We start from the raw sequence: 288,358 nt of genomic DNA, 5'->3' as shown, positions 1-288,358 counted from the left end.
GCCACGACAGAGATCAAGAAGACAGCGTACCCCATTCTTAATGGCTGTCTGGCTGGGAGAACCCGCTCCGGTGAGATCGCCGAGGGGCGCGGGCTTCCCCGGGCTGGGGCGGCAAGCAGCCGGAGTTCCTCCCTCCCTCCCTCCCGGGGGGCTGGGAGAATTGGACAGGCGGTCCCCTCAGGCTTCAGTGGCTGGAGCCCCCTCCCCCCCATGCACGGCCCCCAGGAACAACTGGGAGAATTGGATCGGAGATCCCCAGGCCGCGGAGAACGGTGACCGGGGCCCCTTCGAAACACGTGGCTTCCCAGTCTGGCTGGGAACGGTGCACTCTCCCAGGCCGCGGCAGCTGGTGCCCTCCCGCCACGCTTGGCACCCTGGGCCGGCTAGGAGATTCAGACGGGTGCTCTCCTGGGCTACGGCGGCCGGCAACCCTCCCCGCGTTCGGATCCCCGGGCCAGCTAGCACTCTTCCAAGCCGCTTCGGCTGGCGAACCTCCCCCACGGCGAGAGTTTTCCAAAGTTAAAGGACCCACAGCACCTTTTACTGGTGGGACCCGTAGACAAATGAGTGCCACGAGTGCCACCTACTGAGAAGGATAAGAAAAACAGAATCCAGAGATTTCACAGAAAAACCTTTCAACCTGTTGGGTCCAACACCCAGGGAAATCTGACTAAATGCCCAGACGCCAGCAGAAGATAATGGATCACGCTCAGAAAATTGAAAATATGGCCCAGTCAAAGGAACAAACCAATAGCTCAAATGAGATACAGGAGCTGAGACAACTAATGCTGAATATACGAACAGAAATGGAAAACCTCTTCAAAAACGAAATCGATAAATTGAGGGAGGACATGAAGAAGACATGGGCTGAACAAAAAGAAGAAATAGAAAAACTGAAAAAACAAATCACAGAACTTATGGAAGTGAAGGATAAAGTAGAAAAGATGGAAAAAACAATGGATACCTACAATGATAGATTTAAAGAGACAGAAGATAGAATTAGTGATTTCGAGGATGGAACATCTGAATTCCAAAAACAAACAGAAACTATAGGGAAAAGAATGGAAAAATTTGAACAGGGGATCAGGGAACTGAAGGACAATATGAAGCGCACAAATATACGTGTTGTGGGTGTCCCAGAAGGAGAAGAGAGGGAAAAGGAGGAGAAAAACTAATGGAAGAAATTATCACTGAAAATTTCCCAACTCTTATGAAAGACCTAAAATTACAGACCCAAGAAGTGCAGCGCACCCCAAAGAGAATAGACCCAAATAGGCGTTCTCCAAGACACTTACTAGTTAGAATGTCAGAGGTCAAAGAGAAAGAGAGGATCTTGAAAGCAGCAAGAGAAAAACAATCCATCACATACAAGGGAAACCCAATAAGACTATGTGTAGATTTCTCAGCAGAAACCATGAAAGCTAGAAGACAGTGGGATGATATATTTAAATTACTAAAAGAGAAAAACTGCCAACCAAGAATTCTATATCCAGCAAAATTGTCCTTCAAAAATGAGGGAGAAATTAAAACATTCTCAGACAAAAAGTCACTGAGAGAATTTGTGACCAAGAGACCAGCTCTGCAAGAAATACTAAAGGGAGCACTAGAGTCAGATAAAAAAGACAGAAGAGAGAGGTATGGAGAAGAGTGTAGAAAGAAGGAAAATAAGATATGATGTACATAATACAAAAGACAAATAGGTAGAGGAAAATATTATACAAACAGTAATAACACTAAATGTTAATGGACTGAATTCCCCAATCAAAAGACATAGACTGGCAGAATGGATTAAAAAACAGGATCCTTCTATATGCTGTCTACAGGAAACACATCTTAGACCCAAAGATAAACATAGGTTGAAAGTGAAAGGTTGGGAAAAGATATTTCATGCAAATAACAACCAGAAAAGAGCAGGAGTAGCTATACTAATATCCAACAAATTAGACTTCAAATGTAAAACAGTTAAAAGAGACAAAGAAGGACACTATCTACTAATAAAAGGAACAATTAAACAAGAAGACATAACAATCATAAATATTTATGCACCGAACCGGAATGCCCCTAAATACGTGAGGAATACACTGCAAACACTGAAAAGGGAAATAGACACATATACCATAATAGTTGGAGACTTTAATTCACCACTTTCATCAATGGACAGAACATCTAGACAGAGGATCAATAAAGAAATAGAGAATCTGAATATTACTATAAATGAGCAAGACTTAACAGACATTTATAGGACATTACATCCCACAACAGCAGGATACACCTTTTTCTCAAGTGCTCATGGATCATTCTCAAAGATAGACCATATGCTGGGTCACAAAGCAAGTCTTAACAAATTTAAAAAGATTGAAATCATACGCAACACTTTCTCGGATCATAAAGGAATGAAGTTGGAAATCAATAATAGGCGGAGTGCCAGAAAATTCACAAATACATGGAGGCTCAACAACACACTCTTAAACAACGAGTGGGTCAAAGAAGAAATTGCAAGAGAAATTAGTAAATACCTAGAGGCGAATGAAAACGAAAACACAACATGTCAAAACTTATGGGATGCAGCAAAGGCAGTGCTAAGAGGGAAATTTATTGCCCTAAATGCCTATATCAGAAAGGAAGAAAAGGCAAAAATGCAGGAATTAACTGTCCACTTGGAAGAACTGGAGAAAGAACAGCAAACTAATCCCAAAGCAAGCAAAAGGAAAGAAATAACAAAGATTAGAGCAGAAATAAATGAAATTGAAAACATGAAAACAATAGAGATAATCAATAAGACAAGAAGTTGGTTCTATGAGAAAATCAGTAAGATTGATGGGCCCTCAGCAAGATTGACAAAAAGAAGAAGAGAGAGGATGCAAATAAATAAGATCAGAAATGGAAGAGGAGACATAACTACTGACCTCACAGAAATAAAGGAGGTAATAACAGGATACTATGAACAACTTTACACTAATAAATACAACAATTTAGATGAAATGGATGGGTTCCTGGAAAGACATGAACAACCAACTTTGTCTCAAGAAGAAATAGATGACCTTAACAAACCAAGCACAAATAAAGAAATTGAATTAGTCATTCAAAAGCTTCCTAAAAAGAAAAGTCCAGGACCAGACGGCTTCACATGTGAATTCTATCAAACATTCCAGAAAGAATTAGTACCAACTCTCCTCAAACTCTTTAAAAAAATTGAAGTGGAGGGAAAACTACCTAATTCATTCTATGAAGCCAACATCACCCTCATACCAAAACCAGGCAAAGATATTAAAAAAAAAGAAAACTACAGACCAATCTCTCTAATGAATATAGATGCAAAAATCCTCAGTAAAATTCTAGCAAATCGTATCCAACAACACATTAAAAAAATTATACATCATGACCAAGTAGGATTCATCCCAGGTATGCAAGGATAATTCAACATAAGAAAATCAATTAATGTAATACACCATATCAACAAATCAAAGCAGAAAAATCACATCATCATCTCAATTGATGCAGAGAAGGCATTTGACAAGATTCAACATCCTTTCCTGTTGAAAACACTTCAAAAGATAGGAATACAAGGGAACTTCCTTAAAATGACAGAGGGAATATATGAAAAACCCACAGCTAATATTATCCTCAATGGGGAAAAATTGAAAACTTTCCCCCTAAGATCAGGAACAAGACAAGGATGTCCACTATCACCACTATTATTCAACATTGTGTTGGAGGTTCTAGCCAGAGCAATTAGACAAGAAAAAGGAATACAAGGCATCAAAATTGGAAAGGAAGAAGTAAAACTATCACTGTTTGCAGACAATATGATACTATACGTCAAAAACCCGGAAAAATCCACAACAAAACTACTAGAGCTAATAAATGAGTACAGCAAAGTATCAGGTTACAAGATCAACATTCAAAAATCTGTAGCATTTCTATACACTAGTAATGAACAAGCTGAGGGGGAAATCAAGAAACGAATCCCATTTACAATTGCAACTAAAAGAATAAAATACCTAGGAATAAATTTAACTAAAGAGACAAAAAACCTACATAAAGAAAACTACAAAAAACTGTTAAAAGAAATCACAGAAGACCTAAATAGATGGAAGGGCATACCATGTTCATGGATTGGAAGATTAAATATAGTTAAGATGTCAATCCTACCTAAATTGATCTACAGATTCAATGAAATACCAATCAAAATCCCAACAACTTATTTTTCAGAAATAGAAAAACCAATAAGCAAATTTATCTGGAAGGGCAGGGTGCCCTGAACTGCTATAAACATCTTGAGGAAAAAAAACGAAGCTGGAGGTCTCGCGATGCCGGACTTTAAGGCATATTATGAAGCCACAGTGGTCAAAACAGCATGGTATTGGCATAAAGATAGATACATCGACCAATGGAATCGAATAGAGTGCTCAGATATAGGCCCTCTCATCTATGGACATTTGATCTTTGATAAGGCAGTCAAGCCAACTCACCTGGGACAGAACAGTCTCTTCAATAAATGGTGCCTAGAGAACTGGATATCCATATGCAAAAGAATGAAAGAAGACCCATATCTCACACCCTATACAAAAGTTAACTCAATATGGATCAAAGATCTAAACATTAGGTCTAAGACCATAAAACAGTTAGAGGAAAATGTGGGGAAATATTTTATGAAACTTACAATTGGAGGCAGTTTTATGGACCTTAAACCTAAAGCAAGAGCACTGAAGAAGGAAATAAATAATTGGGAGCTCCTCAAAATTAAACACTTTTGTGCATCAAAGAACTTCATCAAGAAAGTAGAAAGACAGCCTACACAATGGGAGACAATATTTGGAAATGACATATCAGATAAAGGTCTAGTATCCAGAATTTATAAAGAGATTGTTCAACTCAACAACAAAAAGACAGCCAACCCAATTACAAAATGGGAAAAAGACTTGAACAGACACCTACCAGAAGAGGAAATACAAATGTCCAAAAGGCACATGAAGAGATGCTCAATGTCCCTGGCCATTAGAGAAATGCAAATCAAAACCACAATGAGATATCATCTCACACCCACCAGAATGGCCATTATCAACAAAACAGAAAATGACAAGTGCTGGAGAGGATGTGGAGAAAGAGGCACACTTATCCAGTGTTGGTGGGAATGTCAAAGGGTGCAACCACTGTGGAAGGCAGTTTGGCGGTTCCTCAAAAAGCTGAATATAGAATTGCCATATGACCCAGCAATACCGTTGCTGGGTATCTACTCAAAGGACTTAAGGGCAAAGACACAAACGGACATTTGCACACCAATGTTTATAGCAGCATTATTTACAATTGCAAAGAGATGGAAACAGCCAAAATGTCCATCAACAGACGAGTGGCTAAACAAACTGTGGTATATACATACGATGGAATATTATGCAGCTTTAAGACAGAATAAACTTATGAAGCATGTAACAACATGGATGGACCTAGAGAACATTATGCTGAGTGAGTCTAGCCAAAAACTAAAGGACAAATACTGTATGGTCCCACTGATGTGAACCGACATTCGAGAATAAACTTGGAATATGTCATTGGTAACAGAGTCCAGCAGGAGTCAGAAACAGGGTAAGATAATGGGTAATTGGAGCTGAAGGGATACAGACTGTGCGACAGGATTAGATACAAAAACTCAAAAATGGACAGCACAATAATACCTAATTGTAAAGTAATCATGTTAAAACACTGAATGAAGCTGCATCTGTGCTATAGGTTTTTTTTTCTTTTTCCTTTTCTTTTTTTTTTTTACTATTATTATTATTTTTATTTTTTCTCTATATTAACATTCTATATCTTTTTCTGTTGTTTTGCTAGTTCTTTTCCTAAATCGATGCAAATGTACTAAGAAATGATGATCATGCATCTATGTGATGATGTTAAGAATTACTGATTGCATATGTAGAATGGAATGATTTCTAAATGTTGTGTTAGTTAATTTTTTTTAATTAATAAAAAAAAAGAAAGAAAGAAAAGCTTGAAACTAGCTAGAATAAAAAAACACAGATACAGAGGACAAAGATCAGGATGACACCACAATGTATGCCAGAAACAATGAAAGCCAGAAGGCAATGAAGCAGCTGAAGGCATGGGGCAGGCAGTGGATGGGACTATTGTCCATCTAGAATTCTATACCCAGCCAAAATATCTTTCAAAAATGAAAGAGAAACTAAGACTTTCAAACAAACAAAGAAACAAACAAAATGCTGAGGGATTAGTCAACAGCAGATATGCACTAAAAAAAACTATGAAAGGAGAAATTCCCCTGACAAAAGGAAAATTATACCAGATCTAATTTGGCTCTACCCAAAGGAATGAAGAGCACAATAAATGGGAAACATGTAGGTGATTTTTTTAAAAATTAAAATGCTCCAAATTGAGCTTTGGATCTTGTCCTCAAAACCTGCTCCTTGTCTTTCTTTATCTCATTAATGGTGCCTCCATTCTTCCATACTAAGTTTGAAAATCTTGGACTCAACATTGATGTGTCTTTTTTTTTTCTTTTTGCAGATCCTACATCAATTATCAGCAAATGCTGATGGCTCTAACTTCAAAGTAGGTCCAGCATCTTAGGACTTCCGACCCCTCCACAAGTATCCCATTGGAGCTCACCTCCTCCGTTCTGCCTCGGCCATTGCAATAGCCTTCCGATTGCTTCTCTGCTCCTACATTTGCCCCACAGCAACGAATTCACAAGGCAGCAGTCAGAGTGATCGTGTGAACACACATGGCAGTTCAGTTCACATCTCTATTCGTAAACTCCATTAGTTCCACATCTCACCTACAGAAAAGCCCTATGGGCCAGAGATCCCATAGGGTCTGCCTTTCACCACCTCGGCATCTTCTGTGCTCTTCCCTCACTGGGCTTCGGGCGCACTGCTCTTCGCCATTCCTCAGACCCACTGGGTACCCTCTCCCTTTGCCACATTTACAGCGTCCTGTGTCTAGGCCATTCTTCCTCAAATACCAACTTTGCTTCCTCCCTCACTTCCTCCCATGCCCTATTTTCACTGAGGTCTTTCTTGAACACAGTATTTAAAGTTGCAACTTTCCACACATTCTCTCCTACACACTTCCCTTCTCTATCTCACTTGTATTACGTGTTCACTCTCTCGTCTTTCCCCGCTAGGATGGAAGTCCCACGAAGGCAGAGATATTGTCTTTCTTTTCTCCAGCGTCTGGAGCAGTGGTTGGCATTTCATAGACCTCAGTGAACACTTGCTGCACGAATGGTCACCCGGGGCAGCACGGGGTATTAAGGATGGAAGCAGAAGAAGCGCTGAAAGCTGGAGGTGAGGAAAAGCCTCCCGAGCCGCACGTCATATACTGGAGCCAGTGTGCAAGAAGAAATCTGAGGACTGCAAGCAAGTCTCTGCTTTGCGTTGTGTGACCTTGAGCATGGCTTCCCTCTCTACATTTCTTCATATTTTATTTTAAGGGTTAGCATGAGATTTGAAGAACTGATTAATTTCTGTCTTTAATATTCCGGGATTCAAAACCAAATGCACCCCCTCCCCGTAGGCTCTTTTCATTTCACATCCAGACTAGAAGCTAGGGGCAATGCATTTCCCATAAAATCGTAGGCAAGCCACTGGGATTCAATTCTACATCCACAAATTCATTAGAAAGATCTTTTCTTCTTTCATGCAGAGAAAGACTACATCAGAGATTGATCTTGACTCTATTTATTCCCACCTCGATTTTTTAATGAGAAGAGGCAATACCTCTGGAAAGGGAAGGAGCTGTGCTCCAATCTGGAGTTCCCAGGGCTCTGAGATGGTGCCAATTAAGTGCTGTGGTTTCTTTCCTTATTATTTCTTTTGGGGAGGAGCTAATATTCAGCAATCTAAGGCACAGAAGATATTTGCCTCCCGGGAAAGAAGTCATTTAGATTTAGTGATGGAAAGGAAAAGTGAATTTCTATTGTTAATGATGGAAGAGTTTAATTTTCTTTAAAAGGGGCAGCATTTCTAAAATTGACCAGGGGAGGGCAGCAAAGAGTCACATATGGCCATCTCTAGTCAAGAAGGTGTTCGTGCAACAGGGAAGAATTGTATTTTTAAATAATTTATTTTTAAGTCTTACTGCCCCCTAATAAAGTTCACAAGCAATTTTACGGGCTTCAGAAAATTAAGCTGCCATCAAGGACTTCTGGAAATTTCTTTGGCCAAGTTAGTATAGTACTTCAGAATTAAAAATTCCCCAAATTTCGTGTTATCATTGAATTTGAAGCATACAAGAGAATCAGTAAATAGATGAATTCTTCAGGTTCTTAAGTGACAACAACAGCCATGATTTATGGGGCTAAATGCATTAATTCTTACCTTAAGGGCAATTTTGTCTTAGTCCTAACACTGACTTATTTCATAAAGTCTAACCCAGGTTCATGTCTCACAGAATTTTATTACTTCATTGTAAAAAATGACACAGACAGAAATAGTGGACTTCCTTATACTAGCTATTGTTGTAAAGCAAAACCAACCTAAGAGCAATGTTTCTTTGGCCTAACTCCGTGATGTATGTGGATATCACTGAATGGAAATGTTTGGAGCTGCTAAAGAAGGAGAAAAAAAAATGTATTTTTGCTATGTATGTAAACAGCATTAAAAATAACACACCTGATTTTCTGTCTGATTCCCTGGCTAAATAGTAAGGAGGTAACGGGCTAGAGTGAATCAAACCATCCGAGCCAGCTCATAGCCATATTTTCATAATACCTGGTATTTTCCTTTCTAGAACTTATCAAAACTGTAACTATCTAATCAACCGTCATTTTTTATTCTCTATCTTTGCCATCTAGGACCCTCTCCTGACCCCATATCTTTCGGGATTACATCTCTGACAACTCATGTAATGCCTGTTCATATAGCAGGAGTTCAGTAAAGATTTGTGAATAAATACATAAGCCTTCTAGATTACAAGCTCCAATGGCAGGGATGATGTCATGTCATGTTCAGATTCTTAGTATTTAGCACATAGCATGGTAGGAAATGTAAATCTAATAATTGCTTCCTGAGTAAAGTCCTGGCTAATTTATTTACTCTCTCTACAGGATACAGCAGGGTATGAAACAAATTTCATGCTCATATGCAAACATTTTAGTGGGAGATGAGACACAAATTTAACAGATACATACACATGAATAATTAAGTAATTAAAATATCAGACAGTAATAATTATACATAGACTCCTCTAGAATATCAATGTAACAGGTTTCTCCAGAGAAACAGAACTACTATGGAAGATAAATATATTTTGTGTGTGTGTGTGTGTGTGTGCAAATACTAAGATATTTATTATAGGAATTGGCTTACACAATCATAGGGACTGGCAAGTCTGAATTTCACAAGGCAGGCTGCAAGTTGAAAACTCCAAAAAAGGTAAAGTTGAGTTCCCCAGGAGAAGCCTCAGTTGGCAACACTGAATTCTCTGGACGAGCTGGCTAGCTAAAGTATAGATAGAAATTCTTTCTGACTTCTGAAATCCCCAGTTTTGTTTTAAGACCTCCAACTGCTACGGTAAGGAGACTCCTCTCATTGCTGAATTAAACTCCTTTGTGGATTGTAGATGCAATCAACCATAGATGAAATCAACTAACTACAGATGCAAATCCATCTATGAAGTTCCCTCACAGTAACAATCAGGCCAGTGCTTTCTTGATCCACAACTGGACATCATAACCTAGACAAGTTGATATCTGGTCAGGAAAGCCTGCTCTGGGTCATTGATAATGAAGCTCAGGGCTGAAGTTGCCTACCTCCAAAGAATACAGGAGAATTTCCAGGATGGGAGGGAACAGCCTGTGCAAAGGCCCTGAGCAGGAAAGAGTTTCGCAAATTCAAAAAGTGAGTGAGGCCAGAAGGAAAGACGGCAGGAAGACACAGGTACCCATCATGCCATCCATTGCAGCGGAGACTGAAGAAATGTGGCTTAAAAGAATGGCACATGGAGTGGAGTAACAACTAAATTATCTAATAACGAAAGAAATGAATCCTGCCCTAAGCACTCAAAGGCAGGCTGTGTGGCACTGTTAGCCTCTATTTTTAATATGGCACTGCACATCAGAAGAATCTCAGACAAATAGCTTCAGGGAAACTTACATTTTAATTTAAATATCAATACACAAAATTGTTTAGAGAGAATATTCAACTAGGCAAAGACTACTCAAAAAAATAAAGCATTACTCGTGTTCATTTGTTAAATTATTCAACAATATTTGGCAAGTGTCCTTCTATTGTCAGGCCTGACTTTTTGTACTGGAGGGTTCTGAGGAAATCATTCTCAAAGTCGACTAAAATTGCTGCAAAAGGACATATGGAACATGATTGCTCCCCATATCTGGGGTAAAGAAACCTCAACGTCAGAGTCCTTACATGGTAACATTGATATAAACATTGTATCATGTTACTTTCAAATAAACCTCCCCTGGCCAAACCATGCCATTGATAAGGAATGACAGAGGTGAGGGACATGGGGACTAGCTTATCTTTTTTTTTTAAAAGCATAGAGTAGGCTGTAAGCAGTGTGATACAAGTTCTGAAGAGTGAACATCCACAAAGTATGTCGTTGAAAACAGGAAGAATCATCCTGCTTGTCTTGACTCAAAAAACAAAACAGAAGTATTATTTTCATTGTCTCTTCTGTGTTAACGCACACACACATCTCTAGATAAAAATTAATGTGACCACTGAAGAAGCGGCAGGGGTGGGGTAGAGGGAAATGGCTCAACTTAAAACAAAACAAAACAAATGAAAAAAGATAATGCTGCCACACTGGATCCCTATCTCACTTAATTGTAAATCATTTGTTTCCCAAGCTTCCATTGACCTTTATTTCCCCCTGCCACTCTAGCACTTCATTTTTTTTTCTTCCATTCAATAGCTTTCAGCAATTCTCAAGGAAAAACGGGCATCTCTTGCTCTTTTCCCAGGCTTTCTTCTAGTTACTTGAAAGCCAAAAAAAAGGGGGTGGGGGCAGGGGCGGGGGCGGTGCCAGGAGGAGAGACAGTCCGCGCTGCCTGGTTCGCCTGGCGTCAAACTGGTCACGTCGCCTTCACAGGCAGCAACAGTCAGCGTGCAACTCAGCCACATCTAAGCACAAGCTGCCTCCACAAAGATGACCAGGAGGCAGCATTCAAAGGCTTACAAAGGCATCCCTAAAGCAAGAAGAAGCAGGAGACGTGCAGGCTGCCCAAGGGAGAAGGCTTCCAATGTTTATACCTAGCGTGTTTGGGGATTGTGCAGAACTGGGATGATGGAATACTATCTGAAGTTCACACTCGGAGCAAGCGGCATGCTTAGCATCAGAAGTGGGAGGAAGGTGCCATGATATAGAATAAAAGAACAAATCGTAAAAGGGGGAGGAAGCATAAGAAGGGAAATAAATTGCAGCGTATGCAATGTGTTAACACCGGGAACGGGTGGTGTTTTTTGTACATTGGTTTTCCATGCACTCAGAGTTAATGATTCCCAAGTGGTACTTGATGAATTGCATATATTTTAGATGTAATTTATTTTCTACTATATCATTAGGAAGAGAGTCAATTCTTGAACTTGCAAATGCTTTTTGTTTGGAAACACTTCAAAAAATTAAAACATTGACTAAAGGTCGTCAAAATGACATCTAAACTCCCTTTCCCATATTATCGACAGCCCTTTCCAACATGAAAAAGTTAGAATGGGCATAGCCCAGATACCTCCAAAGATTAGGAGAAAAATCAAAGGAGAAGGTAGCATTACAACAGAGAAGGTAAGGTTTAACAAATGAGTATGACTACTGTCCATTATATTGATTTTTCTTTTTGTCTCCAGCGTCTTGGAGCAGGTGGAAGGAAAAACCTAAAATTGTGGAACTGTAACCCATACCAAACTTTGAAATCTGTTCTATAACTAATTGTTGAGGTGTGCTTTGAAATTGTTTGCTTTTTTGTATACATGCTATTTTTCAGATTTTTTTTTTAAATGACACTTAAAATATTTAGTAGATTGATCTAGCAATAAAACTGTTCTTTCAGGCAAAGATCGTTACTTACCACTTTATAAACTATATACAATCAAATTATTGATGATCTCAGAAATGGGTCGTACCAGAAGAAATCTGACTTAATATGCCCCTAGGCCTGAGCCACTTCTTCTTACTGGAAGGCACATCTGCTAATCTACCGACTATTATCCCCTCACTTGCTCACCTACCCGTCCTGTGCATCCTTCTATCCACTCAATACCCACCAAGCAGCTCACATATTTTTTGGTTGCATTTACCTCTTTGCCATCCCCTTTCTCTTCTGAAAAGGCCTCAACATACCAAGTCACATCCTTTTAAGATAAACTCTTTCAAAGAGACATTTGGTAAGACCCATATATGGAAATCTGCTTTGTTCCAGGGTTAATTGCCTACTAATTGAGCTAAGCAGTACAATCAAAACATTCAGCCTGTTAAAACTCGAAGTGAGGCACGCAAGATTTTAGAACTCTACTTGGAAAGAAAATGCAACTTAAGAGATTAGTTCTCATTTGTGCCACGTTTACCCCATCTATTTATTAATTATAGAATCCATCCCCTAAGGTGGGGTGCTGGCTGCAGAGGCAGGTGGGGACAGACGGACTTTCTGATCAGAGAGGTCATCCCAAGGGAGCAGATCCCCGAGGCCTAAGGGACAATTCTCCAGATACAAGCATGGCGCTACTGACCCAGAGCCCACTTCCGCCAACTCCCTGTCTGTATCTTCCGCAGAACCCTGAAACTGGAGCCACTGACAGTTAAACGACATAGTCCTGGACACTGACCAGACAGAGATTCACCCCGCTACTTTCAGGCCCTCTGGGTGAGGGTTTTTCCCAGGCACCAGTCCCAGCACACGGATGCCTCTCAGTCCAGGGTAGAACAAAGCCTTGTTCTTCTCTGATCCCAGAGCCTTTCCAGGGGTTTGCCTTAATGAGTTAAAACTGTTCTCTGATTTTGGATAGGGCTATTTCACATTACCTTTTCAAAGACAAGCACCCATTTTCAGATGGGTCACATTTCTGTCTAAGGGTATCGTGCAATCAATGAAGGCAGGATTCAAACTAAGAACACAGCAAAGTAGAGTTTCAAGTAATTTGGACTAGAATTTTGAATGCTGTGAAAGCATAATGATAATTTGAAAATGTATTACATTTCAAGACTAAGATCAATTATTTTGAAGCGTGTGGTTATTGTTGAAACACCAAGAAAAAGAACAACAATCATAATAATTGTATTATTAATGAGATATAGAAGCTGAATCCCAAATAGTGATCAACTCTATGTGGGACAGTCATGCCCATAGTAGGAGTCAGAATGAATGTGTATTATATCAGTTAGACATTTCCATTGACTAATGGAAGGTGGAGGAAGGACCTGCCCGAAGATTTAGAAACTGTCATCCTTCCATCATATAACCTGATGTAATCACCAGGTACAGCCAGCCTTCTAGCTCATGTCAGAAGTTGAGACGGAAAGCCAAGTTGTAAAACATACTCTAGTTTAATCCAGAGTCATCAAAGTCCTCTTTTAGAAGTTACGACTCAATGTCAAAAGTGATTCATCAAAGAAATGCACAAAAAGATAATATTATCACCAATTTGAAAGTCTTTAAAAGTGATAATAACCATTGTTTGATAAAATGCGTCCTCTCATGCCTTCCTAGTGAGGATGTAGGCTGGAACATGCAACCTTATCTATGGGGGATAATTAGTATCAGGAGCTTTAAGAATTTTTCATATTGTTTGATCCAGTAATTCCACTTCTAGAAGTTAATGCCAGGGAAAATAATCAAAGATACAGTCTAAGAATGACATACAAGAAAACCCCTCACAGCATTATTTATGACAAAACATAGAAAACGACCTAGATTTCTAACATCAAGTGAATGGTTGCATGGCCCACATTTAAACTGCTGTCAATGATTACCCACGTTTTAGAGGGACGTTCACTGCCAAACGCCCTCGTAGATTGCGCCAACTCCTCTCTCTCTGCCCCACCCTGGCGGATGGGCTGGGCACAGCTCTGAGATCTGGCTTCGTCCCCACATGCCATATTTCAGGCTGCTCCGTGGTCACTTTCTCTGCACGATGATGAAAAACTATCATCGTGCTCTTCAAACATTTTACTTACACGCTCTCGAAAAGAATTCTGGAAAACTGCGTACCCACAAATGCATTTTAGAACTACTCTTCTAAGTTGAAACAGCTGCAAAGGATATAATTTCTGGTGTATTCTAAATATCGACATTTTATGATACATCTATTAAAACACCCTTTAACAGTATCCAAATGCAATGTCTCTGTAAAGTGTCACCTTGGCAAGGCTGAACTGTATCCCAGAACCCCCTTTCCTACCTGTTTCTGATAATGGTGGGCCCCAAGAAAGCATCTCATGGGAGGCATGAGGGGTGAAAGAGAAGCAGAGGCCACAGCCCATACGCACAGCGTCTCTCCTGGCTGCCCCTATAGGCACAGCTCAGCAGTCGGATCTGCCACTCCTCCACCCGCCTCTGCATCCTCCTTCAGCTGCTCTAGCTCCTGGGACAGGCACACGGTTAGCTCCAGGACAAAGGGCAGCAGCCTCTCCCGCAGGATACCTGCATCGTTGTGGTTAGAGGCGGTGAGAACTGAAGCAGATGTCAGACCTTCCTCGGGGGACCCACCTCCTGCTAGAGGATCCCAGCTGGCCCTTCCTTTCTCCAGTTTTGCATCCATGTCTGCTTCCCAGCTGCCTGCCCTGTGGACTGCAAGTTGCAGCATCAGATACAAAGGCAGTCTCCTGACAAAGACTGTTTATCCAGCTCCCAAGGTTGTGTAAGGTCAAATCATTTCAACAAATGCATCATTTTATAAAAGCCCACAAATAGATAGAGAATGATGGGAAATGATTGATGATAGTTAGGTAAGTGGATAGATGATAACTAGACCCCCTAATGATTCAGCTTCTCTGATTGAACCCTGATTGAACACAAAGGAATCTAAGTATCATAGTAACCTGATATCCACAATTATCCATTTAAAAAAATACATGAGCCCCTCTTCTTGAAATCAGAATGTCACCTAATTATTTTTATTCCTTGAATTTACATTTCCATTCCACTTTTACATAAATGCAATATATTTTTTTAGCCAAATGTTGATCATTCTATCATGCTCCCCTTTAACAAAAAATGCTACAATTATTTTTTAATTACTGTGATTGAGAGGCTCTAAGCATTTTGACATATCTTGCAGATTTTGGTCTTAGTCTCGTCGTTAATAATAAATGATTGATAAAAATTATAAAAATATGTTGCTCATTGTCAAACACCTCTATTGGTTGCCAACTGCTGCTGGCACCCAAAAGCGCATTAGATTAAATTGATAATGAATTATTCTAGCTCATGTGTCTGTGGGCAGCTGGGAGGCAGCTCTGCCCTGGGATGCTCTTGCTCAAAGCAGATTAGGTGGGATTATTCTGCTCCGTGTGTCCTTCGCCCTCCTCCTGGGACAAGCCACCTGGTCTGGGCCTGTCTTGGGCATAGCAGTGGCAGGAGGCTGAGCAAGCAGAAAAATGTGCAGCCTTCGAACCCTAAGCTCAGATGTGGCACATGGTCACCTCCACCCGATTCTATCAGCAAGTCACAACTTCAAACCCAGAGGCAAGGGGCTGGGAAATAGACTCTTACATTGTCAGTGGGGATGTTCTAGTTTGCTAGCTGCCGGAATGCAACACACCAGAGACGGATTGGCTTTTAATAAAAGGGGATTTATTTTGTTGGTTCTTCAGAGGAAAGGCAGCTAACTTTCCACTGAGGTTCTTTCTTACGTGGAAGGCACAGGATGGTCTCTGCTGGTCTTCTCTCCAGGACCCTGGGTTCCAACAACTTTCCCCGGGGTGACTTCTTTCTGCATCTCCAAAGGCCTGGGCTGAGCTGCTAGTGCTGAGATGAGGAATGCCGAGCTGCTACGCTGTGCTATGTTGCGATCTCTCATTTAAGCACCAGCCAATTAAGTCAAACGTCACTCATTGCAGCAGGCACGCCTCCTAGCTGACTGCAGATGTAATTGGCAACAGGTGAGGTTCACGTACTGTTGGCTTATGTCCGCAGCAACAAGATTAGGTATGTTCACCTGGCCAAGTTGACAACTGAATCTAACTAACACAGGGGAGAACTGCAAAATCTCAAGGCAGAGAGAGAGAGAAAAGTGAAGAATTGGGGTCCCTTATGTAGTGTGGCAGAGCATCTGTTGAGAAAATTGATGGTGCTGGGTTGGGTTTTTTTTCTTGCATGTTAGCTTGCATGTGGTAGATCTATCATAATGTTAGAATGAAGCAGATGTGCACATTTCTCTATTCTTTTTTTTTTTTTTTTTAGTTTTTATGGGTATAGCACTGAGAAACATTGTTTTCACAAATAATAAATGGGAAAAGAAGTAGTTTTAGCATAAAAAAATGTTAATCCATTATTTGAATTCATTCCAAAGTACTTTTTAAAAATTCCATAATAATCTATCACCAAAAGGCATCTTTAGCAATCGATCAGCATTTTAAAAGCAAAAAGTTACAAACCACCTGGACAGCAAAGAAATTTATCTAATCATTAGAGGTATTCTCTTTCTCAGCACAGTAATATTTTTGTGTCCCTTTATTTGGAATCTGGAGAATTTTTTACACTATGGAGTCATATACCATAGAAAGAGTATGGATGGGTGAGAAAAATGTTTTTCTTTTGTAAAGGTGGCTCTGAATGGGGTAGTACCAAGTATTTCTGTCATGGGTGCCTCCTTAGGCATGCAGATTTTAGAACCAGTACACCTGGAAAATCCTAATCAACATTAGTGGAGCATGTAACTATTCTGTCTTCAAGCTTCAATATTGCCATGGGCATATACTTTTAGAAATAGAATAAGTGTTGGGAATTCCATCAAGCCCTTTCATCTAGACAAATACATAAAAGTAACACTGGGCTTAAAAAATAATCGAGGTATTTATTGGGCTTTCAGGCGAGGCCCCCATTTCTTACTATAAATTACAAAGGGGGTCTTTTGGTGAGTGCCCCCACCCCAGGGAGTTTCTTGCAACATGAGCCAAGTTTTCAAACCTCTCTCCCTCCAAATGTCATGGTGCAAACACCACTGCTTAATTATAAATTCAAATACTTCAAAGAGGAAAACAATCCAAGGGAATTAGGCTTGTACACACTTTGACAGTAAAAGAGACACAGTAGGATTGATCAAGCCTGACTCAGAATTGTGCAGCAGAAAGAAGGTACAACAAAATCCCCTGTTGTTAAAGAGCACAGGTTTTTCAGTGACAATGACTTAGCTACAAAAAGTACCAGAAAATGGTGCAAATTCCAGGTCCTTAATGGTATTATGAAAATACTATTTATAGGAGCACCGGTAAGTTCTTTCATTTCAACCTGCCAGTTTTCATCAGTAATATATAACAGCTAAATTTTGAAATATAAATTAGTATATTTGATCGGTTTTGCATGGCCTTATGTGATCAAAACACATACACAGATTGTCAAAGCAAAGGAAAGGATGCGCGAAGCCGCCTCACCTCCCCAGAAGAATGTGGGTCACAGTCCTTCTCATTGCTGAATTAATATGAAACAGAGAAATACTTTCTCCTGGATCGGTTCTGTAGAAGGACCAGCACGCCTTAAAGGAGATGCTGAAAGTGGAAAGCAGCCACACTTAGCAAGGTCATCCCTCTTACAGACTCAGAAAGAAACTGAACACAGCTGTGGGAAAGCAAGAAGAATCATTCACAGCAATCTTGAACTTGGCCTTTTGGGAGCACAGATTTATTACACCCCATGCTTCCAGCGGTGAGCTCCAGCACCTCCACACGAAAGCAATGTGAGCCGGTTACCTCGCAAAGTGTCGCTAGAGAGAGCGATCCATCTCACTTCCATGGTTTGCTGGGTTCCGGGGTGTGCCACGCAAAACGCAGAGTAGGAGTGGAGGCTCCATCAAGGCAGCAGGAAGGGTGCCGAGCGAGATCCAGTCGCTGCCTGCTTTATAACAACTAAACTGCGCCTAACTGCTGAGGATAGCAAGTGGGAGGGAAAACCTCAAAAAACATATGGAGCAAGTCACAAAATGTGAAATTGCATATGCTGTTTAAAATAATCAATAATCAGTTTATGACACTAAAGTAAGAAAATGGACATTACCGAAAGCTTGCCAAGAGTAAAATGAGGATCAGAAAAAAACCAAGTCTCACTACTTTATCCCTACACTTCATCACCTGGGTAAAGTATTCTATCATCTCCCAAGCCACAGACTGGAGAAAAAAAATCATAGCTTCTATAACTTGTGCTTTATTTTATTTTGTTTTTTAGCTTTGAATGTTTTCTCTGAACTAATTTTTCACTTTATTTTTAATATTTTATTTTACTTTATACACATGTCTGTGTATATAAATGTCTATATATATCTATGTATGTGTGTGTTAATTTTTTTCTGAACCATTTGAGAGCTAATTGCAGACACCTAAATACTTCAGCATGCACCCCAATAACCAGGACTTTTTTTTCCCACGTGCAATTATCAAATTTGGAAGATTTGTCAAAACATACAGTAAACACTATATAGTTTATCTTTCAGTTTTCACCAAGTAACCCAATAAAGTCCTTATGGAGATATCTTGTCCCAACCCAGGATTATGCATTGCTTTATTTGTTGGGTTTCTTTAGTCTCCTTTAATATGAAAGGATGCCTCAGTATTTCTTCCTTTGTCTTTCATTACACTGATACTTTTTAAGACTACAGTCCAGTTATTTTGTAGGCTGCCCCATAATATGGGTTTATCAAATGTTTCCTTAAGCATATATTCATTTCATGCATACTAGGCCAAAGTACTATGTCTTTAGAGTCCCACAACACACTCATCCATTTGTCCCATTGTTAGTGATGTTAACTTTGAACTTGGCTAAGGAAGTGTCCACCAGGCTTCTTCACGGTAAAGGTCCCACTTTTCTTTTTTTGTAATTAATTGATCATCTGTAAGGAGACACTTTTAGATAAAATAATATCCTGTTCCTCTTCAAATCCAATAGCTTTAGCATCTGTTGATGATACTTGCCTGGATTCATTGTTACTATGATGGGGGAGAAATAATTTCAGTATCCTTTGAAAAACTTCATTGGTAGAACAAAAAGAAAGTTGTGGATTGTGTCGTTTTCTCATATTTATGCCTTGAGATGTATAGGGAAATGCTTGTGCAATTTGATCAAACTTGCAGTTTAGTTGATTTCTTAAAAAATGCAGAACTATTTCTTTCCCATTCCCATATCACTGAGTGAGAAGCCTTCCCTCTCATGAACCCAGTAATGTGTGTTTAAGTGCAAGTGCATGCAGGAATTATTATTGTTTGCTGCTTGTTTCCTAGAAAGTATTAGGTAGAATATATATTATATATGGATTTGCTTTCTCCGATGAAGTCCTTGTTAGATTTTCTCCTTTATAAACTCCTAGGACTTTTCCCTTCTAAACAGAGAGATTCGTTGAGGGTGTGCAAGGGATGAATCCTATTTTAATATCAGCTTTTCTGTGGGTCTATGGTTAGCCCAGGACTAATGCAAAAATTTGAAAAACTTTCCATAAACTGGAGCGATCAGGGTTATAAGAATGAATTGTGTAACTTGCATAAAATGGCTACCCAATCAATCATGTTAAACGAATAAGTGTAAGAACCCCTACACACATAATGGGCTGTTAAAAATAAAAGACTGAAGACAGCTTTCCAGCAACACAATGGAAAATAATGACCATGCTTGAAAATCAAGTTAGAAAAAATTCTCAGACTTGAAAAAGTTACATTTTATATATGCTGAAGTAATAGAAAAAGGATAAGCTCTTCCTAGCATAAGTCTTAAATTATGCCTTGGACAGGAGAAAAAGGAAACCAAAATTTGAAACAGGAATTTTAACTTAGTAGAAGTAAAGAAAACATCATGCAGCTTTAGTATTGGCTGTGTTTTCGACTCACCAATAAAAATAGAGCGTGTGTCCTCATAACGAGGCATGAGGGATCAGAAGAGAATATAAATACTGAACTTTCAGCATAGGCAGATTATAACAGTATGAAGAGGTGAGAGGTTTACTGGATAAACAATATTCTGAAATATGGACAGGCGTCTTGGGGGAAAATCCACTGCCTAACTCAATTGTGAAACAACTAACTGGAATTGTTTTTGTAAGTTTATTTTATCTATTTGCACTGTGAATCTGACGAGTTATTCATCAATATAGAAAGTGCTGAAAACTATATATATGATTAGTATAGTAAAAAAAATAAGTTAGAAGGCCTGGGTTTGAGATTCAGCCTTTATACTTAATTAGGTAGATGTCTTAGTCAAGTTACTTAACCTTTTGAGCCAACCCTTTCTATAAATAATGTGGTACACAGAGTAAAAAGTTTTCTTTTTTAATCTTTTTTTTTTTTTGAGTAAGAAGTTTTAGCTTCATAAAGGCAGAGAGAGATGTTTTTGGTTTGTTCTTTTTCCTTTAATTCCCTGTTTCCCACCATGCCTAAAACAGCACCAGCACGTAGGAGGAATTCCAGAAACATTGGATGAGTGAATAGATTAATTCACCAGGACTAGCAGTCAATCTGTTAACAGAATCTAGAAAGAACTTCATCTGACAAATGAGTGGGAAGAACAATCACTGAACCTTACACAATTTGCAGTTGAAGCTAACTTGTTGGCTTGAAAGATGAGGAGAAACCTTTGTTCTTACTCCATTGTCTGCTTTGGGCTCAGAAGTACAAGACATTAGAAAACAGAAATCAAGACATCTACCTTTCTCTGGCCAAAGTCCAGCAACCTGTGTACTGGTCTCCCTATCCTCAGTAACTCTCTCTTTCTATGTCAAATTCGAGCCTACAACTTCTAGAAAAATAACTGGGCAAGAATCATGGAGGAGCAACATTTGGGGAACTCTGGGAGATGTAGTCCCCAAATGAAAAGTTATAAGTAGGTAGAGAAGACAGATGGGCACATATTCTACTCCATGTGGGAAATTATGGTTTTCTTCATAATTCTGATGCTTTAGCATTTCAGACAAACAAATGGTGGGAACTAAAAATAAGATCCCAATTCAAGTCAAGCAAAGCCCCATTCACTTCGTGCTTTGTGTAGGCTTACTTGTGTCCTTGTATATACGTACAAAATACCCTCCCATATTTTTGAACCAAGTGGGAAAAGTTAGTAACAGCTCTGTGATCAAAAAATACATTGCCCAATCAGATTACATGCCATTGCCAACCCTTGTAAATCTGTCCTGACAGGCCAGGCCATTGGCTGTTTGAACTTGACTTGTTCTCAGTGCATAGGAAAGCGGGGGGCATGAAATAAATGAACCATGACAACCTGTCTTTACTTAAAATATTGATATTTTCTTCATGATCTTTTTTTTGCATAAATTTTGATTTTTTTAAAATATCACCTTGAAATAATATTTCTCGTGATTAATGAGTTTTTGGTGCCCCCTTAAATTTTACACTAAAGGTCAGTGACGCATAGCCCTGATTTTGAGCTTCTAAGGATGCTAAAAGGCTGCAATAGCTTGCCTCTAGAATTTTGACATTTGGCTCCAGTAAACTTTTCGTGCAAAATAGTACTCAAAGCACCTTAATGATGGGAACTGGAGCTTCTGGTGACTATAAAATGGGTTGTGTAAAATTTTAGTTCTTTTATTTCTATTGTTTTACATGGTATCTTATTAATAAATGTTTAGTTAATACATTTCTGAGTGTGTGACCTGATTTGGCTGAAACTTACTTTCATTTTAACCTAACACCCAAGAATTTAGGGATGGCCATCAATATAATAAAACAAAGAAGAGTAAATTGACTTAGGCCAATTCTTAACACCCAAGTAGACAATGATTGGGATGAAGAGTAAGGGACATTTTGTTTCACTTAATGACATTTTTGCAGTACTTCCTGTGTGCTAGATATTGCTCTACATGCTTGACAAAACTTGCCTCATTAACCCTCCATGGAAGATTACATTGTGTTCCCCAACAAGGGACGTGTTCTTAACTTTAATCCTCACTCCTGTGGGTGGGAGCCCATTTGTAAGTAAGTTTGTTGTATTAACAGTTAAGGAGTGGATTCACTTGTGAAACGGACCTTCAAAAACCCCATTGAGCTGTCACTAACCTGAATCAGTGTGGCCTTTAATCCATATCACCAGAGGCTTTGAAAAGAAAAGCCAAAGGTCAGAGTGAGCCCCAGGCGGAAATCAGGGACATCGCCATGTGACAGAGGATTGTCACGGCCAGGAAGCCACTGACTCCAGGAGAAAGCATGGCCCTGCTGACGTCTTGATTTGGACCTCCTGGCCTCTGAAACCGTGAGACAGGAAACGTTTGTCATTGAAGCCCACCTTTCAGTGTTTGTCATAGCAGCCTGGCAAACTAAGGCCCTGTCACAACAACACTCTGTGACTACAACTAGGACTACAACTTTGACTGTGACTATCTTTATTTTACAGATGAGGAAACTCTTTCCTTTCTCTTGATAAAATCCAGAAAGAGGTATACGTCCCCTCATTTGAAGATGGATTACAGTAAAGTCCATTGTGGATATTACATTAAACTCCCTCAGAAAAGAAAAGAAAACACCATTCATAAGACTCAGGATGGGGAGGCTGTATTTCTACAATAACTCATTACAAGAATAAATCCTCAACCACAGGCAAAAAACGGAAGCTCAAAGCTATCACATATCGGCTAAATCAATGGCATTTCTCTACCATGCTAACTCTTAAATTACCCATTTATGTTTGTGTCTCCTCTTCAGTTTCCCATTTCAATCACCTTCGTACCCTTGTACCTTAGCACAGATGCTGCATGTCACAGGCACTAAGAGAGTGTGGAGGGATGTATGAATCCATGTCTCCCTTTTCCATAAAATATTTGCTAAACATGTAAGCAGCTTAAATAAACACACTGTGGGCTCTAAGCAAAGGAATCTCTCATTTTCTCTTCCGTGGCCCTTCATCCTTAACTGAACAAGATGAATAGGATTTTAAATGTGCCCTTCTTGAAGGGATCCTGATTGGCTTCAAAAACATTAAGATTCCCAATGAAAGGTTTGGTTTTTTTGTGGCATAGCAAACATATCTATTAAAACCTAAATAACCAGTAGCTGGTACTTTGAATTTTTAAGTGATTTTGGTTCATTTTCAGAGAATTTTAATACCCAGATATTCTACAAGTAGTGCTGCCGACTCTTCCTAAACAAATAAAGCATTAGAAGAAACTACACTGATTTCAGCTAAAGATGCTAGGTAGATTTGAAAGGAAACGGTGATTAATGAATTTTCAGATGAACAGAAACTACCTCAGGCTGTTGCTATGGTGCTTTGATACCGCTTGGCAGAAATCTCCTGGCTTAACAGGAAAGAGGAGAAATGAACACTCCAGCAAAACAGTCCATGTGACACCAGTGATTCTTCCAAGCATAATACCACTCCTGTCTGCGTGATCTGAGAATAAATGCTTTCAAGACACAAACATAAAAACGAATTGTGTAAGTACACGACATATCTCAATATCAATCAGCAAAATAACAAACCAGATCTTTCAGGGAGACTAAACGGAAAATATATTTTTTTCCCTTTATATTGTGACAGCCATTTCTCTATTTATACAATTACATGTTTTTTATATAAAGCAATTCACTTTAGTAACTTTTCATCATTCTCCCCAAATATCTGAGACTTAGGTGAACATCTCTGTAATATAACTGCTAATATTTCTGACACTTTTGTTTCATGACATGACACTGAGAGACCCTATGAATTAGTTCTCTGGTAATGAAGTACATTGCGATGAAGGTGGCTCTGTTAAAAAAAATGCATTAATTAATAAGGCAGGAAGTGACTTATCTCACACACACACACACACACCCTCCACAAATGTGTATGCTAGAACAGGAGCTGTTCCAGGGCATGGATCTTTCTCTGTTTTGGTCACTGCTGTATCCCAAGCATCTAGAACCTTGCCTGGCGCATACAGGGGACTGGACCAAAACTTGTGGAGGGAAATGTGCCGTATGGAAACATAATGATCTCAGCTTCGCTTTTATACAACACTGAAAAGGGTCAGGTTTTGTCTTTCCTTGACTCTAGCTTCCATTTTCTGTAATCTTTCCTGTCCTTGTCAAATCCACTATGTTCCCTCCAGGCATTTAAGAATATTAAAAACAATATTAATATTTATAACATTTACCTAATGCTTACTACATGCCAGGAGCTAGGCTATGCACTCTACATTCACTATCTCAGTTAATCCCCACAACAATGCTATAAATTAGGTGGTTAATAGGTGAGACAAGTTGAATTACAGAGGAGTAAATATCTCGACTGTGATTAAAAAAAAAAAAAAACGTGGAGGGGCTGGGATCAGACCTCAGATACCTGAGCTTTTATGCTCTTACATCACCTCCCGATGGCCTCTCCTCACTCAGCCCTCCAACGGCCACACTGCCCGCGGAGGTGCTGTCTCTAGGACAAGCACTTGCTCTCCATCTCTTCTTACGTCTTCCAACTCTCGCCTCCTGCTGCAGTTCGCTAAAGCTGCCAGAATGCAACATACCAGAATTGGGTTGGCTTTTACAGTGGGGATTTACTAACTTACCAGCTTACAGATCTGAGGCTGTGAAAGCATCCAGATGAAGGCGTCAACCCCGAAGATGGGTCACCTGGAGACACTGGGCTCTTCTGCCACGTGGCAGGACAAATGGCAGCTCTGCTAGGCTCTCCCTTCTCTCCCAGGTTTCTTCTCTTCTGGGTTTCTTATTTTGTGGCTTTTTTCCCCCCAGCTTCTGTGCCCTTCTCTTTCAGCTTCTGTGGCTTTTTCTGTCTGAATTTTATCCTCTCTTAAAGAACCCCAGTAAGAGGACTAAATCACACTTGGGCACACCTCACCTGAAGTAACCTCATCTAAAGGTCCCACCCACAATAGGTTACACCCCCAGGAATGGATTAGCTTTAAGGACATGAAGTTTTGGGGATCCATAAAGTCTCCAGCCCATCACGTCTCCGTTCTCAGTTCCCTTTTCCCAACCCACCAATGCTAGAAACCCATCCTCTCTGTCAAAACTGGAATGAGGTCAGAGGATGGCTGACTAAAAAACTCATTACACTTCAATGTAAATAAGTTTCAGCCAATGTCTTGTCTTACCTGACATTTTCATCTTGTGACTTTAATCTCTGCTACAGAATGGTAAGTTTTATTCACTCATATAGGAATTCAGGTGTCAGGAAATCAAGAAAAACATCTCCAAAAGTAGATACAATTTCACTTATTCAACAGTTTATTATAAAGCTCATGTGCCTATTTGTCAAGCCCCAGCGAGATACAAAGTGGCTAATGAGGATTGGAAAGTGGAAAAGGGAGGTGTGGTGATGGCATAAATGGCTTTAAATAAGGCACTTCAGGTAACCCTGAATGTAGAAGATTAATTCCTCCTGAAAACATCAGGTAAGTTTCAACAAAGGAGGTAACTTTCATTCTGGCTCTTTTAGAAAAACTACTAGTTTGCAAGAGGAAGAAATGGGGGCATTTAGACTGGGAAAAGGAACCATAGGAGCAAAGGAAAAGGAATGGGTAAGGGTGTTTTTTTTTAAAGTGATGGTCCATTTTAATTTGCGGGGGGTGATGGGAGAAACAGGAGTTTGCATTGAGGCAGGAAAAGAGGATATAAAAACCAATAGGGGCCAGGCCGCGGCGGCTCAGTGGCAGAGTTCTCGCCTGCCATGCCGGAGACCCGGGTTCCATTCCGGACGCTGCCCACGCAAACAAACAAAAAAACCCATTAGGGCCACCAGTCCCTGGTCTCAGAGGAAAGCAGTCCTCCAGGCCCATGTGGCGAAACCCTGGGACTATCCCAGGCCATCTCCCTAAACCATCAGTTTCCAAAGCTTGGGGACAAGGAACCTTCACTTTTACAACAAAAGCAAAAGAGCTTTTTATGCTGGTTGTATTTTTTAAATTAAGGAACACGTATATAATGTAGAAAGAACTGCATTTTGTTAAAAAATAAGAATGCTGAACCATGCTAAAATTTAATGAGAATAATTTTGTAAAATAAGAAATCCAAGTATATCTTGGAAAACTACAAAGTTACAAAATAGATTTGGCCCTTATCTTTTCATTATTTCTTCCAACGTTCCACAGGGTGACCACCCACATTCTACTTATGCCTGCAATTGCTCCAAGGAGAATCCAAGTAGGGAAGTCTAGAGGATGAGAAGACCCGTTCTCTACCTACAGAATGAATAGCAGAGCAGTGATTAATACTATTCCTTCCTTCCTTAAATGTCCTCAGCATTTGTCTAGAGTGGTGTAGACAGCAGCAGTAGGGAAACGGGCAGACGATACAATTTCTATAAGAAAATCATATTTATTCCTAGTAAACTTTAAATATTGTAGAAGTAATCAATTTAGTAGATTTAGTATGAGTTAGTTTTGCCTCGGTTTTAGAATACGAATTTATTTTATTAGAGAAACTCTCAAGTCCTCAGTTTAGAGATGAGACACCACCCACCCGCCGCTTAGTGAGACCTCTAGGAGTCATCCTTGAAGCTCTCTGCACTTGACCCTACACCCATGCCATCAACAAATCCCAGTGCTTCTATTTGCAGAATATATCAGGAAACAGGTTACTTGTCTCTACTGCCATCACCTCAGCCCAACAACAATCCCTTCTCGGCCAGACTACAACCCTCTCAACGTCTCTGAGTCTTCACTGTAAATCATTCTCTCATGGAAGAGTCAAAATCTTTCTAAAAACCTAGATAGCTATCTCTCCTCACAAAAAATGAGAATGTAATATTTAACATATCCAAAACATATAAAGGAAAATAGAAGAACCAGCATGTGTTTAGCACTGACTGTATTAGGAAAGTTTTCCCAACACAATTAAGTCCCTCTTATCATTCTCTAACCAACTCTCCCATTTGCCACCATCTAACTATTCTATAGCTGTTTATCTTGCTTTTTTGGTCTCCAAAGAAACAAAATAAATATGTTTACTGTGTGTATCTTTAAACAACTTGTGCTATCTTTGCAGTTTTAAAGTTTGACATAAGTGATATATATTGCAGTTATCCTCTGGCAACTTCATGGGTTTTTTGTTTTTTTTTTGTCACTCATTATTATACTTTGACAATTATTCATGTTCATTTTTATTTCTGTATAATATTTCACATCTGCAATTTTTCATTTCTCAATTCTCCTATTGATGTATATTTGGTGATTTCCAAGGTGTTTTGATATTATTACCAATAGTGCTGCCGTGAATATTTTTATACACCATTCTCACTGTTTATTTGTGAGGGTTTATGCTTTAGATAAAGCCCTAGGACTAAGTCGCTAAAGCAATAGACAATTTGTATCTTCAACTTTACATTGTAAAACTGACCCAATATGATTATTTACAGTCACTGGGTTCTTTTGGAAAATACAGGTAGCTCCACTAGTTAGAAGAAGTGAGAGCTATAGCCTTTTTCCACTACAAGTTTGTTTTCTGATGATCAATAACAATGAAAGCAAGTCTCATAGGTTTTTATCCAGCAAGCTGGTCCAAAAAAAAGTCATATCACATAAACTGTTGGCCCAATGCAGTCCCAGCTTCTCTCATTTTGGCACAAAGCTTATTGCATAAAAGAGTCAATCAAGTGAGGTGGCAATAGTCTAGAGGCAGAATTCAGCTCACCTTTGAAGAGTGTCAAGTAGCAGAGAACTCTGTTAGGGGGTGAGACTCAGGACCAGATGAGCCCCTTGGGCTAGGCACCAATACAAGGCTGCTGAATTCACCATGTGAATTCTTCTACCACATTCATGCAAGAGAGGATGTGCCTGTTCAAGTCTGTCAATCCATGAATAAATGTGTTTATTCAGTGTTTAAACTTAACAAGTAAATTACAGATCAAACAACATGTTTCCTCCATCTTTTGTGTAAATTATTTGAGTACAAGTATTTTGTTTGTATTCATTCTAGCCCTACAGAATCTAGCAGTGCCTCAGGGGGGAAATTAAGAAATGGAAGGATTTATATAATGCAACTGATTGAAGTGGCAGGGATGATATGGATAAAGGAAATCGAATTAAGTGTTAGTTCTTACCACCGTCAACACCTACACAGTTACCAGAACCAAGAAAAAAATCCATGAACTCACCTTGGTTCTTCCTTCTCCATAAATACGCACTGCCAAGTTCTGCTTTCTGTTTCAAACCAATTCCTTCTCACCTCCACCAGCCTTCTTCATCTTTTACTTGCCCTATGACACTAGTCTTCTAAGTGCCCTTCCTGCCTTCCATCTTTCCTTCTTGAAAGACATCTTGAATACATGATCTTTACAAAACACAGATCTCCATTTCAGACATTAAGGTGGAATAGATATTTTGAAGATGCTCACAGTAAAAAAAAAAAACAACTAGAAATACTGAGAGTATTTTAATTTCTAAGCAGACTTTACAGGAGAGAAAGGACCAAATAACAGATATTAAAAAAAAAAAACAAGAAACTGAGGAGGCTGAAAATAGAGCATACCCTTGGTGATAACTGCCAAACTTGTTAACTAAGTGTTTTAGTTTCCTAGGCTGCTTAAGCAAGTAGCATGAAATGAGTCAGGTTCAACAATGGTAATTTATTTGCTCACAGTTTTGACACTAAAAGAAAGATCAAATCAAGGTGCCATCAAGATGATGCTTTCTTCCCAAACAGGAGCCTTCTGGAGCTGACTGCTAGTGATCTTTGGCTTCTCTGTCATAGAGCAAGGCACCTGGCAGCTTCTCCTGGTCTCTTCCTTCTCTTCTGGATTCTATCTATGCCCAGCCTCTTGCTTCCTGTCTCTGTTTGTCTGAATTTCATTCTTATGATGGACTCTGTAATAGAATTAAGATCCATACCAACTCATACTTAGGTGGGTCACAACTTAACTGAAGTAATCTCATCAAAAAGTCCTACCTACAATGGGTTCACACCTATAGGAATAGAATAAATTCAAGAACATGTTTTTCTGGTACATACAGCTTCAAACCACCTCACTGAGGCATTCCCAGAGATATAGATCTTCCTGGAAATGTGGGACATGACTCCCAGAAATGAGCCTAGCCCTGGCATAGTCAGATTGAGAATGACTTCTTGGCCAAAACAGGGAAAAGAAATGAAACAAGGTTTCAATGACTGACAGATTTCAAATACAATTGAGCTCATTCTGGAGGTTATTCTTATATATTATATAGATATTCCTTTTAGTTTCTAGTGTATTAGAAAAGCTAGAAGGAAATACCTAAAACTGTTGAACAGTAATTCAATGGCCTTGATTTTTTTTTTTAGGTTTACTTCTTCCTTTTTTTAAAAAAATATAACAAACAAAAACACTCTTAACATATGATCATTCCATTCTACATATATAATCAGTAATTCACAATATCATCACATAGTTGCATATTCATCAATGTGATCATTTCTTAGAACATTTGCATCAATTCAGAAAAAGAAATAAAAAGACAACAGAAAAAAATTCATACAATCCATACCCCTTACCCTTCTCTCTCATTGATCACTAGCATTTCAATCTACTAAATTTATTTTAACATTTGTTCCCCCTATTATTTTTTTATTCTGTATGTTTTACTCATCTGTTGATAAGGTAGATTAAAGGAATATCAGACGCAAGGTTTTCACAATCACAGTCACATTGCATAAGCTATATCATTATACAATCATCTTCAAGAAACATGGCTACTGGAACACAGCTCTACATTTTCAGGCAGTTCCCTCTAGCCTCTCTGTTACACCTTAACTAAAAAGGTAATATCTATTTGATGTGTAAGCATAACCTCCAGGATAACCTCTCTGCTCTGTTTGTAATCTCTCAGCCATTGACATGTTATTCTGTCTCATTTCTCTCTTCCCCCCTTTCATTCGAGGTTTCCTCAATTCCTTGGTACTCAGTCTCAGCTCATTCTAGGATTTCTGTTCCACGTTGCCAGGAAGGTCCACACCCCCGGGAGTCATGTTCCACGTAGACAGGGGAAGGGCAGCGAGTTTGCTTGTGGTGTTGGCTGGAGAGAGAGGCCCCAGTGGCCTTGATTTTCGATGATGATTGTATAACTATATAGCTTCGATGGTGTGACCACGTGATTGTGAAAACCTCGTGACTACACTCCCTTTATGCAGTATATGGGAAGATGAGTAATAAAATAAAGACATACTTACATACCTAATGGGGAGTAAAGGGTATGGGATGTTTTGGGTGATTTATTTTTATTCTTATTTTCTGGAGTAAAGAAAATGTTCTAAAATTGTAGTGATGAATGCATAATTATACGAGGATATTGTAAGGCACTGGTTGTATACTTTGGATTACTTGGTTTGTGAATATATCTCAATAAAATTGCATTTTAAAAAATGGTGGGCTAGAAAAAAATGCACACAGGAACAAAAGGGATGTTTTCCATCTGGGTTCTGATAGGATAAGAAAAGTTTCTACAGTCTTTAAAACTAGTATGATAGTTATCCCTTTAATGGAATTTGAAGATCATATCTACATTGTATACACATGGGAAATTAATATAAAAGTAGTCACTTTTTTGTAGCATGACATTATTTTAACCCAAATCACCCAGAATACTGTAAGCTCCAGTGAACACAAGTCAAAATCCAAAGTTGGTACCATGTGAGGGAAAGGCCTTGTGAGCAGTTTTTTAGCAACAACAACAAAAAATCCTTCAATAATTTAGAATAATGTATTCCTTTCTAAAAATGACCAAAGAAATTAAATATGAAACATGCAAATGTATACATACATGAGATGTTGCAAAATATAAAAACCAATATATTTGCAAAAAAAAGCTGAGCTTTTATAAATGAAAGCTATATTCATTGAATCATTCTCCCTTTCATTTTTACCAATAGAAATCCTGTCTTTAGGATTGTCACTGTATCTAGCCAAAGTTCCCTTCTCAGACTCCCTTGCCATTAGAGGTTACAAGGTGACCCAATTATGTCCAAAAATGTGTAAACTGAAGTTACAGGTTAGAATTTCCAGATAAACTTTTCAAAAGTGTCAGTCTCTGCCGGCATGCCTCTTTAATCTTTTCCCCTCCTGTCCCTCCTGCCTAGGACAGGTATGTGATCCTGGAGGTGGAGCACCCTTCTTACAATTTTAAGGCACCAAGGATGAAGAAAACGCAAATCACAAAAGATAGTGGAGCAAAAGAAAAAACGTCCTAGGCCATTGGTAACATCATCTTGAAGGTTACACCCATGCTGGATTACCTATCTCCAAACCTCTTTAAGACTTCAAAAGGAAAACTGTTTCTTTAAGACCTTATTGAGTTTTCAGTTACTTGTTCCAACTGCAATTCTAAATGACATGAAAAGGTAAGTACCATGTGTCTTAGTTAGCCAGGGCTGCTGTAACAAAGTACTACTGACTAGTTGGTCCAAACAATAGAAACTTCTTATTTCATGGTTTGGAGGCTAAAAATCAGACATCAAAGTATTGTCAGGGCCATATTCCACTGCATAAGGGAGAATCTCTTCTACCCTTTCTCCTAACTTTTGCTGGATGGCCAGAAATCCAGTGTTCCTTGGTTTATGTCAGCCTCACTCTGCCTCCATCACGTGGTTAGCGGCACTCTCTGTCTTGCTCACTCTCTGCTGTTCTCGCTCTTGCCCTCTATGTACAAATGGCCTTTCCTGACAGCGCCAGGTTAGGTTGAACCAGGTTAGGGTGAACCACAGTCCATTTTAGCCCCATTTTAACTAACAGCATCTTCAAAGAGTCTATGCACAAACAAGTTCCCATCCACAGGCCTAGGGGTTAGGAATTGAACATGGTTTTGTGGGGACTAAATTCAATCCACAAAACCATGTTAGAGAGAGCCAAAGAGGAAATAAATGAATGGTAATTCTAATATAGCAAACGGAAACAAAAAGATGGAAATATGAAAGGAATGTTTAGAGACCCACAGGGCAGAATGAGAAGGTCAAACTTATTTTTAACAGGAGTTCCAGAATTAAAGAATAGAGAAAATAAAGATGATGTAATGTTTTAAAAGATGATACATGAGAATTTTCAGGACCTCATAAAAACAAGAATCCATATATTTAAACAGCCCAAAAAATTCCAAGCTAAGTGAATTAAATGGAACATCATATAACAGAATAGCAAAGTCAAAGAATCTTAAACACAGATAGGTAAAAAAGACAGATTATTTAAAACCTGATTAACCAACGGGCAGCACAAATTAATCTGACATAATTCTCAGCAGTAACAATTGAAGCCAGAAACCGGTGGAATAATATTTGCAAAGTACTAAAAGAAAACAACAAAGTAACAAACTTAGAATTATATACTCAGCGAAATTATACTGCAAAAAGGGAGGTGTGTAAGCAAAATGAATATATTTTTGGAAAAACAAACATTGAAAAAATTAAAATGCTAAAATAAGTTAGTGCTAAAACACTAGACAATGACAAAATGTCATGAGAAGACATTTTAAACATCAATATCAAATTCTAATATTCAAATTTTGTATTGAATAAAAATCAATGTTAAAATTGATCTTTAGATCAAATGTTTATGAGAAAATGCAAGGTTCATCATTAAAAGCAATAAAATGTATAAATTCCAGATTAATAGAAGGAATGAAGAAATTTGATCAATCTAAAAAAAGATAAGAACTATGCAAACAGAGAAATTATAGAAATAAATAGATATATCAGTCTGCAAAATAATAGGCTGATTAATCAGTCAGAACCAGTAAAATTAGATTAAATTAAAAACATTCCAGCTTTATATAATACTGAGGACATTAATGTATAACAAAGATACCTTAAGGTTGAAAATAAAGAATAACCTTTTAAAAAATACACATACAATTGAGTAAGTAATTTTAAAGTATTGGCATAGTCCCTTGAGGGATAGGAGAAAAAATATGGAACTATTAAACTTAAACCACCGGGGAAACCCCTAACATTATCTCAAACATCTGAGATCCCCAAGCTGACAAATACTTGATCTTGAGGCTTGCTCTTGTGAAGCATATTTACATAGCAGAGAAACTTAGCCTACCTATAGTTACACCTAAGGGTTACTTCCAGGAGACCTCTTTTGTTGCTCAGATGTGACCTCTCTCTCTCTATAAGCCCAACTCTGCAAGTGAAATCATTACCCTACATGACATCCAGGGATAGAAAGTATCCTTGGCAACACGGGATATGATTCCCAGGGATGAGTCTGGCACTGGCACCATGGGATTGACAATGTCTTCTTGACCAAAAGGGTGAAAAGTAACAAATAAGGTATCAGTGGCTGAGAGAGTTCAAATAGAATTGAGAAGCTACTCTTGAGGTTACTCTTACACAAGCTTCAGCTAGACATTGCTACTTATCACGGTTTGCCAAACCCCAACCAAAACCATTCCTGCCAACCCTAAAGATCATCTAGGGCATTATCTGAGATTCCACAAAGGTTCCATGCACTGTGATTACTTTCCAGAAACCTACAACTTCCAGATGGGTTCCTAGACCAGATAAGTCCTGAAACCCAGAGGGGCCAGCCTCTCTAGAATATATCTACCAGTTCCATCCCCTTATGCCATATTATAAATGGTCCTTTTCAACATAAAAGTTAGAATAGGCAGCACCCAAATACCCCTAAAGAATAGAAAAAAGATCAAAGGAGATGGTGGAGCTATATAGAGAAGATAGGATTTAGCAGCTGGGGGTATGAGTGCTGAATCATTACATTGATACATCTTTTAGTCTCCAGTGTCTTGGAGCATCTAGAAGTAAAAACCTAAAATTGTGGAATTGTAACCCATACCAAATTCTGAAATCTGTTCTACAACTAATTGTGGTGTGCTTTGAAATTTATTGCTTTTTTGTATATTTGCTATTTTTCACAATGAACTATATATATATATATAATATATAATATATATATACACATACATATTCATGAAACATTAAAAGAAAGCTGAGAAAGTATATTGAAATAAAATAATTTTAGACAAAGAGGAAAAAATAAATAACTCACTGGGAAGATACACACGTAACAAGCAGCCTCAAATATATTTAAAAGGGATCAGTACCTGTAACAGGCAGCTTTCAAAGATGTCCCTCAAACAAAACTATAAATTTGTAAATTTAAATTTATTTCTAATAATGGAAAGAAGAAAAAATTTGACAAAAATTTCAATATTTAGAACTATATGACAACATATGGGATATAGCTAAAGTTTTATTTAAAGGAAAGTAGTACATAGCTTTATAGTAAAATAAAATAAAATAACCATAAATTAATGAGCTTATCAACCCAAGTAGCTTAAAAAAGAATCGCTTAAGTTTCAAAGAAAGGTAGAAAATTATTATTAAAAAAAAAGTTTCAAACAATCCCATAGAGAACAGAAAAGCCAAAGCTGGTTCTTCTAAGAAAAAAAATAATAATAAGACAAACTTACAGTAAATTTTATTTTAAAAATAAAGCAGAAAAATACTTAAGACATAAAAAAGGAAATATAGTTATAGGTTGAAATTTTTTAATAATAAATAGCTCTATGACAACTTTATGGACATTTATGCCTGTTCTTTCATGAAACGCCTCTTCCATATTATTACATTGTGTTTGTCCTTTTTGGTTTAAATGTACCCTTTACATTTGCCAGTTACATACATCTTTGCAAATGATCTTGTCCTAGTGGAAGTATCTTCACTTTTCTTGTCTCTTGATGAACAGAAAACCTGAAATTTGATGTAGTCAAATTAATCAACCTTTTTCGTGATGCTTGATGTTTTTCATGCCTGAAGAAATCTCTCCCTAGGCTGAGTTCAGGATACTCACCCACATTTTCTTCTAAAGTTTGTAAGTTCTGATCACACATTCAAGTCTTTATGTGTATAGCATGGAGCATAGCTCCAGCTTCATTATTTTTTCATTTTTATTGATACAACATACCAGCACATGCATTCTTGACACACAAACATTCCATATATCCAGCTTCATTTCTCCACCGTATGGACAGCCAATTGCACCTGCAGTGTTTATTGAATAGCTATCATTTTTCTCCAGTATTCTATGCCACGTTTCCATATAGATGTGCGTCTGTTTATGACTTCTCTGTTCTGATCCATTGGCCTGCCCTGATCTACCCTCATGCCAATATCACACAATAACCTTGATGATCGGTACAGCAAGAATCTTCATCTTCTCATTCTTTTGCAGGACTTTCTTGACTATCTTTAGTGCTTTGTTCTCCCATCCATATTCAAGTTCCATGAAATATTTTTCTATATATATATAAGCTGCATCTATAAATTATGGTATTTTCATATAACAAAGAAAAATAAGTACTGAAATAAATGAATATACTAGAACAAGACAAACTGGCATAGCTAAGTCTAACAAAATATTTAGTCAGATAAGTTCTAGAAGGATTCATACAGTATTTCATATTAAACTTAAACATTTAAATAAATACTACGTACTTTTTATTCAAATATTTTGTACACTTTAGGGACATACATGTATGTGGTAAAATTATCAAGACCTTCCCAGTAATGAAAAGATAAGTTTCATGGTGGTGATCACCTCTGAGACAAAAAGAGATTGGAACAGAGCAGGCAAACAAAGCAACACAGCAATACAGTGGGTGGGGATGGATTGACACAATGGTTTGTGAAAGAACTTGGAAAGAGAGGATGGGAAGAGAGAGGATGGATATTATGAATTTGAATATCATGAATAAAAAGCATTCATTTGAATGGCCATTTCTTGGCAAATCAGTGGCCCTAATTCAGCACTCTATCCTCTTTTCCTCATCACTTATTTTTACCTCCTTTCTCCTCACCATTATGTAGCTAAACGGAGAAAGAAACTACTTCAATATAAAGATTTTACCTGTCCAGATGGGATGTAGTTGATGAATTTGCCAAAGCACCACTAAGAAACACAGGGAAGCCAAACAAGGTTTACTGTGGACATAATCAAAGTTATTGTATATTTGAACACAATCTGAAATATGTCAAAATAAAACAACTGTAACATGCTCTGACTTTTTAGAATGGAAACGCTCATTTAACTACTGATAGTGCCCCTAAATGCAATGGAAACTTAAGGATTATTTCTGTCTATTTTAAGATGAAAATAAACTCAATACAGAAAGTACCACTGAACATTTTCAACTGTAAAATAATGTGGAAAATGTGGGCACTAAATGTTCACTGCCCAATATTCCCAGCAGATGCAGGAATTACCTGTACAATAAATCTTGCAAGCCCAAACTAGCTTATTTACAGTTGTTTTAATTTGCTAGCTGCCAGAATGCAACACACCAGAGACGGATTGGCTTTTAATAAAAGGGGATTTATTTAGTTAATGTATAGTTCTTCAGAGGAAAGGCAGCTGACTTTCAACTGAGGTTCTTTCTTACATGGGAAGGCACAGGACAATCTCTGCTGGCCTTCTTTCCAGGCCTCTGGGTTCTAATAACTTCTCCAGGATGATTTCTTTCTGCTTTTCCAAAGGCCTGGGCTGAACTGCAAGTGCTGAGATGAGGAATGCTGAGCTGCTTGGGCCGTGCTACTTTGAGCTCTCTCATTTAAGCTTCCAGCCAATTGAATCAAACATCATTCATTGCAGCAGGCATGCCTCCAAGCCAACTGCAGATGTAATCAGCAACAGATGAGGTTCACATGCCATTGACCCATGTCCACAGAAATAGAACTAGGCACCTTCACCTGGCCAAGTAGACACCTGAACCATACTATATGCCCACCCCCTATCAACCTGACAACTATACTCATAATCTTAAATGACATTAAAGTGACAAAATTCTCTTCTGGCTGTGGACCTATGAATCTCAAAACAAGTTATCTGGTGACAATATGCAAAGGAGGACATTCATAGGGTACAGCTTTTCATTTACATGAGGAGAAATTGAAAGGAACACAGGAGTCATAAGACACAAACAGTTCTGAAAACCTGCAGGGCAAACACCATTGGATTTCAAAGTCTGAAAGTCATTGTCATTTATCCTTCAGCTTTAGAAAATGGCAGTACCACCCTTTCCAAGGGTCTATGTGGCCTGTCTCTTTTCAAATCAACCTCAGGGGACACTGAGGAGACCACTTTTTTCTCAGCTCCACCCTCTGCAAGCATTGGGGCCACGCCTGGGCTCTCTGCCATTTCCTGGGCACACGCTCAACCCCTCCATGTGGTGGCAGCCAGGCTCTCCCCAGTCCCCAAAGAGTGTGCTATACCTTCTCCAAGGCCTGAGGTGGCACAACTCTTTCACTACAATGAGGTGGGAGACTCATTCTCACCCTTCAGGGCAAACTCACCCTCTCCATGTATATAGGTGGGTCCACTCTCCTGGCCCAAGGTTTCTTGGCTTCAGACCCCAACTTCCATAGTTCTCACTCTGAAAACTTCAATTTGTCCCTTTTGTGTTCCCCTTTGTCCAGATTGGCAGTAATCTGTTTACACCAACAGTCTCTTCAAGCACTCCAGGATTTCCCCATCATTCTCTTCACAGTTCCCCCCAAATCTTCCCCTTATCCATCAAAAAAAAACCTGGCCCAACATGACTACTATTTTCCAACTGCAGCAGCACCCCACTTCTCCGGTACCAAATCTATTTTAGTTTGCTAGCTGCCGGAATGCAACACACCAGTAATGGATTGGCTTTTAATAAAAGGGGATTTTAGTTAACGTATAGTTCTTCAGAAGAAAGGCAGCTAACTTTCAACTGAGGTTCTTCCTTACATGGGAAGGCACAGGGTGATCTCTGCTGGCCTTCTCTCCAGGCCTCTGGGTTCAAACAACTTTCCCCGGGTGATTCCTTTCTGCATCTCCAAAGGCCTGCTGCTGAGCTGCGAGTGCCAAGATGAGGTGTGCTGAGCTGCTTGGGCCGCAACGGGCTGTGCTACATTGACTTGTCTCATTTAAGCTTCCAGCCAATTAAATCAAACATCATTCACTGCAGCAGGTATGCCTCCTAGCCGACTGAAGATGTAATCAGCAACAGATGAGGTGCACATGCCATTGGCTTATTTCCGTAGCAATAGAACTAGGCACCTTCACCTAGCCAAGTTGACACCTGGATCTAACTACCACACCAGTATTGGGAACTCACAGACATCTTTGGTTTTTACTGTTTTCAAAATGTTCCTTAAATGGTACTGACTTATTTTCTTAGAATTACTGTCCATAATAATGTATGAATACTATTTTAAAATGCAAAATTTAAATATAATTGCAAGTGTGATTTTCTAAATCGTGATTATTTTGTAACAATGGAGTTTTGCTTCAGCATTCTCACTTATAAAATATACACATTTATAAAGGTTTTTGAAATAAAAAAAGAAACATCTAATGAATACTAGCATTTTAGTAAATACAATATATTTATTTTGTAATATTTTCTCACCTCTAGAAATCAGGATGATCTGGGTTGATTACAATGAGATCTTCATTTATTAAGTTTTTGTTTATTTTTTACATGTAGTCAACCAGTCAAAGGGTGATGCATTCCACTCTCTTCATCATTTGACCTGGTTTGCTAATTGTCTCTCTAGCAAGCCAAAGTATTGGGGTATACAATCTTCTCCCCTAAATTCCTCAGCCTGCCTCTCTGTTCTCCTACTTTAATTCTAGTAGTCATCGTGGAAGCAGACAACAGGTTGTCCACATAAGAGCCCTAACATCAGTTCCATTAAATAAAAACTCATTTTTATTCTTCCTCTTGGGATATCAGAACAAAGAAAATATCGCTGTCACATTTTTCTTTGGGAAATACGCATGCCTTCCGATCCATTTCAATAAGAATTTATGAAGCGCCATGTCCAATATTAGGACTAAGAGTTGCCACAGGACAACTTGTGACATTCTCTTCCTTAGAAGTTAGAGCTAATGATGGCACCCCACTCACAGAGTGAAGGAAGCTGGGCAATCCATGTCCCACGAAGATCCACGGATTCAGACATGGCCATAATGAGAACTGGGTATTTTCCCAAGAGTAGATAAATGCATACGAATGGCTTTAACCTACATTTACAGGCGAGGTTTTAACAAGAGAGAATTAAAGGACTGAAAATTACCATACAAGAATAACTCATATTTAGTGAGAAGTCATTTGCTTTACTGTATAAAGGACAATTTTAACAAGCGTATACATAGAACAAAGGTATAATGAAGGTCAGGAATTTTGCTGGCTCAGTCAGTAATTCACTGAGAATAGCACAATTCTCACAAATCAATCTCAGAGAGAAAGCAATGTTACCTTTTCCATGAACATAAACTGTGAAATACTAGTGACTGTGCTGGAAGTAATACTGTTTAAGGCACTCCTCATAGGAAATATGGTCAAGATTCATAATTGCACAAATTTGGAGGGCCTTACATTTCTCATCACAAATTGCACTGCTGTCATAACTCACAAAGAAGTAATTATAGTATTTTATGAACTGCTTACTATCCAGGACTGCCAATTGCTTAGCTAATACATACAAACTTTTTGGCTGCAAATCTTCAATATCATAGGCCTGGGTGAGGATGTACTCCAGCGTCCAGTTGGATTCTTCCTTTAGATTAGCTTCTGTCAGGTTCAAGTAATACTGCCACATATCCTACAGTTCAAACAATAACAAAGTCTCATTCATTTCCTGGCACGTAAAGCTCTGCACAACAAGAAGAGGCCTTACCATGATCTGTGTGACATTTGTCACTTAACTGAAAGTTGTAGTCATTTGAAGAAAAAAAAAAAAAGCAAGAATTGGTTTCACGGAAAAAAGTCTTTATAATGAAAATAATCAAAACTATACAGAGAGACGTAAAAAGTAAAAAGCCTTCAAATCACACACCTCAGAGGTTGTGTATAAATCTATGGTGTGTTCGTATCAGGACACAGGAGCTGATTATTAAATTTTCAGGAATATTGTGAACCAGTTGTGTTACCATGGTAGCCTGAAATTGGCCATGATGGGAGACTTTACACCACAGAAATAGGCAAACACTACAAATCAAGGTGCTTTTTTCCCCTGGAAAACCAGTTGTTAACATTTACCAGTACTTGAGTCTTCAGAGCTTATGCTTTGCTTCATGTGCAAAAACAAACATGTTTATAATATACATACTTATTTAACTTCTTGCTTTGTCAAGAATGGACTCATACTAGACAAACAGTTATGCACTTTAAAAGATTATTTTATTTAGTGCTACATCATCGACACATCTCCATGTCAGTGCATAAACACATACACACACACACAAACATATCTGAGGTTTGGATCCAAGAAATAGGTAGCTGTTAGATGTCAAAGAATTTCTTTTAACTAGTTTATCGGTCACCTATTTTATTTCCTCATTCAATCTAGTATTTATGGATTAAATCAGATTTTTTTCTACACTACCTCCTTTATGAAAACAAATTATAGGAAAAAGTCAAAGCCATCTCCTATCAAATTTATCTAGGAAAGAAATGCAATTACATCAATGGAGACTATAATTGGGGTGAATTTTTTCCAATTTTATTTGTATAAAAGAACAGTTACTCAAGCTGAAGAACCCATTAGCTAAATATTAGCCTTTTGAGACTAAAGTGGTCTAAAGCATACAGCCGTGTGCACACTGAAGAACTCTGTCTCTCAGATAAATGTCTAAGTCAATTTTTTTCTTTTTCTCTTTTTATTTTATTTTTGGGTTTTTTGCTTTTGCTAATATTTACTGAGCACTTACCACGGTCCAAGCATTTTTCTAAGTGCTTTACATACATTTGCTCATTTAATCCTCACAATAAAGCTCAATGAAATCAGTAGTATTTTAATCTCCATTTTACAGAGGAGTGGACTGGAACACAAATGTAGTGATAGAGCTCATGAGAGATTATGGTTCCAAAGCCTACTCTCTTCTTAGCAGTTGTTCTGGTAAAAAAATAATTAATAACAAACATGGCTTAGTGAAACGTTTCAATATGCAAGCAAACCCGCAAAGTAGGTGCCACCCAAGCAAATCTTCATCGAAATAAAGTCATCAGAAGGACAGAAACAGTCTCCCAGAGGATCATCTCAAACTCACACCTAGAAAGTTCCGACAAATACCCCAAACATCAAAAATAATAAAGACATCATGAGATTTCAATATAAAATAAAAGTCACACTACTGTGCTTAGAAATATCCAACTAAACCGTTAACTGTGAAGACACACACTAACACAGAGTCAACCCTAAAACTGCACCAACTTACCAATAATTTATAATCCTGAGGAGCATACCGAAACAGTCTGACGCCAGGATTGTTGGTTTGTTTTTCTAGAACACCTTTCACAGGAGTAACAGCAGGAGCCACAAACAAAGAACTTAGTGGCCTTCCTAGATGAAACACAGATATATATACATTTTCTTTAAAAACTGAGTTTAACTATATTAAAAATATGAACAGTTTCTAGAGCAAGATGTTAAGACGTGATAGCCAAATAATTTGTGATACTTAATGGATTCTGATTTGAAAGTTAGGATTGAAAAGAGACATTTTTGAGAAAATAGGGGAATTTATAATTATGTATTTTTATTATGGATAAAAAAATAATAACATTATGCTTATTAGGTGATATTAAAGAATTATGGTTGCTTTTGTTAGGTAAGGTAGTTATATTGTGGTTATTTAAATTGATTTCTCTATATTTTAGCATCGCATACAGAAGCACATAGGGCTGAAATGATCTGATGTTTGGAATTCATTTTAAAATACTTCAGGGCGGGCCACAGTGGCTCAGTAGGCAGAGTTCTTGCCTGCCATGCCGGAGACCCGGGTTCGATTCCCAGTGCCTGCCCATGCAGGGGGCGGGGAACCTCAGCAAAGAAAAAGAAGGAAGATAGGGAAAAGTAAAGCAAATATGGCAAAATCCTGATAAATGTAAAATACAGGTTTGTTTTCTCTCTACTCTGTACTTTTAAATGTGTTTGTATATATAGTTATATATACTCTTATCTGTCTACTTTTATACACATATTCAAAAAACTTCCATGATAAAAACACCAGTGCATTATAGGTGCTCTTACATACAAAGTACATACACACGAATACACACCCACACAACTCAAAACTAGTTTGCTTGGTGGTTCTGCCTGAAACAATATTTCAGTAATTACATAAGAATAAGATTAAAGTGTGATATGTTTTATACATATTATACGACTAAATTTCTTCCCAAGGAAAAACAGGTATCAAAAGCTGAAAAAGAGGTCATTTCTACTGAGTCCATTCATTCCAGATGAAAGAGGAAAACAATTTAAAAATTTTCCCCAATTACTGAAAAAAATGCATATTGATTTTTCTCCTGCCTGATTAGCATAAAATCAGAACTCATATTTTGTTAATCTCTGTTTTCTGTCCTCAGGCTGAAGTAATCTTTAAAAATAGGCGATAACCCAAAATCATTGCTTTGTTTGCTGCCAGAGTTCCTTCTACTTACTTTCTTTTAAAGCTGACTGGGTGACAATGACATTAAGCACTTAAAAGTCAGAACTTAATGTCTTTTATTGTAAGTCATTGGTGTCAGGTATACTCATTTTTATAAGTTCTGTGAATTGTAAAACAAATCACATTAAAAGAAATTTGAGTCTGGAAGGGTAATGACAAATAGTACCATGTCTCTATTCAAGGATCTAAAAGAAAATTGGAGGGAGCTGAGTTTCAGAGACTTTTGTATTGACAGTAATTAAAAGATGCTGGCGCACAGAGCTTTTGTTGAAAAAACCCAATCGCGGGTTGTATTCTTTGGATAGATTGTGTGTGATGTTTGAATATATCTCAAAAAAACTGCATTAAGAAAAGCCAATTGTAGTTCTAACACTACTTGAGCACTCATAATATTTGTCATGCAACCATGTGAGGTAATTCTGAAAAGGTTGGTGCTGGCAACTTGATTTCATGAAACTTTTAAGTTAGTGGATTAGTAGAGTTACCAGATCCCCCCTGTTTTGCCTTAGCAATCTCAGACCAGGGAAGCATTGTGGAAAGGTCCTGCATCTTCCCAGCTTTGCATTAGCATCTTGGACAGAGGAGATGTAAATGGAATATCACATTACCTTTTTCATCTGAGAGAACCATAATGCTATCTCTGTGAGTGTGTCCGTAAAAGTGTCCGGCAATGATGTCGCTATATTTTCTAAAAATATCTACCAGCTTCTCATTGTAGTACCCTCTCATCGCTGTGACGCTCTCTGAGCAGGGCAGGTACCCCACCGGGATGTGTGCTATGATGTACACCTGAAAGAAGAAACACAGGGAGGTGAGAATCCATTCACATAGGAACCACAACTAAATGGCATTTGAATGCCCACAACTGAAAGCATCCAAATTCAAACTTAGTAAGCAAGTCTACCATCTCGCTTCTTCATTGCAAGAAAGAGACAAAACTATGAAACTATCAAAGCCACTGTGTTTGCACTCATCTCATTTAATCTACACTGTTGACAATATAAGTCACTATGCCCTTATGTCACAAATTTTTAAAATGCCCTCTTTCTACACGAACAAATGTCAACCCTTAAAGCATTAAAAGCAAAAAATAAATATTAAAAAAAACTACAAAGGGCGGGTCACGGTGGCTCAGCAGGCAGGAGTGCCTGCCTGTGATGCCAGAGGACCCGGGTTCGATTCCCGGTGCCTGCCCATGTGAAAAAAAAAACTACAAAAAAACCCCCAAAACTTTAGAGATAAGTCATAAAGTGTTTCTTATAAAGCCATCCTCAAATTCTAATACTTTTCTTAATACTTGACACCCTCTCCCCCCCAATTTCAATCCATATACTTGCTTAGTTCCCTGTTCATTCCCTGATGGTTTGGGTCCACATGAGCTACCTTCTCTTCATCGTGCCGAGAGCTGTTCAATGTATATTCCAGCCATTCAAGCTGACTTCCTGGGTCAGTCTTATTCAGAGTGACAATATTAGGGCCGTAATACAGGTTTGTGTTCAGACTGATGATCCTAAGGCTCGGATTAACTTTCTGTGAATAAAAGCCACCTATAAAAACAAATTCAAACACAATTGAGGAAAACACACACATATACCATTGTGAAGGCAAATTCTTAATTAAGGTTTATAATCCAGTCTAGAAGTCTGTCCTTATTTCTCACTGTTTACTAAGTTTACATACACTGTCATGAGATGAAAATTACATTTGACATTTATTGAAAACCAGTTACACGCCAGGCCCAGGACTTGCATATACCAAAGTAGCAAGAGTTGCATACAACACTGGTGGTTTGCAGCTGTGCATTCTCCAGGAAAGCATGGGATTAAACTTAATCTGCTCCTGTGGGCATGAACGCACGGGTGGGCGTGATGAGAATGCCTCAGTTAAGGCACGGCCCGCCTCGAGGAGGATGGGGTTTACCACTATTACTGGATTCCTTTAGAAGTGGAGTGAATTTCAGACAGGAAAGGGAAATGCCACAGGATGCAAGAAGGAGGAATCCAACAGAACCCAGAAGAGAAGAGAAAGCAGGAAAGACGGCCAACAGGGGGCCCAGGAGCAAGGGCTGTAGCGGCCAGCCCCTCAACACCAATCCCTTCCAATCCCCAGGAAGGAAGCAGTGCCTTGATGACGTCCTGATTTGGACTTTCTTTTAGCCCCAGAACTGTGTGCTAATAAACCCCCATTATTTTACCAACCCATAGCATGGCATTTGCTTAAACAGCCAAGGAAACTAGAACAAATATTTAGATGAGAAAAGACTTAAATGTTTTGGTGCCAGGCAATGAGTTATTGACATTTTATAAAAGAAAGATTCATCCATCATCTGTACTTTGGTATTATTGGAGAGTTAAGATGAAACAGATAGTTAAATCTCAAAATCCAAAGCATGCAAACACACGTGTAGTTTTCCAGAGAGTACTGAGAAAGGAATGGCAGATGAGCTAGAGCTGCCACAATCTCAGTGGGGAGGCGCTGAAACGCATGGCGCCAGCTCCTGTGACCCCGTGGTGGCAGAACATCCAAGCGCCCCAATGACACTCCCAGAGCTAAGCCGCTGAGACCTGGTCCTGCCTCCTGCACCCTCTCCTCACTCCCCAGCCAGGCCTTTCCTTGTGTTTCAGACACGACGGATGCCTGTCTCCCTGATTTCCTTCCTTCTTCCCTGTCATCTCATCAGCTTATGATTCTTGTACGGCTGCAGCAGTGCAGGTGGGTTTGAATGTGATGGAAGCTATTTTTGAAAAGCTGCCCTTTAAGGCTTTCAACATTAAACATGTACCCCAGTGGTTAACTGAAAAGTTGTCCTAAATCCATCCCTCTTAATCTTGATCCTCTTTAAGCCAGCATGCCGTGTTTAAGACCTTTTCTGCCCACCCCTCTACTTTCCACTGAGCCTCCTCAGAATGAATCCAGAGCATGTCTTTAGGAAGCCTGATCACTTCTTGTGACTCTCCCTTCAACCCACACACCTTTCCCAGGTGTCTTTCAGGTTCAGGGAACTAGGGCGAGTCAGGGTTCCCTAAATTAATCAGGACCATTAATTAATTCTAAGATGGCAGTTCTCAAATTCAAATATTCTGTGATTTGCTGAGCACTAGCAAAAAAAAAAATTGTGGCAAAGCCAAAGGTTTAAGAAAAATAAGCTACAACTGAAAGAATTCCAGCATTCTAGAATTTTAGGTTATTGACTTGATATAGTTGTCTGAAAAATTTCAAAGCCCCAAGGTTTTAGCTTAGCAGTTGAGCATTTCAGTCAAGCTCACAAAATGTAAGTGATTTACATCAAGATGGTTTGCGAGCCCCAGGCAGGGGCTCTGTCTACACCCTTGGACAGGGAAGGCCCACCCCTCAAGGCTGTTGCACCATTTTTCCAAGCATCTCAGGGTCTGTTTCAAAACCTTAGTAAACCTCACATTGCCAGCTTGGAGGTTTGCATGGACTTGTGCTGATGCAGTTAAAAGTAAGTGTCCATTCCTTCTTTTCCATCAATTCGCTAATTATAAGCACATGCTTTTATTTACATTCAAATCCAAAGTTCCACTTTGGCTTCATGTGGACCATAGCAACCTGAGGGGGGAAAAGATCAGAAAGAGTTCCCTGCAAGATTAACACGTTCACAACGGGTGTTTGTAACTCACTGTCCTTCAGAGCAACTGAGAGCTGAGGCTCTCGGCAAGGACACAACCCAATCAGATGAGAAAGATTTAAGTCTAAATGACATGAATAAAAATGAAGGTAAAATGGGGATGAGTCAGTCCTTTACTTACCTTTCCTTAAAGTATGAAGAGCGTCTTCATTCAGCCACGGTTTCCAAAGGTCAGCTACGGCACTGTACACTTTGCTGGTGATCACAGGCAGCTGATCCTGGACACACACGATATATCCCGTCATTTACACATTAAAAATACATATAGGGTAATTACTTCAAACATTATTTGAGCACGTATTACTACCCCAGGCATCTGGAGAGGCAAGAATGAATATGACTTATAACACAGGTGGGAGGGGGGACAAAATGTAACCAACTAGCTATAAAACAATGTCAAGGACTGCCAGGGAGGCCCTGGGATGCAGATGCAGGGACAACCACGTCTGCTCCAGGGAGTCCAGGTGGAGAGCCAAGAAGACATCTGACCCAGATGCAGACCCTCATGGTTCCAACAAGTTGACGAGAAAGGGTATCGAGGCAAAAACAGTGTCCCAGGCACAGACACAGATGCCTGGAAAGTGTGCACCATGTTCAGGGAAGAGCACGGGTGGTGGCGTGGCCAGGGCACAGCCGGTGGGCGGAAGCGGGCTTACTTAACAGACAGTGACGCTGGGCTGGAGTGCGAACACACAGTGCCTGGCCCAGTGTGGGAACAGGAGACGCTTCATATTCCCAAAACTGAACGAAGCCCTCTGAAATGTTAAAACTAATGGAAGGCTTCTTAACTCCCTGAATGAACATTTGCAACGTCATGCCCTTGCTTTGAAGAAGCCTCTTCATAGCAATATAATATCAATGGAGTTTGAATTTTTAGGAATGCATTATAAATATAAGGCATTGCTTTTATCATCATGAAGTGGAGAAAATGGAACTGTCTTTCTGAAAACATAAACTCTAAGGATAAAAGAAAATATTAAGAAAGCAAATTCTGAGTAAAAACCCAGAAGCCGATTGTGAAATTGGATAATCATTTCTATTTTTTGTTTTAAAGAATGATTTAAAAACTGATGCCCTTTTCTTCACTCTCCTTCTTCATACTGCTGAGATAGATCTATTTCTGAGAGGAGTCCCCCAATTAGCATTAATCAGAACACTCAGTCATTTTCTACAACATCCAAGTTCAAGGTGGCTTTTTTTAACTACCTAATACACAATGAAAAAATATATATACACACACTCAGGAAAAGTAATAAGCAAACAATTTGTTTTAACTGGAACTAACTGCCCAACATATATTTTCAGTGTGCCTGAGAGATCAGAGTCACCTCACTGAGTTTAACACAAAGGCTTAGGCCATTCTGGAGTTCGACTTAAAAAGGGTGGTAGTAATTACAATAATAACAACAATAATAATAATGGAAAAAACACACAGTGCTGACCATTTGTTAACTTTGGGATGGATGTCAAGATAGTGATATGGTCCTGTAAAATCTTAAAATTATATGCAGATCACCCTAGACTTTCTTCCCTACTTTACGTATGAGAAATACAAGTGCCAGAAAATTTGGGTGGCTCGTCCAGGGACAACTGGGTCTAAATTCCAGGTCTTCTGTCCATCTGATGTTCAACTGTCCTTCCACCACGCCAGTCTCAATCCTTTTTGGCTGTGACACGACCCCTGCCCAGAAACGAGGTGCAGTGGAAGGGAGCCAGGCACATGTGGTGTCACCAGTCTTGCCAATGCAGGAGTCAGTGGGGGTTCCAGCTCAGGGATCCCCTGGCTGCCCATGTCACGCCCACCACATGGACGTGCGTCTGTGGATGTCTGTCTGTGAAGCCTTGCAGCTCATAGGCACTTTTTTAAAATTTTTTTAAAAATACCAAAAAAACACTAAACAAATGCAAACATTCTTAACTTTTGATCATTCCGTTCTACATATATAATCAGTAATTCACAATATCATCACATGCAGCTTATAGGCTTTTAATGGAGAAGTTACACTTCGAATTTAATTGTTCCCAATATTCACCAGAATTAAGATAGCTGATCTCATCTCTAGAAGAATCTGTTTGGGGGCTTTTGATGTGACATTTGATATTTCTGAAACTGCAAGAAGAGAGGATGGCAGCTGAACAATGGAAAGAAAAAAAGTAGATATAAAGGCATAAGCTAGAAAGAGAAAAATTTAAGTACTTAAGGTATCCTTAAGCTGCCCAGTTTACCCTGGCTGTGCATTTAATCAGATATACATTAGATATCCATATCTTTGAATTATTAAAAGATTTGACCTTTCCAAAAAGAAGACAGAGATGAAGGTAACATAAAGCAAATCCTCAAAAGGGTTAGGAACATGTTTCTTTGGCCACTACTGAATGCCTACATAATACATGAACAACTGTAATAACCAGCACCTCCCTTATTCAGAGTTTATGATTTTCTGGGTAGTAACCAATCTACTAATCCTCAGGAAAACTTTGCAGGGCAGTTATTATTGTTTCCATTTACAAAGGAGGGGCCTATGAACAGGAGCACTTAGTGAATTGCCCAGATTGGTCACGCTAACAACAAATGGGACAGACTGGGGCTTCAAGTCTAGTGAGTGTGACTCTAGCACACCGCCCACCCCTCCCGCCACACCAGCCACCTGTCACAGAGGCAAATGAAAACAGTATGCACAGCCTTGGGGTGCCTGGCGGGTCTGCCCTAAGCCTTGGCACTGGGATGTCTAATATCTCAACAGTCCCAAAAGCTGACCCTAGGTGAGACGTGAGATGCGGACTCACAAATGCTCATGTATCGTCTCCTCAGGACCAGAGGCCAGTACCACCGTCAGGTCATACGAAGCTTGTCCTAGATTCCAACTTTTCAAAATCACCATAATCAGGCTACATTAGTAAAAATAACCAAAATCCCCATTCAACTCCCAGGTTACATGAGACGGACAAGAGATTCTAAGCAGAGACAATGTAGACAAAGAGAAACATGAAAATTAATAGAATGCACAGGAAGTATTGAGTATTCAGTCTGGCAAGAGGGGAGATGTACCAAAGGAGGTTGGCCCAATGGAGCACAGGGTCAGGGTGAAGACATCTGAAATAAGCATTTGTCTGGATGAGGGTGGGGGATGTGATTGTGAGAACTTGGACAAGAAGCTTAACATTTCTGGACCTCAGTTTTCCCATCTATGAAACAAAGGGCAGAGGTAGCCCAGCGGACAGCAAACTTTCTATAATGGGCAAGATAATAAATATTTTAAGCTTGTGGGAGGTGCTATCTCTGTCACATCTACTCAGCTCTGCTACTGTAACACAAAAACAGCCACAGGCAATACAAAAACTGAATGGATGTGGCTATAGTCCCAATAAATCTTGATTTACAAAAACAGGCAGTGGGGAAATTTGGCCCAGGGGCCATACTTTGGCAGCCCCTGGACTGAACGGCAATCTCTCGGCTCTCCTGCAGCTTTCAAGTCTGACATCCTGTGCTGGTTTGAAAGGATATATGTCCCCTAGAAAAGCCACGTTTTAATCAAAATCCCATTTTCATAAATGTAGAAAAATCTCTATCCAATACCGTATGTCTGAAACTGTAATCAGATCATCTCCCTGATGATGTGATTTAGTCAAGAGCAGTTGTTTAATTGGATTAGGTGACAACATGTCTCCACCCATTTGGGTGGGTCTTGATAAGTTTCTGGAGTCCTATAAAAGAAGAAACATTTTGGAGAATAAGAGATTCAGAGAGAGCAGCACCATGAAGCAGAGTCTACCAGCCAGCGACTTTTGGAGATGAAGAAAGAAAATGCCTCCCAGGGAGCTTCATGAAACAGGAAGCCAGGAGACAAAGCTAGAAGATGACACCGTGTTGGCCATGTGCCCTTCCAGCCAAGAGAGAAGCCCTGACTGTGTTCGCCATGTGCCTTCTCACTTGAGAGAGAAACCCTGAACTTCATCAGCCTTTTTGAACCAAGGTACTTTCTCTGGATGCCTTAAATTGGACATTTCTATAGACTTGCTTTAATTGGGACATTTTCTCGACCTTAGAACTGTAAACTACCAATTTATTAAATTCCTGTTTTTAAAAGTCATTCTATTTCTGGTATACTGCATTCTGGCAGCTAGCAAACTAGAACACATGCCCATCACTGGGCCCTGTAACCAGGACTAGCAGGAAGATATTTTGCACAGGTTGCTTAGGAACTTGTCTCTGCCTGGAAGCACATCTTCATTAGATAAACTTAATTAGTCTTGAATAAGGAACCCACCTCTCTGTTTCTTAAGATAATTTGCTCTATTTTTGGGTTTTTTTTAAGCACAATCTAGTTTAGATCAGAGCACACAGAGCTTTGCATACTTAACAGAAATTCCTCAAAATGAAAACATTCATCAACATTAACTTTAATTGTTAACCCATTATAGAAATATGAATGAATAAAATTTTTTAAAAGAAAGGGAAATAAAGGAAGATTATGAATGAAGACTGGAAGTTATAATCTACAAAGTGGATGCCATGCTTCTTCCTTCCCCCAACAAGACATGCTACTGACATAATTTTGGCACTACTAATGGGAAAAAATCCTTTCAACACTTCTGGAAATCGAGGCAAATTTACCTGTGGCCAATAGTCATGATTTCCCAGTGCAGGGAAAACCTGGAGATTTGGGAAGTGATTCTGGATAGTGGTTGTCATATTAGCAATCACATTTATGACCTTGTCTGTCGAGAGTTCTCGCACTGGAACGTGAGGTGGGCTATCCCTGAAAAGGAGACACAACAGCAGAGAACAAAATCACTTTCTACACAGAGCCTCTGGGCTCACAGATTCCCACCATAAAGCAGAGCAGATGCCATGACAAAGAGTTGATAAACTACTCTTCACCTCCCTCTCCCCCACAGAGAATCCCATACAAAATAAAACTACTAAAAATGCCATGCAAGAGAAACTGCCTATTTCACTTCCTGATGGAAGATTTATGAGAGGCTGCCATCCTACCCAAAATATGTAGTAATGAAGAGCACAGAGTTCACAGCCAAATGCCTGGATTCAAATCCTGGCTGTGCCACTTACGAGCTGCGTGGGAGCTCCTGTGAGCAAGTTACTTAGATGCTCAGTGCTTCCATTTGCTTATCTGTAAAATGGGAATAATAATAACACCTACTGTTAAGGTTAAACAAGCTCTGATTATAATTAATTAAAGCAGTGCATGAAGTAAGCACCTGTGAGTATTAGCTATGATAATTAGTCCATCTACTGGAAACCACTGGCCTCTTCACTGTAATTGAACTAGTCAATTACACCACCAGATGACAATGCTGTACAAAACTGCCTTCACAGGGTAACTCCCACTGTCACCCTGTTTTTTGTTTTTGGTTTTGTTTCCTTATGTAATCAAGACCTGTTATCAAATTAATCAACATTTCCAGACATTTGAACAAAAATGTGCTATTTATGGCTTCCATCTCTTATAACACACACATATTTCTAAAGCCGGTATTCCCCAAAATACAGGGGGGTTAGATTTTTTTCTTATCTTGGATAATGTTGATTAATTCTATCTAATGTTTTTTTATCCAAATAATTCTCAAAAGGCAATTAATCTTCTTATGGAATTCAGCATTCGAATGAAGCTTAGGGCACTGCAGATAAATACTGAGCAACTAAGGGCTCTGCATCTTATCACTTACCCTGTCCATATCATGAAAGATGCTTCTTGTCCTGAATTTTTAATAAAATCAAATGCTGACAAAATCAGCTGATATGGAGAATCACACAGAACGTCTCCAAAAGGGCCAGGATTGGAGGCATTTGCACCTTTGGATGAAGAGCACACTTTTGTGTGGTCATCCGTGATGTGGTAAGTGGGATCTAAGTGTAAGTCAGTCACATGCCAAAACTGTCCTGTTGATTAGAAAAGAAATTCTGTTAATACGAGTTCTCCTTCAGAATCCCCGCACGAATATTTACTGTAAGCCTAGAGTCAGCTGCCCCACCCTGGGAAGGTCCTAAGGATTTAAATCGTCCAAAGTCCTGAAGTTAAATCCCACCCTTCCCTCTGAGAAGGTGAGGATCCAAAGGATGTACTAGGTGAGAGCAGGGGGAGTACAAGAGCCACACAGCAAATCTGTATGAGGAAATATGTGCAGGCCTCCTGCTGGGACGTCAAATTGTAACAGCACGCTGGGTCTCAAAAGCATGTCTCCTGGCAGAATTTAAGGCTGTAGAGATGACATTTTCTGGTAGAAAGAGGGACATAGAAATATGATATGGACTGTTAAGGCTACACACTGAGAAGATGGCAGAACCAGGAAATAAACCTCACTTCTAACTAATTTGCACAACCTTGCCTCACAACCTTAATGTAATAAGAATATAAATCTTGAATATTAGCTTTTAAGCTAAGAAGTAGGAATTTCCTGAGGTTCTTCAAAAAGGAATTTAATAGAGGTGCCTCTTTTACCATAAACATCTATAAAGTGTTCATTATATTAAGGAAAGCAGTTAAGGAGGACACTGACAGTAGGTTCTCGGGTAGAAGCCAAAACACTGCTTAGAAATCATTCTGAAAGAGATTCATTTATTGCAGAGAATCCTACCACATAAATCACTAGTAGCATCTCATTTATTGAGCATTTACTATATATCAGGCACTGCAATAAGCAACTGAAATATACTACGTCATTTCATTTCTCAAAACAACTCCCTCAGGTAGATATCATCGTTTCATTTAGAATTGAGAAACTAAGACTGAATCAGTTAAGATATTTGCTCTAATAGTCACAGCTAGTAAAAGACAAGTCAGTATCTGAACCCCCATTCGAAGTATTTCCATATATCATCAACAATTTTGCTGCACCCTCAAAAGCAATTTTAAACTTGCTTTTAAAATTTCAATCATAATATTGAAATTCCATCAGATTTATTTTTTGAGTTCACTTCAATTATCACTGACCTACATCAGAAACATATCAGCAGTGATGCAGCAGTACACAGGACACCTGCAGCACTTGGCATGCAAAGTAGAATGCAAATCTTTACCTATAAAGGATGCTTTATAAAAGGTGGGTCTGTGTGTGAATAAACACCAGAAGAAAACCCAAAGCTGCCACAGGAAAGTGAAAGCAGAAAACAGCTGATTTGTTAAGGTGGTAAAAATGTGAGGACGTTTTTGGCTGTGTTTCACCCCAATGTTGTTGTTTCCAGGCAAGAAGTGGTAGAGAAAGGTCCAGAAGAAAGTAAACATAAAATAATCTCTGTGGCCAATGACTAGGTACTTAGTCACCATCTGAAAATAAAAATGCCAAGAGTAATTTGATTTATTTTATCCCAAAATTCAGAAAATACCCTAACATCTATTTCCAGCTCAGACATCCTTTATCCAGGACACCAAGTGGAGTTGGCAAAAAGCTCAGACTGATCCTGGAGGCTGCTCCTCCCTGTGGTATTAATATATAGTCCATCTCACTGCCAGGTAAGCGGGTGTCTCTTTTAGCACATAAAACATTCAGGTGGAGGAGACTGTGTATGAGAGGGTACCGCATGGTGGCCAAGACTGTGGCCCAGGGTCAGACTGCCCGGTTCCAGTCCAAGCTCTGCCACCTGCTTTGCAACCTTGGCCTCTGTCTCCTCCTCTGTAAATGGAATACTAGGGCCTGATATACGAGAATTACAAGACTTAAAGCTAAAGCATTTAGAAGGTGCCTGGCATCTAGTAAACTCTCTCAGTTTTATTGCTGTTTTTCTGTAACCCAAAATCTGGAATTTGAAAATGAACTTTGTTATTTGCAAGCATTAGTTAAACTTCATTGAATATTGATTATGTGCCGAGCACTGCATTTTAGACTTTACTTGTATTAGCTCATTACCACCTCCACTTTACAGATAAAGAACTGAAGCGCGCAGAGATGAAATCCAAGGCACCTATTTCATAAGCAACAGAGCCAGGCTATGTATTCAGGAAATGTGATTCCGGAGGTGGGGTTGCTTGTGAGGAGTGCACACGCCATTTCTCTCTGTGTCTCCACACTCCAAAATCCTCAGTCTCACTTTCTTCACATGTAAAATATATGAGAACACCTGTATGTGTGACACATGGGTGACGATTAAGGAAAATGAGAGAACAAGCACATTAAATTTTTATAAGCCAAACTGAAATGCAGTAAGGTTACACCCTGCTGATGGAAATAGTGCCTGTAATTATATGTCCCCAGCGTTTTAGAATATGTCTGACCTTCTGTAGAACCTCAAAAATGATTCGTTAATTCAGTAATAAAAGTTGAACCAGAACTGGAATCCCCTGATCTCCAGTCTGGAACTCATTCTGCTCCCCACCTTGCCAGACAGATAACTGATGGCAATTATTTAGATTCACTGAAGGATTATTTTTAAATAGAAGCCTAAAACAGAGCTCCAGAGGGTCCCTAACCTGGGATCCACGAATAATGGCCCGCTAATGAAATTGCATACAAAATGCTGTTTGTCTCCAGGGCCAGGGACCCGGCCTGTGACAGAGCTCATACTCCAATACAGGTCCCCTGTTCAAAGCCAAGTTCTTTTCAGGAAACCACAGTGACTTTCTTGTTCTACAAACAGTATTTTAAAAGAACGTAACAAATATTTGTGTGTATGTGTTAAGGTATCTACATAAACATGGATGCAATGTGGCTCACATTACACAGAGACTATCTTTAAGTCAAAACAAATGTTACAATTTTTTCTAGAGAATCTATTGAACCATAGGAGGCAGATTAGATAGGAAAGGAGGGAGGGGGAAGTGATCCTAAAATTTATAACAAAGTTCTTCACTCAGGTCTTAAAAAGAACCAATGAAAAGTGCAGCTCATCAATTCCTTATTAGCATAATCAGAGGGGGGAAGAGCCCCTCCAAATCCTTCTGATGAAGGAATCTCAAACTCAGAGTGCTTCTCCTTTGGAGAATGCCCACACTCATGTTCGAGTGCGTACTTTCACTGTGCTTTAAACTTTCTGGCTGTACACACAGGCTAGTCTTTGGATTCTTTGACTGTACACATTGATTAATCCTTGAATTCTTTCCTGCAGTTGGGTCAAAAACCTTCAACGCATGAGTCCCTGGTGGAGATTCGCGACTTCTCCAAGAATAACCAGGGCCCTCCAGCATCATATCATTCAGATGTCTGGATTCCTGGTGGGTGTTTGAAAACAGGATTTTTGTTTGTTAGTTCATAGGTCGATTCCAATGTACCAACTACTCCAGCAGGTCTCTGATCAGTGCACTTGTAACAGTAACTTTTTAAATGTAACCTTAAAACTTAAGCAAGCTGAAAACTGTAACAGTAGCCTTTAAATGTAACCTTCAAAGCTGGAAGCAGGCTGTAAAGAGACTGCTCTTAATCTTGTTCACAAAGGAAGGTTATATAAATATAGAGCTTGAATAAGCTTTCATCTATTGCTCTAGACCTCCCAGATAGGAATAAACCTTTCATCTGTCTCCCTAGACTGGGAAGCATCTTTCCCAGGTGTCACATAGGACGAAAATCCTGAAGGAAATAGGAAGTAACTGAAATTTCTCCAGATCTCTGTTTCTGTAAACTAAGATGATGATCTGTCGTTGTCTCTGATGGACATAAAATCCAAATGAAAAAATCACTTAGTGGAGGATGATTTGAGAAATATTCCCAGTACTGCTGTGTAAATAAATTCACTTTAATTTCTTCCTCAGCTCCATTCAGTGTAACTTTCGTTCGCCCCACAAGGAAAAGTGACAAACCCAGATTTGGGAGTGCTCCTTTCTCCACACTCTACCTTCTGGGGTTGTAGCATCCTCAGCCCCAGGACTTGGGCAGAGGGCTGACACCACAAACTGCACAGAAAAGTGAGTAAACAAAGGCCAGTCATGGGGGGGGGGGGGTGTAAAATAAGTAAAGGATTTCAAAGATTATATGGGGCATGAGGTAAGGGTCAAGAGGAAAATGCATAGAATAATATATACAATCTGTTGCATCAATATTTCAGACTTATGAACTTCAGGTACCCTCTCTCCCTCCCCAGTAGGAGGTGACTCAGTGTTGTGGCCTCCCAATCAAAACTTCCAGGAAGAAATGGAGAGTCACACAGCCACAGAAAATTCTGTCAGAGCCTCTTTGCCCAGAAACAATCAGATCCTTAAAACCAAAAGGTGAATTTGCCTCTAGTGAGTCTCCTGCAACCAGAGACATTTTAATAATCCTAAATAGTCATATAATTACAGAACCATAACTCCACCAATAATAAAAGCAGAGCTGGCATACAAAAAAAAAAATCCTTCTTTTTTTTATGACAGTCATTCCCACAGTTGAGAAATCAGATTTACAGTTCTTACTTTAAACAGCCTGACAGCTGAGTCAGTAGGACTTGGCTTTCACCCAAAGAGGAGAAACCTACACAAGGGCATTGCCCAAAGGGTAACAAAGGGTGAGAGAGAGAGACAGAGAGACAAAGAAGTCATTTTCCTCAGAGATTTCCGGAAGAAAAAGAGAGGGAGAGAGCGAGAGAGAGGGACAGACCTAGGGAAGGAGAGAACGCCTGGGCACTGAATACCGCCCCGCACCTCGTCCCGGGAAACTAATCCGAACACCACCTCATTTATCAAATATCAGAGCAATTAATTTTAAGGGGAGCGGGGGAAGCGGACACCTGATCTTTGAAACAGAAGGTCAGATGGCATCATATAATCTCTCATCAAACACCCCCCTCTCCTCTAGACCCGCGGTTCTCGGGCTCGGGTGTCCGGGAGAGTCACCCGCAGCACGTGGTAAGCGCGGGGGCCATCCCTCCCCGAGCGTCGGTCCGCAGGTCCCGGCTGGGGCGACGAAGTTACAATCCTAACAGGTTAGGGGACGCTGCGGCCGCTGGCCTGGGGACGCACTTGCAGAGCCACTGCTGTGCCAGGCGCAGGGTGTGCACCCTGGGGGGAGGGGGGTTGGGGGCTCCGCAGGTCCCCCTCCGCCCTAGACAGATCCGTCCTCGGGGCGTGCAGCTCTCCCAGCTTCCCCGCTCCGCGAGAAGCCGCTTCTCCCACTGACCCCCCCTTCCACCCCCCAGCCCCCCACCCCCACCCCCAGCCCCCCACTCGGCAAAGGAGCAAAGCCCCGGGGGGCGCCGAGTGGAAGCGAACGCAGCCGGGGAGGAATCGGCGGACGCGCCACCCACCCCCTTGCCCGGGACGCCCCCAGCCGGGCCCGGCCCCCTCGGCGCCCTCCCAGCGGGTCCCTCCCACCCCGGGGGTCCTGGCGCCCCGCCCCCCCAACTCTGCGCCCGCGGCGGGTCCCGGGCGGGGAAGCGCGAGCTGGACTCACCCACGGCGGGCGCCAGGGGCAGCCCCAGGCCGGGGCGGCCGGGCCAAGCGGCCAGCAGGCAGCAGACGAGCGCGCGCAGCAGCGCCATCGCGGGACGGCCCGGGGAGGTCGCGAGGTCCCGGCCCAGCGCGGCGCGCCAGGCGGGGCTGGGGAGCGGGGCCGGGGCGGGCGGGGCGGGGGCGGGGCCGCGGCGGGTGTAGACGCCCTGCCCAGCGCGCGCCGGGCGGGCCTCGGAGGCTGGGCCCGGCTGCCCTTCGGCTTCTGAGCGTCCGGGACTCGCTTGAACAGGAATGTCCTTGGGCCCGCCGCCCGCGATGGCCTTCCCTAAATGCCACCTTGCCCTCAGCGGACGGGGCGGCCCAGGAGAGGGACAAGGAGCCATGAAGTGGGGTGTGGAAAGGCAGGAGGGCCGCGGAGATTGGGGACAGAGCAGTGGATCCCCAAGAGTGGTGCATGAGCGCCACCTGGGAACTGGAGTTCCTGCCCGGGCGCCGGCCCAGACCCGCTGAACCCGAAACTCGGGGGGCCCGGGACCTTGTCGAAGCCCTCCGGCGGGTGGTCATGTTGCGGAGCGCTGCAGAGACACTGTTTTCTAAGCTGTCTGAGAAGGTCTCAGAGCCGCGTCCTGAACGTTCCTGAGCTGAATGAAAATCTTAAATGGAGGTGGTTGATTTTACTCTTCCAAGAATCTTGTTCAAAATACTTTTACAAAGGAGCCAAGATCTCCAAACTGGGTGTTTCCTACGTTTTTTTTTTTGTTCCGGAAATACTATCATTCATGAGGCTGCTGACTTGCTCGAGAATACAAACCCTATAATTTAAATTCCTTTGAAGAAGAAGGTATCCTCCTGGCAACTAACCTCCTAAAAAATGTGCATGCGTTTCTGTTTTGCTTCCCGTGTAATTTACTGGGAGTGTGTCTCATGAAAAGGGCTTTGAAATGGGAATCAAGGAGCCTCACTTTTCTGGTTCAAGTCCCGCCTGCATTTGAGGATGATGGAAAAGCTGTGCGAGAACCGAAGTGCTTTCTAGTTGTAACCCAGAAATCAGGATTTAAGGGATGAATTTTGATTACTAAATCGTTATATAAGTATTCCTTTTTTGCTTTCTGGCGTATCGCAATAGACAGGGAAATACCTGAAATCTCTGAATTGTGATCCAGCTGCCTTGGTCTTTGATACTGGCTGCACAGCCCTTCCCTCCTGCCCCTGTGTTGTAAAAACCTTGTGACTAACCTTCATCTGTACCTAATTATCCAGTTTTTCAACTTTAGAGTCTTGTATTCAGTAAAGATAGCTCTTAATGTTTATTAATGCAGGGTCTTGTGTCCACCCCAAGTCCCAAATTGTCTTGATGTGGGAGACTGGATCTAACTAAAGTGGGCCTGCCTGACTTGTGCAGTAGCTCCGACTTTAACCTACAAGTCACCTAGACCTCATCCTGCCTTTTTCTTTCATACAGTCCGGGACTAAGCATGTAATTAAGCTGTGCATGCTCAATAATTAGATCACCTCCAGTTGCATCATCTGGGGCCACTGTACTCATTACCCTAAACCCTGCCCACCTTTTTTCTAATAAAACTACCGGAGTTACTGCAATTCAGGGAGACAGATTTTGGGCCATAAGGCCATCTGCTCTCCTACTATGTGTGTAGTAATAAATTCTTTTTCTCTTTGAAACCCAGAGTCTCAGGAATTGGCTATTGAGTGGGTCGGGCAGAAGAATCCACAGCCTTTGTCCAGTAACACAGTCTTGGATAAAAAGCTTCTTAAACATTTCTCAGTTTACAACCTCCAGGGGATGGGGGGAAATGGAGTATTAAAGGGATGCAAAGACAGAGGGAGGGCGGGAGGAAGGTATGGAAGTGAAGAGTATTAGCAAGGCTAATTTAAAGGATAAAAGGTGAGAGAGGGAAAAGAATATATAGATCTGGCAAAGAAAAAGTATAGGCAACTATAATAGTATTAGATAAAATAAATTCCTGAAGTAAAAAAATTGAAAACGGTGCACGGGTGGTTCAATGGTAAAATGATTGTCTTCCAGGTTCGAGTCCCAGACCATGTACACAAAACAAACAAAACCTGAAAGCATTTAGTAACATACATCAATATTATAGTAAAGTTGATATTTGTAATAACTTTCTACTTGATATCTTGAGAACGTACACAGTTTTGATAGCTAATCAATGATATTTAAGATACTGTTTAATATTTAGAATTTAAGGAAGTGATACCTGTAGAACTTTTCCTTGCTTGCTTTAATTTTTAGTTGGCTTATGAGACCAATTGTATAAACACAGGCTTTACAATAATTATTTAGACATTTTATATAAATATGCCTACGGATAAGCTAACTAGATATTCATTTTTGGTGGTTAAGATTTTCACATGTTAATTGTAAAAACATTTGTATCTTTATATTTTCTTGAAATGAATTACTTGAAAATATTCAATAACACAGGTCAAAGTTGATATTTGTAATAGCTTTCTACTCGATATTTTGAAAATGTTCACAGTTTTCAACAGCCAATCAAATGGTATTTGTTAGTATTTAATATTTGGAATGTACGAAATTCCATTATCTGTCTCTGTAGAGCTTTTCCTTGTTTGCCTTAATTTTAAATTGGTTTATGAACTTGCCGTACAAACACAGGCTTTACAATGATTATTTGGATACTTTATTTAAATATGCCTATGTATATGCAACCTAAGATATCTGTTTTTGGTGGTTGTAAATTTATTGTTTGTTTTCTAAAATAAAAAAATATATATCTTTAAAAGTGGATGGACCGAGAAATTGCAATTTAACAAATGATTGTGATGATTGAATCATTATATAGATGTGTTTTTCTTACTTTCCAGTGTATCATGGAAAGGCCTAAAGGAAAGGCTGAAAATTACTGAAACTCACTGAATTTCAAACTAAAAACTTCATGACTGGCCCCACCTTGTACTCCCTGGTCCTGTTTTACAATTTTAGAGTCAAAGACCACCACCTAATGGTAATGAAGGAACGGGAGTCAGCTCAGAGTTAACCATTAACTTGTTCTTGAAATGGTTGTTTTGGCTGGTTTAGTTCTAGCCTAGCTCTACTCCTTTGTATTTGTAAATTGTAAGAAGCTCATGCTTGTTGTTGTAATGGTAACAACTCCATCTCCAATTGTTTGAATCTGTAAAAACTCCTTAGACCAGGGAGACAGATTTTTAGGCCAAGAGACCATCTCATCTCCTGCTTCATGCGTAGCAATCAACTTTCTTGCTTTAAAACCCCATATCACAGCTGGAGTGTTATGCACGTTTGCTTGGTATCTTGGTGAGCGAGCAAAAGGTCACAATTTTAAGGAAAGCAAAATGACTTGTGAAGTTTTAGTCCAACTATTATGAAAGATAGGGAAAGGATGAATTCTAAATAATGGCAGTTTTCATTGATATTGCTTTTCAAAGAAGGAAAGGGATAAATTATAAATAATAGCAATTTTTACTTTTCTTTCAGTTTTCAATACACTTTACTGGAATAAAGTTGGTTATGAAACAGTTCTTCAGTAAATAAGCCATACACATGAGACATACACATTTTGAAACCTAAGAAACGTTTGCAATCCTAATAAGACTCTATTAAAATGAATGAGTGCAAACACCATCCTCCTTTCTTCCCACTCGGTCTTCTCCTGTTTACTTATACACGTACCCACCCTTCTCGGGAGTACGAAGCATGGAGCCTCAAATCTTCAGGTGTGCACCTCATCCCCGGGTGTGTACTTCTCAGGCAGCTTGTTCAGCACGTGCTTGTGTTCTATTGTGAAGGTGCATATCTGGGGGGGAAGCAGGGGGGAGCAGAGAACAGAGAGGAGATGTCTGCTTACTCTTTGTCAGCTATCCCTGACTGGAGTTCTCGAGGTAGCCTTCTTAAGCAGAGACCTTGGGATTTCAGAAAAGTTCTTCCAGGTCCCCTTGATTAAATTGCCTTTTGCCTAGATAATTTTTCCTTTGCTGATAATAACTTTGAAAGGAGGGAGGGGGACAAACCAGAGGTTGGCAGATTACTGCATGATACAGAATACTGCTGGAAGTAAAAAGGATTGCAACTGTCCTGTAAACATTTAAGAAGCAAAAATACCCGTTAATTATCTTACCAGAAACATGCTTTTGGTCTCCCCCTGCAGCCTCTATCTTTCAACCCAGAGTCACTTTGGCTTTCATTTAGGCCACCCCCAAACATTTCCATTCTCCACTCTGTGATCCAGTTCTTACGGAAATTAATGTGAACGGGCTGTTATTTGGCCTCATTAGAATGAGCAGGAGTTTAATCCCCTTTCCCACTCCTTCCCCATTCTAGTATCTCTGAGAACAAAGAGTAGGATCCAGTGTCCTGCCAGAAGCAGAGGTGCAGGCTGGCGGAGACATGAGCAAAATCCTCACATAATGCTCTGTCTTATCCTTTAAGACAGAGGTACATGCTGTAGTTTTAAAAACGGTAACTTCGCTGGACAACATATCTTGTCAATCAGCAGTAATTGTAACCATTCAAATGTGAAATCGTATAGCTGCACCTTAGGTTTTTGTACTTGTCATTATAGTAATTAGAGTAATTCAGTAGTGAATTGTGTAAGTTAGAGAAAGGTTCCTCATGCTTCTGTGTATTAGTTCACTGGACCTTGAAATCGCTGGGTTGACAATAAACGCACGTTTTATATTTGCCCTGAAAATGCTTATTTTCCTTTACCCCCATCCCCCTGAGGCCGAGAGAGGAAAGATTTCCTAAGACATAGTGGGAATAAGACCTTGCATCTTTTTTTAGAACAGGGGTTAGCTGAAATATTGATTACTTGACAGGAAATGAATTTTAAAAGATCATGGTGTCTTCCCCTATGTGAGACATGACTCCCAGGGGTGTAAATCTCCCTGGCAATGTGGGACATGACTCCCGGGATGAACCGGGACCTGGCATCATGAGATTGAGAAAGCTGAAAATGCTTTGGTCAAAAAGACCAAAAAGAGGAAGAGAAAAATGAGATGAAAAAAAGTTTCATGACTGAGAGACTGCAAACAGAGTTGAGAGGTTATCCTGGAGGTTATTCGTATGCATTATATAGATGTCCCTTTTTAGTTTATGGTGTACTGCAGTTTGTTTTAGTTTGCAAGCTGCCAGAATACAATATACCAGAAATGGAACAGCTTTTAAAAAGGCGAATTTATTAAGTTGCAAGTTTACAGTTCTAATGCCATGAAAATGTCCAAATTAAGGCATCCAGGGAAAAACACCTTGGTTCAAGAAGGCCAATGATGTTCAAGGTTCTCACTCAGCTGGAAAGGCACATGGCAACATCTGCTACCTTTCTCTCCAGACTTCTTCCATGGCTTTCCCTGGGGCATTTTCTTTCTTCATCTCCAGTGGTCTCTGGCTGTGTGGGCTCTGTTGGCCCTGGTGGTGGCTCTAAAGCTTCTTTCAAAATGGTTCTCTCTTAAAGGGCTCCAGTAAGCAACCCGCCTTGAATGGGTGGAGACACATCTCCATGGAAACTGTCTAATCAAAAGTTACCACCCACAATTGGGTGGGTCACATCTCCATGGAAACAGTCTAAAAGATACCACCTAGCAATACTGAATGAAGATTAAAGGACGTGGCTTTTCTGGGGTACATAATAGCTTCAACCAACACAGAGTATTTGGAGGGAAATACCTGAAACTGTCGAACTGTGTTCTAGTAGTCTCGATTCTTGAAGACAGTTGTATAACTATATAGCTTTTACAATGTGACGGTGTGATTATGAAAACCTAGTATCTGATGCTCCTTTTAACCAGGGTATGGACAGATGAGTAAAAAATAAGGACAATAAATAAATAAACAAGTAAAGGAGGTGTGGTAGTTAGATTCAGTTGTCAACTTGGCCAGGTGAAGGTACCTAGTTTTGTTGCTGCAGACATGAGCCAATGGCATGTGAACCTCATCTGTTGCTCATTACATCTGCAGTCGGCTAGGAGGCGTGCCTGCTGCAATGAATGACTTAACTGGCCGGTGCTTAAATAAGAGAGCACAACATAGCACAGCCTAAGCAGATCGGCATTCCTCATCTCAGCACTCGCAGCTCAGCCCAGGCCTTTGGAGATGCAGAAAGAAGTTACCCGGGGAAAGTTGTTGGAACTCAAGGGCCCGGAGAGAAGGCCGGCAGTAGACCATCCTGTGCCTTCCCATGTAAGGAAGAACTTCAGTGGAAAGTTAGTTGCCTTTCCTCTGAAGAACTAACAAAATAAATCCCCTTTTGTTAAAAGCCAATCCACTTCTGGTGTGTTGCATTCCAGCAGCTAGCAAACTAGAACAGGAGGGGATAAGGGGTAAAAAATGGATAGATTGAAGTGCTAGTGGTCAGAGAGAAGACTGGGTAAAGCGTAGGGATGTATGCATTTTTTCTTTTTTTCTTTTTCTGGAATAATACAAATGCTCTAAAAACATTCTAGTTGTGAGTGCACAACTACGTAATGATATTTTGAGCCATTAATTGTATACTTTGTATGGACTCTGTATATGTGAAGATATCTCAGTAAAGATACTTTTTAAAAAAGATCATGGGGTCTGCAGGCCACGCCTTGGTATTATTCACTAGTTGTATGAACTTGGAGGCATAAAGTTCTCTTATCTTCAACTTCCTCATTGGTAAAGTAAAAATAATATCTTCCTTCTCTGCTTCACATTACAGAATTGAGAGAATGTGTTGGAAGTATTTTGTAAATGATAAAATACAGAATAATATTTGATTGTTCATACTTCACAAATGCAAAAACTGAACAGTTGCAAATATAGATTTATTTTGTTTGGACAACTCAATTCCAATTGCTCTTCCCTTCCAACCCTCCAAAAATCTAATTAGAATACACTTATGCACACTCCATTTTACTGCTCCTGTTGACTTGGTTTGGCTCAATTTACCTGTCTGGAAACACATCTTTATAACCCAGGTTAAAATGTATTTCCTTTCCCTATTTACTTTAAAAAACAAAATACTTTTTATTATGAAATACAACATATATATTTTTAAAAAGCAATACTTTTCAAAGTACATTTTAACAAGTCGTTACAGAGCAAATTTCAAACTCTGGCATTTTGAAATAGTTACCATTCCACATTTTCAGGACTTTCCTCTAGCTGCTCCAAAACAGTGAAAGCTGAAAGAACTATCACTACAGTGATTCAGCAGTCACACCATTTGTTAATCCCATCTTCTCTGTTACGACCCCTGCCCCTACTCTGATCCCAATCTACAGGGGTCTTTGGACTATGCCCATACTAACTTCTTCATGTTGGAAAGGGGTGTCAACAGTATGGAATAAGGGGATGGAATTAGTTGGTATTCTTGGAGAGGTTGGCCCCACTGGCTTTCAGGATGTATCTGGCCCAGGAACCTTCCAGAGGTCGGAGGTTTCAGGAGAGCAAACTTACTGCATGAAACTTCTGCAGAGTCTCAGTTAGAGCCCCAGCTGTTCTTTAGGGGTAACAGGAATGGTGTTAGTTGGGGTATGGCAAACCATGGCAATTAGTAATATCTAGCTAATTTTGATTTTATATCTGCCTCTTAACAAGATATGCTGATGTATATGGTTCGCTTCTTGAAACTTTCTGTTTCTAATGGCAAGACTTCTATTTCTTATCCAACCCACTGGAACAAGGCTTCTTGGCTCTGTCCAAATGAGTTTAGTCATCGCAAGTTCTCCGTAGAAATTTCAACCACAGCTGTTGTATTTCAACGTTTCCCCTAGACTTCTAACTATTTTTGTTTAATTTTTATTTTAAAGAAGGAGCTAGTTTTTCTAGCCTTATTTTAAGCCATAAGAATGGCTATATGGCTACTTTATTTAAACTCTCTAATACACAGTTCCCAGGGAGATTAATGCTATTAAAGACAGCACAAAATTTCACATGTGCACGATTTTATTCAGATTTAATTTGCATTCCAAAAAAATTATAAAATGAACTCACTTCTTTATTTTTAAAATGTTTAAATTTTAATACAAATTATAAAACAATAAATTGACAGTTCAAGATTGGGCTAGTTGCTTGGAGAAGCATGTTTTTAAATCACCATTTTCCACTCCACACCAAGGATAACCTTCTGATGAGTGATCAGCCATGCGGTAACATCAGGGTAGCGCTGAGACGAGTTATCAGAGAACTCAGGCTCCTCCAGCCCCACACCAGGAAGTAATCACCTTTCTAGGCTTTCTCATAGTGGCGAACAGCGACCACGTCACCAAAAGTAAGAGTCTGAAAGATTCGAATGGTAATCAAACCTTTTTACACAGAAATCTGAGTAGCCAGGTTTTAAGAGATCATCATATTCCTGAATTAAATATTATGCAAAGGAATGGCTTTGACAAATCTTAGAAGCTGCATAAACTCTTCATTTCTTAAAATTAAAAAGGAAAGACACCCTTATATTTATTGAGCAAATAACACATATATAGCTCATGTCTCTCAGGTGAAAAAGCAAACACTGAGAGCAGTGCAAATTCAGGTCTACCCCTTTTGCCTTAAATTATCAGGATAATTAGGGCAAATTGGGTGTGAGGAATGGAGTATCTAACTTATTTCAGCTACCTGCTTTAAAACTGAAAGAGACTTATGATAGGCTAAGATAACAGTTTTCAGGTCATATTCTAGAACAATTTGGAGCAGTTGCTAGAAGATCCACATCATCTGGACAAATGGTATTTGGAATGGCTTGAGTCAAAGTTGACAGGTAAAAGTAAAGATGAAAATGTCCTCATGGCTGGGACTATCCTGTTTCAGCTACGCGAACCCTGCTGTGTAAGTCATTATCCTCTGCTATGACTCTGACATCAAGTCCAACTTGAAGATTGGCTGTAAAACCACTTTACAAACTGGAGGGACTATTTAGTGCTCATTGTCTTCATGAATTCATGTTATTTTCGAGAGTATAATGTGCCCGTGGCTTTAATCTCTGTTTTTAAACTCAATCTTGCCTGATCATGGTCATCAATACATGCCAAGTTAGGCTATCTGCTTTTCACAAGAAATCATTAAGATGGAAGCTCAAGGGAAAATTTCAGGTTGACTCTTTGAGAAATGAATCCTTTCTTTCTTTCTTTTTTTTTTTTTTGCATGGACGGGCACTGGGAATCGAACTTGGGTGTCCAGCATGGCAGGCGAGAACTCTGCCACTGAGCCACCGTCGCACCACTCACAAATATCTTTTTAACATGAAAGGAAAATTGTCCCTCTCCTCCCCACCCCCATCTCCACACTTGGAAAGTATGAGTATATAAATCCCATATCTTAATACAGAATAGCTCTGACTGCAGTAGCCATGGGGAGGAGAAGAAAACAGCAGTCAATTTTCTTCAGTAACAACACCCCCAAAAATACTAAAAAAGAAACTTTCTGCTACTATCTTAGGAGAAGGTGTAAAGCAATCATCCCCAAAAATGAATCCACCTACTTGACCATATCGATGTCATCAAAATGCTATTACTTGGTTTAAAGGAAAAGTCTCTGGGACTTTTCCATAAGAAAAACATATTTTCCCCAGTTTGTGATGCTACATCATTAAAGAACTTCTTTTAAAATTAGTTTGTATTTCATAACTTTTACATGATACTACAGCACTGTTCCTACATGTTTAAAGTTATCTTGTGCATAGACAAACGACTGGAATGGAATAACATCAAAACGTTTTCTCTTAAGTGGGATTAGAGGGACTTTTCTTTGTTATACTTTTTGATTATATTCTAAATTTTGAATATAATTTTGATTTGATTATATTCTAAGTTTTCTGCACTGAACTTATATAACCTTTACAAAATATAAAATGTTTAAAGATCTCCTGTTCATTACATGAGCTATAAAGGAATTTTCTGAGATCCAGTAAGCCTGATGCTCTTACAATAATATCAATCATCATATATTTTCATGATCATTGGTTTTATATTTAGATTTCATTTGAGCCTTAGCCATTCATATTGATCCTACAAAAATTGTTTATTTTGGTACACAGTGTTTGCTTAATCAACTTAAAAAAAAAACTACACTAAGTAGAATTTTTCTCTTTTTCTGCAATTGAAGATACAGAGTTAAGGAAACAATTAGCTAGAATCTTATTTTTGTTTTACATTTGGTTAAAGGCCCTTGCTGGTGATGTAATGTTATGAAGGAAGGAAAGAAGGAAGGAAGGAGAGGAGGAAGGGAAGGAAAGAGAGAAAGGGAGGGAGGGATGGGAGGTGGTAATGTTGGGTGAAAGGGAGAAAAAGTAAGGAAGAAAGAGACAAAAGTGTCATTACTTACCATAACCATTTTGCCATCCTTAATTTCTCTCACAAAGTTTGTTTCTTTGCCATCCCATTTCTGTACATGAACGAGTTTGTCTCCATTCAGGGTTATGACCGACTGAGACCAACAGAATGCAGAGCACAGCAATAGGTACAAGTCAGATTTCTGACTGGGACTTCAAATGACTTGTGATTTTTTTTTCTTTTAATAACTATATAATTGTGAATAAATTACGATCAACTATTCACAGTATTCGTACCACACCCTCTCTATTGCTTTTTGATTCATTATTACAGGAACTCCAAAATCTCATAATCTGATTGAACTGTATCTAGATGCTCAAGTTCAGATATTAGAAATCATCATCCCAAAGTAAATTAAATATTCTCCTTCCTGAATCGTTGCCCCTCTGATCTAAACAAATCAAAATAAGGGAAGTTGTCCAGGCCATCTGAGGCTCTCAGAGAAATTTAACGAAGTTCAATCTTCAAATGAACACTTTACATGCTTCCTGAAATGCAGATTTGACATAACACGTGGGAAATATATGGTAAGTGACAAACGGATCTGAGATTTGAGCCGCAGCAAGCACCCACTGTTGAGAACAGAGCTCTGTGCCCCAGGATGTGGAATGAACCCCGGTGTCTTCTTTCCTGAGTTGAAGTTATGGAAACATTTCCCAGCCCTCCCTCTAGAAAGGGGAAGGTAGGAAATCGCTCCCTTTTATTCCCTCCTCGCCACCCCGCCCCCAGGAAGTGGCTTCTCACCTTACAGTTCCTGTCGTCGGCAGTGGCTTCATCAAACTCTTCTCCCAGACGGAAACTGATCTCTGTGTTTCTGAACGTACTCTGCGTCCTGAGCACCACTCTGTCCCCTTCCTGACTGATGGTCACTGTCGGTTTAGTCACATTTCCCACCTGTCTAGTGGCAAAGCCCACACCTAAAATAGCAAAGGAATACAATACGGTCAGCGCTGCTTCCACAGCAGTGCTCAGAGCAGGACGCTGCTTCCAGGGCTGGCATCGAGGTTTAGAAACTAAGTTTCATTAGGGCCTGGTCTGCCCATTAATCACCCAATACTGGTTTGAGCACAAGTGGACACTGAAGAAAAACTGAAAGAGATACAGAAGCGCTCACATCCTCCACAGAAGAGCAGATACTCTGTTCGTGTTTGGTCCTGGGCAAGAAAGCAGGCAAATGCCACAGTAAAGATCCATTCAGTGGGAAATGCATGCTTCCCGTTACCGCAAGGTGACCGACCTGCCTTTTGTCTGCGACTAATCTGATGGTGGAAAAAAAAAAAAAAACAAAGGACTCTGCAAAGACCTGAAGCTGCAGGTTAGGAAGAGAACAGCGCGTCTTAACTGTACCTACCCAGAGCCTTCATGTATTCATCAAAGTTCTGGCTGTCCGCCAGCTTCCAGGTGGCACAGAACGCCTCCACCATTCTTGTCCCTTTCCCCACTTGGCTTCTAGAAAGGATGAAGGAGGCAGGAGAGAGGATCTTGCGATCTTACTGCCGCTGGAATTCAGACGACCTCTTTGCAGCTCCTGCGTTCTTATGGGGGAAAGAGGCTGGCGAAGAGCCCAAGACGGGTTGCAAACCACCCCTCCAGCGTCCCTCTTCCCGGGTGCAGGGGGGTGGCACGCGGGACTAGACTGAGGCTCTGATCCTCTTTGTGATTGGCTCAGGCCACTGGGTCAGCGGAGTAGGTCGGGTTCCTACTCCCCCCACCCCGCCCCACTCGGCCCCTAGTCCTGAGAAAGCTCTGCGGGGAGTCCATGGAGCTGGGGGCGGAGAACGCGAAAATGAGAGAGGGTCTTTCAGGTTCAGCTCGAAAACTTGGCAAAGGCAATTTCAGACTGTGAGGAAAGAAAAAGGATGCATAATAGGGCATTCAGATTGATTTCCGTTAGTGGTGAAGCTGGTTACAAATGAGGACCCCCTTAAGAAAAATCACTGAAATGCCAGACTTTTCAGCCCAAGGAGGCTGAATAGTGCCTTTTATTTTCTCTCATCTTTACAGGGAGAGCAAAACACAAGCTGGAATATGCCAACCCGGGGAAAGAGGTGAGGGGTGTAAATGCCTTTCCTAGTTCCACTGCTCGACTGGGACTTCTACCCCAACCGGGTATCAGTGGAAGCTAAACTAATTTTTGGTTTCTTCCCAACACCAGTCGAAGGAATTTAATGACCCCCGTTGTCCTTTCCAAGAATGTGAGAACCAGACTGAGATGGAAAAGGGACCTAAGAAAGAATATGGTCAGAATTCTCTAATGAGGAACAAAACTGGATAAAAAAAAAAAAAAAAGAAGTTCCTTTCTTTCTTTCCTCCTTCAACACATTATGGAATCTGGATAGAAGACCATTTAATAAGATTTTAAATGACCTGCACTAAAGGCCCTCCCGATTTCCCAAGGCCAGTCTACACAATGCAATGTCTGTCCTTGGGGGAAACGGGGAGGGGGAGGGCAGGAATTGAGCATAGTGGGAGTAAGAAACTTTGGCTTCAGTTTGCTCTGCACCACATTAGCTCAGGGTACCCCCAAAATAGCAAAATACCTCAGGGATTCTAAGTAGAGTATTTTAAGATGGACTTTGATGCTCCCCTTCACCCTGATAGTCTTCCCCCTTTACTAGCATAATCTGGTAGAAAGCTGCTCTCCTGCCTCTCTTAGAGACGGAGCAGAGGGGTCCGACCTGCTGCTGCCTGCTGCTCTCTTTCCCCTCCCAGTGAAGCCTCAGCCACTGCATTCTGGCTTCTGCACCCACCAAATACACCAGACAAGGTTCAGAATGTATCTTACTCCAACTACTAGTTCTAAAACGCAACTTAGTCATCTCAATAGTACCTCAAAGATACTCATTTAACATAAACTCACAATCTTCCCCCATACCTGGTCCCCCTTGGGTTTTCACTGTGCCTCTGAACGGCACCATTGTGCATCCAACTGCACAAGCCAGAAATCTCAGACTCATTTTAACATTTCATCCTTTAAAATCAAACTCATGTCAAGCCCTATTTTGCCTCCTGAATATTCTCTGATTTGTCATTCTCCTTCTATCTCCATGACCACCATCTTCATTCAAGCAACCACTCACTGTCTTTTACTCATTCTATGGCAGTTGCCTCTTAACTCTTCTTCTTGCATTCACTCCTGTTCTCCTTTGATGCTTTCACTGCATTCAACTGGAATGACCTTTTGAAATACAAATCTGTATCTCCATAGTAACTAAGATATTGAGCATATTTTCATGTTCTTCTCTGCCATTTGTATATTTTCTTGAGCGAAGTCACTGTTCAAACCTTTTGCCTATTTTAATTGGATTGCTTGTCTTCTAATTACTGAACGGTAAGAACCAGAACCCTTTACATGGATATGTATTGTGCAGACAATTTCTTCCTTTTCATTTTCTTCCTTTTCATTTGATTGTAGTAAGGGTTTCATGGGTATATCAAAATTTATCAAGTGTATTATTTATGAGCAATTTAGTGTATGTCAACTATATCGCAGTAAGGTGTGAAAAACCCGACAATGAACAAACCTATGGTTTGATCTTGTCTCTTTCCTGCTTAAGCCCTTTTAAGTGGCTTTCACTGCTGTCAGGTTGAAGACCAACATTCTTACCATTACCCTCATCAGGCCTGCCCCTCACATGCGAAGGACTTGGGGTCAGAGTCTAAATGGAGGCCCACGTTCCACACGTCTAAATAACAAAGTCTAGAGATCAAGCAATGCCCACAGCCTGGCCTGACATCCCAGCAATGGGTGCAAAGCCTGTCCTCCACCCTCTACCCACAGACGGTCAGCGCTGTCTACAGAGCTGAGCATGGATCTTGTGAGGCCAGTAGGGTAAAATCTGATCCAGAGACCAGGATTTCCCTAATTGGGGTGGAACTTACCTGGACTTGGCATTGAGCCTGAAGATGCCAGAAGCCTCCATGAAAATCCGAATGGAACAAACCCAGGGAGACAAAACTTGTACAGTCAGATCCCTCCAATACCATTTGACCTTTAACCACCTGAAGCCAGCCCTATCCATGAACCTTTCATAAATTCCCCATTTTTTTCTAAAGCTAAGATAACTAATCAATCCATCTATGCAAACCATCCTCCATGGAAAGGGTTCTCAACATTTTGCTACAATAAACATAAGAAACATTGTTCTGATGTCAGATATTCTTTCTTGGATATAACTAGATTTGGGCCAAAATAGCAAAACAAAACAAACAAATCCTGGGAAATTAAATAGCTACTTCATGGGCTCTCTTTTTCTTTTTTCTTTCCTTCCTTTCTTATTTTTTTGCCATGGCTTTCATAAAATTATTTTACAATTATACAAGTAATTGAATAAGATATGAAGAGATCTTAAAACTATTATTTTGCAAGAAAGATATATAAATATATATTGAAAAATGAGAATTGATTAATTTTCCACAATTCATTAATGAAAAGATTTTATTCTAATACTGTGATAATATATAATATTCTAATAACATAATATATATCAATTAACTTATTTAATAAAGTCATGCTGACTAGAATGAGCAAGTATTACTGCTGATGAATAACAAAATTATGGCTTAAAGAATACACATTAATATTACTATCACAAAGCCATTTTTTATTTGGAATAGTCTTCTGGAGATAAATTAAGTTGCATATAATTATATGTTCCATTTAATAAAACAGATGTTCAAAGTGACAAAATGTTTAAATATTATTATACCACTTAATAAATCATTTCTTTTTTCATTGTTCAGGAATTTAAGATCCGTGAGGGCAGAGGCCACATGTTACGGGGCCTCATCTTAGCTCCTTATGCATCATAGATGCTGAAATATTTAACAATACCCATTTATTTCTTCTACTTTTCACATAAGAAATATGAGCTCATGATCTATTTATTCTAGTTTAAAGGCTATATTTCTATAATGCTGATTGTTTTATTCCTCATATAAAACATAAAGGCCCATTAATCTTGTATCCCACCACTTTTGCTGAATTTGTTTGTTAGCTCAAGTAACTTTGTTGTAGAGTTCTCAAGGTTTTCTAAGTATAGGATCATGTAATCTGCAAATAGTAAAAGTTTTACTTCTTCCCTTCTTCCTATTAGGATACGTTTTATTTAGTTCTCCTGTCTAATCCCTCCAGCTAGAACTTCTGTCACAATATTAAATAATGGTGGTGACAATAGGCATCCTTGTCTCGTTCCCAATCTTAGTGGGAATGCTTTCAATCTCTCACCATTAAGTATGATGCTGGCTATGGGTTTGTAATATATGCCCTTTGTGATATTAAGAAAGGCTCCTTCAATTCCTAGCTTTAGGAGTATTTTTGTCAGAAAAGGATGCTGGATTTTGTCGAATGCTTTTTCAGCATCAATTGATATGATCAATGTGTTTTTTACCTTTCAATTTGTTAACGTGCTCTATTAGGTTGACTGATTTCTTATGTTGAACCACTCTTGCATTCCTGGTGTGAATCCTACTTTATCATGACATATAATTTTTTTAATGTGGCATTGGATTCAATTTGCTAGTATTTTGTAAGAATTTTTGCATCTATGTTCAGTAGGGAGACTGGTCTGTAGTTTTCTTTTCTTGTCCCTCCTTTATCCAACTTTGATGTTAGAGTGATGTTAGCTTCATAAAATGAGTTAGGTAGTATTCCTTTTTCCTCGATATTTTGGAAGAGTTTGATCAGGATTGATGCTAGCTCTTTTTGGAATGTTTGATAACATTCAAATTTTATGTTTGATAAAAGCCATCTTTTCTTAGGATTTTCCTTGTGGGAAGATTTTTGATAACTAATTGAATCTCTTTACTTCTAGTTAGTTTGTTGAGATCTTCTATTTCTTCTGTATAGGTAATTCGTGCATTTTAGGAATTTGTCCATTTCATCCAAGTTGTCTAGTTTGTTTGTGTCATGGTCAGGTTCATGTGTCAACTTGGCCAGGTGGTGGTACCTGTTTGTCTGGTTGGGCAAGTGTTGTCCTGTCTTTTGCTATGAGGACATTTAATAGAATTAAATCATGATCACATCAGCTATATCCACAGCTGATTCCATTTGTAATCAGCCAAGAGGAGCGTCTTCTTTAATGAGTGATGCTTAATCTAATCACTGGAGGCCTTTTAAGGAGGACTCAGAAGAGACAGGCTCTCTTCCTGCTTCGGCTGGTGAGCCTCTCCTGTGGAGTTCATCCAGACCTTCCATTGGAATCGTCAGCTTCACAGCCTGCCCTACAGATTTCTTTTCACTAAATGAGCATGGGAGAATGAATTTCAATAGCCAAAAAAAGAAAGAGAACTCCTAACTTATACTCTATACAAATATTAATTCAAAATGGATTGAAGACCTAAATGTAAGAGCCAGTACCATAGAACTTCTAGAAGAAAATGTAGGTAAGCATCTTCCACATCTAGTAATAGGAGGTAGCTTTTTAAATTTTATATCTATGCAAGAGAAGCAAAAGAAAAAAATAGACAAATGGAAACTCCTTAAGATCAAGAGTTTCTGTGCCTCAAAGGAGTTTGTTAAAAAAGGCAAAGGGGCAGGTAACTCACTGGGAGAAAATATTTGGGAACCATGTATTGCATAAAGGCTTGATATCCTGTGTACATAAAGAAATTATGCAGCCCAACAACAAAAGAACAAACAACCCAATTTGAAAATGGGCAGAAAACATGAATAGACACTTTTCCGAGCAAATGCAGGTGGCTAAAAAGCACATGAAGAGCTGCTTATCTTCATAGACTGTAAAGGCCATGCAAATTAAGACGACAAAGAGATCTCATCTCACACCTATAAGAATGGCTGCTATTAAACGAACAGGAAACTATAAATGTTGGAGAGGATGTGGAGAAATTGGAACACTTATTTATTCACTGCTGGTGGGAATGTATAATGGTTTAGCCACTGTGGAAGTTAGTCTGGTGATTCCTCAGAAAATTAAATATTGAGTTGCCCTATGACCTGACAATATCAATATTTGGTATATTCCCAGAAAAGTTGAGGGCAGTGACACAAAGAGAGATATGCACACCGATGTTCATAGTGGCACAATTCAGAATTGCCAAGAGATGGAAACAATCCAGGTGTCCGCCAACAGACAAGTGGATAAACAACATGTGGTATATACATATGATGGAATATTATGCAGCAATTAGTTGAAATGATGTCCCAAAACATATGACGACATGGATGAACCTTAAGGACATAATGCTGAGTGAAATAAGCCAGACACAAAAGAACAGATACTGTATGATTTCATTATTACAACTCTGGTAAAGCCTTCTGTGTTTTGGAGCAGCAAGAAGGAAAACTCTGAGATGAGGGAATGGTAGCCCATAACAAACACTGGGACATTTGCTGTAGCTGCTTGTTGAAATGTGCTTTGAAAATTTTTCTTTTTTCTTTCTTTGCTTTGTACGATATGTAATATTTTACAACAAAAAAATAGTAAAGAAAAACTATAGGCAGCCACAGTAATATTAGATAAAATAAATTTCTGAAATCAAGAATTTGAAAATGTTCAGTTACATAGGTCACTACAATAGCAAAGCTGATATTTGTAAAAACTTTCTTAATATATTGAGAACACACACAGTTTTGATAATCAAATGTTATTTAAGATAGTGTTTAAAATTTAGAATTTAAGAAACTCTGATATCTGTATTTAGATTTTTCCTTCCTTGCTTTAACTTTAAATTGATTTATGAAACATATATAAACAAGGTTTGCAATGATTATTTAGATTTTATTACAATATGCCTATGGTTAAGCTAACTATGATATCCACTTTAGGTGGTTAAGATTTTCATGTTAATTGTAAAATTATTTGTTTCTTTATATTTTCCTGAAATCAGGAAAATATTTAATACCATTGGTCATTCCTATAGTAATGCTGATATTTGTAATAACTTTCTACTTGATATTTTGAGAACATCACAGTTTTGACAGTTAGTCAAATGGTATTTAAGTTAGTGTTTAATATTTAAAATTTAAAAACTAACTCTGTTACCTGAATTTGTAGATTTTTTTCCCTTGTTGCCCTAATTTTAAACTGTTTTATGAAACTTACTGTGCAAACACTGATTTTACAATGATTATTTGGATACTTTATTTAAATATGCCTATGTATCAGCTAACTGAGTGTATTGTTTGTTTTCTTAAATAAAAGTATTAAAAAAAACATAAAGACCCAGCAATTAATAGGCAGTTTTTGTTGTTGTTGTTTTGTTTTGCTTTGCATAATAATTTAGAAGAGACAAACGGATGTCTATAGTAAAAATTTTAGGAAAGCCACTATACATTGCAGTTTGCTAACTTTACACATTTAACCTTACTATTTCTAATTATTCTAACTGCAGTGCATTTATACCTGAGAGATTACTTTCAATTAACAGATTATTTGCTCTATTAGTTAATGTTTATGAGCATTTTAATAGAAAAAGTCAAAGAGTGGGGACGAGGCAGTGTTGTGCTAAGGAGGATTCAACAAAAAAATATTTTTTCTAGGTTTCCTATACCTTGGATAAATTTGTGATTCTGCTTTTATCATACAAATTTATGGCTTTTATAATTCAAATGTATCTGTGGGCTTGAAAAGGAAAGATTGGGGCAGATTGGTCCCTTTCTCAGTGATATTACCTTTGCATATTAACTAACAGCAATAGGACATTAAAGAATCCCTTATAAAATGAAGGAAACAAAGGAAGCAAAGTTGCTTTTGAAGGTCAACTTTTGAGTTCATCTCAAATGTTATTTCCTCAAGGAAGACTGGATTGAAGGTCCTGTTATGTCATCCCATGGTTTCACGTATGTCTTTTTATACATATCATAATTTAATTAAATATTTCTATAATCATTTTTTTAGTATTTTTCTCACACTTTGTAACAAAGTTCCTAGAAGCATCTATTTTCTTCTCCGTTGTGCCATACCCCTGTTGTTCAGCCCAGCATCCCGTCCACAGTGTGCCCGGAACATGTTAAACATATGAACAAATACAGATAGTGAACACAGAGAAGCAGAGAACTAGAAAAAAGAAAGAATTCAAACTATCACCCATATTTTGTTTTCCCAGGCTCTGTCCAAACTTTTCCTCTCTTTGCAACTGACATAATCCCCAAGAAAGAATATTTCAGCCTCTTTCTCAGTCCTAGCATGTTCACGTTTGTGGGGAAATCAAGGCTCAATTGTTTTGATTCTGTCTTCTTGAAAGTGAAAGCATGTGGAATAAACTGAGAGACCATCTTACTGTATGACAGATTTATTAAATGTAAACGTAGGAGAGTTTTATGCCATGCCATAATTGGAAACCCGTTCCAATGAGTTTGCATGAAAATTGTCTTCTCAGTTGATACTTTGGTCGGCTTATTTTGAGTTGCAACTATTTTTAAATTGGAAAATTAGAACTTTTTAAAAATTTGGTTCTTGTATTCCTTGATGATTTCCATGGTTTACTCCACACATGAAATTTGAAATAAGCTTTGAGTAATGACTAACAGACAGGTAGCTATAAAAGGAAGGTATTAGTCTGGGTTCAGTGAGAGATTAAAGAAACCACTCTAGCTGTTCTTAACAGAAAAGGGGCTAAGTATAGGGAATCAGATAATCTTGGAGAAGTTGAAGGAGTAGAATTTAGGGAGAACTAAGCTTTTAGGAATACTTCCGGAATACCACCATAGAAACTGGCCTGCTAAGGGCTACAGAAATACACTGCCTTAGCTGAGGCATGAGGAACAAGGAAGCATCACCCAGAAATAGTAACTCCAGCACTATACCACAACAGCCAAATCTCAACAGCAAAATGCATACATCCTCTCCTCTCTAACCCCTTAACTCAGTTTTGAAATCAAGTCTTACACAACTATCTGACTGCAAAAAGTAAAGCATATCCAGAACCATAGGTGGAGGGAAGTTTGAGAAATGTTTTTATTCTCTCACACCTCTGCAGAGCAGAGAACCACAGAAGGCAGTGGGAACAGAGGTCAAGTGAGCCAATCCACCACACAGAGATAACCAGATATGATTTAAATGTGTTTAAGAGGGGAGAAAAGCAAAGACAGAGATCATGTATGTCTGAGAATATCTGAGATATTCTGAATATTGGATGGATGATCCTGAGAATCACCTGGGAGATTTATAGTAATGTAGATTTCGGGGTTATCCATAGAGACTTTGGTATAATGATCCAGGGAAAGGCTAGCTTTGTACTGAAAAACAAAATCTTAGGTTGAAAATCCTTCATATACTGTTTTGGTTTGCTAAAGCTGATGAAATACAATGAATCAGAAATGAATTGGCTTTTAACAGTGGTGATTTATTCACTTATGAATTTGTAATACTAACGCCATGAAAATGTCCAAATTAAGGCATTATGGGATGATACCCTGTCTGAAGAAAGGATGCTGGTCATCTTGGACTCCTACACCAGATAGCAAGACACGTGGGGACATCCTCTGGTTCTTCTCTCTTCTCTCCCAGGTTTCATTGTTTGCAGCATCTGGCTTCAGTGGCTCAATCTGTCAGCATCTCTGGGTATTTCTTTTTTGTGTGTCCTTTATCCTCTTATAAAGAACTTTAGTAAGAGGATTAAGACCCACCTTGAATGAGATGGGTCGCCTCTCAGTGGAAATAACCTAATCAAAAGGTCCCACCTACAACAGGTCTACACCCACAGGAATGGATTGGAAGAACATGATCTTTTCTGGGGTACATAATATCTTTAAACCATCACATCTGCTAATGGAGTTGATTCTCTGTGATTTATTAAATAAATAGTATATCCAGTTTGTCAGAATCTAAGGTTATCAGGAACTTCAACAGCAATTTCTACAATAGCTTCTGATACCAGCAGCAAATACTGCAGTAATTCAACTAATTCCCTTCTGTTTCAAACCCTTAAAGTCATCTTGTAACTTTCTACTACAAGTTTGACCTTCAGAGACCAATGGCAAGTCAGGAGAACCCTGCAGTTCTGACAAGGTGGATACAAATTCAGGGGTTCTACCACACCTTAAGTTCTATAATTTGCTAGAATGACTCATAGAACTCACTGAAAGTGTTTACTTACAAATATAGTTTTATTATAGTAAAAAGATTATAAACAAGAAACCAAAGAAGAGATGTATAGGGAGAGGTATGCAAGGGTCTCAAAAACAAGCTTCTGTGTCCTCCCCACGTGGAGTCAGAACATATCACCCTCCAAGCACAATGATGTGTCTTCTCAATCATAGAAGCTCCCTGGAGCTTTGAGTATCCCAAGTTTATATGAGGTCTCATCATGTATGCATGACTGATGGAGTCAATGCCCACACGGCTGAACTCAATCTCCAGCCTCTTTCCCCTCCCAGAGGTCAGGGTGGTGGGCTGATGTAGGCTGATATGGGCTGCTTGGGCCGATGTGATGTAGCTCAAACCTTCAACCCCCTAATCACCTCATGGGTCTTTGTGGTGCGGCAAGCCCCCTCCAAAAGGCTGCAGGTCTGGACGGCCCCATCCTGTCACAATCAGGTGATCGGCTGGGCCCTCCATGAAGAACGAGACACTCTTACCAGAGGAATTCCAAAGATTCCCAGGAGCTCATGACAAAGATCAGCAAAGTTTTTCATTAAATACTGCAGAATCATACAAATTGATTTAGATTCTAATATTCTTCCAATGCTGAGAATGAAGTAGACCTATGAGCCCAGCAATGCAACTACTTTCCTGACCATCATTTGTCTTAGCAGGGACAATTTTCATTTCCTTGGTTCTATTTAATTAATTATTTTCATTAACATAATAATGTGTGTAAACTCAACATCCAAAACAAAACCTAGGACTTTGGCAATAACCCCATGGTTTTCCTGTACCCATTTCCCTGCTTCTTCCACCCAAATTAGCCATCTTCCTGATTCTTATGTTTATCATTTCCTTACTTTTATTTTAATTCTAGTGCATCTACATATTCTCCTAAAACCATATATATTACTGTATGTTTATGTAACTTTATCAAAATTGTTTTACACTGTTATATATAACCTCCTGGGACTGTTATATAATCTCCTGGAACATAACTTTTACATGTATAATATTTTCTTTTTGGAAACTTAGCTTAAAATGGAATTTTTGTATCATAGGTTAAAAAATATTCAATTTCAGAATGACAAACAGGTTTCCATAGTGAATTCACCAATTTATATCTCACCAGTGACTCCACATCTTCCTAACACTTAGTATTGGCAGATTACTTAGCGCTGACCAATCAGTTGCGCATAAAATAAAATTTAATTTTGTCTTGATTTGCAGTTTCCTCATCTCTAATGAGGTGGCCATTTATTTTTGTGTTTATTGGTCATGGTTTTTTCCTTTGTGAAGAGTCTGTTCACCTTTTGCCCATTTTTGTGTAAGTACGTTGTGCTTTTCCTGTTGATTATTGATACTAATCCTTATATAATGTGGATGTAAGGAATATCTTCTTTCAGTTTGAGACTAAGTTTCCATTTCTTTAATGTAACTTTTGATGAGCAGAAATTCTTTCTTCTAATATTGCCAAATTTGTTAATATTTATTTAATGGTCAATGTGTTTCATATCTTGCATAAAGAATCTTAGCCTGACTAAGATCTGAAAAGTAATCACCTATGTTTTCTATGAGGGGTTTTAAGACTTAACATTGGGTCCTTAAATATCTGGAGCAGATTTTGTATACTGTGAGAAATAGGAATCCAATTTCACCTTTTAATATATAAATAGCCATTTCTTTTTAGCTCCATTTATTGAACAATTCTACCTTTCCTTACTGAACTGGAATGCCACCTCTGCGATTTACCCAAGTTCCACACATAATGTTGGCCTGTTTTGCTGCTCCCTATTTAATTCCATTAATCAATTTTATAATCCCTGCACTACTGCTGATCTGTCTTAATGTTTATAGTTTATCCTACTATCTAGAAGAGCAAGTCTCCCTATACCCTGGGACTCTCTTCAGAAATTTCCTGACTATTCATGACCCTTTATTTTTTTTCATATTTATTAGGATTTTATTAACCTCCATGAAAAATTCTGCTGATTTTTTAAATTGTTGAAATCGCATCTACTTTATACATCAATTTGAAAAACTTATACCTTTATGATATTGTCTTCTTACTCATAAAAATGATGTCTCTATTTATACGCAGTCTTCAAAATTGTGTAAAAATATTTTATAATTTTTCCTATAGGGCTTTGTACATATTTTTGTAGACTTAGTCCTAAATAATTGAGATTTACTGATACTAATGAAAAATGATGTCTTCTCCTTAATTATATCTCATTTGATGCTGGTATATAGAAATATAACTGACTTTGGCAAGCATATCTAACCTTCTTGCTTTACTTTCCTGCTATTTTTAATAATTTATTGATGTTTATATAAGCAATCATAACATACATAGTTAATATATTTTTATTTTCTCTTTTCCAACTGAATTTTTCTCATGATATGATTGCCCTGGCTAAGGATGTCAATTCAATGTCAAATGTAAATCATGACCCAGGGCATCATTTGCTCATTCATGGCTTCCTAAGGAATCCTATCAATCTACTGTCTAGTTAATACCCAAGAGGAAGATTTACCAGTTATATCTGGATGGACAGTAATTTGAGAAAAAAATGCTTCTCTCACTATTTTTGACAAATTCCAGGTCTGGAAAAATATTTCTCTTTATTTAGAAAAGAGAAAATAAAAACAAAACCCAGCATGAAATCTGTGGAAAAAATAGAGGTTATATTATCCAGAAGACAGAGAACAAGAGTATACCATCGAGAAGCAATTTATCAAAGCCAACAATAAAGGAAGAGAAAGTGATCTCTTTAGCATATTAATATTATCAGGGGCAAATGGCTCCTATGGAAGGGGAGCAAGAAGCCATCAAAAGAGAAGAGGTTGAAATTAAAGGTGAGCCAGATGAAAAGAAAGAAGAAGAAAAGACAAGTAAAAGACAATCTGCATGTGATCAAAGAATTCAAGGAAATTAATAATTAAGTAGAAGAAATTAGATCATCATAGAAGACAGTAATAAGTAGAATGATACTGTTGGAAGAGAATTTCCAGAATGCAGAAACTAGTACAAATAATGGAAATAAAAATGTTAGACTTGAAGAGACTAGCGATGCAGCCTACTATTACAGCTATTACTAAGAAGGACATCAAAACAAGAGGAAAAAGTAATAACTGAGGATAATTTTCTGTAACTGAAAACAGAAATTAATATACATATCAAAATGCCACACCATTGTGACATAATGAATGAAAGGAGAACCCAAACGCTCTAATTCGAACAATATTTTTCAATAAAAATATAAAGAAAAAAAATCCAGGAAAGCATTCAGAGAAAAAGATGCACAAACTGTGATAAGGAGCATGGTTTATCATAGCTTTCTTCATTGTGGCACTTAGATACCAAAGAAAAATAAATCAAAGTTACAGACCACCATGGAAGGCAGTTTGGCGGGTTCTCAGGAAGCTAAGAATAGAATTGCCATATGATCCGGCAATACCATTGCTAAGTGTCTACTCAGATGAGATGAGGGCAAGGACAGAAATGCACATTTGCACACCAGCGTTTATAGCAGCATTATTTACAATTGCCAAGAGATGGAAACAACCCAAATGTCCATCAACAGACAAGTGGTTAAACAAGCTGTGGTATATATGTACGATGGAATATTATGCAGCTGTAAGACAAAATAAAGTTATGAAGTATGTAACAACAAGGATGGACCTTGAGGACATTATGCTGAGTGAGATTAACCAGAAACAAAAGGACAAATACTGTATGGTCTCACTGATATGAACTAACATTAAGGAATGAACTTGGAGAATTTCAGTTAAGAACAGAGGTCGTCAGGAGATAGAAATAAGGTAGATATTGGGTAATTGGAGCTGAAGGGATAGAGATTGTGCGATGGGACTGATTGCAAAAATTCAGAAATGGATAACACAATACTACCTAACTGTAATATAATAATGTTAGAACACTGAATGAAGCTAAATGTGAGAATGATAGAGGGAGGAGGGCTGGGGGCACAAATGAAATCAGAAGGAAAGATAGACAATAAAGACTGAGATGGTATAATCTAGGAATGCCTACAGTGTATAATGATAGTGACTAAATGTACACATTTAAAAATGTTTTGCATGAGGAAGAACAAAGGAATGTCAATAATGCAGGGTGTTGAAAATAGATGGTTATTAATATTTTAAAATTTTAACTTATGTGTGAGACTAAAACAAAAAATGTTTATTCGGTACAAAATTTATATTTTGACTTGTGCATTTCCTAATATAACTTATGTGGACAGCTTAATTGAACACCACAATACTTGGAACCAGAGTACAGCATGAGATTTTGTAGGTTTGTCCAGAGTGATGCCCCGATAAATCCCAAGAGTGATTTAAACAGTGAACAAAAAAGTATCTGCAAAGGCCCCTTGAGGGAATGGTGAGAAAGGGGGAAAATTAAACTTTCCCAAGTGGAAAATTCATGACATTCTCACAAGCAGTGGGGACAACCAAATCAATAGGCTGAGCACCCAATCTTGGGGTTTGTTCAAAAGAAACTTAACCCTGCAAAGGATATAGGCTAAGCCTTCTTAAAATTAGGCCTAAGAGTCACCCTCAAGAGAACCTCTTCTGTTGCTCAGATGTGGCCTCTCTCTCTCAGCCAACACGACAAGCAAACCACTGCCCTTTCCCTCTCTACATTGGAAATGACTCCCAGGGGTGTGGACCTTCCTGGCAATGTGGGACAGAAACCCTAGCATGAGCTGGGACTCAACATCAACGGCTTGAGAAAGCTTTCTCTGCAAAAGGGGACGACCTAAATAAGACAAAATAAAGTGTCAATGGATGAGAGATTTCAAACAGAGTTGAGAGGTTATCCTGGAGGTTATTCTTATGCCTTCAGTGGATATCGCCTGTTTAGCTACGGTGTAATGAAGAGGCTGGAGGGAACTGCCTGAAAATGGAGAGTTGTGTTCTGGTAGCCATGTTTCTTGAAGATGATTGCACAATGATATAGCTTTCACAATGTGACTGTGTGTTTGTGAAAACCTGTGTCTGATGTTCCTTTTATCTACCTTATCAACAGATGAGTAGAACATATGGATTAAAACTAAATAAATAGTAGGGGGAACAAATGTTAAAATAAATTTAGTAGATTGAAATGCTAGTGATCAATGAAAGGGAGGGGTAAGGGGTTTGGTATATATGAATATTTTTCTGCTTTCTTTTTATTTCTTTTTCTGAATTGATACAAGTTTTCTGAGAAATGATCATGATGATAAATATACAACTATGTGATCATTTTGTGAGTTACTGATTATATAACAAGAATGGAATGATCATATGGTAAGAATGTTTGTGTTTGTATGTGGTTGTGTTTCATAAAAAAGATTATGGTGAAGAATACACAACTATGTCATGATATTGTGAGCCATTACTTGTATACCATGTATGGACTGTACGTTTGTGAAGATTTGTCAACAAAACAAAACAAAAGACAAAAGTTACAGAGTTTTAGATAAAAGCTGTGGCTTAATTTTTTTTCATTATGTTGGAAGATAAAGCATGCATATTTTTCTCTTTGGAAATTAATCAACTACCTCCTGATAATGTTTTCATGACTTGCTTGTCTGCAGGAGAGAATATGTTCATCAATGGACTTGAGAACCTGATTTATTTCACAATTGTGTTTCTCCTGTAGATTAGTGAATTCTGATTACATGCATCCATCCTGATAAACTCGTTGACTTGTCTGCCCCTGAGACTAGGTCAAGATTTGCTGTCAGATCATGTTTCCAAATCCTCAGGACCAAGTCCAGATTATAAACAGTGGCAAACACTCAAAGATGATGGTTTTCAACACTTGGGAACATTCACACAAGCACATCCCTTCCAAGAAATGAGAACCCTGGGTTCAGGCAGGGCTGGTGGGTTTAGTTGGAGAAACCATGTTCAAAATTGCCAATTGTTTTGATCAATAGCATCAAAGGAAAGCACATCGTTTTTATTAAAAAAAAAAAAGAGTATGGATTTTTAAAGATTGAGGCAACACCTCATTGCAAGAGTTTCTGGGATCTCCCCAGGATAGCATAGTCATTCTGTCTCTTTGAACATCTTCTTTACAAAATTTTAACAATTCAGGATTAACTTTTTCTTTTTTTTTTTCGAGGAAATATTGAATCAGCGTTATATTTAGTCTTCTGATTTAGAGGCGGTAGGGTTTCATCTGCATTTATTCAAAGGTTTGCTATTTCTTTCAGTAATATATTTATTTTCTACATATGTCAGCTCTCTCAATCTTTTTACTCTCTTCACAAGAGCATTGGATAGCAAAAATAATTGACACAAACAAAATGAGGCAAAACTCCATAGCCTAAGGATTAGGATTTTTAATCTTAAATCTTATTCAAATCCAAGATTTAGATAAATTAATCTAATAATCTGGCTGCCCTACATTAAAATCCTGTTATTGGAAGATCTTCCTGTTTGGATTTTGAAAAGTTACTGACCAGGCTCAAAACACAGGGTTAGATAAATCATTTAAACACTTTAGTTTATGATTCTTAATCTGGAAGTGATGATGTTACTTTAGTTCATCACTTAGGTTCCCTCTTTCTCTAATATCCTAGATTCGTAAATACTTCTACCTTACGTTGGTCCATTTTCAAATTTCACTTCGTGGAAACCCTATTGGAAGTTAAGAGATCTTTGACCTATATATGTCAATAGACATCTTATAAGAAAACATCACCTCATAACTAAGGAAGCAGTAACCTAGGTGCATTTACCATCCTAGTTCAGGGCAAAAAACAATGATCTTACTGCAGTAAAACTTTTATATAGATAATACTTCAGTCTTTTTGTGAGAAAGAGATGGGGAGAAGAAATTAAATAGCTAAATTTGAGTTTCTCAGATAAATAAACCAACTTAAACTCAGGAATCTCTTAAATCTTAATTCATAATGGATTTTAATTAAAATCTGATTATTGATTACTGATTAATGAGGAACTATACATTAATCAATTACGAAGTTGCAAAAACATTCCTTTTAAATTTTTACAGTGATATATATCCTCAATTCACCATTTTCTTTAAAATATCTGTGGCTAACAGATTAGCTGTAATTCTTAGAAAATCTAAGAATTTCTAAATTCTTAGAAAGACTCAATTTATCGTTCCCATCAAATTGAAAGCAAAGAGTACATTGAGGAAGCCACACTTAAAGATTTATCCCTCAAAAAAATCCATTTTCTCATTTCTTTTGTTTTTTCTAGTTTTCATTATGCCCTTGTTGGCCACTATAATACAGTAATGCTATTTGACTTAAATAAAATCAGTTCAATATAATGTTTAACAAATCACTTTTTTCATTAAAGAGCCACTTATATAAATCTTATTGTTAAATTGACCATTGTATAATGAAAATTACTTCCCAGCCATATTTTCAGTCAAAACTGAAATGAAAATTTCTGAAAAACATTACATTTTGAAGGAAAAGTTCAATTTATACCTACAAATATTAGGGCAATTAAAAAAACATTTTAAATATTTGGATTATAAAGATCTCAATTTCATTTTATCTTTATGTCTCTGAGAATTTACATCTTCTTAAGACTTAATAAGTAAATTAAAATCAAAATTTTACTAAGAAATTTTCTAATATCCAGATATTTAGCAAACCTGAAGGAGGATACACACAAATACAAACACATATACAACACACCAAGGTACGTCATAAATAAATTATTGAAAGCCACTTATAAAAGGAAAAAGAAAAAAAAATCTTAAAAGCAGCCAAAAAAAAAAAAAAAGAACAAATTACCTTTAGAGAAGCAAAGATTAAAATAACTGCTGACTTCTCACCAGAAACAATGAAAGTCAGATCACACTGAAATGACATCTTTAAGGTGTTTCAAGACAACTAAAATTCAACCTAGGTCTCTATATCGGGTGAACATACCTTTTAAAATGAAGGCAAATGAAGAATTTCTTATTTTTTCTCCTCATGCAAAAACATCTTTTATTTTGTGCATTTAGTCACTATCATGCACTGTAGGCATTTCTAGGTTATATCATCTCAGTCTTTATCGTCTTTTCCTTCTGATTTCATTTCTGCCCCAGCCCTCCTCCCTCTGTCATTCTCACATTCAGTTTCATTCATGTACTTACATTATTGTATTACAGTTAGGTAGTATTGTGCTATCCATTTCTGAATTTTTACAATCAGTCCTGTTGCACAATCTGTATCCCTTCAGCTCCAATTACCCAACATCTAACCTATCTCTATCTCCTCATGATCTCTGTTCTTAGCTGAAATTCTCCAAGTTCATTCCTTAATGTTAGTTCATATCAGTGAGACCATACAGTATTTGTCCTTTTGTTTCTGGCTAATCTCACTCAGCATAATGCCCTCAAGGTCCATCCATGTTGTTACATACTTCATAACTTTATTCTGTCTTACAGCTGCATAATATTCCAACATATGTGTATCTACCACAGCTTATTTAGGTACTCGTCTGTTCATGGACATTTGGGCTGTTTCCATCTCTTGGCAATTGTAAATAATGCTTCTATAAACATTGGTGTGCAAATGTCCATTTGTGTCCTTGTCTTCATGCCCTCTGAGTAGATACTTAACAATGGTATTGCCGGATCATATGGCAATTCTATACTTAGCTTTCTAAAGACCCACCAAATTGCCTTCCACAGCACTTGTACCATTTGACACTCCCACCAACAGTGAATAAGTGTGCCTCTTTCTCCACATACTCTCCAACACTTGTCATTTTCTGTTTTATTGATAATGGCCATTCTGGTGGGCGTGAGATGATATCTCATTGTGGTTTTGATTTGCATTTCCCAAATAGCCAGGGAAGTTGAGCATCTTTTCATGTGCCTTTTGGCCATTTGTATTTCCTCTTCTGAGAAGTGTCTGTTCATGTCTTTTGCCCATTTTGTAATTGGGTTGTTTGTCTTTTTGTTGTTGAGTAGAATAATTTCTTTATATATTCTGGATACTAGATCTTTATCTGATATATCATTTCCAAATACTGTCTCCCATTATGTAGACTGTCTTATTACTTTCTTGACAAAGTTCTTTGATGCCCAAAAGTGTTTAATTTTGAGGGGTTCCCATTTATTTATTTCTTTCATCAATGCTTGTGCTTTAGGTGTAAGATCTAGGAAACTGCCTCCTATTATCAGATTTATAAGATGTTTCTCTACAATTTCTTCTAAAAATTTTATGGTCTTAGATCTAATATTTAGGTCTTTGATCCACTTTGAGTTAATTTTTGTATAGGGTGTGAGATATTGATCCACTTTCATTCTTTTGCAGGTGGATATCCAGTTCTCTAGGCACTATTACTGAAGAGACTGTTCTGTCCCAGGTGAGTTGGCTTGACTGCCTTATCAAAGATCAATTGTCAATAGATAAGAGAGTCTACATCTGAACAATCTATTTGATTCCATTTTTCAGTATATCTATCTTTATGCCAGTACTATGCTGTTTTGACCACTGTAGCTTCATAATACACCTTAAAGTCAAGTAGTGTGAGACCTCCAACTTCATTTTTCTTTCTCAAAATATTTTTAGCTTTTTGGGGCATCCTTCCCTTCCAGACAAATTTGGTTATTGGTTTTTCCATTTCTGAAAAGTAAGTTTTTGGGATTTTAATTGGTATTGCATCGAATCTGTAAATCAATTTAAGTAGAATTGACATCTTCACTGTATTTAGTCTTCCAATCCAAGATCACTATATGCCCTTCCATTTATTTAGCTCTTCTGTGATTTCTTTAAGCAATTTCTTATAGTTTTCTTTGTATAAGTCTTTTGTATCCTTAGTTAACTTTATTCCTAAATATTTTATTCTTTTGGTTGCAATTGTAAATGGAATCTTTTTCTTGATTTCTCCCTCAGATTGTTCATTACAACTGTACAGAAACACCACAGATTTTTGAGTGTTGATCTTGTAAGCAAATGAAGAATTTCTACGCAAATGTAAGAATCAGGCTAAGTTTAGCTTTCACACAAGGTGATACAGGCAGGGAAAGGGGAGAGCCTCTCAAGCCTAGAACTGGCACCAAATCCATAATGGCCAGGGTCATTAAATATAAAGCATAACCAAAGGGGGAACCTTCAGCAAGAAGTTCAAATTAGACTATCTGGATAGGCTGTAACCTCTGGAGTATCCAATCAGCAGAGAAACAGAGGAGGGGCTGCGAGCTAGGCACAGGTATAACCATTGTGGCATTCTGTTGTTTTGTGCACTGGCCACTATTTTTCAGTTAGGTGCCCGTTCTGGCAAGATCAGGAACAAATTTTTCTCTTCTCCACAATTGAATAAGTGTTAGTTCTCCTTCAAGTATGGCATTCTGTCTAACAGTTTAGGGGCTTGTCCAGGATCGAGGCTTCAGAGGAGAACCCCTGGAAAGATGAAGGGAAGGCGCTCCCCACTGACTGAGCAGTCTCAGATTCTGCCTTGGGGGCCCACCTCCAGCAGCCAGAAGGACCCAGGACCCAATGCTTAGACCCACCAATTGTGAAGGAGAAAGGGAGAAGGGAAAATCTGCCTCACAGTGATCAGGCAACTCTGTGCATGGATTAAGTAAGAAAAGACTATTAAGTATTATCTTGGTGGTCGGGAAGAATTCTGATGAGACTGGCATTGAGCAATCAGGTGTGGAGTCCCAATCCATGGTTCCCTTCTCCTGTGAGGGAAAGGGCCAGATCAGATGAAGCAAAAGGGCATTGAGACAAAAGAACACAGGCAAGACTCAGAGCGGGTAGAGGCAGTTGGCTGGCTGGGGAAAAAAGGACGGGGCACCTATAGAGTCCATGGGAACATTCCCCTGGATAGTCCATAGGGAGACTGTTGGAACATTGACAGACCAAGGGAAAGAAAAATGTACATTTGGACAAAAGAAAGCATTCTGCCACCCAATGTATTCTGGCCAAAATACGGGGCAGATGAGGACTAGCTTTATGGGAGATCTTTAAGGTCTCACTATACAGGGGATAAAATTGGCTGTACCCAAATCTCAGAACTTAAATAAAGCCTTTGAGGTGGCTCAAGGAAAAGACAGCTAAACTATCCAGTAATGTTTAGTCCTTAAAAGGGACTTAAAGAAGTTGCCTGGAGTTACTGACATTCTGGTAATTTTCTAGTTTTCTCTCTTTGGTTCAATAGAACTATTTCAAAGTGGGATGTGACCACTTGATGCACAGTCTGGGTTTCTCAGTAATAAATCCCTTTGCCAAATGCAGGAATTGCAGACTTGCTACTAATAACAGTGAAGCAAATGGGTGAATTAAACTATCTTGATGTGGGAGCATTTTCCTGTAGGAGTTCAGTCTTGATGAAAGTGTCGGGGCAGGAATTGGACTCCTAGGAGGGTTATGGTGTCTTCTGTCAGGACCTGCCAGCTACTTCTGAGCAATAATATTGGCATTATTTGAGGTGGCAGAAAAGATGCCTGCTTTCTAATTTATTTGGGGAAGTAGCTGAGCCAAGGAGAGGGTGGATGATTAACGAGATACAAGGAATTCTTGGTTAAACTAAAGATGCAGCTTTTCCAGCAAAATCTTTTTAGGTATTTTGTATATATATATATATATATATATATATATATATATACAAAATATACAATATATTATATATATATTAAATTAAATCAAACAAAACACCCTGTACTTAACTGCAAAAATTGAGGGTCCAAGTAAGGAAATATTCAGGGATGAACCCTGATAGTCCTGTGGCCTAAAGATATAAAGGGGTCTGGAGCTGACATTCAGAAAAAAATTCAGGAAATAGATAGGTGGAAGGATAAACCACTAGGAGAGTTTCCTTTCTTTCTTCCTTTTTTTTTTTTTAAACTTTTTAATTGTATCATATAACATATATACAAAACAAAGAAATAACAAAGCAATAGTTTTCAAAGCACTCTTCAACAAGTGGTTACAGGACAGATCCCAGAGTCGTGAGCTACCATAAAAGCCTCTCATATTTTTTCTTCTAGCTGCCCCAGAATATAGGAGGCTAGAGGGATTAAATATTTTTTCATCATCACAATCTACTTTTCTTCTTTTTTGTGTGAAAAATGACATATAGACAAAAAGCTATAAATTCCAAAGCACAGCCCCACAATTAGTTGTAGAACATATTTCAGAGTTTGATATGGCTTACAATTTCACAATTTTAGGCTTTTACTCTAGCTGCTCTAAAATACTGGAGACTAAAATGATATCAATTTAATGATTCTAAATTCATATTCATTTGTTAAATCCTGTCTTCTCTGTATAACTCCACCATCACCTTTGATCTTTCCACATCTCTCTTTAGGGTTATTTGGTCTATGGCAATTCTAAATTTTTGATATTGGAAGGGTCAGTCACTAATATAAGGTAGGGAGATGGAACTATCTGATGTTCTGGAGAGGCTGGGCTAGGTTTCAGGGCTTATCTGGACCAGGGACCCATCTGGAGGTTGCAGGTTTCTGGGGAGTTACTCTAGAGCCTGGAATCCTTGTGGAACCTTATATATTGCCTTAGGTGTTCTTTAGGATTGGCTGGAATGGTCCTGGTTGGGAGTCACAGGTTATGATAGGTAGCAAGGTCTAACTGAAGCTTGCATAAGAGCAACCTCCAGAGTAGCCTTTCAACTGTATTGGAACTCTCTGCCACTGATACTTTATTAATTACACTTCTTTTCCTCCTTTTGGTCAGGATGGAATTGTTGATCCCATGGTGCCAGGTCTGGATTCATCCCTAGGGGTCTTCTCCCACAATGCCAGGGGGACTTTGACCCTTGGATGTCGTGTCCCTCCCAGGGAGGGCAATGATTTCACTTGCAAAGTTGGACTTAGAGAGACTGAGGCCATATCTGGGCAACAACAGAGGTCCTCCAGAAGTAACTCTTAGGCCTGCCTATAGGTAGTCTAAGCTTCTCCACTACCTACATAAGCTTCAAAAGAGTAAGCCTCATGATCTAGGACACCTTGACTTGGGTGTCCCTAAAGTTTGACACAGTATTAGGGGATTCCTTGATGGTAAAGTTTAATAGTTTCATAGTCTTTCTCCCATCCCTCAGGCTTTGCCAATACTTTTTGATTATCTGCTTAATGTACTCTAGGATGTTTCCTAGCATTACAATAATCTATACAGGGTTAAAGGACCTCTCTTATTCTGTGCTCCCTGTGTTTCAGTTGTTCAAATGAGCTATACAGATAGGTTGAATTAGATTATGCACTGCAGAAAATTTCAGTTCCAGATCAAATAAACCTTTCTTCCATTGGTCTCAAAGAGTATGTGTGGTTCTAAAATATAGACACTGTCTTTTTTATCCCTATGTTCTGAATCCCTTTAACCCCAAACTGTTCAGCTTTGGTCTTATCTCTAAATATCAGGTTATAAATATAAAACAGCCTCTCAAAATCCAGAAGTAATAATCACTACTCCAGACTTAATGTGTCTCTTCTAAATCTCAGTCCCTGTTTGCTTATAAGCATTTTCTAAAGATGACCATACCATTGTTGTTCTTTTGTTTCTGACTTATTTTGTCTCATTAAATGTCCCTCATGTTCATTCACATCGTTACATGCCTCACGACATTGTTCCTTTTTATAGCAGCATAATTTTCGTTTATAAGTATACACCATCGTTCACCAATCTACTTCTCCGTCAGTGCATCCTTCAGCCACCTGCATTCATTGGGTATCATGTAGAAGGCCCAAAGTCCACAGTCCATCAACATCCTAAATTTTAGATAATTTCATTGTTCCCAAGAGTAAGAAAACTAACACACCCTCGCCAAATAGGAAATTTAAACTTCCCCTTAACTCTTGTCCTTCACCCCATTATTTACCTCTGTTGTTGCTGTTGTAGTGCTGGTGGTTTCCTTTTGAACATAGTTAATAGCGTACAACAGCAATTTTCCCCCTGTACCCTGGAATTAAACACTCTTTAGATGAGAATCATATCTTTGAAGTAGTTCTTACGAGAACTCATTCATATTGCTAGTGTGAATCAATGGGACACATAGGCTTATACAACCCCTTTCAATCTTGTTCATCTTCAATATGGCAATATTACTTCTAGACCCACTAGAGAGCCACCTTCAACTCCTATGTATTCCCTTACATTGGAGTTCAATCTCATTAGCTAACAGTTCACCCATCTCTAGCTTCTGTGTATTTTAAGTCCCTTACATTCTGTATTATAAGTCTCTGATTTTATCTTTATGCTGGTCATAAAAGTGGAATCATACAGTATATATCCTTTTGTGTCTGGCTAATTTCACTCAGCATTATGTCCTCAAGGTTCATCCATCTTTTCATGTGCTTCAGGACATCATTTTGTCTTACTGCTGCATAATATTCCATCGTATGTATATACCACATTTTGTTGATCCGCTTGTCTGTTGATGGGCGTTTGGTTTGTTTCCATCTTTTGGCAATTGTGAATAATGCTGCTATGAACATTGGTATGCAAATGTCTGTTTGTGTCTTTGCTTTCAGCTCTTTTGGGTATATACCAAGTAGTGCTATTGCTGGGTCATAGGGTAACTCGCTATTTAGTTTCCTAAGGAACCGCCAAACAGTCTTCCATAGTGGCTGCACCAGTATACATTCCCACCAGCAGTGCATAAGTGTCCCAGTTTCCCCACATCCTCTCCAACATTTATAGTTTCCTGATTGTTTAATAGCAGCCATTCTTATAGGTGTGAGGTAGTATCTCATTGTAGTCTTGATCTGCATTTCCCTTATAGCCAATGAAAATGAGCATCTCTTCATGTGCTTTTGAACCATCTGTATTTGCTCCTTAGAAAAATGCCTAGTCATATCTTTAGTACATTTTATAATTGGGTTGTTTGTTCTTCTGTTGTTGAGCTGCATGATTTCTTTGTATATACAAAAAATCAAACCTTTGTCTGATATGTGATTTCCAAATATTTTCTCCCATTAAGTTGGTTGCCTATTCACCTTTTTAACAACGTCCTTTGAGGTGCAGAAGCATATGATTTTTGAGGAGTTGTCATTTATCTATTTTTTCTTTTGTTACTTGCACTTTGGATATAAAGCTTAGGATGCTACCTCCTATTACTGGGTCTTGAAAATGTTTCCCTATGTTTTCATCTAGAAGTTTTATGGTGCTAATTCTTATATTTAGGTGTTTGATGCACTTTGAGTTAATTTTTGTGTAGGTTGTAAGATAGGGGTCCTCTTTCATTCTTTTGGCTATTGATATCCAGTTCTTCCATGCCCAATTATTGAAAAGGCTATTTTGTCCTAGTTCAGAGGATTTGGGAGCCTTGTCAAAATTCAGCTGACCATAGATTTGGTGGTCTATTTCTGTACTCTTGATTCAATTCCATTGGTCAGTGCTTCTATCTTTGTGCCAGTAACCATGCTGTTTTGACCACTGTAGCTTCATAATAAGTTTTAAAGTCAGGGAGTGCTAATCCTCCCACTTTGTTCTTTTTTAGGATGCTTTTAGTGATTTGGGGTCTCTTTCCCTTCCAGATGAATTTGGTAGTCAGCTTTTCCAAATCTTCAAAGTAGTTGTTGGAATTTTGATTGGTACTGTGTTGAATCTGTAGATCAATTTGGGTAGAATTGACATCTTAACTATATTTAGACTTCCTGTCCATGAACAGGGAATGTCTTTCCACCTATAGATCTCTTTTGATTTCTTTTGGCAATGCTATGTAGTTCTCTGTGTACAAGTCCTTTACATCCTTCGTTAAGTTTACTTCTAATTATTTGATTCTTTTAGTTGCTATTTTGAATGGAATTCTTTCCTTAACTGATTCCTCAGCCAGGTCATTGCTTGTGTATAGAAATGTTACTGATTTTTGCACATTCATTTTATATCCCGCCACCTTGCTGAATTTGCTTATTAGCTCAAGTAACTTTGCTGTAGAATTCTCAGAATCTTCCAAGTATAGTATCACGTCATCTGAAAATAATGAGAGTTTTATTTCTTCCTTTCCAGTTTGGATGCCTTTTATTTCTTTGTCCTGCCTGATTGTTCTAGTGAGAACTTCTAGCACAATGTTGAATAATAGTGGTGACAGTGGGCATCCTTGTCTTGTACCTGATCTTAGGGGGAACTAGGAGAGTTATTGAGAGAGTCTGAAAGTGCACTTTAGTTGTGATGTTTGCTATATTGAACTTTACTGATGATGGCAGCCCTTAAGATCCAATTGGGCTCCTTTGCTTCCACATTTTGTTTTACATGCAGGACCACCTGTTCCTTCTTTGGCACAGGTGTGGGCTTTTGTTTGTTGTTTGTCTGCTCTGAGGTGTTGTATGAAAGGGAGGTGGGGAGTAGGTGAGAGTGGGGTGCTTGGAACTGCTCAGTATCAGGGCTATGAAAGGACACACTGGAGCTCTCAGCTTCAAATCTGTTTTGGAAAAGCAGCACAAGGGAATCAGTCACTGGGCATCTTCTAAGTGCCAGTTACTGGGGGTCTTGTTTACTTGAGTGGAGGGGAAAAGAGGTGCTAAGAACAGGCCCTGTTGTTCTCTGTAGTGTGCTGGCCACTGCTGCATGGAGGGACCCGTGGTTTCTCTGGAGCTCAGGAACACAGGCAAACCAAAGCCACCTCGCAGACCTGGGGGTTGGTGGGCAGAGGTACCAGGGCTGAGAGGGTGGGTTCGGCACCTGCCCAGCCCCCTCCTCTAAGCCCCAAACCCCTCTGCCATGCATGACTCACCTCTGGGCTCTGAGGATTGCACAGCTGTGGGCCCCTGTGGGTGTGGACCAGTGCCAGGAATGGGCCAGCAGGGACGGACCAGGGACAGGCTTGGCTGAGGGGCCAGCGCAAATGCCGGCTGGGTGTTCCCCAGGCTGCCTGCCAAGTGACAGAAACTTAGTCACTTAGCTGGATGGTTTCCTCAGCCATGCCATTGGTTATAGTCGGTTGTGCAAAGGGAAGAGGAAACCAGAAGCAACAAGCTAAAGTCATGTTGAGCACAGTCGACCACATGGTCAAGGAGGGATTAGAGATAAAGCAGGGAGGAGACAGGCAGAGGTGAGAGAGTGAAACAGTCTGGGCCAAAAGGGATAAAGAAGCAGGGAGGACACCCTCAGCAGGGTGTTATCACTGTGGGAAACCTGGTCGTTTCAAAAGGGAATGCCCAAATTTAATGAAAGAAGGTCGGGGGATAACCCTGATGAATTTTGAAAATTGGGGCAGTCAAAGCCTCCTCGTCTGAAGAGCCCACCAGGAGCCTTTGGTAAATCTAAACGTGGATCCATATAAGTAGCTGCAGGATTTGGGCCATCCTTATTCTAGTGGGTCACCATCAACAAAAATACAGAATGGACTAATCAGCAAAGATTTAAGGGAATAGCAGAACAGTTGGATGCTACTACCCAAATGACATGGGAGAATAAGATGGCCCTAAGCATGATATTAGCTGAAAAGGGAGGCATTTGTGTTATGGTTGGGGTAGTTGATCATTTCTCCCCCCGATAATACAGCCCCAAATGGAACTATCACCATGGCTTTACAAGGTCTGAGGGCCTTATCTGAAGAATTCATGACAAATTCAGGTATTGATGACCCCCTCACAAGATGGTTAGAAAACTGGTTTGGGGGATGGGAAGTTAGCACTACCCATGCTAACTTTAACCGCCATAGCTGGGGGACTCACAGCACTTAGGTGCTGCATTATCCCAGGTGCCTAAGGGTTAGTCCAGAGACTTATCAAGAAACCCCTTGAAAAGAAAGACCCCTATGATGAAGAGTGTGAAGAGGCTCTCATCAGGTTTGAAGAGAGACTAAAATGTGAAAACTAAAGGTTTGAAAAGAGAGAGAGGGGATTTGTGAGAATCAAGCTAAGTTTAACTTCCACACAAGGTGACACAGGCAGGAAAAGGGGAGGGCCTCTGATGCAAGTCTAAACTGGTGCCAAACCTTTAATGGCCAGGATCATTAATCAAAGGGAAACCTTTGGCCGGAAGTTCAAATTAGTTAGACTATCTGGATAGGCTGTAACCTCTGGCGTATCCAATCAATGGAGAAACAGGGGAGGGGTTGTAAGTGAGACACAGGTATAACCGCTGTGGCGTTCTATTATTTGGTGTACCAGCCACCATTTTTCGGTTAGGTGCCCATTGCAAAATCGTGGATAAATTATTTTCTTCTTCACAATTGGATGAGCATTTGTTCTCCTTCAAGTGCGGCGTTCTTTCTAACAAAATCTGAGAAAATATACCACCACAACACCTACACTAAAAAAATGTTAAAGAAAATTCTTTAGGCTTAAGGAAAATGATACCAGATGAAAACTTAGATCTATACAAAGAAATCGAATGCCAATAATGGAAAATACATATAAGAATATTTTATTCTCATCTTTTATTTATTTAAAAATAATTGACTGTTTAAACAACATCATGATCATGAATTGTGAAGGGTATTAGCCAAGGTTCTCCACAGAACCTTGAGAGGAGATACATATTTGTATATAAATATTGAGATTTTATAAGAATTATCTTATTTGACTGTGGAGATGGAAAAGTGCAAATTCCACAGGGCAAGCCGCAAGTTGGAAATTTGATGAAGGTTTTTGATGCATTCCCCAAGAGAAGCTGGCGGGCTGGAGCAGAGATGGAAATTCTCTCCTTTTCGACTGCTAAAATCATTGCTTCTCTTCTTAAGGCCTTCAACTGGTTGGATGACACTCCTCTCATTGTTGAAGACAAGGTCCTCAGTTGGTTGTAGAATCAATCAGCCATAGATGCAATCAATTAACTGATGGTTTAAATCCACGAAAGAGCTTCATAGTAACATTAAAGGCCAGTGCTTGCTTGACCGAAACCTGGACAGTATAATTTGGCCAAGTTGACACATGAACTTAACCATCACGTGCAGTTTATAACATTTGGAGAAGTAAAATATATGACAAAGTAACATAAAGGAAGAAAAAGAGAAATGGAAGAATACCACTGTTAGTTTTTCACATTATTTGTGAAAGTTGGGTATAAAAAGTTATACTGTAAAGCATAGAGCAACCCTTAAAAATAAAACAAAGAGGTATCACTAATAAGTCAAATATTGAGAAAGTATTTAATTAATCCAAAAGAAGCCAAGAATAGAGGAAAATAGGAACAAAGAACAGATGAGATGGGTCAAATACATGGGGCAAAGGGCAAGATGGTAGAATTTTTAAAAAAACTGGTTCTGTGAATGTGCTGTTTACAAGAAATTTTCTGATTATATATAAAGTCACAAATATATCATGCAAACCCTAATCAAAACAAAGCTGAATTGGTTACATTATTATGAGACAAAGTAGGCTTTGGGACAAGGAAGACCACTGAGGAGAGAGAAGATTATTTTTAATGATAGAAGAGTCAATTATTTAATTACTATATGCTGCAAAGAGGCATGAGGGAACTTTTTAGAATGATGGAAATGTTAAAAAGAGAAAGACAGTGAGCCAGGTAATTTAATTTTCATGAGACACAGAGACATGATGGCAAGTTCTTAGACTGACAAAGAGGGACAGCAGAAAAGCTCATCTTAAAGCCTGTGCTTCTAAAGGGGCTGCACAGGCAGAGAAGAGGAAGACACAACAGTCTGGAAGAATTAAAGAGAACAAAAACGGAAAGTGACCCTGTATCCAGGTTTAGAAGTCCATGAGATGTGGGAGGAAAACAGTCATCCCTGTTCATTGAATGCCAGAATTCAGTTAGTACAGAAGGTGAAGGATACCTTTAGACAAGAGGACGAAGTATATGAGATTTTTCTGATGATGGACTGTGAATTCTTGAAGGCTGGCACTGCGAAATTTTAGGAGTTTGGAAGGGGCTGATTTAGGGCCATGTGGGATGAGTTACGAGAGATGCCTGGCTATTCCTGATGACTGCTTCCATCCTAATCGCAGCCTTCTCTGGGAGTTGGTACCATCAGCCATTTGTAGTAGTGAAAGGGGGGAGTTAGACTTATGAGTTTGCGTTAGACAGGCATTGTAAATCAAAGTGTCATAGAATAATATATTTTGTACTGTTTAGCTAATATAGTTTTTGCCTTGGAAATTCCCTTTTACTCTCTTACTCTTCCAAAATAGACTTTGAGGTTCCATTTATCACTGAAAAGCAGGAGGAAAGCAGAAAAATAGTTTCAAAAGTTGAAGATTTTGAGTTGAAAAAGACTAACATTTTGAACTTTAGGAAACTAAACCTTAAAGAACTCAGGGAAAATGAAAATATATTATTGGTTTTATTATATATTTATATAATTACAGGAAATAGAAGTCTTTGAGAAGGTGAGTCAGAGAGCTATAGTGCAACGGAGGAGCTGCCTTAGAGCAGATAGCTTTTCCATTGAAACGGGGAAAGGCAGAACATGTGGGCACTGAAGTAGGGAGCAGGGAGGCTGTTGGGTTTTGTGGAAAGAAGAAGGTAGTTCTTGTGGAAAGGAGAAGGACATTCTTATTTGACTTTCTTTTAAAGACAAATCTTTAATTGACTGAGATTATCTACAACTGATAGAAACTGAGTTTCTATTACTTCATGAAACTAGGGCTCCAGTTAGAAAGTAAGTTTGAATTTATAAAAATAAAGTTACATTTCTTATAGAACTGAGTCTTGTGGGCTAATAGTGGTACGTACTAGGTGTAAGAACCTGTTTATGACAAATACAGACACCACTGAATCAAGTCATTTTGAGCCAATACGGGAGAAAATTGGCATGTAGGGAAGAGGCAAGCTCTGAAGTCAACTTCAGAGAAGTCAGGGAAGAGTGATAAGATTGAGTATGAGCAAACTATCACATTTTACATTTTCTAGATAGATTAATGGCAATCTACATAAGGAAAGAAGAGTCAAGACCATCTTCTAAATTGCTCTGGTGATTTCATTCTCTATATCCTTGGGAAACCTCTAGTAAGAAGTGTAGAAAGCTATATTTAGAGTCCATTCTTCAGGCTGTGAATTTCCAACAACCTATCTATACAAGCACAGCAAGACAGAGGAGCCCCATTTACCATAGGGGGCTGCCTAAAGCAGTGGCCTGGGGCACACAATGGAAGACAGATTTTGTCAGGAAAGAAGAGTTTGACTCTGCTAAGACCACAAGATAAACACTTCTTCTCAGAGAGAGAATTTTTTTTAGATGGTTGCTAGGCATTTAGTCTGGAGTAAATAGCCTTCTTTTTCTTTGCCTTTGTATAAATGGCACTTTGTTCTTAGCAGAGACTCTTAAAAAGAAAGCACAGCTAAAAACAATGGAAACTACTCAGGCTTGGGAGGATGCAATGAATCATTGAAGGAACCACTGACCCTATAAGCTTAACCAGTACTTTCTTGAGCTGGGTAATTGCCAAGAGAGTAGGCAATAACCACATGGATGAAGTGCTCATGACTGAAGTTTGGGGCTGGGAAAGAAGCTACGTTGTCTATGAATTTTAAATAGAGTGCTGTTCATCTTGGTTTTCTGAGGACTATCCAATTCACACCTATTGTTCTTGCATGATTATTAAGGGTCCCCTTTCATTTTTCAAAGGTGTCCCAGCCTAGGCAAAAGTTACTAGTTTTCAAAATAAGATACATGTCCTTTTTCCAAACCAATGTTTTAGTTTCAAATTTTTGTTGTTTTTTGGGGGTGGCTGTTGTTTATGTATACACACACCCACACCGCTATCCTTCTTGAAGAATGAGGTATTGAGTCCAAGCAGTTTATTAGAAGTTAACCTGTGCTAAGGGAACATTTAACTGATTGTGGTTTGCAAATTGGGATGGTTGGATGCATTTTCCAATGCTATTAAAAACTAAACATGTAGGCTATTTAATATTACATCAGTACATTATCCAATAGCTTCTCAAAATATCTGTGCCATTTTACATTTTCACCAGCAGGAGAGTGACGATAATTTATTAAGATTAAACTCTTAATAGGTAGGTGCAGGCACTGTGCTAAGTATGTTGCAGCCACTGTTTCATTTAAATCTCCATCAATAACCCTGTGGGGCAGGTCTTATTATCTTTGACAACTTACAGTGAGAAAATATGCTTAAGATCTACATAGCACTGGTGGTTGGTGACAGGTAATGATAGAATATTTATTCCTCTCAGGTATGTCTGCCTCCAGAGCTCAGGTTCCTCAGTACTGCATCATATTGCTTTAGCTTTGCTAACTTATTAGAAAAAAAAGCTTGCTTTTTTCTACTTTTTAATTATTAGTTTTTCAAATATTTATAATTTTCCTCCTTTATCAGCTATCTTCTAGTATTGTCCCTTATTATTTTTTGCTTTAAATCCTTACGCTTTTCTTAGTGTTTTATTTGGGTTCTTTTAAATTGTCTATGCAATTATAAATATTTTTCCAAATTTGCATTTTTTCTTTGTTTTTATATAAGAACTTCTCATATATCTGTTTAGAACCATAGAATTAAAAATATATATTTTTATTAATAAATCTTAACATACAAACATACAAAAATGTTTTTAACATGCAAACATTTCATACATGGTGTACAATGAATGACTCACAATAACATCACATAGTCGAATATTCATCACCATGATCGTTTTTTTAACATTTGCATCACTCCAGAAAAAAAATCAAGAGGAAAAAGAAAAAAACTCATACCTATCATACCCCTTACCCTCCCTCTCATTGACCACTAGTATTTCCATCTACCCAATTGATTTTATCCTTTGTCCCCCTATTACTTGTTTATTTTTATCCATATTTTTTACTCATCTGTCCATACCTTAGATAAAAGGAGCATTGGACACAAGATTTTCACAATCACATAGTCCATGGTAAAAGCTATGTCATTATACAATAATTTTCAAGAAACAAAGCTACTCGACCACACCTCAACAGTTTCAAGTACTTCCTTCTAGCCACTCCAATACACCATAAACTTAAAAGGGATAGATTTGTAATGCATAAGAATAACTTCCAGGATTACCTGTTGATTCTGTTTGAAATCTTCTGCCACTGAAGCTTGATTTTGTCTCATTTCACTCTTCCCCCTTTTTGGCCAAGAAGGTTTTCTCAATCTCTTCATGCCACGTCCCAGCTTATTCCAGGATTTCTGTACCATGTTGCCAGAGAGATACATACACCTGGGAGTCATGCCCCATGTAGAAGGGAGGGCAATGAGTTCACCTGCTAACTTGGCTTTGAGAAAGAGGCCACATCTGAGCAACAAAAGACGTTCTCTGGGGCTTATAGGTAGGCTCGGCCTATCCTTTGCAGGAATGTTTCATAAGGGTAAATCCCAAGATCAAAGCCTCAGCCTATTGATTTGGTTGTCCCCACTGCTTGTGAGAATGTAGAAAGTTCTCCAAATGGGGAAGTCGAATATTTCCTCCTTTCTCTTCATTCCCCCAAGGGAACTTTACAAATACTTCTTTATTCACTGCCAGAACCATAGAATTTTAAAAAGATCATCTAGGCCAATGCTCTCAACATTTTGGTTTGAGAAGAACCAAAGTCACACACTCAACCAATTGCTGATCTCTGGGCACTGTCAGGTAAAAGCTAGAACACTGTATTAGCATTATAATACCAAATTATCACGGGGACTTCCGAAGGTATTTGTTGAATAACAGTCATTATTCTTGAATCATATTATGTTTTTTTATAAAAAAATTTACTTAGAATTAAAATGTGTAACTATATCAAATAATGAAAAGCATAAAAAGCCCTAGAAGAAGAATGCATATCCACATAAAGAAACTGTGCCTAAATGATATAAATACGCAGAGATTTGGTATATGTAAATAATTGACTTTTTTCACTTTTATTTAAACCCAGGAAAATACATAAATACAAGCAGAATAAAACCCCAGGATGATTTGCTTGACTTTCTTTACCTCCTTCCTATGTTGGAGCCAATCTTAAATTTAATCCAGAATTTTGGCTGACAGATGGGCACTGTATTTCCTGTGATACTGGGCCGGCGAAGGCCTTCCAATATATTACCTTTCTATGACAAAAGAAAATAACAAAGAAATGTCTATGTAAGGAGGAGTAAGCATTTGATAAAATGAATTCCAAGGAGGAAATTCAAACATATGCCAAATGTTAAAAGATGATTTTTTTTGTTGTTTTTATGCTATGTCTTCCAAACTTTTTGCCTATAACTATAAATATTTACAATATGGAATTCATCTAACCTACAAGATAAGATATTGGCTTTGGAAATGTCCCCTGTGTTAATGTGAAGAGGAAAAAAAAAAGATACATAATCAATGTTTGTGTCCAACCAACACCAACGATTCTCACTCTCTGAACTCCTACTTTTGTTTTGGAAAAAGAGATGACGTGAATCATTATGGACAATAATCCTCCTTCTCCTGATGCCCGCTGCCCCCTCCCACACTCCTCAAACATACACACAATACACACAAACTCACACATGCACACACACGTGTAAACTGAGAATTTAGTCCAAGAAATTCAGGTCGAATAACTTTGTAGGGGTGGATTTATTTATAATAATGTAATGTTAACATTTTTGGCAAAGTATAGCAAACTGAAGAAAAGACAAATTCAATTGGGAGCACTAAAGCATTTCTTTATGTCTCTTGCTTGTTCTTTATAATTCTCTGATTAAAAGTGAAACAGTGACAATAGGATTCACAGGGACTGCATACTAATGGAAGATAAAGGACTGTTTTGTAATGTGAAACTCGTTTTGTCTCTAAGTGACCTTAAGTGTACCAAGCTCTTAATGTGGAAGAATGTTTTTTTCAGCAGAAAATTTGGCAAACTGCAAAGGTTATTCCTCATTGCCAAGAGGGCTTTGAGTTGCCTTCCTAATTTACTTCTTCCACGGGTTGTGACTTGGTGTTACACATATTAATGTGTCCTGCTGGACTAATCTAATTAAAAAAACTCACCCTGCCTGTATTTTGAGGTTTCAATAATTCTTCTCTTATCCCCTAAATTGTTTAAATCAACTGTTTCTGCTTGTCAGAACAGAAACAAAATAGAAGAATATGGCGAACCATAATTAATATGCTTGAAACAAAACTATCATTCCTGAAACAAGATTTTTTTCCAGTTGATATTGGTAGGGCCAAAAGACTGTAAATTCAATGGGTCCTTCAACAACTATTTGGTAGAGAGAGAACCATTCTTAATTAAGTTTCCTAGGAAACCATCAGGTGAAAAATCTGCAGTTACATTTTTTCCTCCCATTTTCCATTTATCTAAAACTGGCTTATTTTCTCTTAATCTCCAATATCTATTCTTTCTCACATTTTTCTATATATGTTAAGAATATCTTGCCTTCTTGTTTTTCTCTTTTACTTCCTTTTCTTCTTCTATTAATTATCTAACGTTTCTTCCCCTTAGGAAAGAGACCAAAGTATTTGCCTTTAAAATTTGGCCTGTCAAGTAGCATCTGGTTACTCGCTTGTTCCTTTTTTAGAAAAAAACAACAATAGCCCTTCCTGCATGTGGAAATGTTGCTCATTATGTTCTCAGGCCTGGTCATACTGCAGCTTGTTAAAATGCAGATGACTTAATGGTAGAACCCGTGATGGTTAATTTCAGAATCTAATTTCCACGTTGCCTGCTTTCTCTGGGGGAAGAGGGGATTTGAAATGATCTACCTTAAACAACACCAAAACCAGAGAAAGAGCAGAATGGTGGAGCCAGGGAGAGATGGCTTTTGTTAACAGGTAACCAGTAAGGGAAGGGCAGATGTGCAGGAAACACCTGGGCACCCTGGAAGGGGAGTGAGAGCTCACCAGGCACATGGGGGTTGAGGTTTCTCACCGACCACGAGCTGCTTTACTGAAGTGAAGACCTTCCTGACAGCTGTCTGTTATAGTTTCCCCAGTTACTAAGAAAAAGGTACAAAATATTTTTATTTATGTAACTGAAGAAAAATGGAGGAGTCTGAAGTCTTCCATTGCATTGCTTCACTGCTGGACAAAACAGAACAGAACCAGCTCAGTTAAGTTTTTCTGATGTCTACAGGGCAGCGTGCAAGAAGCCTCAGCCTGCCTTTTGGGTGTCTCTAGAATCTGTTCCGAAGCTCATTTCCGACCTTGTTTCCCACGTCTTCCACCACTTTGGGCACCCTCAGCCTTCTCATCTCCAAACGCACCTTGTGCATTTCTTCCCACGTCTGAAGCACCTTCTCGTTCCTGCTCATCCCCCAACCCCAAAGCAGCCGTCCAGTCAGCCCACCCCTGATCCCCGCACCTGGAGGCGCCGACTGGGGCTCGGCTGACGGCGCCCCCGCTGACAGCGCCCCAGCGCTTATCCCCGCGTCCCCCACCATCAGCAGCGGCCCAGCTGCGCGTGGGAGGCGGCGGGACCTGCTGGAGCGCCCGGGGGCGGCCCGCTGCTCACACCCCTCCCTGCCGGGCCACCTAAGAGAAGGGACAGAAAGATGATCTCAGGGAGTAAAAGTCTTGAGGGAAAGTCCTGTGGTCACCGGCTGCTCGGACGGGAGGGCTCGTGGCCAGGTGTAGGAGGTCGCACGGGAGCAGGCCCGGCCGGCGGTGGCTCCATCCCCAGCGCCAGGGAAGCACTGCTGTCGGGTGAGCCCAGGAGAGCGGTTCCATGGAAGTTTGAGAGAGTCCTCTTGGCTGTAGGGATTCTGATCACTTGATTAGTACTGAGAAATTATGTTACCCCTCATTTGTAGAGCTTGCAGTTGTGGAGACTGTACACCACGTTCTGGCCGTCTCCTCTCAGCTAGAAATAAGTTGCACAGGAAAATAACACAACAAAAGAACTGTTTATTTGTTCACATGTTAAAAGTATCTACGCTGTTACTGCTGAAAATCAGCTTTATTCTTTCAAAAAAAAAAAATAATTCTTTTAAAATGTGTCCAGAAGTCATAGACTATCAGAATGAGGTAGGATTAGAGGGCTTTTCACTAAGCCCATTTTACATCTAAGAAAAGGAAGTTCTGAGAAATGAAAGAATGTCTGAATGGAAAAGAACTGCTCTTTTGGATTTGTCATCCTTGGCAGCAGACACATACAGCCATTATCCGCCCACGGATGAAGTAGCTGGTAAGTTAATCTCCCCGGGTTTATGACTTCTAATGGAGCAACCTCATCCTCTTTCCACTGTCTCCTGGTCCATCATCTAAATCTCATTCGCAGTAGGGAAGAGGATGTTCTCACCAGGAGACGGTGATCATTCATTTTGTTAATTGCAGTGTCTGAGCAAACACCTGGGTAGGAGGCCCAAGATAGGCTGGAGAGTTGGAAGGTCATCTTGGCTGTGGGAAGTGACGATGATGGTGGGAAGACGGCACCTGGGGCACAGGCTGGAGCCGGAAAGCAGGGAGGAGCCTGTGAAGTTGCCGCAGAATCTTGGTGCTAAAGCCACATTCTAGCTGGTTCCTCAGGCTCCATGTCTAATGCATTCTGTTCTAAAGCCCTAGTGTGACAAGGCTCTTCAAGCGAAGAAGCTCATTCCCACACTTGGACGAAAGCCTTATAAAAGAGGCAGTGTAGCTTGGGGATGGCTTGGAGGGGCTGATCCCAATGGAAGTACGAGAAACCCCGCGGAAAAGAAAACGATGTGTGTGTGCATGGGGAGGGCGGTGGAGAGCGGAGCTGAATTCTGCACCTGCTGAGCCTCCTTCAGAGAGACTTGGTTTCAATAAAAGACCTTCTTGTCTTTAAACACACCTTCAGCTTCAGTCATTGCCTTCAGCTCTGGACTAGTCTGTGCCTAGGTTTCCTCGGCTCACAGCAAGGGTGTTGTGAGCACTAGGAGAGTTAATATGGGTCTTAGGACAGTGTCTGGGACCTGGCCAGCACCGCCTACGTGCTTGCTGGCATTTTGGAAGAAGGAACTGGGTAGCGGTTAAAAGCACAGATCTAGAGCCAAACAACTTTGGTTCAAAACGCAGCTTTGCCACTCAAGAATGTGACCTTGGACAAGCTCTTCTCTGGGCCACAGTTTTTTTTCATGTGTAGGGTTGTTGTAAATAAGTTAATACCCATCAGGCCCCAGGAATGGTATTATACGCATAGTAAGCGCTGTATTAATGTTGGCTATTATTTGTCCCTCCCTGCCCCACTCACATGCAAGCGGCCCATCACCACACAGGGAAGTTGTCCAGGAAAAGCTCTCCAGAGATGCCAAGAACTGTGCTTGGGCCTCTAACCCATCAGCCCAGCATGCACCTGGCCAGGGCAATCCGGCCACATCTCTGCTGCACACTCAACTTTCCCACGCCACCGTCAGCGGGATTTATGGGAAAACGTGTCCCTATTTCCCTGTTTGCCCTTGGAAGATTAACCTCCTCCTGTTTTCATGAAAACCTTTCTTTCTCCTGAGTGGAGGAGGAAACTGTTGAGCAGTAAAAGATATTTTAATTAAATCAAGAAATAAAGCCACACAGTCACAAATGATTTACTTGGGTTCAATTTTTTCAGAAGACCTTCAAAGTCTAAAGTCCAAAGACACAGCTGAAACTTTTAACTTTAAAGACATCAAAGATTTATTTGACTCAAAGATGATAAAAAATTCAGGACTGTTTTTTATTTTAATGAATAAAACATCTGTGCATTTATTTAAAATTAAAAAATTTTAAAAAGACACCATACAGTACAAGGAGCTCTTTATCCTGGGGAGAAATGTGGTAGCCCTTGTATTACTACGTGTATTTTTAAAATGTGTTCGAGCACCCTCTTCTGTTACCTCAGGAACATAAGATCTCCTAAAAACTCAATAGCCAGAGATTAGCACATTTTCTGTTATAATTTTCTTTTTAAACTGTCTCTCAGTAAACATTTTACTTTAAAGACTACCATTTTTGTTTTCTTGTGAGTTTTCCTTATTGTTCTGTTTTTACAGTGATCTTGATCAACAAATGTAGCAGAAGTGGTAAAAACAAGCTGAAAAGCTTTCACAACCATGTTTTAAAGATTTGACAGTTGTGGGCCTGTAAGAAGCGTGGTAGAGCACCCCCTAGTGTTGATTTTGTGTAGTTCTTGCAGGTGAGAATTACAGACGTGTGTGCAGAAGAGGACAATGACTTACCTGGAGCAAACGGTCCATTTAGGTCAATGGAAATCCAATTTAGATGAAAATGTTGAGTATAAAGCAGGAATATGTGAATACCTAATATGTCTAAAGCACCCGATGAGCCTCTACAGAACTGCTGAAATCAATTCTGTAGCTTCTACGGTGTGGCAAGACTATCTGAGAATGCTGGATTTTTTTTTTTTTTCTGTAGCGATCCTGTTCTCACGCTCGGATGCTTCTCTGATGTCAGTACTGCCCAACAGCACTCAGTCTCCGAACCATATCAGTATGGAACAAATGAGGTCATCCAGTCTGCCTCGGTGCCCCATACTTTTAAGATAATCACAGTGAGTTCATGTCGGATTGCTTTTGTGTTTCCCACGGGATGTCTTTCTGCCCTCATCACAATCTCCTCCAGCCCTGGACTGTATGGGAAATGCAACACCTCGCTCTTTTTTTTTTCATTTCAGCCTCGACCCACTTCGCCTTACTTCCTACTCCCTTCCACCCCAAAGAGTCATAGGCTCCTCTCCAATTTCCCACTCCTTCAGTGGCTTCAGTGGCTAACAGCATATTAAATGATAATTGTGCTCATCATAAAACCTTTTCAGGAATAAGGTAAACTGTGAATGAATAAAAAAGTGAATGAATGAATATCAAAAAATAATTAAACTTGTTTGTGCTGGGGTGTCAATGTCTCATGATGGTTTATGTGTCATTCTTCCTAGAGACAAGTTTTTACATTTCCCAGGAGACACAGATGAGAGAGGCCTTATGGTGTGGGAGAAGCAGGGCACATCTTGCCTCCAAGAGTGTTGTCATTTTCTTACTTGAGCGAATTCCCACAAGGCACTCCCTCCATTTCCTTCACCTGTACAATGGGAAAGAGTAATGCCTAGTTTGTATGGTTTTTGTCATGAAGCTGCAAAAGTATCTACCATGGCAAATAATAATCAGCAGTCAATTGAAGTTTGGCTATAATAATAATCATTACTATTGATGTGTGCACAACAAGAAAACCATTCCAGGATTTCAACAGGCAGCAATAATACCTTCCCTGTCCCTTCACTTGAGCCTGTGCTCCCCATAAAAAAAAAAATACCTGCAGATTTTTAATGTGCTGAAAAAACTTGAATCCATTCTGATTAATTAGTCCTATTTAGCTAAGGAGGTGCTGTTAAAGGAAAGAAAAGAGAGCAGAGACATAGGAATAGCATGTACTTGGGCAAATAACATGAAAAGAATAAACAGAATGAGGATATTTATCTTCAATTCTTTACCACCCTTTTGCTCTGGCAATTGATACCACTAGATTTTGGTATACATCAGACACTGTCCTTCAATTTCCACATTGAGGAAATTGAGGCACAGAGAGCAAAATAACCAAGGCCACGAGAGCAAGTGACAGCTGAAATGTGAACCTCTGAGCTCAGGTTCCAGAATCTGAACTAGTCAACTTTGTAAGACCATCCTTGTTTCCTCTCTCTCTCTCCACCACAATCATCTGCACAAGCAGCTCATGCCAGAACAGCTGAAGCCAATGCACCGTAATTATTTTGCACGTAGGCTGCGTTCCCTCTCAGGAGTCATCAACAGTTACTCACAATCTAAGAAGGTCCAAAACCTTTTTGGCCCAGATCACTAAAATGTGTACATGATCTTGAGTGGTTTCCCTCTGTTGTTTGTTCTCCTCCTCATTTGTACAGAGTCAAGTTTCCAAAAAGGCACTTTATGGCTTCCTTGTCCCCTTTTGTCCTATTTTATCTGATAGTACTAAGACTTCATAGTTACTGACTGAAGCAGCTGGCTTGGACAAAGACAATGACAAAGATGGACCTGGAGACCAAAAATGGACCTCGAGCCTCTACTAAGCAGCTCTGTTCAAAGTGCCTACTTGTTATTGCAAAATACCATAGGTTGCCCCAAATAGTTTGATTTCTTTTTAAAGTTGGTAGGTGACTTCAATTTTTGTCCTTAAGCTACTACCAGCCTTTCATTCTCCTTTGTTTGGGTTCCATCTCAGGAAAAAAGAAAAAATCCTTTGTCGGCAAATATTCTAAGTCAACAGTGTGCTACCTTGCATAACACAGAATATTTACAATGAGACATCTCGGTGTGCGTTATGACGAACCAGCGATTCAGGAGGCTCCTCATTCAGAACCCATGCCATGGCTGGTAGTGACGAGGAGGGATGTGGGCTCAGTTCTGGTCTTCGAAATGAGAGGCGATCACCCTGCCATACCACGGCCAACAACGGCCCTGTTCCTTTCTTCTTGCATTTTTCATGGAACAAGTTATTTAAATACTGACTCAAAAGTGTTTCGTTGCAGTCACTGCCATAAATAACTCGTGAGGTGACGCACTGTCACGGTGCACTAGGCATCACCTGGGAGGTGCCAGCAGTCTGACTGAACTGGTGTTGATATGCTAATGGCCACACACCTGTCGCTTCCCACCAGTGTCTTCTCCCAGGACCAAGAAGTGGGCATGTCTGTGGAGGGAAGAGGGAGGCAGAGGGCAGCCAAATGAATGGGCCCTGCAGCCCACCACCTCCACCATAAGAGAACAACCACTGCAAGAGCCCTGGAATAAAAATGCTGACAGTGATGATGTCAATGCTGGTAGCTAATTTGAATTAAATAGTTATTTTGCTTGCCAGGCATGGCCAGCATTTCTGCATGCGCTATCTCATGTACTACTTCCAACACCCTTAAAGTATGTATTATCATTAATACTATTTTTACAGAGGATACAACTGAGGTTTAGGGACATGAAGTAAACTGCCCAAGAATACACAGCTGTTGAGTAGCAGAGCTAGAATTCAAACCCAGGTCATCTGAATGCGGAATTCATATGCTTAACAGCTCAATTCTACCGCAGGGTTTCTCAATCTCAGCACTAGCGACATTTGGGGGTGGATAATTCTTTTCGTGGGGGGCTGCCTTTTTTTCCCTGTAGGATATCTAACAGCTTAGAGGCATCCCTGGCATTTGACCACTAGATGCCAGTAGCATGCTCCCTTCCCTCTTCTCCAACTGTGATAGAAATGTCTCCAGACGTTGTCAAAGGTCCCCTAAGGAGCAAAACTGCCATCACCTGAAAACCATTGTTCTACCCCAATTCCTTTTTATACTGATAATATCTCATGCTATTAATCATGTTTAGAAATATAATTTTATTGACTCCGATGCATTGTATTGTATATTAAATTAGTGGTGCACATAAAATATTACATTTGATTATTTTACAGAGAAAAATTTGTTTGAAAACGTAAGCAATCAAGTTCATTGAAATCTATCCCTTTGATACAGACAAGATGAAAAAACAAACTTCATCAATGAAATAAGAAACAGGAGGTGATCTAGATCGCAAAGACTATTAATTTCCTTCTTTTTAAAATGGGTTGCTATTTTTCACCTCTATACTTTAGGAGATAAAATTAAGGGATAGGTCAGTTACAAGTTTCTTTAATAGGGAAGGAGTTTGATTTCTGTGAACAGACATGGCCTAAGTCGACTAGCAAATAAAATATTACAGCATGCATATTTACCTGAAAATGAAAATCACATCATTAGGCAATCTTTGAAAATTTCAGGGTTTCATTATTTTCCTCAAATGTCTAATAAATCAAAATTTACTAATTCTTTCATTTTGTTTCTGTTCTTTTAAAATATATAGACTTAAATATATATATTAAAAGTAAGTAATTTGCTATTTCTATGTACATCATTCACTATATATTTTAATATTTACTGCTATGTTAGCTACTTTCAGAAAATTATAAAAATTAAGGTCTGGGCGAGCCATGGTGGCTCAGCGGCAGGAACGCTTGCCTGCCATGCCAGAGGACCCGGGTTCGATTCCCGGTGCCTGCCCATGTAAAAAAAAAAAAAAAAAAAATTAAGGTCTGCCTTCCTGAGGGAATTATTTTAGGAACAAATCATACAGACACAAAAGCCTTAATAATAATAAAACAAGACAGTATAATGCCACCAGGAAAGTGTTTCATGTAATTCACTAAGTAAAATACACATATACTTGTGCACATACACACACACACACACACACACAAAGTGAAGTTAAGGAAGATAGTAAAATTCATTTAATAAGCATGTTCCATATAAACAATCTGTCACAAATATTGCATTTTAAGGGTCTACATGAAAAAAATTATAAGATGCACAGACCGGAAGTAAAATTATGAGACAAAAGCAGCCCAGAGATGTTTATGTGTCTAAGCTTTTCCAAATCTTCTTAGGGGTTGGAAAACAAATCTGATTCATTTTTTATTAAAAACACACACTCTGTCCATGTGATTATTGACTATTCTATTATTTCTTCTCACCAAATTCGTAATTCCCTACAAATCCCAATAAAGTTCTAAATTAATGGTGGTTGATTTAAATTTCCCAAGAAATGGTTTATACATTGCCATAAAAATGGAATAAAAATTATATCCGGCTAAATAAATCCTAAAGAGAACACTGGATTTTCTTGGGTATATAGACAATGATGCGTATTTAAGTGATCATATATTCTTTACCTTCTCCTTGGGTGCAACTTGGCAGTAACCTAACTTTCAGCAGCCTACAGTGCACATGGTGGTGGCAACTCAGGTGAGCGACGTCACTACAAATGACCTAATACACACACGTTGCTGCGATATTACCACAGTTGGTGCCACATCAAACGTCTCAGGAAAACACAACCACGAAGCCTTTCAACTTGCATAAACTCAGCACTTGATAGGTTATGAGTCTTTATTTTCTTCCTTTTGGGGGTTTTCAGATTGTTCCTGTGCGGTTTCTTCCTTTTTCTCTTCTACACCTGAAAAAAATAATTTTTCATTAGTTGGAATCGAATCATGTTCAGGTCCCAGGCGCCGGTCCTGTGAGGGTGAGTGCATTTGTAAACAGGAACTTTGACGACCTTACTAGTTAACAGGTGCCCGAATTGAGTGGGGAGGCGGCGTAATCCAATATGGCAGAAGACCTCACAAGCAAAGGAAACTGGACATGAGGGAGAAGCCAGAGGGCAGTCAGAAGCCGGAAGCCATGGAATCCAGGAGAGAGAGAAGACAACACCATGTGCACTGCCACCTGACAGAAAAGCTGAGGCGCCCCAAAGATTGCCCACCAGCCCGAAGATTCCGACCCCGAGAGGAAGCAAGTCTGCTAGGCTCTGAAGCTGTGAGCCAATAAACTCTTGTTGTAGAGCCAACACACTGTAGGCTATTTGCTTTAGCAGCTAGGATACTAAAACATGGTTCTTATACACAATATACTGAACCGTATTTTGTATTATAGTGTAACACAAGAGCCGTTTTTTTCTTTATCCATCTTAGTCATTTTCTGCTTGACTAGAATATATGTTGCCCTCAACTCAGATGTGGAAACGACACAAAGAAAAGAGGCTTGTGTAGGTTTGGGGTTCTATATTCTCCTAATAGCTGCCTCTGCTTTCCTCCAGGATAATTATATCAAGCGTGTTTATGTAACTTACTATGTGCCAGGCAGTCTTCTAAGGTATTATTAAAGCCTCCATTTACAAGTGGGTAAACTGAGGCACATGCAGACTAGGAGGTATGCCCAAGGTCAGAGAGTCAGAGGCAGTGGGCCCACGACAAGGATCCGGGTCAGTGGCTCCCTGTCCACACCTTGCACCGCCGCCCTCTCCCAGGCCACGGCCTCTCCAGCTCTCTCACACTCCCCTCCTTCCAAGGGACATCAGACAGGGAGCACTCAACTCCGAGCCCCCAAACCTCTGTGCCCCTGCCGTCGCACTCACCCCTTCCTCCCTCCCTCCTGTTCTAGTGGAAGGTGTGCTCCTCAGGATTGGCTACCTAATTCAGGGGGCCCAGGGGAAAATGCAAATGCAGCCTCCCCTGTGCAAAACTTGTGAAAATTTTCAGGATGGCAACTGTGGAGCAGTAAACCAAGCGTGGATCTCCTGAGTCCGGCCTGCGCGACCGTGCAGGTGGCCGGCCTGGGGAGCTGTCCCCGGTGCTGCCCTCCCCGGGGCCTGATGCCTCCGCGGCCCGCACCCCTTCCACTCCTGCCCCATCAGGAAGTGACTCCAGGACTCACCCCCTCTCTCGTTTCATCCAGCTTTCTCTTCTTGCTCCTTCTTTACCTCAAAGTCACTCTCATTTTCAAACAAACAAAAAACCAAGCTCCTCTTTCAACTGTAATCCTTCTACTTACTGTCCTCTTTTCTCCCCTTTACAATGTACCATCTTTTACTGTTTCCATTTAAAAATAAAACGAACTCCCGCCCCCCTCTCCAGTTTCTCCTACTGAGATCACCAATGGCTTCTCTGGAGATAAGTCTGGTGGAGTCTACTCAGGCCTTCAATTTTTATTCAGAAAAAGTATGCACTGTGTGCCAAGCAGGAAACAACCCACAGATCAGGGCCCCAGGGAACTTCTGATAAGGGACATGGACAACCAACAAGGCAGATAAATAAAATGTACGGTGTGTGGGACAATGGTGCGTGCTCAGGAGGAACAGAACACACTGAGAAGCATCAGGGCTGGCAGGTTGTGATGTAAGAGGACACTCTGGGAGTGTCCCATGGAGAAGGGGGGATTTGAGTTAAGATTTGGGAACATGAGGGAGTCAGCCATCAGGAAAGCAGGGAGAAGGGCACTCCAAGCCGAGAGAACAGAAGGTCAACATGCAGGAGGGAACTGCAAGGAAGACAGTGAAGCTGAAGGAGGGAGAAGGAAAAAGAGCAGAATATGGGGTCAGAGAAGTATCAGGAATTCAGAGCTTGCAGGTGAAACACGGCTGATTTCTGGATCAATTTTGAAAGAAATCACCATTGAGCAGGAATCAGAGCATCTTGTTCAGGATTATCAGATCATATACGAAGCTTGTTTCCTATACCAGTCTCATTTTTCACTTTGAAATCTGAAAGTGAATACTTAGAAATACATCAAACGATGATTGGAGATAAAAGAGCAAATCTTCAAAAGAGGTATGGTTACTCTGAACTTTGTATTGCAATATTAACAAAAGGAAAACGGGCAGTCAAAAAAAGTTTGCAATTGATGCAAAGAATTAAACACAAGGATGAAACAAAATGACCACTAAATGACAGCTCTGATTTATTTTAATACAGTATTAATTAAAAGTGTAATTTGGTAAATAGGTTCAAGTGGTTGTTACTTAAAGGACACACCATTTGACTATTTACTGAATTACTTCTTCACATTAATCATGGAAATCATTGTTATAACACAAGGTGCAGTGTAGGGTTTACAAGGAGTGTCTCAGAGGACAAGAATTCGCTAAGATGCTTCTTCAAAAACAAGTCAAATAAATGTGGGACGGAAGTGCTGTGTGTGCCCTCCTCAGAGGGTTGTAGGACAACAGCATATTAAAGACTATAAAAAAGGCTCTGAGAAATCATTGTGTAAAAAGGAAATTTACTCTGACAAATGTTAAAAGGCAATTGTTGAGGCATGTAGATATTTCAATAAAAATATTTTTTGAAAAAAAAAAGTCAATTGTGTCTAAACCAATAATACCAAATTTATTTGAAGATACCATCCTTTCGTATGGAACACATTAAAATCCACAAAAATTTCCATGAAACATACCTTAAGAAAAGTTGGGGTAATGGGAAAGGTGAAGGCTTGGGAACCAGAGATTTTATCATCATCTAACTCTGTGAGCTTCAATAAGTCTCTTAACCTGCTAGGGGTTTAATTATGGCAATATCTATACAGCAAAACAGCTTTACAAGACTCAGCTTTCTACAAGATTCAGCTTTCTATACAGCTTCTAAGATTCCTTCTCCTTGCATTCTTTATTTCCCTATCAAATTAAAAGATAATCTATGCTTGTTAGCTATAGGGTAATTCCATGTGTACTGTTTTCTCCTATATTCTACGAAAAACACTTGAATATTTCAAAGTCCACGCTTCTGAACACTCTGGTACTCCAAACCGTACATCAAACTGTGTGACTGACACGTCCATTTGGATATCTCAAAGGCATCACAAACGGAATACAGAGAAAGCTGAAATTTTCATTCCTCCAATTCTCAAAAGCATCCCTTTTCTCAGTATAAAACGGTGTCCTTATCCATCTGATTGCTCTAAGAGTTATCCTTCATTTCTCTTTTCCTCATCTCCTCTACATCCAACCCATCAGCGATGCTGATGGATTCTGTCTCAAAAACATATCCCAAATTTGTCCACCCTTCTCCACCTTCTTTAACTACTCAAAGCCATCATCAATTCTTGTTGCACAAATGCAACGTCTCCATTGGTGAAAGGTTAACAAAACCCTTTCTCTTTCTCAAAGAACAAATTTGGCTTGGCATTAATTTCCTAGTGGTTACTCTGGAAACCAGACAAAGGTGTAATATCAGCCTGGTTACTGAGCTTATCGTAAAAATGACCTGACATCAGATGTGGGCCATGGTCGGTGTTGTGAGTCTGAAGGTTTAATTGGACCTAAAAGTTCCCCTAATGGGTACTGTACCTCCCAATCCAGTATTTCCAATATTACCCTTCTACAATCCGTTCTCCACATAACAGGCAGAGTGCACATTTTACACATAAATGACGTGACTCCCCTGATGAAAACCCTCACATTTAGAAGAAAATTCAATTTCTTCACCCAAGTTTATAAAATCCTACAAAATCCAGCCTGTGTTCATCTCTCCAACATCATCTTGCACACTCTCTCCCTCATTCACTGTCCTCAAGCCACAGCACTAGAGTTTGACCTTCATCTTATTCCAACCTGAGAACCTTTTACTCAGCTGCTCCTCTGCATCAGAGGCTCTTCCCTCTGATCTTTATGAGGCTGGATCAGTCAGCTGCTATTCAAAGCACAGGGCTATCATCCTCTCAGTTAGGGCTTCCCCGATGCCCAATATAAAGCAGCTTTCCAATAGCACTCTACCACAGCACCCTATTTTGGCTCTGTGATAGCACATAACCCTCTCCTGTTGTTTTCACTCAGTTAGACATTTGTTTGCAATCTATCTCTTCTGACTGGAATATGAGATTCCTGACAGCAGGAGTTTCTATCCGTCGTACTCACCTCTGTGCTCCAAGCTTCTAGCATAGTGCCTAGTGCCCTTAGTGGGGCTTCGGCTGCAGGACGAAGCATACGAATAGCAAACGATGGTGGGAAGGAGGGAAAGGCCCTTAGCGGTGTCTAGTTTTCTGGGCTGCCACCCTCCCTCTCTACCTGCTTCTGTCTTCTAAGAAGGCATCATGACTTTCCCAACATAGTTACCAATTTGGAAGGGATAGATTAGGACAGATGATAAACAAGGCAAATCTCAGGTGACTTTCATGTGGGATGCAGGACCTTTGAGATCTTAGATTTCCTTCCACCTAAGATCATTGCTAAAAATAAAATCTAAATCTACCAAACAACAGCAAAAACAGGGTAGATCTAAGGCAAACCTGCAGACTCCCAGAGTCACTGAAACCATCATGCCTGTGACAGACCCTAGCTTTTGGGTTTTATTAGCAATTGGAAACTATTCATCATCGAATCCTTAATAATATGGAGCATTTGCAACTTGGGTAATGAGAAAGGTGTGCCTTAAAACTCCTTACTTACAGCTTCCTTAATAAAACATAACATCTACTTATATGATCCTACTTCATTTATGTATTCTTCAATATCCAGTAATAGATATACGGATTTTTTTTTAACATTTTTAGTTTCTTAGTCACTGCCTTTAAGTTCATTCCAGAGCAATCTGAAGGAAAATGTAAAATTAAGAATAATATACTTTCAGATAATGGTCTATCTAGGAACAAAATACAATGGAGAAGTTTACTAACTTTTTTACAGTGTATTTGTTGATTAACATTAAACTTTATTGTATACTTAAGGAACATAAAGTATGCATAGGCTTTTACCCTAACAAATAATTTATTTTCTCTACCTCATTAGTTTAAAATGGGTCCTTCAAGAACAACATCAGCTTCTGACAGTCAAATTATGTTTTAAAACTTAAAAGGCCAAAAACACTACACATTTAATTTTCCTTCCCTTCCTCTCTCATTTTTTTTGTGTGTGGGTGTGTGTGTGCAAGGTCCGGGAATCGAACCCAGGTCTCCTGCATGGAAGGCGGGCATTCTACCACTGAGCCACCATGTACCCCCCCCCCCCACCATTGTGTGCATATGCATCTCCTGCTTTACTATGACCTGTACTGCCCCATATGAGGAATGACTTTCCTCATCACATGCTTTGAAGAAGGATGACGTCGGGAACAAAGGTGAGGCCACCACTGGACTACAGGTTAAGGCCACAGTCCTCGGTCAGGCAAGCACAGATATATTTCATGGGGATCAAATCAGCCACATTCTTAACTTTTCCAGGTAGTGAGTGACATTTGAGGCCGAGACAACAGGCCTCTCCTTAGGCTCATGTGAACGTGTGCATGTGTAGTGGTTTCAAATCCACTTTTGCCTTGCTGCTGTCAGGATTAACTCCTACACCACACCTCGATTTAAAGAGTCTACCACAGGTATGCTGGCGGTGGCATGCAACTAAGATTATTTTTATCTCTATGAAGTTAACTCCTCTAATACTGTATTGAAAGTATATTTCTTTCAAGACATTAAACTCCGGAAGTTCTATGAGCTTTATGCAAACAACGGAAGCAAAATCCGAGATTTCCCTTCATTGGTTTGACAGCGCTCCCTCTCCCTTCATTCTGTTTTACTAGTTGAGGGATGATCACCTCTTTTTTTTTTTTTTTGCATGGGCAGGTAACGGGATTCGAACCCAGGTCTCCGGCATCGCAGGTGAGAACTCTGCCACTGAGCCACCGCTGCACCACCCAGAATGATCACCTTTTACACAGAGATTCACTTCAAAGACTTCATCCCTGAAAGGATAGTAAACTCTCTCCTAGACCTGAGCAGTAGAACGATTTGCAGAATACTATAGCGAAGTGGAATTTTTCCAAGGTGGTTTGTCTGTGTCTGGCGGAGGGAAATTTATTTTATTTTTGAGAGCTTCGGAATAGACTGTTAGATCCTGAGGGCAGGGATCGTATTTGTGCACCTCTGCATGCCCAGTCAGTGGCACTGTGCATGACTCTGCACACTGATTAAATACACAAATGCTCAGTTTCCACATACACACCGGGAGATGGAAAGGTGAAACTGTCTACTTTTAGAGAGGCTGAAAAATCCTGGCTTTAAACAAAAGCAGAAAGGGTTTAGTAAACAAGTGAGAAAAAGAGCTTTTAACTACTTAGGAGAAAGACTGCTCCCGAGGAAAACGCTGGTGGAGAGAGCCGGTGGTCTAAGAGGCCTTCGTGCATTTCCTTCCTTTGTGCATTACCTTCCTTCACGCAGAGGGCCTGCAGTTTGAGGGGTAAGTCTGAGGCTGCACCCGGGGCAGCTGGGCTCTGGATGTCCGGCACGGCATTCCGGCGGCCGGCTCTGGCTGAAGACGCAAAGCTGGTGACCGGAGTCTCCACATCAGTCATTTCTGGTGAATCTGTCCTCATAACAACACCTGCAAACGGAATGTGCACATGGAGGAAAGGATGAGGCTTTTCAGAGAGCAAGGTGGCTGGAAGGCACAGCTAGATCAACACCACAACAGGCTGGGGACTCGGGTCACTGCTCACCACCTCCCACCCATGCCCCCTGCTACGGACCTGGAGCTTCCATCTGCACATTCTCCGAACAGAGCAGGAAGGCCACGGTGTGAGCCTGACTGCTGCAAATAACCCCTGAGCCGAATGAGCCACTTGGATGCTTTAGGGTACAGGAGTCCGTTGCCTTCCTTTTGGCTTTTCTGTGGATGGATCAGCCAAACTAGGGTTTGAAAGAAAAAGGACACTGACTTGTTGGGTCACTTCCGTAGAGATTCAGCCCATGACCATTTGCTGTGGTGCTTAGTCAGGCTGGAACCAAATCACTATAATTTGTAGTGACCAAACAAAACACATTCTATTCTTACTCTTCAGAAATAAGAAACCCAACCTTGTCTCAAAGGCTTTTATTTCTCCCAGAGGGCTGTGTATTTTGAGTTGTTCTAGTCTCAGACCTATTTTTACCCCTAATTTTTAGGAAAAGTAGGATTGTTAGACCTTATCTTATTTTTCTAAGCATCCTTGAGTTTCTTAGCAATTGTCTCTATCTAAGAAAAAAATCTAAAAATGTCATATTCACTATACAGGGAGGGAAGTAGCAGATATTGCTTATTCTAAGATTAACCCTCTTTCACATGTTTTCTGAATGAACCTTTCTTAGGAAGTTAACAAAGAATGATATCTCAAAAGCGGCAGCACCAGCAAGCATTAATTGAGAACCCATTAAGAGCCAGGATCTCAGCAAGCGTTGAGCGTTGACCATCTATAGGGTACTTATACTCTCTCTAAGGGAAAAAAGAAGGCAGATATGCAAGGATAGATAACATAACATAGAACATGCCAGTATCAACCAAGATGTGGTAGGCTGAATGATGTGCGCCAGTGAAAACATGTTTTTAATCTTAACCCAAATTCCTGTGGATGTGGACCCACTTATAAATAGTTCCTTTTGAAGATGTTGTTTTTAGTGAAGGCATGGCCAGCTGAAGCAGGATGGGCCTTAGCATGGATTTCTAGAAGCCCTATAAAGAAAACCCCAAGTTACAGTAGCCATAAAGGGGAAGACATTGCCATGTGATGTGAGACAGAAATAAGCCAAGGAAGCCAAAGGATCAGCAGCAGCCAGGACAAAAATGCTACCAACCCTGGGAGAAAGCATCTTGACTCTGGGCCTCTTCTAGCCTCAAAACCATGAGTCAATAGTTCCTGTTGTTTAAGCCAAAACCAGTTCGTGATATCTGTGATAGCAGTTCAATTAAACTAACATGCAAGGGATGGGTATAATCATTTTGTGGTGCTTAGATGAGTCACAAGACACAAACTAACCTCTTCAATGTAGTTGGAAGGGAGCCCTTTATAAATGATTAACTTCTATTAAGGAAATGCTGAAATGGAAGTGAAATAGAAAATGTGGTCCACAGCACCCAAGAAATGCATGTTGAGCTTAACACATGTGTCTCAGGAGTTCAGGAGTGGTCTGATTTTACCCTAGAGAGCAGGCATTCTAGGACATCCCCGGTCTTTCCAGGAAGTATGAGAAATTTGAAAATAATGCTTAGTTTTCAGATGCCATTTTAGAACCAGACTTCCAACTATTTGATATTTGTCAGCTGTTTGGCTTTGACAGACTCATTGGAATACTGAATTAAAGTACTTGACTAAAGAGCACTAGACTATTCGTAAAAAAAAAACAAAAACAACTCGGTTGCAGGCTATCAGTTAATCCATTTAATCCATGTAATTTCTCAGAGCCACAGTTCCTTCCCTACATAATGAGTATAAAAATTCTCTGATTCACCAAATTCTTGAAAAGAACTGATGAGAAAATGATATAGAATATTCCACCATGAATCCTAACAAGAAAAATTCATGTTTTCTAGGAGGAAGTAAACTAGCATTTATTCAATACTGCAAGGGCATTTTTACATCTATTATCCCATTTAAGCGTCCCAAACAATCCGGTGAGGTAATGAAGTGTGACTTTCACTTTGTAGATGTACAACATGGGGCTCAAAAAGGGTAAGCAACTCATCTAAAGTTATCCAGTGGCCACTCCAGCACTAGCTCAGGGATATAAAATCCACTTTCATCTCCCTCTGAACACAAGATGTCACGGATAGCCACAAAAGAGCCCTTCAGCCTTTTGAAAAAAAATGTTGTTTCCACATCTCCATGGTACATAAAGACATAAAACAGCTACTTTAGATTCTGTCAATTTTTAAACTCATGTCTGTTATTGTCCTATACAACACATTGCACTTGTTGATTTTTAAAAAATGGATAATACATATATAACAGACAGACAATTTCTCCCTTCAAATGCTTTGTGACATGTCAAGAAAACATAACCCATGCAAAAATGAGGAAACAATACTAAGAATAATGGAAGACAGATTAACTTCCAGGTTCTTTTAATTTTCTGAGCTTAAAAAAGTTTCCTTGCTAAACGAGGAAGCTGATTCACTAGCAACTCTTCCTTTTTTTCTTTTACAGAATTAGCAGTGGAATCTAGACAAGTTCTGCTTTGTCGACTCTGAGCACTTACAGAAGCTGTAACCATTTGGACATTATGAGATTTAGCAGAAATTGTTGCAAGCCCACTGCAAGGGAATTCTCTTTAATGTTTCTGGGAACACACTTCCATCTTTATTGAAAATAAATAATTTTCAGCAGGTCCTAGCAAAAGTCCCTGCTTAGCTCCCAGTGGATGAGAGGAGCCTATTAATAAATGAGTACGTTTGTATGTTATAAACATAATTGTAATCAAATGAAGTTTTTTGCAATATCTTCCCCTCCCAACTGAGACTATTCACCCTCTTAGCACATGAATTCTTTCTTTAATCTTCCTTACTTGAAGGCATAACTCCAAAGAGATGAACACCTTCTTTTCTCATCTTTGGACCAGTATCACTTGCCTAATACATCATGGTGAAACTGCTACTTATTCTACACATAAGACCTCAAAGAAATTTCCTACCCACCAAATCAGTTCTCTAGGGGAATGAGTCAGATATGTGAAAAAGCACTTAGAGTGACTAACAAACTAAAAAGGGAAAAGGCATGCATTTTGGAAAGTCAGTACCTTTCACTTGGCCAAAAGACAGAGAAAAAGAGACACACATGGGTCTCAGCTGATAACCAAATGCTTTATCTCTCTCCAGCTGTCAATACTGCAATACCTTAAACTAGATTTCTTCAATACTCTGCCTACAGATCATTATTTTGTATAATTTTTTTCTATTTTGGGAATAGAATATATACAATAACTCATCCAAAGAAGATCAAAGAACTGGAACAACTGCCTGTGTGGACCAACAAAAAAAGATCATTATACTTACTCATCCAGTCCACATTTACTGAGCATCTACTGGTTATTAATGCCAGGCCCTGTGTTAGTGCCACAAGCTACCAAGGGGAGCCCACATCTGGTGAGATGGAAAACATTTTTATCTTTTCATTTACCTCTCTTGATTTCAAATCCTATTATTTGGAAATAAAGCAAAAGCATACTCTATTAAAATATGACTCCGTTTACCATATCTCCTAGTCTCCTAGGTATCTAGACCATTTTAGGCTTAAACAGAGCTTATGTAAATTGTGTAATTTTTTTTTTTAATGAAGAGTTTACTAAGAAAGCTACACAGGAAGTATGTGTTGGGGATTTTTCTAAATGTGTTTAAATTTCATATAGGTCCTTCCTCTTTGTAAATTACTCAACATCCTATGGTGGTTTTGTGCCTTAAGTATAAGTCAAAAGAATCTCTAGTTTCTGTTCATTGACACATTTTTTTCGCATTCAGATTCTTGCTTGATAATGATATGGACAGACCCTTCAACATACATCAGTAGACTCATGGAAGTTATTTTTACCACAAAGAATTTGGGGCAGCTTAAACATATAAAATTCAAAGCACGAAGTCAAATAGAATTTTCCATAATCTTTCAGATAAAGTAATGGCAAACCTGAACACCTTTCCAGCAAAAAGGTAACTTATACTAAAATCGGTCCACTTAGAATAATAACATGGACTGATGCCAATGAGGATAAAAAAGCTCTTCTATGCACTAAACCATGTACCCCTCTTGAGTGAGGATGAAACGTTTAGCTGCTCATCCTATTCTCTTTAGCTGCCAGCTAGAAAGGCTTAACCCAATATACATGCTCCATAAAGGACTATATGGACTGAGTTTGCCAAATGTTTTCCCCCAGCTCCTTGCAGATTCCTGAAAGGACCATTAAGCTTTTTCCCTCCATTGCATGATTTTAAAGTAGAAAGGTAATTTAGAGACCACATATTCTAACCTTCCAAATTCAAACACTTGAGTGATACATCAAAGAAACAAACAGTTTGGGTCAAGCAAAAACTTTCTTAAATTTAGACAGTACTTTTTCTGCTATCGCCATGTTTCTTCCTGTGCCTCTTCAAAATATACAAAAGTTTTCATACCTAAAAGGATTTTAAAAAATAAAAGAATCATTCTACACTGAAAAATTTATATATCATCATGAGAGATGTGTGTGTAAAGTATAGTGAGTGGTATCTGAGATGAGTTGTATTTTCAGTTCTCCTTTAGACAAGCACTAATGTTTCCCTATTTATAAGTAGCTATAAACAATATCAGAGCACCCCTCTTAGCTTATATCTTACAGGTTTTTGACATTTCATCCTAACTCTCTCCTATATTTTATTTCCATCTTTCTGTGTGGTTAGAACAGAGAGGACATGGCACAGATTGGAAGGAACCAGTCCCTTTCTTTTGTTTTCACCTTACTTGAAAGCACTTTCCATACTCTTTCACTCTTATTCATTTATAATGTTGCCCTTTTTCCAATTAGTGATTCAAGTAAATGCAGTATCTTCCCAATTTACTAAGGTACTGCACCCTAATTTACTAAGGTACTATGTTCTAATTTACTAAAGTAGTGGATTCTGCTCAAAGAAGTATTTGAATTTGATTTTTAAATTACTAATAATTTTCTTCTTTGTTACTCCTGCAAAGCATCATCTGTTCCCTATGGGATTTGGCACAATAAGGAATTCCCTTGCCCTCAGTTGGGATATCTGGGGAAGGTATATTTTTGCAGAGGCAGGATTGGTTAATTCCAAAATAAGAAAACAGGGCTACCCAGGGAATGTAGCTTGTGAGTGGGGCCCCAGAGGATGAGTAAGTGAATTCCAGTAGGAGGGTGTCTTCAGACAGCCCATTTCTTGTTTTTACTCTTTTCCAACTGTCTTTAAACACAAAGTGCTCCTAAATTCAAAAGGGGCACAAAGATACTCTGAATACATAAAAGCCTTAAAATTGAATTTGCACTAATGGGAAATGATATGATTCTGAAGTTAATGTGGTACACTTGCAGCCTGCCTTCAGAGTGGACAGCAGCCCAACTGCACAGGGGAATTTAAATGCACGGCCTGAGAAGCCAGCATCACTTTTGGCAAGAAGGGTGGTTTCAGAAGGTCAAAAGACTTTTGATGATGTCAATAAGAAGGAGAGAAGGGGAGGTCAACTCTGACCGCTGTTGCCACAATGGAAATATATTTGTATCCCCTGTGCTTAGTACATGGATTGGAACATAATTGCTTAATAAATGGTTTATTTGTTGAATAGTAGCTGATAATTATAAATTATAAGCCAATAAACATCGTCAGTGGAGACTCTTTTGATTATTAATATTTATAAAGACAAAGTTCAATGATTAGATATTAAAATGGATTTTGTTATGGTAACATCAAAATAGCTTTCGAGGCAGACCATAGACTTGTGGTGAATACAACGCCTCGAAGGTGTGGGTTACAGAAACATCACGTGTCATATGCAGAACAACAGTTAATGCAACTGCTCTTGGAGTGGTCGCCCTTCACTTAGTCTGCATGTTTGTTGAGCAGTCGATTGGAACCATGGAAGGGTTGGCGTCCTGAAAGTGAACGGGCCTGAAGCTAAGTCCTGCACCATCCTCTAACAGATATGTGGTTTCTAGCAGGACATCTAACTTCTCTGTTAATAAAGAGAACATATTTAACAGAAGTACGATTAATACCACCTATTTTACTACCTTAAAAGCAGTACATAAATGTCTTGGTTAATGACTATATGAATAAAATTTGTTGAGAATTGGTCATATTAATTTATAGGCAATACGGAGAATATCATTACGAACATCAATTAACCTCTTGAAAATACTGTTGGTATAGTTTTAGAGATAGTCATTGGTATTGGGGATATAAAAGGGAAAAGTGATACACCCTGAGACATTCTCAGAAACTTGCTGTTAGAAAAAGAAAGGTTTCCTTTTTAATCATGTACCCCTTACTTCACCTCCCTCCCAAAATACCCTCAAACTTGGCTCTCTTTCTTTATCTGGTAACATCTCTACCAGACAACCAGAAAAAAATCCTTTTCTGTAAAGGAAAACCATATCTCAGGTACCTGGTTACAGTGGCAGGTGAAAAGGGACTATCTATTGCCATTTCAAGAATGGGAATTTCTCCCTAAAGACGAACTTTCAGCAACAAACCATGGTTAAGTGCCCTCTTTGATAGCTAACATGGGATTGGAATTCTCACTAATTTCTTTATTATGTCTGGAAAACAAGTCTTAATCTGAGTAATACATAATGACATAGTATGGGAAGAAGGGTCACAAAAGATAATATACAAGACAGTTCTGTTCTGCTTTCTCTATGAGGCTCCCCCCCCACCACACCATTTAAAGACGCATCACTTTCTGGTACTCCCCAATTCCATTCCCTTGCTCTACTTCCCCCCCATCCTCACCCCCTTTTAACATATAACATAATGTACATTTGATTACATTTACTGCTTATCTGTTTCTGGCACTAGACTGTAACTCCACCAGGGCAGAAATTTTTGTGGGTTTTTCACTGATATGTTCATGGCACTAAAACCATGCCTGTCACTTACTTAATATGCACTTGATAAATGTTTGTTTACTAAATGAAAGGTTTATCTTTCCATTTTGCTTTTTCAAAATGTATTTTTTTATTTTACGTATTAAAGTAGTATAAGCTCATTTGGGCAGAAAAGACAACGTTTCTTAAAAGTATATAAAGAAAAAGAGATTATCTGGTACCCAGCTCCCAATGGACAGCACAGCTATCATTTTGGTGTATAATTTTCTGGAATATTTTTATTTCTCATATACACAAACATATCAAATACATGTTTTACATGTATTTTGAAGTTAGGTTACATTTATTTTATATCATTTTATTCTATATTAAGAATACAATATTATTCACACTCACATATGCCTGAATTTTTAATGAATGTTTTATACAAAGAAAATCTTTTAGAAAGTCAATATATTACCTTATATACCAACTATGTAAACTATACAGAGCCAAAAGGCAAAATGTAATGGTAAAGTAAGGGACATGATTAAGGTCTGAAATTATACATCTTTCCTTGATTAGATTGGATAAATTATGTTATTATATAGATAAGACATTTGTGAAATGTACAAAACTTTTAAAGTTTCAGTAAAGCTGTTTTCTTCTATTTCATCAGTTTGCAGGAAACTTCTTTGGGACCTCTCAGTCCTTTTTTAAAAGAATTTAATTTTCATCTTTTTTTCTACCGACTAAGGAAAGGGGATAAATGATTGAACCTTTCCAAACTCTGATTTGTTTTCTTTCCAAGTTCTCTTCAGTACTTATTCTTCTTTACAGGAGAAGAAATCATTTTAGTGCTTCATCAAGCAAAAACTCAATCAGAACCACAGTAGTGGGCCACGGTGGCTCAGCAGGTAAGAATCCTTGCCTGCCATGCCTGAGGACCTAGGTTCGATTCCCGGTGCCTGCCCATGTAAAAAAATTAAAAACAAAAAACAAAAAAAAAACACAGTAGCAAGAATTTAAGAGATGTTTTGAAGATTTTCTGGGTCATGGAGACAGAAAAGTTTCCAACCAAATAATTTCAGAAGGGACAACCTTACTATTAAAATGGTTTTGTTCATTAAATTATGTTTGTTGGTATTAATCTACACCTAAGGTAATAAAATAAAAACCATTTAAATGGATGCATTTAGCTTTTACAAGAAACTCACATAAAAACAAGGAATACTTAACTATATTTCTTAATATTATAGCAATTCAATAGAAAAAAAAATGAGACTTCCTGAAGAATGATATCTAAAACATATCCAACAGACATAACAAATGAGTTCAAAACCAGTATGCATGCAGTATTAATTTTAAAAGTACACACATAGAATGACACCGGCTAGGTGTCAGGGTAAGAAACTCCAAATGCATGCCCCTCTACAGAAACACTGAAAAGCAAGCAGGAACCGTCAGAAACAACCTTCTCAGAACTCTGGAAAATAGTCAAAGGTAAATAGCAACCAAGTGAATGCTGACTCAAGAAGAGTAATTAAAAATTGTAGGAAAACTGCACAGTACTTTTACTTGCCCTGGCCACGCTCCTTCCTCCAGCTCAGATACATCTGAGGGACAGTGGTCTATGTTCCAATGTGAGTGCCTGGTATCTGATCACTGAGGGAACAGAAAGCATACCTAATATGAAAATTCAGTGTGTGTGCATGTCTCTTTCAATCCAACTGGTGACTACCTGAAAGACTGGCTTGTCTTTTTTGCTTAATGTAGAACTCACTCAGCGGAGAAACAGTGGAGAAGAGTGACAGAACTGAGAGAAATGCAATCACCGGGCATAAAGACTGTGAATGAGACATACAATACAGCACCTGGGGCCTTGGAGGAAGAGTTTTGGAGAGACCTTTTTTGTACATAGTGCATACTTGGGAATTGAAAATACTGTGCATGTCCAGGACAAGATGTGTGCTCAGAAAGGACCCTAAATGTATATCCTGGGCTTACTGCTTACCTATAAACTCAGCACAAACTGCACTAAGCTTAGAAGAAGAGCTTCAACACAGAGCTAATTTATATCCCAATCTCAACTATTAAAAAAAGAAAATACACAGAAATTACTTTAATAAAACCTGAGTTAAAAAAAGAAAAAGAAAATACAGCAAACACTGGGAGAGGAAGTGACTCTCATTTTAATAGTCAACACATCAAAATATCCAATTGTCCAGGCTTCAACAAAAATTACAAGAAATACAGAGAACTAGGAAGAGAGGATCCACTAAAGGAAACAAAATAAAGTAACAAAAACTATCCCTGAAGCATAGATATTGGACTTACTAATCAGAGATATCAAGTCAATGTTCTTAAATAAGTTCAAGAGTTAAGGACAAATAACTAAAAGAAATCAGGAAAACAATATACAAACAAAAGGAGGAACTCAATAAAAAGATAGAAAATTTTAAAAGGAGCCAAACAAATTCTGGAGCTTAAAAGTACAATAAATATAAGTTGAAAAGAGGAGTTCAATGGGAGATTTGGACAGGTAGGATAATAAATCAGCACACTTGAGGATAGGATAATTGAAATTATTCAGTCTGAGGAGTTGAAAGAAAAAAGAATGAACAAAGGTGAACTGAGTCAAAGGGGCCTGTGGGACACTATGAAACAAAGAATATATGCTGCATATGATATATGCATAAAGGGGCTTTCAGAAGGAGAAGTGAAAGTAAAAGGGACATAAAGAATAAGGAAACAATGACTGAAATTTGACAACAGGCAAGAATAGATACATCCAAGAGACTCAATGAATTCTAAGTAAGATATACTGAAAGAGAATCATACCAAGACACATTGTAGCCAAACTGTTGAAGGCCACAAAGAGAGAATCCTAAAGCAGAGAGAGAAATGACTTGTCAGATACAAAAGAGTCTCAATAAGGTTAAGTGCTGACTTCTCATTATAAACCATGGAGGCCAGAAACAGTGAGATGATATATTTAACGTACTGAAAGAAAGAAACAACTGTAAATGGAGTATTCTATATCAAGCAAAACAGTGCCTCAAAAATTAGGGTGAAATCAAGACATTCCCAGATAAACAAAGCTCGGGGAGTGGAACACCACCAGGTTAGCACTACAAGAAATGCTAAAAGAAAGGAAAAGACACTAGGCAATAACTTAAAGCCATGTCAAGAAATGAAGATCCACAATAAATGTAACTACATGGATAAACACATTGTCAACATTGTTGTATTCTTCATTTGTAACTCTACTTTTTTTCTGACATGATCTAAAACACAAATGCATAAAAATCATAAATCTATGTTATTGGGTTCAAGCACAAACATGAATTGGGCAAACAAAGTATAGAGAAAAACATGAAGAAGGTTGGGTGAAGGTGTAGAGAAACAGAGCTTCTGCATACTTTTGAAGTTAAATTGGTAAAATTCAAACAGCATTGTTACAGATTTAAGACGTTAAATATAAACCTTATAGTAACCACAGAGGAAATAACTTAAAAATTTACAGAAAAGGAAATGAGGAAGGAATCAAAACATAAGAGAAGATAGCAGTGGAGAAAACGAGGGACAAAAAGATAAGACTTACAAAAACAAGTGGCAAATTAGCTGAAGTAAATCCTGCATTACCCGTAAAACTCAGAATGTAAATGGATTAAACTCTGTATTCAAAAGCCAGAGATTAGTAGAATGGATTAAAAAGGATGATCCAACTAATTGTTGCTCACAAAAGCTCACCTTAGCTCCTAAGATACAAATCCACTGAAAGTAAAGGGTAAAAATATTCCATGCAACCAGTAACCAAAAGAGAGTAGACATGGCTACACTAACATCAGACAAAACTGACTTTAAGTCAAATACTCTTACAAGAGACAAAGAACATATATTGATGAAAGGATCCATCAATCAGGAAGATCCAGCAATTATATACCTATATGCTTCTAACAAGTGAGTGAGGTGACTTAAGGTTAAACACAGGTGGGCCGAAAGACAGAGCCATAGACCTGCCAAGAGCCTGGACCACAGCAGCTGCAAGACTGCTGGAGGAGACTCCAACCACTGTGTCACGGACCACGCGTGCTGGTTGGAAGCTGTTATGAACCTCAGAAAAGGACATGTTCTTTCAATCCATTCCTGTGGGTGCAGACCTGCTTTGGGTGGGACTTTAGGTTAGGTTATTTCAATTGAGTTGCTACCCACCCCGTTCGAGGTGGGTCTTAATCCTTTGCTGGAGTCCTTTATGAGAGGATAAAAGGTGGTAAAAGCCAAGAGAGCTCAGAGAGAAATACCCACAGAAGTCTGGAGAGAAGGAAAAGCCCCAGATGAGCTAAGAAAGGACCCACAGAGGAAGCCACTAAAACCAAAGCTGAAGGATACAAAACCTGGGAGCAAAAGACCCACAGACACCGGCCATGTGCCTTGCTATTTGACAGAGGAACCCCAAACGCCAGCAGCTTTTCTTTAGAAAGGGTATCTTCTACTTGATGCCTTAATTTGGACATTTTTCATAGCCAGAGAACTATAAATTTTAAACTAATAAATCCCCATTGTTAAAAAGCCAATCCACCTGACTGAAAGAGGGAAGGGAGAAATGAGACAAAATAAAGTGTCAGTGGCTGAGAAATTTCGAACAGAGTCAAGAGGTTATCCTGGAGGTTATTCTTACACATTTTATAGATATCCCTTTTTTAGTTTAAGGCATATTAGAGAGGCTAGAGGGAAGTGCCTGAAACCATAGAGGTGTATTCCAGTAGTCATGTTTCTTGAAGATGAACATATAATGATATGCTTTTGCAATGTGACTATGTGATTGTGAAAGAACAAAAAAACGTAAAATTGTAGAACTATAACCCATGTCAAACTCAGAAATATGTTCTACAACTAATTGTGGTGCTGTGCTTCGAAATTTATAACTTTTTTGTATACATGTTATTTTTCACAAAAAGGTCGACTGTGATGATAACAAAAATATTTAAGCCCTCTAGCTTCATATATTCTGGAGCAGCTAGAGGGAAAAATATGAGAGGAGTGTACGGTAGCCCACGACAAACTCTGGGATCTGTCCTGTAACTATCTGTTGAAGAGTGCTTTGAAAACTAATGCTTTTTAAATTTCTTTGTTTGTATATGTTACACAATAAAAAAAGTTAAAAAAAAAAAAAAAAAAAAGGAAATCCAATCCATTTCTGATATATTGCATTCCAGCAGCTTTAGCAAAGCAAAACAACATGCTTCCTGGTCTTAAACCTGCCCGTAGCTTGAAGGGTACTCCATCCACAGGAAGCACAAGAGCTCCCTGCAACCTACTGCGCTGCTGTTCTGCCGTCCTTAGGTGGCTGCTGTCTCCACTGCTGATGCTCCTCAACCCCTGATCCCTGGCATAAGGTGGCTAGGGAACCATTCTACCAAAAAAAGTTTTAAAGAGGGCCTGAGCATATTGTGCCAGTACCCCCTACAGCACAAGAGGAAGTTTCTATGTTGCTTTAAGAAATGAAAGACTCTCATGCAATTTGCACGGGTCCCACTCAGGGCTGTTGCTTACCAGCACATCAAAGTTCTGGTGTTGCACTGCACAGCTTGGGGTGATGCCTGATGATCCATTACTATCAGGCCAGTGAAAATGGACCCCAAACCCCAAGAGGTCGATTGGGACACCCTAGAGAGGGGAACAGCTGCCTAAGCATTCATCTGACAGAACCACACATCTTACCCAGAGGGAACCACAAATTTTGCCCATCACTATGCAGGTCAAGCAGAAGTCCAAACGGGAGCCAAAACCGGAAATTAAAACTTAAGATTTTACTTAATTGGACATTCAAACCATACTGAAAAATTTTGTTCAAGGGGACAAGGACAAAGAGGCAGATAAGTCACTCAGAGTCTTTAACATGGGGCTCAAGTTGTCACTCCCATCCCCCCAAAACGGGGTAAGTGGCTGGTATCACTAGAGCCAAGCTCCTCCTCTATTGACTTAAAAATATATACAAAAAAAGATACACTGTTGAGCAAACAATTAAGGGGACCTGGTTGCAACTTTAAAAAGATTGAGGTAAGGCAATGGGTTCATCTCTTTGAACATCCAAACAAAAGACTCTCAGAGTTCCTTTCATGCCCTGGGGAGATCCCCTCTGATACTAAGTCATGCAAAACTTTCTTACAGAGCCACCTTCCCCCAGAATTACATGGGAGCCTTTTTCAATCTTATTAACACAGCTTGTATCATCAGCAAGACTATGACAGGGTGGAGTTATTGGCAAGATGTGGTAGGACTCACAACAGAGTCACAGATCCCGGCTTATAAGGTCCAGTAGGCAACCCTATAGGGGGTCACATGCCCCTTCCCCAGAGGCCCCACCTCCTCCTCCTGAATACCAAAGGCCCAGTGCTCTACCCCCCTAGGCATTGTGATCACTTGAACAATTCTTACTAGACAGGAACCTCTAGTGGTGGCATCTTTTGACACCCTAAATGTGGATGCTTTAACACATTGCCTGGAATAAGATCAAATCTTTTGACTCTGTTGGTGGGCTGGATCAAATGGGTCCCCTTTAAGCGCCCTTGCCAATCACACTATGATCTGAAACAAAGTACTGTGGGCCTTCAGCCTATGCTCCAGAATTTCCTCAAAGAGGGAGGGATTACACCTGCCATTTCCCCATAAAATAGTCCTGTTCAGCCAGGCCTCCAAGTCTCCACCAAGGAAGAGCAGTTAACTACCAATATATCAACCTTAATGCACAAGTCCTGCCCATCAAAGCCCCTAATCCTGACATCATTTAATTAATAAAAGCTGCACGCAGGAGCATGGGCAATTGCTTTACTGTGACTGATTTGGGCAACATGTTTTACTCAGTGCCCTCCCCTAAAAAGAAATTCCTAACCACTGCCACCAAGACCTTAACAAATACTGGCAATTAAGGGGTGACGAAAAGAGGCTCTCCATGAGGACTTGGCTACACTCACACATCATTTATAAAAATGAGGCCAGGCAATAGCACCCTATAAAATACAGGGGCCATCAAACTCTGTCAAATTCCTGAGCATCACCTGGTTCTCTAAGGGCAACCAGGTTCCCACCGCCATCAAACACAAACCCACTTCAGACACAGACACACACAACACCAGGCCATTTATATACTGGAGGCAATCCATGTCACAGCTCAGACTCTCACTACAGCCCACATACAAAATCACATGAGTATCTGTCACCTTCCACTGGGAGAACCCCAACTATGTGCCTTAGAATGGCCCATTAGTCATTCTTCATGCCATGCCTGTTGTCCCACTGGGGATGGACTTTAAATTAGATGTCTTGGTTACCTCTAACATGACTCTTAAAGTCCTTGGAGCAAGCGTGGCAAATCCTGGCTGCTTCTGAAATGGCCATGCTTACAGGGCCACCCAGTTAGCTTGTGCACACAGATTCCCAAAATGCCACGGGTGACAGAATGGAAATGGTACCTATAGGACGGGGCTAAACCTGACAAACAGGGCCTTTTCAAATTACAGGAGGATGTGGCTTTCCCCAAGCTCAGCTCCTTGCCCATTATCTTGAGATGCTGTGATGTGCCTCTGTTGCCCTCTCCTCTAGTCAAGTGGGAAGACCCTCAGGACCAACTGTTGAACATGGGAAGGGAGTTGGTATGTCTAAGTGATGGCAATGCCACTGTATAGAGCTCAGCCTCCTGGAGGTTCACGGCACATCACCTGGCTCAAACATCCTGTTTAGCCAAGATGGGGTCTGAGGGTTTGGGGGTCACATGGTTGGCAGGCTGGAAGTGGTGCTCTGAGCCACCAGCTGCCCAAACGCCAAATCTTCACTGATTCTTGGGTGGTGATCAAAGGGCCAGCATGGGGTCAAGCCAATAGAAACCATTTTTCTCATACAAGAAAGGGCATTGTTGGGGGCTCAACATTTGGGAACAGCTTGCAGGCTCACACATTTCCACACACATTTGGCTCACCACACTGCAGTCACTGTTCAATGACCGTGGTGGTTGGAAGCTGTGTGTACCCCAGAAAAAAGATTCTTTAATCTATTCCTGTGGGTATGAACCCATTGTAAGTAGGACCTTTTGATGAAGTTACTTCAGTTAAGGTGTGGTCCAGCCCAATCAGCATAGGTCATAATTCTATTAATGAAATCCTTTATAAGTGGAATGAAATGTAAACAGAGAGAGAAAGCCACAGAGGGAGTAGCCAGAAGCTGAGACAATGGAGGAGAGGAGAGAGGCCAGAAGATTCCACCGTTTGCCTCCCTATCTAACAAACTAAAGACCAAGACTCTCCAGCAGCCAGCTCCAAAATGCCATAGTCTTCAGGAAGAAAGCCACAGTTTAATGACAGCTTGATTGCACTTTCTCCCAGCCTCAAACCATGAGCAAATAATTGTTAACCCAACTCATATCATGGCATTTGCTTGAGCAGTCTATCTAAAACAATGGCACAAACAATAACTCTTTAAAATTCATTCTTACACAGTATACTCGATACCCAACAGGTCCCTCAGACACCATCCACTCAGTTCCCCCAAGCTTCCCCTACCAACTGGCCATCTGGGTCCAAAGTACCTCAGGCCTCAGGGGCTCTCTGCCCTGTGGAGTGGGCACATACAAAGGAATTTGCCTCTAGTCCATCACTAGCCAAAAGAATGACTTGTGTTTGAAAACCAAACATTGGAATCCTATAGATGAGGTCATATTCCATGGGTGGGGTTAAACCCTTCCCCTGTTGCCATGGTAATGATTTAGGACTACTTCTCACCCCTGCCAGAGCCAGTAGGAAGTAAAGATTATCACTCCCAAACCAAGCAGTGAAACTGTGTAGGTCACCTTTAGAGGTAAAGAAAAGCTACATCTAGTAGATGCCAATCACATCAAAAAGTGACCACCTTTTACCCTGCCATGAGTGCCCACAACACAAGGCACAACATTCAGGCTAGCAAACATGGCAGAGAGTCATGTGAGGAAAACAATATGCAGAATTTTGAATATAAATAACTTTTTTGTGCTCTTTATACTTCTGTATATATAATATACATATACAGCATATACTATATATTTGTGAGTACCCACACATTAATATGCCTTAAAATTCTTTGACAGAATAAAATGGAAGCAAACTCCTGTTGCTGATGATATAATCTTATCTATAATTTAATTAATCTCTATTATTTTTATGTGTATTGGTTGTAGCTTCCGATTTAGCTTCCATGGCACAACAATTAGCAGAATGCTTTAAACATATTAAAAGACCAATATGAACTTTGGGTCAATGATTCCAAGATCCTTTTGCTTAATTTTAGACTTTTTTTTTTTTTGCTCTTGCAATTCATACTTTTAGGTTTTTTGTTAAAGTATGAAAATCAGTTTGCATTTAATGGAAAGACATTTATCTGATAACAAAGGAAAGGAGTCCCCAAAGAAAGCAGCAAAGGAAACCCACTCTCAGATTCCCTTTTGGTAAGTGACAGTTGACTGCGCTGTATTTACTTCTGTAGAGTAAGAACAATAAATATGCATTTTACTTTAAAATTGTGACTTTCCCCTGGAAAGCTATAATTAAGATCTGGTGACCTTCATCAAGCTGTCCCAGCTCTGCACACATCTCGGCCTGAATATCCCTCTAGTCAGTAACTGCTAAATGATCAGGCAGTCTTCATCCATCTGCTGTGACAATGACCTGCTTCGAATTTTTTTATAAGCTTTGGGTATTTTCTTTTTATAGCCTTGCCAACATAATCATATTACATCCTGACACCAGGCAGTGTAAATTAATTCCTCTTCTTTTTTATGCACCATGCCACAGAGAAGAGCCAGATTTTTCACTTTAACATCTCATTAAATTGTGGAATGGAGAGGATGAAAAATGAGGCCTATTGGGAAATCTTTATCTCACCTGTGCCAGCCTGGAGGCTGATAGAGCAGATTTGATGTGAATTAGCTCCTTCCTGAGATTAAAAAAAAAAATCTTTACTGGGGGAGAGAGAGTATGGGGGTGAGAAGGGGGCAAGAATAGGTAGTGAATTTACCTAACAGTAACTTTATTTATTTTTTTTTCCTAACAGTAATCTTATTCCAGATAAACTAGGACAGTGTTTCCCACATTTGCCTGATCAAAAGGTAAGGAAGTCTGTTAACAATACAGATTCCCAGTGCATCTCAGAGCTTCCAATTCAGCATGTCTGACACCATATGTTTCACAAGCCCCCTGGGTGATTTTTGTGGTCATACAAATTTTGGAATAACCGAGTAACCTTGGAAATAACTTTGGGGTAAAGTTCAATGAGATTGTTCTCCATCTTACTCCAATAATGAACTGAAAAAAAAAGCCCCACAAATTATGTTGTCTCATGTATCACCCAAATGAATGGACTATTTGCTGCTTGATTTATTAACGTATAGTAATGCAGAGAGACCCCCTAATGATATATAGACACAGCCACTTTCAAACCTTATTAAAAATATCCTTGTAGTAAAACACAAAATTAAATCACAAGATTAGTTTTGTCTGCCCTGTCAGGACATATGCTGCAACCTGGCTTGATCAGTCATGCCCTGGGCTCTTTGATCTTTCCCTCTGTTATGGGGTGAACTGTGTCCCCCCAAAAGATATGTCCTAACCTTGGTCCCACGAATGTGACCTTATTTTGAAACAGAGTCTTTGAAGAAGTGACTGGTTAAAATGAGGTCAAACTGGATTGGCCTTCGAAGGAAAGGCAATGTGGGCACAGAGACAAACAGAAACAGGGGAGAAGGCCATGGGGAGATGGAAGGCAGAGTTGGACTGAGGCATCTATAAGCCAAAGAGTGCCAAGAATTGTTGACAAAAACCAGAAGGTAGAAGAGGCGAGACTGGACAGTCCCCTACAAGTTGTTTTCTTTTTTAAAATTTTTAAAAAATTTTTTATTAATTTTAAAAAAACAAGAAACACAAACATTGTGAATATATGCTCATTCTGTTCTACATGTATCATCATCCCTACAGAGGGAGCACGGCATGCTGACACCTTGATTTCAGACTTCTAGTCCCCAGACGTGCGTGACAATGAAGTTCTGTGGTTTTAAGCCACTTGGTTTGTAGTACTTTGTTATAGCAGTCCTGGGAAACTAAGACACCCTCTGAACACCAACCCTGAAGTTCACTGATAAATCCCTTTAATATGTTGTTCAGTGAATGTTCTAGGTGGGAGGCAAGAACACATAAAATTCTTAATGTGGGCAGCGGACAGGAGGTGTCCAAGGAGCACTTTCTGAATGACCATTATGACCCTCTGATTCAGTGCAGTCCACCCCACACGCACATCCCATCAGTGTGGACTGGACGCTTCCACTGCAGGGCTCGATGGAAGCACTTCCTGGCCACACTGCACCCCAGGCTACCCTGCACCCCAGGCCACACTGCACCACAGGCGACACTGCACTCAGGACATACTGCATCCCAGGCCACCCTGCACCCCAGGCCACACTGCAACCCAGGTCACTCTGCACCCCAGGCCACACTGCACCCGAGGACACCCTGAACCCCAGGCCAGCAGCATGCCTGAACCAAGAAGGGCCTCTCAAGTCACACTGCCACTCTGCTCTGTTCATCTCACAACAGACTTCTCATCCGTACCCTCTCACATTTGATTAAGGATGCTGAAGAATTACAGTATAGAGAAATTCTCCCAAATTCAACATAATTAAAATCATTGAAGAGAATAAGAAAAAATTCAATGGGTTTGTAATAATCTGAAGACTACTGCAATGATGGACAATTCTCAAATATCTTCACAAACAGGGGTGGGTAGAGAGGAGCTACTTAAAAACAACAGAAACGAATAAGTGCTGAGATAGACTTGGAAGGCAGTGAGGTAAGGGAGGCATCACGTGATCACTGTACAACACGTTTTATTTTTTTAGAAAATTCTAAAACTGTATCGAAAGACATTTAAAAGGCCTAAATAAATGGAAAGCTATACCATGATCACAGATTGTGAGACTCAGTATTACAAAGATGACTTGGCCTCCCAAAAATCAATCTATAAATCCAATCAAAATTTCAATAGAGTTTTCAGGTAGAGCTTTGTTTCAGGTAGAGCTTGTCAATCTAATTCTAGAAGTGTCATGAAAGAGCACATGAATAAGGAGAGTCAACATACTCCCGAGAAAGAAAACTTTAGTGTGAGTTGGGGGTGGAGGTTGGGTTTGTCCTCTGAGATATAAGGACCTTGTCCTAACACTGTAGTAATCAGAAGCATTTAATACTAAAAGGTTAGTAGAATTGATCGGTGTATCAGAACAGGGTCCCACATCAGACCCACCTCACACAGAAACCTGGGTTAGGAAAGAGCCAGCCTTACAGATCAGCAGGGAAAGGACGAACTTTCCAGTAAATGGTCCTGAGACAAACTACTTTCCATATGGAAAGAGTATTAATCAGGATTTCTGCCTCACACCTTTCACAAAATTCAGTTGAGGGCAGACTAAGGGCAAATGTGAAAAGCAAAACTATAAACCATTTACAAGGCAGTACTGGAGATGATCTCAATGACATCCAGCAGGAAATTGTTCCAGCCTCCCTCTCCAAGCCAACTTGCATCTGGCTTTCGAAAGGTACTTTTCAAAAGCAGTCATGTTTCTTCCAGCAGGGTGTAAACAACAACCAATGAAATGTTACAATTTTCAAACTCCCCTTTCAAAAGTCACTGTAAAATGTAACAGAGTCTTCTTTTGCTGCTTTCCACAGGAGAACTTTTCAACTTGCGTGGACATTTCACATGACGCGTGTAGTTTAAGAACTATTCCTAGGCCAACTCTGATATGGAGGAAATGAACTGAAAAGCAGGAACGTCAATGGGGCAAACCACAAGCTAAAAACAGGAATCTTGGTTCTTTTGAATGACACAATCTTGATGTCATCACCAGGGTCTGTACCGCCTGAGTGCTGTCATGTAACATAGCTGCTTTCAGGTGTGCCAGGGCCACCTCAACACACTCGTCTCAAGTCTACACTGATCGCATCAGGGAAGAAGAAGAGCACACGAAGTTCTGCTTCCCCCATGATAAGGCTTCCATGCCACAGTGTCAGAGAATTCCTCCCGAGAGTCAAGAACAATCTTCAAAACCCAAGACAGAAAATCCTGTTTTCGCCCATTTCAGTCTGTCTTCCGAGATACATTACATTAACGGTATTTAACCTTTTTACCAACAACACTGAAGCATTATGCTAACAACATAACAAAAAGATAAACCAAATTTCTAAAAATTTTTATAAAACTTGACTAAAAAACACACAGTATTTCAAACAGTGGAGTCACTAGAAGGTATCCAAAATGCACACTTCACTGGGCATCCTCAGCGCCTTCCACTTCCTGTGCCCGGGCCGTGGAGGCATCGCTGCTCTCCCCCAGGGTTGTTCCCATCTTTGCCAGCATCTGCTTTCCGCTTTCTCCCTCTGGGCAGCTTCCCTCCCTTCTTTGCTGGGGCCTTTTTAGGCCTGGGCTCTCGCTGTGGAGGAGCAGGGTTAGAATACAGCTGTGCTGACCTCTTCTGCGGCTCATCCTTTCCCTTTACTTTGTCACCTTTAGCATCTCCTTTTGCCTTTCTCTTAGGCATGGTGGCAACAGTGCTTACAGGTGACTCTGCTAAGTCCAAGGGGTGCTTCTATCTCTCTCAGCCTTTAAGGGGTTGACCAGAAGACCAGGCAGCTGATTCTCCAGATACCTGTGTCTCATGGTCAGCCCAGGGGGCTCCCAGCTGCGGGCCTGGTTGTGCGGTGCCCTCAGCCTGGGCAGGGGCCAGCAAGGAACATTTTAAAGCCCCCTCTCACTTCCACACGCAGGTGGCCTCTGGTCATGTGTGACTGTCATAGAAGTGGTTCAACAGCTTTATTACCAGCTCCAGTTGTTCCACTGTGTGATGACATCCACGTGGTAAGGGCAGGGGTGGGGGGGTGGGGGGGACATGGCAGCACAGCAGATCAGCCTGAGACATAATGCTGTCGCCACAAAACTTTCAATACAATTAATAACTCCATATAATAAATGTCTTTCCCTAGTCCTGTCATGGTAATGTTCTCTCAGTAACTAAAGTATCTCCCAACTTTCTTCTTGCATTGTCAGTAGGAGAACATAGATTTTTCTATTTTATTGAGATACAGTCACACATCACACAAACCATCCAAAGTTTACAATCACTGGCTCACAGTATCATCATATAGTTGTGCATATGTTCCCATGATCAATTTTAGAACATTTTCATTACCCCAGGACAGAAATAAGAATAAAAAATAAAACTCAAATCCTCCCATATCCCTGACACACCCCCACTATTGTTGATCCACAGTGTTGTGTAGTAAATCTGTTATTGTTGAAATATTAAAAAATTGAAAGAATATTAAAGAATTGAAATAATATTAAAATATTACTGTTAACTATAATCTATAGCATGCAATAGCTATGCTTTTTCCCATTTACCCCTGTTACTTTTTTTTTTACATTCAGAGTAGTTCATGTAAGAACTTATTTACATACATGAGTTTAAACAGCCTCTTTCAATCAAATTCACCTATAATACATCACTAACACTTATAATCCCAATAACAAGTTACCACCACCTCTATCCATTTCCAAACATTTAAGTTCAACCTTGTTGACAATTCTGCAGATATTAGGTAACGCTTCCCCCTTCTTAAGCTGCTGTCAATCTCTGGGTACCCTACACTCTACATTTTAAGTCTCTGCATTTACAGAGAACATACATTATCATAGCTTTGTTTTTCGCAATTAAGTAGCTGTAAGCTGTCATCTCTTTCACTCTTCTCACCTCAACCACCACCCTGTTTACAACAAGCCATCCAAACTTCCTAACCAATCATGAAAAATAGCCAGGAACTAAGGTGGAAAGTAATGATTAAAGCATAGTCCAATCCACGGCTCAGCAATTAAGAGATAATTTATTTCACTTTGAGACTGAAATAGACTAGGCGTATCCATGTGCCATAACTCCAAAACTTGAAATTTTCAGAACTGGATAGATAAATTTTACTCACAATATATCTTACTTGCACTCAAAAGTATGCTAAAGGAAATCCTTAATCAGCACACCTGGGCCTGCTCCTGTCCATGGGGAGAAGAGTGCGCGGGTGTCAGGAGGCGATGGTTCCTGGGGCTTTCAGTCGCAAAGTAAATGCCCAGCGAGTTGCCCCGCCGAGAGCACTGAGGTTTCAGGAAACCTGGATGCCCGCTGCACCCCGACAGGAATCATACATCACAGGTTGCAGAGAAGAGTGTTCTGGCATTTTCAGAAGCCCCAATGCAAATGCTCACAGGTCTCTTGCCCTCCTTGCACGCGCGGCTTTCCCTAGCAAATCCACTTGTCAATCACGGGGAGAAAGCTCAGCAGAGGTTTCTACCTCCACTTAACTTGCATGGTCTTTTGATGTGACAGTTCTGTTAACTGCCAAGAATTAAAATTCAAAACCTGTTTCCCAGTAAGTTCTCAACAGGAAGGCTCTGCGTAGGCCAAAACGGCCTGTTTCTTTATCTAAGATAAGCTAACCCAGTCACAGCAGGATACTTTAATTGAATATTTCACTTTTCATAGGTATTTGTTCAACTCAGGCCGAGCAGTTTGGGCATGAGGCCACTGTGCTTATACACGATATAAACTCCTTTGAGCCTAAGATTCTTTTCTTTGTTTTAATCCTTTCTATAACTTGATTCCAGATTCGTCTTGAAAACATAAGTTGGATCATTCTTATCTCTATTTTTCATGTACAAAGTAGTAACCACAGCTCTAAGTAGAGATAATGTTTAGTCTTTTAAATTGCAGCTCTTTTGTATTACTTGCACTTTCGGCACAATCTCCCCCTTTAATTTACCTTGGGGGTAACTCTATTTCTGTATTAATAAATTAAATATACCAATGGAAACTTAAGATCCAGCTCCTAATCCTATCATCATCTATGACTGGGGGCAAGTGACTCACTTTTCATAACACATTTTTAATGACTTGTGGAGTTCAGCAGCTGTGCGAAGATTAATGAGCTCAATATATTTTCTGAATTAAAAAAATACAGTACTTGGATTTTCTAAGTTTCAACAGGCTAATTTAAATGTTTGAAATGTAACACTTTGCACAAGAAACCAAAGCATACTCAAGTCCACTATCTTTTTCCTATTTTATAATTTCATGGAATTGTTTGCTGTAAAGTCAAACGAATAAATGCTGATTAAAAAATCCAAAAAGTGAAACAAAACAAAATCAACAATCCATGAGTAATTTGTGGATATCTGAGAATTTAAACCCAGAAGAACTTCAGTCATCAGTTAATTCAAAAACAAAAACAAAAAAAGAGGTCACAATTTCAAAGATGAGGCAACAGAGTCCAGATTTGTTGGTGTGATTGGCAATTTCAGAATCAAGACTAGATATCAAGTCTCTGGACAGCTGGGCTAGTACTTATCCCAACAGAATGCTGGTTTCTAACTTATTTTCAAGGGCCAGTTATAAAAGTCAAATTATGGGCGGGACACGGTGGCTCAGCAGGCAGAGTTCTCGCCTGCCATGCCAGAGGCCCAGGTTCATTTCCCTGTGCCTGTCCATGCAAAAATAAATAAATAAATACAAATCAGATGATATGTGTGGATATTCATACAACAGTAGTTGCAGAGAAAAGGCCAGCACTGCTGGTATGTGCATGGAAGAGGGAGGGAGAGCTTCTATTCCTCTAAGAGGGCCTGGCCTTCCATGTGCTTAGGGAAAGATGCATGATTATAAAGTAAATTAGGGAGGGACATGTCCATGAATTTTGACCCTGAGTCTTGCTTAGAAGACAGTCTGTGTTTTTCTAAGACTTAAGAAAAACTCATCTGCCCCCTTTCCTTGATAAAACCCTCTTGCTTGAGAGTAAATGGTTGGGCATGAGAGAGGGTTAAATGAGAATCCCACCTTGGAATGATGAAGTTCAGAACAATAAAAGTTATGTATTGTTCCTATTCTAAAATTTCATTCACTGGGGTCTGAATTGCATAACTTCCAAGAACATAACAATCATAACATGCACTGATTTATTTACATGCAAGGAATGGAATTCTAGTTCTAGATTCCAGGGGGACATGATTTTAGCAAACTTGCCTGTAGAAGATACAGGCCATGGAACAAGGTGGAAGGCTGGACAACAAGATGAGAGCCAGCCAGCAGGGAAACTGTGCAGGGCACAGCCAATGGACTACAGTAACAATTCCACTGACTATCCATATGGTTTCCTGTTTCTGCACTGTAATTCTCTTAGGTTATTCTCCAGCTTCAGCATCATTTACTATGCACTACACCATCTGGGTGATGCTTCTGCTTTGGACATTAAAGGGAGGACCCTGTGGATAGTCCTAAAATTAGACCAGAGAATTAGGAAGTAAGCCAGAGAGATGCAGCAGCATCAAGCAACTGTTAGGAGAGCAGGAAGCGGTGGAAAGAGAGATAGGAGCAGCAGACCAGAAGCAGCAGCCGCACGGAGCCCTCAAGCGCTGGTTGCATTCACAGAATCTGAGAATTCTCACCAGAATGAAGTGTGGGAGGTGCAATATGTTGACTGCACAGCCTGCCAATGGGGGTTAAACCCATGCTTATTGAGTTCCAGCGGCAGGATGACCCCTCAAGTCAGACAAACATCTGGCTACAGACTGTAGATACTGTCCGCTGAGAAAATACACGGTGGGCAGAAATGTACACTGGCAAATAGTTTACAATAATTTTTCTTACTTTTTTAATAACAACATTCTATATACTTTTGAAAGTGGTAGCATATGTGGATATGCGATGATATTTACTTACACACAGTGACATGGTTTTATGGACCCCTGTGATAATTCTATGGAATCCTAGGATACACTGACAAACCTGAGCTGTACCATAGAACATGGCCCTGTGTCTCCTGCCACAACCACAGCCTTAGTGGCTAAAGCAGAGCCTTTCTCTACTCACCTTCAATTTCCCTCTTCTTCATTTAGAACTGAAGACTATTCTAGCTAAACAGTTTTCTTTCAGAATTCTTCTAATCCCTCAGTTGGATCTTAGAGATTGAAGAACAAATGATAATTATGGTTCTCAGTGTTCAGTGGACAATTCTAGGAGGCTTCAGCAACACATCTGGAGAACAGAATGCAGATTTCCTCATTGTTAGCTTCCATCCACAGTCCATTTAAGTTTTCAGCCCAAAGTCTTGGAGGCCGATTTTGTGAGCAAGAGCTGTCACCACTTGAGGGCCAAGAGCTGATACTTAAGTGGCAACTTCCCCTAGGGTTGTACACAAGCTTTATTTGATGGACTACACATAGTCACAGGGTGGAGAATTAGTCTTGAGGGGAAAAATAAAATCACTTCTGAAAATTCTAAACTATTTTCAGTGGGGCTGGAATGGAAAATCTTCATTTAAATAGCAAATGCAATAAAGATGTGACATTTAAAAACACATTATGACCCATTTCCATCATTCATTGGTACACTGAATGGTGGCATATTGTTCTTTTATGCTTGCCATTTCAAAATTTTAATTGCTTTAGTCTAATTGGTTTAATCTGAAAAATGTCAATGCAGTAATTACCTCTATGTTGTTTGAATCAGTTTCATTTATTGAGAGAGAGAAAACTGATTTCAGAAAGGGAAAAATAACTACATTATAAAACCCAGGGACAATCTTAAATGAGTGGGGGTTATTAAAACACAATATCCTATATGACTGAAGCTCAGTTTATTTTTCAGGAGCAAAAGAAAATTTTATTTTGTCTATTCTAAACAGCAGTTTACCAAAGAAATATACAAATTGTAAATTAGTAAACTAGAATCACTTGAATTAATTTATGAATTTATTAATTCACTTGGAAAATATATTCTGGATGCAAATTATGTGTCAGGCAAAAGAATTACATATCTGTTTTCATGGAATCTAATGGGTGAGAAATGCATTATAAAATAATCAAAACTATAGGAGCTCTCATGGAAACACACTAGTGTGGCAGTTTCTTACAAAGTTAAACATAGGCTTACCATATGACCCAGCAATCACACTCCTAGGTATTTACTTAAATGAGTTGAAAACTTACATTTGCACAGAAGCCTACACACCCACATTTATAGCAATTTTATAATTGCCAACATCTGGAAGCAACCAAGAAGCACATTAATGGTGAATTAATCCATTAGGTGAATGGATAAACACACTGGGATACATCCATGCAGTAGGATATTATTCAACGATTAAAACAAATGAGCTATCAAGTCACAAAAAGACATGGAGGAACTTTAAATACATATCGCTAAGTGAAAGCAGTCGGTCTGAAAAGGTTTCTCTTTGCCTGGTCAACAGTTACTCAAAATGTCAGCCTTGGCTCAGATACTACTTTGTCTGGGGAAGTCCTTATTCTCCAGATGACGGGATGCCTAGTCTACAGACAGCCTCTAACACATATTTCCTTCTTTGAAAGAACTGAACAAGTCAAGTAAACATAGAAGTCTGACTGTATTGTCCAAGGTCACACATGTGGGTGTGGGGAGGGTTGGAGGGAAGACCCAGGTCTCCTGCCACCTGCTCCAGGGTTCCTTTCTTCCACTGCTGACACCCGCCTTATTCATCTTAAATGCATTAACTCTCTTCATTAAGCCCTAGAAACCTCCTCCTCATGAGGGTTCAAATGTTACACATCAATACTGTGGGTTCTGATGCTTGCTCCTCACACAGACCACCTCCTCTCCAAATCCTTCCCTGACTCTCCTAGGAGGCGATGCCCCCGCACCGTTTTCCACACTTGGCCTTGTTCCCTCTGATACTGTGAACTGTTCTGAGGCTAGGAGCATGCTGGATCCACTTTCCAGCCCCGTACCCAGCAACGTTCTTGGGACTTGATCTAGGCTAGCTAAAGCCATGCACCCATGCCTACCTTCTTATCCACATACGGTAAACCTGGTTGGAAGCTTTATTAATAAAATGTTAGAGATATGGTGAGGCTGTAAAACGATGATTTGTAAGTACCAAAATTTGTGAGGCAACTTTTGAAAAAGACAAGTTTTCAAAGTCTTGCTCCACATCTGCCAAATAGATGGAGTCTTAGCAATATGTGCATATATTTTTACAAAGCTTCCTAGTGACTTTGATAATCTACTAGTTTGGGGATCATTTTTAAAGGACAAGTTAGTGTTTCTCAAAGGGAAGCCTGTGGACCACTTCCATGGGCATTATCTAATATCTGGTTATTACAATACCTGGAAGTGAGGCCCTAAATCTGTATTTTAACAATTCTCTCAGTAATTCTTATATATCAGCTTCGACCATAAAATAGCTTAAATATGTTGACAAGTGAAAAATTTGTATAGATAAAATCCTCAATGTCTACTAAACAATGTAATAGAGTGCCACATTGTGACTGTAGCATACGCTTATTTCATTATTTATATTAAATTGTTTCACTTAATCCCCACGACAACTGTGATACAAGCACTGTTATCCTCATTCTACAGACAAATTGAAGCATGAGAGTGTTTGGGTAACTTGCCCCAAATCATTAGACTAATAAATGGATGCACTGGAATTGAAAACAAAGGCTATGCAGCTAGGAAACAGCCTATACTGCTACAGAATACGCAAATAAGAGTTTGCTACACCTTTTAATTAAACAATTTCTGAGTTCTTATCTGATGAAGGAAGTTAGAAATAGACCTCAGATCCTGTTGGTTGGCTTTACCAGCTATAACACAAATGCTAATGTCATTATAATAATCTTAGATTGGCCAATATAAGTGCCTATAACTACTGGGCAACAATGTCTCAGGGATTTCCTGGAATCCATAAGTGATCTATGGTAGTCATCATTACTAGTCAACAGCTTTCAAACACAAATATTTACAACTGAAAAGACAAGGAGTCTGCTGGCCAAGGTCTCAGAGCTACTGAAAGGTCAAACCTGCCCTAGCTCTTAGTTCCCTGACTCTGCCTTACTGGTTGGCCTATCCACCACGTGCCCTCCACTCCGTGCTCTTAAACTCAACCTGCCCCAGATTTGCTTTAGTGCTAAAAAAGATTTCATTCAACTCCTTTTTTTCCCTCATTTATTCTTTCAAGGAATAAAACATAAAATGCAATCATTACAAATGTATTTTTAGGGCAAGGTCATCTCGGTTCCTCTAATGCTTGTGCAAGGGTATCCAATTGAGTAAAAGCTTGTCTTGAACTCTTGGAAAAGTGAAACAAAAAGGGCCTCCCAGATTCCCTAGTCCTGGGATCTGAGAGAGTTGGGTATAGCACAGGAACAGGCATTTCATAAGTATGATGAAACTGAATGGACCCCGGCTATTAGGAGACCTAGTTTAGATTGTTAAAAATTCACTAAAAGTGTTCTTGGAAAATACTTAACTTGGTCAGAGCCATATCATTTACAAATAGTGCAAAATTCCCCCTCTCCCGTGTTTACACACTACTCTTTTTCTCTTCTTTTTCATTGGTGTTAAAAATATGTGGACACACAGATCTGTTCACAAAAGGGAAAAAGGAATGACAATGACATCGAGAAGGAGAAACAGCAAAAAAAAAAAAAATTAAACAGTCACTAGAGTTGGTGAAAGATTTCTGGTTGAGGTTTTGCTTTGTCTGTTTAGTTTTGTGAGGGATGGCAAATTTGGGAATATATTTTGCTCTCATACCCATTTTGCATGACAACTCAAATAGGGTAGCTATACTCTGTCAAATATTTTACAGAAAGAATCCATTTCTCTTACAAAATTGGTGCCTAAATTCTTCAATAAAGAAAAGGATACTTACGTATCTCCTGATTAAGATCTGCTATTATTCTTAAGGCAGGTATAGGAAGAAGTGCTGATAAACCTTCTTTCCTGCAAATAAAAACAAAAACAACTATGAAGAACTGAAAAAGTTGACAATCTTTTAGGTAATGAAATTTTAATAATCTTGGCAGTGTGTGTGTGTTTGTGTTTGACTTAAAACTGGTAAAAAACATGAGTTAACCTGATTTTCTTGGGAAAAGAGAGCCTCCAGCACCACAAGAAAATTCTCTATTCAAAGTCAGAAGGGCTTCATTTTAAACAACAGGGGTTAATACCTAGGAATGGCCAACTACAAAATCCACTGGATGATTACCACATCAGTGCTAGCAGAGAGCAATGCCAGGCTGAAAAAATCATCCCCTAAAAAAGACCAACTATTACAGTCAACATTTGTAGGTGCAGAGAAATGACTGCAAGAAAATACTCAGCATGACTACACCTGTAGGAAGTTGGAGATACACGTTACATTTTTGGAATATGATTCAAGAACCATTTGCATCTTTCCTAAGTGTCTTGAGGCATTGTACCAATAGTCTCAAGCATCCACGTGAGGACAGTGTGGAAGGAATCCATCCATTTCTCTCCTAGAAATAAAAATAAACTATGACATATAATTCCCCTTCACAAGTAAGCACCTTGAGGATGTACCTGTATCTCAAGACTTAACACAGCACCTGACAAAAGAAAGGTGAAAAATAATATGAGTAGCCACTCACAGAACAAGACACCAAGCAAACTCCTCCCTTCACTGTCCCACTGCCCTATTTCAGCCTGTCACATACTCTTCCTGGACTGTCGCAACTACTGTGTGCCCATTCTTGCTTCCTGCAAGCCCATTCTTGACACAGATGTCAGATGGAATTATCTCAAAGTTAATATGGCCATGAGCATTCTATGACTAATCTTTCACAGCCTTTCCATTACCTAAAGGATCAAGTCCAAGGTCCGCCATATGGGACATGTGTCCTCCAGGGCCAGCCACAGTTTGCCTCTCCTTCATCTTACCCACACCCAACCTGTACCAACCCTGCAGCCTGCCAGTCAGGCCCAGCCAACAGTACCCCTATGCCTTGCTTGTATTACTCCACAGCTGAGCTTTTTGCTACAACTCCCTCCCTGTCTCCTGGCTAACATCCATTCATCTTTTCTGAGCCAACTCAGGTACCCCTTTCCTGGAAGCCTTCTCTGGCCCCTTGGGCTAGGTGGGTTCCTCCTCTGTGCTCTAAAACACCCCAGCCTATTTCTATCATTGCCCTTATCACGTGTTATAAATTTCAGATTAGTGTCTGCCTTCCCTTACACCAACACACAATTTTTTCAGGCCTTTGGAGGGCACTGACTGTGACTCATTCATCTTGGCTCCAGCACCGTGTTTCACACATGGTAAGAAAGATGCAATAGATATCCGCGGAATGTCCAGGTAGATGAGGCACTTTTCAGAATCAGAACTTCCTGGATGCACACTTTGTCACTTGGGAAGAAATTAAAAACTGGGCGTCTTTTAACCTCAATCTTATCCCCTGCTTCCCACGTGGATGTGCTGTTCTCCCTCACTCTGTATCTGGGACTGTTTCCCTCCAAATGAGTCCTATATGTGCAAACAGGAACTGGGAAGAGGAAGAGAAAAACAAATGAAGAAGTAGTAATACACTAAAATTTTATAATCCTCAAAGTGGCTGTAATGTAGTTCAAATAATGTGGCCCTTGAAATTAAGATTAAGAAAACATACTTTTGTTATCCTAATTTTTCATCCATTAGCTTACAGCTCTTGGTAAAGGCCTGGCACACTGCAAACAGGTATCCAGTTTAAAGGCTAAAACTAAACAAAATGAAATAATGTCCATTCCTCTTTAAAATGCACATTTTAAAAATTCCTATAATTTTTATACCCATTCCATAACTAAATTCGTTTTAATTTGATGAATTTCTACCTAGCTCTACTCATTACAATTGAACCAAAAAAAGAAATAGAAGAGTGAAATAGTTATTTTTTCCCTCCCCACTTCTTTGCAGCTTATGTTGCATCCAAATATACTGGACTTTGAAAGCAGTATTCCACAGATATTTTTAATTCTTCACATAAATAGAAGTACAGATTTGCAGGGAATATGCTAAACACAAATGTGCTAAAGTTTAAGAGAATAAGCCAAGTCATCCTTTAAGTTATTAATCACTGAACAGTTTACTAATGAAAATATGGTAATTCCTGAAAAGGTTTCAAGAACAGTGACATGCCCCTACTAAAAAAAAAAACAGAAAGTTTTTTGAGTACACACCCCTAATATAAATAATATATATAAATACATATAGTTATTTTTATAAATTGAGTATACTATACTAATATAGTCATATAATTCATAATTCATTTGCTATAAAATAGATTAAAATATATTAAAAATAAGATAAAAATAGATACAGCTGAATGTTCTTATATGTTCTTCCTGAACTTCAGTACAGGATACAGAATTTGTGAGACCTTGCTCCTATACAAAGTCTAATTCTCTTTCCATTATCTCTCCTGGAACTGGTGATATTTATGGTAGCTAAGTGTTCTAGTTTGCTAGCTGCTGGAATGCAATATACCAGAAATGGAATGGTTTTTAAACAGGGGAATTTAATAAGTTGCTAGTTTACAGCTCTAAGGCTGAGAAAATGTCTCAATTAAAGCGAGTCTATAGAAATGTCCAATCAAAGGCATCCAGGGAAAGATACCTTGGTTCAAGAAGGCCAACGAAGTTCAGGGCTTCTCTCTCAAGTGAGAGGGCACATGCCAAACATGGTCAGGGTTTCTCTCTCGGCTAGAAGGGCACATGGCAAACATGGTTTCATCTTCTGGCTTTCTCTCCAGCTCCCTAGGAGATGTTTTCCTTCTTCATCTCCAAAAGTCACAGGCTGGTGGACTCGCTGCTTTGTGGTGCTGCAGCGTTCTCTGCTCTCTCTGAATCTCCCCTTTCTCCAAAATGTTTTCTCTTTTATAAGATTCTAATAAACTAATCAAGACCCACTTGGAATGTTAACACCCACTTTTGATTGAGTCACATCTCCAGGGAGATGATCTAATTAAAGTTTCAAACATACAGTGTTGAATAGGGATTAGAAGAAATGCTGCCTTTACAAAACGGGATTAGGATTAAAACATGGCTTTCCTAGGGTGCATACATCTTTTCAAAACAGCACACTAAGGGATACCAAAGCAAATGAGGCAGCGGTCTTGGCACAGAGTGTCATCCGCCACAGGGGAGCAGATGAAAGCATGGGTGGACCAGCTCAAACCCATCACATCAGAAGCACACCTACACTCAGAATTCTGATGTAGCAGATATTATTGAAACCATCTAGTCCAATGGTTTTCAAACTACTTTTTAGGTGAGCAATATATTTTTTTCCAGAAAACAAGAACTCTTTACCAGATGGCCAAGATATCAAACGTATACAAGCAGAACTGCCCGGGGCAGGCTTCGTGGCCATAATGCTCTATGGATTCTGGCTCTTTACCTCACTCCTGTCTCTCCAGGGGCGCAGTCTGAAAACCAGTCATCACTCATGTCATTTTAGGGATGAAGCTACCAGGAGATGGAGATGGAAACGGAACACAACAGCTGCTTCAAGACAGATTGTGATAAAGCAGCTAATGTTACTAATCCTGGGCACTAGTCCATCTCCCCTTCCATGCTCTTCCCCCATTTTCATGGAATGGCTTTCCTTGGTACCCCTCTCTGATCTTGGTTGTAAGGATAAAAATTTAGACTATGAATTGATAGACTTAGGGGTTTGTTAAAATAATGAATGCTTATTTTTTTTTCCAGATATATACTTTCTAATTTCCAAGTTAGATGGTCAAATAGCCAGTCATCTCTAAAAGTAAATACTTTGCATAAAGTAACAAGGTCTTGTGCAGTAAGGTGAGATGCAAATTTGGGTAGGGAGGGAAGCAACACATTAGGAATCAAAATAAATATTTTAATGCACTACTTTAAAAATATCAAAAGTATGCAAAAACATTCTTAATGAATAAAATATCAAAATTTTAAGGACAGCATTCAATACTGCATTTGCATGGCTTAGCCTTACTTGCCTCACCTTAATCCCAGCACAGTGACTTCTCCAAAAGAATAGAGTATAAATACAAAAATTATTTCAGATTAGCTGGGTTATATACATTTATGCCTCTTTAACTACCTAGGGTTGTAAAAAGAGGAGAAAATGTAGTTTGGAGGACAAAATCCTGTCGAGTTCTGCCATATAGACCTTTACACCGGGTCTAGGCTGGCAATTTGGTTAAATTGCTTTAGGGCAAGTAAGAAACTAGAGAACTACAAGACACACAAGAGATTTAGTCTGAAATGATTTAGACTCATTTTATAATTTCAGTGAGCTTCTAAGTCTAGCTGAGTTGCTTCAGTAAGCATTCTTTTCAATTATTTTGCTTGTTTTTAAAAGAAAATCACAGTTAAAAAATGCATATAAATCCTGAACATTGAATTTATGTCAGTGAACAGACACAACTCTCAGATAAACTGGGAGTTGAAGGGTGTCAGAGAACATCCTCTTGACTCCAAATGCAAATGAACCACATCAACTGCAGGGCCCAGCTGTAAGGGCTGCTCTGAAGAGGATACATCCAACCTCTCATGCTTCACAACAGGGGAAACAACTGTTAAAGAGATACATCATAGTGACATGCCATGTACACTCATGAGAATGTTTTCTGTCCATCGAACTCAAACGAACTAGCTTAGGAAAATGAATGACTCCATAACCCCTTGCCTGATGCATAGTAGATACTCACTGCAAATTCACTGAATGAGTAAATTAAATGTATGAAAGTTGAAGAAAAGATAGAAAGAAGGTAGAAACGGACTAGGTTATAAAGAGTTTTGAAGCAGAGATCTTTTGCTGTGGGCTTCTGAGCAGAGGCTTAATGTGGGGCGGGGGGCGGGGGGAGAGATTGCTTGAAAGAAACAAGGGTGCATTTATAGCTAAACACTAACTCCAGCTCAAAGATTCTTGAGATAATCTTGGCAATGGGCAATAAAGGCCCACCAGGGGGTGAAGACACTGAAAATGGAATAAGGAAGTTGTGGCAGAAACTGCTGGCTGCCCCCAAATCTCTGCTCCCTCTTTCTTCTACAGAAACAGACATTTTATCTGGGTCTAGAAGGAAGTACCACATTTCCATACCTTCCAAGCCACTAGGCAAGGCCATGCAACTGAATTTTATTAAAGGACGAGCTATAGCTTAATTGACATTCCTATGTTCTTAATAATTATTTCAGCTAGCTTTTAGAACTCTATACATGTATTCATTATTAATTTTCTTTGTTTTATGGTTTATGGAATATTTGATAGGCAGGCAGATTTTTAATAAATTAATTAAGTAGATACGGTTGACTTTCAGAACAAAAGAAAAAACAATCAAAGGAAGTAAACTATTTGGGGGAATAACTATAATCAGTCTCCTCCTTTAAACAAAAATCTGCCCACAGCACAGAGCTTTGGACACTTGACTAGTCTATTGCTTCCTGAAATAAAGGGAGGCTCCCTTGCTACACTGCTCTTGCCTCAGACACATGAAAATGTGCAACCAACAGGTGCATTCAAGGTGAAATAAATAATAAAATAGTAGGGAAAACTGAAGTATACTGTGGATACTGTTTGTCTCCTCCTAAGCGGCTGTGTGAATCGGGGCAATTATTTCATTTTTCTGAGCCTCAGTTTCCGAATCTCTAAATGTGTGCCTCATACTATCTATTTCTCCAGTCCATATAGGGCTTTTATAAGGGAGAAAGGACATAATGGATATAGAATGCTATTTAAACTGTAAAGTGTTATGCAAACCTATGACAGAGGCCACATGCTGGCAGCTCATCGGCCAAAAACTACATACATATTTTATTTGGCCAGCACTGTATATTTGAGAAAACAAAAAACAAAAACCACAGAGCCAACAGTTGAAAATAAAACCACTAAAAAAAAACCATAAAAACCCCACGAGCTATGAGCAGAAGTGAAATGTGCCGTTTTCAGGTTGTACCAGAAAGAGGAAAGTACAGCCCCGCCTTCCTGGACAGCACTCTGGGGATGGCAGAGCCACAAGAGGGAAGAAACCACCGTCCCTAACATGGTCAAGCCATGTAGCACTTCTGTATCTCCCACCAATGGTGTACACCAGCCAATCAGGCTTAGATTGGGTTTAATCCACTGCTATTTTTGGACTCTGTTACAATTGCCAAACCAATGTCCTCACTAACACAGATGGGGATTCAAAAACAAAAATCTTTGCAGAATGGAAAAATCCATGGAATTTGGTAATAGTCTGTAGTGAATGAAGGAGAGTGATAAGCTGAAATGATTTCAAGGTTTTATGCTTAGGGAACTAGAATAATTAGCAAATTAACAGGTTAAAGGGGGAGCTGGTAGAGTAAAGATGATGGCAAAAGAGCTAGGGGATATGTCTAGTAAGTAATCAGAAATATGGGCCTGGAAATTCGGCAAGAGGAAAAAATCGAAAAGGAAAGTTTCAGTGACTTACATATTTTATATATTTATATATACATATATAATTAAAAATGTGAGAATCGATGGACTCCTAGACTAAGAGATGAGAGAAAAGGCCAAGGGCTTCACAGCCATAAAAGCAAAAGAAAGAAAAAGATTATTATTATCTTACATAGGAGAGGGATAATGATTGAAAATAGGGAATAATAGAATTAACCTGATTCCAGCTGACAAATTAAAAAGGGATCTGATGTGGCCTGAACGTCTTAAACTAGTTTAAAGGTCTCATGAAAAAGGAATCATTTCTTAAAATAGAAAAAGCATTACTCAGGGTTCTGAACAAACCAGTTCTCATCATGTTTTAGAGTCAATTTAAATTTCCAGGATTCCAAGAGAGAAAAGAAAAAATAGGTACTCAGGCCATTCTCTTCTTTTTGTTTTTTTGTCACTAAAGAAGGAAATGAGAGGAGTAAAGGGAAATGGAAGCAGAAATGTTTTGCTGCAGTCCTAATTGCTTCTAGGAGGCTGCTGTTTTCAATGGAAATGGCAAATTGAAACAAAAATCTCCTAGCCAACTTATATTAGGTTACTTTCAAAGGATCTAAATTTGACTGCAAGTCACTTTAAGTTTAAATATCCTATTATAAGGTTTGCAACATCAAAGTCATCCATTACATACAAGAAGTGGGAGACTGGGTGACTTGTGAGATGCATGCAATTTCTAAGAACTGAAAAGTCACCAGCATTCCAGAACATTCAAGTCGCACCAGGCCCTCTAGCACTCCTTCTTCCCAGCTGGTTTTGACCACCCAACCAGGTGGGCATATTCCAGAAAAGACCTAACCAAGCCCTAGTGCTTTCTGACCAGCTCTGTGCAGTGACTACTTTTCTGCTTTTCATCCCCCTCTCCACTTCAGATTCATGAAAGCTCACCATAGAAGATTTGTCTTGAGGATTAGCTTCTCTCTAGCTTTAGCCTTCAAGAAGTTCATTATAGCTGCCAAGGGAGGCAGTGAAGATTCCAGGATGGTGTACTACCACATTGTTATCGAAGTCAATCATAGCACCTTACTTTGTCTGAGAAACTGATGTTCCCCTCCTTTCCTTTGAAGTCTGCTGGCTATCTCCTTTTACTCTCCACACTGCGAATGCATTATCCATGGTCTTTCCAGTTGTGAGAGCAAAGAGTTTTTGCTGTTCATTCTAGTGTTACACTTGAGTTCCATAATCATTCTTCTTTAAGCTCTTAAAGAACTCATTTTTTGGGATCCTAGACTCCCTTATTTTTTTTACATGAAGACTAGACATTATTTTTTATTGCTCCAAGGGGATCAGGGTAGGAAGGTTTGTTGTAAAATGACCTTTCCATTCTAAATGGTTGCAGACTACTTGAACAAAGGTTGCTGTACACCATCAGCATAGCAGGAAGGAAGGAGGAGGAGCAGAAGGAGGAAGAAGAGGAGACCAAAACAGCTTTTTGGTATAAGGGAAGATGGGGGGAAGGATTGTGTTACATGGAACCCATCATTCAACATACAAAAGAAAAAGAAGCCTGTTCTGCTGCATCCCTTCAGGCATGGGTGATTCTTGGGGCTCTTGAATTTCTGGTACTTAACATACAACCTGGAACTGAACATATAACCTGAAAGCCACTTGGATCACTCAGGAAAGGCCCTTTTTCCTACCCTCTCACCATGTCCCACATAAAAAACACAGGACCAAGGCACCAGGATCACATCTCACATTTTTTTTTTTTAATTTTTTTTATTAATCAAAAAAAGAAAAGAAATTAACACAACATTTAGAAATCATTCCATTCTACAAATGCACTCAGTAATTCTTAGTATCATCACATAGATGTATGATCATCATTTCTTAGTACATTTGCATCGATTTAGGAAAAGAACTAGCAAAACAGCAGAAAAAGATATAGAATGTTAATATAGAGAAGAGAATTAAAATAATAATACTAATGAAATATATATATATAAAAAGGAAAAAGAAAAAAAACAAAAAAAGATACAAACACACAAACAAACAAACAAAAAACCATATTTCAGGTGCAGCTTCATTCAGTGTTCCAACCTAGTTACATTACACTTAGGTATTATTGTGCTGTCCATTTTTGAGTTTTTGTATCTAGTCCTGTTGCACAGTCTGTATCCCTTCAGCTCCAATTACCCATTATCTTACCCTGTTTCTAACTCCTGCTGGTCTCTGTTACCAATGATATATTCCAAGCTGATTCTCGAATGTCGGTTCACATCAGTGGGACCTTACAGTATTTGTCCTTTAGTTTTGGGCTAGACTCACTCAGCATAATGTTCTCTAGGTCCATCCATGTTACTACATGCTTCATAAGTTTAGTCTGTCTTAAAGCTGCATAATATTCCATCGTAGGTATACGCCACAGTTTGTTTAGCCACTCGTCTGTTGATGAACATTTTGGCTGTTTCCATCTCTTTGCAATTGTAGATAATGCTGCTATAAACACTGGTGTGCAAATGTCCGTCTGTGTCTTTGCCCTTAAGTCCTTTGAGTAGATACCTAGCAGTGGTATTGCTGGGTCGTAATCCATTCTGCCATTCTATGTCTTTTGATTGGGAAATTCAGTCCATTAACTTTTAGTATTATTACTGTTTGGATAATATTTTCCTCTACCATTTTGGCTTTTGTATTATATATATCATATCTGATTTTCCTTCTTTCTACACTTTACTCCATACCTCTCTCTTCTGTCTTTTCGTATCTGACTCTAGTGCTCCCTTTAGTATTTCTTGCAGAGCTGGTCTCTTGGTCACAAATTCTCTCAGTGACTTTTTGTCTATAAATGTTTTAATTTCTCCTTCATTTTTGAAGGACAATTTTGCTGGATATAGGAGTCTTGGTTGGCAGTTTTTCTCTTTTAGTAATTTAAATATATCATCCCACTGTCTTCTAGCTTCCATGGTTTCTGCTGAGAAATCTACACATAGTCTTATTGGGTTTCCCTTGTATGTGACAGATTGTTTTTCTCTTGCTGCTTTCAAGATCCTCTCTTTCTCTTTGACCTCTGACATTCTAACTAGTAAGTGTCTTGGAGAACGCCTATTTGGGTCTATTCTCTTTGGGGTGCGCTGCACTTCTTGGATCTGTAAATTTAGGTCTTTCATAAGAGTTGGGAAATTTTCAGTGATAATTTCTTCCATTAGTTTTTCTCCTCCTTTTCCCTTCTCTTCTCCTTCTGGGACACCCACAACACGTATATTTGTGCGCTTCATATTGTCATTCAGTTCCCTGATCCCCTGCTCAAGTTTTTCCATTCTTTTCCCTATAGTTCCTGTTTCTTTTTGGAATTCAGATGTTCCATCCTCCAGTTCACTAATTGTAGCTTCTGTCTCTTTAGATCTACCATTGTAGGTATCCATTGTTTTTTCCATTTTTTTCTTCTTTGTCCTTCACTCCCATAAGTTCTGTGATTTGTTTTTTCAGATTTTCTATTCCTTCTTTTTGTTCAGCCCATGTCTTCTTCATGTCCTCCCTCAATTTATTGATTTGGTTTTTGAAGAGTTTTTCCATTTCTGTTCGTATATTCAGCATTAGTTGTCTCAGCTCCTGTATCTCATTTGAACTATTGGTTTGTTCCTTTGACTGGGCCATATCTTCAATTTTCTGAGCGTCATCCATTATTTTCTGCTGGTGTCTGGGCATTTGATCAGATTTCCCTGGGTGTGGGACCCAGCTGGTTGAAAGGTTTTTCTGTGAAATCTCTGGGCTCTGTTTTTCTTTTCCTGCCCAGTAGGTGGCGCTCGTGGCGCTCGTCTGTCTGCACGGCAGTCGGCCCAGGAAACCGCGCCTGGAGGAGGGGGTCGCTGGCCGCCGCGGCTTGGGAGAGTGCCGGTCCTAATTGCCCAGCTGGCCCGAAACGCCAAGCGTGATGGGAGGGCCCCGCTATCCAACGTTCCCAGTCAGACCGGGGAGCCACGTGTGTGGAGGGGACCCCAGTCGCCAGCCGCCCCGGCCGGGAAAACGTGCACCCCTCGGGTATCTCACCGCAGCAGATTCTCCCTGCCCGTTCAGCTGTTCCAGAATGGGGTACGCTGTCTTTTTGGTCTCTGTCGTAACTCCGGGAGCTGTTTCGTATTGTTTCTGTTTTTTTAGTTGCTTTTCTGGAGGAGGAACTAAGACCCGCGCGTCTTACTAAGCCGCCATCTTCTCCAGAAGTCCCACATCTCACATTTATTATAGGCTACTCACTGCTGCTGCTTCATTCTTAAGATTAGAGAAGTTGTGGGTCTACAGAATAAAATGCAGGATTCCCATATACCACCCTATCACCAACACCTTGCAATGGTGTTAAATATTTGTTACAATTTACGATAGCATATTTTGACAATTGTAATATTAATTAAAGGTCATAGTTTACCTTAGGGTTCATTATATGTGTAGTTCTATGGATTAAAAAGAACTCTTTCCATTATAATATATACAATCTAACTTTTAATCATATTCAGATACATATTTCAGTGCAGTTAATTGCATTCACGATGTTGTGATACCATCACCACCAGCCATCACCAAAACATCTCCATCATTCCAAATAGGACCCCTGTACATTTTAAGTCTGAATTGCCCATTCTCCGTCCCCCCCACATCTCTTGAATCCTACGTTCTAGATTCTAACTCTGTGAGTTTACACATTCTAATTGTTTCAAAACAGTGAGATCACACAAACATTAGTTCTTTTGAGGCTGGATATTACTAAATATGATAGTTTCAAGGTTCATCCTGGTTGGTGCATGTATTAGGATTTCATTACTTTTTAAAGCTGAGTAATATTCCACTGTATGCATAAACAACGTTTTGTTTATCCGTTCATCAGTTGATGGACACTTTATTGTTTCCATCTTTTGGCAATTGTGAATAATGCTACAATGAATATCAGTGTGCAAATATCTGTTTGAGTCCCTGCCTTCAATTCTTTGAATATATACTTAGTAATGGGATTTCTGGGTCATATGTTAGTTCTATACTTAGATATCTGAGGAATAACCCAACTGTCTTCCACAGTGGGTATACAATTTTACACTGCCACCAGCAATGAATGACTGTTCCACTTTCTAAGCATCCTCTCCAACACTTGTTATTCTCTCTCTGTTTTTTTTATAGCAGCCTTTCTAAAGGATGTGAAATGGTATCTCATTGTGGTTTTGATTTGTATTTCACTGATGGCTAAGGATGTTGAACATCTTTTCATGTATTTTTCTGGTCATTTGTATATCTTCTTTGCAGAGATCTGTTCAAGTCTTTGTCTCATTTAAAATTCGGTTGCTTTTTCTTTTTTGTTGTTAAGTTGAAGGATTTCTTTATCCAGAATATGGAAATTAATCCTTTATCAAATATGTGGTTTCCAAACATTTTCTTCCATTGTTCTTTTTATTGTTCATTTGCTTTTGCTTTTTTTTTTTTACTTGTTGCTTTACTTTCAAGTCCTCTAAGAAACGAACGTTTTATTTTTGATAAGGTCCCATTTATTTTTTCTTTTGCTGCATGTGCTTTGGATGTCAAGTCTAAGAAACCACTGCCTAACGCAAGATCCTGAAGATGCTCCCCTAAGTTTTTCTTAGCAGTTTGCTAGTTCTAGCTCTTACTTTAAGACTTTTGAACCATTTTGAAATTATTTTTTGTATATGGTATTTCTGCAAGTAGGAATCTAATTCCTGCCCCCCCACCACCATTTCTCAAAAAGTCTATTCTTCCCCAATTAATTTATCAAAAACAAGTTGGCCATAAATATGAGGGTTGATTCTGAGCTCTCAATTCTATTTCATTGGTCTACATGTCTGTCCTTGTGCCATTATTGTATTGTTTTGGCTTTGTAATAAAGTTACAAAATTAGTTTTAGCTTTGTAATAAATTTTAAGATTGGGCAGTGTGAGTCCTCCAACTTCTTTCTTCTTTTACAAAATGGCTTTAGCTATTTGGGGACCCTTAATCTTCCATATGTATATGGTAGTTGGTTTTCCATTTCTGCAAAGAAGGTTGTTGGAATTTTGATTGGGATTGTATTGAATATATAAATTGCTTTGGTAGTATTGACAACTTAACGATATTTACTCTTCAAATCCATGAGCAGAAAATATCCTTCCATTTGTTTAGCTTTCTTTTATTTCTTTTTGGCAAAGTTTATAGTTTTTTGTGTGCAAGTTCTTTACATCCTCAATTAGATTTATTCCTAGATGTATGATTCTTTTAGTTGCTATTGTGAATGGAATTTTTACCTTGATTTCTTCTTCCCATTGTACGTTGCTTGTGTAGAAGCAGCATGGATTCTGCGGTGTTGCTCTCATGTTCTGCCACTTTATTGAGTTCATCTTTAAGCTTTAGGGCCTTTGTTGTGGATTTTCCAGGATTTTCTGTACATAGTTTCATAACATCTGCAACTACAGAAAGTTTTTCTTCCTCTTTTCCAATATGAATGCCTTTTTTTTCCTGCCCAATTGCTCTGGCAAGAACTTCAGGTACGAGGTTGAATAATAATTGGTGAGAGTAGGCACCCTTGTCTTGTTCCTGAACTGAGGCAAAGTTTTCAGTCTTCCATCATTAAGTAAGATATTAGCTGTTGGCTTTTCATATATGTTTTTTATTATGTTGTGGAAGTTTCCTTATATTCCTAGTGTTCTAAGTGTTTTCATCAAAAAAGCGTACTATGTTTTTGTCAGATGCCTTTTCAGCATCCACTAAGATGATCATGTGGCTTTTTTCCCTTATTGTGTTAATGTGGTACACTACATTAATTTTCTTATGTTGAACCAACCTTGTATAGCAGATTAATCCCACTTGATCATGGTATATAATTCTTTTAATATACTGTTGGACTTGGTTTGTTAATAATTTGTTGAGGATTTTTGCATCTATATTCATAAGAGGTATTCATCTGAAGTTTTCTTTTCTTGTGGTATCTTTATGCAGAACTGGTATGAGGGTGATGTTGGCCTTATAGAATGAGTTAGGGAGTGTTCCCTCTTTTGAAGAGTTTGAGCAGAATTGGAGTTAAGTCTTCTTGGAATGTTTTGCAGAATTCAGCGTGAAGACATCTGGTCCTGGGCTTATCTTTATTGGGAGGTTTTAGATTATTAATCAATGTTTACTTGTAATTGGTTTGTTGATATCTTCCATTTCTTCTTGATTCAAAGAAGGTAGTTGGTGTATTTCCAAGAATTTCTCCATTTCATCTAGGTTATCTAATTTATTTGGTATACAGTTTTTCACAGTAAACTTTTATACTCCTTTTCATTTCAGCTAGTTCAGTAGAAATGTTCCCCTTTGATTTCTGATTTTCACTATTTTTATTCTCACTCTTTTCTTCTTTGTCAGACTAGCTGAAGTTTCATTGATTTTTTTCAAAGAACCAACATTTGATTTTGTTGATTCTCTCTACTGTTTTTTTCTATTTCATTTATCTTTGCTCCAATCTTTATTTCCTTCTTTCTGTTCATTTAGGGTTTAATTTGCTCTTCTGTTTTAATGTAAGCATTTAGAGCTATAAATTTCCCTCTTAGCATTGCCTTCACTGCATCCCATAAGGATTGATATGTTGTATTTTCATTTCATACACCTCAAGATATTTCCTAATTTTGCTTCTGGTTTCCTCTTTAACCCACTGGTTAAGAATACGTTGTTTAATTTCCACATATTTGTGAATTTTTCATTCCTCCCTATGTTATTGATTTCTACCTGCATTCCACTATGGTCAGAGAATATATGTTGATGATTTTAGGATTTTTTAGTTTATTGAGACATTTTTTGTGACCCAACACATACATGGTCTATCCTGGAGAATGATCCATGTGCCTTCGAGAATAATTCTGTTTTCATTGGGTGCAGTGTTCTATATATGTCTATTATGTCTAGTTTGTTTAGTGATCATTCATGTGTTGTATTTCCTTATTGATCTTCTGACTAGATGTTCTATACATTACTGAGAGTGGAGTTAAAATCTCTTACTATTAATATAGAACTGTGTATTTCTCCCTTCAAATCTGTCAGTATTTGTTTCATATATCTTGGGGCCTATGCCGTTAGTTGCACATATAATTGTTACATTTTTCTTTTGAATTGTCCCCTTTATCAGTATACAATCACTGTTTGTATCCCTTGTACTTTTTTTGATTAAAGGCCTATTTTATCCAACATTAGCACTGCCACCCTAGCTCTCTTTTTGTTACTACTTGTATGGTAGATTGTTTTTCCCATCCTTTCACCCTCAGTCTGCTTGTATCTTTGACATTAAGGTGAGTCTCATGCAGAAAGCATATAATCAGGTCATACTTTTCTTATTCAGTCGCCCATTTCTGCCCATTGAATGGGGAGTTTAATCCATGCATATTTAAAGACACTACTGATAATACAGGACTTTCTTCTGCCATTTAGCTATTTAGACTTTTGAATCTTAAACTTTTTTGTCTTTCACTTCTGTTAACGTCTACTTTTATTTTTGTTTCCTTTTTTGTGTTGTATCATATTGAGTGTCTTCTCACTTCTGTCTGGATATAATTTTCATCTGTTTTCTTTGTGGTTTCCATAAGGTTAAAATTGACCATCTTAAACATATAACAATAATATTTGGTTTGATAACAACTTAACATTTATAGTACAACTTATACTTTTCCTGTATACCTCTGCCTTTCCATCATTTTCTTTTCACGTGTTATCACTTCCATCACTGTACATTATATGTCCAAAAACATAGATCTATCTTTACTTTTTATGCATTTGCATTTTAGCACCCATAAGAAGTAAGAAACGGAGTTACAAACCAAAGAATACAATATATTAATACTGTATTTATAATTACCCAATGGTTACCTTTGCCACTGGCCAATATCCTTTCCTTTTAGTCTGAAAAACTCACCTTTAGCATTGCTGAAGGAAGGAACTCCCTTAGTTTTTGCTTATCTGAAAATGTCTTAATCTCTCCTTCATTCTTGAAAGAAGTCTAGACAGATTAAAAAAAAAAAATCCTTGGCTGTCAATTGTTTTCCCTCAACACTTTCAATGTTTCAACCCACTGCCTTCTTGCCTCCATGGTTTAAGATGAGAAATTGGCGTTCAATCTGATTGGGACTCCCTTATACATAACAGGTTGCTTTTCTCTTGCAACTCTCAAGCTCTTTCTTTGTTCTTTGCATTTGATAGTTTAATCAATATATGTTAGGATATACTTTTCTTCAGTTTATCCTGTTTGGTGTTCTCCCAACTTTTACTAAGCTTGAGAAGTTTTTTGTCATTATTTCTTTGACTACTTCCTTCTGACCCTTTCTCTCTTTCTTCTCCTGGGACTCTAATAATGCATGGATTGGTGCATCCCATAGCTGTCTTAGGTTATTTCCACCTTTTGTATTGCTTCTTTCTGCTCCTCATTTCAAGTGTCTTTGTCTTCAAGTTCACGGACTCTTTCTTCTGCCAGTTCCATCTGCTCTTGAAACCCTCCTGGGCATTTTTCATTTAAGTTACTGTGGTCTTCAACTCTAGTAGTTCTGTTTGGTCCCTTTTAAAAATATCTATCTCTTTATTTGAACACTCATTTTGTCATTCATTGTTTTCATAATATCCTTTAGTTATTCTTCTGTAGTTTCCTTCCCTTGAGCATTTTTTAAAGATATTTTTATTATAAACAAAGAATCGATGTACCAACATTCCTGATATACAATCATTCTTGACATAAAAACATTCTTGACATGGTTACAATCAATGGTTCACAATAGCATCACATAGTTGCATATTCATCATCATGATGATTTTTTGGAACATTTGCATGTCTCCAGAAAAAGAAAAAAGAAAAATCTCATATATGCCATACCCCTTACCACTCCCTTTCATTGACCACCAGTATTTAAATCTCCTCAATTAATTTTAACCTTTGTTTCTCCTTTATTTTTTATCCATATTTTTTACTCATCTGTCTATACTATAGATAAAAGGAGCATCAGACACAAGGTTTTCACAATCACATAGTCACACTGCAAAAGCTGTATCATTATATAATCATCTTCAAGAAACATGGCTACTGGAACACAGCTCCACAGTTTCAGGCACTTCCCTCTAGTTGTTCTAATATACCATAAACTAAAAAGTGGATATTTATATAATACATACGAATAACCTCCAGGATAACCCCTCAACTCTGTTTGAAATCTCCCAGCCACTGATACTTTATTTTGTCTCATTTCTCTCTTCCCCCTTTCAGTCAAGAAGATTTTCTCAATCCCTTGATGCTGAGTCCCAGCTCATTCTAGGATTTCTGTCCCACATTGCCAGGGAGGTTTATATACCCCTGGGAGTCATGTCCCATTTAGAGAGGGGGAGGGTAGTGAGTTTGCTCACCATTATGGCTGAGAGATAGGCCATATCTGAGCAACAAAAGAGGTTCTCTGGGGGTGACTCTTAGCCCTAATTTTAAGTAGGCTTAACTTATCCTTTGTGGGGATAAGTTCCTTGAGCATTTTAAGATCATTTTTTTTAAGATTTTGTTAGAATGTCCATGTTATCATCTTCTTCACTGGTGTTCTGGATATCCACTTCTTTTGAATAGGCATCATTTCTCATTTCTTTGTTTTGTGCTCTGTTCCACAATGTACATTAAATTGAATATTTTAAAATGTCAACTCTGGTGTTTACTCCTAAGGATGTCTGTTTCTTGGTTTTGTAACCAAGTGGTGAGAAAGTAGAGATTTTCTTGAGTTCAGCCCTCTATCTTTACTCTTTACATATTTGCATTAAAAGTAAAGACTGCCCAAGTCAAATGCGATATACAGGGTTTTCCCTATATTTTGGGGCCTCTGCCTTGTTCTGACTTTAGCTTTTTAGTTGTTTTTGGAGCTCCCATATTTACAGGAGTTTGGTTGTCCCCTCTGTTTCCCAAGAGACAAACCTCCCTCTCTCAGGTATTTGAAGCTGGCAGGCCTTTTTCCCAAACTGTCCCCTATTATAGGTTTTTACACCCCCTTCACTGTCTCAAGGTACTTTTGTGTGGAGGGCAAATTTTAAAAGGAGGCCATCCTGGGGAGGACTATCCCAATTCAGTCCTTCCCAGCCAAAGCAGGGTCAGGGGCTCATGGAGACGGTGCAGGCCCACTTCAAAGTGCCCTGAGGAGGGGATCAGGAAGGGCTCCAAGAACTTCTCTGATGGAGCCCATAGTTGAGTTGTCCTGGTCTGTCCAGCAAATGCAGCCCTTCAGCTAACTGTCCCCCTGCAGCCCTGAGGAAGCACTGTGTCTTTAAATCTCCACTGTCTCCACCCCTGCCCAGAGAGGGTTGAAATGGTCATGGCCACTGCCCTTACTGGAGTGGGGTTGAAACAATGGCTGCTGCTACCTTTGCCCAGGGTGGGTTAAAACATTAGTTAGTTGCCCTCAAAGCTAGGAACCAAGTTCACTAATTAAAAGCTGTGATCAGTGATAGGTTGTGCCCACACGTATTCTTGGGGAACAGGATTTTTATGTCCACTTTCTGTCTCTGGCAGCTAGCCAAGGACTGGACCCCATGGTGGCCTGATATAGAGCAGTGGATAGGCAGTGATAGCCCTGGTGTGGACAGAGCAATTTACAGTTCTTAACGGAAATTTGTCTGATTTTTCCTCCCACTGTTTCTTGGATGTTGTACAGTGTTTTTCTGGCCTCTGGAGTTTCAAAATCATTGTTTCTCACAGTTCCTGCCTGTTTAATAGTTGTTCTGGTGGGAGGACTGAGTTTTAGAGTTCCCTACTTAGCCATCTTCTCTGGAAGTCCTACTCACAGCTTCTTAATGTTTGCTTGCCTCAATGAAGGAAGTAACTTCGAAACTATTGGAACAATATTAAACTTCTCAGTGTATATCACTTTCTTAGCCTATAATAATAATCCTCAAACACCAGGAAATTAACTCATAAGCCTCATACATCTCCCATTATCTTAATGTTAATAATAAAGGTAATAATTAAGGTCAAGTGTTAAGTCTAATGCCAATATTTTTATTTCTACACTAGCAGATTTACATCTAACATTCAAACATTTATGTTCACAGAAGAAAGCCAGTTAATATGTTAGATATGAAAGTGAAAATGCCAACTCATCAGGAGGGAAGGAACTAACAAGTACTGAGTGCCCATAATTTGCCCAATGTTTTAAACATTCTCTCCTGCATCCTTACAAAAACCTTCACAAAGAATTATGAATACCACTGGACGCATGAGGGAGCCTGAGGGTATACGAGAGACAGCACTGAACAGAGCCAACATTCAAACCAAGGTGTACCTGGAACAAAGCCATATTGGCTCAATAATAACAGTAGCAATTGACTTACATCAAGCCACAGGATCAGCAAAGCAGCGTTATATGAGAAATAAAGTTTTAATATTGGCAAATTCTACTTTAGGGGAGATTTTGGATACATCCCATATTTTTCTAAAGCCATTTTTATGACATCCTATTAGTAATATATTTTAATTCCAATTTCTCCATCACTATCTTAGTAAGATAAGAAACCTGTTCAAAGGAGGCTGATCCATAAATAATAGGTCCATGAAGGTAACTCAGGATTAGCATTACATGTCATCATCGTGCACATATATCAGAAAGTGATTTGATATATTCCAAGAGTAACCAAGGTGGTAGGAGGGAACAACAAAACCCAGAACAGATCCCCAATTTTAAAAATTGTTTTTTAAATAGATAATATTATCATAATTGGGTATCCATTAGGGTAAGACAAGATGCTCTTATAAAATGGCATAATTCTGGTTAGCCTGAACAAAACATTAAACCCTTTGGACATCAGTTTCTCCATCTGCATAGGCAGCCTGTTGGAGCGATGAGGTCCTTTGCAATGTTAATTTGCATGAGTCTGGTTGAGAGTAGTGTTGCTGGAGAGAACACTGGGCAAAGGAAGTCAGAGAGTCATAAAGGCTTGGTCATGGAAGGCTAAAGCTGGAAGGTTTTTACACACTAAAGAACACAAAATGCAATGAGCATGAGTTTTGGAGACACACTGGCTCCAGAATGCAACACTGCTTGGGCAGCTTGGCAACTTCAGCCCAACTTCCTTGTCAATCATGGGGAAGTAAAATTTCCACCTCACAGGGTGCTATGAAGACTAAATGAGACAATGTACAAAAGTACTTTGTATAATGTATAGCACATGGTAAGTGCTGATTAAATAGTAGTTATTGATACTTTTCTTTGTACAGAAGGAGAAACTGCATTTTAGGTTATATGATTGGTACAAGTTACCAGATCATTTCTTTATCAGAAATATAGGGGTGGGAAATAAAAAATTCAGCTGCATCTAAAATGAAATACCAATACAGAACCAGAAAATGTTTATGAAGCACTCAAATGAATTTTAATTATGTTTTTCATTAATCAAGTTGACTTAATAACCAATATTTCTTCCTCTTTCTGACCTCAGTTCCCTCTCAAAACTAACTCTGCATGAATTCTTGGATGATTTTGATCCTATCATTTCTTGGGCTGAAGATCTCCCTCTCGTATCCACTTTGTCCTGACAGTCTCAGCAACTGCTATTTACTTCTCCTATAGTCTAGGAAAAGCAAACAAAAGGGTAATGCAATAGATCAATCTTATAGGCATATTTTATTTAACATGAAGCAGATTTAGAGGTTTCTATCTAAATAAGGCACCAATTGCTAATTTCATATTTTAGAAAAACCAGTAAGAAAAAATCTGAAGCCATTTGAGATGAATCCATTCTTAAAGGGTTTTCTGAAGGGTGCTTCCTGGGCACTATCTATTTGCAAGAACAATCTCTGAAAAGTAAATTGACCAAATTAGGATGCCATATTTAGCTCATCATTAGAAAGATTTAAGATGAAATGCTGATTTCTAGTCTACCTACTTATCTTTACTAAGGAATGACACCTAATGCTTAAGTTTCTTAGTGCTAAAACAAATAGCATATAATAGGTAGGCTTAAACAAGAGGAATTTGAAGTCTGAAATGGAGGTGTCAGCAAGGCCATGCTTTCTTCCCGAAGGCTATGACCTTTTGGGGTTGGCTACCTGGGGTCCCCAGTCCTGGGCTTCACTGTCACAGGCCTTGCACGTGGCAATGTCTCCTCCTTTCTCCTTTGGGTTCCACTGACTCCAGCTTTTTCCTGTGGCTTTTTTCCCTGTGGCCAACTTTCTAAGCCCTCTAGTAATAAGATTAAGACCCATTCTGATTCAGTCTGACAACAATTTAACTAAAATAATCTCATTATAAAGTTCTATTTACGATGGGTCATACCCATGTAATGGATTAAGATTAAGACCATGTTTTACTGGGAGCACACAATTCAGTCTGTCCCACCTAAAAAGGTTACTCCCTTTTTGTTGTATGGGGGATTTTTTTTTTCTTATCCAGGTATTTGGATCAACTTAAAAGAAAAGCTTAACTTTTCTAATTCATGATCTTTCTAGAACTAGAGAGACATTTACTGCAGACCACTGCATTAGGTTGTAGAGACCATGTATCCCAGGCCACCACTCACACTGTAGTCTAAGTAATATACCTAGCTAAAACTGTTGGTGTGATTAAAGTCCAAATTTGCAATAAAATAATGTCTTAATATACTTTTTACAAATGTATTTTCTCAGCATAGCGTTTCCTAGGTATACGCAATCCTGGAAATTATATTAAATATATTTGCTTTTTAGAAGATAAATTAACTTATTTATATTTAGATATGCATTATTTTAAGTCACTAAATTCATGGTAAGAGTGGTATGGACAGGACGAAGAATGGTATGGAAAGAGATGAGACTCAATGAAAATGTATTTAACACCAAAACTATTTCCTTCTTCAAATTTGAGAGTTTGATTACAGATCTCAAACTTAGGCCAGTGACATTCACTACTGACTGAATTTTTCTTCCTTTAACGGCACCTTGTCCGTGTCAGGATTTATCTGGCTCAGAGGAAAATGGCAGTTGCAGTGGTGATTCATTAAAACCAATTATCGATGAAGCAGCTTCTGCTGAAAGCTGTGTTTCAGGCTTCAATCATTCACCAATCATCACAGCTAGTTCAGGCACATCATCTGCCCAGCCTATTGGTTTTGTGGGTTGTTGACATTTCCATTGCACTGAAGTATTACTGACTGTTGTCATATCATGCTGAAAAGTTGAGATAATATCACCTTGTGCCCTTTGAAATATCAGAAAGTCCACACAATCATGAAAATACAAGCATTTTGTGAAGAAGAGGCGAAAAGAATATTCATTCTAAATGTTACGAGACTAACTGGCTTTTAGTAGAATGGACATTCCACCCCCTTCTGTGTTTCTCTGAGAGGCGGTCTCAGCTAAGCACATCCAGCAATATCACAAATACCAAACGTGGAGACGGTGACAAAATATCAGCAGCTCCTAGAGGGCACGGTCCCAGGGAATCACAGTTACTTACTGGATTCTCCTCTGAGGCCAGATTTTCTTAGAATAGAGTCTCATATTAGAGGATCCCTAACTGTGTAGATCATTCTCAGTATAAGCAAAGTCAGGATAAGAGTAACTGATTTTAGACCCAAAACACAAAAACATAAAAGCTCTAGGAGGTGAATCAAGTACCCTATAATGACTTGCATTTCAGGCATTTCCAGGCCATCTCAACACAGATACTCATGCCTGAAGGTTCCAACACACTCAAAAGAACAAGGCAATATATAGTAGGATATCTAGAGAGCCTCTATCCATGAAGTTTTTCAAGAAAAGGCAATGCAGAATAAATGGCACAATGGTACAAACAAAAGAATTAGTCCTATGGGACTGAGCCATTAGACTCAGCCTCCACAATTCTTTTCTCAAACTGTTTTTTTCGGAAGGCAGCATAACATAGCTGGCTGGAATCAGACATCCTTGAATCATACTAGCTTCCACCACTGACTAGCACTGACTCTCTGGGCAAATTTTATTCACTAATAAAGTGGAACTAATAATTCTTCCAACTTCATAAGCTGTTGTAAGTAAGAATTCAGTAACTCCTAGCAATCATTATCACCAATCTCAAAGTTAGCTTAAGTTGCCACTTCAGCCATGGAAAAGACGTTCCTTCATGCCTTTGCCTTCTGTTTTGTAAAGCAGAGAGAAATGAAGTCAGTTATAAAATGGGTCCTAAAAACTATTCTTGTTACTAGAAAAAATGACTTCCACAGCATCACTTGAACTACATGCAACTGAAAAGCAGGAAAAGTAAAACATTTTCAAATCTTGTTTCTTAGAATATTTCTCAAATGTTCTATTCTCCCTTCTTCTCTCTGATAATAAAAAGATAAGTGACATGGCAATATCTTCTTGATGACTGTATCTCTTGTGATTTTTGGGGGGCATTATTCTAAATATCAAATATTATTAGGATAATTTTTATATTATACTTAAAGCTATTAAGTGTATCATAGTAACCCTTTATAGTATAAAAGTATGTGCATAATGATGAATAATATATCCCCTTAAAACATCTTCTTATTCTTTGCCTTTGTTTTGCTTTATCAGCTATACATAATCTTTGAAACAGACAAGCAAACTATCACACCCCAAGTCTTTTCTTCTAGAGCTAAAATGAATATCAAGTACACATAATTTGATAATTTCAAAACCTCTTCCAAACTGTTCTTGGGCAGATAAATTTTGGTACCTAAATATATATATATATATTTTTTCTTTTAAGGCTGACAAATTTCATATTATTGATTTCAGTTCATCATTCCAGTCTGAGACATGGATCAACTTCACCATAAGTTATCCTTCCAGCCTTGTGTCATGAGCAAAGTAAAGACAGAAACATCTGCTAATATTACACAGAGCTCCACCAAGAAGAGGTCTATAAAGAATGTCATTATAGATTTTCCTATTCACAGAATGATGTAATAGGTGTAGAAAAATCCCAAGGAATCCACTAATTCAGTGAAATAGCAGAGTATGAGATTAACATGCAAAAATCATGCACTAGCAATGAATAGTCTTAAGAAGAAAATATTTAAATAGCAACTAAAAGAATAAAATATCTAGGAATAAATCTAATCAAAGATGTGGAAAACATACATCAAAAACTACAAAACACAGCAGAAAGAAATTAAAGAAGACCTAAAAAAAAAAATGGTAATACATTCCATGTTCATTGATTAGAAGAAATCATATTGTTTGGATGTCAATACTATCCAAAGAAATCTACAGATTTAATGTAATCCCTATCAAAATCACAGTAGCCTTTTAATTTTTGCAGAAATGGAGAAACTGATCCTCAAATTCATACGGAATTGCAAGGGGACCCAAATAGCCAAAACAGTTTTGAAAAAACAAAGTTGGAGGACTCACATACCTGATTACAAAGGTACAGTAATCAAAACAGTGTAGAACTGGCATAGGATAGGCATAAAGCAAGGGAACAGAATATAGAGCCCAGAAATAGACCAGGTTTCTAAGGACAAGGGTAACATGCTGGTTTGAAACTGTTGTGTAACCCAGATAAACCATGTTCTCTAATCCTGAGTCAATATTGTAGGGTGGGATCTTTTTGATTAAGTTTTTTGCCATGGATATGTGACCCCCCTCCCCAATTGTGGGTGGGATCTTTTGATTAGGTGGTTTCCATGGAGATGTGACTCCACCCATTCAAGGTGGTTCACTTACTGTAATCCTTTAACAGGGAACCATTTTTGAGAAAGCTTCAGAGCCAACACAGAAAGAAGTTTGAAGATGCAGAAAGAAAATGCCCCCGGGAAAGCTGTTTGAAACAATAAGCCAAAGGGCCCATGGAACAAGCTATGTGCCTTCCCAGATCAGCCCTTCTTGCATTAAGGTATCTTTCTAAGGTGGCTTAGTTTGGATATTTTTATGGTCTTAGAATTATAAAACTCTTAGAATATAAGGGCAAATCTTTACGACCTTGGATTTGGCAATAAATTCTTAGATATGACACCAAAAGCATAAGCAACAATGACAAAAAAACAATAGACAAATTCAACTTCACCAAAATTTAAAATTTTTTTGTATCAAAGGATATCATCAAGAAAGTAAAAAGAATCCACATCATGGGAACACATAGTTGTAAACTGTATATTTGATAAAGGTTTAATATCCAGGATATATGAAGAACTGCTACAACTCAACAACAAAAAGACAAACAACCCAATTAACAAGTAGACAATGGATCTGAAAGATATTTCTCCAAAAAAGACATACGAGTGGCCAATAAGCACATGAAAAGATGCTCAACATCATTAGCCATTAGAGAATGCAAATTAAAACCACAATAAGATACCATTTCACACAGTCACAAAAAATGAAAAATAACACATGTTGACAGGGATACAGAGAACTCAGAATCCTTGTGCATTGCTGCTGGTAATGCAAAATGGTGCCGCCAACTTTGGAAAGCATATGGCAGTTCTAAAAAAAGTTAAATATAGACTTACCATAGGACTCAGCAATTCCACTCCTAAGAATATACCCAGGAGAAATGAAAACACATCTCTATGCAAAAACTCGTACAGGAATGTTCAGAAAGTTGGGCTACTTTATAATAGCTTAAAAGTGAAAACAGTGGCTGAAGGATGCACAGATGGAGAAGTAGCTTGGCAAATGATGGTATATACTTATGAATGAAGGTTGTGCTGCTACAAAAAGGAACAATGTTGTGAGGCATGCAACGATGTGAATGAACATATAGGACATTTGATGAGACAAAATAAGTCAAAAATGAAAAAACAACAATGGTATCCTCACCTTTAGAAAATGCTTATAAGAAAACAGGGGCCTAGACTGTAAGCTTTTAGAGCAGACACATTAAGTCCGGAGTGGTGATTATTATTTCTGAATTTTGAGAGGCTGTTTTATATATATAACATGATACTTAGAGATAAGAACGAAGCCAAACAGGATGGGGTTAAAGGAATTCAGAGCATAGGGGTAAGGAAGACAGTGTTTATATTTTAGAACCACACATACTCTTTGAGAACAATGGAAGAAAGGGTCATTTGATCTGGAACTGAAATTTTCTGTAGTGCATAATCTAATTCAACCTATCTGTATAGCTCATTTGAACAACTGAAACACAGAAAGCAGAGAATAAGAAAGAGGTCCTTTAAACCTGTATAGATTATTGTAATGCCTAGAAACATCCTAGAGCATATGAAATAGATAATCAAAAAGTATTGGCAAGGTCCCCTGAGAGAGGGGAGAAAGACTACAGAACTATTAAACCTTACCATCAGGGAGTCCCCTGACACTGTGTCAAACTTTAGAGATACCCAAATCAATAGGCCATGCCCTCAATCATGAGACTTACTCTTGTGAAGCTTATGTAGGTAGAGGAGAACTTAGACTACCTATAGGCATGCCTAAGAGTTACTTCTGGAGGACCTCTGTTGTTGCTCGGATGTAGCCTCAGTCTCTCTAAGCCCAACTCTACAAGTGAAATCATTGCCCTCCCCACCCCCTACGTGGGACATGGCATCCAGGGGTGAAAATCTCCCTGGCGGCGTGGGAGAGGACTCCCAGGGATGAATCCAGACCTGGCACCATGGGATCAACAATTCCATCCTGACCAAAAGGGGGAAAAGAAGTGGAATTAATAAAGTGTTAGAGAGAGAGAATTCAAATAGAGTTGAGAGGCTACTCTGGAAGTTGCTCTCACACAAGCTTCAGTTAGACCTTGCAACCTATCATAACCTGCCAACCCCCAACCACAACCATTCCAGCCAATCCTAAAGAACACCTAGGGCAAAATATAAGATTCCATAAGGGTTTCAGGCACTAGAGTAACTTTCCAGAAACCTGCAACCTCCAGATGGGTCCCTGGTCCAGATAAAGTCCTGAAACCAAGCCCAGCCTCTCCAGAACATCAGATAGCTCCATCTCCCCACCCCATATTAGTGACTGATCTCTCCAATATCAAAAATATAGATCTGCCATAGCCCAAACAACCCCTAAGAGAGGTATGGAATGATCAAAGGTGATGGTGTAATTATACATAGAAGATAGGACCTAGCAAATGAATATGAATGCTGAATCATTAAACTGATATCTCTTTTAGTCTCCAGTATTTTAGAGCAGCTAAAAGTAAAAACCTAAAATTGTAATGCTTTGAAATTTATAGCTTTTTTTGTATATATGTTATTGTTCACAAAAAAGATGAAAAAATGTCAATTGTGATGATAAAGTATTTAAGTATTTTTTCCATCTTTTTTTATGAACAATAACATATATACAAAAAAGCTATAAATTTCAAAGTACAGCACCACAGTCAGTTATAGAATATACTTCAGACTTTGACATGGGTTACAATTTCATAACTTCATGTTTTTTGTGTGATGATAAAAAAGTATTTAAGCCTTCTAGCCTCCTATATTCTGGAGCAGCTAGAAGGAAAAATCTGAGAGGATCATATGGTAGCCCATGAGAAACTCTGGGATCTGTCCTGTAAACACTTGTTGAGGGGGGCTTTGAAAACTATTGGTTTTTATTTCTTTGCTTTGTATATATGTTATACTATACAATAAAACAATTTTTAAATAATAAAATGAAAAATAGAAAGATGTCATGTTGAGTAAAATAGGCCAGACACAAAAGGACAAATATTATATATCTCTTATTTGAAACAATTAGATAAGCCAACTCATAGAGTCAGAATTTAGAATACAGTTTATCAGGGGCCAGGGTGGTGGTAAGAAATGAGTTAATAATCAAATTGTACAGAGCTTCGATTTAAATTGATGGGAAAGTTTTGGTAATGGATCGTGGTGATGGTAGCACAAAATTGTGAGTGTAATTAACAGCATTCAATTATATCTATGAATATGGTTAACAGGAGAAATTTTAGATTTTTGTATGTAATAGAATAAAAATTTAAAAAGCCATTGGTTTGTAGAACACAAACCAAGAACCCTATTGTCAATGATGGAATAGAGTTAATAGTACAATTATACACATGCTCTTTCATGAACTATAGCAAATGTATTAAACTAATGCACAGTATTAATAATAGGATGATACATTGGAACTTTGTATTTTATGCATAATTTTTCTCAAATAAAAATGAATCAATTTGTGAGGAAAGAAAAAAGTGAAAACGACTCAAATGTATCTCAACCAATGAATAAATAAATACAACATGATATTATGCTTATAAGGGAGTATTAGTCATCAGTAAAAAGGAATGATACATTGTATAACACGAAAGAACATTGAAAACATCATGCTAAGTCAAAAAATAGACCTTATAAAGACCATATATTGTATGATTCCCATTACATGGAATTTCCAGAATGGTTAAATCTATAGAGACAGAAAATAGATTCATGGTTGCCTATGGCTAGGACATTGGGGGGCACGCATGGGAAGTGACAGCTAACAGTATGGGATTTCCTTTCAGGGTGGTGTTAATGTCCTAAAATTGTGGTGCAGAATTGCACGATTCTGTGAATATATTAAAAAACACTGAATTCATATATATAATATATACATAAAAGAGTATATTTATAAATATACTCATGGGCAGGCACCATTAATTGAACTCGGGTCTCCAGCATGGCAGGTGAGAACTCTGCCACTAAGCCATGGTTGCACCACCCTGAATTTATATTTTAAATGGAAGAATTGTGTAGTATGTGAATTATGTCAATAGAGATGTTTTATAAAGTCAAATAAATGAAGAATATCCTCAGAGGGTGTTAATGTTTAGTATGAATCTCTGAGGGGGTATTTTAGTGGGCAATATACTAATCACGTTTATCCATAGAGCCATTTATTCTTGAAGCATTTTGAGGAATACACTGATTGCAGCTCCCAACTTGCACTTTTCAAGTGGCTCCCAACTTGAACTTTTCTCTTTTTCCTAAAAATGGAGTGCAGAATTAGGATGATACTGAAAAGAACTATCAATAAAATGATTGAATAGTCACAACCATTTGTTAAATCCTATCTTCTCTGTTACAACTCCTACCTCACATTTGATCCTACTTCCAATCTACAGGGATATCTGGGCAATGACCATTCTAACTTCCTCATGCTGTAGAGGGGTACTGACATTATGGAGTAGGGGGATGCAACTGGTTGGTGTTTTTGAAGAGATGTGTCTCTGGATTTCAAGGCTTATCTGGCTTAGGAACCATCTGGAGGTTTCAGCTTCTGAAAAATAAATTTAGTGAATGAAACTTTTATAGAGCCTCAGATAGAGCACTGGATGTTCCTTAGGATTTTCAGGAACACTGTTGTTTGGGGTTTGGCAAAGTGTGGCAGTCTGCATTATCTAGCTGAAGCTTGCATAAGAGTAACCTCCAGAACAGCTTCTAGACTCTATTTGAAATCTCTTAGCCAGATACCTTATTTTCTTACTTTTCTTTTCCCTCTTTTGGTCTAGAAAGCACTGCCAATCCCACGATGCCAGGGGTATAGGCCTAACTTTTAATTATTCTTCGAAAATAGTATGAAATGAGAAAGTATGAATATCCAATCTATAAACATAAATACGCTTTATGTGGGAAGGTTTCTTAAATGGATGGGTTTCAAAAATAAGTGATAATACTGATTGCATGAATATATCAGTCATTCAGATTTTCTCTCCTATTTGCCAGGCAGTTTCAAATCCCTTTTGCTACAGAAACCAAGCATTTCCATATGAGAACATGCTCCCTTTTGGTCACTGAGTAATAGATACAATCATCCTTTAGGCCATAAAAGCGTGGGATTGCCTCCTCTTACTCTGAACAAGAATTTCTGCTTAATGGAACAGCAAGTGTTTGGTGTAACTAACCATGTGTTTATTTTAGTCCCAGATATTCATGTCGTTTTATGCTTTCCAAATATTGTCATTATAAATACTTAGCTAATAAGTGCTCTAGGCCTGAAGGCCAAGCAAGGAGGATGCAAGTCCATCTGTGATGTAGTTTGTATGGAAACAACATATCCAGCTACAGAATGCTGGAGCTGGAAAAGATCTTAGAGGAGAATGTATTTAACTCTTTCATCTCAGTCCCTAATTGCAGAAACTGAGGTCCTATCTGCTTTGGTCCTAAATGAGTGGCCAAGATAAAAAGCAGAAGCAGAATTAGACCCAGGTTTTCTGAGCTCCAGCCTCGTGTTCTTTCCATATCATATTGTCCTCTGATGCATAAGGCAACACGGGTTCTTTTGTTCTTAACTGCACTGCCAACAACAGTGGATGTGCATTATGAGCATTATAAACCCACTATGTTTTGTGCAGCTTTCTTATGCGTGTCAGAAACCTCCAGGCTCTGCTGTGTTTAGAAAACACCTGCAGATGATTCAATGCTTAGCCTTCTCATTCATCGAGAAATTTGTTTGACATTTCCAACCCATTTGTAAAGGCAAACTAAAGTAGATAATTAATTTTCATGCTCTTTCAGAACATTTCACTATCATGCTGAACAGGATAAATGTTTCCATTTAAATTTCTTTTCCTTTTATGCGCGTCTCTCTATTGCTGCCTGTCATTCTCTGTGCTACAGATAAAAAATTGTTAGGAGTTTTTTTGGAACCTTCTTTTTTTTTTTAAATGTGTGTCCTCTAAAGATAGCATGAAGAGAAATCTATCAGCTAATAATTTTTCAAATTATTTCATATTTGCATTTATAAATTCCCTTCATGGTACTTCATTATAGCACTGCTGGTAGCAAATACAGATAACTTTACTCACAAGAGTTTGAGAAGGAGAGGTTACAAAATTAGAATTTTAAACATTATTTAAGAATATGTTTCCTTTCTCTTGCATTGAACCTTAAGGATGACAGAGAATTACATTTTCCTCTGCTAGGTTAAAGCATTTTAAGTGCTTGTGTGGGAAAAATAAAATGGGGTACCTATAGGTAAATCATAAAAGAAGGACAAAATGCTCTTGCAGAATGATCCCACACAGTGTCTTTTAAAAGTACAATTATATTTTGTTCTCAAGTCAGCCTGGTGAGGGCTAAATATTCCTGATCCCAACAACTTTGAAAATATCTTCCTAAATATTATTCCCATTTACCCCCTAATTCTATAGTCAGAAATTTAAAAATATATTCAGGTGTATTTTACATGTAATAAGGCTTTGTTAATTTTGCTTTGTAAATTAGTAGAGTAAATAAAATTCTAATTTTATTTCAAATTATTTAGGTTGAGATCTTTAAACTTCTTAAGAAAACAGATTACTATATTTAGAATCATCCATTTCCATGTACATAAGATGCAAATAAAATAATCTTTATTCATTCATTTTAAGAGTCCATATGATTTCTATTTGATAAAGTCTAACTTTTGTTCTTCATGGAAAAATTGCTTTGACTGAAAGTAGTAAATAATTCAAGCCTACCGTTAAACATACTATAAAATGAAAGTTCCATTAGGCTGGGATTCTGTTTTGTTCACCATTGCATCCTGAGTATCTAGAAGAGTTCCTGGCAATTGATCAATGGGTGCTCAATAAAAATGTGTCAAGTGAATACTAAACAAATGAATCAACGCCATTGCTAATATAAACATCCAGTGTTGCCAAGTACTTAGAACATGGCAAAAGCTGTGCTAAACTTTCTACATACAGCGTTGCGTTTCATCCTCAAACAGCCCCATTTCCACCATCCTCTTCATTTTACAGATGAGGAGAAGTAGCTCAAAGAGGTGAAGTGAGACACCCCAGGCCGCCCATTTAGAAGGATTAGGGGCTTAAACCCAGGTCTCCCTCATGGCAGAGCCTGAGCATAATAATAACCATAACAGTACTAATAATACTAGCAATAACACAATACTAATAGTAATAGTAAGTAATTTTTATTTGCTAGACACTGTTCTAAGCACTTCAAACATGTTAGTGCACCCAATCCTCACAATCTTATCAGGCAGATTCTGTTTTATCTCCATTTTGTAGATGAATACACAATATGTTGAGCTAGTCCCTCCCCACTTATTCCCAGTTATTAGGTTTATTTTCATTATTGTCCTTTTCAAGAGTAATAAACTGAAAAAGAAAGGTATACCTTATGGACTTTCCAAATAAACTCTGTCCCAAGCCCTTCTTTTGGTGGGATGCAGATTAAGGTGCATATATATATATTTATATATATAAAAATATATATTTATATATATATATAAAAGGACAGAAATAAACTTCCACTGAACCACCAAAACCTGCCAGACTATTAATAGCATTATCAACAGTCCTCCCAACACTCTCAAGATAGAATGACTGTCACCAATTCCTCAATGAGAAAACTGAGTCTGCGAGAAGCTGCCAAGCAACAAGCTAGCTCTTGATTCAAGCTCAGGTCTTAAGTCCAACTCAAACACACTAACCAATTGAGCTTCGGCAAACTATTGGCCCCTTCCTGAACCTATTCCTCAACAGCAGCTTCTTCTTGGTGAGTCCAGCCACTGTGCTTTCAGAGGCACCTCAAAGCAATGCAGACAGAGGGCACACGTCACAGGGAATCCTTTCACTAGAGGACCCAGAGTAGTTCAGACAAGAAATCTGTTCATGGCTACTGTATGTTTTTCCACTATACCTTCTAATGGAATATGAACTCTTCTATTTGCTTTTAATATTTGAAGGGCTTTATGTTTGTGATGCTGCATTTTTCATATTTCATCACATCCAAAGATGGCAAATCCACTCACAGGAACATCTCATTAATTTTCCCAACTCTTCTGAGATAATTGCACAGTCTCTTTATTTTGTGATGAAGTGCAGTGGCAAAGAGCACAGTTAGAATAAATGTGGAGGCCTTTCCTATTGAAGAGAATCAGTTTCCTCCAGACCCATATCCTCCGGCACCTGACTTAGATTTAAGATAAAAAGGTGTAGCAGCCAGCAATGGTCCTGAGTAAGACATGCTCTTGCCAAGAATACAAGGCTTTCCCGGTTGTGCTGGTTTAAAAGGATGTACGGACCCTAGAAAAGCCATGTTTTAATCAAAATCCCATTTGTAATGGCAGAATAATCCCTATTCAATACTGTATGTTTGAATCTGCAGTTAGATCATCTCCCTGGATCATCTCCCTGCAGGTGTTAAACTGGATTAGGGGAGATGTGTCTCCATCCATTTGGGTGGGTCTTGATTAGTTTCTGAAGTACTATAAAAGAGGAAACATTTTGGAGAATAAGAGATTCAGAGAGAGCAGAGAAGAACAACATAGCCACGACAAGCAGAGTCCACCAGCCAGCAACCTTTGGAGATAAAGAAGGAAAATGTCTCCAGAGGAGCTTCATGGAACAGGAAGCCAGGAGAAGAAGCTAGCAGCTGACGCTGTGTTCGCCATGTGCCCTTTCAGATGAGGAAGGAACCCTGACCGTGTTCACCATGTGCCTTTCCAGATGATAAACCCTGACAGTGTTCGCCATGTGCCTTCTCACTTGAGAGAGAAACCCTGAACTTCATCAGCCTTCTTGAACCAAGGTATCTTTCCCTGGATGGCTTAGATTGGACATTTCTATAGACTTGTTTTAATTGGGACATTTTCTAAGCCTTGGAACTGTAAACTAGCACCTGATTAAATTCTCCTTTTTAAAAGCCATTCGTTTTTGGTATATTGCACTCAGGCAGCTAGCAAACTAGAACACCAGTTCTTCATTCTGAAGGAGCTCTGCACAGAGAGGGCCCTAATGCTAAAGAAAAGTCAAGCTTGCCACTTCAACCCTATGAAACTTCCCTAGCGCTGTGTAATTATAGCAGAAGGATGGTGATAACTCCAAGCTTACTATAGGAAATACGAGTGTGTAATGAATGAAGGTAATTGGTGAAAAGTTAAACGTCAGGCAACTGGACTTACTTGCATCTCAAGGGATAGTATTTAGGTTGTAATCGCAAAGGACTCCATGATACATTTCCTGCTCTATGGTTGAGGAAGATACAGCTAGAGCTTATGTCTACTATTGTTAATCTGAATTTGCAAATTAAATCTGACTCGTTTTTCAGTAAGATTCATTCAAATATAATTATATAGTAACTAATCCAGGGCCTAACTGCATGTTGTTGTCAAGGGATAATATAACTAGCTTTACCCAACCCTCTTCCGCAAACACTAACACAGCTAACATTTCCTCTTGATTATTCCAGAAAGTAGCACAAAAGCAACCTATTTTGAAACCTTTTTACATGCTCAAAAGAATCATTCTCAAATAACAAACTAAGTTTTCAGGAAGGTTTTCCTTTGAAATTTGCATGAAAGATTAATAAATTGAATTTTAGTGTAAATGATAACCAGTGTGATATAAAGAACTTAACAAACTGATTCAGGACAATAACAGAGAATGAGAATTTGTGAGTGATTATTAGAGGTGACAATATAAGCCAACAAAAACCTGGTGTTTGACAAAATCCCTTATCTTTAGTTATATGCATTAATTGCTTGAGCAAGAGCTATATCTGGTCCCTGCATCTGTGAGGCTGAACTGAAAGGACTTTTACTGGTGGGATGAGCACACTGAGAAGAGGCTGAAAGCCAGGGTTTAAGTTGAAACTTTTCAAAGTTTAGAAACACACCACTGAAAAAGAGCTCAGTAAATATCTATCAATACTGTTTGCTAGGAACATCAATGTAAGAAAGATTCCAAGCAGCTCCTGCTTAACTATGATGAAAAAGGAAACAGCATTGTAGATATTCCAAAAGCAAAGGACAACCAGCATACGTCCTTAATCATTTACTCTTAAATTCCCTTACTACCAATGCGTACACAGCATACTAAAAACCAAAGCCATATGAGCTCCAAAATATCGTCTTAACATCAACCATTGTTTTCAATAAAAATAACGACCACCACCACCATAAATTGTGATATGGTGCTAGGATGAATAGCTAGTTTTGGTGTAGAGAATCAACATCTACTGCACGCCAATGGAATACAGAATGCAAGGGCTCAGCTTTAAGCTGAAAATCTATGCTGTGAAAAAATGCAAACATTTCAGAGCATTTCAATGATACCCATGAGAGCTCCAAATGAATTCATACCCCAAAGCAGCGATTTGAACCTCAAGTTCTCCTGGATAAAGGGGAAAGCTGAGGGCAGCCAACTGTTTGTCATTCGTTTGACAAATACATATCGAGCTAGTTGAGGGTAGCAATGCAAACTAGAAAGACAAGGTCCTAAAGACTAAAGGAGAATATGGGAAACATATAATAAATTCACAATTTACCATTTTGATAAGGCATATGCATGGGAAAATAGATTGTTAGAGATTAATGAGAACTCAGAGATGGTCTAATCAGAGAGCTCAGAGACAACCAATCTGAGGAGGGGAATGATCTGGAACTGCATGTGGCAAATAAACCGAGTGTGCTACTGTGCAAATATACGGACATTCAGTGACTTGTCTTCGGGGAAAATGGTTTAGTTTTATCTCCATGCTGGTTCTGCCTCAACACCCATTAGTACTGCATCTAAATTTGGGGATTTCCGAGTTCCCCTGCAGCTCCCCTCACAGCATCCCCACACTTCACCAACCCTCTGGACCCCTCGCTGCTGTCAGAGGGGCAAGCTGCCCATGTGCTGCAGGTCTCCAGCTGTCCCTCAGGGGTCCTGCCACACCACGGGGCCAGCATCTGAGAGGGGTCTGTGGTCAGGGACCCACCGCTGCAGAGGCCAGACCTGAGAACCAGCCCGGGGGCTCGCGTGGGAACAAGTCCCAGCACCGAGCTGTCAGGTTTGTTAGAAACCTCTTCTTGATGTTACGGAAGCAATTTCTTGAATTGCTTCTTTTCTTCATATTCAACTACTGCATTTAAGATCGATTTAAGTAAACAAATTGCATCTAATTCACCATGAACTCATCTTTCTAATTACATGGGAATATGCTTAAAGTCTTAGCATACACTTTGCCTAAAACACAGATGAGATTTATGCTATTGTTACTATCTCCTAAAATGGCATTTAAAATTTGGCAACCTCATGTTGAAAACACAATCTATTTTCATTCCACAGATTTACCGGATCTTTTATTTAATGGAAGTTAGTGTGTACTCTGTTTAGATTCTGATGGCACATACAATAACTCCAAAACCAGTTGCTATTTTTAGGTAAAAGCAAAATTTGCAGGTGCTAAAACTGAAGATTTCCTACAGAGAGAGAGAGCCTGAGAGAGGGAGAGAGAACATTAAGAATACAACATATCCAGGCAAATAAAACTCACAATACCATGAAAGATAAATTATGGATCAAGGGGAGAAAAAATGTGAAAATGTAATACTGCTGTGTTATGCTCAAATTTTGCCATTTTAAGCACCTTCTTAAGTTTTTAACTTCCAAATCTCTATGGCTGGGGAGAACATAAAATTGCTTCATTGTTTCTTAGTATTTTATAGAAGAATATGTTCTAAAATGACTATTTTCCTCTGATCTTTCTCATAGGAGGCTAATTAAAATAAATTATTAGTGCTATAAAGATTAAGGCTATCCTCTAGCAATCTACTCTTTTTTTCATAATACTCATCACAGTGGGTATTTTAAATTTTTTAAAAAAATACAAATTACTTAAAAGCAAAATCTTTTCTAGAACTTTGTAAAGAAACCAAGTTCCAGAGACATTACCCATAATCTCTATGGTCACATCATCCACAGCTGCCTATATATGTGAGTTATCAAATATATAATCAGACTACTGTGATAGCTCTGTGTATAAATTCGGGGCTGCAATCCCCAGCTATTCAATCCAACACAAATCTAGGTGTTCCTGTGCTGTGATTAGCATAAATTGATCTAAGTAAAAGCAGTTATCTTTGATAACCTGGGTGAGAGGGATCCAATCATTTGAATCACCTTATGAGCAGGACTGAGGTTACCAGAAGGAGAAAGAAATTTCCCCCATGGACTGCAGCTTTGGCTCCTGCTTGAGTGTTTCCAGCCTGTCCTTCCTCACAGCCTGCCTGACAGTCTTTGGGGACTCCCCTAGACAGCCCCAACAATCACAAGAACAAATTCTTGTCAATCAATATGCGTATAGATATGCATATAAATCAATTAATGACTTCCTTAAATAAAACAATTCAAGAATTTTTAGCAGAAATCAATTAATGTTCCCCACTCTATATGCCCTCATGTAAGACAATATAAGGACAGTTATATCAGTACTGTATATATCAAGTACTTGCTCTGTGTCTTTGGTGGAACCCTGACTGATACAACTGTCCTTAGGTCATCTTATATGAGGGCATTCAAGAGGGGCGAACATTAATTGATTTCTGCTAAAAATTCTCAATTAAAAAAGTAGAAATTTTGGTAGCATCGTGATTCCAAGAGTGTGCAGAAATACAGCATTTCTATTACAAAGGTGAAAATTGATATATGAAACTAAAAATTAACATGGTAAATAATTTGCCCAAACTAAACTTCATGACAACCAAATTTATCCCATAATAATTACTTAAATTAACTGCCAACTGATCGATGAATGCATAGTTTCTCTAATACAACATTCACCAATATAAAGAAAGTCTATCAGAAAATAGTACCTAGAGAAATAACTAATGATGAAGCTCTGATTTCATAATAACCTAATAAAATGAAAAGTGGAAATCAGCCTAAGACATAATTTAAAATACAGAACACAATAATTCTTGGATTGTTCTATTTGAGGGAATTTCTTCCTTAATAACAAACATGTCAGTAGGTATAAGGTCTAAGATGAGTAGAAGAAAGCTGTTAAAAGTGATGATTCAGGCCAAAGAGGCAATGTCCAATTTTCCTTCCTAATTCTTGGAATTGGAGATCCTGGTTAGAAGCAGAGCATTCCTGAGTAAAATAACTGAGCTTGACATTCCCCAAATAACGACTGCCAGGGAAAAGGAAGGTAGACACTCCCTGCCATTGGGAGGAAACTAATTTCAGCAACTTCCACATTTCCTGCTACATTCCAGTCAAGTTTTACCCAGAAGCAACCAGCTGCATTCTAATCCTTTTATGCTCCCTTCTCCGAGACATGACCCCTTCCTAAGGGTACATCTGTGAAGAGCAGGGAATGATAACACCTCCATACTGAGGGCACCACTTAACCCGGGCCCCAGGTGCACAGTTGCAACCACATGGAATTCAGTCTGATTCAAAAGCTACAGCTACTTCTACCAAGAGAGGGCAAAGCTGATAATATACAAGTTGGCTTCTAATCTTCCTCATTAGTAATAAAATAGAGTTTTGTTTATATTTAATTTGTTTAACATTTGAAAACATCAGTTTTTCAACTTTCAAAAAACAGTCACATGAGTGTATTCTAAGGGATATCAAAGTCAGCTTCTATAACACCTGCCTGGCTCCCTCCAGCCCACACGAGCCCAGACCTGAGGGCATTCATCACAAGTCATCTTTGACCTACCCACACAGCCTACTCACCTGGATAGCACCTACTGCCTAGGCCTTGGCCCTAGCTGGATTTCAGGCCCTGCTCCAGTCCCCACCTCCCTATCTGTGATCAGACCTCTCTGTTTATCTGCCTGGATATCACCCTTCCAGGCTCAGTGTCACCACAGCCTACCTACCTGCTGGGACACTACCTGCTGCTCCTTGGGTCCTCCTGGACTCTGACCCCTTCCTGCCAAGACCATCTCCCGTTACCATCATCACTCTCTCTGGATGAGTCCACGGGCTTGGCTGGACTTTCTCTCATCAACTGAAACTAGCTGTGACTCTCACGGCCTCTTTTACCTTGGTAGGCAATACCCTATCTTTAAAAACAAACTAATTCATCCCTCTACCATCAAATTCTTTTTTTTTTTTTACATGGGCAGGCACCAGGAATCGAACCCGGGTCCTCTGGCCTGGCAGGCAAGCATTCTTGCTTGCTGAGCCACCGTGGCTCACCCACCATCAAACTCTTATTATGACAATTTTAGGCTGCCCTACCTTCAACAAATATTCCAATTTAACAGGCTTCCAGCACAGTTAAAAGAGCCAGTTCAACAAAGTGTGATGGGGGTGTGACAAGTGTAAAAAAGAAGTCTTGAACCAACCTAAAGAAAACTGACAAAAGATGGAATATGTTCACAACAATACAAGGTGAAAAGCAATCAACACATTCAGTTTTCCAAACAGCCTTTCCATCCAGTACCGCATTTATAAAGACAGAAATTGAAAAATGAAAACCTGACATTAGCATGGCCACACGATGCAGGAACAAGCTCTAGGTCCACTCACAGGGGTCACCACACACTGTACAAGTGTGACATGTGTACACCTTTTGTCTAGCTTTTAAAGCAATTCTCTACAGACGTAAAACAAGTGACACAAAAAAAGGATCATCAACAGGAGACCACATAACCATCAGTATTCTGCATTTAAACAAAGTTTTCACCAGCGTAAGTTCAGAGCCCGGTGTTCCATAGGGTTGGCAGGAAGGGTCTTGGTTGGGGTTTGGCAAACAACCAGCATATGTTTAACACATTTCATGGGTATTGAAAACAAAGGCAAGAAATAGACTCTACACTCTTCAAGCTAGAAATATTCTCAAAATCACTGAATCCAGTGAAGTCCAATTACATTAAATTCTTTTTGTCAGTCTCTATAAGGACAATTCTAAGTGCTCTACCAATTTCAATATCAATATTGACTAACTGATAAACCTTAATAATCCCATGAGAAAGGGGCTATTACCATTTGCATTTTACAAATGAAGACACTGAGAAAGAGAGGGTAAATAATCTGCACGGGGCCACACAGTTAATTAACGGCACGAGTGGGTTTCAACCCCGGCAATCAATGCTTTGACCCACTACACCGTGTTGTGTCTCTGAACTGAGACTCAGACAACCAGACTGTGAGAAAACAATGTTTAAAATAGAGATTTGACCTCCAACATTCAGTGCTCTTTCCCCCAAATCTTTTGTGCACTTCAAACAGAAAGACAATGAAATTCCTTATGACAGGTGAGTAGTTTGCCAGAAGCGAAAACAGCACAAGAAATATTGCACAAGTACCACTGAAAATACAACTTCATCTGATGGGGCCAAGCCACCACATGCATTTAACTACTAACCACAGACCCCCAAATCTCACGTCAATAATAATAGTCAATGAAACAGTTCACTTTGGGTGATCCCTTAGAAGTCAGCTCACAAAGCTGAGCCATGTTCTATGTGATACACAAATAACAACACAACTATTAACCAAACTAAACCAAAGAACAGCCTATACACATATGCAGTTTTTGACCGTGACTTAGATACATTTTCCTTCTCAGCCACACTGCTCCATGCTATGAGCAGCAGCTGCCATGTCCACAGGAAGGGCTGAGCTACACATTAGACTTTTATACACAGCAATAAAAATATCCATGACGTCTTCCAGCAATTTGAAGATACATCATCTGAGACAAATAATAATTAACTCTTGTTCAGCTTTTAGATGATGATTTCTTTTCAAGAGTTATTTCCTTGACCTTTTACAGTGGTGTTTAAAAACAACCATGAGCAGTTAGCCATACTTTCTTAGTATATTTCTTAGGAATTTGATTTTTTATGTCTCCAGTTATCATGAATGTGATGCTTACGATGTAGATAATAGATCGACATTAAATCAATCCACAAATAATTAAGTGTTCTCAGGCATCTGTAAATTAGGATTTTACATGCTGAATTTACTCATAAAAAATCAACTTACCACAATTTTTTTATTAAGATCGTAATTAGGTAAAACTTAAGACTCAACACATGATGGATCTTCACTTTCAAGGTACCAATTGACTTATATGGAATATTTTAGCAATTAAATTTGTATCTCCAGTAGGTAGTCAAGAATAATGACTTTATCTTACAAATGTATAAAATTAATTTGAAATGAGTAAAATTTAAAAGCTATTTGCAAGCCATTTAATCCTAGGACTTGCATTAGTTTAGAAATTTAAAATAAAAATAAACAAGGAATTATTCGTCCTAACACAATATGTACAATGAGACAACAGCAATACTCTCTTCCTACGGAGAACACTTGAGACTGGGCCACGTTAAAGGAAATTGCATAACAAAATTGTGAATGTAACCCCTGGTGGTTTAAGAGTTGAGTCACCTTCTCTAGCACAGCCCTGGCACACCCAAACCTCACACAGACACACCTGCCAGATTCATTAACTAGCCACAATCAATGCAACAGTAGGAAAAGGACAACTAGAAAAGTGATAACTTCTGATCACCAGTGGAACCTGATTTACCTGACCACATTCACCTACCTATCTGGACAAATGGGAGTGAGTGTTTTACCCAGTGGATAGAGGCCGTGGTCTGCCTGGGCAGGGGAAAGAGAAATCCTAAGGAGAAAATGATGGAATCAAGCCAGACTGTGACCAGCCATCCTGAAGGTAGGGCATCTAGCATTTTCCTGATAAGGTGGCCCTAAGAATATATTTTCTTACTTCCCTCCATCTTTTTTAAACATAAACAACAAGATGAAGTTAATAATGGAAAGGATAGCTTGCTATATCTTGTACCATGCAACTGTCTGGTTTTGAGGTTTGTGCTGGGGATTCCCAGGTCTGCCAGGAACTGGCTGTGCAACTGGGAAAGTCACAGCCTCTCACGGCCCTGTTTTCCTCATGTGCACGCAGATGCTCCATTCTGGTTTGCCTGGGAAAGTTCTAGTTTACTCATGTTTTCCTGACTTCCCATCTCTCTTAGCTTTTGTCCTTTTCAAAAGGTCCCACTGTGGACAATATATAAAGAAGTAAATTAGAAAGCTATGTTTTCCCATAACTTTTCCAGCAATAACATCCTGTCATCCATGGACCCCATCTGGGAGTAAGAAGGGCCAATAGATGTGAGATAGCAAATGCCTTATCGAGTGAAACACAGAAGTCACAAGGGAGAACAAGAGCGAGGACTGTATCTAACTTCATGGATCTTAAAAACATAGTGTTGCTAAAAGACAGTACAATACTATTTTTGTAAACTTTAAAAATACAAATTAGAACCAAATATTGGCAATGATTCCATAAATTCATTGGTGGAACTCTAAAGTGGAATGGAATGATATACACTAAAGCATAGATGCGACCATGAAAAACAACTAATTATAGCATTTTATTTCTTTAAAAAGAAAGATTTGAAGCAAATATTACAAAACAATAATGTGTCGATTCTGGATGGGGGTGATTTTATTATGTATTCTTCACTGCATTGTTTAAAGGGCTGAATCTATAAGTTACAATAAAAAAAAAGGACGGAAAAGAGGCTGTTAGGACTACCAAAACCAAAAAGAAGATGGAAATAATCAGCGACAAGCCTGGAAAAGTGAGCACAATATAGCGAAATGGTTCATTTACTGTAGCTGGTAAGCATACCGTGATATCAACCGTAGTCTGTTTGTGTGATGCCACACAAGTGATCATTAATTGCTTTCTTTAGTTCATGTTGGCACCACCTGGATATAGCAAAACCATCTGAGCCCCTTCTTAAAGGCTAATTCAAATCATTCAATGATTGATACCCAAAACATGAATGAAACACAAGCAGGAATTAACTGAAATGCAGATTCTTCATTACAACCAAAGCCCCAGCAACCTTCAAACCCATCCAACGTTCATGAGCAGGCTCCCTGGGAACAGGCTCTAACACAGTGTCCAAGATTCCCTTTGAGATGGCCAACTGAGGTTGACAATATGGATCACTTAGCATAACAAAAAGAAAAACCAAGAATGAGCTTAAAAAAAAAGAAAGCTTTCCAGCATCTAAAAACAGACAAATAAGTAAGCATGTCTCCTATATCTCACTACACATTTTGCCAAGAAATCCCTGAAATTTTTACAAATCCCAGGGTAGGAAGAGAAGGACTTTCTACATTAATGGGTATCGTTTTAACTTTCTGGATTGCATAAGGCAGTCCAGCTACTTCCCAAGATGAGACTCCACTTCCCTATAATAATAGTACTATTTCTCCAGTGGCTACTATACGCCAAATGTTTTAAATCAGTTCATTTGCACTCAGTTTACTCAATCCTCACCCCAGTCTTGTAAGATTTATGTTATTACTATCACCATTTCTCTACTGTAGAAACTAAGGCTCAGAGAGAAGAGATTTATTTGGCTGTGGTCTAAGAGTTAATTGGAGCAGCTCTTGGGTCCAACCCACCCCAGGCAACCTTGCAGCCCTCACTGTCCTGTCTTCAAGGGCAGCCCCTCCCAACCAGTGAGTCAATAACCAATCTTGGAAGAGTGGTCTTCACAAAGGAGTTAGTCATTGACCCTCCCCCTACCCCACTATCCCATGCATTTCTCCCTTGTGCTCAGCGCCAAGCTTCTGAAATCACCTCAGGAGGAAGGAGCTCATTACAGTTTCTCCTTTGAATAGACAAAAATGTGCTTTCCTCTGATTTCCACCCACTCAATCTCGTTTTGCCTTCTCAATCTCATCAAACAGATTGAATTTCTGCTGTACGTGCTATTCCTCAAATAACTGAAGGAAGTCAGCCCTCCATCCCTAGGACCTCTCGGCGTGACGCACCTGCCACTACCGATAGGATACTCTTTTGAGCCTACTCACAGCCTTCTAGTCCATTTTTATCTCAGCCTCCATGTCTAGTCTGGGGGTTCACAAACCCTGGGAAATTGCAAAGGGTCTTCAACGCTGCATCTGTGGTGCTTACAACAGTGCTCAGCACAGGACAGATGGGATAAATCCTTATTGAACTAAGGAATGAGAAATGAGTTTTGCAAACACTACAAACATTACATGGCAATTAATTTGATCGCTGATAATTATAGTAAACTGCCACAGACTACCTCCATTCTTTGTACCATATTCCCTTTACGTGATCTGGCTCCTTTGCGAGGGTGTTGGTTTGTTCTGCTCTGTTGCTGGCAGTTTTGTTTGTTTTGTTGCCATTTTGCCCTCCATAACTCACTGCTTACAATCAGCTTTTAACAGTCTTCAAAAGTGACAGTCTTGTAAGCATGAAAAATAACAAGATTTATTTCTCTGTAGGGTTGTGTTTGTCTTACTTTTTAGTCTTGTTTAAAACAAAATGGCTAAGTCTCTCTTTTGCTTTTGTTACCCTCAAGAGGAAAATATTTTATACATTCCTTTTAGCTAAGTTCAAGGCCTTTTTTTTTGAAGGATAATAATTATATATATATATATATATCCATGCATCATGTATGCACATCTGTTAACAAATGAAGTTTCACGTTTAAAAACCAATGTTTGTTTATCAAGGATACTAAAGCTAGGATATGTATTATTTTCTAGATTTAGATAAATTAGAGCATGTCTCATGAGTTAGCATGATGGATTTGCCAGGAATATAACTCCATGAGTACCAAAGGATCTGTGGTGTATCAAACAATATACCCCAATATAAATACATTCTTAATCTTAATTCACATTTCTGGGGATGTGAACACATTGTAAACAGGATCACCTGAAGTGATTTTGGGTTAAGGTATAGCCCAATTAAAGCAGGGTAGGTCTTAAAGCATATTACTGAGGCCTTCTAAAAAGAAGAAACCAGGAGCCAAAAGTTGAGTAGACCGCAGTAAGAAGCTAAAGTCAGCAGAAAACCAGAAGAGCAGACAAAAGGAGAAGATCTCACCATGTGACGAAAGCAGAGAAATAGGCCAAGGAACCCCAAGGATCACCAGCAGCCAGCACCAGAACATCCTGGAATCCAGGAGAAAGCAAGCCTTGCTGATATTTTGAATTTTTGACTTCTATTTCCAAAGAGTAAGCCAGTTGTTTAAGCCAACCCACTGCGTGGCATTTGTCACAGCAGCCTAGATAGGCTCCTCATAGGAAGGGCACATCCAACGATGGCTGTTGGCCAATTCCCAGGACCAACTAAGCGCTGGGAAAAAGCCACCTATGAGCTGTCCCAGCCCTTAAGTTAGATGAAAAACAAGAAACTCTCTCGGGTTGGTGGCAAAAGAGGGTTGAAGTAAAAACATGATTGAGGGAAACACGGTCAGTGTAAGAAAGGAGGGGAAGGGCACCTGAATGCAGAACACTGGGCTCTCTGGGCCTGGAAATAAAGGGCAACACAGACGAAAGGCCATCTCAGATGGCTAGGAGTAAGGCACAGAGCAGGGGGATGTAACCTCAGGAGGAACAGCAGCCATCAGGAATCAATGCATTGACAGGGAGAGGGAACAGGTGAAGTAGAAACTAGCAAGCTCATGAGCCCACTGGTCACTTTTTCCCATGAGATATTTGAGACTGCGAGTCCAGCAATTGTGCTGGTATAGCTGGGGGCAGAGATTGTTTGTTACTGTCGGTGTGAATTGATTGTTGCAGTACAGGCCGATAACATCTGAGATTTTCACCTAAATTAATACATTTTTTCATTTCACTGTTCACTGATTATTATCACATGTTCAACACTTGCTTTGGGGCCCCAACCTTGAAGGAGAAAACAACTCTGGGGGAGGTGAAGAAAATTAATCTTTTGTTCATCCTCCTCTATAATAAAACGGGAGAGTTTCCCTCCAAATTTTATCATTGCATCACTCTTCTGCAAACATCCACTGCCTAATTCAAGACAGGAAATTGGAATTATTTCACCTTTATTAGAGATAACTTTTGTCTTAACACACTGCAAAAAGTCAGACATTACTTATTGCTTTTGTTGAAATAAAATATCCTGGCACATGTAAGAATTATAAAGCTGCCTAGGTTGAAATACCCTGCTCTCTTGGACCCTATCATTCAAATCTCATTGACCTTTTTAGGTGGAACAATTCTCCTTCCATGTCACCATCTTTGTTGTTAGCTAAGACGTACTATATATCCGCCCTACAAAAATTTCTATGATTCTCTGCGCATGTGAAATGCAGGGTTACAGCACCAAATTAGTACTATCCCAGGCCAGTCTCTGCTTTATTGAGCCTTTAAACAGTGGTGTTGTATTTGGTACATTAGCTCAAAATTACAGATTTATTATGTTATCTCTGAAGTCCAAAAAATTAAGCAAAAGGACTTTTTGAACACATTGTTAGGTTTAGGCTGTTTGAGTCTCCTCTTTATAACAAACAGAAGTTTGAAAATATTTATAGTCAAGTCTATCAGTCTTCAAGTATGATTATTGCCTTTGAAGTCATTTTAGATAAGATTATAATAATATTCACCTCAAGTTCTATTATGTCTCATTACTTTTTCTTTTTTTTTAGAACCTTATATTTAATTTCTATATATAATATAGAAAAGATTCAACTTTACATTTTTTCCCTAATATTAACTAATTATTGCAGTTGTGCTTCTTGGAAGAGTTAATACTTTCTCCTCTGACATGAAATGTTGGCTTTATTATATATAATATTATTTCATATGCTCAGATCTGCTTGGGAATTTCAAAGCTGATTTTGCTAATCTTGAGTCTCTATTTTAGTGAAAAGTATGGTACTGTTCTAATAATTTTAATCTTATATTTTAATACCTGGAAATATCAAGTTCCTTCTTCATCAGTCTCCTTTTTCTAAAATTTGTTTTTCCCAAAGTGCCCATTTTTCCAAATAATTTTTAATTTTTGCTAAGCTCTACCCAAAATCTCTCCAGGGTTTGAAATGAAGTCTTGTTAACTTTAAAAATTAATTTGGGAAAGCTAACCTCTTTACAATATTTATTCTTCTCTTGCAGGAACAGGACATAAATCTCCGTTAACTCTAATCTTATTTCATGCTCCACAATAAAAGTTATTTTTTCATTTAAAGAATTCTTGAACATTTATGGTAAGGTTTATTCATAGATATTTGGTATTTCATTGCTATTGTGAGTGGATTTTCCATCAGGTTTTCCATTTGTTGCTGCTATGGAAAAATCAACTGGCTTATAAAATTTATCTCTAATATGGCTGTACTCCAGTTTCCATTGGGATTTGTAGTAAAAATATTTTTAAGAAGAAAAAGATGTCTCCTCCTGTCTCATAATTATAAACTGTGAGAGGCAGTAAGCATAGTATTAGGATCAAAGACTCATGAGTCACACTGTCTGCATTCTAATTTAGTTCTGTCACATATTAGCTGTGTGATCTTGGGTGAGTTACTCAGCCTCTCTGGGTCCCAACTTTCTTAATTGTGAAATGAGAATGATAGTAATCCATATTTTTCATAGCTTTTTTTTTTTTTTGCTTATTGGCCAGAATCTATAGAACAATATTAGCTATAATGAATGAAATTGGGCATACAACAGGTTATTAATGTTTTTCTTTTCTTGAACACATTCTTCTTAAATTTTAATAACATCTCACTCTATTTTTAAATTAATATGTTGGATCTATGTCTGCTTTCTAAAAGAAATATAGTTGCATTTTATCAAATACCTGTTGGAATCTATTTTAATAAATTCCCTAATATTGAACCACTTTCACATTTCTAGAAAAATATCATTTGCTGCATAGAATAATAAAACAAATATTTTCTTGATTCAATTAGCTAGTGTTTCAATTAAATATTTTTACTTTTTATTTTGAAATATGTTCGAACATACAGAGCAGTTACAAAAATAATACAAACGCCATTCAGAAAATTCCAACGTACCCCTATTCCCCCCAAACTCAGATAAATCTATTTTAGCATTTTGCAACATTTTCTGTATCATTCTATCTATTCATCTATCTACCTATTTGTCTGTCTATCAATCCATTTTCTGAACACTGGTGTGTAGATTGTACACATCATGTTCCTCAAATGTTAATCCTGCCATATACATTTTCTAAGAACAAGGATATTTACTTCGGTAGCTACTTTAAGTGCAGTTATCAAGTTCAAGAAATTTAACATTGATAGAAAGCATGCAGCCTCTATTACAAATCTGCCATATGCCCCAATGATATCCCTTTGAATCTTTTCTCCTCTCTTCCTAGATACCGCCCAGGATCATGGATTACACTTAATTATCACCGTTTCGTTGGCAGCTTTTTTTTTTTTTAATTGTGGGAAAATAAATACAACAAACTTTTTCTTCTCTACCACCCCCAAGCATACCATTGTATGGGATTAGTCACATTCACAATACTATGGTGTCCCCACCACCTTCCATTACTAAAGCTTTCCCATCTCCCCAAACAGAAACCCTACACCCACTGTGCATTCACTTCCCACCTCCCCACTCACACCCCTGGTAACCCATATTCCAACTTGGGTCTCTATGAGTTTGCATATTCTCCGATATTTTCTTTATATTTACCATGAGACTTAAATTTAACATCCTAAATCTGTAACAATCTTGTTTGTTCAATACCAACTCAATTTTAATAGTATACACAAAACATGCTCCTATTATCTTCTGTCCACCCACCTTTATATAGTTCTTATCACAAATTACATGTTTGTACATTACGATTCCAAAAACACTAATACATCTTTACATTTCCTACATTTGCATTTTACATCCTACAAGAAGTAAAAAGGAGTTACAAACCCAAAATACAATAGTATAAGTACTTATATTTACCCCTCACTAGAGAGCTCTTTCTTCATGCAAACTTCGATCTATTATCTATTGTCCTTTCTTTTCGACTTGCAGAACTCTCTTCAACATCCCTTGTAGGGCTGGTCCAGTGGTGACAAATCCCCTAAGCTTTTGTTTATCTGGGAATGCCTTAGACTCTCTCCCTTACTTTTGAAAGACAGTTTTGCTAGATACAGAATTCTTGGTTGGCAATTTTTTGCTTTCCACATTTTTAATACGTCATCCCACTGCCTTCTTGCCTCTGTGGTTTCCGATGAGAAACTGGCATTTCATTTTATTGAGGTTCCCTTGTATGACACACTGCTTTTCTCTTGCAGCTTTTAGAAATCTCTATTTATTTGTCACTGTATGGGTATGTTTGGGTTTTTTCCTATTTGGAGCTCATTGAACATCTTGGATGTATATATTCATATTTTTCATTAAATTTGGGAGATTTTTCAGTCATTATTTTCTTGACTATTTTCTCTTTCTTCTCCTCCTGGGACTTCCACATGGTGTTTGATGGTGTCCCACAGGTTCCTTGGGCTCTGTCCATTTTATCTCGTTCTTTCTTCTTTCTCCTCCTCAGACTGAATGACTTCCATTGTCTTATCTTCAGGTTCTTTGATTCTCTCTTATGCCAGCTCCAATCTGTTGTTGAATCCCTCTAGGGAATTTCTAATTTCTGGTACTGTGGTCTTCAGCTCTGTTTGCTTCCTTTCAGACTTTTCATCTCTCTACTGATATTCTCTCTTTGTTCATTTTCCTGATTTTCTTTAATCCTTTGCCCATGCTTTCCTTTAGCTCTCTGAGCATATTTAGAACCATTATTTTAAAGTCTTTGTCTGGCATGTCCCAGGTGTAGTCCTCCTCATTGATGGTTTCTAATGTTTTAATCTTCTCCTCTGCACAGGTCATTACTTCTTGTTTCTCTGTATGTTTTGGAACCTTTAGTTCCAAAACAGGATATCTCAATATTTTGATGTGTTAGCACTGGAATTTAGAATCTGAGGCATCTGTTACTTAAGTCTGTATCCAGAGGCTTACCCTTACAGTAAGTTTAGAGAATCTCTCTGGGTCAAACGTAGAGGCCTCACTCACCCTTTCCAGCACGAATCTTGTCTTAAGCATGCACATCTGATCCTCGGACTTCTCCCATGTACAGGGATACAAATGTCCCCTCTTTCCTAGAAGATTGTTTCCTCATGGCTCCTGGCTCTGCACTACATGTTCTACAGCCAGCAATACCTTGCCCCAGGCAGCACGGCTTGACTGCTTTTCCACAGTGTTCTATGGAAAGCTCAGTGATGTGGTTTTCTTTTTTGTGCTACCATTATTAGTTCTCACTTTTTTGGCTTTTTGGTTTTACTTCTTAGTAACATACTTCATATTAAATGAATCAGAGAGACTTTTTTTGGTTTTCTAGAAAAGTTCATAGACCATGAGGATGCTATGTTCCTAAAAATGTATATTTTCAACAACTGATTATAAATACCTGATGAAAACAAGATACTATGCCCATCCATGCAGGGAGTATTTTAGCTCCTGCCAAACTTTCCAAGCTGGTCAAGGACAGAGTGCTTAAGCATTAGGCAGAATTGAGTCCAAATGCTAACTTTACCACCCACTAGCTAAATGTGTGCATCTGGCAAGACACACTTTCATCCCAGGGAATATAATCATACCTTTTTTTAAACCTTCCTCACAAAATTATCATGAGGACTAAATGAGATCCTGTTCATAAATCACTGAACATCCAGACTTTATTTACAATATAAATTAGGAATTATATATCAATTTTAATTTTCTTTAAATATAAAATTAATATTTATAATTCTACTTACTATTCTTTCCTAGTATGGTGGTTCTAGTTGCTTATTCAGAAATACAAATGTTTTTGATAAAATTATTTGTGTGAAATTATCTTATAATAAAAGGTGTTTCACAGTTCAGATATGGAGTTCTCTATTAGCAAATTTAAATCTTCACATTAGGGGAAAATGCTCTAATGAAACATGGAAATGCATTCATTACCAATGTGAAAATGAAATCACAGTGGGTTAACAGAAAGTTGTTCTGGTTTTGAAAAAAAACAGGCAACGATCCTAAACCAAAATTAATCTCTTCCACTCTTTCCTGTTCCCTCGGAGCTTTGTTCTCATGGGAATCCAGGGGTGGGAGGAGAATGTTAGAGCCTTTCCACCGGCCAGGCCAGACTTAGTGTTCTCCCGGTTTATCATCTACATTGCAACAGGGGAGGGCGGTTCTCACTCTCAGAGCGCAGGAGCTGGCCCTAAGGGATTGAGGGGGTGCATACACAAATTTTACCAGCCTAAAAGAATCTTCGTGGGATATTAATAAGAGTAAAATACGGATTTGGCCTCAATTTTCAAAGAAATTCTATTTGTGTAGGTGAATATGAGCATATACAAAATCATATATATACTCATATTAACCTATATAAATGGTGTGTGTGCTTTGGGAGGAAAATATATCTATAGCTATATCTATCTATCCATCTATCCATCCATCTATCCATCTATCTATCCATCCATCTATCCATCTATCCATCTATCCATCTATCCATCTATCCATCTATCTATCCATCCATCCATCCATCCATCCATCCATCCATCCATCCATCCATCCATCCATCCATCCATCCATCCGTCTGTCTATATAAACTTAAGACCACAGAAACTTGTTTATTTCTCAATATTAATTTGAAGTCTCTTTCTACTAATCAGCATCATCAAGGATACTTGATTTTTAATCCATATATCTGCACGTGTATACTCTATAAGAAGAGTCATAGGTTTTTAAGATCTGATTGTAATATGATGAGTTTCTCTTCTGTTTTAAAGGCTATAAATTTAAAAGCATATCCTGGTAGGGTAGCAGCCTCTACTAAGAACAATTTAAATAAGCATAGCTGTGTATGGAAATAGCAACCCAACCTCAGTCTCTCTCCTACTCACTGGTCCCTGGCAGACAGACACAGAAACAGAATGGATACATGGATCTCTCAGTACTTATTACTTGCTATTAATTTGAAATTAACAATGGAGTCTATCCAGCTTGAATTGAAGTACATTGATTTGTTTTTTGAAACTGAAAACCTCCCACCATACCTTTTCTTTGCTGTGCTCTGGCTTTATACCAGCAAAGACAATTTCAGGGACCTCCTCAATACCACAATCAAGAACACAAAAGTGTACTTACCGCTGGTGGGTTTTTTTGCCCCTTGCGTGGCCTCAATAACTTGATAGTTTCAAGCTTCCCCTAGATTTCTCTTGTTCAAGTGCCTTTTCAATGTACCATGACCTCTGAAGGAAATGGGGAAGAAAAAAAGATTTATGAAGATAAGCATCTGCAGTTCCGGGCGGGCCGCGGTGGCTCAGCGGGCAAAGTGCTTGCCTGCCATGCCGGAGGACCTCGGTTCGATTCCCGGCCCCACCCCATGTAAAAAACAAACAAACAAACAAAATACAATAAAACAAGAAAATGTTTAAAGATGTTTCCCTTTCTTCCTTCCTTCCTTCCATCCTTCCTTCCTTCTCTCTGTCTTTCCTTCCCTTCCTCCCTCTCTCTTTAAAAAAAAAAAAAAAAAAAAAACATCTGCAGTTCCTTATCTCCTGCAGAAAAGAACAAATAGTTCCTTGGGCAAGTACATCTAATTTAATGACCGAATGCCACACAATTTAAAAAACAATGTTCATTATTATTTTTTTTTAAGTCCTCACTCCTTTTTTTTTTTCATTTTGGACATCTCTGATTTAAAGCAGGAGGAGTGCAAATTTCCTTAAGTCAGCAGCACAATACTTTCTTATAAATGAGAAGAGACTTTCTTTTTATTATTTTGTTCACCATTAAAGCCCATTAATTGCATTTTGAGCAATCTTTTTGTGGTCTCTAAACTGTGAAACATGAGCAAAGGCATTCTTAGAAGGCAGTAAAAATGCCAATATAACAATATATATATATATATATATATATATATATATATTTTCTTCAAATTTTCACTGAAAATAGATTTACTTGCTGAGTGACACCTATTTCAAACATGTGAATTAAAAGCAACTTTATCCCTGCAATTCATCTTTTAATTCCAATGCCAAAGAGCAAAGACATTGTATTCCTCAACCACATGATACAATAGATCAGAATTCTAGAAAAGAAAAACCCAATAAAATAATTCAATAAACTCCAGTCCACATGTAATGCCTCAAAATTGAGAGGGAACCTGGAAATTTGCTTTGAATAGCTAAAGTCTTACCGGTATGTTTCTCCTGCTCATATCCTGCTAGCTCTTTATATAACAAAAGTTCCCATTATAAATCTAATAATACAGAAAACAACTTAGTTTTCATCTCCGTAGATATAGTTCTGAAAGGTGGTTAACGACTGATCACTGGGTCAACCCAGCCCCCTTTCAACTGGGCATTCTGTGTATTTGAACAGACACACAGTAAATGCTTGGTTGTCCTAGAAGAGAGGAGACTTGTTTCTTTCTTTTATGGAGATACTGTGTTCCTTTTTCTCCTCATTGTGCAACCATCAATATCAATATCCCCATGTTTATATGCTCTATCTCAGCTACTACGGCTATTCAAGCAAAGGAGGGTCCAGTTTTAAAGTATATATTCGGGGATCAGTAGTTTCTTATCCTCTCCTTTCTTCCTGTCTAATCAATTACCAAATTCTGTCTATTCCAGGCTCCGAATGGGCTTCATCTCCTCTCCTGCCAACCACTTCCCAGTCACCATCTGATTCAACCCTCCATCCCTACACCTGCCTCCAGGCCACCAGTTCTTTCAGAGACTACAACTTCTCTCACCCATCTCCCTGGTTTCGGGACACTCTCCTCCAATCTGTCCTCCAAAGACCAATTACTTTGGCACCACAACTGATAGCTTCTACAGAACACAAGAATTATATATGGTGGAAGTAGTCCACTGTGATTCAGAAATAAAATATCGTTTCTCCCAAATACCAAGAGCTTTATGCTAGCCACTCTTTTAAGTAAGGGTTCAAATAATTTAACTCTGCTGTGCTTTGTTTCTCACATTTTCTCACAGCTCACAAGTGAAGTACTGCAGGAAAGCCTTAAGGGTGCTATACTATAAAGGTAGAAGCACTGAACTTAGTTCGAGCTCCAACTCATCCGTTTATCAGTTGTTGACTTTGAGAAGCTATTTCCTTTCTTGTGGGCAAATGACAGCCTTGCTCACCAAATGGGGGAGGAAAATACTCATCCTGTCTTTCAATCCAGGTTTCTCTGCAAATCCAGGAAGACAACACAATAAAATACTGAATGTGCAGTACCATCATTACTCTCGCTGGAGAATCATAAAAGTGAAAACAGTACGTTCTGTGTTTAACACTAGATTATTCAGATTGGGATCCCAGAAAGGGAGCTGTGATCCCGCTCTTAAGTCTTACAGCTTCCTTTTGGGAATGTCATGTCTAAGGCATATTGTTTTAGCTGCCAAAGAGAAAGAACAGCAAAGGAATCATACTCTATCATATCTGGACTTCAAGGACATGCTGAATCTATAATATAAATGGGCTCAAAACAGTAACAAATCTTCATAAGCTCAGCTTGCTTTAATGAAAACAACCCACCTATAATTTGATGCACAAATATTAAAGCAATCTCCTTGAAGCTCAGCTAATAACTCCAACTATTGCTGGACACTGTCTTACCAGAAACTCTGTCTCTAGGGCAATTTTTATGGAAATAAAAGTTCTGTATGGCCACACAGCAGGCTTTTAGTTGAAGACTTTGGAGTGTGTATAATAGGATGACTTTCTTTGCTTTTGCTCTCAAGAAAAAAATAGAAGGTATCAACCCCAATATTACTTCATATATAATTAGCACTATAACTTCAGCTCCACAAAGGTTTTATTTTAGAAGAGACTGTGCTCTCCCAATCAAGTGGATTTAGCACCCTTGTCAAAATCAGTTGGCGAACCCATGATTTATGAACTCTGTATTTGATTACGTGTCCAGCATGTCAAAAATAGCTGGGGAGCTATTTTTGAACTTGTTACAAATTACATCTCTGTGTATTGTATGTCCAAAATCCTAGATTTTTCATTACTTAGTATGCATTTGCATTTAGCACTTGTAAGAAGTAAGAAGTGGAGTTAAATACCAGAAATTGCAATACAATAGTACTGATGTTTATAATTAACCATCTGGTTACCTTTACCAGAGGTCTTAATTTCTTTTTGACATTTTGATCCACTATCTAGTGTCCTTTCCTTTCAGTCCGAAGAATTCCTTTTAGTACTGTTTGAAGGGTAGGTCAAGTGGTAATGAACTCCTTACTTTTTCTTTATCTGGGAATGTTTTAATCCCTCATTTTTGAAAGAAAGTCTCACCAGGCGTTAAATTCTTGGTTGGCAATTGTTTTCTTTCAGCACTTTAAATATTTTGTGCCACTGCTTTCTTCCTACCACAGTTTCTGATGAGAAAATCAGAACTTAATCTTATTAGGATTCCCTTCTACATAACTCACTGGTTTTATCTCACAGCTTCCAGAACCCTTTTTGTCCTTGACATTGAAAAATTTGATTACTGGGTGTCTGGGCATGTTTTCTTTGAGTTTATCATGTTTAGAGTTTGTGGGACTTCTTGAATGTGAATATTCATGTCTTTCATTAAATTTGGAAAGGTTTGTGCCATTATTTATTTGGATAATAAATATTTGGATAAACCTCCTTCCCCTTTCTCTCTTCTCTGCCTGGAACTCCCATACTGTGTCTATTGGTATGCCTGATGGTATCTGCGATGCTTTAAAGCTGTATGTACCAAAGAAAGCATGTTCTTAAAATAAATCCGCTCTAGTGGGTGTGGACATGTTGTAAGTAGGATTTTTTGATGAGGCTACTTCTGTTAAGGTGTAGCCCACCTCATTCAGGATGGGTCTTAATCCTCTTATTGGAGTCCTTTATAAGAAAATGAAATTCAGACAAAGAGAAAGAAAACCACGGGAACAAAAAGCTGAAAGCAACAAAACCTGAAAGAGAAGGAAGAGACAAGTAGATGTCACCATGTGCTTGCTATGTGGCAGGGGACCCAAGGAGATTGTTGGCAGCCAGTCTTTGGAAAGGAAGCATCGCCTTGACGATGCCTTGATTTGGGTATTCTCATGGTCTCAAAATTTTAAGCTTGTAAGCTAATAAATTCCCATGGTTAAAACCAGCCCATTTTATGGTTTCTGCTTTCAGCAACCTAGCAAACTGAAGCAATGCCTCACAGGTCTCTTAGCCTCTCTTCATTCTGTTTTTTTCTTTCCTCCCTTCAGCCTGAATCATTTCAGTTATCTTTTCTTCAAGATCAGTGATTCTTTCTTCTGCCACCTCCAATTTTTTGTGGAAACCATCCAGGGAATTTTTCATTTATTGTGTTCTTCAACTCCAATAATTCTATGTGATTACCACTGTGAATCTCAGAGATTCATATATTGTTCATTCATTTTTCCCCCCATATCCTTCAATTCTTTCTCATCATTTTTCCCTTACTTCTTTGGGCATGGGGATCTTTTTTTTTTACATCTCTGAAGGCTCCAACATCTGGTGCCCTTTGTTGGTTTCTGGATTGCTCCTCTGGATGAGCCTTCATTTCCTGTCTCTTTGTCTTATAATCATTTATTGTAAAATGCATATATTTTAATTTTTTATAATATTAATTCTGGGATCTAGTCCCTGAGTTGTCTGTTCCTTAAGTTTGTATTCAATTATTGATACGGCACTGATTTTCTTGAATGCCAGGAACTGATCAAAATGAACAAAATAAACCAAAGAGTACCTTTCATGCCTTTGAATTGGCTCTGCTATAGCTGGTTGTCTTCTTTGGAGCTGAGCCCTCCTATCAAGAAAACCAGCCAGAGGCAAATGCAAAGTGCAGGGTCTTCTCTGTCTTCTCTGAGCCAAACTGGTACTGCAAAGGCTGCTGCTTTTTCTGGGTTTGTGTTTGCTAGAGGCCTTAGGAATTTCCTGTTTACAGTTTATAGGAGTTCAAGTGAATGCCCCACTACTCCCTTTGCAATAGACTTTCACCCCCTCCTTGGTGCTCTCTTGAGTGACTTACTGCAGGCTGCTTCAACTTCATTCTTACTCACACTGTCCCAGCTGTCTGCAAGCAGCTTGTCTGTTCTCAAGATAAACTCTGGAAGGTTGACCCCAAGACACATTCCTTGGTCAAGTTTCTCAGGCTTCCACCCAAAAGACTCACACTGAGATTTACATATACCCCAGTATGTGCACAGGGGCCACTGTCCTCCATCTGGAACCAGGCCAGAGATGGACAGTGGGCTCAAGCTGGCTCCACCTCACACTGTGGATGGGGTGGGGGAAGGGCCAGCAGGGCACAAGGAGCTTCTTCTATGGCTTTTGAAACTGCATTTTTTTGAGTCAGCATTTGCCCAGTTAATGCAGCCCATGAACTGTTTTCTGTGGTTTTGAGAAAAGTCCCTGAGTTCCTCTGCCACCTTTGCTGAGGGGAAGTGAACAATGACCATCCTGAGAGTCAGCCTCCAGCCTCTGAAGTATCTGATCAAAAATAGTGATCAGTGACCAGACCAAGCACCCCTGGAATTTGGAGGACGAGGTCTTTATTTCCCACCACGGCACCAGTAAGCTGTGCCAGGAGATTGAGATGCAGTCCCCACTGCTGTCCCCCCACCCCCACCCCCCACACCCCATCCCCCCCCCATGCACCAAGAGTTTGGGGGGGGAGGGGGATGGTAGCCACAGCATGGAGGGTGACTCTCACCAGCGATTATCATAATTTATCACTGCTTTCTCTTGCTTTTCCGTGGATACAGCTCCGAGTTCCCTAGATTCCAGAGATTCAAAGTGTTGATTCAGTGTTGAATTGCCAGTTCAACAGCTGTTTTGGTAGAGGGATTGATTCCTGGAGCTTCCTATTCTGCCGTCTTCCCAAATCCTCTCATGATTTTACTTATTATTTATTTTCTTTATTTTATTATGATTTATTACTTCGTTTTCGTTTTCTTATTTCCTAAAATAGAAACATGTTGTTTTGTAATAAAAACATTTTATAAACATTATATTATATATATTATACAATATAAAATTTATATACTAATTATATAACTATAAAAAGAAGCTGTCGTTTCTTGACCAGCGAGTGACCATCATTGCGACAGTGTTTTAGGGTGTGTGAAACTGCAAGACTGAGAAAATGAATGCAGTTCACTTGGGACAATAAGCCACGTGTTGTAGTTGGTGACTCAAGGCTGACAAGGAAGAAAGATATCAAAAGAATAAATACCAAGACTTGATTGTGGATTTGGGTGAAGGGGTGAAAGAGTCAAATATACATCAAGATTTCTTATTTAAAATCAGCAGCCAGAAAAGGAATAACACAAGAAGAATTTAATTGAATGTGAACTCTATAAAGGAATATATTTGAACGCATGCATTTATAGTAGCCAATTGAGATATCAAAAATAGAAAGAGAAAAGCATAGGGCTAGGAATAAATGCCACAATTACATATTTTTTAATTTGTTGAAAAGAATTAAAAATTTGCAAAGTTTAAGTTTTCCTTTGAATTGCTTAAGTACATTGGATAAAGAAAAACAACGCTCAATGAAGTAAATGTTCTGCTTTTTGTTGTTTCAACATTTTTATTGTGAAATATAACATATATACAAAAAAGCAACAAATTTCCAAGCACTTTGTAACAAGTGCTGATAGAACAGATTTCAGAGTTTGGTATGGGTTACAGCTCTACAATTTTACATTTTTCCTTCTAGCTACTCCAAGACAACAGAGACTGAAAGAAATATCAACATAATGATTCAGCAGTCAAACTCACTTGCTAAATCCTATCTTTCTCTGTTCTAACTCCTTCTTCTTCTCTGACACTTCTACCCATCTTTAGGGGTATTTCGGCTACCTCTCACTTTTTCATGTTGGAGAGGGGTGTCGATAATATGGGATAGGAGGATGGAACTAGTTGACGTTCTCGGAGAGGCTGAGCCCTCCGGCTTTCAGAACTTATCTGGTCTAGGAACCCATATGGATGCTGTAGGTTTCTGGAAAGTAATCTAAGTGTAGAATCTCAGATAACATGCTAAGTGTCCTTTAGGGTTGACAGCTATGGTTCTGGTTGGGGGTTGGCAAACGCTGGTTAATGGCAATATCTAGCTGAAGCTTGCATAAGTGTAGTCTCCAGAACAGCCTCTCGACTCTATTTGAATTTTCTCAGCCACTGATACCTTATTTTGTTACATTTCTTATCCCCCTTTTGGTCAAGAAGGCAATGTCTTCCCACAGTGCCAGGGCCAGGCTCATTCCTGGGAGTCATGTCCCATGTTGTGAGGGATATTTTTGGCCCTGGATGTCATGTCCCATATAGGGAGGCAGATAATGACTTTACTTGCAGAGTTGGGTTAAGAGAGAGAGAAGCCACATCTGAAGAACAAGAGGTTTTCTGGAAGTAATCCTTAGGCATTAACTGTAGATAGACTTAGCTTCTCTGCTACAGAAATAGGCCTCACAAGGGCAAGGCTCAAGATCAAGGATGTGGCCTATTGACTCGGGAATCCCAAATATTTGAGACAGTGTCAGGGCCTTTCCTGGTGGTAAAATTTAATAGTTCCCTATGTTTCCTCTCATCCCTCAAGGAACTTCTTAATACTTTTTAATTATCTTCTCAACATACTCTGGGATGTATCTGTGCATTACATTAAGCTATACAGAATTACAAGCCCTCATTTCCATTCTGGGCCCCACGTTTGGGTTGTTTGAATGATCTGTCTAAACAGGTTGAATTAGATCATGTGCTACAGAAAATTTAGGTTTTGGACTACCTAAACCTCTATTCCTTTGGTCTCATACAGTAGGCGAAATTCCAAAACACCGACAATGTCATCCTTACCCCTGTACTCTTATTCTGCCTTAGTCCCTACCCAATTGCCTCTGTTCTTAGCTCTAATTGAAGCTTGGTTTCTTTTTTTGGCTCCTGCAACAGTGGTTGCATGTAGCAATGCTGACTTTCAGACTGCAGAACTCCTACTCTGAGTCTTAGGTGTCATGCAGGTAGCCAGAGTTCCAGGGAGATACCAGGTTACACATATATAGCACAGCTTCTCAAGATCTAGAAATAACATCTACAGCTCCAGACTAAATGTGACTGCTATAAGAGCTTACAATCTAGACCCCAATTTTCTTATAATTATTTTCTAAAATAGACCATACAATATTTCTTCTTTTGTTTCTGGCTTATTTTGTACCACATAATATATCCCTAAGGTTTCCTTCACCTCACTGCATGCCTCATGACTTCATTCCTTTCTGTAGCCAGAGTATTCCATTATATGTATACACAGAGCAAATCTTTTTTCTTTTAACTTGAATGTAATTTTCCTATATTAAGAAGGATTTGTAAGTTTGCTCATTCATTCATTAATACATTCAATCAACCAATATTTATTGAGTGCCTCTTTATCCATGAGACCTCGTATAAGATGTGATGAGAAATGCTGGTTTGGACCACATGGGGCAAGTAAAAAATGCCAAAAGATCAGCACAAATAGGCCACATAAAAATAGCCTGTTTCATCTCCTAGAATGCATGTCTCCTTTGCTCTTGCTAGCAGGCTGTAGGTCATCCTTGAAGGCTCAATTCATGTACTGACTTTTCTGTGAAGCTTTTAGAATCTGTCCAGTTTGGTATTAATCATAATTCCTGTCCTCAAATCACCTTGTTCACAACTCTCTGATGCACTTATGGTCTACTCAGTGCCACGGATAAGTGTGACAGTCTTCCCCAGAGCCTATGATCATCTTGAAGGGCAATGCTAGTCTTCCGACGCTACTGTTTAGCACAATAAACTGTAGGGTCTTAATAAGTGCTTATTAACTGAAAAATTCATACATCTTTACTTGTATGAGCAAGAAATATATCAAATCTTTAATGTAGTTAAGATTCGCAGATGTGTTTTATGCATTTGCTCCATCTAGTTCCAAAAAAATATGGAAAACCCCAGAATAGTCATTTATAAGTGGTCAGAGCAAAATTAGTACAATTTTCTTTATTCACTTTTTCTTAAGTTTCCCCTGGTTGACCCTTAAACTGTTCTCTCCTATTTTCTTTTTGATTTCTATAACTATGACAGTTTTTAAACAACCTACTTAAAAATCCCTGGCAACTGTTCATTTTCAAAAGCTTTCATAGCTATTTTATGAAAATAAAATTGTGAACAACCTTTCTCCTCCATTCTTTCATTCATCAAATATCACTAATTGTCTTCCGTCTGGTAAACACCATGGAGGGGACACAGACCCTACTTCTGGGAGGGTACTGTTAAACTGGTTTTTAAGTTAGTCTGAATTGTATCTAAAGTCATACCTGTAGTTTATCTGAAATTCTAATGCAAATACTAGAGCTTTTATAGCTCAAGAATGAATTAAATGATGAAAATGTCAAAGAATCTGATGTTTTCGTGTTTCAGAAATCACTGAATAAAAATAGCTGAACAACTAGACTAATTGTCTTCTTAGATTCAAGTCAATACCAAAAACATCTGCGATGGGCAAAATAACATCAGGTTTCCCAATTAAACATGTAACACTTGCATCATACAACTGTTCTTATATAACAACTTAGCAAAGTAGATCAGAGTTTTAAGAATGTTAACAAACTTTAACTCATGATCCCACTCTGAAACTTCCTTGACCCTTTGGGTTCCCAGAATAATCCTCTTTTTAACGTTTGTCTTGTTGCTTTTGGAAGGGAGAGGAGATAAAGGGATTTTAACATTTACTCAACAACTGTTCAGTGTTTGCTTAACAGAACATTTTCATTTTCCTCCATGTAATCATCATAATTAATCCACCACACAGCGGATATTTTTCAAAGTTTAAAAGCTGGTGAGATACAGCTAAAATGTCACAGAGTCAGGATTCAAACTCAGCTCTGTCTGACTCTAACCCCTGTAATTGACCCAGCGCTCACTATGATACCTCACAATATTCTTGGGCCACTGTGGCTTTTATATGCAACTATTCCTCTATATGCTTTTGCTGTTGTGATTAAATGATGGTTCCTTAATGCTTATTATTTTGTTATGTCATGGCTCTATGATATATATTAATCAAACTGATTTGTTGAAGAACTGGTTCAAAAGTAGTTCACACACTTATGATATAATATACTTCCACACCTCTCACCAAAGACAAGCAACCTGGGAGTGCCACATGACTGCTGAATTTATTTTTCATGTTCGTAGAATTTGGATGGATATAAAGAGCTTGATTGATAAGGCTTCCTGCTGAGGGTTACAGGCACAAAGAATACAATAAGAAAACCTAGTTAACTAGAGGATTTTGCAATCTGCACTCTCATTACATCACCATAACTTAAAAACCAGTTTGTTGTGAATGCCAACTGAGTGGGCCTCATAAAATAATATGGGACTTACAGTATATTGTAATGATCAAAAGCAATGACTCTGAAGACAGACTTTCTGATTATAAATCCTTACTGTGTGCACTGGGCCAAGTACCTTAACATTTCTGGGCCAGCCTAGACTCCCACATGTGAAAGGTCCATAATAATAGTAGTTGTTGCACAGGGTTGTTGGGGCATTTCAATGCCATACTGAAGTTAAGTCATGTAGAACAACGTCTGGCACATTCTGTGCTTAATAAGTTTCACTTTTAAAAATAGTCATATAACAAATATAAATAGAATCCTTTTGCCAATGATAATATATGATAACAACAGTAAAAAGATCACTTTGAAAAGTTTAGTATTTTTAAATAAGGTATCTTAAAAAGTCTTAATTGTTCTATTAATATTGATATAATACATTGTTAGCACTCTGATCGAACGGACTTCGCACATTAGTTGTGTGTGTGTGTGAGTGTGTGGTATAAAACAAACATTTGTGTGCAAGGCTTAGGAAGAATTTTTAAGTTTTTAAGTGTTCTTTTTTAAGAGAGTATAGGTCCCGAAGAGAGTGCAGACCAACACAGAGAGCTCTGCTTTGGATGCAAACAAAACCCTGCCACCTGAACTCTTTGGATCCGTAGGCAGTTACAACTCAAGGCCAGAACTGGGTGAAAATGTAGTGGGAGAAAGATAAGGAAGGCTTAAATCACTTCTTCCTCACTGGCCAATGTTAATTATTTCTCAAATCTGATGGCTGCACCTTCCTGTCCTTCACACTGGGTATCATTACAAGATAGCAAAAGAAATATGCCCTGGTCTTTAAAACACGCCTGGATCTGGAAGAGACCCAATCGATCAGTACGGGCAATTTAAGTCCTAAAAGCAGAACTCAGCCTTCTGATGAGAATTGGTTAGTGTCAACGTTTTATCAACTCCTCTGAAGTCATTTAAGTCCTGTATTAAATATTAAAGTAAAATTAGACGTGGTCCTTGTGAATTGTTATTTTCTGATCCTTCTATTCAGAAAGAAAAGTCAAAGCAGTATCTCAAATACCAGTGCCAAGTTCTTTCACTGATAATGAGGCAAACGCTCAGCCATCCAGACCCACTTAGCTAGAGCAAGAGCAGGTTAGCTTGTTGGTTTTGCTCAAATGTAAATATTTGCTTTGGCTAAATAATGTAAATAGAGAAAGCTACAAAAAAAAAAAGAAAAAACCGCTGCATATTCTATGCAGCATAAAGAAAAATTTATCATCTTTCCACCCAGAAAACTCACCTTGCAACTCAGTCTTGAAAGAGAAAGAAATAAAGATCAAAGTATTTGAAATGGGAACTCTCGCTGCCACAGCCACCTACCTTGCCCAAGTCCATGTTTAATTAAATGTACATCAATAATTCCATAATTACTTGCATAAGGACATAAGTCACCTCGTTTGATTATAAGGTCAAATACTTACTGCTAACAGTGTCTCTGAGGGAGACTTGGCCCTCTGCCAGACTCCGCTGTTCACCCCTGTGGACGGACCCACCACTGCTGGGCGCCTGGATGGGGTCCCCTTGCCCCCACGGCGCCCCTCCCCCCCAACCCCCACCCCGCTCCCGGTTGCCCAGCAACAGCCCCTTGTGACGGCTGGGCCAGGACAGCAGGCGACCGCGCCGTCTGCCTCGCAGCTCCCAGCGCGGCCAGCTCGCCGCCTCCCCGGAGCGTCAGGTCAGCCGGAGGCGGGGGCCTCAGTGACTAGTTACATCATCCAGACCCGCGTTTCCCGGAACGCTCCGACCATCTAAATAAAAATCAGAGGAGCACCAACCAGCTCCTGCGCTGAATGGGGCGCCCTTGAATATATCCTTACAGCTGAACTCTATCTTTGGCTCTTTCCAGGCGCTGAGTGCAAAGCTAAAGCATCAGAGCCGAGACCTGTAGCGAAAGTAAAGCTTAAGTGGTTAAATAAAAAATAAAATATGAAAACCCTATCAGTGCCGAAATCTGTAGAAATAAAAGTCTAAGTAGTTAAAAAAAAAAAAAAAAAGGAACCCACACGTAAAGGATCCATTTCCTTTTTAAATGACAAGCAAAATGCAACTTTCAGAATTTCAAAGAAATTTACTATTTAGATATTTTCCACTAACAGTCAAAAAATTGGAGGAAAACATAACTTAAGAGCATTACCTTTATGGAGAGCCTGTTCCGAAAATGTTCTAAAACATAACTCATTCAAAAATTAAAATATAACTCATTAAAAAATTAAAACACAACTCATTAAAAAATTTCAAGGAAAAGGCCTTCAATTTTTACCTAGAGGTAAACCCACGTTTACATCTTCAAGTCTCAATGGCTCATGAGTTCCATATCCTTTACTCAAACTCAACAAAATCTAAGTTAAGAAGCCACATGTTTCCACCCACATCTTACCTACTTCTTAAGACACCAGCAACCACCCCGTCTTTCAAGCCAGGGTCTTAACCACAAATGGAAATACGAGTCCAACCTTGCCTATTTACTGTAACTACCTCTGCCTCTACGTTGTGGAGAAAGAGGCATGTGCTCCCAGAAACAAGAGCTTGCAGCCAGCGTACCATGGTCTAATAGGGTCCCCGAACGTCCCTAATTCAAAACCCTCAATCAAGTCCAAGCCATAACAGCACAGCTGCAAGGCACTTCAGAATCCATTCCCTGCCTTACTTCACAGCCACATCTCCTGGGCTGCCCATAATCTTCACCCCACTATATTGAATATAGTTCCCTAAACACGTTGCCTACTTTAAGTCTCTTTTCCCATTGCCTGGCAAACTATTGTCTCCTTCAAGATCTAGCAAGAAAGTCAGCTCTCGGAGAAACCGTCCCTGGTCTTGGAATTCTTCATTAACCACCTCTGAGTTTCTATACACTTTTTTCATACAACTGCTGTGTGGCTTTAGCCACAATGTTTTTCAGCTAGTTTATTGCCCCAAATTAAGTGCTTTTCAAGGGCTTGGACCTTGTTTTTTTCAGTCTGGCTTCCTCGGTGTCAGGCATATTCCTTTGCATTTAGGAGGTGTTTATATAATAATTCACTAATGATTAGAAAACAGTGCTCCTAGAACCAAGGATTGGTCATCTTTCCATTTTTAAGCTTTCCAATCTACCATAAGGCCACTGACCTTTTATATCAGGGATGGGTAATAAAGTGATTGACAAAAAATAAAATGAATTATCTGTCTCCTGACTTCTGGATTGGTTTTCCTGCTGCACTGTAATGATTCATTAGAGGGCAAATAAGCAAATATTCCTGCAGTGATGCAATGGATCCAAGAATATGACTAAAATAATCAGATCGCCTGTGCCCCTTCTATTGTAATCTTAAGAACATGAAACTCAAGGCAGCTGATGCCCAAATAATCAAATCACCAAAAGCTGATCCAGATCTAGTTTCAGGGGTGATAATGTGCTTTTCAGATAAGTACTTCTTAAATTTAGAGGGGAATTTAGAGGGGAATCTTTGGTGTAACTAAAGTAAGGAAGAGACTATAAAACCATAACAACAACAAAATCACTTTAGGGCTAAAGAAATAGAAAGAAAAAGTAATTTTTAATTTTAAAGCCTCCTAAATAACTCACAAAGTAGCTCAATATATGCCTCTCTTAAAGCATGAATTGAAAAAATAAGAACATAAGAAACAGCACACAAAAGCCCCCAAATGCAGCAGCCACGTGCAGGAATGTGATGCTGCTTACCCATTTTCCAATATATCAATGCTTTTATGCTTTCTTTATTACTTCCTTTTCTAAAAAGTAGTTTTTTTTTAATAAGCAGCTTCATTCACACACATACACTCCATCAAAAGTGTACTATCAACGACTCTCGGTATAATCACACAGTTATGCATTCACTGCCACAATGAATATGAGAACATTCTCATGCTCTGAAAAAAAAATTCCATACTCCATATATCTCCTATTATGACACTTGGCTTTGATACAGTGGCTTTGTTAACACTGATGTGAGAATATTAAATGTCACTGCCAACCATAGTCCTTAGTTTATGTTAATTGTATTTTTCCAGATACCATCCTACCATTAACACCTCATAATAGTGATGTACAATTGTCCCAGCGCATGTAAGAACTTTATTCTACTTGTACAGTTAGCCACAGTCACCTCCACTATAGGTTTTTCTGTGTTATACTTTTTTTATTCCCTAGCTTTCCTTCTAATGACACTTTTTCTATAATTTCTTAATTTCATCTGTGTGGTTACTGCCAAATATTTTGATATTAGCAGTAACATGATTGCTTAAGTTAAACCAAGCAACACAAATTCTAATAATAGAAATCTTAATTGTTAGCCTATTTTGTGTTAAAAAACTGAGAGAGAATTCTTAAAATATTAGAAATTCATGAGTTCCACATACTGCTAAGCTTGTGCTTCTTCAACTGGGAAATTTATTACCTTTGGGAATACTTGACGATACCTAGAAGATACTCACAAGTCACATGATACATTTTGTATAGCTAGGCAATTTTTTCTTCATGGTATATATCTTAAAACATTATTTAGATGATAAAAAAAATTGATACATTATAAAGTAGAGGCAAAATTTATATAAACTTTTAAGGTGAATATGTAATTTCAGAGAAACCTTGCGCTTATGGAACTCTTTGTGATGCCTCCAGATTTCTGGTGGTTGTTTCACAGAGAAAAGTGGGAAGTCTTCTCTTGGGACATCCCTCCTGGACTGTGCTGAGAAACAAGCTCTCACGTCTAAGATGCAGACAACCTTGGCTCTAGCCTACCAACTCTCCCCACCCGGCTCAGAGCACACCCCCACTCAGGCAAGCCATCACTTTTTGTTTCAGTTTAAACCTCTAATATCTTTTTATTTTTGAGATTAAAGTCTTTCTCTTTAATATCAGTCTTAAATCTTCTGGAGATACTTCCCAGGATCAGTCTAAACACCAACATTTGTAAGATAGTTGTTCAAATAAAAATAATGGCCATAAATAATAGAGACATACTGGATGCCAGGAAATGTGCTGGGCACTTGGTAATCATTAAATCATCACAAAAAAATTGCAAGTAAATAGTATCATCTTTATGTTACTTACCTCCCCCCTAAAAAACACTGATACTACAAAAAGTTAAGTGACTTGCCCAAATGATAATGTTAATAAGTAGCAGAGCTGAGATTTAAATCCAATTCCAATGCCTGTGCTTGTTTCTTCCCCTTTTTTACTTTTTTATTTTTTGGGTATGTCATGCAATACTATATTTCCATGCCTTCTTCACTAAGTGTTCACCTCTCCTAGCTAAATATCTCCATTTTATGACTATTCCTGCCATCACTTCTGCAATAACTCACCATCCTGATTATTGTGGATGGACAGATGGATGGCATGGATGGGTGCATGCATTTATGATAGATAGGTAGAGATAGATAGATGATATATATATAGATAGATAGATAGATAGATAGATAGATAGATAGATAGAGACAGAGAGAGCGGCAGAGAGAGAGAGAGGAAGAGAGAGGTTTGTAGGAGTAGAACATCCAGAATAATGTGACTTGCCCAGAACAGAGCTGAACCTTCAGCTTCCTTGTTCTGGATAACCTACTATTTTAATTAATTTATTTGGGTGCATGGACCAGGAATAAACCCGTGACTCCTGCATGCCAGGTGAGCATTCTACCACTGATAATCTTCTACTATTAATAAAGCTTAAAATTATACTAGCTTTGCTGAACAACTTAACATTACCAACTCGTACTGAATCAGCTGTAAGCCAAAATCTTCTAGTATTTTTTAATAGATGCTGTTACTAACCATTTTCTGTGTCTTGTTTCTTTAGAAACATGTATATGACTCTTGGATTTATTCACCTATATAAACAGCCCGTCAATTTTTTTTTGCCATAAAGTCCTGCACTGATTATATGGCTCCTTACTCAAAAACTTTCAAGGATGTCCATTAGCTACAAATTTAAATCCAAATTCCTCATCTTGGTATTTAAGCCTCACCGCTACAGCCCTATCCTATCTGCCTACAATATCTCCTCCCAGTTCCCAAACTTCTACACACCTCTGCCTTAATTCCATCTGTATCTTTAGTTTGTTCATGCTGTCCTTTCAGCATAAAAGTGATAAGTTATAAGGAATGTTCTGCCCACTTGCTGAAATTCCATAAGTCTCTTCCAGGATGAACCTGCTGACTCCATTCTCTCTAAAGCCTCTCTGATTAGTTTCAGTTTTCATCTTTCTCTTCTTTGAAACCCTACAGTACAGTTTAGTTCTCCTGTGGCACCTAACACCATTTGCCTGGCAGGACAATTGTGTGTTATCTTTCCTCACCTCCCCCAAAAGTGGAATTACATGCTCATGTAGAAAGGATAGAGTCCCACTCATTCCAGCATGTGCTACATCACTAAGGACATGTATCTTGCAACCAAGAAGGTGTTTTTTCTTTTTTAAAAAAACAGATAGCTTGTTTTCTTGAATTGAGTTAAACTAGTTAACTCGGTGATGCATGTACTAAGTTTCAGAGTTCATTTCAAATTGAAACAAAAGGCATCTATTAACTACCCTTAGACATGAACCTGAGAAAGAACAGGCACATGTAGCATTAAGATATGGAATTACAGACTCTGTTTAGAATAATGAAGGTTCTTCTTTCAATGTCCTCATGAAGAACTGAAGTCCTATGACTCATATTGGTGCAGTCATGTCGATGATGAACTAAAATTTCAAGTGATGAAAGACTTCAAGTCACATGACTAATTAAACATTGCATTGGTCCTAAAAAAAAAGTCTTTTTTATTTCTAGTATTTCTAGTGATTATCCCACTATTATCTCCCAATTCATCTGTCAATATCTGTTCTTTAATGATAACTGTGAAAATAATTATGTAAAAAAGAAAACTTCTTTCTTATTTATTTTCTTTCTTCAAAATATTATTTGAGAGCTGACCATGGTGACTCAGTGGCAGAGTTCTCACCTGCCATGCCGGAGACCTGGGTTCAATTCCCAGTGCCTGCCCATGCAAAAAAAAAAATTTATATATATATATATACACTTACATTATTTGAAGAGGCAGAGTTTGTAAAAGATCTAATATTGATGCTAGAGAGGATTATATAAACAAAATTTATTTATGCAAAGTGCATTTATTTTGCAACTTCAACTATCAAAAATACAGTAAAAAATAGGAGTATTAAAGATACTGCTATTCAGCAAAAATAAATCATATAAAACCCAACATACTAATAATATTCCCATTTTTTACTCATAAGACAATCCTACAGGTTTAATCAGAGCCTGTTTATGCTTTTTGTTTGTTTTTAACCTGTTTGCCACCAGTTTGGAGAAGAGGAAATAACTTTGAGGCCCCACCCCCACCCCCAGCTCACCCAGGGCAGCTCAGCTGCCTCCAGCTCCGAAGATGACCCAGACCTGGCACTGCGGAGCTCCAGGTGCCCCTGGCTGAGTGGCCAGTCCTGAGGGGTGCATGACTCCAGCCTGCCCTGCAGCTCATTACATTTTCCCAACCACAGTGATTGCTCCAAGAATGCACCTGTGGAAAGTTTTGGTACTAGATGGTACTGGTGGGAGCCTGGCGTTGGGAAGGTAAACACCACTGAATCATATATCTGAATGCAGTTAAACGGGAAATTCTAGGTGGTATACATGTTACTAGAATAATATTTAAGAAGAAAAAAGCACCATAGAGCTATACAACACAAACAATGAACCCTAATGGAAACTATCTACCATACTGATAGCGCAATTATTGTAATATTCTTTCATAACTTGTAACAAAGACAGCACACTAATGCAAAATGTTAATAATGGAGGCAGGTATATGGGAACTAGATATTTACTGCATGATTTTTCTGCAAACTTACAAATTCTTTAATTAAAAAAAATATTTTGAAGATAAGAAAAAGAATGGGCCTTTAAGGCAAATTGGTCTATCCTAGGATTTGGGAAAAGCTACTGAGTTGAGCCACTTTTTTCCCCTTTGAATTTAAACTTGGGAAATGAGGTTGAAGTAGTTGCTAGCCATGCTGACACCAAGCAGAGCCTGAAAGAAACCAATTTGAAGGGGAGTCGAGTCAGATGTAGAAAGAAATCGGGTCCTTATAAAATGATCTGTGCTCTAGATCAAGCAATGACTAAACACTGGGTGTTTCAGTTACTTAAAAGTGATACATTTCCCTTTCTCCATAAGCCAGCTGACATGAATTTTCTATCACAGGCAACTATAAAAGCCCTGACATGTACTTAGTTATCTGAGTTTCTCAGCCCACGACGGATTAAAGGGTGAAAGAGAGAGGGAACAGTAAGATCCAGCAAATACTTTTACATGAAATAACAGCTTATAGCTTGAAACTAAAGATAAAAACAGGTGGCATATAAAAAGAAAATTAAAAATAAAAAACTTCAGAAGTATAGAGTCTTTAAGAAGTCAAAGGCTTAGCATCCCACAGAGCATCCTGGGAAGGCCCTCAGACCCAGGCAATCCAGGACGGTTGAACATCCTACCTAGGAATACAGGGCTTCTTACAGTGGTATGTGCAAGTGAGAAGAGAGGACATAATAGGTCCTCAGGGACTCAAAGCAAGCGGTGGCAGTTGGGCTCAATGTTCCTGAGGTGCAGAGGAGGCAGTGGTAGGGGATTAGCCAGAAGCATAGAGTTCTTAGGTTCTCTGCTGACTTCAGCTAATGGGCACTGGAATCCAGAGAGACATCTTACATGTCAAGCACAGAAAGCATGGCAAAGGAGAGTAGATGGGTCAAAAGTCCAGACATCCCAGTGAGGCCAAAGGATAAGTGTAGAAGTAATTCCTTAACTAGGTGTAAAAAGATATGGACAGGCCAAGGCCAGAAAGTTCAGGAATTTGAGTTGTTATGAAAGGAACAGTTTCATGTGATATCCAGTCCAGGGTGTGGCTACAGAAGTGGCTGGGTGAGAAGGAATAAAAGAGGTCACTGGAGTTGTAGTGGTCAAGGAATGTGAGGTCCTGGTGCTGGATGGAGATATGAAGTCATCCAGAATAAGGGCACGAAAAGGGTAGGAGATGACTGGACCATTTGCCAGAATGTTCAGGGGAAGAGAGGTTAGGTTGTTCAGGTGGTAGGGAGGTAGGTGACAAGACCCAGCAATGGTAGTGGATGCTACAGCTTGCAGCTCAAAGGAGCGGAAAGAGGGTGGAAATGGTTTAGAGCTGGGATCGAGAAGAGCATGTGGCCCATCTCCCTGTCCTGAGACTGATGGGCGGTGGAAGAGCAAACAGCCTACAAACCAAAGGACTCGAGGGGAAGGTGGGCTCCCAAGAGAGAGCCACAATTCAGTGCTGGGAGTGGGCGATTGGAAGTTAAGGATATAAGGAACTTTGCTATGATTGAACTAGAGCTGCACAGGGCGTGATGGAATGGATGGTTTTGAAGGAAGAAGTAAAAGGAGGCACTGGGTCAGGGATGAGGCAGCACAGGTCATAATAAACTTACAAGGCAAAGAGAGAAATAAATGGTCAGGCACCTAATGGGACGGTGAGGGCCAGCAGCAGAGCTTTGAAGCATTATAAAATTAGCTGTTTTGCAGGACTAACAAAACTGGATGTTCTAAAACTGGTAAACTGGGAATTTAGGAAGAACTGGCAGCTGTAATTTGGAACACGGAATCCTTTTACATTTTGGGGTTCTGGTGGTGAGTGACAGATGAGGATGGAGGTTAAGTGTAGAGCTGGTGGCCAGCAAAGCACGCACATGGAAAGTCTGGGAGACTTCATGATGGTGGGTACGCAGGTTAGGGTCAAGGAAGGTACAGAGATGAGGAGGCCTGGGTGCGATTTCAAATCAATATAGAATCCTCGCCTTCCATGAGAGAGATCTGGGTTCGATTCTCGGACCATGCACCCCCCCCCCCCAAAAAGGCAAATCAGTATAGAATTGGTTACGAAACAATGGACTAGCACTAAAAAAAAACAATCCCTGTCTTATTCCCTACTTAAATAACTTTAGGTGGATTAAACATTTAAATAGAAACAAGAAGACACTAAAAGATTTTCTTATGAAAATGTAAAGGAATATTTAGAGTGGCCTTCTCAAATTTAAAGTCAGAAACTATGTGGGGAAAATCTGATGGCTTTTGACATCCACTAGAATTTAAATATTTTACAGAGCAATGTACCACAAATAGTTAATAAACAAGAAGCTGGTAAAAACAGAAAAAAAGCAGCATAACAGGTATAGAAGGAGTTAATCTCTTCATGAATAAAAACTTTTGCAAACAAAAAAGGAATTGCAAAATAGTCAAAGAATATAAAGAAGCAATTCATAAAACTAAATCTAAAATAGTCAATAAATATACTGAAAATATTCAGCCTTACAGGCCAAAGATATCCAACATGATCTATCTTTTTAAACCAATTAATTCCTAAAGTGTAAAATGTTCAAATGTCATTAGTATGTTAGTGAAAATGTGGCAAAATTAGAATTTTTTCAATTGCTATTTTGAGACTGCTCCCAGCTTTCTGGGAAGAAATTCTGCAAAATACATCAAAAGTCCTGAAAGAGTGGATGTCCTCTGATCCAGCAATTCTATGCTTAGAAATTGATTTAAAGGAATCAACAAATAAGTAGATTGAGCGTATAAATATTTATGAGCAAAGTTATCCACTATGACATTGCTTATAAAGCAAAATTGGGGAACCTACTGTATATTCAACAATAGAAGATTAGTTAAATATTTTAGTAGAACACTTTGCAGCCATTAAAATGATGATTTACTGTCTAGGAAAGATTCATGAAGATGACTTATTAAGTGGGAAGTTGGGTATATGTCATGATTTCATGGTATGTTATCACTGTTGTTTTAAAAAAACTCTATACATATGCAAAGAATAATGTTTTAGTGATTACTCCAGTTATTGGAAAGACAGATTGTCCTTATTTTCTTCTTAATACTATTCTTAAATTTCTGATTTCTTTAATGTAAATGATCTCAAAAATATATTTCAAAATTTTAAAGTTTAAAAGTTGGTGTAATTTTAGGTGGTAAACTTTTCTAGCTCAGAAAATAATAAGTGGAACAATTCATTTAATGCAATCAATGGTGGGGATTGAGACAAAACTTGACAAAGAAATTAAATTAAAAGAAAAAAAATAACACTTTACTGTATCTTCACATCTCTGATCCTTGGTGAAGAATTTATAATACCAAGCATCTACTGTGCTTAGAAAAGAAACTGGAGTCCACATTTAACACTGCTATGCTTAATGTTAGCAATGCATTCCATTGGTTTACATATGTTTTTCTTTTATTTTGTTTTCCCATTTCTATGTTAAATCAATGGTTACCACAGCGTGCAGTGAAATTAGAAGGCAGCTGTGCCAGTTTGAAAGGATGTATGCACCCTAGAAAAACCATGTTTTAATCCTAATCTTATTTTATAAAGGCAACAGTTTCTTCTAATCCTTATTCAGTACTGCATGTTTGAAACTAATTAGATCATGTCCCTGGAGATGTGACTCAATCAATAGTGGTTGCTAAACTGGATTATATGGAGCTGTGTCTTCACCCATTCCAGGTGGGTCTTGATTAGTTTAGTGGAATTCTATAAAAGAGGAAAGATTTTGGAGAAAAGGGGAGATTCTGAGAGAGCAGAAAATGACATTGCCATGAGAAGCAGAGAGTCCACAAGACAGCGACCTTTGGAGATGAAGAAGGAAAATACCTCCCAGGAAGCTTCATGAAACAGGAAGCCAGGAGAGAAAGCTAGCAGATGACGTCATGTTCGCCATGTGCCCCTCCAGCTGAGAGAGAAGCCCTGACCGTGTTTGACATGCGCCTTCTCACGTGATAGAGAAACTCTGAACTTCATCGGCCTTCTTGAACCAAGGTGTCTTTGTCTGGATGTCTTAGATCAGACATTTCTATAGACTTGTTTTAATTGGGACATTTTCCACAGCCTAAAAACCATTAACTTGCAACTCATTAAATTCCCCTCTTTAAAAGCCATCCCATTTCTGGTATATCGCATTCCAGCAGCTAGCAAACTAGAACAGCAGACTTTCAGCAAACTTAAAAATACTCTGTTCCATATCCTTAAGATCTGAAATTTCATCCTGCCAAAGACTATTTCACAGGTTATTTTACATAGTAAAGAAAAATGTTATTTCTTTTTTTATTTGCTATTAAACTGAATTGTACAACACTAAGTAAAAATATATCTTGCAAGTGTACAAAAACTGGACTAATTCAAAATCAAAATGATAATGACTGAGCATTAGAACTGAAATGAAAAATATTTAAATATTCCTTGCTAATGTGACAGTTCAGTGATGAAAAAAATAAGAAGAAAAAGCTAACAAATAAACCTTTGGTAATCCTTGTGTAAAATAACTTGAGATGTCCTTAAAAATAACCTAAACTTCTGTCCTTAGATTGAATCCTACTTCTGATGGATCACATTGAGACAAAACCTACAAAGCAAGGAGCTAAATAAAATCAACTGACTATTCAGGCAGATAATTATTCACAGATAATACGAAGATTTCAACAAATCAGGATAAATTAAAACACTTAAAAAAGAAAGTTGATAGAAAATAACCTATGAGTAAAAAAATCCTTTGTTTCCTCCAGTTTTAAAATTAAAACTGAAAAACCTCTCTTTCCTTTCAAAGCATTCAAACCTAGAACCTAAAATATAGACTTCTCAGACTTGGAACAAGCTATGCTGGTTTTACACTTGGAGCTTACTATTCTTTGGCAAAAGTCCACAAGGATCCTTGGCCACTGAGCCAGGTCTTACCCAGTCAAGAAAGTACTTCTCCCTTCCCCATCCTTCCATGAGGCAAACAACTAAAATCTGCTCTCCCGCTGTCATACCCTGGTCCCTCTTCTATACTGTCAAGTGCATATGGCACTGAGAGACAGAAAGCCCAAAATGACCTGGTTACTTCAGTGCCATGGGACTCTGACCACATCAGGATCCAGTAGATGCACCGCCCAAGTCATCACATTGTTTTCTTTAGAACCATCCTTGTAATTGACACTGAGGAAGAGGGCTGGGTCTGTGCCAGGCTCAGCAGAGACTGTTAAGAATGTCCAACATGAGCGAATTAACTGTGCATTTTATTCATTTTTTTTTTTTTTACATGGGGAGACACCAGGAATCAAACCCGGGTCTCCAGCATGGCAGGTGAGAATTCTGCCACTGAACCACCATTGCCCGCCCAACTGTGTGTTTTATTCAATTCATATTAAAATGGTAGACTGTGGGTTCAGACACCTGGCTTCCAATCTCAACTTGGCCACTTTCTACAAATGACTTTGGGTAGTTACTCTCGACGCCTATTCATCTAAAAGGAGAGCTACAACATCAGCTTCTTGGGTTGGAGAATAAATGAAATATTTGAAAGCATCTAGCTTGGGGCCTGGCATAAAGTTGGTTCCCCTTAAATGGCAGTTTCTTTTCTCTTAACATGTACAGTCATTCCTATAGAGAGAAAAAAACAGTTACTGTCACTTCCAAAAATTTAAAGCTTCTATTACAGACTGAAAAATGTAGCATATGTTTATGGTCTCTATCTTTGCCTTAATCGGCTCTTATCCATGAATTATCTTCCATCTTTTCTCTACCCTAAGCCTCTCCCACACTGATGGCTCCTTTATGGTGTCTCAAGAGAAGATCAAGGATCTCCTTGAAATATTAAATAAAAATTAATTAAAAGAAATTAATTTGACTCTGTATTCAAATCCCTCTGCCTCCTTAACTTTCTTTTCCATCTTTCACATATAATCAAGCTAACACTTCTGATTCTATTTCATTTCTTTCCATTTCCTCTCATCCCAGGAAATCTGGCTTCTACTTCCCAGTCATAAAATCATTCGTCTTCCTTTTCACTTGTCAGATCAAGTCTCTTTAGCCCTTCTCCTTCTAGGCCTTCTGATACTGCTGACCTGTTTATCAGGCCACACATTTTGAAGCTGCACATGTCCCTTGTTGCTAGGACAATTCTCTTTCCAAGTTTTCTTCTTGGGCTCCCAGGGGAACCTCTTCCCCCTAGGCTTCCATTTTCTCCCCATTTCCCTTCTTCAAGTGCTCTCCATAGGAGGCCTCATCACTTTTTTACCTCTTGGATGCCAATGTCTACTAAATGTATGTTATCTTGAACTTATTATGCAAAATAGCCTTTGGGATATGCTGGATATCTTCACCTCTGATTCATCTTTACCAATATCATTGTGCTGGTTTGAAAGGAAGTATGCCCCCTAGAAAAGCCATGTTTTAATCAAAATATCATTTCATAAAGGTAGAATAATCTCTGTTCAATACTGCATGTTTGAAACTGTAATCAGAACATCTCCCTGGATGATGTGATTTAGTCAAGAATGGTTGTTAAACTGGATTAAGGGACGACTTGTCTCCACCCATTTGGGTGGGTCTTGATTGGTTTATTGGAGTCCTATAAAAGAGAAAATATTTTGGAGAATGAGAGATTCAGAGAGAGCAACACTATGAAGCAGAGAGTCCACCAGCCAGCGACCTTTGGAGATGAAGAAGGAAGATGCCTCCCGGGGAGCTTCATGAAACCAGAAGCCAGGAGAGAAAGCTAACAGATGATGCCGTGTTCACCACGTGCCCTTCCAGCCTAGAGAGAAGCCCTGACTGTGTTTGTCATGTGCCTTCTCACTTGAGAGAGAAACCCTGAACTTCATTGGCCTTCTTGAACCAAGGTATCTTTCCCTGGATGTCTTTGATTTGAAATTTCTATAGACTTGTTTTAATTGGGACATTTTCTCAGCCTTAAAACTGTAAACTAGCAACTTATTAAATTCCCCTTGTTAAAAGCCATTCCATTCCTGGTATATTGCATTCCAGCAGCCAGCAAACTAGAACAATCATCTACCTCCACATCCACCAAAACTGCTCCTATTTTTATATTCCCCAACTACCAACCTCAAACCAAGAATATGAGAAGCAATTCTCATCACCTCCTTTCTTAATCCCATATCAAAATATCATCAAGCCCAATCATTTCTGGATTACAATATATCTGGACTCTGAATACTCTTCTTCATCATTAATTCTACTGCCCTGACTCTTGCTGAGACTACTAAAACAGTCAGTCCAACATCCTTCAAATCCAACCTCTTCAGAACTACAGCAGTATACATACGTACGTACATGCATACATACCTTCACAGCAGGTTACAAAGACATAGATAGCTAGAGCTGTTCTTTTTGTTTGCCTAATCTTTCACTGCTATGAAAGTTCTGCTTCTTCACAACAAGCCACACAAAGATGCTGGACGACCTTCAGGGATGGAGGCTATGAGAGTCAGAGTGGTTTCTGCAGAACCTCTTGCCCTTGTAACTTTTTCTCCAGGCTTAACAGACTCTTTAGAAACCTTTCAAGTAGGACAAAATCCATTAAATCTAAAATCCAGCTTATTATTTGGTTTTCTTGGGGAAAAGCAGACAAGAGGAGCTCAATTCAAGGTTACGAGATTTAGTACTATACCTGGATTCAGAGAGACTCAGCAGTGGGAGTACTTATTCTCATTTTAAAAAGAGACAAACATAACAGACTAATAAAATCGCATGAACTGTAAGGTATCCTTATTTAAACACACATGCTAATCTTAAGAACGGAATTTTCTTCTTCTGAAACAGATTAGCCCAGCCCATAAAGATTAGACTAGAAATAAAATATTTTATGTTCACTAAAATATAAATATATTTGGGAAGAAGGCTCAACTCTTTCCTGTCTTCCACAGTTTTATTCCTGAAGCTCCCACAGGGAACCACAGTTTTTCCCTTTAACCCACCCAATGAAAACCTACAGCTAGCTTCGCAGATGCCCCCACCCCCAAAGTATTTTGTCTTTCATTAGCATAATAAATTTTAAGGCTTAGAAAGAAGTAGGGCCTGAAAGAAGGGTGAGTCCAAGAGGCGGAAGAAGGCTTTCAGTTCTATTTCCATGCAGACGGTTCTGCGGCAGCTCCCCAAGCAGGAAAGAATTCAAACTGTCTCAGGTCCAGACTCCAGGGTCTTAAAGTTTCTCCACTCCCTTGACTCTTTGTCCAGTCTGAGAAATCACATTCTAACTAATCCAGGATTCGCAGTGAGATTATCTCCTCCTGTTCAGAATGTAAATAAATCTGAAAACTGTTTTATTCTCATCTGGAATACCCCCATTCTCTTCTCCAACCAAACACCAAATGCCTGGGCACTGCCACATTTAAAGAATAGGAGTGACTGAGGGACACGAATCACTCTGCTTTATAAAGTCCTTAGTATGTACCATACCTGGGCAAATGCATAAAGCTGCTATTTGCCAGTAAGAGCTGGAATGAAAAGCTTATCTCACTTGAGTAAAAAGTACAGTATCTATCCGACCAGGAAATCAGTTGCACTGCTAATAAAAAGACAGAAGATAAACACTTTTGGTTTTCTAGTTATGTTCAAATGCTTAAGCTCAAGTTACTTTTATGCAATGCCACTAACTGAGAGTGACTCACAGGAGTGCATAGAACATATTAACATACAAATGTCTTGGGACAAGAGAATTAAGAAGAGAATGGATTGAGGAGAGTAGTTTTAAAGCAGGAAAATAGGAACCCTGGATTGAAAAGAATTATGTGACATCATAGTTAAGGAAGTTTATTTTATCATTAAGACTTGTAGTTTGTTTTGGATATTGAAAAAGAAACACTTTTTCTTCATTCAATTAAAATCCTGCATTGAAGGAATGGACAAACACTGAATTTACTGTCGAGGCAGTTCAATTTGCAAACTGTTTTCCTTCTCATTTTCAATGGACATTGAAGAAAATGTAGTCGTGATTAAGCCTGATTTATCTCTTTTGCCATAAAAAAAAAAAACCTTTTATGTAAGGAATTCTTTATTTTTAAGAAATATTGCAACATTTTTCAAAACTGTTTGTTGCTAGGTGAAATCAAACCTGAAAGGAAGCAAAGTGTTTCCTCCCCCAAAATCTCTCTCTCTCTAAGTTCATGCATGATCCAGCGAGAAGTATTTCTCCAGAATTTTCTACATTTTGTGAAAATATATAACCTCTACATTAAAATCCATTCTATATGATCTTTCAAAAGTTAAACATAAATTCATCATACAGTCCAGCAATTTCACTTCTAGGCATCTAACCAAGGGAAAGGAAAACACATGTACTCACAAAGATATACATGTGCCTGCTCATAGCAGCATTATTCATAATAGCCAAATATTGAAACAGTCTGAACGTCCAGCAACTGGTGAATGGACAGATAAAATGAGATACAGCCATACAATGAAAAGCACTCAGCAATAGAAAGGAATGAAATATTCATACATAAGAACAAGATTAAACCTCAAAAAACATTATGCTGATTAAACGAAGCTATAAACAAAAGACTACATAAAGCATCATTCTATATATATGAAATGTCCAGAAAAAGCAAATCTAAAAAGACAGAAAGTAGGTTAGTGGTTGGCTGGGCCAGCCTACGGGGACAATGATTAACTGTAAATAGGGCATGAGGGATCTCACTGGGGTGATGAAAATGTTTGAAGGCTGGATTATTGATGACAGTTGACAACTTAGTAAAATTTAGAAAAATCACTAAAAGGGCTAATTATCTAAAAATATTCACCTTCGAAAGGGGTGAATTTTATTTATATATAAATTATATCTTGAATTGTTAAAAAAAAGTTATTCTGAAATGCAAACTGGATAGGGATTTGAGTAATTGAAAGAACCCTGTGAGAGAAATAAAATTGGTCCATCACTGACAGAAAAAATTGACTAAAGAGGAGGAAAACATTCTACAACAAAAATGAAATTTGACACTTTAAAATATTCTGTACAAGGCAGCCCGTTAGCCCTTAAAGTTGTGGCAAAGAGTAAAACATCAATTACTAAACACTTTTTCCAAAATTTTTTTTCTTCCAAAGTACAATTTGAGTCAAGATTGAGTCATCTGAAATTCCAAAACACGTTTTTTAGAAAAGAAACTCTTGATAGTGTCTTAAACTCACTTAAAGGTTTTCAGAATGCTGGTCTAGTCAACGCTGATTCAAAACCTAAGAATCTAAGGGCTTCCTATGAGATTTATGGCCGTCAGTTCTCATTTTAAAAACCCAAGTCCTGATCTTCCTGAATGTTAAATTCTAAAGCGAATTAAAGAAAAGTAACCGTGCGGTACCGTCAGTAAGAAAGGAAGCCTCTTGTGAAAAGGTAAAGTGTGCAGACGGATTTTGAGTGTTCATGCACACACAGAGAAGTGCCAGACTGAGAAGGAGTCTAACCCAATGCAGTTTTATCCAAACCATAGACCGGAAGGTTTTAATTTTTAGTGTTTTCCAGGTGAACGCTCAAGTGGTCAAATTTGAATCTCCACTTCCCGATGCTGCACAGACTCCAGCCGGTAACAACAGCGCCTTCCTTTCTTCTGGCCTTTAGTGCCAGGTTCGTGCCAGGCGCTTTTCCAAAGGCCCGAGATGGGCTGCGCTGGCTGGGAGGGGCTCCGCGAGGGCGGCTGGCGGCGGGTCCCGGCTCCCCCGGCAGCGACTCGTGCTCTGGCCCTGTAGCCTCGGACGGGTGACCGGCCGGGCGGAGGCAGCTCCCCACGAGGGCACTTCTGGGGCTCCCCCAACGGGCTGCAGCAGCAGCGGCCGGGACCCCCGCCCTTCGCCCCTTCCAGCCACTTCGCCCCTGCTGCCCGCCAGGTCCTCGGTGCCAGGGAAAATGCAGAGGCTAGCGGGGATCCGAGTGTCATTCGGCCCACCCACACCCGGGTTTTATGGAAGTGTGGACGCAGACTCGAGAAATGAGGCGCCGTGGCTACCAACCCGACAGCTGGATGCCGGCAGGGAGGTGGGCGCTCCGGTCTCGGCTGACCCCGGCCCGAGGAGATGCTTGGCGCTCTGAAAACGACTCGGCATTACTGGCGTGAGAGAGAAGGGTTCAGCCACCTGTGCCAGGAGGTCGCCGGTGCCCACCCTTCGGGCAGAGCGAGCAAAACACAGGTGAGCCTACCTCCTGGCTCACGGCCCCTGACCCGAGCGCCCCCCTTTCACCCTAAGCGTCCTGCTGTGCCGGACGAATGGTGAGGTCGCCCCAGCAAAAGGGGCATCCGCTTGGAATTCCCCTCCACCCCCCACCCCAGCCCCAAGCTGGAGCAGGCTGGGCGGAAAAAGGGAAAGTTGCACTTACCACCTCTAGGCTCGCTCAGCCACCCCCAGCTCCCCCCAAGTCTTTTCCCTCCATCCGCCCCGCGCTAGGTACGTACCAGCCGCGCGCAGAGCTGCCCAGAGCCTGGGCCAGGTCCCCTGTGCGGCCGGCACGCGCCGCGGGGCTCGGGATCGCCGGCGCTTCTCGGGTCTGCGCGGATGCGGGCGCGGCGGCGCTGCCGGGCTGGGGCGCACTGGGGCGGCGGCGCCAGCGACGCGGGGGCGGAGGGAGCGCGGCCCGGACCCGCCCCCGGGCGCAGATCTCGGCTCCCCAACCTTGGGCGGCCCTCGCTGCAGCCCCGGCCGCGCCGAGCTCCCCGGAACGCGCGTGATAGGGGTGCTTCCCCGCTGGAGCCGTGGGGAGAGCTGCCTCTCCTGCGTGCACGTTAACAGGCAGCTAATCCTCGGGGATAGTCACGGGGCCCGGGCCCTCCCCGCCTGCCACTCCCAGTTCCCTGAGTTCAGGTGCTGTTAAGAATGTGCTGGGTAGGACTGCGGGAAATTCGCTTCACTCGGCTCCCCAGGCCCCCAGCTCGCACACGCAGCGTCTTACTTTCTGTCCTGTCCGCCTGTACGCGCCGGGAGGGTTTGGGCTCCAAGGGTCACAGCGCTGCCCTTTGAGCTGTCGTGCCTGTTTGGAGAAAATAGGAATGTGCATAGTTTTCTTATCAGTACCCGGAATCACTTTTATTGCCATTGTTTTGCAGATTGTGAGGCAACATGCAATGCAAACAACTTTTTGTGCAAAGGAAAAGCGCAAAACTACGCGTGTCGGATTTCACGTTCAGGTGCTTGCTAAGGAAAAGGAGCTCCTTGCTCTTTCGGTCTCATCGTGTCCTTTGCAAACCACACCGATGCACGAGGACACAGCTCCGAGGAGCGTCTCCTCGGCTTCCTCAGAAAGTGATTTTTCCTCAGTTCTTAGAATAGTATGTTAATAAGTAGCTGCTTAATAAGTGTTTCTTAAATGAATTAATATTCATCTAACTTTTCTCAGTTAAGAGGGAAATAATGACTTAAGAAACTACTGTTTATAGGATGTTTTTGTCAATTTAGAGGGGACTAAATTTCGATGGCTTCTCATTTCTACTAGGAAAATAAGGGAGGCAGTGCAGTCACAGGTTTATAGTAGCTGCTGTTGGAAATGGTGCAGAGAACCTGACCATAGATCCAGAGAAGTATTTTTGAGGCCAGAAGTTGGTGGCAGCAGTAGTTCCACACATTTGTGTCAATTAGTGTAAAATGTGTGACTTAATGTAGAAAATTGAGCTAATCCAAGTTTATGGTTTTACCAGGTGACTTGCTGGAAAAACAAGAGAAGTAGCTTAAGGACAGGGTCATGAGGTCAATTTAAGACATAGGAAAATAGGTGAAGAAATAAGAAGAGGGAGAAAAAGGAAAAGGCAAGGAACCATAAATGTCAAATGAGAATGATAGAAATATAAGACGTTGTGGTCAGGAGGTGGGTTTCAGTAACAGTGTGATAGCATGGTTTCTGAAGTAGCTGTGAGTGGGGTTGGCTGACATGGGCTGGAGATCAAGAAATTTGTGACTAGTGCATGAAAGAGGCAATCCACACACTCATAGAAGCCACCTTCAATGATGCCAGGACATGCAGTAGGGAGGGAGGCTGTGAGTCAGATAAGAGTCTTCTGTGAATGTGGGAATGATCCAGAACTGAACGGATGGCCGTTAGAGTTGGGGCAATGGGTACATATCCAGGGAACAAGAGCCTAAATGGATCAAGTGCTGATAGGAGAGGTAGTTAGAAGTCTGGAAGCAATTTGGAGGAGTTATGAGGATGCCAATGCTGCCTCCTGTCGTCCTAGGGCATGTTGTAATGAACAGTCTACATTGAAGAGAGATCTGGATGAAACTATACTCCAAAGAAAGCTGTTCTTTACTTAAAGCAAGAAAATGAAGGGAGCACTGTGTGATTATGAATGTAGTGGGATTTTTCAGTGTTGAATGAGGATTCTGCGCGATCAGAGAGATTAGATACAGGAGGCAGGTTCAGCTTCACAGGATGTGACCTGTGCAGTCACGCACAGCTCTGTGCTTAGAAAGGCCGAACTCTTGGCTTAATGCCCTGCTGTCTCCACCTCGACAGTCTTAATAATTTTTTAACAAGGGGCCCCACCTTTTTATTTTGTATTGAGCCTTTCAAATTATGTCGACCGTCTCATTAAGAGGAAATGGAGAAATGAGAGTGTGAGTGAAGCAGGAAGCTGCACAAACCCTCTGGGGATGAAAGTATAGGAGATACAAAGTGAAGCATGTCATATTTGAGGGAGATCAAGCAGGGCAGGGAGAAGGGGTGTGGATGCGAGCTTTCAAGTGAGATCTGGTTTCCACACACTTCAGGATGAGGCTGGCTAGACCTGGGCATGAGAAGAGGAGAGGAGTCACCATCAGCCTCCCCCACGTTTCTGTGGACCACATCAGCGGAGGCTGCAGAGGGAGCCTGGCTGGATGACACAGGCAGGCAATGGCTTTTCAGGTCTATTTGGCACACCAAGATATCTATAACAATGTGAAAGCTATCCATATTTCTAAAACTTTCCAACCATGAAATTTCATACCTATAAATGCTCTCAGGTCCTTTCTACCTTCTGCTCAAGGCAGGACAGGAGCTATAAATTCCACTGAAGGTCTGCTTTTAGATCAGAGGCTCTATCATGAAAGGCAGAGGTAAAAGCCAGAAAGAGAAAGGTTTCCTTTTAGGGTTTAGGGTATGCATTTCCTAAGATAATATACCTATATTAGCTTTGTTGTCTCGAGTCTTTCCCGTCCCTGGTCAATGGGGTATCATTTTACAGAGAAGCAGGGAATATGAAAAGAACACTGAAAACAATCCTGGACTCAGATGCAGGCAGTGCTGCTCATGGCGGTGTAGTCTGCTCAGGATTGAAGGGAAGGAATATGGCTCAGTGATTGCCAAGCTCTAAAATTCCTTGTCTCTGAATTGGCTTCCTTCTTAAATAGAAACTTCTCAGCCCTCAGTCCAACACTTAGAAACTTTACCCATTCACCTCCATCTCATGTTCTTATTTCCCATCACAAATCCTGTTTTCCACATGAGCTAATCAATTGGCCACTTCACGTGACTTTTTATTCCAACATTCGTATTCGGTGCAGGCAATGTGCTTTTTAAAACTTCCTTCTACTTTTAAGCAACTGTCCCTTACTTTCTTTAAGATGCTGTTCACACATCATCTAATTTGGAATCCCACTTGTTGATGTTTTTCAATCTCTGATCAATTCATGTCAATGTGTGCCTCGTGTTTGCTATCCATATTCATAGCCCCTCCTTCATGTCTTTGGGGTGTACGAAGATTTTAAATTAAAACTAAAATATTGTTCTCTTAAATTTGCGGCTTGCTCTAAAGGTTATTTCATGTACATTGTCTCCTACTCATACTGTAAGTTTCTTAGCACAGAGTTCTTATTCTACGGTAATATTTTCTAACTTCTTCCAGTAAATGAAACAACTCTAAATAATTTAAGAGCAATAAAAAAATAGCTAAACATCTAGCTATCCTCTGATACAGCATCAACAAAGTGCTTGGCATGGAGTAAGCATGCAATGAGTATGTTTGCATGATCATATTTAAATTAACCCATACCTTTCTTCCTAACCACACATGCATATGCACATATGGATCTGCATATACATATGCATATATATATATATAAACATCAACCATCCTCCTTCCTGTCTTCAACATGATGATCTTAACATCTGATGAAAACATCAAAAGAAATTAAAGAAATCAGACATGTTACAAAGATATCTTTGTGATTCACTGATAATATGGTAATTTCTTTGCCCAAATAAACTTCACTTTTAATAACATATAAGAAATAACTGAAAAAAATTAAATATGCTTTTCTATGAATTGCTTCTGTGCATAGATTCATGAAATCATAGATGAGAGCTCTAAGAGTAGATGATCATCATAATCAAAAAACCAATTTGGAACTTCTAACACAGGGGATCTAGGTGTCTCTAGAGTTGTTTTATTATTATTATTATTATTATTATTATATTAGGAAAGAAACATTGTATCAGAACTCAGTAAATATCTTTTTCTGATATTTATTATGTTTTTCACAGTCAGTTTCATTTACTGTGGTCCTGAACAACTCAGTAAGTGTAGAGAAATATAATGAATGCTAAGTTGTCTTACAAAATGAGTTGGGTCTTTGGAATTGGGACAAACTCTTATGTAACCTAAATTAATTCAAGCATCACTAATGGAACTTGGGGTGGGTAGAATCTTCCAAAGAAAAGAAGCCTCTGTGATGGTCCTGGGGCATTAGACTTGAAGGTTAGTCACTTTTAAGCATTTTCCTGGGAACCTATAATTGAAACTTATTTCAACTGGGACAATTTGAGGGAATTTTTCTTTATACTGTGTAGGAATTATAAAAGCTGCAAAAAGTAGTGTTAGCTCATACAACCAAAGCAAATAACAAATGCCATTATTAAATTTAAAGTACTTTAATAGTCAAAATAATTTCTTTAGCATTAACATTTCTCTGTGCTTGTCAGATAAAATGCATCTCATCCATGATTCCCTTCGTTAGTTGCAGCCCTAAGGAGAATTTTAACGAAAATAAAGCCTTTCCCCCTTCTGCATCTTTTTTTGTCTTCTCATCCCAAAACATTTGGTTCTTTCCTGTGGACAGTGTATTTTCCATATCAAATATTGTATTTTTATCTCTAGAAGTTTGATTTGGGTTTTTAAAAAATATATCTTCCATGTCTCTACTTAACACATCTAATTTTTCCTCTATTTTCATAAGCATATGGAATGTAATTACAAGACTTCTTTCTACGTCCTTTTCTACTAATTCTATTGCACGCGCCATTGGGGGAATGTTTCTATTGATTGATTTTTCCCCTTCATTATGGGCCATATTTCCATGCGTCTTTACTTGCCTGGTATTTTTTTATTGATTGCTAGACAATACAGTGTATTTTCCATATCAAATATTGTATTTTTAGCTCTAGAAGTTTAATTTGGGTTTTTAAAATATGTATCTTCCATGTCTCTACTTAATACATCCAAATTTTCCTCTATTTTCATAAGCATATGGAATATAATTGCTTTGTGCTTAGCCATAGCTAAGTTACTTGATAACAATTTTATTCTTTTGAGGCTTGCTTTTAAGCTTTGTGTGATAGGAATAGATAAGTGGGCTTATTTTCCCATTCTGAGTTCTCTACCTAATGACCCTTGAATTATGAGCCTTTCCACTTTGGCTGGCAGGAACATGAACTATTTCCAGCTCTGTGTGAGCTTCAGTGATATTTTTCTGTGTTCCTTTGGGCAGTTCTTTGTCAGCATTAGGTGGAGTCTTCACATGTATGCATTGATACGTACCCAACAAAAGACTAAAGGGGAACTTCTGCAGTTCAGAAGTTCTTTGTGCAGTTCTCTCTTCTTAAGGACTCAGGGTTCCCTGCAACCTTAAGCTACCCTGGATCCCCAGATACCCAGATCCATTTCTCAATCTTGGAGCATCACCGAGCATCACCGGGCCATCACCCCTCCCTGCACTATAGCCTGAAACTCTCTTCGGACAGTAAGCTAAGTCAGTCATAGGGCTCTCCTCATTTGTTTCCCCTTTCCCAAGGACCATTGTCCAGTGCTCCCTGCCTGGTACTGTTTGATATCCACTGTCTGAAAATCAGTATTCCATATATTTTGTTTGATTTGTTTTGTTTTTTAGTTCTTTCAGGCAGGAGAGAAAATGTGGCCCCTGTTACTCCATCTTGACTGGAAGCAAAAGTCCACATAATAATGTCTTTGCTTTTTAGTTTGTTTTTTCACATAGAATTTTCTCCACAAAATACTCAATAGTAGCACACCACACACAATGTTCTCTTGATAAATATTTTGGATTGATGAAATAAATCTTTTAAAGAAAAGGGGGAGCCTCTATTCACTTAGATTTTGCTCATAGAGTTTTGTGGAGGACACAACCCTGAGATGTCCAGTCTATTAGCTCTGTTCCTAACAGCTTTAGTAACCTTAACTTTTTATGCCTGCATTTTTGCGTACAATTGTAATCAATATTGATATTTCTCTTTAAAATTAAGTAAGGATTTTTTTTCATTATATTTGAACAAGGACAGTCTTATTGAGAGTTGTATTGAAATTCTTCCTAAATTGCCCTTGAAACACTTTAACCATTGTGAATATTATCAGGATATAAATTATTCATTATGGTAAATGAGCTGAATTCCAAGCCATGCTCTTGAAATCATCTGATAAAGTCACCATCAATAACCACACTGAGGCCACATCTCAAGAAGGGGAACAAATAAAAAATATCCCTCAGTTCAAGTGGTGATAATCTCAGCTTTTATATTAACTTAATGGCTTGAGTCTTTATTAACAAATGTTCCAATTTTCCCCAAACAAAAAGCATTTTTATGATAATTATATATAAACAACCTATGAAAATATCTGCTATCGTTCAAAAGAAATGAAAGAACCTATAAATTTGCCACCTCCTCTGGTTCATATCATTGGCCTCTGGTTCATATCAAGCCATCTGGAGCACCCAACATGAAGAAAGCTAAACAGCACAGATACATAAAATAATTCTGTATTTGCTCTAAAATCCAGGTGCGCAAATCTGGAGACATAGTTAGACTAGTATATTAGAATGTTTAGTTTTATTCCAGTATACAAATCCTCTTGATAAAGGAATGATTGAAAGCTGAAAATATTAACTTGGTACCACACATCTACAATCACCACCATCAATAATTTTAACCTGTGAAAGTCCAGGAGAGAAATTGATGTCCAAGCATCCTTAGATTTTGAAGCAAGACTATTAACCTGACTTAATCCCAAATGTCAGTATTGGGTACATCCTTTCTATTCAAGATACCATGCCAGCAGAATTGGCCTCACCAGGGAGCTTGTTAGAAATGTAGAAATTGAGGCTCCACCCAGCCCTCCGGAGTCATAATCTGTGCATAACAAGATTCCCAAGTGATTCATATACACAAGTAAGTTTGAGAAGTACCAATGTACATCACCTTGTATCCTTAACCCAGTGGTTCAACTCAAGGTTTAGCTCCAGATGCACTGTGCTTCTCTTACTCAGAGAAAGGCCATTTCTCTCTTCAGCGTGTAATAATTTCAGATGGTGTTTAACTTGGTCTGTTTTCTGTGACATCAAATGCAATGGATAGGCAATGTTTCAGGTTGGTGGGGCAAGCTAGCCATGTGATATGCACACGAAAGCAAGTGTCTAGCATTCTTAAAAACATATCCCAGATTTCTTGACCTTAAACAATCAAATACTGTAAATAACCATGCAATATATATAATATAGCTCCTCCATGATTCTTTCAGTGATTAGAATTTCCTAAAATTTATTCACACCCCTAATTTATAATAAAACGTGTTTTCATTGTTCTGGTGGAAAAGCTGAATATAGTTGTTCAAAACTCCAGTCACAGCAATAGAAATTTAGATCAAGAAGACATTTTAAAGGTTATTTAATTCAATTACCTCATGGTGCATTTAAGGGAAATGATTTGCAAAAGATTACATACCTAGTTATTTATTCTCTATAGAGTTGATACCCTGCCAGATTCCAAGAGGAATTTATTATTATAAGAGGCCATATGTATAAAATAAGACTGTTCAAATTAGTTTTGTAAAAAATAATGCATAAAAGGAATGAAATAAGTGCATCAGTCACCTGGGCTGTGTTTACTGTAATTAAGCATTTAATTTGGTCCTCCACTTCCTGGAAATTAAAGGGGGAAAAGGAAAACACAACAGACTATATAGCAAGTTCGCATTTGCAATCCCAGGTATAGAATCCTAGTTGAGTATATTAATTTCCTCACATAATTCATTTTGCTTCTTTAAACCTTATTTTACAGATGGTCAATTTGAACCAGACTTTTTATTTGAAAGGTTATGTTTCCACAATAAATGAAAGATGATTAAATTTGGTTCATTGTCATTCTTACTTAACTAGATTTTGAATGAAGTCTAACAACAAAAAAAAAATCCATGGACTAAATCCTGAATATATGAGTCAGGTAATAATGAAGATACAATTAAAAAATATTAACAAAAAAGTCTTGGTTACCTAATGTCTGATAAAACTTTATCTGTCTAGTCAAAACCCTCTGGTTAGGTAGTCATCAACAATTGTTATTATGGAAATAAAATGCTTTTGCCCAATGCAAGTATTCAATCTTTCTCTAGGTGGAGACACCTATACAGCCAGTAGTTTTTATGTACACTTGTAGCAGCTTCTTTTATGACAAAGTTCGTATTGAGACCAGCAACAGAATACTGAGTTCTTGATTTAGTTTTCAGCTACATCTCGACAACTGGTTTTGAATAACTTCAAATCTATGGGGAGTTTAACAAAAGATGGTGAATGGATTTTTGCCATCTCTAGTAAAGGAAGCAGTAGAAATCAGTCTATTGATGCTAAAACAATAATACCAAAAAGCAATAAATTCCACTAGTCTTCCCATTATTCAAAGAAAAACCGTGCAGTCATAGAATGTTTTTCTAACCTGGCAATGTGTGTGTCTCTGTGGTGAGAGCGTGTGTGTGTGAGAGAGAGATAGGAGTTAGATGAAAGAGAGTCCTTCCTAACCATAGAATTATTTAAGAAGGAAAAACTGGACCTTGTGGAAGGTTCTACCTTACAGAGTTACCTTAAACTCTCCCAGATGGCTGAGATCCATGCCTTTTAAAATTAAAGCCTGTGATAGAGTTCCCCCTGAGGGAAAGGGGCAGTTCTAAAGGAACCACAGAATTGGGGAGGAGTTTAACATTGACAGATACACTCTTCTCTTATCTCCTGCCATCTATTTTCTCCCCAAATCCTTATCAATAGAAGTCAGTTATCTCTGTGCATTGGACAACTGTGTAGACAGAACTCTGAGCGTTTGTCACCCTCACCTCCAGTCTCTCCCTGGCTGTGCCTCGCTCTCTCTTTCTCCTTGAGCAGCCTAACCCAAGAGAAATGCCTGATTGCCTTCATCTAAAACTTTAAAAACTCACTGTGGAAACTGAAATATCATAATCTTTGGTAGCTATAATCACCCATTTAATTAAAGAGCTAACTAATCTACACTTGTTTTTTAGAACATTGATAAGACACTATTATTTTACTTTCTGTCTACTTTTATAAACTTCCACTGGGGTTAAAAAGAGAAACTTCTCTAGTTTATTGAGTACTTTCTAAGCTAAGGCTTTTCTTTCATTTCCTCATTTATTGCCTCCTTAAAACAGTCTGTGAGGTATGCAGTATTATTGCCTTTAACTAAAGAGTAAACTGAGGCACAGATAGGTTAATAACTTACCCAAGATCTCAAAGCTTGTAAGTGGGAGAACAAGATTTCAAAATGCAAATATGTCTGAGCCCTCAGCCTGAGATCTTAACCTCCACACAGTATGACTTCCCATAAATAAACCTCACCAAATTTCACATTGAATCATAATTGACATAAAAGAACAATTCATGAAGCTTTTCTTCCTAAATAAGACTTCACTTTAAGATGACATTATATTTGCTTGCAGCAGTTCAGAGTTCAGTAAAATAAACATTTTAATTGGATACCACTCGTCCTTAAAAACAATTTAGCATTTCTATATACTCTTTCCCCCTAAATATGTTTAAATATTCCCTTTCCTTCTGCTCCTGATTTTTGCTCATTTCTTCTGATTTCCATTGATGTCAAAGCATACATAACAACAAGTGCAAAAGCAACAAAAAGTAGAGTGTTTCAGAATTTACAAAGCCTGAAAATTCTTATCTTTTTCTGGAAATATGGCATATTGAATATTTGTGGATCATTTCTTTGGACTTGAAAATAAATGTTTTTAATAAGTACAAAATTGACCCTTTGTTGATAAAAATGATCATCTTACTGTCTTCTGCCTCCTTATTTTTAATTTTCTTTTTTCCTATAATAATTTAATGACAATTTATTTCTGTTATCTTCTTTGTAGAATTTGAACTGACTTAAATGACAACCTCCTCTTGAAAATATGTATATTTTCTCCCAATCCCTGAGGTAGAATAGAAACAGCCAGCTTTTATCGAATAATGTGCATTTTACATCACATAAGAAATTCATGAATGCTTTCTTAGAAAATTTAAAACAGAGATGAAATCAAGCCTCCTTTTGAACATCATCTTCAACCTTTATTCCCCACCCCCACAGGAAACTGTCTCTATCACAAATTTATAATGTTTATCCCCATTTTTAAAATGCTTTCACAAATAGGTCATATGGATTCAAATGACATTTTTTTGCATTTACACACTGTAAATATTCTTAGCTTTCATTTTTTATTGTACAATGTCTTGGGTTTCTGTTATGAATGTCAAATGTAGTCCTGACATTCTTTTTATAACTGTTGCATAGTATTTCATAGACTAAAAATAGCGAAAGGTATTTCAGTATTCCTTTATACGGGAATATTTAAGTTGTTTCCAGGTTTTTAGGATGATGAACATTTTGCTGCTGTAAACATTCTTCTTTATGAATTGTTACGTACCTGTGTTATTCTCGGGTAGATACCAAAAAGTAACATTTCTGGGTTATGGCATCATTTTAGATTGCTAAAGTTGCCAAAATGCAATATACCAGAAATGGGATGGCTTTTAGGGTGGGGATTTATTAACTTAGAAGCGTACAGTTCTGAAGCCATGAGAATGTCCAAATCAAGACATCAACAGGTCATGCTTTCTCCCTGAAGACCAGCTACCAGCAATCCTCAAAGCACATGGCCACCTCTCTCCCTTCTCCCAGGTTTCATTGCTTCCAGCTTCTGGCTTCAGTGACTTCCTCTCTCAGCTTCTCTAGCTCTTCTCTCTCTGCTTCTCTGAATTTCATCTCTTTATAAAGGACCCCACTAAAAGGATTAAGACACATTGGATTGAATAATCAAAAGATCCCACCCACAGTAGGGCTTCACCCATGGAAATGGAGTAGCTTTAGAACATGATCTTTTACCTACAGTCTCAAACCATCCCAGCACATATTAATCCAAGAGACATTTCTGTTTTAGGAGGTTATATTAGAGTCATAAAGCCTCAAGCACTAAAGTAAGAACCTCCTCAGTCCTGGAGTCAAGAGTTATAAAGACTATCAATTTAACAGCAGTTGTATTCTTCCCAATAGAAAGCACACTGCAGTGGGAATTAAAGCAAATGGACACTAACCCCTGTCGGGGTTTGACTGGTGGTCCTTCAAAAGATACGGCCATCTGGAAACTGGAAAAACAGTCTTTGCAGATGAAATCAGGTTAAGCAGCTGGAGAATAGATCATTCTGGATTAGGGTGACCCCTAAATCTAATGACAAGTGGCGTCCTTGTGGAGGGGAGAGGGGAGAGGCCCCACAGAGGCTCAGGAAGAAGGCTGTGTGATGGCACATTCAGACACTGGGGTAATTCATCTTCAAGGTAAGGATTGCTACAGTCACCAGAGGCTGGAAAAGACAAGAAGAATTCTCTAGAGCCTTTGGATGGAGCATTGTCCAGCCGTCACCTTGATGTCAGACTTCTGGTCTCCAGAACTATGCGAGAACTAAATTTTTGTTGTTTTTAAGTCTCCAAGTTTATGGTAATTTGCTACAGTAGCCCTGGGAAACTAATATACCCCCTTCTGCTGCTATTTAGAAGTTACTCGGCTTCTCCAGAATTCTTTTTCCTTATCTACAATATTAGGAACAGATGATTTCTCTGAATTTTTCCAGCACTAAATGATATCTTTCTGCTCTTCATTTATTCAATCAGCAATTATACAAGCACATATAAGAACTTGCAATATTTCTGTAAGGACTTCACACACAGAAAAATAATGCCAGGAAACAAAGCAATGTGTGTCAACACATATCATTTAAACAAATTTTTCTAAGCTACAAAATGTGTGCTTTCAAAAATTTTTTTTAAAAAGAGCACAGAAGATTAGCACATCACTTATTTGGGATAATAAGGTGCTTGGTACACCTTTATCTACAAACAATAAATTCTAGAGTGAAGTTATTGCCGCGTCCCACCAATGCATCAGATAGAGTCAGAGGGAAATTTTTCTAACAGTTGCTCAGATGTTCCCTGAAATCCCAAAGGCCTAATTGCCTTGAAGAGCTGAGCCCAATATTGAGATTTGGATGTGGGTCTGTTTTCTGTGTTGTCCAGATTCCCAGCTCCACAATCTCTGCCTCAAGCCCCATCTGCTGGATTGCTGTCCTTAAATAGAAGTCCTCTCATCTGTATCAACTGTGCAAAGGGCACAAACATGCTGAATAAAAAAGGACTGCAAAGTAGGAAGCACAGGGGAGAGACTTACTGAAGAAGAGAGTTTTGCTTTTAATGCTAAAGAAACCATAACCATTTTTATCCAGTTTTGAGATTCCTCTCCTTTAGCACTGAATCTATACACATAACTCTTCATTTATTTCAGCTTTCTTTGAAATTATAATAGCTTCAAAGGCAGAAGGATGAAGACATGAAAATAAAAAGATGAATGAAAATACAAAAGAGCTATACTAATGTATAACATTCCCTTGCTGAGGTTTGCTGAAAAGACAGATAAATATAAATGATTTAAAGAGAAAACACAGCATAGTATCAAGACAGCATTTAATAATTACAGCAAAGTAATGGAAAAGCTAACCAGGACCAAACCATAAATAAGTAAAGTAACTCCTTGGTTCAGTGGATCATGGTTTATTTTCAATTACACAGAGTCTACCCATACCAAATGGAAAATTAAGGCATTCTCTGAATAGGGGATTTCAAAGCCTGATTTCACAAAACCCATGCCAATTTTATCCTTTGGTTAAGCTTAATTCAGTTCAAAGAACACTTTTTTTAGGCACGAGGCATGCTGCTAAGTGCTTAGGACATGTACCTTACAAAATGTGAACTCTGCCAAAAAGAAGCTACAATCTTTTGGAATCTTTTGGATGGCTTTCAGGGACTCAAAACTTCAAATATCTAAACCAAATTTTTTTTTTAGAGTTTGTCATCTTTAAACAAAGATAAGAAAAAAAAAATAAGAGGGAGAGAGAAACAAATTGCATACACATTTTGCAAAGGCCAGTATGAGAGATATAAAAAAGTAATAACAAACTTCAAAAACGTGAGGAATCATGATGGTTCTGGATAATTCAAGAAAATATATTTTGCTCAATTTTAACAATTTTGTAACAAAGTAAGTATAGGGAAGCAAGATGCTGACGTGGAAAGAATACTGGACTGGAAGTTAAGAATCTGGGTTTTGTATGCGAGATCATCAATCTGCAGTGTGTAATCACATCATTTAATGTCATTTCCATGGACTCCACTTTCTTCACCTGGGGCCAGTGGAGGAAATGAAATCATCAATGACCCGGTTAGGCATTAACCTAAATCACTGAGCCAGTTACAGGCTTCCTGTTGTTGATATAGAAATGTAACGGGTAAAGATAGGTCAGTGCTAGAAGCCAACTGGAGTTGAAAGGTGTTCAATTATCCAGCAGGCCATCTGTTGCTCTTTGAATACCTTCCCTTGTTATATGGGATAATAATTCTTCCATTGATCACAATATTTGATGAATATGATATTTTGTTAATTTAATATTTTTGGATAACATATATTAATCAGACAACCCATCCTTAGTTTCAACTTTCCATTTTAAAACTCTTTGTTAATAGACTGAAGCCAGTTTTCTGAATAAATAATATGGTAAGTATGATTTAATTTTTCTTTGGTTCTGTTCACTGTTAAAACTACATTTAAGCCTCCATGATGTAAAAGTTAATAATATCTGAGATATGAGATTTTCATATATTTTTGTATCTTTATTCTAAAGGTGGAATGTACCAAGAAAAAAATCCACTAGTTTGTTAATTAGCATACCACAGTCCCCTAATTTGGTGCTATACTATTTTTCTAATGAATTTGTTTATGCAAAAATAAAACAACTGGTTAGAATTCTATTCTCGTTTGAGTTCCTTAGGATTTATTATCATTTCTGGCATTTCAATTTTGTATTGACATATTTAACTTCAGGTTAGTACAATCTTTAACCTCTATGATATCTGTTATTTTTCTATTCTTTCAAATTCCTCTTTATGCTCTTCTAGTGTCTTCTTGATCTCCTTTATGTCATTAGCCATCACATTTATTTTATTTAGTAGAGTTATATGAACATCTTTGATTAGCTGTTTCAATGTCTGTGTCTGCTTCTGGCATTTTAATTTGCTTGTTAAGCTGGGTTGTATCTGTCCACATCATGATATGTCTAGTAATCTGCTGTCTTCATGGCAAGTAAATATCTTGATTGGTGTATTAGTTAGTGTTCTCCAGAGAAACAGAATCAAAAGGAAATATTCATAAATATAAAATTTATAAAAGTGTCTCACATAACTGTGGGGATGTAGAGTTCAAAATTCATAGGACAGGCTGTGAAGCTGACAATTCCGATGGAGGGTCTGGATGAACTCCACAGAGAGGCTTGCCAGCCGAAGCAAGAAGAGAGCCTGTCTCTTCTGAATCCTCCTTAAAAGGCTTCCGGTGATTAGATTAAACATCACTCATTGTAGAAGACACTCCCTTTGGCTGATTACAAATGGAATCAGCTGTGGATGCAGCTGACATGGTCATGATTTAATTCTATGAAATGTCCTCATCACAACAGACAGGCCAGCATTTGTCCAACCAGACAAATAGGTACCACCGTTTGGTCAAGTTAACACATGAACCTGACCATGCCATGTGGATAGCTGAGAAGTTTAAACTACCTATAGGCATGACTAAGAGTTACTTCTGGGAGGTACTCTTTTGTTACTCAGATGTGGCCTCACTCTCTCTAAGCCATGAGACTTTCATCATTGCCTTCTCCCCTACATGGGCATGACATCCAGGGGTAAAACTCTCCCTGGCAGCATAGAAGATAACTCCCAGGGATGAATCTAGCCCTGGCACTATGGGATCAACAATTCCATCCTGACTAAAAGGGAAAAAAGAAGTGTAACCAATAAAGTAACAGTGGCTGAGAGAGTTCAAATAGAGTCAAGAGGCTACTCTGGAGGTTACTCTTACACAAGCTTCAGTTAGACATTACTACTAGATCATAAATTGCCAACCCCCAACCAAAACCATTCCAGCCAATCCTAAAGAACCCCTGGGGCAATATATGAGATTCTACAAAAGTCCCATGCACTAGAGTAACTTTCCAGAAACCTACAACGTCCAGATGGATCCTTGGACCAAATCAGTCCTGAAACCTTGAGGGCCCAGCCTCTCTCTCCAGAACATCATCCAGTTCCATCTCCCTAACCCATATTATTGACAGCCCCTTCCAACATGAAAAGTTAGAATGGCCATAGCCCAAATACCCCTAAAGAGTGGGATAGAAAGATCAAAGGTGATGTGGAGTTATACAGAAAAGGTAGGGTTTAACAAATGAATATGACTGCTGAATCATTAGATTGATATTTCTTTTAGTCTCCAGTATCTTAGAGCAGCCAGAAGTGGAATGGTGGAATTGTAACCCATACCAAACTCTGAAATCTGTTATACAACTAATCGTTGTGCTGTGCTTTGAAATTTATTGCTTTTTTTGTATATATGCTATTTTTTCACACCAAAAAAAGTCGATTGTGGTGATAAAAAATATTTATTCCTTCTGGTCTCCTATATTCTGGAGCAGCTAGGAGGAAAAATCTGAGATGATGGTACAGTAGCCCATGACAATCTCTGGAATCTGTCCTATAACTACTTGTTGGAAGAGTGCTTTAAAAACCATTGCTTTTTTCTTTCTTTGCTTTGTATAAATGTTATATTATACAATAAAAAAAATTAAAAAAAAAAAACCAGACCACCATCAAAATAAATAGCCAAGGCTTACCCTCATTCCTGCGTGACTTCCCAATATGGAGAATCTCCCATACTGCCAAGACACTAAGTGCTACCACTCTGGCCCTCTACCCAAGTGAAGCCACCAGAAGGGGTATAGACCAGGAGAAAAGAGAAAGTCCAGCAAGCCTAACAGTTAACCTCTCTGCTCTATTCTTGCTGGTCTCGGAGAACCCTATGGAACTATTTACTGTTCAAATCAAGAAACAATAGCCTAAATTAAGTTTATGAAAATAAATAAACCAATCCAGAACAGGTTGTTTGATTGTTATCAATGTTATCATCCTTATGATTAATGGTGTCCATTAGAGTTGGTGTTTGAGCCTAGAAGAAAACAGAAAGGCACACTAGGATGAGCACTGAGGAATGTGTGTGTGTGTGTGTGTGTGTGTGTGTGTGTGCTTTTTATAAGTAAAGGTGGAAAGGGTTGTGGCGCCAGGGGGCATTCTAAAGTAAGAGCAGCAGAGATTTTATGAACATCCTAGCAAGCAAAGAAGAAAGCTAAAGAAGTATTTCAGAGAATCATTTGTGAATGATTGTATATTGCAAGATCATTTATGGGTGTCAAAATTGTTTGATTTCTATAGTTTACTATGCTATGAGGAATCAAAACAGCCACCTATGTAAACAACTTATTTGAGAAAAATAGCAAAAAAGAAAATAGGTGAAATACTTGTGATAGAAGTGTTTTTCCATTTGGATGGCTGACTCTGCTCCATATCATATCTCTTGATGTTGCCTTATTAAGGAACACTCAGTAGATGGTTACGAAGACTAGGATAAGAAGACACAATCTATAGAGCCAAAGTTAACAAAATGTAATGACAGTGTATCCAGATTTCTAATCTTCCATTTAATAATTGTTTCCTTAGTGACCACTATGGATTAGGTTCTGTGTGAAGTTGGGATATATAAGAAAGATCTTGTGGAACCTTTATATTCCAGTCTCTTTAAAAATGTTCCATATACTAACCGTTACTATAGTCATCAGTTCTTTCCTTTGTGCCGCTGCACAAAGGAGCTGCACCTTTTACAAATACCATGTGTAGCCACATCGAAAGCAGCTCTCAGCTCAGGAGCGTAGAAAAGAAAAGCACTTGTTCCCTTAGCTGTCTGTCTAGTCTCTTCCAGTGGGTAATCCCACGCCTAGCTTCTACCTCTTTAAAGGACAGGTTTACAGACATAAATAAGTAAGCAGCATTTGAGAAGAAAACAGAATTGAATCCAGATTCTGTTTATTTTATACTAGCATACTGTGGTATAAAACTGTTCCTTAGCCTTTGGTCTCGTTTGGTCTCACCTGGTTGAGAGCCTCTAGCCAATAACTGTTATTAACTAGTATTATTACTTGTTGTTAACTAGTAGCCACATCTCCTTACTCCTCTCTTACATTCCCTTAGTCACATCACCTTTTGGGTGGCAAATAGAAGGAAGAGGAGGGAAGTACTTCCCTGGCACTTTTATTTGAGTGTAATATTTAGGACAATTTTCCAAAAAGGCCAACATTTCCCAATTTAATCTGAAGTCATAATAGAACATCAACAAAACAGTATCTGGGATTTCAGTTTCTCACTCTTATCATTAAGACTTACTGCCTCACATCATCAATATTTATTGAATATTTACAGAACAGAATATATTGTCCCTGCTCTTGAGGCACTTACATTCTAAAAGAAAAAAAAATACATCTCCTTTTTTGGGGGGGTACATGGTCTGGGAATTGAACTTGGGTCTCCCTCATGGAAGGCGAGTATTTCTACCACTGAACCACCCATGCAGTTGAAAAATACGCCTCTTTTAGCGTGGTATTTTTGTTTGGTGTTTTCTGCAAGGCACTGAGGATATAGTTTGTAGAGTGAGCTTTTGGTGCAGCTGAGCCCATCATCACTTAGAGAACAGAGAAAGAAGAAGGAGTTGGTAGACAATAGCAGACCATTCAAAAAAGGTAGGGCTTAGAGGGACATCAACACAATCTCATCAACTAAGGAGAGATTTGCTGCAGCCAACAGGATGACGGAAGCAGTCTGTGGCATGCAAGCAAAGGAAGTAAGCTAGTTTCCTAGGTATTGAGTGCAGCCAGGGAGCTCACGCGGCCTTTTTCCAAGTGCACAGCCAGCAAGTAGGAATGGTTGGTGACGAGACAGAAGAAGACTAAGAAAAGGCAGGTATTCCGTTTGTGCACCTCACATTTAGAATGAATGAAGGACTGAAATTGAAGGCAGGCTATAAGAGTGTTAAGAAATTCTTAAAAACCAAAAGTGGAAGCACAAAACTTACAGTTAATGCTACCCAACATCATAACAGGCCAAGAACGTTGTGGTTTGTGTCTTCCTAAGTTAGAAAATACCATATACCAACAATTTAAATGAAGCACCTTACTTCTATCCAATTGAAACCTCCCCCCCACCATACCCAATTGATTTGGGGGCAGGAAGGAGGGAGGAAAAGGAGAATGTGGCATGGTTGGGTGCAGGAGTTAGTTGAATAATATTTTTGTCATTATGATGAAGTTCTTATTTAAACTTGGTAAAAGCCCATTAGCCGCCAAAAGAGAATAAGGAATGAAGTTCCAAATATGTATAATTTCTCTTAGAGAAGTTTCACAACCAAAAGACTAATTAACATGAAAAGCTGTAGAGAAAGTAGTTGAAAAGTCTATTCATAAAACTTTTATTCCACTTACATGAACTTAAAACACGTGGTCTTAACAGTTATGCTTGGATTGTTCATGAAAATTCCATAAGACATTAAACAAAGCTAGCCATCATCAAGTTACTTTCTTGTTAACCATTTTTACAGCACATGCATGTTAGGCAAGTTTATTTTAAAAAAAAACCACAAAAGCAAAAAGCCTAAAAAATGTTAAATACATGGTTTTTTTGTTTTACTGCTGCATTTGATATGCATGAAATAATAGATATCAACTAGCTCATTTTTAAAGTGTTGCATTACTTGTACAATTGCTTTTAGGTTGCCTAGAACATTTAAATACAAATAAAATGAGCAGGACAAAAATAATGAAAGCAAACGGTAGGTAACTTTATAGAAACTGGAATGTGAACCATTTCTACCTTTCCCCAGAGCAAATTGGGTCACAACTCTATCTAAATGAATATTTCCGCAGCTTCAGCCAAAGGTGTTCACCTTAAGATTGTGTATTCTGCAGACACACATGGCTCAATACGTAATATCCATGGGATGTCTACTTCTACCACCGCCTTGAAAGTGCTCCAAACCTTAAAGTACTCATAATGGCTATACTTGTGACTGGAACCAATTATCTCTTTTATCCCCCACCAGGACAAACCAATCTGTGGGCAATTTTCTTTGCTTAGACATGGAAGCCGTTTTAACACTGACCCTTATGAAGCTACAATGTTCCAAAAGTACAATGCCAAACGTTTATAACTTGTACAAAAATTCCACATCCCTATATTGCCACCTCAAGATGAAAACAGATAATGCTTTAAATGTTAACTGGCTCTACTCCCCTAATACTAAACATAAAAACCACATAGGAAATACAGAAATTCAAATAGAAGTAACATAAACCTGTCATAAACTGTAAACAAAACTATTTGTGGGACGGAGTGGACAGCAAATGGTCTACTGTGTAAATTTTAGAATGAAGCAGACAAAAGTTGGAAGGCCGGTTAATTTTTCCCTCCTTCTCCTGCCTCAGCTTCGTCTCCTGGGGATTCCAATGTCCACAATGTCAAGCTGTCCCTAAGAAGCTGCATTATTAGCCTGCTGTCTTTGTAGGAATCTTCATTTACTGCATCAAGCTCAGCAATGGCTTCATCAAAAGCTGTCCTTGCAAGAGAGCAGGCTTTCTCCAGGTATTTCAGAATTTCATAATAGAACACAGAAAAAGTAAGAGCTAGACTCATTCTGATAGGATGCATTGGTTGCTTTTCCTTTGGCTGATTTCAGATCTTCTTGGTATGCTTGTTGTGACTGATCCACAATTCCTTTGTTGTTATCACCAGCAGTGTTTCAGTTTCCTAAAGCTGCTGGCATGCAATATACCACAAATGGGTTGGCTTTTAACAATGGGTTTTATTAGTTTACAATTTACAGTTCTCAGGGTGTGAAAATGTCCAAATTAAGGCATCAAGAGGAAGATACTTTCTCTGAGAAAGGCTGCTGGCCTCCAGGGTTCCTGGGACACATGGGAAGGCCCGTGGCTGGCATCTGCTGGTTCTTCGCTCCTGGGTTCCATTGCTTTCAGCTTCTGATGCCAGTGGATTTCTCTCATAGCACTTGGAGGTTGTCTCTTAATATCTCTGGGGAATTGCTCTCTGAGCTCTCTCCAAACTGCTCTGTCTCTTATAATGATAAGGGCTTCAGTAAAGGATTAAAGGTGGGTCACATCTCAATTGAAACAAAAGGTCCCACCCACAATAGGTCTGCAACCACAAGATGGATTAAGAGAAAGGGCCTTTTCTGAGGTACTCAACAGCTTCAAACCACCACAAACAGGAACCTCAGCCAAATAATGCTAGCAGTCTCTTTTCATTTTCAAATAGAGGGCTTTGCTCTCTGCTTGTGAGACAGTACATCATTGCAGATATCTCTTAGCTCAGCCTCAATTTTCTCTCTGTATTCTCAAGCCATCTGTTGTTTTTTCTCAGCACCTTCCGTCTTTTGCTTAGTACTTGAGACAACCCTCTGAGGTGACCTACAAGATTTCACAACATTATTATAAGCAACTAAGAGAAGATTCCTCTTCTTATTGGATAACTCAGCTCCTTGCTCACGCAAGGCTGCCACGGTAGCATATGGCTCAGCCTGCTTGGCCAGTGTGGCCTTTTGCACCAGCTCGTTTTTATCCATGACTGGTTGGTCTGTTGTCCAGGGTATGTGGCTGCAGACAGATGGGGCTCAGCAGTCTCTGGGCCATGGCAGCCATGAGGCTGAATGACTGATTCCTTCTGGTGAAAACAACCATTGAATTCTGGGGAGACACATGAAGACTGCCTGAGGGTGCCCTGGGTGATTCTAGGACTTTAACTTTTTTTTAGGATGTAATTGTTACTTTATTAGTTCCATAGACTCACAATGACTATATTTGTGATGGAACCAACTATCTCTTTTATCCCCCACCAGGACAAACCAATCTGTAGGTAATTTTCTCTGCTTAGACATGGAAGCCATTGTAACACTGACCCTTATGAAGCTACAATGTTCCAGAAGTATAATACCAAACGTTTATAACTTGTATAAAAATTCCACATCCCTATATTGCCACCTCAAGATGAAAACAGATAATGCTCTAAATGTTAACTGGCTCTACTCCCCTAATACTAAACATAAAAACCACATAGGAAATACAGAAATTCAAATAGAAGTAACATAAACCTGTCATAAATTATTAACAAAACTATTTGTGGGACAGAGTGGACAGCAACTCCGTGGAAATCATAGAAAATAAGCAACTATAAAGAGACTCTTCTTGCTACTATCGAGACGCAGAAACATTTTTTGAATAACTATCATGTTTGAACCATGAACCATGCGTTGAATGGTTGATAGTTGAAGACAATCTCTGCCCTCAAAAAATATATGCACAAGTTTCAAAAGACAGACATAGACATTTACTAATTTTTAAGAACAATGCCACATCCTATACCCACTGCCTACCATCCATTGAGCCTGCCCTTACTGAAGCAGATTGCAAGCTAGGATAAAAGCTGCGTAATTGTATAGGGGGCTGGCAACCATGAAAACAGTTCCTCCTGGCTCAATCTACTAATATTTACCCAGCAGTCAGAAACACCTGGCACAATTCAAGATTGGCAGTGCTCCCTGCCCACAAAGGAGATTAACATAAAATAAGGAAGATAAACAGAAAAAAATACAATAAATGCAAATGCCTATAGATCAATCATAGAATTACAAGAACAAAGCACATTGAAAGGGAGGTTTATGCCTGTGTAAGAGAGAAAATGAGTTTCTTTTAAACCTTTAATCTTGGTCTTTGAAAATTTAAAGATTTGGGGATTGTTTTTCAACATTTATATGGCAAATTAAATTTAATGTTGTCTCACTATCTTCCATTCCCAAATATACAGTCATTTGTGAGGCTCTCTGACCAAATAATTTGCTCTACTTCTTTTCTGTTCAACATTTTGTGCTAAAAAAAAAAAAAAAAGCCTAGTTCTGATAATAACTTGCAATCCTAAATCAAGATGAAGAGGAAAATCGCACATTGTAAAAGAAATGTTATAAAAAACAACTCGGAGATGGCCAGTAGTGGGGGAGGGTAGCATTTCCCAGGAGATCCTAAATTTCAATATCAAGAAACCTCTTCAGAACTGAACGCTCTACTCTATCCTCTATATAAACAAATTATGAGAGCAATATGATGTTTAATTTCTTCCAAGTCACAGTGTGACTTTGTAGCTAAATGTTTATTTCCACAAAAGAAGTAGGAAAATAAGAGTAAGTTGATACCCTGGCTAAGCAATAATTAAAAGTCCCTGCCTTTGGCGTGACTTGAGGTTTATCTCATTCTATGATTGGTGGAGGATATTGGGCATTTGACAGGCTCGAGCGTGATAAAGAACCAGTAGCATCCCTCTACCGCCAGCCCAGGCAACAAAACTTGACGGTAATGATTGTTTCTCCATCAGCTGCAAGTCACATGTTTTCTAGAGGAACTAGGAATGCAAATTTATCAGGGATTGAACCCAGCAAGATATTGAGAACAATTCAGTAAAAATGAACGAACCTACCTTACTATCCCATTTCATCTATAATTTTTTTTTTTGAGGCTCACTAAAAGAGATCCACTTAGTTAAAAAACAAAAACAAAAACAGAAAAGTTGGTGTTTGCCGGGACCCAAGAAGATACCAGACCAAGTAATATTCCCTGTGGTTGCAGTGTGCGGCACATGCGGTTACAATGCCGGAAAACTCCAGAACCTGTGTTGCTATAACACGAAAAGCCGGGTGCAAAATAGATAAAACAAATATAATTACATACCAAAGTCATTTTCCAGGGCTCCTAAATTCCCATCAAAATCACTAGATTCGCATTTATTTTATGGAATTCATAATTAAAGCTACCAAAGGAATGCTTTACCGCATTTAGAACACACTTGAAGCGTCTCAGGTTTATGAAGAATCTTCAACCAAGGGGTTTTAATGTTTGAGTTCAGTGGTATTCAGCTAGAACCCTCTATTTTTGATGAGAGAAAAATTTTAAAACTTTAATATGTTGGGCTAGTAAACCAGACAAATATAAAATCGTTAAATTATTTCAGTATAGGTTTGTTGAATAGACGTTTGTCTTTTAAAAAAATTAAAATAAGAGATGTGATCATAATACCAAATAGAAAGCATTTTAAAACCTATTTTTAATAATCTCAGAACAAGGCTGACTGAATTATCAGTCTGTGCTCTGTCTTCTTTTTTTTCCACCTAAATCTCTCTAAATGAGAAGCAGCTGGGCTTTGTTTAACATGTATCATTTATTTAATGTCGCTACTCTTCTGAGAATTATTCAGATTTTCCCAAGCTGACCAATGGATGGAGATGATGCCACTTTATTTTCAGGAGTAATATTTAACATTTACAGTCTGAACTTGATACATGAAGCCTAAAGAAAGTACTGGAGGACAATTCTTACTTTGTTGTATAGAACTCTGCATTAGGAACTGACACATTTAAAAGTTTTAAAAAATCAAATGAATGCTCAAATGCATTGCATATTTTAAATAGTATTTTGCTTTGGTACTAATCACTGATTAATAGTCATCCCATTCAATCAATATTGAGTGATTAATCTTATATAAAGAGCCACAAAGATGAGTAATACACAAATCCCTACTTTGGAAAAGGCGATAATCTAGTAAGAGAAACAATATTAATTCATATGCTGTTTTAATAAGAGATAAAATAAAGGAACTGGAATTAAATGTAGAAATAAATGGTGAGAGTTCAAATGAGTGAAAGGCTCCAAAAGGTGTCACGAGTCAGGCAAGGGCTTCATAGAGGGATTTGAAGATGGATCTTGAATGGCTTGGGAGAGGGGAAGGGAGAATCTCCCCCACAGAGGGAACACAGGGGCAAATATGTTAAGCGATAAACGAGTGGGTTGTGTCAGTGCATGGGTGAGAAGTCCCATTTGATTAGGATATACGAAGACTATAAGGAAGTAATTAGAACTAAACCCGGGAAGGTAGGCCGAGGTAAATTATGGCAGCCTTGAACTCCTGATTTTCTTCTGAAGTAACAAGGGGCGATGGGAAGGGCTTGAGCAGAAGGAGTGATGTGATCCCTGGCTGTCGGAAGATCCACCCCATCAACTGTGTGGGTTCAATGTGGGGGAACAGCCGGAAGGTTCTTAGAGCCCAGGTAAGAAATAAGGGACCAAGGTCAGTGCGGTGATGGTGGACATGGGAAGGAAGGAGGGACTAGCTGGGGGGATCGAGATAATCAGGCAAACAATTGAATGTAGGAAATGGAAAAGAAGGAATAACAGTTTGTCATGTGGGGGACTATAAGATTAGCATTACTATTAATAGCAATTAATTTTGCATGGGAAATTTATGAGCTTCATTTTGAACAAGTAGATCTCAAGATACTAGAGAAATATCAAGAGGGGAGAGGTCAAAAAACTACATCACCATGTTTTTCTATATAAATAACAGTTATCACTTTGAAGCATCCTACGTACTGCTAACTCATTCGTCAAATCCTCTTAAAAGGCCTTGGTTGAGCCCTAATTTTATTTTGGCTATAGCTCCCAGTTTCATTTCACCCACATTTGAAGTAGAATCCATCTTCCTTGTTCATTGGAAGATGAATTGTTTGTATCCACATTTCCCATCAATCAGCTTTCCCATCAATCAGCTTTCTCTTCTAATACCATCCTAAAATGATTCCTGTCCATTATGTTTCCCTCCTTCATCCTAAATTTTATAAAGAACTATCTTTTCTCTACCTAACAACACTTTTCTCTGCATTTTACACTCCAGTTAGTGCATTTTAAATAAATATCTTCCCCATTTAAAATGAGAACAAGCCATTCCATTTTCACTCACTGCTGCTTTCTGTATTGTTTTTCTTCATTGACATTTGAAAACGAACGGTCACTGTTTTTCTAGGAGGATTTGATTAACTCACAAACCTGAAAATCTTTACTATCTTTGTCCCTCATATCTGTCTAAAAAACAGTATGACTAATTACAATTCACTCCTGGAAAGAAACAACAGATAAACAAAATAAACACAAATTTAAGGACAGTACTAAGGCTCTTGTGAGTTTATCGTTTTCTCCTTATCACTTCTCCAATTCTGACTTCCTCACATCTGGGAAAAAAATTATTCCACCATAAATTTCTTTACTTAAAGTAACATAGTTCAGGCTTTACACTCATTTTACTCCCTAGAATTCCTAATTTGGAATCTACTTATGATACTATTTTGCTAAATACCATAATCAAGTTATGTTACCGCTACCTTTAAGCACCCACAGCCCTTTTTAGATAACAACCTTCCTAAGGGAGGTTTCTTTTCATAATATTGTAAGACCCTGGAAGACAGAGACTTCCCATCTTAATTCCTGTGTGGCTCATGCTTGACACAGTACCTGACATGTAAGTGGCCAAAAGTTTGATGAATAAATATATGAAGAAATGACTGTACAAATGTTAGAGGTTAAAGATAGCCCTTATCCTGGAATTCTCTTGATGCACCACGCTTAAAATATCATGTCTAGTTCCTTGGTTCCCTGACTTTCTGGTAGTCTTCAATTTGTTTAATAACCCATGAAGTCAAGCAAGTTAGAATTAATTTTAAAATGCATGAGATAGAGGGTGCAAGGGTCGTTCAGAGGTGGAATTCTTGCCTACTGTGTGGGAGACCCGGGCTTGATTCCTGGTCCATGCACTTCCAAAACCAACAAAGAAGCAGAACAAACAAACAAAAATTTAACAGATGATGCTGCAATGACAGGATACTCACATGGAAAAATAATGAAATGTGACCCCACCATACAGCATACAAACAAAAAAATGTATGAGATAATGTCATATGCTTAGCAAAATCAATATGTGCTGGATTAAATGTATTCTTTTAACCAAATAAATGTTGTCAGTAATGTTTCTTACTTTAAATGAAATTATGCTCTTTTCCATCATAGTACCTTTTTAACTTTCCTTGCTTATTTTGAATAAATGCTATTCAAAATGATATAAGACTTCGAAAATATAAAAAAGCATAAAAAGATAATAGGTCCTTCACAATTCTACACCCTAGAACTAACCAGTGTTAACATTTGGTATATTTTCAGCATACTTTTTGATATATGAGATCTTAAATTTTATACAGCTTTGTATCCCAGCCTAATTTTTTCATTCGATAGTTTATTGTGAATATATTCATTGTCATTATGAATTTTTAGAAAATATCTTTAATGATTATTTCCATTTCTTTTGATAAGAGTACTGAAATATTTTTTGCCTATCCTGGGCATTTGGAGAATGTCTAAATTTTCAAGATGATATATAGTGCTACAAAAAATTCTTTGCAATAAAATCATTGTCAAGTAAACAATTTGGAATGTTTAACCCTATGTCAAGTTTATTAATCACATTATTTAGCTAAATCTTTTTGATAGTCTATAAGGTACTTATAGTTATCCATATTATATAGACATTGAGGAAATGGGCTCAGAAAGAAGGAAAAAGTAACTTACCTAAAATTACATAGTCAGTAAAATGTAGAGAGGAGATTCAAATCAAGGTCTGTATGATGTCCCTGCCTCTACTCTGACCAGAAAATCCACAGTCTGATGGAACCTTTATAAATAAGTCTTAGAAGGCAAATTACTGAATCAAAGGGGGCCAACTCTCTACAATGGCCTGTGCACATATGAGAATTTATGTGTCTGTCTGTGTCCTCATCAGCTTTAAGAGTTATTGTTTTAAATCTTTGCCAATTATAGAGGTGAAATTGTGACTCTTGCTTTTTTATGCTTTATTTGATTACTAGTAAAGTTGACTAGCAAGTAAATAATGAACTAGTTTCTCATGTCTTGTAGTCATTTTACCTCCTTTGAAAATTCTGTGTTCATGTTCTTTTGCCATTTTTCTGTTAGGGTCTTACTCTTTTTCCTATTAATTTGTAGCTCTATGTTCTAAGAATACAGTATTTCTTAAATTAGTGGTAAATCACTTCCCATATAGAAAATTTTGTTCCAATACTCTGACATACAAAATTTACATTTTTTTAGTTAATTTTGTCAGATCTTTCTATTTCTGTCTACTACGTATGTAAAGTTATTTTTATTTAAGTATCAAATGAGTGGATCTTTACAAATACTGGAGGAGTTCTCCTTACAAAAGGAAGGAAATATTTTATATATTTGATCTCCTTAGATAATCTTTTTTTTTTCTTGGTATGCTCTAGGGCAGGGTCACATTTCATTCTTTTTCCGTGTGAGTATCCCATTATTGCAGCACCATTCTGTTGAAATTTTTTTTTCTTGGTTGGTTTTTTGTTTGTTTGCTTGCTTGTTTGTTTTTTGGGGAAGTGCATGGGATGGGAATCGAACCAGGGTCTTCCACGTGGCAGGCGAAAATTCTACCACTGACCTACCCTCGCATCCCTGTGATCATTTATATAATTAAATATTTCAGACATATGAAAACATATGCATATTGCTTTTCTCACTTAATAATATGTTTTGAGATTTATCTATGTTGATACAACAAACAATAATTGTAATTCATTTCTTATTAAATTAGCCGGTTTAAAAAATTAGGTGAAGAAAGCCAGTGGTGATATTTCAGCTTGGGTTTTCCCAGAAGTAGACCCTGAGATGAGGCTTCAAGTGTAAGTGATTTATTTGGGTGAGGTAGGGCACCTTGCCAGAAGAGCGGGGGCATGAGACAAGGAAAGGAGGTCTGCCAATGGAGGGTGTGTTATGAAGCCAGCTACCACAGAGGGCGATTGGATTTCAGTCCCGTGGAGAATGGTGGAAAGCACATGCCTCACCAGCTCCCATCCCTCATGGTTTGAGTGCTGCCAGGGGGCGTGTTAGTTCCCCGCATTGGTGACCTGTGGCACATACCTGAACAGAGATGCTTCAGCAGTCCTGGATACAGTCTGTACAAGAGGTACAGGTGTCAGCAGTCGGAAGTCACCTGAGCACACTTCAGTGGCACAGTCCGAGGGGTATGGGCGGGACACCATACTATAGCCAGTGAGAATGTCATGAAGTCTGTACCCCCATATATTGCTAAGGGCATGGCAAACTGTCATTATTTTTGAGAGACATTTGGCACTATATAGCAGTTGCCTTAGAAATGGCCATGCTAAGGGTAACCCCATGAAAATCATTACTTGTGTGCTCCTCTTAGTGTTATTTATAATGTTAGAAAATAAGAAATAATCTAAATGGCCAACCAGAATAATGGTTAGAAATATCAGTCAAAATTATATTATGACTGCTAGATGAAATTTTACAGCCATTGAAGTTGAGAACTATGAAGATTATGTCGCCATATGAGAAAATGTTCATGGGGAAGAAAAAAATTATACATACTTTTCATAATGTTCAAAAAAAAATTAACATGTATAGAATTTCCTTTGTACCAAACCCACTGTTCTAAGAAGATCACATATATTAGCTTCTTTATCCTTGTGACAATCCTGTCACGTTGGTACCATTTTACAGCTGAGGAAACTGAGGCATAGAGAGATTAAATAGTTAAGGATTACATAGCTAGGAAGCAAGGGGTGGACCATGGATTTGAACTCCAGCGGTTAGGCTCTAGAGTCTGTACTCCTAACCACCATTCTAGAAAGAAAGAGAAGTGGGAGAATAAAAGAGAGAAAGAAAGGGAGAGAGAACGTGAAGAAAGAAGGAAAAGAGAGGGAGAGGGATAAAGGATAGAAAGGAGAAAGAAAGGAAGGAAGGGAGAAGGAGAAAGAAAAAGAGAGGGAAAGGTAGAAGGAGAAAGAAGGGAGGGTGAAAGAGAGGGATGGAGGACAAGAAAGATGAAATATTTTTAATCTTAAAAACAATGATTGTTCTGGGTGGTGGGCTTATGTAGTTATATTATTTTGATACTAAAAGTAACACTTTTTAAAAGCAACCTAAGATTACTATAAAGATCATCCAAAAGTACTTTAATAAGAATATTTAATTTCTATAGCAGTCAATGAGAGGGAGGGGTAACGGGCATGAGATGTATGGGTTCTTTTCTTTTGTATTTTTATTTGTTTTTCTGGAGTGATGCAAATGTTCTAAAAATGATCATGGTGATGAACACACAACTATGTGATGATATTGTGAGCCACTGATTGTACACTTTGTATGGACTGCATGGTAAGTGGAGATATCTCAATAAAAATAAATTTTTAAAAAATATCTGATTTCTATATATCACTTCTGAGATTATATTTAACCTCACCCTATCATCACAAAAATGTTATAAAATAACTGAGTTTTAGTAATAATGTCCCCATTATACAGATGAGATGTTCAAAACAGACCAAATGGCTAGAAAGTGATGGCACTGGCGAGACTCCTTTCCTCTGACCCTGGCCGATTGCCTGTCACGATGGTGAGCATGGTGTGTCTGCTTGCCCGGCAGCCCTATCGCAATAACTGAATTTCTTCTCTTATTTTCAGGACCCTTCTCATCCCGTTCCTCAAGGGCATGTGGATGCCCCAAGCCTGGATGTGAGTGCCCACAGTGATTGGCCTAAAGCTGGAGATTGGGACCGAAATTAAGTCAATCCAAGTTGACCCAGGATTTTTGCTGGAAATTTTGGAAAAAGAGGTGGCTTTTTCCACTGCAAATACTAAGCTGCTTGAAGAAAGGAAAGGGTAGAGTTGCCTGTGGCCATATCTGTCACCTCACGGAAGAGCTGGCCTAAACGTGAAGAAAGATCTAAGTAAGCAAAGCCAGAAATAGGGAAAGAGATTCCCGGTGACACTGTTAAAGCACTCAGATGTTCGGATGTGGCCATGCGTCAAGCCGGGGTCTAACCTTGGACTTGCAGTTCTGCAAGCCAATTAATACCATTTCTTTTCCTTTTAATCAAGATAATTACATGGAGGTTTCTGTCTCTTCCACCTAATAACACCCTGGCTAATGTGAAAGTTATTTGCTGTCATTTACAAATCTTAAAATGCTGAGTTGGCCAAGTTGAGGTGGGTACAGGGTAGTGAATGCGTCCCTAATACCGGATAGAAAGTGGTTCACCTGTGCCATGCAATAGAAAAGCAGAGGCTTAAACTATTGCTGGCCATAACTATGAACTCAGGCTGTGTGTCTACTGAGGCTAGAACTTTAGGGGAATTAGTAGACAAGGTCAGGATGCTGGAATATGTTAGCTGATTCAAGCTGGCCTGTTTGAAAGCAGAGAATTAAGAGAACACAGCCTTGTTTTATGTCTGCACCTAAGAATACAAGACAGCTGAGATTCCAAATAGCCATGAGTTCTACAAAATTGAAAGAGCCAAATTCTTCATCCCAAGAAAAGTTAGTGCAAGGAAAGCAAGTAAGAATAGAAGCTTGAATATAATTCTCCAGACAATTTCAAGAACCTCAAGTGCTACTCCTTGACAGAAGATGCTAGCCAGATGTTTTTAAGGGAAAATGACAGAAGTTCCAATCGAATAACCTGAAGAGACAGTGGAGGACTCGACTTGCTGTGCTGTTGCCTGAGAGTCAGAGATGGTCCTGCTGTGACCGCAGCTCTTATAGGTGCCTGACAGTGTCATCTCACTTGGTTGTGCAGCCGCCAATAACGGCACCTGCGAGGAAGGTGAACAGCCTTTGCCGTCACCACCCAGCCTCAATGGTCCATGGATGGAGCTACCAACAACCCCCAGCAATGACAATGATAACGGCAATGGGGAAAGTAGGGAGTTGGGACATCTACCCTCCTCCTCTCCTATCCATAGGGGAGACACGGAAAAGATCATGGAGAAGAAATATCAATATGATTCAGTAGTCATACTCAAGATTAATGTTTTAAAAGCTTTACACCTCTTTACAGTGTGGGGACAATAGGTAAGCTTCGTTTTTATGTTTTAGGAAAACTGGCTTAAAATATTTTTAGAAAGTATCATATCAAGAGCAAACATCACAAACTTGCACAGTGAAAATGCAACAGGTTACCTTAACTGCAAGAAAAATAATTTCTATTCTAAAAAATAAAAATTGAAGACATTCTGCCAGTCAGATGATTTTTTAGATGAGCTGTTTGTTGAAATTATTGGAATTAACTAAACCAAAGTGATTATGCATTCTTCATTGATCTGGTTGGCACTTTGTATCATTATACAGTTTATAATACATATATAACTTGGAGCTTTAAACATTTTGTGTTCTTAAAGCTCTCTCTCACACATACACACACACAACAGAGAGTAGAAAGCAATTTCTATGCCATCTAGAGATACTAGGAGTGTTAATTGTGACCCCCAGTCCCAACCGATTGTTCTGTGCCATCACAAACCTTAAGCCAAGAGTTAAAGAAGAGGCAGAGCATTGAGGCCTGATGCTAAGAAACTGAAACTACAGACTCAGGTTTATCTGGAAACCATTATTCAATAAGACCTCACGTTCCTGTTACTAGTCTACAGAATTGACGAAATGCAATTTAACAACATGCCCACTGACATTTTGAGGAAGTTATGTTATAAAAGAAATTCCAAACCTAGCATGCAAATGCTTGGAATTATTCAATCCCTAAATCTACCCCTCCACACTAAAACCACACCAATAAGCAATGAGTTGTTAACAAATGGCAGCCACCAAAAGAAGAGTCCTTCACAACGTCATTGTCGAATGTGGCCATTAGAAGATAATTGTTGAGTAAAAAATGCTCCATGTAGCAAATTGGCTGACCAAGGAACGCACTTTCTTTCCAGGTCAGGAAGGACATGCAATCCCGGATGAGTAGAACCCTTTCAAATGAGAATTTTATTGCATTTATCCTTTATTTACTTCACCATTATCAATTATGGTTTTTATAGGTGGCTAAATAAATATACAATTAGTCACAGACTGCTGGATTATGACACGTTACAACTGAGTCTGACACAGAGGCAGGCACATCTCCCAAAGGTTTTGAGATGCATAACGCAACTGGACAGCACACAACTGAACTTTTAGAGAGGAGGTGAATATGTTTTTGTTGTATGTGGAATAATTGAATTATGTTATATATGAGCACTTGTGGAGATGTATTGAGTGAAAGCATATGCATTTTCTAGACAACAAAATTTATATATATATATATGTATGTATGTATATATTAACTATTCTTACCCAGGATCCCTAGTTAAGGGACCCCTCTTTTTCTTGTGGTCCCCTCCATTTTCAATGCATGAGGTTTGTGTGGGTTGCCCCAGTTTTAGTGTGCTCGGACTAATCAAACAGAACCCACAATGAATGATTAAGAGATGGGCATGTGACCCAAGATAGGTCAGTAAAAATCACCTTGAAAACTCTTGCTAAAAGTTTTTGGAAAAGAGGGCAGGGCAATGGTGGCTCGGTGGCAGAATTCTTGCCTGCCATGCTGGGGATCCAGGTTCAATTCCTGAAGCCTGCCCATGCCAAAAAAAAGGTATTGGGAAAAGAGTACTTTTATTTTACTGGCATTGCTAAGATGATAGAATGTAACCCTGGAACAGCCACTGCTCATCTTTGGTATCACTTGGAAAGCTTCTGAGAATGAAACAACCAAGAAAGTATTGCTGAGAGGTGGAGAGAGAGATAGAGAGCGATTTCTGAAAACATTGTACGAGCGCCTGAATTTCAGCCATGCCTGAAGCCTATATATACTTCTTAGTTATTTGAGCTGATAAATTCCCTTCTCTGCTTCAATAAGTTTGAGATGTGTTTCTGAAACTTAGTCTCCTGGTAAATATATTTCCAGTCATTCTTTCCATTTCAAAATTCAAAATTTTAATTGTTCAGTCTATCTGATTTATAACATTTATTAAATATCTCAGGAAACGAAAGCTCACAGGGAAAAACTTTGTAATCCCATAAAATTCACTGAGTCATCTGCCTCTCTTCTTAATGTTATTAAGATTTCCAAGAAAATCAAGAGCTTGGAGGGCATCTTTCAGGAAGGTAAGTCAGGAACGCGGTGTCATCATGTTTTATGGGATGAGGGATGTATTGTAGGAAGTCGTCCTAACACAATTATGGGAGGAGCTGGAGGATCAAAGGTCCAGAGGGACAGAATGAGGGCCAAAGTAGGGCTCTCCCACCAGCGCAGGTAGAAAAGTCAGTCCGTGCAGGGAAATCCGAGCAGCCCGGCATATCTGGCAAGCAGAGTGGGTCTGTGAAGGGGCAGTCCTGAAAAGGCCTCTGAGAGGCTCCCTGTGGCCTTGGTGGGTCTGCAGCCAAGCGTCCGGAGATGCACCCGAGGCTGCTCTTAATCACCAGGACCCGTGTCAAGGAAAAAACCCTCCTCTCTCCAGCACCTTATCTGACCAACAAGACACTCAGAGTAAAGCCTGCGATTTTACGCTTGTGACTCACACAAGTTCCTCTTTTGGCCAACTTTAATCTAGTCCATTAGAGGGAAGAGGATTCTTGGAAATGTGCTTCCCAGCTTAACCAACTGGACACAGCACAATCCATAGCCGTCCTCTCCTGGGCAGTATGGCATCCACACGCCCCTCCTTCAACCCTATTCCAAATAAGACAACAGGAAAATCATGCTTCTGCCTAACATGATGCAACTATCCTTTGCTTATATAAAATCGCTCCATCCCTCTCCAAAAAGAGACTACAGACAATACCACCTTGCGGTGATTTCTTCTTCTGAGTCACACTTTCCTTTTGATATCCTGTAACAATACTGAGTTATCAGTTTAACCACGAGGAACACATCTTTTTAGATAGTAGGAGAAGAAAGGAAAATCATCAGTTAATATAGATGCAAATAAATTCATATCTAAGTAAGGAAGACATACTCATAACTACAGCAGTGCGCATGTGGTCATATCATATTTTGATAACTTTTTCTTCTACTACCCATTCCACAGTGCCTTTGCTCTCAGCAAGTGCCTCAACTGATCATGGTTTCTTTCCTGGTAGAGTAATCAAAAGCTTCATTTCTGAAGGTTCTGTACATTTACAGCCCTGCTTCCATGGATCAGTTGCAGTTGTTCACTCAATTTTTTCTCAGGACATGGGAGTATTGGGAGGTACCTCAAAGGATTTCCTGCATTCCACAAATACTCCAGCATTTGTGGCAACACAATCCTGCCCCCTCTCAGTAATCAGGATCAATCACCCAGAAATACAATAATCCCTTCTTTTCCCTATTGGTTCAGTGGCATGAGTTGCTAAAAGTGGCCAGGTGAAAATCTCAGCTCCCAATTTAGTAAAACTATCACTGTGCCCCATGGTAAAAATACCCCCCCCCCTTGGGAATGAACACCTCCAAACCAGCGGAGAAAAATTTGAAAGAACAGGAAGCAAAATGTTGCTAATGGATCCTTAGGGCTAACAGACAGCCACTCCTATTTCTACCCCTTGAACCCTGAGTATTGGAGAAGGAGTTCCATATTTTGGTCTCAGATTCAGAGAATATTCCTAATCCTGGAGGACAGTACGCCAGCCCCACAAAGGCATTGCCATCCAGCTGGCACCATAACTGAGTTCTATCAGGCCACCTGCTTCAGGATGATAGGTAACCTACTAAGACCAGTGAATTTTATGAATATGAACCCACTGACCACACTTCACTTATTGTAAAATAAGTTCATTGGTGAGAAGCAATGTATGCTGTGTGGAACTCTATGATGGCGAGTAATGCATTCTGCTAGTCCATGGCTGATGGTTTTGGAAGAAGCATTGCAAGCAGAGAAGGCAAATCGATATCTAGGGAAGAACCTATTCCAGTGAAAATAAAGTGCCTCCCTTTCCATAATGGAAGTGATCCAATGTAATTACCCTGCCAGCAGGTGGCTGGCAAGATTCTTAGGGGAATGGTGCCATGCCAGTGACTCAGTTTTTGTCTCTGTGGTTGGCAGGTTGGACATCCAGCAGTGACTATAAACAGAACAGCCTTGTGTTGCCGAGCTCATGTGTAATCTCCATCCTTGTTTCCAGAGCCACTTTCTGTATATATTTGTCTAGGACAGTAGTGGCTAGAGAAAGATAATGACTGACAGACCTGTACCTTTTCACATGATTATTAAAATCCTCTACTGCTGAGGCCACTCTTTGGTAAGTATTTAAATGGGCCACAAATATCTTTATTTTCTGCACATATTCAAAGAGGTATATTTACATACCTCTTTCCCCAATTCTGTTGAGACCTATTTTCTGACTGTGTTTCCTCCAAGCTTCGACCATCCAGCCAAATATTAAGCACTGCTTATGGATCAGAATAGAACCACATCTCTGGCCATCTCTTCTTCCAAGCAAAATGAACAACCAGGTGCATGATTGCTTTGCCAATTAGAAGGATTTTCCTCCCCCACTGTCTTTAGGACATTCCTGAGTAGAGTTCTGTACCTTTCTACTTTAGAGTATTATCATATTGTACAGAACCTTCTGTAAACCAGACCCTCAATTGTTCTTCCTTAGTCAATTGGTCATTGGGAGCTCCCCATAAGGCTGCATGCACAGGTTTGTAGGTAGGAAGGAGTGGGGCATAAATAGAGCCAGAATCATCTGTGACATTTGCCTATGCAATTACCTGTTGCTCATGCAAGAACCCACTTGAGGTTGATCTTATATTACCACTTTCATCTGGTTATGTAGTGCCAAAGGTCTGGCTTGGTTTGAGAGATAGCACTGGGTTTATGAAAGGCAGCTCAGATGGCTTGGTAATTTAGTGGCTCTTGGTCAAGTTTTCACTTAAGCTTGCTCAGTAGCAAGCCAGGAGCTCTTTCTCAAAGAGTCGAGTTTTCTGCAAAGGATAGTGTGCTCGGCTCCAAAATCCTGAAAGTTTTGTACTATGATTCACTTGAAAGGGCTTGCCAAAACTCTCAACAGCATCCCTATCTACCTCTGATAGATATGCTTGGTCATATGGCCCAAGTGGTGGAACATCTTGCAAAGCAGCCTGGACCCAATTCAGAGCCTTCTCTTATACTGGTCCTACTCAAAACTAGCAGCCTTTGGAGATACTTGATAACAGATTAGAACAGCTTGGCCAATGAGATATATGCATCTTCAAAAATTCAAAGAGGACAAAGAGGTTCATAAGGTCTTGTGCCTCACTCTTAGTGGTCTATGGGGGCCAATGCAATAACTTGTCCTTCATTTTAAAAGGGACATGCTGGCATGCTCAAGATAGATCACTAGCCCTCTGGGAGTTTCACCAAGCTGGCAGGCCCCTGAACTTTCGTCATGTTTTTCTGTATTACATACAACCTTACATTGCAAGGTAGTAAATCTTCTCTGACATGTTACTATGACAACTTGCCTCTCCAGGGGTATCAACAATAATAAAGAATAGCTAAATGATAGTGAGCAGGATCTTCAAACAAGCTATCAAGAAATGTTCTGAAAGAAAGCAGAACACTAAGATAAGAAATGTGACTGGAAACTTAAGTCCTAATGGCAATTTGAAAGGAAAAGATGGCCTGCAGAGCAGAAAACAAAATCAAGACATGAAATTATCCCCAAGCCTCAAAAGGAGAAGGCAGCACTCAGGACTAGTTGTGTGGGCCCTTTATCTTCTTTATATTCTTTCCTCACCTTTAGAATTTGGTATTTCTTATAGTCTCAACCAAAATGCTCAGTTTTATCAATTATCCCTGACACACTTTATCAAGTTCTTATATTCCCTACTGCCTATAAGATAAAAGGTGAACACCTAGAGATTTCTGGTGGAAGATAGTAGAGTACGGAGCTCCAGGACTCTGTCCTTCCACCAAAACAACTATTGAATAGGCAGGAACTGTCTGAAACAACTACTTTGAAACTCCACAGGGCAGAAGAACACTGGAGAAAAGTGAGAATAAGAGGCTAATGAACTACCATAAAGATAGCAAACTTCACTCTTTGAGCAGTGGCTATCAGCACCCATCTCCCACTCACATAGCAAGCTACTTTGAGGTCCCCCTGTCTGGCTCACTGGTGACAGAAAGAGACATAAAAATCCTCTTTCCCAAGACCATGGGTGGACACAACAATCACTAATCATGGCTTTTGATTGATGACTTTGGATCACTGGGGCCCTGGCTTTGAGGGCAGGTATTGTTTGAACCCACCCTAGACAAAGGTGGCAGCAGCCACTGTTTCAGACCTTCCCAATCAGGGGCAGAGGCAATGGAGATTCAAAGACACAGTACCTCCTCAGGGTTTTGGGGACCAGTTAGCCAAAGGGTTGCATTTGCTGGGCAGACCAGGAAAGCTCAGCTATGAGGAACTATTGGAGAACCTCTTGGCTCCCTTCCTGATCCCATCCCCAGGGCACTTTGGAGCAGGTCTGCACTCCATTGTGGGTCCATGCCCATATTTGGCTGGGAAAAAAATAACACCCAATTGTGGGTGTGGCCTTTTGTTTAGATGGAGATGTAACTCCATCTATTCAAGGTGAGTCTTGATTAGTTAACTGGAGTCCTTTAAAGGGGGACATATTTTGAAGAAATGAGGTAACAGAGAGCAGATGTAGACATTTGGAAAACAGTTGCTTCAGAGAACAGAGACACAGATGTTTGGAGATGCTTGGAGCCCAGAAAATATCACCATGAGATGTTAAGCAAACCAGAACCTGGAGAGAGCCAAGGGAACCCAAGAGATGAAAGCCAGCCCTGGTGAAGCAAAATGTGGAACCCCAATAGGAACAGAGGCTGAAAGCAACACAGCCCAGGAGTAAGGGACCAGTAGATGCTAACCACATGACTCTCCAGCTGACAGAAGTGTCCACACACATCAGTCTTCCTTGAATTAAGGTATCTTTTCCTGGATGCCTTAGTTTGGACATTTTTATAGGCTTAGAATTGTAAACTCATAATGGATTAAATTCCCCCTTTTAAAAGGCATTCCAATTCTGGTATATTGCATTCTGGCAGCTTGAAAACTAATAAAAGGGACACAGATGATCATTATATACTGTGAAGGGGACCATTCAACAAAAGGATGCAACAATTATAAATATATATCCAGCTAATAGCATAGCCCCAAAATGTATGAAACAAATACTGACAGATTAGAAGGGAAAAATTAACGGTTCTACATTAACAGTGGGAGACTTTAATATAACACTCCTGTTAATGGATAGAGCAGCTACTCAGAAAATCAATAAGAAAGTACAGCACTCTAATGATACACTAAGCCAGCTAGATCTAACAGACGTACAGGAACACCACGCCCAACAAAATCAGAATACACGTTCTTCTCAAGTGCAAATGGATCATTTTCCAGAATAGATCATATGCTGGGTAACAAGACAAGCCTCAATAAACTAAAAAATATTGAAATCATGCAACATATATTCTCCAACCACAATAGAATAAAGGTAGAAATCAATAACAGAGGGAGAAATGGAAAATTCACAAATACTTGGAAATTAAACAACATCCTATTAAACAACCAATGTGTTAATGAGAAAATCAGAAATGAATTTAGGAAGTATCTTGAGACCAATGGAAATGAAAATAAAAACATATCAAACTTTATGGGGTGCAGTGAAGGTATTACTATGAGGGAAATGCATAGCTCTAAATGCTTACATTAAAAGAAAGACTTCAAATCATAGACTTTACTTCAAAACTGGAATAAGTAGAAATAGAAGAGCAAACTAATTCCAAAGTTAGCAAAAGGAAGGAAATAAAGATTAGAGCAGAGATAAATTAAATAAAAACGAACAAAAAGGAAAACAGTGGAGAGACTCAAAGCCAAAAGTTGGTTCTTTGAGAAGATCAATAAAATCAACAAACTTTTGGCTAGATTGACAGTGGTAAAAAGAGAGAGGATATAAAAATTGAAAATCAGAAGTGAAAAGGGGACATTACTAAAAATGATTACAAGAGGATACTGTGAACAACTGTATGCCAACAAATTAGAAACTAGATAAAATACACAAATTCTTACACACACATGGACTACCTACCTTTATTCAAGAATAAATAGAAGGGGGTGCAAGGGTAGTTCAGTGGTGGAATTTTCACCTGCCATGTGGGAGACCCAGGTTTGATTTCTGGCCTGTGCATTTCCCCTTCACCCACCCACCCACCCCCCCAAAAAAATTTGAGCAAATGGTGCTAAATAAGGGGATAGTGACAGGGAAAAAGAATGAAATGTGATCCCAACCATACAGCATACAAAAAAAAAGGAATAAATAGAAGATATCAACAAATTAATGACTAGTAAAGAGACTAAATCAGTCACCAAAATCCTCCTGACAAAGAAAAGTCCAGGACCAAATGGCTTCACAGGTGAATTCTACAAAACATTCCCAGAATTGACTCCAATTCTACTCAAACTTCCAAAAAAAGTGAAGAGGAGGGAATACTCTATAACACTTTCTATGAGGCCAACATGACTCCTACAAAAAATGAATAAAAATATATTCATTTTTATATTTTATATTCAGAAAAGTAAAGCACAGACCGACAACTACTAGGAATATAGATGCAAAAATCCTCTGCAAAATACTAGCAAACCAAATCCAACAGCATGTTAAAAGAATTATCTACCATCCTTGAAGGAAGTCTGTGGTTGGAGGATGGGCTCAGATCCTAGCTCGCTCGGGCAGGCTCACCCACCCTCAGCCTGTTTTGTGTGAATTAGAGGAAGACCTCCCTGTGGGTGGATGTGGCCAAGTCTGGGGCATGGCTTGGCAAGGAGAGGGGGCACTGGGGTTCAGGAGGCCTTGTGTGCTGCAGAACCTGCTCAACCATGCGTGGCCCACCCTGTGTCCTCCACCAAGGCTAGAAGAGTATGATTGAGAGAAAGACACAGTACCCCCAGGATTGAGGCAGTCTGGAGTCTTCCCAAGAGCAGAAGAAGCCAAGGTGAAGAGAGAAGGTTGGAGCAGATCTGCACAGAGACAAGCCAAGAGACTGCAAGAGTGAAACTGGCCTGCGTTCTGCTGGCTTCCCCTTTCCACACCCTCCTGTGACTTCTAGGTTCATTGGGACACCCTGTATCCTTTACAGCAAGCCCCCACTTTTTGTCTAAGCTGGCTCCATCCCTCCCTCAGCAGCCTCCTAACAATGGAAGAAGGATTTGGTTTCAAATTTCACTTACCTGGGCCACTGGGGAGAGACTTGTGCTGAACACCCTGTGGAGTGTCACTTCTCTGAGCACGTGGAGGATATGGTGGCAGCATCTAAGAGACCTGAACTCAAATCTTGCCAGGACTAGCTAGATTCTGAACATGTCATTTAACTCTCCAGCCTCCATTTCCTCATCTGTAGAATGTGGATAATCATACCCACCTCACAGGGATGCTGGGAAGACAAGACACCATATAATTGTCCCTAGTCCAGAAGAGGAGATGTCATGGTCACTTACCAGTGCTGGATCATGTTATTTCGACTTTGGTTGTATGCACTGTTCCACCTGGTAGGCTACTCTGATACTACACCCTAAGGACAAGTGGCCCATTCCTGCCAATAACAGCAACAATGGCAATGACGACAAAGCAACTCGTATTGGCTGAGATTCATTACATACCAAGTATTGTCAAGGCTGCATTATGATTTTGCATTTCCTTTCTCCATTAAAAAAATATAATGTTTTGGAGCCCAGAATCGGAATGAGAACTTCTAATCCTGTATAACTTAATGTAATACCTGCTACATCCCAGAGTATATTGGGCAGATAATTTAATAGTATAGGCAAAGTCCCTTGAGGGACTGGAGAAAAATATGAAAATATTAAACTTTCCCACAGGGGAAACCCCTGATACTGTCTCAAACATTAGGGACTCCCAGGTCAACAGACTTGATCTTGAAGTCTGTTAATAAGTTTCACTTAATGAAACTTATTTCTGTAGAGGAGAAGCTAAGCCTACCTTTAGTTATGCCTAAGAGTTACCTCCAGAGAAACTCTTTGTTGTTCAGATGTGACCTTTCTCTCTCTAAGCCCAACACTGTCTGCAAGGAAAAACATTACCCTCCCTACTATGTGGGACATGACATTCAGGAGTGAAAAATCTCCCTGGCAACATGGGACATGACTCCTGGGGATGAGATTAGCCCTGGCACCATGGGATCGACAATGCCTTCCTGACCAAGAGGGGGAAAAGAAATGTAACAAAATAAGGCATCAGTGGCTAACAGAGTTCAAATAGAGTCAAAAGACTATTCTGGAGGTACTCTTACACAAGCTTCAGCTAGATATTGCTAATTGACACAGTTTGCCAAACCCCAACCAACATCATTCCTGTTAACCATAAAGAAACCTAGGGCTCTATCTGAGATTCTACAAAAGTTTCATCCACTAAGATTACTTTCCAGAAACTATAACTTCCAGGTGGTTTCTGGGCGAGGTAAGACCTGAAACCCAGAGGGGCTAGCCTCTCCAATATATCAGCTAGTTCCATCTCCCTATCCCATATTATTGACAGCCCCTTCCAACATGAAAAAAATTAGAATGAGTGTAGCCTAAATACCCCTAAAGATTGGGACTAAGATCAAAGAGAAGGTGGAGTTATAACAGAGAAGATAGAATTAAACAAATGAGTAGGACTGCTAAATCATTATATTAATATTTCTTTTAGTTTTCAGTGTTTTGGAGCAGCTAGAAAGAAAAACCTGAAATTGCAGAACTGTAACCTATACCAAATTCTGAAATCTGCACTATAACTACTTGTTACAATATACTTTGAAATTTATTCCTTTTTCATAAATATGTTATATTTCATAATTAAAAATCTTAAAGTAAAAAAAAAAAAGAATGATATACACTTTAAGTGGGATTTATCCTTGGCATGCAAGTGTGGTTCAAGATAAGAAAATCAATTAATGTAATACACCATGTTAACACAATGAGGGAGAAAAATTATGATTATTTCAATTGAAGTAGCAAAAGCATTAGAAAAAACACACCATCCTTTCTTGATAAAAACAGAATACTAGAGATAGAAGGAAACTTTCACAACATGAAGGGCATATATGAAAAGCCCACAGCTGACAGCCTACTGAATAGTTAAAGTCTGAAAGATTTCCCTCTGAGATCAGGAACAAGATAAAGAAACCCAACTGTCTTATTCAACATTGTACTTGAAGTTCTTGTCAGAGCAATTGGGCAGGAAAAAGAAATTTCCATTATGGAAAAGAAGAAGCAAAACTTTCTCTACTTGAAGATGTTATGATCCCATGTACAGAAAATACAGAAGAATCCACAGCAAAGCTCTAAAAGCTAATACATGAATTCAGCAACGTAGAAGAGTATAAGATCAACAACCCAAAATCATTGTTGTCTCTGTACACAAGCAATGAGCAAAGGAAAAAAAAAATCAAGATAAAACTTCCATTCACAATAGCAACTATATTAGAGTTGTTTAGAGAAACAGAACCAACAGGAGATATCTCTAAATATGAGATTTATAAAATGTCTCACGCAATTGTAGGGATGCAACAGTCCAAAGTCTGTAGGATAGGCTGCAGAGCTGTCAACTCTGATGAAGGTCCTTGAGGAATTCCACAGAAGAGGCTAGCTGGCTGAAGAAAAAGTGAAAATTCTGTCTTCTCTCTTAAAAAAAAAAAAAAAACTCAATTGATTGGATTAAATCCAGCTGATTGAATTCCTGCCTGGCAGAAGACACACTCTTATTTAATCATAAATGTAATCAGCCACAGATGCAACCAACTGACTGATGATTTACTAAACCTGCTTTCTGGTTTATGAACCACCCACAAAATATACATGCAGTAACAGGCCAATGTATGCCTGACCAGACAACTGGGCCTCATCACCTAGCCAAATTGGCATTTGAACCTAACCATCACAGTCCAATCTTTGTCACCTTGGTAACTATATAAATCAACTTAAACCATACTTAATTTTTAAACAGAACATAATAACAGACATATGTTTCAACTAACAATACTCAACTATCCTGAGTGCAACCAGAAATGTACAAAATCCCTCCAGAATAGGGTGCAAGTCCTTAGGAAATATACATCATTAAACTGGATATCCTATAATTTAAATACTATAACATGAACAATGCAACTTATGTCATATGATAAGAAGAAAACAAGATTTTTCTTTACATACAAACACAAATATACTCATAACAAAACAAGAAGGAAATATTCATACCATCACAGTCCTCATTTCTGTAATTGGTCATGTCGTTGTAGAACATATTTATCACTACCTTCTTCCACTACCCATTCCATGTTTCTGTTACCTTCAGCTATCACTTCACCTGGCCATGGTTCTTTTCCTGGTGGGCGAACTAGACCTTCATTTCTGAAGTTTCTGCGTCTTTGGTATTCCTGCCTGAATTCGGTTGTTACATTTTCCCGTTGACAATTACAGGGCACGATAATACTAAGAGACACCCTAGGGGATCTCCTGTATTCCAGGAAGACTTTTCTTTACCTCCATTGTGTAGTTGCAGTTCTATTTCCCCTTGATAGACTTGATCAATCACCCCAAACAGAACAGTAAACCCCTTCCTTGCCTGTTGATTCAGAGTCATGAGAAGCTCAAAGTGGCCAGATGGCAATTTTAACTTTCAGTTCAATGGAATCATGGTGGTGTCTCTTGGTAGGAGCACTCATCCTTTTGGAACTAACGTCTGTAGACCCTCAGTTTAAGGTTTCAGGGACAGGAAGCAGAAACTTTTCTAGTGGATCAACGGAGGTGATAATGAATGGTGCCACTCCCATTTCCACCCCTTAATTTCTGGACCTGTGAATCCTGACTATGGGAGAAAGAGCACCATAGAGTGGATCCTGATTCAGAGCATCACAGCCTTCTGGAGAATATTTTTTCCAGCCCTAAAAATTATGGCCACATAGTTGGCACCATAATTGGGTCTTCAAGTGGCCATTCCACTATTCTGCCAACTCAGGTGCCTCTGGATGATAGGGAACATGTAAAACCAGAGAATTCCATGAGCATGTGCCCATTCCCACACTTCATTTGCTGTGAAGTGAGTTCCTTGATAAGAGGCAATATATGTGGAATATCATGCATTCCGTTAGACCACAGATGTTAGTTTTGGTAGGAACATTGTTTGCAGGGAAGGCAAACCCATAACTGCCTATCCCAGTTAGAACAAATCACTTTCCCTTCCATGTTGAAAGTGGTCTAATATAATCAACCTGCCACCAGGTAGCAGGCTGATCATCTTGTGGAATGGTACCATATTGGAGACTAAGTGTGGGTCTCTGTTGCTAGCAGACTGGGCACTCAGCAGTGACTATAACCAGGTTGACCTTGGTAAGTGGAAATCCATGTTGCTGAGCCCATGCATGACCTCCATCCCTACCATCATGCCCACTTAGTTCATGAGCCCTTTGAGCAGTGACAAATCCTATGGCCTGCATTATGACTCTCCTATAGGGGCCTGCTAAAAGCTCCAGACAGCATCTCTGCTAGATCATATGGCCCAAGTGGCACAGTAAATTGCACAGCAGATGAGACTTGTTGCAGAGCCTCCTCTTGTTCTGGTCCCACTAAAATCTAGCAGCTTTTCTGGTCACTTGGTAAATGGGTGGGAGTAGAGCACCCAAATGAGGAATATGTTGTCTCCAAAATCCAAAGAGGCCAACTAGCCATTGTGCCTCTTTTTTGGTCATGGGGAGGCCAGATGCAACAACTTATCCTTCACCTTAAAAGGGATATCTCAATATGCCCCACATCACTGGATACCTAGAAATTTCACTGAGATAGAAGGCAGTTTTATTTTTGTTGAATTTATCTCCCATCCCCTGACACTCAAATGTCTTACCAATAAGTCTAGAATAGTTGCTACTTCTTGCTCACTAGGTCAAATCAACACGATAACATCAATATAATGGACCAGTGAGATGTCTTGTGGGAAGGAGAAACAATCAAGGTCCCTGCAGACAAGATTATGACATAAGGCTGGAGAGTTGATACACCCCTGAGGTAGGACAGTTGTAGCTATATTGCTGACCTTGCCAGCTGAATACAACCTGTTTCTGGTGGTCCTTACTAACACCTATTGAGAAAAAAGCATCTGTCAGATCAGTAGCTGCATACCAGGTACCAGGGGTTGTGTGGATTTCCTCAAGTTATGTTTCCACATCTGGAAGAGCAGTTGCAATTGGAGTCACTACCTGGTTAAGTTTACTATCATCCACTGTCATCCTCCAAAACCCATGTATTTTCTGCATAGGTCAAATAGAAGAGTTAAATGGGGATGTGATGGGAATTACCACCCCTGCATCCTTCGGGTCCTTAAGAGTGGCAGTAATCTCTGTAATCCCTCCAGGAATCTGGTATTGCTTCTGATTTTCTATTTTGTTAGGTGGGGTTAGTTCTAGTGGCTTCCACTTGGCCATTCATACCATAATAGCCCTCACTCCATGAGTCAGGGAACCAATGAGGGGATTCTGCCAATTGCTGAGTATATAGATTCCAATTTTGCATTCTGTAACTAGGGAAATAAGCACAGAATGGGTCTGGGAACCCACTGGACTCACTGTGAGATGGACTGAGCTAAAATTCCTTGATCACTTGACTTCCATAAGCTTCTACTCTGGTGGTAAACCAGAGTGATGTTTCAGATCTCCTGGAATTAGTAACACTTTGGATCTTCTGAACCAGTGTCTAGTAATCCCTGAAATATCTGATCATTTAGTTTCCTCAATGAACAGCTACCCTCCCTGGTGAAAGACCACAGTTTCCTTGGGGACGACGGGGAGGAAGGCTAGCAGTGTAAATTTTGGGCAGTGTAACAGTTCCTTTCCCAGTGGCCTTCTGGTCCTTCAGGGGGCTCTGGGTCTATAAACTGCCTCAAGTCTGGGAACTGATTAGGGGGCTGTGACTGTCTGTTTTTGTAATTCAAGTTGGACTTTTGTTCACTTAACCTAGAACTCTTCTACTTATACAGCTCAAACAAGAATTTAGTAGACTGCCCATCTATTGTACTTTTAGGTACCCCATGATCTACTAATCAATGCCATAAGTCTCTGTGAGTCAGATTATTTTGACTGCTGCTTTGAGTCTGCTGTTCATCATGGTAGCCACACCCACCCAGGGGATGGTGACTAACTGTTGCCATGTGGCTTCTGTCAGCTCAGAACTGATCATCCTCATTATGTGTAAGGATTGCAGCTCAGTGACAGCAGTTCCCAGAGTAATATCTGACCTACAGAGAAGGGTGATTACAGAGCTTATCATGGATAATGAAGCTTAATCTCACCAATAAAAGGTGGTCCTCTGGGCATTTCTGAGGGGTGTGAGCAGGTCTTCCATGACAAATCTACTCTAACATTCCAATCTCTCTAAGCCTTTGGATCCCCTCATCTTCATTATGCTAGAGCAGTTCTGGCATCTCAACCTCAGGTAATGGTGACCATCTATTTTTTTTTTTTTAACTTATTTTTGTTTTCTCATAGGCAGGCACTGGCAGTTGAACCTAGGTCTCCAGTATGGCAGGTGAGAACTCTGCCTACTGAGCCACCATGGCCCGCCCAATTTTTTTTTTAACTTTTTAAAAATGTTTTTTATTGTGAAATATAACATGTATACAAAGAACAGAAAGAAAAAGCACTAATTTTCAAAGTATACCTCAACAAGCAGTTACAGAACAAATTTCAAATTTTGTTATGGGCCACTATCCCACTATTTCAGATTTTTCCCTCTAGCTGCCTCAAAACACTGCAGGCTAGAAGAAATATCCACATAGTGATTCATTGGTCATATTCATTCAATAAATTCTATCTTTCTCCTCCTCCTTTTTTTAAAAAATATTTTATTGAGAAATATCCACACACATACAGTCCAACAATATTGTACAATTAATGGCTCACGATTTCATCACATGGTTGTGTATTCATAACCATGATCATTTTTAGAACATTTGTATCACTCCAGAAAAAGAAATAGAAGAATATGAAAGAACTCATTCACCTCATGCCCCTAACCCCTCCATTTCATTGACTCACAGTATTTCAATCTACCTAATTTTTACCTTTCATCTGCCCTTATTATTTGCTCATTTTTATCCTTTTTTTTCCTCATCTGTCCATACCCTGGATAGAAGGAGCATCAGACACAAGGTTTTCACAATCACACTGTCATACTGTAAAAACTATATAATTATGCAGTCTTCTTCAAAAATCAAGACTACTAGAACACAGCTCAACAATTTCAGGTACTTCCCTCCAGCCACTCCAAAACACCATAAGCTAAAAAAGGATATCTATATAATGCATAAGAATAACCTCCAGGATAACCTCCCAACTCTGATATCTCTCAGCTGCTGAGACTTTATTTTGTCTCAATTTTCTCTTTCTTCCTTTTGGTCAAGAAGGCTTTCTCATTCCCGTGATGCTGGGTCCTGGCTCATATCTGGGAGTCAGGTCCCATATTTCCAAGGAGATTTACACCCCTGGGAGTCCTGTCCCACATAGGGGGGGAGGACAGTGAATTCTTCTGCTAAGTTGGTTTAGAGGGAGATACCACGTCTGAGCAACAAAGGAAGGGTGACTCTTAGGCATAATTATCAGTAGGCTTAGCCTCTCCTTTGCAAGAGTAAGCTGCATAGGAGCAAGCCCCAAGATTAAGGGCTCATCTTATTGATTTGGTTGTCCCCACTGCTTATGAGAATATCAAGAATTCTCCAAATGGGAAATATGAAATTTTCCTCTTTTCTCCCCAGTCCCACAAGGGGACTTTGCAAATATTCTTTTCTTCTCTGCCCAGATTACTCTGGGATATATCAGAGCATCATACTAACCTGCAGAAACCAACAAGCTCTCATGCCCTATTCAAGATTCCATGTACTTATAGTGTTCAAGTAAACTGACCATACAAGTTAAATCAGATAATGTGCTACCTAAAATATAAATTTTGCGCCAAATAAACATCTCTCCCTTTGGTCTCGCACAGAGGTTGAAATATGAAACTATGGGCATATCATTCTTTACCCAGTATTCTGATTTACCTTTGTTCTATCCAAATCAGCTTCATTCATATCTCTAGATGAAGTGCAATCACTCGTTCAGCTTTTTTAACAGTTGCTGAATGGAGTAATGCTGACTTTCATAGCTTCAGTACTCTAACTCAGAGTCTTAGGTGTCATATAAATACCCAAAGTTTCAGGGAATGACCAGGTTATATACAAATAGCTCAATATCTCAGAATTTAGAAATATCAGTTACAACTTCTAAATATATGTGACTTCTATAAGAGCTTATAATCTATGAACCTTTACAATAGGCCCCAACCTGATAGCCCATGCTCTCAACTTCAATTCTCTGAGTTGGCATGTTATAGCTAATCCATATGAGTGAGGCATAGTAATATTTTTATTTCTGCTTCTGACATTTTATTCATCATATTGTCCTTAAGGTTCATTCACCTAGTTGTATGCCTCACAACTTCATTCCTTCTTGCAGCCACTCAGTAGTCCACTGTATGTAAGGACCACAGTTCCTCCCTTCCATTCCTCCAACCATTGCTTGTGAACACTGGTTCAGCTTTTGATCCATGTTTCAGTCAACCACCCAAACAAACTGTTAATACCCTTTCTAACCCCTAGAGGTACAACAGTGAATGCAGAATCTCTGCTTAGTGGGCCCATATCAATAAATTCAGCCTGATCCAACTTAACATTCCTTCCACCATTATCCCACACCCTTAATATCCACTCCCACAATATTCCCCTGATTTCTGTCTATGTAAACTGGAAAACTCATGCAGTTCTTTTGGTGTGTAACATACCTCCTTGTGGGTCACACTTTGTACCTCACCTTTGGGGCCTGGTGGAATTTTGGTCTAGTTACAGGTCTTGTAGAAAAGAGGGGTGGTTGGAATGGATTGTAAAAGGAATTAGAAATGTCTTTCAAGCCAATTACCTCAGGGCATTCCATTGCAGTTTCATCTGAGGGAAACAGGATTAATAGCTCCAGAGAGAGGAGAGAGGGCTGTTTTACCAGAGTAGGTCTTTACAAGTTTAGCAGGCACTGAAGTATCTTTAGGTGGAGGTTGGATGGCATACTGGAGGCTGGGAAGCTGTTTTCTAGAGACTGGCTGGAGGTTGGGTGTCCTCAGGGCAGACTGGAGATTGGTGGCTTTTTCCTCAGGACAGGCCATTACAGGTTTACCTAGCAAAGACTATGCAGAATCCAGGGTTTCTCTGTACCCATTACCTTATTATCAACCCATGTGACACCATCCCAAATTTCAGGATCCTGTTCTTTTCCAGTGAAAGCCCTTACTTTAGCAGCAGACACCCTGCAAGGACGAGAGTTTAGTTTATATTGTAAATCTGCTACAACCAGCCAAAGTCTTAACCCCACAAAACTCCCTTAAGGTCAAGAATATTGTCACCTGGAGCCTCATCCTCATAAAAGAGTATGACTGGAAGAATCAAATGATGATATTTTGCATATTTAAATTGCAATTCATGCCATGAACTGTCATTGCCATCCTAATTATTGGAAGTAGAGTCATCAGTGCCTTTGAATCTAATCAGAGTAGAAAACCAATTGTAAAAATCCATTGTTAAGATTCTAGTTCTCAAGAACCTCCCAACTTCCAAGCTATATTTGTCAGGGTTCTCTAGAGAAACAGAACCAACAGAAGATATCTGTAAATGTGAGATATTAAAAAGTTTCTCATGCAACCATGGGGAATCAAGAGCCCAAAGACTGTAGGGCAGATCACAAACCTGGCAACTCCAATGAACTCCACATGAGAGGCTGGCTGGCTGGAAAAAAAAAAACTGAAAATTCTCTCTTCTCCCTAAAAGTCATCAACTGATTGGATTAAACCCAGGTGATTGTATTTGTCCCTTGAGGAAGACATACACTTAGTTAATTGTAATCAGCCACAGGTGTAATCAACTGGCTGGTGATTTAATAAACCAGCTTTCTGATTTATCAACCAGTTAGGATATCCTTGCAGTAATGGTTGGACCAGTGCTTGCCTGGTGAGCCAACTGAGTACCATCACGTGGCCAAGCTGACACCTGAACCCAACCATCACAGCAACTAAAAAAATCAAACACCTAGGACCAAATATAACCAAGGTTGTAAAGGACTTCTATGCAGAAAACTACAAAACATTACCAAAAGAAAGTAAAGAAGACCTAAATAAATGGAAGGCTATTCTGTGTTCATGCATTGGAAGAGTAAATATCATTAAGACGTTAATACTACTCAAAGCAAAGTATACATTCAATGCAATCCTTAGCAAAATTTCAACAACCTTCTTTGCAGAAATGGAAAACCCAATAATCAAATTTTTATGGATGAGCAAGGGACCCCAAATAGCTAAAGCCATCTTGAAAATGAATAGTGAAGTTGGAGGATTCAAACTTCCTGATCTTAAAGCTTATTAGAAAGTCACAATAATCAGGACAACATAGTACTGGCAAAAAGACAGACATATATACAAATGGAATAGAATTGAGCACTCAGAAATCAGCTTTCACACTTATAGTCAATCGATTTTTGACAAGGTGGCAAAGATCACTCAACTGGTAAAGGATAATCTTTTCAATAAATGATGCTGACAAAACTGGTTCTCCATTGCAAAAAGAAGTTCACCTACCTCACACCAAATGCAAAAATAAACTCAAAATGGATCAAAGATCTTAATTATCAGAGCTAGAAATATCAAACTCCTAGAAGAAAATGTAGGAAAGTGTCTTCAGAACTTTTCGTTAAGTGATGGTTTCTTAAACTTTATATTTATACCCATAACACAAGCAAAAAAAAAAAACATAGATAAGTGGGTCCTCATCAAAATTAAAAACTTTTGTTCCTCAAAGGACTATATCATAAAAGTAAATAATATATCTGATAGAGGATTAATATCCAGAATATATAAAGAAATCCTTTAACTTAACAACAAAAAGTCAAATAATCCACTTTAAAGATAGGTAAAAGACTTGAGCAGACATTCCTCCAATGAACTCCATATTTCTATCAACCTGCACAATATCTAGACAAAATACAAATTGAATTAACTGATATTTAAATATCTGCAAAGATCAGTGAGAAAAATACTTGGAAGATTTAGGAATCATTGCTTCGTAGTTGGAATGAATTTTTCTGTCATTATTGTAAGCTGAAATCTCACTTTAATCAGAAAACATGAAATAGTTCTAGTATCTAATTCCAATTCATTCCAAGGAAGCCTTGGCTCAGTCATATGGAGTTTTAAACTCTGCACTAATCTGTGGATTTATTTTGGGAACTAGAGAATCTCAGCAACACCTGTTAATCTATGAACGTAAATGGCTACCAGAATCCCAGCATACACTGATAATTGGTTTTCCCTAAATTAGAAGCACCTGTATCAACGTGCTCACATGTGTAAAGCGCCCCCAGCTAGGAAGAGATTCAAATTAACTTCAGCTACAGCTACAGACAAAGCTTAGAATAATGAAGCAATACTGCTGTGACGGTGGGTGCAGCGTGGATTGGACTACACAATTTAATATTTTTCCATCTCTGGAACTCTCTCCTTGATCTTAATTTATATTCATAGTTCACCACTCTATGGCAGAAACTGTAAATGAGATTCCTTAAAAATTTAACATGTTCCTTCATTTCGCAAAGGTTTATGGAGCTCTTCACACGTGACTGACCAAAAGGGAAATGTGTTCTATCAGGAAGGATTAAGAGGTCAGTGGAAATTCAGAGGGATAGGACCGTGAATTCATGTATCCTAGGAGCAAGAGATAAAGGCAACTAATTTCACAAGCAATAAAGGGTCAGAAAAGATGGTGTTTGAGCAATCTTGAGGGATGAGTATGCCATACTGATGAGTGAAGGTATTTTAGAGTGAGGGAATTACATGTATTTGAGGCCCAGAAGTATCAATCTGCTTCATGAATACTGAAAACTAGAAGTCATTTTGTATTCTATTTTAAAAGATAAGTGTCAAGAGATCAGGAGCAGAGTATAGGGCAGTCTGGATAGCCAGGAAAGAAGTGGCCAGGTCTTCAGGGACAAAATGAGAAAGAGCAGTGCCCCCCATGCCACTACCCTGGGCGGGACACTACCCCTTGAGGGCTTTAAGTGCAGGGGTGATGTAGCAGTGAAAGCGAAGTACAGTCATTTGAACAGGGAAAGTTTAACATAAAGAATTACTAATTTTAACGGGGAGTTGGAATAACCAGGAGTTAGCTAGCAGGAAGTAAAAAGAAGTCTAAAGAATATAGGAATAGCTGATATATGGGTGACAGCAGGGGTAGCTGGTCAGAAAAACAGAGGAAAATGTCGTAAGTGCTGGAAGAGGGGTAAGGATTGTGGCGTGAGGAATTCAATTGTTTAAGGAAAATGTAAGAGAAAAAATGTCTTGATAAATATTTTCACAGTTTAAAAGAGGTAGCTCAAGAAAGATACAGTATCATCTCTTTAATAATAATAGTAACAATAGCTGGGATTGTTTTTCACTGCCTCATATGGTTAAGCCACTCATCCTAGGTCTTTTACCTGCATTCTTTGCATTAATCCTCCTAATTCTGCTGAGGTGAATCTTATTAGCCTCATTTATAGATGAGCTGAGTGCTAGCTGTCTGTTCTGATGGCTGACTTACGATTCTGCCTTAAAGGGAGGGAATTAAGCAGGTTATCTTCCTTCCTGTACTTTAAGTACTATGATCTCACAGTGTATTTCTTTCTGTGGGGTTCAGTCCAGAAAAAGTTGGAAAACCACTGCTGTAGGTTTTCAGAACCTCACAAAACTACATGCTTGAACACGTATCTTTATCATGCAGAACCCCTCTTTAAACACTGAATTTTAACTATTTATCTATACAGCTATATAGTTACCAAAGGAAATATTTCTTCTTTTTCTTTAAATAAACTTCCTAACATTTCCATGTGAAAGAAGAGCGCCGATGCCAACCTTGCCATGTCAAAATCTGCTTTGAAGATATCCTTGGACTTATTCTCCAATCCCCTCTGTGAGCAAGACCAGGATTTTTTAATATAGTCACAGCCCTGGACACCGCCATGAAGCGGGTGGATACCTTCAAGCAGGGAAAGGTAAACCAGATCCAAAAGACTGTAATCGAACCCTTAAGAAAGGTTAGCCGTGTCTTCCCAAGCCTCAAGATGGCAGTGAAACAGCGGGTACAGGCCTTGCAGGACTAAAGGAGATTACAGGCCAAGGTGGAGAAGTTTGAGGAAAAGGAGAAGACAGTACCCATGCTGGCCACACTCCACCAGGCCCGGGGAAAGCTTCGGCCTGTCCGGGATGACTTTGAAGCCAAAAACAAGCAGCTTCTGGATGAAATGCCACGGTTCTACAACAGCCGAGTTGACTACTTCCAGCCCAGGTTTGCGTCCCTGATCCAAGCCCAGGTGTGTATTACTCTGAAATGGAGATCTTTGGAGATGTGACTCAACAGCTTGACCAGCCAGGCAACACCGATGGGCAGCGGGAACGGGAAAATGAGGCCAAACTGAGCCAACTTTATGCCCTCTCTATTGCAGCCGATGACTGAAATTCCGCTCACCTCTGAAGATTACTACAACACAAGTCAACCTCTCTAGTCTTGGCCCTTTTCAAGCTTAGGTTCATTTGTCTCCCGCCCACCAACCCAGCCAAAGGCTGTCTCCTGGGAGAAATGTGGCAGCTGGCAAGTTGGGACTGAAGTGGCTCCCGCTCTACCTCACCAGCACTTTGGAATGAGCCTCCATTTCCGTGGGCCCTTCACCAGCCCCAGGAGTCCCAAGCAGGCTGTGGACTCCCCGCCCAGTAGGAAACCTACCCACAGACCTAAGGTAAGCAGTGTAGAAAAACTCCAGGGGCTTTTTAAAGCTTCTTAAGAACTGTCCATGTTACAACATCCTTAGCAAAATTCAACCCTTTAAAGGACCTGGGTTATCGTTGGGGGCTTAGCCTAGCTTGCATGGTTGAAACCAAATCTACTTCCAAAAGACTCATCATGGGGAAGTCCACCAGTTTCCTTGCATTTTCACTTCAAAGACTTTTTTATGGGCGAGGCCTGGTCCACTGCTTTGGACCTCCAGGTCATGACAGATGCCCCTGTCAGCACCCAAGAACTGCCGAGGCCCACCTCGATCCCTTAAAGTAGAGGGAGGAGCTCTGACTCTTTTAAACCCCCTAGGTAGCTATAACCTATAACCTATGTAAATACTGCATGCAAAAATGTCAAAGACCACCCAACAGGCCTCAAAGATCAGTGGGTTTGTGTCTCATCTGAAAAGCTTGGAATTTTATTTTTTTCAAGTAAAGTTTTCAATAAAATGTCTTTATATTTAAAAAAAAAATTTCCATGTGAATGAATTTGAAACCAATCAAAATATACTTGTGCTCTCTTCTTTTGTAAATTCCGAAATGTTAACATTATTAATTTGTGCTCTTAATACATTCTGCACAATACAATTTCAATGTTAGCTATTTTAACTCCATTCTCCTAGTACTTTAGTCATTGTGCACCTGCCGTATTTGTCCTTCTTTGTAACCTAAAAGCATGAAAACTGACTAATAAAATAAAATGCTTAACTATTTTGTATTCGTTCTGCCACCCTATTTTTAAAACACTTTGAATGGTATCTACATGTGACCTGTATAATTATCACAATACTGCATTCTAAATTGAAATAAAATGATAAATAACATAAATATTTGTTGTCCTTTCCCCCTATTATTCTCTGTGTATGTTTCCATCTTGGTCTCAAATGACCACTTTGAAGAGAGTAGGATGAGATTTCATAGTCGCTAAGAGATTTCTTTTTAATAGTGCTTTAGAAATGCTCAGAAGTCAAAAGTTCAGTTTGTAAGTCTCTAAACCATTGCTCAAATGATAGAAGTTTTTAAAATTCTTGCCATAGAATTCTCAGAAAAGGTTATTTTCATATTTAAAATTCAGTGTGAATTGACTTTTTCACCAGAAAATGAGTTAAGGGATGTCTTTAAGCTGCTGTAATTCCCAGGTGCATTTCAAATTATAATTAGTCATGTCAAAACAGGCCTGTTGAAATTAAATTACCCTTTTTTCTTCCTTTATCACACAGTTCCAAACCTGGAGGGAAGAGATTAAAAAAAAAATACCAGCAACGAGGATTCTATTCTCTAGAATATGAATGGTAAATAAAATGTTCTAAAGGGAAACACAGATCTGTTTTGTGGATTTGGCTTTGGTATTCACCGGCCCAGGGCAGACCTGTATGCATAAAAAGTAAATAACAAATGACGCAGGGCAGTTGTCATAATCCCTTCTTCCCCTGCATCTTTGGAGCACTGATTCCCAGCCCCCTTCTATTGATTGCCAACCCTCCTGTTTTCCTTGCTACCTTCAACAACAATTTATGAAGTTGCGTGTCTCATCTCTCCTACCATGAACAGCTCTATACAGAGGGGACCCTTCTCTCATTTATCTTTCTATATCTACAATACCTCGCTCTGATCTTGCACATATTAAGCACTCAGTACATTTTTTTATTAGTGCTTGGTTTTTTGATTTTCTTTTTTAACATCTGCCCATTAAACAAATACTTGAAAAACAGTAAATTTCAAAAAAAAAATCAATGAACCACAATTTCTTCATCTGTATATACTAGAGATGATGTTCTAAAATATATACACCCCCACCCCTATTTCCTAGTTTGTGGCTCTCTTTATATGGCTACAAACATGAAGCTTGCATATTCTGGATATAATGTGGGATGTTATAATCTGGAAGTTCTCCTGTTATTTTAAAACCATAGTAAACAGTTAAATAGCTACATAATATTTCATTTAGTGGATATTACAACAGAATAGTCATCATTCTTTTGTTTTGAGGCATGAAGGTTGTGGTAAACAGCTCAGCCTCTAGCTCGCCCAGTCTTTGTGAAGTGCTATGGGTCATTTTGAGAATAGCAGCATGGCAAGTGGCCTGCTGGGAGAACACATCCCAAGGTGAAGGTTTTAAGATGAATTGTGTCTAACAAAGGGACCTTCACGTCATCCACTGCTGTGAAAGGTGAGATCCTGGAGCCCATCCTGTACCACTGGCAGTTGTTCCCCCACTTTCCCACCTTAACCAACCTAGTAAGTGGCTGGTTTTTCTTAATCAAGAAGAAAAAGCTGTTTGCCCTTTCAACAGCTGAAGACTACTTGGCTTCAACTGGTTTCTGGTTTACGTGAGTCATAACACATTCACAGATAATTGGGAGGCTTCCATTAAAGAGAAATGAACCTTTAAGAGAAGGACCTGGGGCCTCACCACCCATTGAGGAAACCTCTTGACTTTATATATGGGCACCCAGGTCAGTCTCTCCAGAGTCTACCTCTTATCCACACACTCAGCCCCCTTAACCTCCCTGATGTCCTGGAGGCCAGTTTTGCTGGCTTGCACTATGTATTTGCCTTTCGGCTTCACCCCTTGAAGCCGAGGAGGTTTACTGAGGGAGGGCTATGATAGCTCTGTCCAAGTTCCACCCTGGCCCCTGGATCTCCAAGCGTGCTCCGTTCCAACATCCTGCCCAGATTTCTTTTCAGGCTAGAGCCCTGGGAGACCTTCCTGGGCACGGGGGGAGTTCAGATGCAATGAAATGTGGGAAAAGCTATTCACACATTCAAGAGGTTGTGAATTTTATCTAATATGTTCCTAATTGCATGTCATGCTCAGAATTATTTTTTGGTCTTTTAAGAAAATTAATGACAATTTCTTTAGGGTTATTTTTCACTAACTGTTCCTTGGACATTTGAAAAGGAGGTGAGATATATGTATATAGGGGATAAACGTCTTTGTAATTTTAGTAATCTGATATAGTTTAATATATAATTTAAATTTCAATACTTACTCTTGTTGATTGATACAAAACTGTTATAAGATACCTTATGATTATATATTTTAAATTTTTTCTTTGTATTTAAAAAAGTCTGCTGTGTCTGTCTTTTGATAGACATGAGTTTATGTTATACTGCCTTCAATAGTGATTTTTATTATCATATGTATAAAACTTTTACTGGAGTTTTGGCATAGATTAGGGTCTCAATGAATACTATTATTATTATTATAGTCTTTTTTTTTAATTGTAGTCCTTTTTAAAAAAGAAGTTGAAGTTTGGCAAAGAGGAAATGAAATGGCAGGTGAAATATATTTATCCTTTCAATATAAGAAGATAACATGTATCAGTATGGGATTCCTTGGAGAGACAGGTAACAGGTATCTGACAACAGTGGATTAACCATATGTGAGTTTATTTTTTTCCCACTTGAGTCAGGAGTACATCTTCCAGGGCAGATGCAGCAGCTATGCAGTCCCATCAATCACCTTGCTTTTTCTCTGCCATCCTTAGCTGTGAATGTCATCTCCATGGTCACCCCGACTTCTTACTTCTGAATTGTGTTACAGGCAGAAAAGAGAAAAAAGAAGGAACTAGGAGGAAAAGGCAACACTTAGATAACAAAAAGGACAATTTTTCAGCACTTCTGCTTATGTCACATGAGATGGAAATATTACAAGACCACCCCAGATGTAAGGGAGGGTAGAAATGTAGAATTTTAGTAGGCAATTTGACATTTAAAACAAAATCAAGGTTCTATTGGTAAAGAAGAGAGCAGAGAGGATATCGTGTAGTCAACAAATACAGTCTTTTGTGCCTGCTTTTGTTCCTTTTGTCTTCCATTTTCATGTCTTGATTTTTACTATTGCTTTCATTGTCTCTCTTGTGTAATGAAGTAGAGTTTTACAGGCAATGACAACAATGAAATCTTCTAGTCAGTACCCTTTGATTATTACTCTTTGTGTGCCAAATCTTCCAGAATTTTCTCTAATAATCATAGACCCCTCCATTAATTGGATGACAGCATGTTTTTCAGTAACAAAGGTGTTGTTTTACACACAGGAACATGATGGGACTACAGAAAGCAGTTATTTTATATTTACAGGGAATTCCCACTCTTTCAAAAAAATTTCATAGTACATATTTTCTTTTGTAAGGTTAAAGAGGCAATACACCAAGACCTTTATAGCTTCTCTCTGCAACATTCAAATATTTTTCTACAAAAGTATGTTGTTAAAAAGCCACTTATTCTTACCCTGGACATAGATTCTTTACCTCTGTGCATCCCTGACGGTAAAAGGTCATGATAAGGAAACCTGAGCTCTGTGTCTAAGGACACAGATCAATTTTATTTCACATTCAAACAAGGAATGGAGAAGATTGTGATAATACTGAACCAACTTTCTCACAAAGAAAGATTTGAAAGATATTTTGAAACTGGATATGGAATTCATGGGAAAGAACTCTGATGGGAGAGCTTATGGTTTTATCCCCTTATGAACCCCTAAACACCAACACTGCCCACACTTGACGAAGCCCCTGAAGGTAAATGAGCAGCAGTGGCTTTCGTAATCATGGGGTGATGAATATTGTCTGTTTGCTCCTGGAGTTATAAATATGTTCAGTATTTCTACAGAAAGGTTTAGACACAGACCTTCTTCATGAAGTTGAAATAGTCTGATGAGAAAGACCATACCAATCCTGGGAAAGCAATATAAGAGGGGGTACATCTATAGAAAGAGTCCAAGAAGGAGAAACAGTCACAATCCCTCTACTAGAGGAAGGGGTCCAGTGTCACTACAGAAGGATGAATCAGACAGGAAAATCACATGTGCACTCAGATACCTGCTAATGATCACCATTTCAAACTGTCTGCAGAATGGGCCCTGTGATAAATGGAGACATTTGATATTCAGAAGGCCTCTTCTAAGATGACTCATCAATGATTTATTATGGTAAGTTCCTGTATCCGGTCTAACTATCAAAAAAGTCACAAACCAAGCCTGCATGACTTGGATTCCTAACTCAATAAGCTAATCATACATATATAAGGATCAGCAAACATTTAATGGGTATGTGTGATTCCAAGAGTCAGGGACATTCCGATTAGCAAAAAGGCATGGCATTTTTTCCTTGAAGAGCCCATAATCTGGTTGAAGAAACTGATTTTAAAAATCAAAAATTTCAATAAGACAGTAAGTAAGTACAGTGGTAAGTTATGAACGCAGTCAAGAAAACTGACTTTTAAAAAGGCATTTGGCCCAGCTTGTATTTAGGTAAGTCTTCTTGGAATTGATGCCCAACTTTACTCTTGATGGATGAATATGACATAAATAGTCAGAAATATTAAGATATTTTTATAATGAAAGGCATAGCAGTCAGAGGGAATCTTTGGAAGATGGGAGATTGCATGATGAGTGAGGAAAATGCAACAGTTCAGGGCAAGGGTGAAGAGAGAAGATATTAAAAAGAATCCCAGGCCACTCTTTTCAACGTGGTAGAGTGAGATGCTTCAGGGCTCCAAAAACCATCAAGTATTAGCAGAAACATCTGTCACAAACCTCCAGAAAACACTAACAAGAGTTATAGAGCAAGTGCTGAATCAAGATAAAGACTACTTAAAAGTGGTAGGATCACCTGACACCCTGACTGGCCCCTCCCTCATACCTCAAGCTGGGTTGAGTTGGCCAATGTGCCAGAAGGAGCAGAGTGACCTCATGCACATACTGAGAGTAGGATTGCCTGGTCCAGTCTCTCTGGTTGTGGCCTAAGGGACTCACAATCCCAGAACTTGCCCTCCATGAGTCCAGAGAGCTCTCCTATAGAACAGTCAAGTCGTGCTGCATGGGGAAAGGGATTATTGGCTATAGGACATACAGCACAATGTCCAGGACCAAGAAGAAACTGTTCTCTAGTGAAGAGAGGACAGTTAGAATGGTGTAAAAGGGAAGAATTCCTAGGGTCACATTCACAAGCCCAAGATAAGATGCATGCACAGGAAAGATCGTGCCTTAGCTTGGAGCTGTTCTCT

General features: G+C 39.0%; 3 protein-coding genes, 2 long non-coding RNA genes and 2 pseudogenes across 15 annotated transcripts; 2 read left to right on the top strand and 5 right to left on the bottom strand.

The window, feature by feature from the left end:
- Positions 1-28,655: 28,655 nt before the first annotated feature.
- On the bottom strand, positions 28,656-32,382 carry LOC143685149 (uncharacterized). Its single transcript, XR_013176404.1, has 2 exons — positions 31,198-32,382; positions 28,656-28,913 (listed from the first exon to the last, which is right to left on the bottom strand). It is a non-coding gene; the product is annotated as an uncharacterized LOC143685149 (long non-coding RNA).
- A 6,778-nt stretch (positions 32,383-39,160) lies between these two features.
- Positions 39,161-57,594, bottom strand: SMPDL3A (sphingomyelin phosphodiesterase acid like 3A). 3 transcript variants are annotated; one of them, XM_077162796.1, is made up of 8 exons: positions 57,486-57,594; positions 51,858-52,071; positions 50,785-50,929; positions 46,291-46,387; positions 43,904-44,067; positions 43,129-43,309; positions 41,285-41,409; positions 39,161-39,669 (listed from the first exon to the last, which is right to left on the bottom strand). In XM_077162796.1, exons 1-8 carry the CDS (start codon positions 57,571-57,573, stop codon positions 39,352-39,354), a joined length of 1,332 nt encoding a protein of 443 aa, XP_077018911.1. In that variant the 5' UTR covers positions 57,574-57,594; the 3' UTR covers positions 39,161-39,351. The 3 variants fall into 3 exon arrangements, with proteins under 3 accessions (XP_077018911.1, XP_077018912.1, XP_077018913.1); XM_077162797.1 differs by lacking the exon at positions 51,858-52,071 and having other exon boundaries at positions 57,486-57,568; XM_077162798.1 differs by lacking the exons at positions 51,858-52,071; positions 57,486-57,594 and adding an exon at positions 51,241-51,259.
- Positions 57,595-65,529: 7,935 nt separating this feature from the next.
- Positions 65,530-69,341, bottom strand: FABP7 (fatty acid binding protein 7). The gene is made up of 4 exons (XM_077159309.1): positions 69,138-69,341; positions 68,531-68,703; positions 67,779-67,880; positions 65,530-65,741 (listed from the first exon to the last, which is right to left on the bottom strand). Exons 1-4 carry the CDS (start codon positions 69,208-69,210, stop codon positions 65,691-65,693), a joined length of 399 nt encoding a protein of 132 aa, XP_077015424.1. The 5' UTR covers positions 69,211-69,341; the 3' UTR covers positions 65,530-65,690.
- Positions 69,342-112,494: 43,153 nt separating this feature from the next.
- On the bottom strand, positions 112,495-228,693 carry PKIB (cAMP-dependent protein kinase inhibitor beta). 8 transcript variants are annotated; one of them, XM_077162792.1, is made up of 7 exons: positions 210,786-210,919; positions 199,118-199,221; positions 148,029-148,099; positions 144,203-144,367; positions 119,433-119,592; positions 119,111-119,287; positions 112,495-112,603 (listed from the first exon to the last, which is right to left on the bottom strand). In XM_077162792.1, exons 5-7 carry the CDS (start codon positions 119,443-119,445, stop codon positions 112,527-112,529), a joined length of 267 nt encoding a protein of 88 aa, XP_077018907.1. In that variant the 5' UTR covers positions 119,446-119,592; positions 144,203-144,367; positions 148,029-148,099; positions 199,118-199,221; positions 210,786-210,919; the 3' UTR covers positions 112,495-112,526. The 8 variants fall into 8 exon arrangements, with proteins under 8 accessions (XP_077018907.1, XP_077018904.1, XP_077018905.1 ...); XM_077162789.1 differs by lacking the exon at positions 119,433-119,592 and adding an exon at positions 204,678-204,926 and having other exon boundaries at positions 210,786-210,915; XM_077162790.1 differs by lacking the exons at positions 119,433-119,592; positions 210,786-210,919 and adding an exon at positions 228,603-228,693.
- Positions 228,694-248,110: 19,417 nt separating this feature from the next.
- Positions 248,111-249,350, bottom strand: LOC143682919 (14-3-3 protein zeta/delta-like; annotated as a pseudogene).
- Positions 249,351-260,530: 11,180 nt separating this feature from the next.
- LOC143685143 (uncharacterized) lies at positions 260,531-263,808 on the top strand. Its single transcript, XR_013176401.1, has 3 exons — positions 260,531-260,609; positions 261,445-261,568; positions 263,485-263,808. It is a non-coding gene; the product is annotated as an uncharacterized LOC143685143 (long non-coding RNA).
- A 16,350-nt stretch (positions 263,809-280,158) lies between these two features.
- Positions 280,159-283,670, top strand: LOC143685142 (bridging integrator 3 pseudogene; annotated as a pseudogene). Its single transcript, XR_013176400.1, has 3 exons — positions 280,159-280,203; positions 281,417-282,312; positions 283,570-283,670. The product of XR_013176400.1 is annotated as a bridging integrator 3 pseudogene (transcript).
- Positions 283,671-288,358: the final 4,688 nt, after the last annotated feature.

The sequence above is a fragment of the Tamandua tetradactyla genome, chromosome 5 (genome assembly GCF_023851605.1).
Source record: "Tamandua tetradactyla isolate mTamTet1 chromosome 5, mTamTet1.pri, whole genome shotgun sequence".
Classification (NCBI taxonomy): Eukaryota; Metazoa; Chordata; class Mammalia; order Pilosa; family Myrmecophagidae; genus Tamandua; species Tamandua tetradactyla.
Note: the sequence above shows the minus strand (reverse complement) of the source record. Positions and strands in the feature narration are given on the sequence as shown.

Coding starts and splice junctions, on each gene's coding strand:
- SMPDL3A (XM_077162796.1), bottom strand. CDS start 57,573: ATGGCGCTGCTGCGCGCGCTCGTCTGCTGCCTGCTGGCCGCTTGGCCC. Junction 50,930..51,857: donor TCTTTCATGATATGGACAGG/GTAAGTGATAAG, acceptor TCTCCTTTTCAG/GGATAGCCCACCTCACGTTC. Junction 46,388..50,784: donor ATCATGACTATTGGCCACAG/GTAAATTTGCCT, acceptor GTGTGTGTCCAG/GATCAGCTGCCTGTGATCAC.
- FABP7 (XM_077159309.1), bottom strand. CDS start 69,210: ATGGTGGAGGCGTTCTGTGCCACCTGGAAGCTGGCGGACAGCCAGAAC. Junction 68,704..69,137: donor TGAATACATGAAGGCTCTGG/GTAGGTACAGTT, acceptor TTGCTATTTTAG/GTGTGGGCTTTGCCACTAGA. Junction 67,881..68,530: donor CCGACGACAGGAACTGTAAG/GTGAGAAGCCAC, acceptor TGTTGGTCTCAG/TCGGTCATAACCCTGAATGG.
- PKIB (XM_077162790.1), bottom strand. CDS start 144,224: ATGAAGAAGAGGGAAATTGAAG. Junction 119,288..144,202: donor GAAGAAGAGGGAAATTGAAG/GTGAGTAGAGAA, acceptor TTCCGTTTGCAG/GTGTTGTTATGAGGACAGAT. Junction 112,604..119,110: donor GGCCCTCTGCGTGAAGGAAG/GTAATGCACAAA, acceptor TATTTTTTTCAG/GTGTAGAAGAGAAAAAGGAA.